The 288358-nt window shown below is 40.4% G+C and overlaps 2 protein-coding genes and 1 pseudogene across 2 annotated transcripts; 2 read left to right on the top strand and 1 right to left on the bottom strand.

Moving 5' to 3' along the window:
• Positions 1 to 65438: 65438 nt before the first annotated feature.
• On the top strand, positions 65439 to 234593 carry NOTCH2 (notch receptor 2). The gene is given in 35 exon segments (XM_044239024.1): positions 65439 to 65556; positions 65559 to 65618; positions 103987 to 104060; positions 139730 to 139989; positions 144054 to 144389; positions 155202 to 155324; positions 173609 to 173842; positions 175155 to 175310; positions 175972 to 176160; positions 177116 to 177229; positions 178057 to 178170; positions 179869 to 180102; positions 184341 to 184451; positions 190760 to 190952; positions 192362 to 192507; positions 194476 to 194589; positions 196983 to 197102; positions 197554 to 197706; positions 206407 to 206635; positions 207388 to 207589; positions 209224 to 209377; positions 209969 to 210153; positions 211709 to 211841; positions 216762 to 216998; positions 219613 to 219725; positions 220669 to 221174; positions 222503 to 222850; positions 223582 to 223724; positions 223923 to 224133; positions 224563 to 224659; positions 226086 to 226254; positions 227139 to 227440; positions 228196 to 228343; positions 228984 to 229081; positions 230006 to 234593. Coding segments are annotated over 35 exon segments (7452 nt in total). The 5' UTR covers positions 65439 to 65499; the 3' UTR covers positions 231395 to 234593.
• Positions 164928 to 165295, bottom strand: LOC122900396 (annotated as a pseudogene).
• A 9514-nt stretch (positions 234594 to 244107) lies between the features above and the next one.
• Positions 244108 to 246312, top strand: ADAM30 (ADAM metallopeptidase domain 30). Its single transcript, XM_044236495.1, has one exon. The coding sequence runs from the start codon at positions 244108 to 244110 to the stop codon at positions 246310 to 246312; it is 2205 nt and encodes a 734-aa protein (XP_044092430.1).
• The last annotated feature ends 42046 nt before the right edge of the window (positions 246313 to 288358 follow it).

The raw sequence follows: 288358 nt of genomic DNA, 5'->3' as shown, positions 1-288358 counted from the left end.
TGCTCCACTATGGCGTTCTCCTTATCCCAGAAAATTTTCCAAGATCTCAATCATTAATGAAGTTTCGCTGGAGGAATGATAGGTACTTTGATAGGAGGTGAGGGAAACAGTTCTTCTCTTACAAGGCCAGACCTGCAAGTGGCAAAAATGTGGCTTGTGGGGATGCCTGGGTGGCTCAGTTGGTTAAGCAGCTGCCTTCGGCTCAGGTCATGATCCCCGCGTCCTGGGATCGAGTCCCACATCGGGCTCCTTGCTCGGCAGAGAGCCTGCTTCTCCCTCTGCCTCTGCCTGCCTCTCTGTCTGCCTGTGCTCGCTCTCTCTCCCTCTCTCTCTCACAAATAAATAAATAAAATCTTAAAAAAAAAAAAATGTGGCTTGTGTTTTAGCTGCCCCAACAGCTGTGAGTTGGAATGGATCCCAATAAAGGAAAAAGGGAATAGAGTCTGTAGTCAGATGATTTTGTTTTGAAACTATCCTTGCCTCCCTCCCTCCTTGCCTCCTTCTTTCCTTTCGTTCTCCCTTTCAGAGAGGGAGGAGAGGGAAGAAGCGGGAGAATTGGAACCTCCTCATAGCTCAAAGGAATGCTACAAGCTTCCCAACCAGACTGCCTGCCCAGAGTTTGCCGGCTGTCTTGAGTGGTCAAGGACATCCCTCTTATTAAACCCTCGAGTTGTGTTTAATAACCAGGCATGATCCAAGCTGGAAGGAGCAGGGTGACTCTGCTCCCCAGCTTGTGACCTGCCATGCTACATTACATTGCTTAGACAGGGAGAATGAACAAAAGATGTGCAAAGAAGGGGAGACAGTGAGCATGAGCTGCTTTTGAAAAAGCTTACTTAGGAAGAAGAGAGAAAGTGGCTGGAGAGCACATGAAGAATGGATTTCATTTTTTCAGACTGAGAGAGGTTTAGGTACGTTTACATACCTGAGGAGAGATCTTACTTCATTTCTAAGTTTTGATTGTCTCATCTAGGGGGGAGAAAAGGAGAGGTTTCTAGGAAGGTCAAAATTAAATGAAAATCAAACGCACAGTCATGGTGTTTACACCGCAAAGCCATTTACACATGCTAATTATTATAACTATCATCATCTAGCATCTGTAGGGATGATAAGCCCTGGTCACAGCTGTTCTGTCTCAGGCTTTTCTGCCCTAGATGACGGCTGCAAGGAGGAGATGGGCTCTTGAGTGGGCCTGGCAAAGCGCTGACTGTGGGGTGTGTGCAGGGACAGGCTGACTGTGGGGTGACCTGGTGCTCGCAATGCTTTGAACTTCGGGGAGACGGTGTGTGCCTGCACAAGTGTGTGTGTCTTACTAGATACAACGACTTGCCAATGTACTCTCTAACGGTCCCGGATTCTTATTTTAAAATTCTCCTTTTAAAAAATGGACACATTTCAGATCCAACATCTCTCTAAAGAGCTTTACTTTAGGGAAAACATTTTTAGGAATTAAAAATACCCTTCTTGAGAAGCAGGACATGTACAAATAGGATTATAAACGTGCAATTCTGCTTAGACAAAGAAGCAGTTTCCTAAAAGCTGCCCCGTGTTAATCCACGGCGTTGTTAAGAAGGGTCAACACTTTCTCTTTCCTGGCTATTGGCAGAATTGCATCATAATTGTGCTTTGATACCAACCTGGCAACAGCAGCCACGGTTCCTTTTCCCAGTCATCTACAGTGCTCACAGTCTCTTACCAGGTAACTTCCATCAGTTCTACACAGCATGACATACACACAGCAGATCAGTGGAGTCTTACTCTCTTCATTACTGCTTTGCCGTTTTGCTTTGAACCATCTCACTTCCATCCCTATAGCGTAAAGATACCCTGCAAATTCCACTCCCACATTGCCTCTCCCTTTCCCACCTGGCTTTCCAACCTTAAGACGATTTATGTCTTCATTTCTGGGTGCATCTCTTCACCTATTACTTATCATCCCTCCCCCGTCCCTCCTCTTCCCCTGACCCCTCTCTGTCTCCAGCTTTTATTACTAGCAACCCTGTAGGCCAATCCCATAACATGTTCCTTCATGCATTACACAAACTAATTTTTTGAGGGCACTGAACAGAACAGTGTGGTGTCACTTTCCAAGAGCAAGCAGCCACTTTTTAAAAATAGCTGTACTGGGAGAAAACGTATACGCTGTAAAGCTCACACATTTTAAGTGTACCGTTCAGTGGGTTCTAGTGTATAGTGTTGTGCGTCCATCCCCTTAATTAATGTTAGGACATTTTCATTATCCCAGAAAGAAACTGGTATCAATTAACACTCACTCCCTGTTTCCACTTCCCCACACCCCTTCTACTCTCCCTAATTCTAGGCAACCGCTAATCTACTTTCTGTTTCTATGGGTTTGCCTACACTAAACATTTTATATAGATGAGATCACACAATAGGTGACTGGCTTCTCTCACCTAGCAAAAGGTTTTTGAACTTCTGCTATATTGTAGCATGTTTCTGGACTTCATTGCTTTTCATCACCAAAGAATGCTTATTCCACCATATGGCTATATCACGTTTTGTTTATCCATTCATTGGCTGGTGTTCATTTGGGTTGTTTCCTTTTTTAATTATTGTTATTATGTGAATAAAGCTGCTATGAACATTCACATACAAGTTTTTGTGTGGACATGTGTTTTCATTTCTCTTCGGTAGATATCTAGGATTGGAATTGCTAGGTCATATGGTAACTCTATTTTTAGCATTTAGAGAGACTGCCAAACCATTTTCCAAAGTGACTACACCATTTTACTTTCCCATCAGCGGTGTATGAGGGTTTCAATTTCTCCACATCCTCACCAAAAGTTGTTACTGTCTGCTTTTTTTTATTTAGCCATGCTAGTGGGTAAAATTGCATTTCCCTAATGACTTTCTGTGTGCTTATTAGCCATTTGTATATTTTCTTTGGAAAAATGTCTCCTGTAACTGCCCATTTTTAAATTGAGTTGTCTTTTTATTATTGAATTGTAGGAGTTTTAAATATTCTAGATACAAGTCCCTTATCAGATCGATTTGTAAGTAATCTTCTCTCATTCTCTGGGCTGTCCTTTTAGCTTTCCTCATGGTGTCCTCTGAACACAATAGCTTTTAATTTTGAAGAAGTTTAACACATCATTCTTTTCTATTGATGTTTTATCTAAGACATCATTGCCAAATCCAAGGTCACAAATATTTACTCTGAAGATTTCTTTTAAATGTCTTATAGTTGGGGGGCACCTGGGTGGCTCAGTCAGTTAAGCAGCTGCCTTCGGTTTGGGCCATGATCCCAGACAGGGTTCTGGGATGGAGCCCCACATCAGCGTCCTTGCTCAGCAGGGAGTCTGCTTCTCCCTCTCCATCACCCCTGTTCATGGGCTCTCTCTCTCTCTCTCAAGTAAATAAATAATCCTTTTTAAAAAAACTTATTTATTTGACAGAGAGAGAGAGAGAGACAGGAGAGAGGGAACACAAGCAGGGGAGTGTGAGAGGGAGAAGCAGGCTTCCCACTGAGCAGGGAGGCCAATGCTGGACTCGATCCCAGGACCCTGGGTTCATGACCTGAGCCCAAGGCAGATGCTTAACGACTGAGCCACCCAGGTGTCCCAATAAATAAATAATCTCAAAAAAATTAAGTCTTATAATTCTTTAGCCCCTGTATTTAGGTCTATGATCCATTTTGAGTTAATTTTGTGTATGATTTTTTTTAGAGGTCCATATTAGTTTGTTTGCATGTGATTATCCGGTTGTCCCAGTAGCATTGGTTGAAAACGCTATTCTTTTCCTATTGAATTTTCTTGGCCTCTTTGTCAAAAATCAACTGACTATAATTGTCAGGTTTACTTGCGGGTTCCTCAATCATTCCATTGATCCTAATGTTTACCCTTATGTCAGTACCGCACTGTCTTGATTGCTGTAGTCGTTCCGCAGGAGTCCACCAACCTTGTCCATTTCCAAGATTGTCTGGCTATTCTGAATTTCTTGCATTTCTGTATGAAAAGGGGATCAGCAGAAATTGACAAACTGGTCCTAAAATCCATAAGAATGCCTCTGTCCTTAAACAATGAACACCTTTTCTTCCATACTTAAAATGAAACAGGGTAGAGAGTACGGAGAAAGTACACTTCAGAGCTGTAGAAAGCAAACAGATGGGGGAGGGGAAGAAACAAGTCAAAAAGTCTGTGAACTTCCCACCTTGGGGAGAGGAATGTTTGTTCAGGGGAGGCAGTTTGATCTAGCACCAGGGGACATTGTGAAAGATAATTGAAATTGTTAAGTCCATTGATCTCCCCCAAGAAAAAAAAGGGGGGTCTCTAAGTCAGCAGTATTGTTAGTTTGTTGATTCTTACAGAAGAAGATTCTCATCTAAGGGAAGCAGCTGCCCCTTTCTCAGTCCTGTAAGACCCTGTGGAAAAAAAAATGAAGAAAAAAAATGAAGAAATCCCTCCTTGTCTTTTCTTACCTCAGTCTGCGGCCAGCACTAAACTTTGTCTATCTTTGTTACCCTTCCCCTTTATTAGTTCCCCAAAAGGAGAGGGAGAAAAAGAAGAAAACCCTAGTGGGAGAGAGGTTGAGAGATGCTGGGGATAGGAGAGGAATTCCAAAGCATTTGAAATGAAGGGTTTTTCAGGTCCCGTTGGCCAAGCCGACTAAGAAGAGACAATACAGAGCAAGGGGCATGAGGATGACCCCCTTCTTCGACTCAGTGATCCAACTCCAGGGGTTCATCCTAAGGAAAGGAAACGTGCCAAGAGTGTGAGTGGCAATGTTAAGAAGAAGATTATCTATAACAGTGCCCACTGGGACAGCCTAGATCTCCATGGTAAATACGGTATGACACCATGGCACATTAGACAGTTGACCACACTGTTAACATACATCCTGAGTTGCCTCCCTCCTCACTGCCTCCTCTATCTCCCTGGAGCCCAGTCACATGGTCTCTCACCGGAATCATTGCAACGGTCTCTCAACAAGTCTTTCTGCTTTTGCCTTGCTCCCCATCCCCTGGTCTACTCTTAACACCGTAGTCATAGGGACCCTTTCAGAAACAAAACCTGTAGATCCTCTACTCAAAATCTTCCATGGCTGCCTTCTCATTTTGGAGAAAAGCTGCTGTTTTTGTTGGTCCCAGGCCCTAGCTCATCTGTTCCCCATTACTCTCTGACTTCATCTGATACCACTTTCCCTCTTGCGCACTCCTCTCTGGCCCTAAGGGTTCCTAACTGCTTTTGAACCCACCAGGCCTTCTCCTGCCTCAGTGACTTTGAACTTGCCCTTGCTTCTTCTCCTAGGTATCCACTGGGCTTGTTCCCTCAGCACCTTCAGACCTGCTCAAATGTGAGCAGTGAGATTTTCCTCCTCTGACCATCCCATTTCAAACTGCTATCTTTCCCAACCCCAAGCTCCTAGCATTTCCTCCTAGCGCCTGTTTTATTCTCTGCCCTTGCTCTTGCCCTTGCCCTTACCCTTTTCACCTTCCCTCACTTACTGATATAGGTTCTTGTCTGAGTCCCCCTGTAGAAGCTGTGCTCTCTGGGAGTGGGGATCCAGGTATGTCGCTTTTGGCTATAGCCTCAGTGCCTGGATCGTGCCTGGTGTGGAGAAGCTGTTTAATAAAGAATTGTTGCATGAATGAGAATGTCCATGAAAGTAATTCTTAATGAAAGCAAGGTTGTGATTTCAAAGTAGGGAAGTATAAAGGTATAAAGTGTGACGTGCGCTGTGACCACAACAATGTGATGTCATGCTGTCTAGAGGTTGCAGAGTTGGAGAGATCTGGATTCGAATCCTGAACCCACCCCTTCTGAGTTGTGTGACCTTGGTCAAGTGTGCTTAACCTCTGGGTTTCATCCTCTATGAAACAGGTATAATGATGCCTCCCTCGTGGTATTATTGTGAAAATTCAACAACAACAAAATGTAGTGAGCAACTGCCACGTAGTAGTTTCTCTGGGAACATTAAACCACTCTCTTCTCCTGAGGAAAGCGTAGAGAGCCAGTGGATGAGACATGAGTGGAAAGCGTGCACAAGTGGAAATAGTTAAATAGAGTGCTTCAGAATATTTATAAGCATTTTCTTTCTGTTTTCGTTTCCTCCCTGTGCATGGGTTAATGTAAAAAGAGTGGTGGGTGGGAGTAAGTTTCCTGCAGTTACCTCCTGGGTTCTGGCTTCACCTCTGACACTTGCAGGATATGTGACATTAAGCAAGCCCTAACCTGTCTGGGCCTGTTTCTTTATAAGACGAAGTGGTTGAATTTAGTAACTTTTAGTCCTCTCGATGCTGAAAATTCCATAGTGCAAACAGGCAGGCTGTTCCACCTGGCTCTGCCCTCCTTCAGCCCAGCCTTGCTCAAATGTGATGGCCAGATGTTTCTAATCTTAGGCATAAAAGACTCTATTCTTTGGCTTTCAGAGGCCAAAAGAAACTGGAAAGTTTAGGAAAAGTTCTAAGCAGATGAGATTTCCTTCTCTCTGACTCCTAAACGGCCACATTCATACTGTTCAAACTTAAGAAAACAAGAAAAGCAAAGCAGAGCAAATAAACACCTTTGGGTCTGAATCAACTATGTGAAGCTTTAAGCCATGAAGGAAAGTGTACGTGTGGTTTTTGTTTTTTGTGTTTTGGGGTTTTTGTTTTGTTTTGTTTTGTTTTGTTTTAAGCAACAACCAAAACGGAGAGGTCAGCAGTTCTCAACTTGTAACTGTAACCTTGTCCCTGCGTGGCTGTGAGCAGAGGGAGGGGGCATGGCTGGAGATTCTGGGCTCTGGAGAGCTAGTGGTTTGGTTTTCTTCGGGTTGCCCCCCTGAGGTGGAGGAGAGGAGGATGTTTGGGTTTGCAGGCCACCGGCCACTGTCAGCAAGTTTGCAGCCCTGGCCTCACTTCCCTGAAGCTGAGGGGGTGGGGGATTGGAGGGTCAGCTGCCATGGCCTCCCTCCAGCAACCCAGAGGCTGCGGATTCAAATACCCCATCAGCTGCAAGGCTCTGACTTTACCCAGCTGAAAACTGACCATCTCATCTGGGAAGGGTCAGTTAAAAAATGACAGAACTGCCCAAAGTCAACAGAGGGAACGACCACAACAGAAACTTTCTCTGCGATGTTTCCTTGTAATTACCGGCCTGGCCCAGCAGAGCTCTGGCCGGAGTCCCCATCCACCATCCGAGTGAGCCCCAGCCAACCGGAGCAGCACCTCCCCATGCTCCTGCCCCACTCCGCTGCTGCTTCCCCGGACAGCAGGGAGAGTCCAGACCACAGCATGTTTTGAGAACGCAGTTTGGAAAGAGTCAACAAGAAGGCCCCATAGAGCTCATTTATTAGGATCCCTAAGAGACGAGGAACCTCAGCTCAAATGATGTGTCCAGATTCAGGGTGTGAATGCGGGGCAGAGCTGGAATCCTTATTCTTCCCCTGGCGCTCTTCCCAGATTCATACATCCAAAATAGCGAGGTTAACTTTAAAGTTCTCTTTTCTTTCTCCACCTCTTCTTTCCAACCAAATCCTACTTTATTAACCTTCAGGACTGTGCAGAAAAGCATATTTTTGAATTTAGACTTGAGGACAATGACTACACCTTACACAACGTGTAAGGTACCTTGTGTGTACCTCAGAGATCATGTTACCTGGTTGCCCCCTGCCCCAGGCAGCACTGCGAGGTCAGCAGTGAGTGGTCTGGGTAGGGTAGGGTATGGGCTTAGTTTCCACACCTGCAAAATGGGAATGGTCATAATGTCTACTTCATCATGTTGTCATGAGGATTTCATGAGATAATACATGTAATGCACAATAAAGAATCCAACATATGTGAAGGTTTTTTTTTTAAAGGTTTCATTTATTTATTTGAGAGAGAGTGAGAGTAAGCATGAGCAGGTGGAGGGGTAGGTAGAGGGAGAAGCAGGCTCCCCACTTACCAGGGAGCCCAACCCAGGGCTTGATCCCAGGACCCTGAGATCATGACCTGAGCCAAAAGCAGACCCTTAACCCCCTGAGCCACCCAGGCACCCCTATCCTAGAAGGTATTTATCATTCCATTTTACAAATGAGAAAATTGAGACTCAGAGAAGCTGAGTGAATGTAGTCATACTATTGTTTAGTAAGAGAGGATTCAACTCAGTGTCCTGTCTCCACATTCAGGGCACTTGCAGATCTGCTGTTAATAGTGTAGACAGTTGAGGGTGGTTCTGGGCCATGTTTCAGACAGGTCTGTCCCTAGCATCATGGGATGACGTGTTTTTATTAAGCCTTCACATGCGCGAAGTACAGAGAAGTGGGTGCTTCAGAGGTGAGGGAGGCTCTCATGTGAAGCCTTTTCATCAAGCGGACTTTGCACAAACACAAGCCAAGGAACTAAGCCTGGATTAATCCCTGGCCCAAGCTGGGTTCAGGAGTTGGGTCAGAAGCCCTTGAATATTCTCAGGTTTCCTTTCTTTTTGCAAAGCTTCCATGATGCTCTAAGAATTCTCTGCTCACCCTGATATGGGAGCCCTCTTCACACTCTTTTGTGGTATAGTATATTGGGGTATCCATTTATTCCCCCGTTGGAACTGTGCTAAAGGGGGGTGCCAAAGATAATAAACTGAGATGCGGGAAGAAAATATGTGAACACTTGTTTTTATTCCCTTTTAATCTAAGATACTAAGAAAATTAAGATTTACCAATATTTGAAAATCAATGCAGTAGAGCTTATATAATTTATAATATATATGCAATTGTTGGGAATGTATTTGTTATTGTTGTTGTTGTTGTTGTTGTTTGAATTGAGTTGCATGATGAAGAGTTTGAAGCAATTGTTCTAGAAAGTAAGCTTCTAGAGGGCAAGAAGTATATCTAGTTTTGATTTCTATCTTCACCCTTGTCTGATTACCTAGCATTAAATGACCATTCTCCAAATAAATGATTGCCATCTATATGAACTTGTCTTTGTTTCTTCTGCTCCTTTTGTCATCCATCTAATACCATCTCTTGTTCAATATTTTGGCAGGACATAACTAAGTAATAAAGCTGTGCTTAAGAAGTAAAGAGTACATATTGCCACGAGAAGACTGGAAAATGCAAGACGGTAGTCCCAAAAAAAGAGTTAATGGAATATTACTCAGCCATAGAAAAGATGCAATCTTGCCATTTGCAACAGTGCAGAAGGAGTTAGAGAGTATAGTGCTAAACGAAATAAGTCAGAGAAAGACAAATACCATATGATTTCACTCATAGGTGGAATTTAAGAAGCAAAACAAATGAACAAAAGGGGGGAAGAAAAGCGACTGACCAAAAAAGACTCTTGGGGCACCCGGGTGGCTCAGTTGGTTGTGTTGGACTCTTGGTTTCAGCTCAGGTCATGATCTCAGGGTCGTGAGATCCAGTTCTGCCTCGGGCTCTGCGTCGGGTGTGGAGTCTGCTTCAGTTTCTCTCTCTTTCCATCACCCTCTAACCTTACCCCCACCACACACCGACTAAAAAACAAAACAAAAACAGACTCTCTTAACTATGGAGAACAATCAGATGGTTAGCAGAGGGGAGGTAAGTGGGGATTGGGTTAAACTGGTGAAGGGGATTAAGAGTACACTTATGAGCACTAATATATCGAGCTGTTGAATCACTATACTGTACTACACCTGAAACTAATACAACACTTTATGTTCACTACACTGAAATCGAAAAAAAAAAAAAAAGGAGTTAAAGGAGGTTAGAAAGGCATGCAGCAGGCAAGAGTAAAACCTCAATGCAGAACTCATAGGCAGCAAGTCAGGCATGAAGTACCAACTCGGCTGTCTGAGAAATCAAATGTGATCTGAACATCTGAGTGTTTACAAAATGACCACCATCCTCCCTCTTCCTCTTAAAGTTGCAGAAAGCAACACAATGCAACGAGCGAGCGTGGGTCTTAGAGAAGGAGGCACCAGCTCTAGTACTCTCCAGCTCGGGTATCTTGGGTGAACCCCCCACCCCCAGGGAAATCGTTCTTGACTTTACAAATGAGGTTGGACTGCATGATTTTGGAGGTCCCTTCATGCTTTGAAGCAGCCCCGAATATAGAGGAAGTTGGTAATGTTCAGTGCTGTGAGTTCAAGCAGTGGGAATGGGCATCCAGACTGGGGGTGTGCCCTGTCCTAGCAGCATTACCCATGCAGCGTCCTCATGCCCGTTGTTCTGCAGGCTAATTTGAGAAGTCGTTTCTGGCTCGCCGCTACACGTGGGTCTCCAGTCCTCCTGCGGCACCTGTGAACCACCCAGGATCCCTTCATAAATTCATCTTCTGCTTAAATTAATCAGAATTTGTTTCTGTTGTTTGCAACCCAACCCTCGGACCAATGTGTCCATTATTTTTCTAAAACATGCACTTGGTTGAAAAAGAACAAGTGAGAAACAATATTAAGACAGAAACATCGAGGTCTCCTTCCCTTTCTCGGCCTCTTACCGTGCCACGTTTCTTCTCCAGGGGTAGCCACACCTGCTAGTTTCTTACAGATTCCTCCAGAGAGATTCTCTGTGTATGTAAACTTACTTTAAACTTATGTCTTTAAGAAAAAACACTGTACGGGACGCCTGGGTGACTCAGTCTGTTAAGCATCTGCCTTCGGCTCATGTCATGATCCCAGGGTCCTGACACTGAGACCCGCGATGGGATCCCTGTTCGGCAGGAAGCCTGCTTCTCCCTCTCCTCCCTGCTCGCTCATGCTCTCTCTGGCTCTCTCTCTCTCTCTCCAATAAATAAATTAATTCTTAAAAAAAAATACTTTCTAAAAAACCACCATGCAGACCAGTGGGATCATTCTATGCACACAGTTCCTTATTCTGCTTTTAATCTTAATATATGTTGGAGACAATTCCATAAATATAAAGATGCCTCATTAGTATTCCATTGAGTGACGATTCTATAATCTATGTAGGTAGTCTTCTACTGTGAACATTTGGATTACTTATGGTTTTTATGACTACAAATAAGGCTGTAATGAATATCCTTGTAAATATGCCTTCAATAGGTCTTATGCCCAGTGCAAGCATATTCACCAAACAAATTTCTGGTAGTGAGGTTGCTGGGCCAGAGGGTATAACTCTTAAACTTTGGACAGGTGGTACCCAACTGTACTACAAAGAGGTTTTACTAACTTTTTTTTTAAGATTTTATTTATTTATTTGTCAGAGACAGAGGGAGAGGCAGAGAGGCAGGCAGAGGCAGAGGGAGAAGCAGCCTCCCCGCTGAGCAAGGAGCCTGATGCGGGACTCGATCCCAGAACCCTGGGATCATGACCTGAGCTGAAGGCAGCCACTCGACCAACTGAGCCACCCAGGCATTCCGGTTTTATTAACTTTTAATCCCACTAAAAATGTCTTAGTCTCCCTGTTTTCCATTTCCTCACTTCATCAATGTGTATCGTGAGATTTTTATAATGTTGCCATTCTGGTAGATGAAATGGTTTTTTGTTTTAAGAATTTTTTCTCATTTTATTTTATTTCTTTTCAGTGTTCCAAAAATTCATTGTTTATGCACCACACCCAGTGCTCCATGCAATACATGCCCTCCTTAATACCTATTTGACAGAGGGAGAGTGAGAGAGCACAAGCAGGGGGAGCAGCAGAGGGAGACAGAGAAGCAGGATCACCACTGAGTAGGAAGCACAATGTAGAGCTTGATCCCAGGACCCTGGGATCATGAGCTGGGCCAAAGGCAGACACTTAACCCAACTGAGCCATCCGGGCACCCCTGGTTTCTTGTTTTTTGTTTTTAAAGATTTTATTAATTTATTTGACAGAAATCACAAGTAGGCAGAGCAGTAGGCAGAGAGAGAGTGGGGAAGCAGGCTCCCCACTGAGCAGGGAGCCTGATGCGGGGCTTAACCCCAGGACCACGAGATCATGACCTAAGCTGAAGGCAGAGGCTTTAACCCACTGAGCCACCCAGGCCCCCTGGTTTCTTGTTTTAATGTTAATTCATTAAACCATGTGTGGGGTGGAGGATTTTTCATGTACTTAAAAGCTATTTGTAAATACCTGTGTATGCCATATATTTCCTTTGTCTATTGTTCTCAATTGGATTTCAATCTGTTTTTAATTCTTTTGTAAGAACTCCAGCTTTTAAAAAAATTGTACCTTTTTCATATTTGTTGAAAAGATTTTTTTTTCCCATTTTATTTTTGGTCTTCTGACACTTTTTCATTTGATTTTGTTTTGGCTCTTGCAGAAATCTTTAATTTTCACAGAGTCAAATTTGTCCATATTTTTGTTTATAGCTTCTGAACTTGCTTAGAATAGCTTTTGCTGGGAAGCTTTGCATGGTCTCAACCTTGAAGATGCTAATTTAGAAAAACAATACTTGAGACTCCGGTTAAAGAGAACAGATTAGATATACACATTGTGCTCCACTTTCTCCTAGACTATAAACCAAAGTTAAGGTTTGATGAAGTAATATAGTCACATGGTTCTAAAACCAAAAAAGTATAAAAAGGCACAAAGTAAAAAAGTTTCCCTCATCCATGTCTCCCATTGGCCTGGGTCCCACTGTCTTCCTGCCCATTGTAAACTTTGTCACTAGTTTGTTATGTGTGTCTCCAGAATTTCTTTTTTTCCCCTTTTTTTTAAAAAAAAAGATTTTATTTATTTATTTGACAGAGAGCAGGAGGGAGAGTGGAAAGCATAAGCAGGGGGAGCAGCAGAGGGAGAGGGAGAAGCAGGCTTCCCACTGAGTAGGGAGCCTGATTCAAGGCTCAATCCCAGGACCGTGGGATCATGACTTGAGCCAAAGGCAGATGCTTAACCGACTGAGCCACCCAGTGCCTCAGTCTCCAGAATTTCTTTATGGAAACAAGAATTTAAGTAAATGGAATTTTTAAAAGGCTAAACTTAAAAGAAAAAAGAGAATATGTAAAGGATAACAGCAAGATAATTTTAAATGCTGGAACATGGATGAATGTTAGTAACTGAACCATGAGATCCAAGTAAGGTGAATTCTAAGCCAGTGGACAAGAAAGCTAATGTCGCTTGCTTTACACTTCAGAATCCTCCACGTGCTCAGCAGTTTGTTGTACCAGGTACTTTGGTATGTGGTACGGTGGCTAAAAAGAGTAAGATGAGTTGAAAGTCAGTTCAAGAAGCAAAGAGGTCCTCAGACCATCCCACTTCCCCTTACATCTGTCAAGCAGACTGCCCCTTTCCCACAGTGACCAAAGATTGGAGCTTTTTCCATTTGGGGGGACAATAAGACAGAGGGAGGACCAGGCACAGTTGTGAGAAGGATAATATACTGAGGAAAAAAGGAGATTACTTACAGACCTCCTGCCTTCTTCCTTTACATAGACCGTAACCCTGACTCCAGCGTGGAGATTTTCTGGGAGCACAACACACTGGACAGAAATTCCCTAAAGAGCATTTGGAAGTGGCAGCATCTCTGAAAGCTAAAGGAAGCAAAAATCATCAATATCCTCAGAGAGAAAAGACCAGATCGTCGATTTTTAAAAATATTTTTATATTTATATATTTTTATATGCCATCTTAAATTTAATTTGCTTAAATTTTATTTTTTTATTTTCAAAAAAATTTTATTTGAATTCAATTTAGTTAACATGTAGTGTATTATTAGTTTCAGGGTTAGAACTTAGTGATTCATCAGTTGCATATAACACCTAGTACTCATTCCATCACATGCCCTCCTGAGTGTTCATCACCCAGTTACCCCATCCTTCCACCCACCTACCCTCCAGCACCCCCTCAGTTTGTTTCCTGGAGTTAAGAGTCTCTCGTGGTTTGCTTCCTTCTCTGTTTTTATCTTATTTTATTTTTCCTTCCCTTCCCCTATATTCCTCTGTTTGTTTTGTATATATGTATACACACACACATACATATATCACATCTTCTTTTCCAAAGGATACACAAATAGTGATTCAAAGGGGCACGTGCATCCCAACATTTACAGCAGCAATGTCCACAATAGCCAAACTATGGAAAGAGTCCAGATGTCCACTGACAGATGAATGGGTTAAATGCTATTTTTCAAAAGGCACAGTCAGAGAACACAAAATGATCTCATAAATTTAAATATGATCCCAGAAAAAAAAAGAAAGTTCTTCCAAGAAGATGTAGAAAGTAGAAAGTACAGTGAAAAGATAAGACATGGAAAATAGAAGATAGAAGAGCAAAAGCAGTTTGTTTGGGAGATGATCCAGGAAACACCTATAGGACCGTGAAGTGAAATAAAAAAGCTACCGTATCCAGCAAGTTACTATGAAAAACTGGAACTTGATTCCTTGGGGAGACTCTGGGAGACTGGTGTGGAAATCAGGGCTCAAAGTTATCCCCGCTCAGGGCAGAGTGAGCTGAGATCTTTATTCTGTTAACTCTCATCGCTCATTGGTTAAGAGCTGCTTCTTGGGAGGAGGGGGTTAATTACCCCCAACTCTTCATGAGCAAACCTTGGGTGTCCAGAAGAACCCCTCAGGCAAAGAGACATTGGTATTGGTAATTTTTTTTAAGTTTTTTTTTTTTTATGTATTTATTTGACAGAGAGAAATCACAAGTAGATGGAGAGGCAGGCAGAGAGAGAGGGAAGCAGGCTCCCCGCTGAGCAGAGAGCCCGATGTGGGACTCGATCCCAGGACCCCGAGATCATGACCCGAGCCGAAGGCAGCGGCTTAACCCACTGAGCCACCCAGGTTTTTTTAAAGATTTTACTTATTTATTTGACAGACAGAGATCACAAGTAGGCAGAGAGGCAGGCAGAGAGAGAGGAGGAAACAGGCTCCACAGGGAGCTGAGAGCCCAATGTGGGGCTCGATCCCAGGACCCTGGGATCATGACCTGAGCCCAAGGCAGAGACTTTAGCCCACTAAGCCACCCAGAGGCCCCTGTATTGGTAATTTTTTTTTAAAGATTTTATTTATTTATTTGTTTGACAGAGAGAGAGAAAGAGAGAGAGTACAGGCAGTAGGAGCAGCAGGCAGAAGGAGAGGGAGATGAAGACTCCCAGTTGAGCAAAGAGCCTGATGCACGACTTGATCCCAGCACTCTGGGATCATGACCTGAGCCGAAAGGTAGATGCTGAACTGACTAAGCCCCCGGGCGCCCCTGGAGTGGTGATTTAGACTGCACAGATATGGTAGGTGCCAGGAGACTATGAGTGGGGCACTCAGGGCTGTGTTAGATCTTCCTTGCTTTCTTTCTTAGGAAACTACCGGAGGACGCACTCCACCAAAACAATGGAGTGAATCAAGAAAGAGGAAGAGGTGGAATTCAGGAACCAGAATATTCAACAGAAGAGATGAAGGGACTCCCCAGGATGTGGTGAAAGGGTGGAGTGGGGAACAACTAGTTATTAATATAGGACTGTTTGATTCTTTCAACTATGTGCATGTTTATTTTTGATATAAATTAAAAACAGTAATTTGTCTTTTTCCTCCTGCTACCTGACAAAGGGAGGAAGTGAGAGGGAGAACACAGATCCTTCCTAGCCAATAAGAAGCTGGGAAGGTGAAGAGACTTTTTGGTTCCTTGGGACCATCACTCCAGCTAGGGCCATTGTCTTTCCATCTCCCATTGAGGCAGGAAGAACAATTCTGAGCAACTGGGAAATTAACACTTAAAATATTGTCTATTAAATTAAGACTTAAAATACTGAAAAGAGCTGTTGTTGCCAAACTGACCTGAAATCTGGGGCTGCCCAGGTTCTGACCCAAGGAAGTGATCCAAGGTAAATGCAAAGAAAGGATTCTATCAAATTAAAAACCGAAACCAGGAGAGGAGCCTGGGTGGCTCAGTGGGTTAAAGCCTCTGCCTTCAGCTCAGGTCATGATCCCAGGGTCCTGGGATCGAGCCCCACATTGGGCTCTCTGCTCCCTGGGGAGCCTGCTTCCTCCTCTCTCTCTGCCTGCCTCTCTGCCTACTTGTGATCTCTGTCTGTGAAATAAATAAAACCTAAAAAAAAAAAAAAAAAAAAAAAAACAGGATTACATTAAGGGGACCATGAATCATGCTGAAGTGTTTTTGGAATAAATTCTTAATTGTGTCTGGATATGAATTTCTTGAAATTTTACTTTAAATGCCTATTGCCTTAAAGTACAGATTTTAAAAATATGACTATTTTAATATATAGTTTAATTAAAAAAACATGGAAATGCTGTGAACAGAGTTTTTGACTAATCATATCTCTGATTGAAATTGCACTGTTTTAGGTCTGTGGCCCTATCAAGGCACCAGAGTCTACCACTTTCTGATCACACGCAAGACAGTCGGGGGAATGAGGTCTCCTGAAAGCTGACTTAGTCCTCCTTTCTCTTCCTGTCTCGGAGGTCTGTCCACCAGATCCCGCTCCTCAGCAGAGAAAAATGCTCAAAAATGTCCCCATCTGAAAGAAAAATAAACAAAGCCATTCTCCTTTTAGCTACCACCCCCATTTTCTCTTCTCCTTCATCATAATGCTTCTGAAAAGAATATATGGTAACTTCCTCTTCTTCCTTTACTTCCTCCCCACACGCTGCTTTGTGACCCTGTGCAAGCTAGCTTTCACTCTGACCAGCACAGAGGCCTCAGAGGACTTCTCGGCTGTCAAATCCTTCAGTACAGTTTGGACCTCATCCTTCTCTCTGAATCCTCCCTCCCCTCCCGGCCCTGTCACTCTTCTTTCCTGGTGTTCCTACCTCTCCCACCCTCTCTTTGACTGCCCTCTCCCCTGTGACCCCCTCAGCAGGACAGGCATTCACAGAGGTCCCCTGACTGCCTACAAGATCTGGTATCTGCCGGGGTCTCCAGCCTTACATGTGGCCTGTCCTGCTTGCTCACTCCATTCCCATGGCACTCAGGTTCCACTCGGTTCCTCTAAGACGCCCAGCTCGTATTACCTTCGGGCTGATTCCCTCTACCTGAGACCCTCTTCCCCGCCCCACATCCCTGCCTTCCATTGGCTGTTTCCAACTTGACTTTCAGGTCTCAACCCATTATCATTTCCTCAGAGTCCGCCCCCCACCCCACCACTACGTAGCACCTTCCTTCCCATCCCCACCAAATTAAATCCATTTCCCCACTCTTCTTTTTCAGAAATCATTTATTTTTTTCAAATCATTTATTTAGTTCCTAATGATAGGCTTCAGGGGATGTGCTTCTTTCCTTAAGTGTCTACCTTTCTCTTCAGGGTGGAAGTTGCATGAGGAAGGGAGCCCAGTTAGTTCCGTTTCCCACCATCCTTAGCACAGCAAGCCTTTTACACGTATCACCTCATTTTTATTCTCACAGGGACCTTGTGAATAGGTACTATGACCAGGTCCATTTTGGGTCAAGGAGACTGAAACTTAGAGACACTGAATTATAATGCCCAAGATCTTACAGAAATATGAGCGTCAGAGCTGGAATTTGAAAATACATTTCTCTGAGTCTGTGCGGGACTTCTTAATGACCATAGTGTAGTCCTCCCTAGCTGACAGATCTTCTATACTCCCCTTCCCAAACTTCCCTCATACTTGTTCCCTCTTGTCTGCGTCTCTGCAGCTCTCCCAGGCAGGATGAGGGTATGGGCAGGGAGCTGGCCCTGGAGGGGCTGGGAGGTCCTGGCTGCTTTCCTTTTCTAGTACCTGTTTCTGAGAAAACTCAGAAAACTTACAGAAGTACAGAAAAGTACTTCTGTAAGTTTTCTGAGTGAGGTAGGCACACTGTGATGATGGCCAATGTTCTCAGAGTTCTCCTGCCCTTTCTATATGCTCTTTCCATTTCCTGCCTTCCCCCATGGCTTTGGGTCGCTCTCCAGTGTGATGTCCCACTCAGGCCTTCCACCCTGCCCGCATATGCCCTGGGCAACTGACATAAGTGCACCTGTCCCAGAAAATGATCACAATAGAACTGTAGGTAAGTGGACAAAAATAGAGATGAAATATTGTGGAAATTGTTATTATGGGTTGAACTGTGTTCATCCCACCCCCCTGGTATGTTGGAGTCCTAACCCCCAGTCCCCTGCAATGCAACCTTATTTAGAAATGGGCCACTGTAAATGTAATTATTCAAGTGAAAATGAGGTCCTAGTGGAGTCGGGTGGGCCCCCAATCCAATATGACTCTTGTTCTTATAAAAATACCGTCATGTGAAGAGCCAGGCATGCGTGCTGGCAGAGCACGTGAAGGCCGAGACGGCCTGGATGCAGCAGAAGTCAGGGAACAGCAAAGATGGCCAGAAACATCACCCGAGGCTGGGGGAGGGGCCTGGAACACATTCTCCCTCACAGGCCTCTGGAGAACCAATCCAGCAAACAGCTTGATCTCAGGCTTCTGGCCTCCAGAACTGGAAAGAATTAATTTCTGTTGTTTAAGCTGCTCAGTTTGTGGTACATTATTGTGTTGGGGCAGCCCTAGCAAACTAATGGAAGTAGCATCATCCCAATTTTGTAAAACAAAACAAACCCCATATACGTCATGGATTGTTCTCTCTCTTTCTCTTGCACGCATGCACACAGTATAAGAAAGTATATAAAGAAGGGGAGGACGGGTGATTTTGTTTTGTACCTTTTTTTTTTTAAAGATTTTATTTATTTATTTATTTATTTATTTATTTATTTGACAGACAGAGATCACAAGTAGGCAAAGAGGCAGGCACAGAAAGAGAGAAAGGGAAGCAGGCTCCCCTCTGAGCAGAAAGCCTGATGCGGGGCTCCATCCCAGGACCCTGACATCATGACCTGAGCCGAAAGCAGTGGTTTAACCCATGGAGCCATCCAGGTGCCCCTGTTTCGTACCTTTCTCTGCACCTTTGGGTTTTTCCTCAGTTCCCTTACCTCCCTAAAATATTATATGTTATTACATAGACACATCTCTGAGCTTCCGTTTCCTCATCTCATCGTCCAGTGTTGTCAAGAGGCCTAATGTGCCCCATGTGTCTGGCTGCCAGTCAGCTGGTGCCCCTAGAGGAGGGAGAGCAGCTCCAAAGAAGTAAGGTGGGGCCTAACAACCGTGTTCTCCTATCCCTCATTAGGGGATGGCTCTGTTCTTACAAAAAGGCTTCACCCTGGCTGCTAAGCAGGGCACGTGGATAACGCTAGACACTGGCTTGTGTGTGTGGCAGGGGTGGATGTGGAGGGTGAGCTGACAGACACCTTGTGTTTGCGAGGGTCAGCAGGTTGATTGGGGAAGGATTGGTTAAATGAGAACAGCTTAAGCTGTTTGGGGGTAACATTTCTTAGTTCGGGGTAGGAGGGTCTGATGGACAATGGAAAAGGAAAGAGGAACCATGAGAAAATAGAAAACACAGCCAGGAAGCCAAACAATTCCCTCCAGTAGGAATAAATAATGCCCTGCCTCCTCATTTTTTCTCTGAAAACCCTGCGGGAATGGAGTGGGGGATGTAACTTACTTATTACAAGTTTCCACAGCCCATGGGAAAAGGTTCTTTCCCGAGGAATAGTGTTTCCCTAACATCCCTCTTTTGGGCCGTATCTGTGATAAGGTGTTCTTTTCTGGAGACTGTTTATGCAGATGCTACCAAAACATTTAGCCTTGCCTCTGACTTATCTTAACAGGAGCATTGTCTTGAATCCTGAATCTGGCCATTTGTGACTTCAAATTTATTCTTCATCCCCCAAAATTCTGGGCTGCTTTGCTTCTTTGTGGTCATCTATACCTTCTCTATCCCCATTTTAAACCTCAACAACTTAGGGAAGAATTGTGTTCCCACAAATATTCATAGTCCATTCCTTTATGGGAGGTCACAGATAGCTTTTGGCTCTCCCCTTGCCAATATCTACATGTTTCCTTTCATTTTATATCTGCTAGATATGTAGCAACATTTAATATAATATTAACTAGTGAAAAGAAGAGAACACAAGAATTGCTTGTAAAATATATTTCTGGCTATGTATAAACAAGCTAAAAATACACATACATATGTACAAAGAAAACAGTGCGGAAGAAAAAAAAACCCAAATAATTAATAAATTAATAATGGTTTTGTTACGAGTACCGGGATTTTGGATTGTTTTCTTATTTTCTATTTCCCTAAACATTTTCATGAAATGGAATAACGCTTTTATAATTAAGAAACAGACTTACAAAGATCAGGTAAGAGGCAGAATGAGTAATAAGGTTTGAGAAAATAAATAAAACAAGTAATCTAGTTGTAGGTAAGGTTTCCTGGAAGTAAATATACATCGTTCTTAGCCCAATGTGTGTTAACTGATGGAGAAATATGACTACAGAATGCTCATGGAAGACATTTAGCCACATGTCACCCTTGTCTACTCTGAGAATGACCCAAAGGAAGAGCAGTATGAGACTTCAAACCTGTTTGACATTTGAGGAGACCGGGGTGGGAGGCGGGGAGTGGCTAGGAGTCCAGGCATATTAGATGTTTGGGGGCTGTAGGGAGACTGTAGGCTTTATAAAACATGGGGGTTTCCGGGAAGTGCTTCAAGCATGACATAGTGAGGCTCTGATACTGTTTATTTTTAGAAGTCCTGTTGAGAGGAGTATCCTTCACCTCTCACTAGATTAATTATGCTCTTTGGAACCATGGATGTCTTTCTGCTGTAGCAGCAATAGGATCAAAGCACGTGTTTAGAAAGAGAAGTGAAAAACACCAGATGTGAGCAAAACCACAAGGGGAATTTCAGACAGGCAGCATGCACCAGATTACCCAATTTGGAATGTGGCCCAGGTCCCGGGACAGGCAGACCCTCTAAGGATCAGGCTGGAGAGACAGAGGTTATTGATCCTGATTTAAGCCAAATGCTGCTAACTTGACCTGTGACCTTGCTCCAGCCAATGACTTCCTTCAAACCACTTTCACCGTCTGTAAACTGGAAGGAGTGGCTCATTTCCTTTCAGGAATAGCTAATGGAAACCATGCTAAGAACTAGAGGTAAGAAAGAGGCATCATCTTGGAGGCTGATGGTAAATTACACAGAAGTACATAAATACCACACCAGATACACACTTACAGTGTGTAGATAACAAATATTTTGTTGGAAGGATACGTGTAAAAAAACCAAAACCATGGGATTAAAAGTTGTGTCACATCAATTCACAGACTAAATAACTGGAGGCGGTGTGACAGGATATATACTTTTTCTCTTACCCATAGCTCTTTAGGTCTCCTGGGGTCACCCGAGATCTAGACTAAAGCATACTGCCTAGTACAGAATGCTGAATAAATGTTGAGTATGAGAGATGAGAGAGAGAGGGAGAGAGAGAGAGAAAACAAGACAGGGGAGGATCAGAGGAAGAAGCAGACTCCCCACTGAGTAGAGAGTCGAATGTGGGACTCAATCCTGGGACCCCACTCTGGATCATGACCTGAGCTGAAGGCAGCCGCTTAGCTGACTGAGCCACCCAGACATCCCAAATTGCAGCTTTTTTTTTTTTTTAAGATTTTATTTATTTATCTGACAGAGATCACAAGCAGGCAGAGAGGCAGGCAGAGAGAGGAAGGGAAGCAGGCTCCCTGCTGAGCAGAAAGCCCGATGCGGGGCTCAATCCCAGGCCCCTGGGACCACGACCTGAGCTGAAGGCAGAGACTTTAACCCACTGAGCCACCCAGGTGCCCCCCAGCTTTCTTTTTCTATTTTTCTTAAAGGTTTTATTTATATATTTGACAGAGAGACACAGCAAGAAAGGGAACACAAGCAGGGGGAGTGGGAGAGAGAGAAGCAGGCTTCCTGCTGAGCAGGGAGCCTGATGCCGGCTCCATCCCAGGAGCAAAAGGCAGACGTTTAATGACTGAGCCACCCATGCACCCCCCAAATTCCAGCTTTCTTTACCTCTGTGTTGTACATACCCTTGGGTAAATTACTCCATAGTTTTGTATCTTGGCTTCCTTATATGTAGAGTGGATATACTATTTACCTCAGAGATTCGTTGTGAAGATTAAATAAAGTAAAATATCTAAAGAGCTTAGAAGAATGCTGGGTGGGTCATGTTTGCTCTTATTATATCCCTAAACCTTCAGTATGGACCTAAAAGCTCTCTACATTTCTTCATTTTGTCTCAATTTCTCATCCTAGTGTTTCCTACATTGTTGCTCCATTCAAGAATATTTCCTGTCTGTCTTGTTCATCTACGTAGTTCACTGGTCCCACTGGGCTTTAAATCAGCCTTACTCACCCACCACAAATGCCATTAATTTTTTCCTATTCCCGCCAGCTTTAAGTCAATCTCTAAGTTGAACCCCTAGCCAGAAACCTATGAAACATCACTAAGTTCTCTGTTCTGCCTCCCATGGGCTTCTTTTATAACCAGATGCTCTCTTAACCAGGGGTGGGGCCCCACTAAAGATTAAAAAGCATGTTTCACTCCTCTTTAACAGATGTAGTTGTCACAGTGTAGAACCGGGAATCACCTTGGAATCACTGAGCATGAACACCTTAGGGAGTCCTGGGTATAGTGACCCCCCCAACCCTTTGATGAGTTGTCCCTGGAGAGGAAGAGGGATGTGGTACTGGATCCAGGAGGACAGACACTGGAATTCTTCCCCGTACTCATGTACTCAGGAAGCGATTGCATATGGGAAAAAGAACAAAATAAGCTGACTAGTGAGGGTTATGATATTTTGGGCCATTGGAGGATGATGGGGCACTGCTGAGTGGAGTGGTGTGTAGGGGAATCACTTTTGCTAAAGAGCCAATGCGAATGGACTCTACTTTGGCACGCATGGAGCAGCAGAGAGAGGACCCAGCCACCACAGCCCTTCCCTGGACAGCTTTGTCACCAGCGTCATTCCTTCCCATGAGGGTCCTTACCTCCCATCACTACCAAGTTTGATTATGTGATCTCTATTACTGTTCTTACCACTCTCAACTTCAAATCACTTAGGCTTTTTTTTCATCCCTCCACCATATTGTTCTCTAGGGTATTTTTATTAGATGATCATAGGGGTCCCTAAAGCTGATTCGATTCCAGAGAAATGTCTGAGTCCCTACTGCCTAAGCCTAAATCCTAGGGAACACAAAGATGAGTAAAACATGGTTGCTGCTCTCGGGGAGCGGGGAGCTGATATCACACGATTTAGGTGGCTTTGCCAACTAACATTGAACCCAGTGATGCCCTGGGTTCCCCTAATTATCTTCCCTACTGGCCAGCCAATGCATATCCCATTCATTTATTTAACACATTTATCGAGCACCGACTATCGCTCGGCACCGGGCTAGCCTTAGGATGCAACAACAAATAAAACAAACATTCTTATATCTAGAGAGCATAACTACAACATAAAAGGACCAGAGACTCAATGAGATACACGTCTGACTACAAAAGGAATAGGTAAGGCTTCATATTCCTGTCTCTCCTACCATAGACTGGGGTGCAGGCCATTGTACTCCCTTCTCCTCGCAATTATACAGTAAACTTAGAGTTGAGGCATGTTAAGTTCTTATTAGAGAACTTAAGAGTCGGACTTCAGGGGCACCTCAGGGGACCAGGAGGGGGAAGGACCAATCTCCACTACAGTCATGAGTAGCTGGTTACTCCACACCCTGGACTCCTTCATCTCTCTTCATAGCAAGCGAGTACCTCTCATACTACTTTTGAGTCAATATGGGTGGACTGGACTCTTTCAAATGTATAAAGTGAAGTATCTTTGTTTTGTTGATGAACAGTCTTCAGTAACTGAAGGTAAAGTTGATTATGTAAACATTAAGTTTCCAAGGAAGGGTAAGTAAAGGGCCTCCAAGGAAATGTTTTTCTTATTGGCAGAGGCGTGTAAGATGAAGGCAAGTATCAGGTTTCCCCTGATGGCAACAAAACTACTTCTCAGAATGTTAGGAGGGCTAGCTAATGTAACAGCCACCAAATAAGGGATGTATTGAATCTCGTCAGGGCCCCTGACTCCTCAGAGTATGGCCCCAAGCAATGACTCACTATAACAAACTCAGCCAACTATTGATTAGCTGTGCTTACGGAAGAGCATGATACTCGAACAGAGAGGAAGTAGCATTCCAGACTGGACTGGATTCCTAGTACAAGCCTGAAGTTGGGAATCAGATGGTCCTCGGTGTTCAAATTTCATCTCAGGTTCCTCTTTGCCTAAGCAATTTATTTAGCTTTTAGCTTCCCTGTCCCTTTATTTTCTCATTTGCATAACAGATAAAAATTCCTATCCAGTAGAGTTCTTTCTTTAAAGTATTAAATAAAATGACATAATCGGAGGCCCTTGGCACAAAGTAGGCATTCTGTAAATGCTCCTTTCTTCTTTTCGTTTTACAGATTAAAAACCAAAGGCTGAAGCAGAGACCTAAGATGCCTGGGGGCGCACAATTGACCACTGTCATACCTGGACGAAAGCTCCCAGCTTCCTGACTTCTCAGCTAGCTGTCTTTCCATTGTTTTCATAGTAGGAGTTGAGCAAAGATAATTGGAAACACATTTATCTCTGGTTTTCTAAAGTGTGAAGGGGATGAAAATTTTAAAAAGTAGGAAGGGTGAGAGGTGTAAAAAGCAGATTTACTTTGCTGGGTTTACATTGCCTGAGCACACACCCCACATGGCAGAGGGAAGAGGCAGAGCATAGGCAATGTGGGATTAAAGATTATGTTACATTAATCCACAAAGCAAATAATTCACATGTCCACAAGGGAGGGGAGAGTGTGACAGAGTGTCTTTTTCCCCCTCACCCATATAATGCTTTGTTTCTCCTTCAAGCAACCCTAGATCTAGACTATTTTTCAAAAGGCCCTATGTAAACCTTTTCTCCAGAGTTCTGAGCTTGCTAATGTGTGGATTTGGCAAAGTAGTGCAAATTCAAGTAGTCATGCATGAAAAATCACTTGTAACCTGCAACTTACGTCAGTGTGGGATTGGTCCTCCACGTGCTTGAACAGAAAGAGCCCTGGGCCAGGGATGGGATGCCCTGTTCTCCTGGCACTACCACTAACTGGTTAGGGGTACCAGAAGAGGAAGCTAACTTCTCTGGGCCTCTGTGCTGTCACCTGTACAATGCCATCTAGTATTGAATGCAAAACAATGACCACATTTCATTTTCCGTTGTCCTTACAAGAAAGCCACGAGGTAGCTTTCCGTATCAGAAGGATACCTCTCTGTATCAGAGGTGAACAAAGAGAGGCCTACAGATACTGTGATTTACCCAGTTATCATTCAGCTAGTGAGTGGCAAAATCTGATAGAGTTGGATAGTGAACCCAGAATGTGCTTTTATCTTCCAAGACAGAATGCCTATATTGAGAAGGGGAAAGTGGATATTAAAAGCTCAAAGCACTTTCATGAAGTTGAAACAAATGTTTATTACAATCGTTTAGAAGAGACATAATCCCTAGGCGGTGCCTACATTCAAGTCATTTTCAGCTCATTGACTTTCTTATTCATTGCTTCTCATCTGTTCTGAGAGCATCAAACCACACTTACCCTCTTTCACCTCATTTGTTTTGAAGTCAGGACTCCTCCACACCGGCTGCCCTGACAGGGAGCCAGTGCCCCTTCTTGCCAAGTGGGGGAGTGTAAGTGTAGGAAGCCATTCTCACACACTCACAAGCATGCACACAAACACACACAGAGGCGTGCACACATACGTGTTCATGTTAGTGTGTTACACAAATCCACGGTTTCAGAAACAGGCAGTTTAAGAATCCATCATTATGATGCTGGTGCATACACCGGGAATGAATGATTTCCCAGAGCTGAGGTCTGGAGTGAGAAAAGTCCAGGATAAAGTGACAGAAAGTAGAGACATGTGTACTAAGGACGATGCCAAGAGACTCAAACCCATTGGCTTCGGTCCCAGCCCTAAATTCTGCAATAAAGCTTATGAATTTCTCCCGGCACACCCAGGCTCCTGAAAGACCCTTCCTGTGGGTGGGCGGTAAGTTTGACATAATGTCAGGGTCTCTTCATGAACTGACTGAGTTTTCACTCAGGTATGCGCTCCAGGCAGTGGTGGTCATCAGACTGTAAACTTGGGAGGCTCAGGGTCACTTTTGTGCAACTCTCCCTTCAGCGGTTTGGCATTATGTGCATTTAGCAGTTTCGTGATGGCACTGTTTCATTCTGGCCCCTGCCTTTTGTTTGCTTTGCTCAGAAGACAGGTACAGATGAATTTATTTATTTATTTATTACCTGGTGATACTGTTTCAATTTTGCATTAACTCTTAATGGTTACAGAGCACATTCATGGTCAGGATCATGCTCAGACTTCCCAAGAATCCTTTGGGATAAAGATAGTACCTACCTCATGTTTGTGAGGATTCAGTGCAACCGAGTGCAAGAAACACTTAACACCTGGGGCTGGCACAGAGTAAACATTATTAAATGATACTATTAGCATAACTACAGACATGATTAAATATTACTGGTCCATATTACTGACAGGGAACCACAGGTCAGGGAAGCTAAGTCACTTCCTCAGGTTAAGTAGGTAGAGTTAAGTGGTAGAATTTAGTTAAAAATCTGAACCTCCAGGCTCTAAGACCATTTTAGGAAATTGTCGGTGAGGTTGCAATCATGGAAGGAAGAAAGCAGAGCCCCCAGAGAGCTTACATGACAGGTTTTATGGTTGGTGAGTAGGCAGAAGTGTTTAGGGCCAAAACACTGCTTAAGGGAGAGGGGGAGGCCCAAGTCAGAGACCACAAGCAGCTGCATGATTCGTTTTTGCTTCCACAATCGCTGTCTTCTCTCAGGGCCCTCACATAGATGGTCTTCCTTCCTGTTGTCTTTCCCTTCTTCTCAACCCTTCCCCTGAACAATGCTCACGTTTCCAGGCTCAACCCAAATATCTCTCCAAGAGGGCTCTCTTGAGCCTGGTCTGGGTTCGTACCTACCCATACAGGCACCCACAGCCCCCTGACTTCTTTTAGGAATTCTTATCTAATATCTAGAATGTAAGCCACGAGAAGTCATCGGCTTTATCTTCTGAGGTATCCCCAGCATCTTTATGGGGTCTGGTGTTTGTCAAATGCAGGGCAGGTGCTGGCCAATATTAAGAGGCAGAAGAAGACGACTGAGGAAAAAGTGGGAAGACATGAACATGAGCATAAAATGCTTTTCCATCTTGCCGCAGAATCCCTCCGAGCTGTGTTCCAGGGAGGAGCCAAGCACTGTAGAGCAGACAACTGAAAGGAATTAAGAGAAAGGCATGGAGAAGCAAATCAGTATGAAGAGTAACAAAGGCAGGTGTTAGTGCTGTAGAGCTCAGAGCTAGGCTGAGCCTTGTGCAGAGGAAAGGGGGCAGAGAACGAGCCTCCTATGCCGCCTTTAGAAAGAGCTGAGGAATCCCGGCTCTTTACAGAGAACTCACCAGGGAGGTCTAGGGACTACAATGATAAACCTGCCGCGGGCAACAGGGAGGGAAGGAGGGTGTCCACCCCGTGGAGATATTTCCGACTCTGTTGTGTTGACAGTGAAAAACGGCGGTGGTGGGACTTTTGGCAGGAAGTGTCCAGCTCTGGGGGAGCCTAATCACGCCGGGAGGCAAAGCCCGCCTGGCAGCCCCCGGCCCCCTGCTTTTTTCCTCCCTCGGTGCTCTCAGTGGTGGTGTTTGGATGATCTCCCGCGCCTCCTCCTGCGTGAGGGCAGCACCAAGGGAGGACGCGGGGCCCCAGTTTCAGCAAGGGCCGTGTTGTTTACGTTCCCACCCCGCAGCCCTGGGAAGCCCCGAGTTCCCACACTCATGGAGGCAGGAAGGTCGCTATGGACACCTCATCTGTCTGGGTCGCTGACTCACTGCCGATAAGCAGCAGCTGCCGCATCCATGTTGGGGGGTCCCCTCCCAGACTGCCCACCCCGGATCCAGGCGGGAGAAGACCCCCCGCGCGCCGCCCGCACTGGCCAGTCTGCTGCAGCCAAGGCCCCTGCCAGACTCGTTTGGGCAGAGCGACTGGACACCCCCGAAGACACGTGCCTCCACACAGCACGGAGCTGCCCGGAGCCCTTGCCACCCTGACGTTGGTCGAGCCCTGTCTAGTTTTACAGTGCTCTGCTGCCTTATGTTTTCTCACATCACTCTGACCACCACCCGTGAAGAACGCAGAGCAGGTGTTTATGTGTCCATTTTGCAGATGAGTAAACAGCCTCAGGATGTTCGACAGCCCTGCCCAAGTTCTCACAGCTAGTCCGCGATAAAGGCCGTTTCTCCACCTCCTGTTGGGGGGGTGGGTCTTCGGTTACTCCCTGAAAACACAAGCAGCCGAGCCCACAAGTTCCAATTTTATCCCTGAAAGAGAACTCTTCTTCCCAGGTTTAACCTGGCTTTAATCGGTCTTCCATTCAGGCTGGGGTGTCCTGAGAAACACTTTGGTTTTGGGAGTTTTGAATCTTGCCGGCCATGTGCCTTAGTAGCTGTGTGATTCTGAACTTGATTTCCTGGAATATGCACTTCCACATGCATCAGATGGAGATGAAGTCGTCTAAGTCGCAGAGCTGAGAATAACAGTAAACACCAACTGTTTTCTATACCTTTGGCTCAGTTCTAAGCACCTTCTGTGCATTGACTTACTGAATTCTCAAACAACCCTACATTATTTCATATATGCTGTGTTATTTCATTGTATAGATAAGGGCTCAATGACAGAGAAGTAAAGAAACCTATGCCAGGTCACACAGCAAACAAGTAGCAGAGCCAGGATTTCAACCCAGGCTGTCCTACACCAGAGCCATGTGCTTAATCTGCCTGTTATACTGGCTATGCCACTTGTATTTACCATCTACAGTCAGTACTCAGCCACAGTCAATAGTTGTTACTAGCAATCACGGCAAGGATTTGCTTGATTTATAAGCAAAGCGTAGTGCTAACTACCTAAAGTAATTTTGATTAGGTAAATCGGAAGACCTGTCCACTTAAAAATATCTTTAATTTAGTTAACCCTGGTTGCTAACTTTCCACCACTAGAGTCTCCCTTTCTGGCAGAAGACGGCTCAGGGACATTTTGGCAATGTCGGGGGTCATTTTTGGTGTCATAACTGGGGAGCGCTACTGGTATTTCATAGTACGGCCAGGAATGCAGCTGAACGTCCTATGGTGCACAGGATGGTCCCTTCGACAAAGAATGATCTGTTCCAAAATATCGGTATACTGAGCTTTACCATTGACCGGAGTAGTCTTGAAGGACCCTGTTAATACACACATTTGTCAGAATAGCAAAGTAATGCCCTGTTTAATATCTATTAATACGTGAACACAGTTCAGTTTATGTAGTCATTTGTTATTACCTATTGTTATTGTTACTGCTGTTGTTGCCAAGCAAAGCAGATGTGCCCTAGAAATGGTCAGGCTGATTTGGGGCTTGTGGTGGAGTTAGAAAATTGAAGTTGTTTTTTTGTCAAGCAATGTCACCAACCCCTAAGTTGCTGACATTTGTTCCAATATGTTGAAGTAGGTCATAAGTAAGCTCACAGCAATGCCATTTCCTTTTGGTCCCCCCCCCTCCATTATGTAAGTACCAAAAGATTTTTTTTTATCTGATTTTGTTGGCTCCTTCTGGAAACTCCTTTAGCTATTGGCATCTTCAAAATGGTAAAAATTTACTTTACCAATCAGAACTTTGACCCAAAGTAGAATCTCAGTACCTTATGCATGTATGAAGCATCTGATGCTTGGCGGAACACCTAGCTCTCTTCCTTTGCTGGAGAACACTGAGCCTCCTATCACTGTGACTCGCTGATTTCCATATCATACACGTTAGCTTCAAAGACTCTGTGAATAATCCTGGAAGTGGCTGTTTTTAGTTTATGCTGGGTTATCATGCAGTAACAAATGATCCCAATCTCTTAACAACAAAAAGGTTTATTTCTTGTTCATATTGCCTACACATCATAAATTGACTGCTTCCCTGTTTCATCTTGTTCATTCATGATTTAGGTAAAGGAGCAGGCCCTGTTTGGGATATGGTGATGTCACAGCAGGGGGAAGAAATCAATGGTGGAACCATATAATGACTTTTACATCTTCCACTCACAATTGCTCACAACTTCTCAGAACTGGCGTATGTCATATATTCTTACATTCTACTGGCCAATGCAAGTCAAATGCCAAGCTAGATATCAGAAAGGTAGTAATGTATTTTCCTCCCATAGACTCCATAGATTGGCCAGTGAATATTCCCAACAATAATATCATCTACCACAGGAGTCTGTCTTTGCCACCAAAGTGATGAGCTTCTTCAGCGGTCTTCAAGGTTTTGGCCTTGAATCACTACCTTTTCAAGAGGTTTTTATTCAATAAGTTAGGGAAGAATATAAAGTGAAAGAGCTGAGGCAAAATATCAAATTATAATGACTAATTTGATGAGGATCAGAGGTAGAAGATAAATGTTAAAGAAAGATAGTAGTCAGAAATGACTTCTAGGATTCCAGCTTGGGTGACTAATGAATAATTGTGCCAACAATTGAGAGTAGAGAAGGAGAGAAAGTTTATTTATTGATTGATTTTTAATTTTATTATTATGTACAGTTAACCAACATAGAGTACATCATTAGTTTCTGATATAGTGCTCAACGATTCATTAGTTGGGTATAACACTCAGTGATCATTACAACACGTGCCCTCCTTAATACTCATCACCTGGCTTATTTTTTTTTTAGCGATTTCATTTATTTATTTGATAGGGAGAGAGCAAGAGAGCACAAGAAAGGGGAGCAACAGAGGGAGGGGAAGAAGAAGGCTCCCTGTTCAGCAGGGACAGATCCCAGGATCCTGGGATCATGAACTGAGCTGAAGGCAGATGATTAGCCGACTCAGCCATCCAAGCACCCTGGAGAGAAGGTTTAGAAGGAGAAAAGCCCAGGTTTGGTTTTGACCCAAAGATCATGAGGTGTCTTTGGAACAACCATGTAGACATCTATGGTAGACAGATGAATATATGGAAACTGAGAGAGTACAGAGCTACAAACGAAGATCTAAGATTGAGCAGTATATAAGTACTAATAAATAATAGCTATTATGATTATGTTTATTGAGCACTTACTATGTCAGGCACTATGCAAAGCAATTTACATACATTTTCTTATTTAATTCTCTTAGCAGTCCTATAAGCTTGTTGGTGTTATTTATCCTCATTATGTAGGTAGGATATTAAACCTGAAGAAGCTTAAAAAACCCCAAAACTTCACTCAAGTCTCACAGCTAGGAAAAAAGGACCCAGGAGCTTTGTCTTCACAACCCACGTTTCAATCAGTTACGTTTAGCTGGAACAATGATGACAAAGGAGAACATCCAGGCACTATGGAAAGAAAGGGAAGAAAAGGGCAGTGGGTCAAGGGCAGGACCCTAAGCAATGTGAGTATTTAAGGATCAGAAAGAAGAGCCCTTGAAGAAGGCAGAGAAGGAGCAGGTAGGAGGAGATCAGAAGATTACAAAGCCTCGGAAGTCAAATGTGTAGAGTGACACCAAACAGAGTTTCGAACAGTCAGGGACAGCGGACTACTTGAAGAACTGGGCTGGGAAAGGTCCACTGATGTTGACAATTAGGCCTAGTCCCTGACAATATGTCTAAACTCACGGAAGTATCTTTTACCAGCTGTATTCCCCACTTGGAATGCCAAGAATGAAAAATGAACCAATGTTGGCTAGTCACATGCTGACTTTGGAAACACCAACCTGGTGTTGGTGGCTCACTCTCTCTGAACTCTGCCGCTAGAGACTGCCTTGACTTTTTGATCTCTTTGGGTAGTTCTTTGTTTCTGGGTCTTGGTGACCTGAATTTTACATTCTGTACCTATGTGTCCTTGTCTGAGGTTCTTGACTGTTCTCTCAGCTTACAAAACCCAAGCTTACACCACATTCCTACTCTTGCTTACTATCTACTCCCATTTTGACAGAGTGAGGTTGAACGCTGTCCCTCAATTCATAAGGCTGTGTCTCCTGCTAATTTTCTGCAATTCAGTTTCCAGAGAGGAAACGGGGATTTGTGGTCTCAGACAGTGGCCACTGTATCTGCTCTGTAGATGTGGCAAATTACTGACAATTGGGCTATTGGCTCTGAAATCATGGGTTCTTGGTCAGACCTTGCCAAACCTTGCAATGCCTGTTATCAGAGCAGATTTTTTTTTTCCTGCTGGGCAGCAAAGCATAGTTTATTGAGCGATAGTTCAAAGCTCCCCAAAAGGGAGGGGACCTGATAGGGTTCCCTTCCCAAGCAGACGTGCTGTCTTCAGATGAGTCTCCCAGCTACCATGCTTTTTAGCCCAGCCCCAGCTGTTTCTGGAGATACAAGATTTATATGTGGCCACAGGAAGACACTTATATAATGAGATTGCTCACTTCTGCTTGGAAAGCGGGATGGTGGACAATGGTCCAACTGTGGCTGTGAGAAATCCCCAGTGGTGTCCATAGAGTGGCTCTTGCCCTTGATGTCCATAGAGTAAGCCAACTACATTAGAGTGGGTAAGCATCCAAAACTGCCTCAAGCTCAGAGACTTGTACTGAATGAACTGCCCTGAGGTGAGGGTACCAGAATCCTCTAGAATCTTTGCTCGTTGTGGTCATTTGGAGGTTGCACATATCAGTCACCCTTCCATGACCGCTGCCCCACCCCCCAGCAAGTGTTATCAGATTTATTAAATAAAAATACAGGATACCATAGTCTCTCATGGTTTGGAGAGATCATGGTATCCTGTATTTTTATTTAATAAATCTGATAACACTTGCTGGGGGGTGGGGCACTATGGACTCTGAAAAACAATCTGAGGGGTTTGAAGTGGCGGGGGGGTGGGAGGTTGGGGTACCGGGTGGTGGGTATTATAGAGGGCACGGCTTGCATGGAGCACTGGGTGTGGTGAAAAAATAATGAATAATGTTTTTCTGAAAATAAATAAATTGAAAAAAATACAGGATACCAGTTAAATTGGAATTTCAGACAAACAACAAATACATTTATATTTTATTTATATTTAATCGTTAATATTTATTTATTTATTTATTTATTCATTTATTATGTTCAGTTAGCCACATAAATATATTTTTAATATAAGTATATGCCACACAACATTTGGAGCATACTTATACTATGAAATGATTAATTGTTTATTAGAAATTCAAATTTAACTAGGTGACCAGTATTTACCTGACAACTCTATGAGCACCACATTATCTATAATCTGAAACCTGGTAGGAATTCATAGGGATCCAATGGATCTCCTCTTCTCCCGAGGATACAGGGGCACTTGTGAAAAACAAAAACAGGAATAGGTCTCTGCTACCCCAGATGGAGTCCTGAACCCATCTGGCCCCCTCACGCTCTTGGGCCAGTTCCAGGGGTCCATGAAATTAAGCGTTCTGAGTGCCTATAACTTTGTTCGACTTTTATCAGCTGCATTTGGAAGATGGCATTCTAGGACTGTCCAGACAGTTTGGAGAGATCGTGGTGCTCGACCTAGGGCAGCACAAAATGACTAGTATCCTGCATAACTTTCAAGAGGAGGTTTTTGCACTTCCTGGAAAATGTCCTAAGATAACCTGAAACACCTCCACCATACCCTGCCAAACTGGGCCTCATATAATCCTCTAGTCCAGCAATCCTTGCTTATCTAAAGCATCAGCACCTCCAAAGCAGTCTCCAGACTTTTCCAGTTTGGAATAGCCGGGTGTCTTTGATTTCCGGGTCAGAGATCCCCTGGCTACTCGAGGACACCTAGACATTCCAAAACATTCTTTTTTTTTTTTTAAAATTAACACATAATGTATTATTTGTTTCAGGGGTACATGTCTGTGATTCATCAGTCTTACATTCCAAAATCTTTCTTGATAGAATTTTGTTCTTTTCTGTGCAACTGACCTAGTAATGACCTCCTAAAGAAAGAGAAGGAAGTTGGCTGTGATGTGCTGAGCTTGACACTATTTTTTGGACAACTCAAGACTCCCTTCACCTCTGCTCCATTATAGCACCAGCAGACACTTACTATGTACCAGATATTTGTCTAAGGACTTTACTAATATTAACAAATTTAATGCTTATAATAACCCTATGGGGCATGTTGTATTATTTTTGCTGTTTTAGTGAAGAAACTGAAACAGAGAGAAAGAATAATTCCCCTGAGGTCACACAGGTAAAAGTGGCTCCAAAGTAGAAGCCAAGATTTGAATAGGAGTCATCTAGATCCAGAATTTGTCCTCCTAACCTGTGGGGAAACTCTAGCCAGCCAACTCTAGTTCATCATTACCCTGTTGGGGCCAGTGCTGCCAACATGATGGAGGGTATCATGGGAAGGAGAATGGTTTGTTGTTAAGATGTCTTCAAGGTCTAGAGAGCCTAATGCATGACGGTCTGGATAGAGCTCGGTCCACAATAGCCTGGAACAGCTAGTGTAAACCTAGAAGCTCAGCTCATGCTATGCAAGGTGGTTTGCCTTATCTTGTGAGCCTTGGGTGTTCCATCAAGCAACACATAAAGTGGCAGAACTACAGAGCAGATGGATTATTTTGTAAGTCTGGGTATAAGGGAGCAGTAGAGAGACTCAACCTTGGAAGGTTCTGGCTTAAATATGTCAGTCTTTCAGTCCAAACTATCTTTCAGACATCTACATATGGTCCTAATCCACACATCCAGGGCCTCTTGGGAGCAACTCCCAAGGAATGCCTCTATGTGAATAGGGAGGTGCACATCCCACAGAAAGGCCTGAATACAGTATTAGTTTGGCCACCTACCTTTTCTGCTCCTGTAACACAACCCGTGGCCCTGTCCAGTGTGTGTTCTGGTATGCTACCATGATAATACCAGAACCCCGAGCGAAGAGAAGCTGGGCTTCCCAAAGAGCAGCTGTTTTTGTCACTGCTGCAGACTTTGCTTCCAGAATTTATTGTTTTCCTCCTTCCAGAGCTGCATTTCTGTCCAACAATAGTTTTCATCTTTATCATTTTCTTGTGCCCTTTTTTTCCTCAAACTAGAGAGAACCTGGGAAGGGATCTGCTGACTCAAAGGAACCTCAGTGAGCATACGAACTTCTGGCTGGCAGCAGACTTCAAAGAAAGGTTGGCCTATAGGATGCCATCCAGTTTCCCCCTAGCATGTCCATGGCTATCCTATCTACTGAACGTGAAAGTTAGAGGACTGCTGATAATAAGAGCACCAGCAACAACAGCTATCACTTATTGAGCACTAACTCTGGGCCACAGGCTGTGCTAAATGCTTTGCATGTATTTTCTGACTTTATCCTCACAATAATGCAATAAGATGGATAATGTTTTACTTCCAATCTATAGCTGAGACGATTGGCCTTACCAGATGAGTAAGTGGTAGAGCCAAGTCTCCAATCCCAGTTTACTGAAAGCTTGGGCATTCAGCTGCTCTGCTGTCATTGTCATATGTCAGCAGCAGCTGACTTCCCCCATGTCCAGTCTCCCAGTTTCTTCAATTCTGTTCTCTTCTCCTAATTCTCCAGCCACTATCCCAATGGCAAGGGGGGATAAACATGAATTGTATTCCTAAGACTCATTATGACACCATAACTGAGCTCACCAGCTGGACCATGGGAAGAAATGAGGGCACGAGGAATTGTTTTAATTTTCCCCTTTGAAACAGAGACCTTACCTGAAGTAATAAGCTGTTTGTTATAACTACTTTCCTGTTTTGTTCACTGTTGGATCCCAAACACCTAGAATCATGCCTAGCTAATAGTAGGTGCCCAAAAAGCTTTAGCAAGGGAATCCAGGAAGCTGGGGTTGCCTGATGAAGAACACAGGAGGCTTAGTAAACCTAGGGGCAGGAAAGTGGCTTTTAGTTGAGCCAGATGATAGGATCTTTGAACACTGGTGCACCATTTCTGAGCTACACTTTGCAGGTTTGCTTCCTTCTATCCTATTCCAACTAACAAATTCTGGTTGCTATTCGTGTATTTTTTCTATTGCATGATTGCTGCTTATTCATAAATTCTGCTTTCTTATCATACTCCTGCTTCCTCATAGATTTGGTTTGTGTGACTCTCCATTGCCCTTACTCCACTGTCTGACATCTTTTCAACTTCGTTTCCATGGCTTATTGCCCTCATTATTTCCATGTCTGCCAAGTCACATCCTAGAAGAAGAGAATCTGGTACACCTAATTCATCTTTTCCATTTGAGCCCTGATTTTTGGACAGGCAGCCCTAATGTCAGGGTCCAATCCCTGGTCCAATCAGGAGCCATCCCTGGGTAAAGAACAACCTAGCTCTGCTTCTCAGAGCAGGGGGCTGTGGGTGGGGCAGTTTCATCTTGAAGAGGAAGTTGGGTGTGGCAGGCACTTTGTTGACATATCCACTATAGGAGTGCTCCTGGGAGCCCCTCTCTCACCTCAGAAAAGTGACCTTGTGAGTTAGGACTTTTCATCAGGCACTCCCAGGAAAGCCCAGCTAACTGCAGCTGATGACTTGCTGAGTTTGGAATTCTTGGTCTGCCACCTCTTTGCACTCTTCCTTCTGGAACTACCTTGATTTGTCAGCTTATTACCTGTTTGGAGTTGGCTTGTCTCTGGAGTCTTTCTTCTACTTAGGTGAGTTGCTTCCAACTAGACTGCTTGACTCTTGGATATGGTGAGTGTTTGGATTCAACTTTGGGTCTGGATCATGCTGTTAGCTTGGATGTAAATTGCCTCACTTCTTGCTCCCTTGCCCCTTCCCTTCTACCTAAATCTACTGTGCTTGCAGTTGTCACTTACCTGAGGGCGCCTTCCCTTCCCAGCCCACCCACATATTCCCGAGGGAATGACATTAAGAAATAGTTGGTGGCTTCTGGGAGAGCAATTTTAGAGGAATGGTTGGGGCAGAAACCAGACAGAAGCAAGTTGAGGAAGTGGAAATAGTGAGAAGTTTAGATGAGACTTCTGAGAAGTCTAGATGAAAAGGAGGGGAAGAAAACAGGTGTCAAGAGGGTTTTTTAAAAAATTATTATTTTAAGAATTTGCTTCTGATCATATAAAACATAATTTTGTAAAACATCTTATAAAATTAAAATCATAAAGAATAAATGTATAATTCCCTATAATTTAACTACCTACATAATTATGATAGTTATTGATTTTTGAGCACCTACTAAATACAGGAATTCTGCTAGTCACTTTAAGAATAGTGTTTCTATTTACTGTGTAATACAAAGCCCCAGGTGGGCCAGAATTAAGAGAACTATTTCTGTGATGCTGAGTAAGACAATATCCTTTTTCTTCAAGCAATGATTGGTATCCACTGATTTACAAGAGGGTTGAGAAGTTTTCTGAGGGGAAAACTCAAATCCTACAGTAGGGTTTTACTCATGCATGGACATGTCCAGGGGGAGTTCCAGAGGTAGGCAGATTACTGGCAGGTAGAGTGGGGTCCCCAGGGAGAGCACGGCCTGTTGAGGCAGGAGTCTGCAATGATAAGGCTGGGCTTAGTCCTGGAAGGTCATGGCCAATCTGGCTGTCATGGGGTAGGCCCTAATTCAGCTAATTCAGTATGTGTCTTCCCAGAAGAAAACAAAGAAGAGCCTCTGTGTAACAGAAAGAGTCATTTAATGAAGCTCCGTGATGCCCTGGGGCCTATTACCCTGTGGGCAACTGGGTGTAGCATCTCCAGGAAGAGAGCTTTTCCTTTCTCACTTTGAAAGAAGATGCTGACAGGCATCATAGGGGCTATCCAGCCCTAAATTTCCCACAAAACTAGCATCATGGGGCCAATCGTGGAGGCAGAAAAAAATTTTGTCAGTAAGGTAACAGTACCTGAGCTCTGTTAGCTCAGTAACACTTACCTTAAGCATTAATTATGCTGAAAAAATGGACTCTCTTACTTCCTGTTTTTCAAAGCATCGTTGACTAGGGGACAGTGCAGGGCTCTGAAGAAGGCACTGCTGTGGGCTTCTAGCTCACCATGGTGCTGCTAGAGCAAGCATCATGGTGTCCAGCTAAGCTAGCTGTGACAATAAATGATTTAAGAACACAGGTAACATCCGTGCCTTAATGACTCATGCAATGTCTTTGCACAAACACCTTCTCAGTGAGGCCACTCTGTATAAAACTAAAACTGAACACCCCCTACCCTTACTGTCCCATCCCCTAGTACTACCTACCATAATCTTCTTTCTACAGCACTCATCACCATTTCACATACCATAGTTTTTCTTGTTTCTTCTTCTTCCTTTTTTTTTTTTTTTGAAAGAAAGAGAGAGTGAGCAGGGGAAAGGGGCAGAGGGAGAGAGAGAAACTCAAGCAGACTCTGCGTTAAGCACAGAACCCCACAAGGGCCTCAATATCAGGACTCTGAAATCATGATCTGAGCTGAAATCAAGAGGTGGCAATTAACCAACTGAGCCACAGAGGCTCCCCTTTCTCTTCTTTTAAAAACAAATTGTCCCTTTCCTACTCTAAGATGTAAACTCTAACAAAAATAGTATCTCTGTGTTTATTGTTGTGTCCCCAGAACCTAGATCAGTGACTGGCACGGAATATTCAATAAAATATTCATTGAGCTGGTCCATAATGTTGGGTTTCCCAAAAATATTTGGGAGAGAATGAGAACTATTTTAAGATTTTTAATTAGCATCTGGATTTATGGCCTGGGAGAACTTAGGGTATTTGCTTGTATTTATAATAACCTTGTAATGTTTTTAGCATCATATTCCTATTTTACAGATGAAGAACAAATTAGAGCAAAAGCAATTTGCTCAGACCCCATAGAAAGTGAGGGCAAGGGCCTTATTACAAACTGGGATAATAAGTAAGAAGGCCATATAGGAGATTCTCCTATAGCTGAGGCAAGAGTTAATGAAAGCCTTAATTGATATGGTAGAAAAGGGATGGGAAAACAAAGGGATGGAAAGGAAAAAGACTGTGCAGATTGATACTACTACTGGAAGGAGCCCATAAAAATCAGATGAGGACAGGAAAATTCTTTTAAGACAGAAGTAACTTCATTTTTTTTTTTTTTTTCAGAAAAAGAAGACTAGCTAGTTGCAAAACAGGAAAGAAACAGACCAGGTAAAGTCAAGTCCTTGTAGCTTTGAGCAAATCTGTGACAAAATTTTCTTAATGTGGATTTCATATTTGGATTTTAATTGCAAAACAGATGAGAGTAAAATGACTTATGGCAAAAAGTTGAGTCATGACAGAGAAGACTGTGGCGATCATGTCCAAGGAATGACTCAGGAAGCAGTGCAAAGCCCTGGGGAGAGGGGATACTCCATATTAGGATTCAGGGTTGCTAATCAAGAGGTTCCTGGGCAATATAAGAGATGCCTGAAACAGGCCTTAGGTTTAGGGAGAAGGAACTGTAGGTTAGGTAGGTAAAGAAGGTCCAGCCACCCCCACCATCCCACTCACTTCTGGCCCATCAGCTGGTGTTGCAGGCTATGCCGTGATCCTCCCAGGGATTTTGCAAAGGGAACCAGGGTCGGGTGACTAGATCAGAAGAGCCAGCCAGGATGGTCAGTCACACATGGTGAGAGGCAGGTAAGGAAACTGAAGATTAATGAATACAGAAGCCTTAGGAGGATAAGTCCGTCCCAAGTCACTGGATACTGATTTGGGGGTGGCAGTCTATTTGTTCGTTTAAGCAGTATTTACTGAGTGTTCTTTATGTTCTGGGCCCTGTGCCAGGCATTGGACTAGGTGCTGGGAATTGAGGTTTGAGTAAACTACTTCCTGATTTCTCCCCTCTCTTTTGGAGAAAGAACTGGAATAACATCTGGCTCTCATTGGCACAAGAATTGGGCAGGGTTGCATCTTGCAAGAGGCAGACATCAGCTTGGGCAGAGGGGTCAGGTTGGGGACAGTATGACCTGGCCAATACAATACTTACATTGTACCAAGAATTTGTGTTTATTTTCTATGATCAGCTTGGTATTATGTACTTATTTTTGATAAGCAAATTAACTACTTTATGTTTTCTTATAAATAATTTCTAGATATACAGCTATGACATTGGATGGAGGAGAGAGCTTTTGATTTCCAGTCCTAAAAGCAATAGTGAGTCTAAATTTCTGGCATGACAATCACCTAAAACAAGGTCATTTCAAATCATCAGTGGGAGCAGCAAAGAGGGGAGAGGGCATGATCCAACTCTCCTGTATTATAAGGCCAAGCGATGAATCACAGTGGGGAAGCCACAGTAGAGTGTAATGGTCCCACCCATAACCCTTTAAGACACAACACTTGGTTGGGTCATGGGTTAACTCATAAGGGCCAGCTGACAATAAACTTCCCAAGTTGGGGTGCATGACCCATTTCACTCAGCCTGCAAGTAGGCCCACAAGATCAGTCCTGTTTTCCCAGGTTAAGAGTATTCCTTTGGGGGCACATGTGGCTCAGTGGGTTAAGCCTCTGCCTTTGGCTCAGGTCATGATCTCAGAGTCCTGGGATAGAGCCCCACATCAGGCTCTCTGCTCAGCAGGGAGCCTGCTTCCCCCACTCTCTCTGCCTGACTCTCTGCCTACTTGTTAACTCGATCTCTCTCTGTCAAATAAATAAATATAATCTTTTAAGAAAATAGTATTCCTTTGTTACTGGAAGGGAATTCAAAACAATTGTCATCAACAATCCTAGGCCCTTTACTTATTTAATAGAATGAAGCTGAACACTAAATTTGTTTTTGCCTTTGTGGAAGGTGTTTTCCCTAGCAATGTTAATTTTGGGCACAATTAGAAGATTTCTGTAATAGTCCCTTTTACTCTAAATACTGTGTATATCTATAGTTGACTTCTATAGAGCACCTAGCCCAGCATCTTTACTATAACTGGAACTCAAATTATATTAATTGAAGAAAATGTTAACACCAGTAGAAAAGGGGGATAAGAGCAGGAGAATAAACAAAAGGAGGGGCCCAAATGAAAGTTCACTTTTATAAACTGGTTTTAATTTTGGCTCTCTGATTATAGGTGTGGGTTCTAGCTGAAAAGATTTCAGTCTCTGCTCTGTTGTCAACAATGAGGATTGCAGGAGACAGAAGATTTTAGGAGTCATTTTTAAAAGTTTCTAGATCTATGGTCTGTATTATTTCAGTCTCATTCCTATTCCTCATTCAAAATTTAAGCCATTCATCACTACGAAGAATTTTAAAGTGAAATCAATCAGTATAATTCAATCTTAACATTTATTGGTTGCTTACTCTATGCCAGGCACTTTTCTAATCATTTTACACTTACTAACTCATTCAAACCTCCTAAAACTCTATGAGGTAGACATCATTGTTATTTCCATTTTACAAGTGAGGGAATTGAGGCAGAGAGTAAATAATGTGTCCAAGATCTCATGGCTAGTGAGCGACAGGGTTCCTGCCCAGATGGTCTGAGTCTGGAGGCCACACTTGCAACCACCAAGCTACCTCTGCTCTGTAGTTAGTCACTCCACTACTAAGCATCTCCAAGTACCTGGTTTGTTAAAACAACTCTTAGAGGGTTAAATGTTTGGTACCCTTGTTTTGGACAATTACCTATTATTCGTTGACAGTTGTTAACTTTGTTTCTAAAAATGACAAGGCTAGTTGTAAAAATCATCTTTTTCTGCCCTCTCTTCCATAAGACGTGGTTGTTTGGATAGCAACCTTTTCAGAAACAAAGTAAGTGTGGAGTTGCTTTTGTGAGCCTAGATGGTGGAGGACCATTTTCTCATAAGCTGAGCCAACATTGCTCTACCTTGTTCTCAACAGGTCTCAGTTCCTTGTATGAGAAGGCAACTTATACACCAATGAAAAAAAGAAAATTTATTTCTGTGCACTAAAATCTTCTTATACGACAAATAGGAAAATAGCTTTCATTTTTCTTCATTTTTTTCTTTTTTTTTTAAAGATTTTTTTAAAAAGATCTTTTAAAAAAGATATTTATTTGACAGAGAGAGAGAGGGAGGATAAGAGCACAAGCAAGGGAGCAGCAGAAGGAGCTGCAGGGGGACAGGGAGAAGCAGGCTCCCTACTGAACAGGGAACCCGACGCAGGGCTTGATGCCAGGATCCCTGGATCACAACCCTGGCTGAAGGCAGATTCTTTTTTTTATTTTAAGATTTTATTTATTCATTTGACAGAAATAGATCACAAGTAGACAGAGAGGCAGGCAGAGAGAGAGGAAGGGAAGCAGGCTCTCTACTGAGCAGAGAGCCCAATGCGGGGCTCAATCCCAGGACCCCGAGATCATGACCTGAGCCGAAGGCAGAGGCTTAACCCACTGAGCCACCCAGGCACCGCTGAAGGCAGATTCTTAACTGACTGAGCCATGCAGGCTCCCCTCTTTCGTTTTTCTTGTCTGCCATTTTTCTCACCAGTACATAATTCCCTCTCATTTGTCCCAAGTTTGATGTAACCCTAGCCTTTAAACATTTGATACCCTTAGGAAAAACTCAGAAAAAGAAGCAGATGGGAAAGCATTCAGACATTATTTAATAATTTATGATATTTTAACTTTGCTTTAACTCTTCTCATCCTCTTTTCTCCAGTTTCTGGGTCTATGATCAGGAGGAGAAACTCATTTCCAGAGAAAACATTTCCTCTTCCCACTATTACTTCTTGCATAGGGTACTAAAATTTTTTTTTGTAATCATCTCATTTTGGAGATAAGGAAAGGGACAGCAAGGTTAGCCTGTATATGGGGAATTTTCCTAAAGAATGTTATTTTGACTTACTTCATGACATAAATTATACTCCATTCGAATTTTAGGTAGTATATTTTATTTCAAAACTTGTTATGCATTTTAGAACTTTCTGTTGTGTCATGATGACCTGGCCAGAAGACTTTTTAATTTCCAAAGGCTATTAATCTTACATCCCCAAATATATTTCATTTGCAGCTCAACAAGACCAGATGCCCTTAATGGGTTTAGGGGTAAATGAACCAATGAGAATAAGTCCCTTTTTCAGTAACAGCTTCAGAGAGATGGACCAGTCAGGGAAGGGAAGGCTGAGGGGTGGAGAAAGGAGCACTTCAGAAGGCTGAGCCTAGAGGTGGAATTGCTACACTACACATCTTGTTTGTTTAGACTGGGGTCCTGAGATCCCTACCCAACTTGTTAGCTGATTCTCTTAAGAACAAGCCAAGCAACTGAAAACAGAGTCCACACTGCTTAGCTAAGTCAAAGCCCACAGGGTGACTGGCATCACAGGCTTCACTCGCCCACCTGAGCATGAGAATGTCTGTGAGAGAAGAAGGGTAGCGTGGTGCCACCACTTCGTGTCCACCAAACTCATAAACACGCCTCTTTTCCTCTTCTAAAGGTTTGTTATAAAGAGGTGCACCTCAGCTGAAGCATCTGTGGCTTCAAATTACTGTGGCTGCTTTACAAGCCACTCTACAAAATCATGTCCTGGCACAGATTCATCAGCTAGGGTTTACAGTAGAAAGAAATTCAAGGACAGTGCTTATTATGAGAATATGGTCAAAGTGAGGATTTGCTTTTTTCTGTTTGTGAATAGTGTATTAAGAAATTGGGTGATTTATGTATTTGAGCTTAATACTGGATAGAGCATTATTTCTCAGGAATAAGCTAGTAAGACATAAAACTTTAAAATTAAAAAACAAGATCTCTAATAAATTAAATTTAAGTAGTTATAGTCCAATATCAATGGTGGAGAATTCCAAAGATCAAGGTAGGGAAATGCACCAAGGTAATTTGCTTTCTTAATTAAAAAAAAAACCCTCTGGGTAAAGGATAGTAAAATCATATTAGCAAAAAAAGGAAAAAGTTATTTTAGGGGCACCTGGGTGGCTCAGTTGTTAGGCGTCTGCTTTCAGCTCAGTTCATGATCCCAGGGTTCTGGGATTGAACCCCAGATGGGGCTCTCTGTTCAGTGGGAGCCTGCTTCTCCCTCTCACATTCCCTCTGCTTGTGTTTCCTCCCTCCCTGTCTGTCTCTCTCTCTCTGCCAAATAAATAAATAAATTCTTAAAAAAAAAGTTATTTTATGAGCGTTGAAGGCTATATTCTCATCAAGATAAAGATCAAAGAATATGAAAACTAAGAGAAGCCATTGTGCTTTGTTGTTGTTGTCTGTTTCTTTGTCAATAAAAATCGACTCTGTTGCTAGGATCCTGAATTTTAAATTATGGAAATCAGTGTTACACTGATGAGTCAATAAAATCAGAGCATATTCTACTAAATCAAAGAGATACAAAAGTTATGGAAGGGACATGAAGAGTCTGATCGAGCTCTGTGAATTCTACTGGGCCAATAAATAAAGAACTAATTTAAAGTAAATAAAACCACCGGGTTTCCCTCAAGCTTCTAATGTTTTCAAAATGTATTTATCTTATCACTTAAAGGCTTATAGTCATAATAATTGAAGTCCTGATTGTTTTCCTTATGAAAGGAATACACATTTGAGGACACGATTCTGCCCCTCTATAACAGGAAGCACCTACCTTTTTATCGTGTGAAGAGTTTAACCAGAATCATTGCCCACTGTTCAGAGAGTGGTTTATAGAACCTTTGGCTCGACTTGTGCTTCATGGAGCACTAAGTTCTTGACACTCACCTCTATAAACTGGGGACAGATTTGTTATTTGTATTGTCAAACACTGACTGCATGCTTTAAAAAAAGGAACCTCCCTTAGAGCATTACAGAATATTAGAGCAAAAGAGAACTGAAAGATGATCTTGAGTAAGCCACCATTTTATAGATGAGGAAACTGAAGCACAGAGCACAGAGGGACTTGCTGATGTCTCATGGAGCCTGACCCAGAGCTCAGGTCCCTTGACTCTCAGACCCACACTGCAGCACCAGCACTAGGCAGCCTCTCTCGCATTGCTTGGTGAATGAATGAGTTGGCACTGGGAGGATAAAGATGAAGGTGACATCATGGAGCTCAAATCTAATAGGGAAAAAAAAGCATTATATTGCACTCTGTACATTGTTGCTAGAATGATCTTTCTAAAAATATGAACTGGGGGTGCCTGGGTGGCTCAGTGGGTTAAAGCCTCTGCTTGTGGCTCAGGTCATGATCCCAGGGTCCTGGGATCGAGCCCCGCATCGAGCTCTCTGTGCAGCGGGGAGCCTATTTCCCTTCCTCTCTCTCTGCCTGTCTCTCTGCCTACTTGGGATCTCTGTCTGTCAAATAAATAAATAAGATCTTTAAAAAAATTAAAAAATAAAAATATGAATTGAAACATTTTGTCTGTCCCTGTAATGGTTCCTCTTTGCCTATAAGGCAAATCCTCCTCCTCATTCTCCAATCTCTTTCTAACTGCATCTATGCTGATGTCCAAGATTAGCCACAGAGGACCAACTGCTTTTTCCTAAACAGCACATGCTGTTTTGTCCTGCCAGGCCTTTGCTCATGCTATCCTCTGCAAACAAAGCCCTCCTCTCATCATCCTCCAGGAGGGTTGGCTCCTTTAACTATCATCATCATCATCATCATCATTATTTTGGGGTGGGCAGCAAAGCAAAGTTTATTGAGTGATAGTTTATTGAGCGATAGTATAAAGCTCCCAAAGAGGGAGGGGACCTGAGGCGGTTGACCAGGTTGTCTCCTTTATAACATATTTCCTCAGGTTTCTCTCTTCCAATCTCCGATCTCACAATTAAAGTTGGCCCTTCCTGCCTTTGGTTATTGTCCACTGTGCGCCACCTATACTTCTCCTATGGCACCTGTACTATTTGTAACATTGACTTCTTAAAAACAAATAATGTATTTGCTGTTTACACTTATGCCTTTCTCCACTAATTGAAGGCAAGCTCTTTGATGGTAGGACCATCTTCTTTGTACCTTTAGAACATAGCCCAGCATCTGGCTCATAAAACCTCCACTGAAGGAACTACCCATAAAGAGCCTTGCAAAGTACTATGGCAATGCAAAGGAAGATGCAGCAGCCTGTGCTTGGAGGAGTCGTCCCAGGAAAGAAACCTCAGGTCCAAAGTCTCAGATGATCAATACTCCCATCAAGGCAGAGGGCAGGGGTTGCTTCATACCTGGTGGCAAGAACAGAATGCATAAAGGTACAGAGGCCTGAGAAATGGTGGGAAATGTGGCACATTTGACACATCGTGATTTATTTGTTGTTAAACTAGAAGAGTCTACAGAAGTCAGTTAAGGCCTGTGTGTGAAAGTCCTGGTAATCCATTGCAGAAAGGAATTTTTATTGTATTACAAGGAGCTAGAGAAGGAAGAACCGTGAATATCAATATTCCAGAGTATGAATGACTGGATTGCCGGTCAAGAGAAAGGACTGCAGCAACTGAGGAGAGGTTGCTCTAGAAAAGGTAGGACTAGCATCTCTGAGTCCAGGTATGACACTGTTGATCTGAGGGTTTGGAGAACTGAGAATGGTCCTGATGAGAAGTGAGAGGGCCTAAAGCAAGGCAGTCGAGGTGGAGATAAAGAGAATGATTGAGCAAGCACAACAGTGTTGGAATATTGAGTGGTGACTGGCTGAAGATGAAGAATGAGGGAAAAGGGAGAGGCAAGACTGTTTTCAAGCACTTGTCTTGAATATTTAAATGGATGCCAGTGTTCTGATATAGAATGCAAGAAGAAGAGGCTTTTGGAAAAAACATTAAGTTGATTTCATGACATTTGTGAGATACTTACATGAAGATGTTGAGAAAGCAGTTGGAATCATGAGTCTTACACTCAGGAAGTCGTGAGTATATCCAGTTGATAACTGAGTCCAAAGGAGAGGGTGAAATCATCTAGAGATCATGGGAGTGAGGGGAGAAGGTCTAGGATGAGGCTCTTAGGAAAGAAGGAGAGGGAGAAGGAGACTAAACTGTAATAGATCAAGAAGTAGAAACACATCCAATGTGGAGTCATGGAAGCTGTAAGCGAAGAGAGTTTATTCACATGGAAGAAAGAATTAATGGTGTCAAAAACAAAGAAAAGAGGAGGATAATGAGGACTGAAAAAGAGTCCCGGAAGAGCTGTAGTATAAGGCTGTAAACGTACTTGTCGGTGGTTGGAGGAAGCCCAGCATCAGCATTGGGCCAGTGAATCAGAGACAAAAGCCTCCTCCTATTTTCTACTCTCATCCAGTTCATAAGGCTGAAGTTGACTTAAAGTGGGATCTATGCTAAATAGCTTCATCTATTTAGGGTTAGTGAAATCGAGGTGGTTGATGCATCTCCATCAAGAACTCGATAAAGAATTGAAGAGCTTTCACATTTTCTTTTTCATATGTATGAGCTGGGGGTAGATTAAGGAGATTGCTGATGAAAGATGTAAATGCAGAGCATGAAAAAGAAGAGGAAATAAATAAATGCCAAAAAGCAGTTCCAGAGCTCTTGATTCACTTACCTCCACATGCTCTAGGTTCTATTTATAGGAAAACTATAAGCTAGCATGGCCAATATAGGTTTCAGTGGGCTAGCAAGTAATGCAATCACCATATAATTTGTTTCAAATTCCTCAAAACTGTTTTACTAAAGGGTCAGTAAGTGTGTGGACTTGAAGGGTGGTCTGAAGATAGTGTTGAAATTCAGAGTACAGAAATCAAAAGAAAGCACTTAGACATTTTCAGAGCACATAAAGAATGCTGTGACATATAAGCAGATCATTGTGGACTTCTGTCACCAAGAAGGGTATAGATGAGTTTGGGTGTTGTGGAATTCACACAGGGAGTCACATGGGACGTGCATGACTTGTGCACTAATCATGTGCAAGAAGACCAGGTATCAGATCCCTAATGTTGGGATCTGATATCCCCAAATCCCAATATCCCATATCCTAATAGTTGGGAAATGTTTAAGAAATATCCCCGCAAACAAAACAAAACAAAACTCCCCAACAACCCACAGATAGTATGAGAAGCATTGCTTTAGGTCACAACCCATTTGCAAGACTTCTTATACTTACCTTGGGCCAGGCTAGTTGACAGCTTAAGCACACACCAAAAAATTTAGCTATAAAATCAGAAGAAATTAAATGTCCATCGTAGAAGATGTGAATTCATGCTAGAAAAGTCCAAAGTTACCTTCTAACGTCCTTCTAGATTGAATGTAGTCTAGTTTATTTTTTAAATTGCTTTGTTCGTTATAACATTCCCAAGGTCTTTAACAGTCCTTGGTACATGATGGGCACTAAATAAGTGTCTGTTGAATACTGAGTTAGTTGTTCTACTTACAACGTACAGAATGGATTGAGGAAGAGGAAGGCTAGCATTAGAAAACATAGCTAGGAGAATTTAAAGACAGTCTAAATACAGGTTGATGAGACTAATCAGCCTACAGGACACAGGAATAAAGAAAACATGAATCTGAGAAATAATGAGAGGATCCTCCAGTTTTTCCCATCTCAGTAAGCAGCCTGGCTATCCACTAAGGTCCATTTAAAAAATCTAGGATTATCCTTGACTTTTCCCTTTATCTTTGTCCCCAGTATTCTATCACTCTGTGAGTCTTAAATATCTCTTTATTCTGACTTCTCCTATTCACACTTCTTTAGTCCAAGTTGTGGCACTTTCCCCAAGACATTTGTAACAGCTTCCTAAATAGTCACCCTGTCCCAGGCTTTTCCGCAGTCACCCATTCTTTCAAAATTGAAAATCTGGTGTTTTTACTCTTTTGTTGAATGCCCTTGAATGGCTCCTGATTTACCTTCTAAGCTTTAGTAATATTTAAGCTCCATGTTAGGGTAGCAGCTTACAAGGCCCTATATCATCTGGCACTTGTGTCACACTCCAGCCTTTTCTTCTGCTCTTTGAACCTAAGCAACACTAAACTACTTGTAACTCCTGCCCCAAGAGTGTGCCATGCTTGTTTGTGCCTCTGTGCCTTTGCTTATGCCATTCCTTTGGCCTAGTATGCTCTCTACCCCTACACCCTCCCTGCTGCTCCATCTGTGGCAATTTACTTTTACTGTTGTAACAAACTACCACAAACTTAGTGGCTTACAAATGACACAAGCTTGTTATCTTACTTTTTTGGAAATCAGAAGTCTGAAATGAGTATTATGGGACCAAGACCAAGGTGTTGCCAGAGCGGTATACTTTCTGGAGTTTCTAGGAAAGAATCTATTCCTTGCTTTCTCTAGCTTTTTGAGGTTTCCCATATTTTTTGGCTGATGGCCATGTCAGTTCAACCCCTGCTCCCATTGTCACATATTCTCTGACTCAGACACTCCTGTCTCCCTTTTATATAAAGATGTTTATAATTACTTCACATTTACCCAGATAATCTGTAATCTTTATTTCTTCCCTGAAAAAAATTTTTTAAGATTGTATCTATTTATTTGAGAGAGAACATGAAAGAAAGAGTTTGAGCAGGGGGAGGGTAGAAGGCAAGGGAGAAGCAACCCTCCCCCCACCCCCACACTGAGCAGGGAGCCTGATACAGGGCTGGGTTGCAGGACCTCAGGATCATGACCTGAGCCAAAGAAAGACACTTGACTGACTGAGTCACCCAGGTGCCCCTCATCTTCCTTGAATTTAATCACATCTGCAAAATCTCTGTCACTAAGTAAGGTGACATATTAATAGGTTTAAGACATGGGCATCTTTGCGGAGCCATTTTTCTACCTACCATACCATGCACCTCCTGTTTATCTCTTAAAGCTCAGCTCAGATATCACTTTTTTTTTTGAAGCATCCTCTGCTAATCCTCCCACTCAGAGCTAGTCACCATCTACTTTGTTTCCTATACATCCTACCATCACTGCATGGATTAGCTTCTATTGCATATATTAATTTTTTGAATAAATATGTCTATCTCTGTACTATACTTAGAGCTCTTGAGAGAACAGCCTATTTATCTTTGTATTGCCTACTCCTAGCACAGTGCCTGACATATAAGCCATGTTTATTTTAAAAAATTGAATGTGCTAGGCATTGTGATGACCTGCCCCTATTTCCCCTCAAGTCACATGGACTTCCTTACCTCTCTTGATCATGCCGTTCCTTTCCCATCCTCATCTATCTGTAATGCCTTTCTTTCAACTTTTCTGTTTTATGAATCCTTACTCATTCTTCAAGGAACAAATTAAAAAGATTTTTCCTCTGTGATGTCTTTTGTGATCTCTTCAAGACAGCATTAATCACCTCCTCATTTGAGGTGCTAAAATATTTTGTAAATATCTGTATTTCATATCTCACACTATGTTTCACTTAGTTATATACACATCTGTTCCTCTACAGCAGTATACAAGGACCATATCTTGTTTATACCAGCACAAAACACATCCTCAAACATTTATTAACTTAAATTGAACATATGAAAAAATCAGCATGGGGGGATGGGCACGGAAGGCAATAGAAATGAACCAAAGATAAAGGATGCCCTTGAGTAAAGAAAAGGAGGGAAGAGGAGACTAAGAAGACATTTGTAAAGCATGTTCAGAAGACTCAAGGAAACAGTGTGATGAAGACCAGAGTCCGAATGACCTCTAATTAAAGAGAAGAGTGTGAGCAACAGTACCAAATGCCACTGAGATGCTGACCTTGGAAATCAATGAGAAAGGCTGCTGGACTTGACCTCTAAGAGATCCTAAGGGCTTCAGGAAGCACAGCTTTGAGAGTACTCAGCCAGGACCCTGGGTCTGCTCCTGTTTTTAGGTTAGGGGAGGATCTCCAGAAAATAAATGACTTGAGGAAAAGGAAAACCAGACTTCTTATCCAATCACCCTGATGAATGCCTGAGGACATAAACCCCATAGTACAGTTCCAGGTCAGGTTGAAAGGCTTGGTTCTTTCAACTGATACAGACGGATCAAAGTACTGGGAGGTGTGGGTGGTTTTTTATTTTTTTTTTAAAGATTTTATTTATTTATTTGACGGAAAGAGAGAGATCACAGGTAGGCAGAGCAGCAGGCAGAGAGAGAAGGGGAAGCTCCCCGCTGAGCAGAGAGCCCCATGCGGGGCTGGATCCCAGGACCCTGAGATCACGACCTGAGCCGAAGGCAGAGGCTTAACCCACTGAGCCACCCAGGGGCTCCCTTAAGGAATACAGGGACCAATCTGACATGTTCCCCTATGATTTTCAACAATGGGGCACATTCAGCTTGGCAGTCTAAGAACGCTTTAGAATTAAAGGGAATTAAATTCCCTTCCCTGGAGCTTTTCTGGATATTGGAATTTCTCTGTATGAAGCATTCTCTGACCCAGTGGACCAATATTCTCCTGCCTCTTCCTGCCTTGGACCATGTTCTGTTTTCCACCAAAACTGCCTTTTACAACCTATGTCCCATTTGGCTAAACTCTGTGGCCAGCTGTCTGTCCTGACCCATGCTACGCTTAATCTAGACACACTCTTATGCCTACCATCTTCCTGGGTTTTCTTCCCAAATTGATTTCACCTAGCATTTAGCTCTGTGATCTGCTTCTGTTGTGTCCTAAATCAAACTACTGTGGTCTGACAGGTCATGCATACTCAACAAGAATAAGAATGATTCTCAGGGGGTGAAAAACAACTTAATTTTTTAATATATAAAGTACAGATGTAAACACAGAACATCAACTGATAAAACAATATATCTGTGGTATTATGTGGAAGAGCACTTTTAAAATGTCTGAAAAGTCTCCTTAGGAGGGCTATAATGAAAAAAAAAAAGGTTCAGAAACACCATGGTAGGTAATGAAGCTGAAATTCAAGCCACAAGAAGAACACAAGAAGTGTGGATAGTGAGGAAACAGAGTGGTTACTTGACTGTGTAGATCATGGAGAAGATTCCAAGCTAGCAAACAAATTTTGAGAATTTATTATGTGCCCTGAGCTATGTGAAACCCATAAGCTTCTCCTTATTTGAGTCTCAATGTACCTGCTTCTTGCAGGAACAATAGCAACATTTTCCATTGAGACAGTAGCCCACCTACCTCCTCTCTGCTACAGCACCTTCTATGCTAATCATGTAGTTGGAGGTAACTCCTCATTCACATTTTGCAACATAAGAAAATGAAAAACACAGTCCAGCTTGTGTTTGTAGAAGCTCCTTTCATGGTAGCCTTTCAACGGGTTGGGCAATTTAAAAGATGCAATTGTAATCATGACTAACTCATTAAGATGCTTGAGGGAAATCTGAACATCCTTAACCTACTTTTGAAAAGAGAGGCAAGGAAAATACAGGATTGGGAATAATCCAAGGAAAACAATTTCAAGTCTTTGGACAATAGACAGACTCTAAAACCTCCTTAGCTGGGCTTGAGGTAGGCTAGGACACCAAACAAAATGTTGCTCAAGGAAGCCCAGCAATCATTTGCGTCTCTTGTTCTCCTAGAGTATCATCTTTATTTGGTTGATTATTTTGCCTTTTAAAATACTCTTCTTGGTTCTCTTATAGCATTCATTAAGAATTTATCAACAAGTCTTTGCATTTTCTCTTAGTCACATTGTCTATGCTATGTACTCATCTTCTGTGTTGACTCCTAAGCTCTTCTCTCCTGCTTTCCTTCTCTTGTAATGAGTGCTGAAGCAGAGATGACACTGTTGGGGTGGAAAGCTGACAGGGGAAGATGGATGAGCCACAGCGTCCACTTAGAATCTAGCGCCAACTCTTGGCAGCTTATCCGTGGTAAATCTTGTTTTCAGCTTCTTGTTGACTTTATCACCCACTTTGTGTGCTTAGCTCTCTGATGGATGTTATCATCAACTCTGTTTATTCACAATGCCAAGAGCACCAGTTGAGCAGGGAAATATTCAGGAAAACCTACTCTTCAAGTGTCAAGTTGACCAGAAAAGGAAAAAAAAAAATCATTGTTTTATCGAATTTGGCTTTGCTTTATAAATAAACAATCATTTATATTTTGTCAAACTAGTTGTGCCTGTAGTCATGGTCTTATTCCTCCTTTTTGGTCATACTTGGTGCTCCAAAAGGAAAAGAAGGAGGGAAGGGAAGATTTTTAAAACACTGCTCTGAGTTGGAGTGACTTTAGCGGATAGGGAAGAAGGTCTGCTTAGGTGCTTGAACTGGAAAGGGCCATAGACTACAAGGAGAATCAGGATAAGGGACACTGATGGATAATTAAACAGCTTTTCCGGATCTGGGTCATTTTCACATCATAGCCTCAATGTATTTTTTAAGTTTTGTAAAGTCTTAGAACATCAAACATATCCATTTGAATAATTCCCTCGATATAGTAGATATTTGTAGGCTACCTTAGCAATCAGGCCGCCCTGAACTCAGTCCCTAATGTAACATTGGCTGACTCTGTAACTTTCAGCCTCTTCATTTCTCCAAGATGACATAAATAATGGAAAACATAGAGACTTTGGAATTATTACAACATGGACTCATCTATTCCTACCACTTATTTATCCCACCCCTACTGCTTATTAGCTTGTTGAGCCTGGATAAGTTGTTTAACCTCTTTGAGCCTCAGTATCTTTATCTTCAGGGTTTAAAAGAAAATTTTTTTTGAGTGTAGTTGACACACAATGTTACATCTTTATTTGTTAAATGGAGATAAAGACATCTACCTTGTAGGAATGCTGTGAGGATCTAATGGGATCATGTATGTAAAACACCTAGAATATATGAATCGCTGAAAAATCCCTACTCTCATAGGGATATTTGCACCCAGAAATGGAAAAAGCTAGGTGATAAAAGGCCTGGGGGTTCTGAGCTCACTAGCAGCTAGATGCTTTCATAAGATGATGGTATCATTAGAGAATGAGGAGAATGCAAGCTGGTCACATAGAAATCCAGGCCTGTTTTATTTCTGGTCATCACAGCAATCAGAAAGTACAGGGGTAAAGCAGAAAGAGAGGGAGGGAAGGAAAAGGAGAGCAAGAGCAAGAGAAGCATGGAAAGGATCTGTTCCTTCGAAAGGCAGAGAATCGCTAGCATTCCTTCAGCAGCAGGACAGGAATGAAAGGTAAAGAGATGCCTGCTGGTGGTGTGCTTACCAAGCCAAGCAACCAACGTGTTTCCTGCTCAGTCTCCACAGATGTTGATCTTTAGCTCAGGATAAGTCCCTTGGAGAGTATTTTGCCGAAAGCAAGAAAGGCAGCTGCATAACTGCCCAGTCCATGCAGCTGACAAATTGGTGTGTCATCAAAGAAAGAGAGAGTCATGTGAAATAAAAGTCTGTGGTTCTACATCTCAGTCAGAGAGTCAGAGGGCTGTGAGGTAGCATGTTTGACCCTTGCTCATGAATGAAGTTTGTTTTATGTCCTCCTCCTCTTTGCCTGCCTACCCACCCCTAGGTTCCACTGGGTAGGCAGTGGGTGTCTACCTAAATCACTACTTATTTATTGTGCCTATGTAACCTATGTATCCTATGTACTATGTACCTATGTTGAATACTCATTCAACATATCTATATTGAATGTTTTGTATGAGAATAACAAAAATAATAGGGGCGCCTGGGTGGCTCAGTGGTTTAAGCCTCTGCCTTCATCTCGGGTCATGATCTCAGGGTCCTGGGATCGAGCCCCACGTCGGGCTCTCTGCTCAGCAGGGAGCCTGCTTCCCCCTCTCTCTCTGCCTGCCTCTCTGCCTACTTGTGATCTCTCTCTGTCTATCAAATAAATAAATAAAAATCTTTAAAAAAATAATAATAATAAATAGACCATGTACTCAAGAAGGTCCCAATATCACAATCATATGTTCAACTAGTTGTTAAATGGTATGTATAATATGCAGAAGCCAAAGGTGGGGGGACACAGGGAAAGGCACAACAAATCCAAAGAAGGCTTCACAGAAGAGATGACATTTGAGCTAGGATTCCAAAGGTCAAGGGAAAGATTGGGTGGAGGAGAGAAAGGAGTAAGGGCGTGCCTGGCAGAAGAAAGTGCGTTTGTAGTGCTGAAGAGCACATGAGCCCACAGAGGATCTGGGGACTCGACTATCTATCGTCTGATGTTTTTGGAACATAGGCTGTGCAACACGGGGGCAGGGAGAGCAAGTAAATGTGGCCCGAATGCCAGCGTTTTTCTGTGTCAGCTTATAGAGTTTGGGTGCTAACTACAGGGAATAGGAGCCTCTAGTGGGTTTTAAGTACAGAGTGATAGGGTTATACTTATATTTTGGGTAGTCCTCTGGGTTTCAGTATAGTGAGTGTACAAAGGAAGGTGAGACTGAAAGCGGGGAGACCGGTTGAGAAGATCATCAATTGCGTGAAATGCTGAAAATGGTCAAAGAGGATGAGGACGGAGAAGGAGTTCATTGCATTTGGCAGCTGAAGGTCTTTGGCGACACCTAAAAGTAATTTCACTAGAATAATTTAAGCAGAAGCCATGTTGCTAACCCAGTGGTTCTCAAACTGTTGTCTCCAGACCAAAGGCATCAGCATCACCTGGGAACTTGCTAGAAATGTAAACTACCCAGCCTCATCCCATACCCCACCACAAATCTCTGGGAGTGGAGTACATCCTGGGTGATTCTGATGTACGCCAAAGTTTGAGAACTATTGGCCTGAACAAGTCTTTCTCCATCTCTTCTATAGGCAGTCCTTATCAGGAACCAGCTCTTCCAAAACTGAGCTGATGCCCTAAACACTCATCAATATCATGGTTTCTCAGCTCTCTGAGTAAGTTGTTCCCTCTGTCAATTGTATGCTCTTCCAACCTTCTCTCTCTATGTATAGATACATGTAGATAGTCTCTACCTGGCAATATTGAACTCATTGTTTAGTGCCTAACTCAAACACCACTGAAATATTTCTAATTTCTTCCAGGCAACCCTTCAATGGATCCTCTTGCACATACCCCTATTATGGCATTTATTTTATTATACCGTATTGTTTGGTTTACTGTCTTCCCCACTAGCTAGAAGCTCCTCAGGAGCAGGGACTGCCTGGTTCATCTCTATATCCCCATTGTTTTCACATAGTAAATGCTCAATAAATGTAGAAACAGAAAGCTGTAATGGGTTGAGGAAATAAGAACAGCCAGGGAGAAACTACTCTTTTAAGAGGTTTACGAGTGAAAGAGAAATTTGAAATTGAAAGAAATTTAAAGAGAAATTTGTTTGAGTCTACAATTGACAGTAATTGTGTGTGGGCACACGTGTGCATTAAGGTTGGGAGAAAATTATTGGCTGAGAAGATCAGATCTATAGAAGGGAAGAAATGCATGACAATGAGAGTGGGGGCAGTTGGATAATGAATGGCAAGATGGCTTTGGAAAAGGCAGGAGGGGATGAAATCAACGTCAGTGCAGAAGGATTAACATTGGAATAAAGGAAAGACTTGTCTCTGAGATAGAAGGGCAGGAAGGAAAGGTGGGAACATAAGACATAAGTTGTAAGGTTAAAGGAGAGAGGTTAGGGAGCTCTTTGTTGGTCTGCCAATTTAGAAACGGGGAAGGCTAGGGACAGTTTTACAGGGGAGGGGATATTTGAGCTAGGAGATGTCTTTATTGAAGTGGGAAGTGAGGCCTATTGCTGGGGAGGAAACAGGGAACAGAAAGAGGGAAAGAGGCCAGAAGAGAGTGGTAGAGGCCTGCACATGCCTTAGAGTTGGGGGTGGGGTAGTGAGGTTAGGGAGCAGCAGTGGGAGTAGGGGTATTCTTTGGTGCTGATCCATTATAGCTGCTGCAGGCCCCCCCATTCACTCCACTGTCTTTGACAATGGGAGCAGTATGGGTGGACTGTCTTCAGGCACTGTCTCTGCAATACAATGGATGATTCTGGATACAGATCCCAATACCAACACAGAAAGCATTCTAGCTCTGCCTATCATCAATGCTGGAATATAACACAGACAATAACAATATTACATAGGACAACACAGGAAAAGATTTAAGATATATGAATTAGAGCTTAGAAGCAGGATACAAACTATATGTATGTCATGATTACAGCTCTGAAAGGTGCATATGAAGCAACACCTGAATAAAATATACCAAAATGTTATTAGCAATGGTATCATAGGGGATTTTCCTTTAATTAGAAAAATATATATTTAAATAAAAATATAGAAATAAATAGAATTGGTTCTTCCCCTACTGCCTTTGTCTTTTATTAGATATGTTTAGAAGAGAGTATTTAAAAATAAACAGTTGTAGTGTGGAACCAACCTGTATAATTGTTTGAGCTTCTCTCATCGGAGTGGCAGAGGCAGGGACAGGAAATCCTTGAGTTGTTCCAGAGCCTGTGGCAGGCAAGCAAGAGACTGGGCATCATGCTGTAGGGGAGCACAAAGGAGGTATGTGATCAGGCTCTTGTTTCAATAAACTTGGGAGACCAGGCTTACAATAAATCATTACTGGACAACTTATTCCGTGCTCAGCTGAGTAGTCCAAACAATGGGTGGGGTTGAATCTCTGAGGCTGAGACCTGAGGGCAGGCATACAGACTTTGCCGAAGTCATTTGTGTGCTACTGGAGGTAGTCAGATGAACCCGGGCTGTGCCTCTGACTAGCAGCTGTGTGTTCTTGGGCAACTTCTCAGGCTTCACTTTCTGCCTGTGATGTGGGAATCCTCATACCTACTGATAAGTTGGCTGGAGCATTACGAACAGTAAAGCAGATAAAGTGCTTAATACAGGGGCACCTGGGTGGCTCAGTGGGTTAAGCTGCTGCCTTCGGCTCAGGTCATGATCTCGCATCCTGGGATCGAGTCCCGCATCGGGCTCTCAGCTCAGCAGGGAGCCTGCTTCCTCCTCTCTCTCTCTCTCTCTCTCTGCCTGCCTCTCTGCCTACTTGTGATCTCTCTCTGTCAAATAAATAAATAAAATCTTTTTTAAAAAAAAGTGCTTAATACAGTGCCTAACTGACAGCGCTCCATTAATATGTCCTGCCATTATCATTATTAATGTGATGAATATTATTATTATCCATAAATATTTATGATAAAGGTAACGACTTTTACATCTTTGGAGGGAATTCAGGGAGGTGTCCCCAGGGTGCTTCTCTCTCATCTCTAAGAGCAATGCTATGAGTTCACTCCAGAACTTCAGGAGGGAAGAGGGAAATATGCAAGGAGGAACTCCATGTTGGTTCTTCGTTTGCATGTATTTGTGCTACTTCCCACCCCCCCCCAAACAGGTATGTTACTCCAGAGCATGCTTTCCCCTTCCTCTCCCACTCTTTTGTCTTTCTTCTTTTCAACTCTTCTTACTTCCCTTTCCTTTTCAAGACCCCAAGGAATGGATAAGAAACTACACTATCTTTTGCATGTTCCGAGTTTGCTTTTTGAAACTTGAAAGCTGTCTCCTAGTTGCAGCTCGTGGAGTTTACTTAAATCAGTCTGGGTGCCTGCTATTCGTTCTTCCCCTTAGAGAAGATCTATGTCCCCAACCGCTGCCTTTAATAAATACTTTTAAATGATAGTCATCTGTAGACAGCCAAATCTTCCAGACCATAAAAGTTCAATTAAGGAAGGCTCTTTTGAGGTAACTATATCTTGCAAAAGAAACCAACAGAGGTGTGAACTGTCCACAGGGCCCTTCTAGGCAATGAGGTGTATTTTCCTGGACTCAGATGTAGATCTTAACGTGGGAACCATTCTGTCTTGCTAGCATCTGTTCTTCTTTTCTTGCTTAGACATTTAACAAGTGGGATAAAAGGGGAAAAGTCAAAGTTTTGCAAGAAAAATGCTTAGACCAGTAATCTGAGCAAGAGAGCAGAGTAGTCGTATTACATTATTCTTAACAAAAATCAAAATGATTAAAAACAAAAACAAGTTAGTATCCAGATCAGGTACAGCCACCACTCACCTTCTAAATTCCAATTTTACATTCCTTTCCACATTCACGAGTAATAATGATGTACTTTCAGCTTTGTTGGAAACCCTATTTGTATATTTTACAAGGTCATTAACTTCAGCACCAGATACCTGCTCTGAGCCCAGCAATTACCACCTCTGTCTCTGCACACATTAGCACACATACACACCACTGATTTGTACTTTCCTATAAAATTACTCTTTCCCTTTTTAATTAGGATGTTTTCAGAAGCAAACCCTATCGTTAAGGCCATGTACGCTTCCATTATAAATACCTGTTGCCAGCCATTAATTATCTCCTGATGAATTACTTTAGAAGATTTTTTAATGCTTACTTTAAAAAGTGAGATTTATTTTCCTTACTTGTGATGCCCCCCTTCATACTTAGTTAACCACTTTGAATTCCACATAATAAGAAAATGTTCCCTTTTCTTCTGCTTCAAGGGACTTACATGTGATCTGTCCTCAGATAGGATGAAGATTTTTTTTCATACTTTAAGGTGGAAACTTTCTGTATGCTGGGACCTCACTGCTCAAGAATTTCTTGGCTAATTGTGAGAGAAGAATATAAGGATGTTGGGTAGAAACACCTGGATAGTCTCTGAGAACAAAACACCTTAACATTGCATAAATATCTATAGTTGCATAACCATTTTAGTGACTGAAGCACTGCGAGTCATCCAATAATACTGTGGTTTGGTAATTACACAGTTGTGGATTTATGCTCCTTTTGAACTGGGGAGATGTCCTGGTGCATACAAACCAATCCTTTTTTGTGTCATTATATATAAAATGTATATGTCGATTTAGTAATTGAATTGTAACACCTCTCAGCATAAAATACTTAGAAAATTTTAAGTTAGGTAGTATTAAAGTGAGGATTCCTATGGGTAAGCTTTCCTGATTACCTCATGGATGGCAGAGAATTTTGGATTCTTTGTTAAGATACCATTCATCATGTAGTACATGCACATGAGGAACAGTTCATTATATAAGGACAATCTCAGATTTTCCTTTTCTTTTTTTTTTTTAAAGATTTTATTTATTTATTTGACAGATAGAGATCAGAAGTATGCAGAGAGGGAGGCAGAGACAGAGAGGAGGAAGCAGGCTCCCTGCTGAGCTTTATCCCAGGACCCTGAGATCACCCTGTCAAGGCAGAAGCTTAACCCACTGAGCCACCCAGGCACCCCAGATTTTCCTGTTCTTGACATCAATTAGATTGAAATAGTCACATTCCTAAAAGGGTAACAATATGTCAGGAAGCCCAAATTATAATTTCTTATATTGTTTATACCCTTAATCAGAGCAGAAACAATTAGTTGAAGAGTTGATTGGCTCCTAATTCTCAGAATTAGTTTGACTCTTAAGATGAGCTCCTGTCTTCTGGAAATTGTCCTCTGTTTGACTGAACCTGGTGGACCTCTCAGAGTGTGGGTCTTTATTTTGCACTTACTCCATGCAAGACAAACAACCAACTTCTGTGGGGTTTATAAACATGAATGAGAGACAGTTCCTGTGTTCAAACTGTTTACAGTCCAGTTTTTATAGGCCACCTCAGTTCATTCATATCTTGTAGGCTGGGGACAGGATGAAATGAAAGTAGCCTTAGAATTAATCACAATGCTCTCTACTTTCCCACAGCCCCATGCTTTATCTCTGTTGTATCTATGTTATTTGTATACTGGCCTTCCAGAATGTACTCTAATCTCCAGAGAACAGGGGATGGGTCTTGTTCTCAAGTCTATTCTCTCTAAATGTCTGTATTGCCAGAGTCAAGGATGTGCTTTGCAGAGGATAGGCTCTCAAAAAATGTATTTAAATCAAAGAATGTATTTGCTTGCTTGGACTTCCTAATTACAGTGAGTCAGCTTGTTTTGTACCAGTATTGTGGACTTCACCAATATGGTGAAACTGGTGGACCTCTGCCCAGAGGTGCTCACACTAAAGATGGTCTTGGATGTGCTTCATTACTGTTGCAGGAAAAGACAGTAGAATGAGACTGAATAAGCAGTCAGAAACAGCAGGAGTTTTGTCTCAGCTGTCATTAATTACTTATTTGACCTTGGGCAGGGCACTTAAACTCTATCTCAGTCTCTTCATCTGTGAAATGGGGGATAATAATGACTGGCTTGGCTGTTTCCCATGACTGCTTTGTGAATCAAATGAGATAATATACTTAAAAGTGTTCTGAAAAGCCTAAAGCACTGCAAGAGTACAAGGTATTATTTTGCAAAGAAGTCTTCCTTTCAATTCTTGTTTCCACAGACACTTTTTCACACATCTCCAGGTTCCTGGGTTATGTAGTGAGATGTGTAGAGTAGCTCACCCTAAGCTGATACGTTCACCAGAATCTTCTCTTTTCATTTTAAAGATTTTATTTCTTTATTTGAGAGAGAGAGAGAGAGAGCTAGAGAATGTGGGGTGAAGGGCAGAGGGAGAAGCAGACTCCCCGCTAAGCAGGGAGCCAGATGCAAGACTCGATCCTGGGACTCGATCCTGGGACTCCAGGATCATGACCAGAGCCAAAGGCAGACACCTAACCAACTGAGCCACCCAGGCACCCCACCAGAATCTTTTCTTCAACATCTGTAGCATTTAACTGATCCGGCCTAGGGTTCTCCGAAAGACCTAGGCAATTATGTATCTTTCTCCAGTTCATACATATATGTCCTTCATTCAGCATTTATTCAAAACATATTATGAGCACTTATGTGTACTACTGTGAGAGGAACTGGGGCAAAATGGACAACATAGGATCTCTGTCTTTGAGGGACTTGGAAGCCCATGGGATCTGAGAGAACAGACTTGAGAATAAGTAAGTGCTTAATTCTGCATTTGTTTTGAGAGGCAATTTTACCTGAGTTTTAATTAGTAAAGACATCTATGCATATTTTTAGTTTTGACTAAAATGAAAACTAGTGCTGGCCTTATTCATATTTTTCTACTGCTAATGGTCTGTAGGTTTTAATTGGGCCCCAGAGACTGAGGTTTTTGTTTTGTTTTGTTTACTTCAGATGAAAGTTTGGGGGATCCCATTTTTCTTTGATTCAGTATTGTTATGAAACTTTAAGAAATAGCAATAGCTAATTCAGGGATTACCTGAATAATTTCCTGCCAATTTTTCCTATAAGGTAAGAATTGCTTCGATTAGGGGCGCCTGAGTGGCTCAGTGGGTTAAAGCCTCTGCTCTTGGCTTCGGTCGTGATCCCAGGGTTCTGGGATCGAGCCCTGCGTCTGGCTCTCTGCTCAGCGGGGAGCCTACTTTCCTTCCTCTCTCTCTCTGCCTGCTTCTCTGCCTACTTGTGATCTCTGTCTGTCAAGTAAATTAAAAAAAAAAAAAAGAAAAAAAAGAATTGCTTCGATTAGAGGCACTGTCCTGGGGAAGACCATCCCCAAGTCCAGTAGAGTAATTAAACTGAAGAGTGCATTTGGGGCTGACATTTCCAGGCAGATTCTGGCATTTCATATCCTTGGCTGCTACTCAAGCTTTGAGACACTACCACATGACCCCCTGGATCCTGACAGGGATTAGGAAACTAGTCACCTAACTGCACACAGTAGAATTTTGGCTTAGCTTTGGGGAGAGCTCAACAGGAGAAAGTATATTTCCATGCAATTCTATCCTGCTAATCAGTTAGGGTCCTAAAGTAATTAACAGCTGTGGGGGTGCTCCACCTGAACACAACTCTTTCTCTTTCAGCTACATTGATCTCTTGACATTTTAATCTCCTCTACCAAACTTCCTTTTCCTTCTCTTGTATTTCCTATATCTGAGAATAGCCCATGATGATCCAAGATACTGAGGTCATTGCTGATTCCTTGACCTACATTTCCTCTCTCATCTAAGCTATTACTAGATTTAGGAGCCAATGCCGCCCATCTTTTCTGCAACCTCACAGCTCCTGCCCAACTTCCTATCTTAGGGGGACAGGCTCAGGTTTTTATTGTTTGCCTTCCTCTACTTGTTCCCTATATCTGAAAAAGCCTTAGACCTCTAAACATGAGATATCTCTTCTCTACCAGATTAATCTTTTGGTTCTTTAATTCTTTGTTCATCTCTTGAGGTCTTCCCGGAAGCCTTCCCTGCCCACTCCTAAGCTGGGACAGGACTCATAGTCCACCAGATGTGAACCCACAATATTCTACCTTTCATACTGGATTTTCATTGTTGGTCACTGGTCTGTCTTTATCCCTCAGCTACTCACACAGGATTTGACCCATGGTAATATTCACCAAAATGCTACATGATGAGTTGGATTGAGTTGTTCTCCTCTCTTAGCCTTTGCCAACTCCAGTTTTTCCCTTGATTTTCAGCTCCCATTTTGTTTTGTTTTGATTCCTTTATATCCATAGCTTCCTTCAAAAAATGTCTTTTAAAACACCTCTTTGGTCATAAACTTCTCCTACTTTGATTCATAACATCTAATCTTTATTCCTCTTGTCCTTGTGGCAGTGTATGTAATTTTAAAATGGTAACAAATCCAGCAAAAGTTATATGTGAACATAATAGTTGTTTTTCTTAAAACAGTCACCTTGGGAAATGCACACATATTTTAATTAGCCAAAGCCACAGTCATTTCTGGAGCCACTCTTTGGGGATGAATACCTTCACATTTTTCTGAATATATTTTAATAGTGACACAGTTAGTCTTTGCAGGTGAGGTTTAAAATTTGTATAGAGCCAAGTCACCATGAACTATATTTAGTGAGTAAAGAGAATGCTCTAACTGGTAACTCTATGTGTCAACAACTAAAAAGTAATGTTATTATCTTTCTCTGAACATATTTGCACAAGGGAAATTCCAAAGCTATTTTGACTAATTATGTTATTTTTGAAAAGAGTTTCTAGCATCCCAAGGTGACTACTTTCAATAATAGTACTTGCTTTTTTATTGTAAAGTGCTTATTCAAATCCAGTTTGGAACTTCATAAGCCTCTAATACCTCTTCTCATACTTGTGTAGTGTTGTTTTGTAGACACTGGGAATCAATAAAGCCATGATCTTTGCCCATAAGAACCTCCTAATTAGTTGAGAACACAGAAATACCAACAGTCTTGTGTAAAAAATAGGCATTTTAATAAGATAAAGAAGCAGTACAGTGGAGAGACTGTCTGTGAGGGGGAGGAATTTGTTACAGTGTCAGCAAAGCCTTCTCAGGACTGAAGGATTAATGATGATTAGAAGTTCACTAAAAGAAGGAGGGAAGGGGATGATAAGAGTCCTTCCAAACCAAGGGAACAGAAGGTACAGAGGCTGAAACAAGAAGATATGTTTGGGGAAATCTCAAGTCATTCAATACTGTTATTGTGTAAAGTTCACAATGGGGGCAGAGAGGATGAGAGATAGGGCCCAATGAAGTAAAGGCCTGTATTTGCTGCTTTTAAAAGTTTGGACTTTATCCTGTAAGAGGCAGGAAGAGTTTCTGTGTGTAGGATTTTCCTTCCCAGTAGGATTGTAAACTCTCACATCCAATTAGTCACATAGGTTTTCATTCCCCCCCCCCAACTCACCCCCAGCTCCCAAGATTGTCTCAGATCCATTTCTTCCTTTCCATTCTGACATTACCTCATTAGTTCAGGCCTTCATCTCCCCATGCCTGGAGTGTTTCACAAACTCCTGACTGGTCCCTGGGCTCCAGTTCACCTTTTGCTCCTGACAATCAATTTTACACAGGATTATCAGAGCAACTTTCTTTTCCATCAAGTCTCACTCCTGTTCAAAAGCCTTCAGTGGTTTTCTATGACCTGAGAGATAACTACACCTCTCCCTTCTCAGTTGGTCCTTCAAGATCTTACCAATCTGGTCCCAATCCTCCTTCCCTCCTTGACTCCTATCACTGCAAATAGTGCCAGAACTCATCTGCTTATTCTCTTATCTGTACCTTTGCTTTTATGGTGGCTGTCCCCTGGAATGTTACAACCACACAAACCTTTTTGCTTGTTCTGTTTCCAGCTGTTTTCTTTTACAAAGAGTAAGCCCACATATACCCATGCTTGATCCTATTCCCCACTCTCCTCCCTGGAAGTAACCACTATTCTGGTTATATTTTATTATTATATACTGCATGGTATGCATCCATAAATAATATATAGTATTGTTTTGAAAAAATTTAAACATACATAAATGATACTCTTTATATCTCCTTTTGCATTGAGCTTTTCACTGTCATTTTATTCTTGAGTTATCCCTATTGAATATATGAATATAGTCTCATCTATTGCTGTATCCATTTTATAAATATGCCATACATTATTCATGGGTGGGATTTAGGCTGTTTCCAATTGTTGGCTTTTATAGGGATTCAGGGTGTCATATATGTCAGTTGTTGGCTTTTATAAACAATGTTACAATGAATATCTTCAGCAAAACAGGATTCTCCTCAAGTGGCTTGTGCATCCTCCGACTGTAGTACGATCCCATTGTGCTTAGGACACTGATACGCAAAGTAAGGGATTTAAAGAAATACTTGCTGAATGAATGAATGAATGGTGTAGCACACAACTGGGGTTGATGGCCCTGTTCCTTTTCAATGGGCTTGGCGCCTGAGCCCCCATTTCCTTCTTTGACAGCGCTGGTCCTTCTCTAGCGCACTCCTCCAGCTGGCCCGGGAGTGTGTGTAAGTGTCGGGGCGTGGGGGCGACACTTCTCTCACGGGAAGGGGTCTCTCGCTCCCGGCAAGTTCACGGTCTCTGCAACTCTAGAGTCTGAAGTTCAGGGTCCTATCACCCACCTCCTTCGACAGAGGCCCAGCCCAGCGAGGCAGTCCAGCGCCGACTGAGTTAAGGCGCGTCGAGATCAGACGCGGGCTGGAGAAGGCTTGGAGGGGCAGTCGGAGGACTCGTAGTAGATCCCTCCGCGCGCAGCTCGGGCCGGCGCTTCTTCCTGCGGGAAACCCCTGGGTGCCGAAGGCGGCGGGGCCCGGCCGTGGCGACAGGGGGGCGGGGTTTGCGGTGGGAGGAGGCGGCTGAGGCGGAAGGACACACGAGGCTGCTTCGCTGCACAGCCGAGAAAGTTTCAGCCAAACTTCGGGCGGCGGCTGAGGCGGCGGCCCGGGAGCGGCAGACTTGGGGTGCGGGCAGTGGGGACACTTACGCCTGAGCTTCGGGGCACAGCTCGAGGCCGTGAGCCGCAGAAGCAGGAGGAGGAAAGAAGAGAGTGGGGGATCCTCTGTGGGGACCCCCTCCTCATGTGGATCTGCGCAGGCGGAGGCGGCGGAGGAGGCGACCGAGAAGATGCCCGCCCTGCGCCCCGCTCCGCTGTGGGCACTGCTGGCGCTCTGGCTGTGCCGCGCGGCCCCCGCGCGTGGTGAGTATGGGGCCGAGGTGTGCTGTCCCCTGTCCCGGGGCCCGCGTACCGCCACCGCGGCCCGACCGGCCACCTGGGGCGATCATCCCCCCCCCCCCTTCCGTCCTCCACTCTGCGAGGAGGCCGGGCTCGAGTGAGGCCACTCGGTTCCCCAAAGTTTGGACACAGTCAGGGCCTCCTTCCCCGCACTCCCTGCCGCCTCCTACGCTCCGCGACCGGTGGCCCCACACACGCCTCCTCGGCTGAAGGGGGGTGGGGCGGGCCGCGAGCCTCAGAAACTCGCTTTCCCAGGCGCTTGAGTTCAGGGAGTTGGGCTGTTTTGCCCTTTGATTCCGCGTTTCCTGGGGTCGAGGGAGAGAGCCGAGTGCCGGTTGCGCGAGACGAACCCTCGCCGGCCGGGGACCGCAGATGGGCTGAGCAAAGGAATGCCAGATTCTGGCGTGGAGGGAGCGGGGGCAGGGCCTCCGAGCTCTCAACGGCTTGTACCTCCGCTGCCAGACTTAGCTCTGGCGGAGGGAGGCACGCAGTCCGGGTGGGTGGGTTTGGTTTGGATGGGGACAGGGTTTCGTGGTGCGCCAGAGTCCTGACACTCCGAATCCCTGCGCCCGATGAATCCGGTGTGTTTTGCTCGGGGACTTTGAAAGGTGGAGGCAGGAGCAGTAGGCAAACTGGTGTGGCTGCATGCTGAGCCACATGATTTAAAAATCTCGACTGCTGTTATTCTTTCCAAGGCGCTGAGCTCGGGCGCTGTTTCAGACTCTGTGTCCAGCCCCAGGAATGTGGTGTGACGATCACCAACTCCTCCAACCTGGCAGCGGCATTTGCTGCTCTTTTGGCATGGTTGGGGGTGGGGCAGGGGCGGGTGAGGAAAAGTGGATACGTTAATTCAAAGTGCTTCCTTGGAAAGCCTCTTTATGGTTGGATATGAGCAGCAGTCTTTCCGAACACGGTTGGACCGAGGAAAGGGAAATCGAATCACGTCTTATCCATCCCACCCATAGTCTTAGATTCCGATTTTCTTCAGACTGTTTAGTAGAAACAGCTTGGGTTTTGGAGCCCTCTGTAATCCTGGGTTCAAATCCAGCTCTGCCACCAACCAAATGGGAATGAAATTACCCAGCTAATAGGGTTAATTAAGAGAATGTATATTAAACCCATGGCATATAAGGTATTCAGAAAGTACTTTCAGGACAGGGCTGTGTTTTATTTTTAATGAACTCTGCTTCCAGTGGGTTGGTAGCTTATGCATGTTTGTTAAACTGAGATTTCTTCTTTTCCTAGCCTAATCCGAGGAAAGTTTATACCTTTACCAAAAAAAACCTGGTACATGAGCTATGTCTTTTTGCAAAGAAAAGGTTAAAAAGATGATGAGCTTCAGAAAAATTTGCTCTTTGTTCATTGTTAACAGAGAGTTGGCATGCCAATCACAGATGTTTAAAAGAGAACACATTTTTTGTTTGTTTGTTTTAATCTTTTTATCACAGTACTGAGTTTTTATCACCAACCAGGTACTTCTTGGAAAGCTCTAATTCCATGCACCACTATGTCCCTAAGGATTTCAGAAGTGAACCAGGAGGCTGTGTGGTGATGAACCAGAAATCATTGTTTCAGAAGCATTTAACGAAATAGGATGGCATTTTTGCCTTTCCTTTTTCTTTTGAGTAAAAGCTTGACTGTAAGTGTAGATTTATGATAAAAAGGACTATAAACAATGGGCTAGTCTGAGAATTAAAATCCTTGGTTTCTACCATTAACTTGGTTTAGTAAATAACTTAATCTTCGTGGTAGGTACTCTCCTCATTTATGAAAAGAACTGAAGAAATAATCTTAGAGAGTTGGAGGGAATAATAAATAAGACTGCAAAGCAATTTTCAAAATTAAGTGTTAAATGGTGAGATTGATGTCAGAAATTGAATTACTTTGACACATAAGGCTTTTCTCATTCTAGGACCTCAGTACATAGAATGATACCCTCTTTTATACTTTGGTACTGATGACGTAGTGCTATTACCAGCAAGCTTTAAGGTGGACAAGTTGAATGTTAGTTACTTCAAAGGACTAGATATGGATATGTTGATTTTTAGACAGGTGTTCTTCAGATGCTAATCTACTGCAATAAAATATTTAAAAACATGTTTTTTGGTATAAATCTTAAATCTTTTCAGAGTCTAGTAGTGAAGGCTTCTTGAATCTTCTTGATCTGTTATCATTGTGTTTTTGTCAAGGTACCAATTATAATACATTCTTCCCAATTTTTGAATGTTCCTGTATTTGGGATTGTGGCCAGTTGTTAATTTAAATATCATTGAGTTCCCAAGGCAAGAAGGAGTCAACCCATCTGTCTGATTGTCTAAACAGCTATCCAAGACCACCTCTTGCTCCTTGTTTTCTTTTGCTTTGTAATGGGAAGTGATTCCCTGGTTTTAAAGCCTGCTAGATAATTTCTCAGCTGAATTCTTCTCTTGCTTTTAAAAAAATAAATCACAAAGAGCAATTTTTTTTTTCTTTCAGTTGAGGATGAAGTTTATCCTAACACTATTTTTCTTTTTTCTTTCTTTCTTTTGGTTCTTTCTATATTATTATTCTTTGGCAGGGACAGGGTGAGAGTGGTAGAGGGAGGAGGAAGGAGAGTGATTATCTCTTGTCTTTCTTTTCTTTTTCTGATGTTTTGATTTTTAAAAATATTTGCCCACATCTCCTTGTCATCCCACTGTGCTATTCCCACTCTACTGTCTCTTCCATGGGCTTCCTGTGGTATAGAGGAGTAAACGTTTCGTTTACCTGAATTGTATTTGCTGACTTCAGGACCTTTAGAAAATGTTGAAATTCAGTGGGATATGCTTGGATGCTTCAGAGCAGCCTTACAATACATTTTAAAAATATCACACCCGCAGAAATTCTATTTTGCCCACAAAATTTGCATTGATCTAGTTCCCACTCTGATGCCATTCCTGGTGGTTCTTCTCCTTACCCCATCCCCTATGATAGAAGGAGGCTCCATGTCCTGGCTGCATCAAAATCAGACTCAACACCCAGGGATTCTGATACAGCAGGTCTGAGAACCTGTGTTTTTCAAGGTTTTCGGTAACTTGTTGGAACCCACTGATAGTTCATTATTCTGCCTTGAAGTGTATATAGTGTGTCTATGGGGGTCTTTCCTTCTTAATTTTAGTAATTTCCAGAATTAATCTAACCTTAGCTATACCAGTGTTTTAACCCTCTATCAAAGATTTTTAAAATTGCTAAATAAAATCTGTTAGGTATAATGCCATTTCTTCTTGTTCATCTGGACACAATGGGTCTCCATTGTCGCTTTAGAAGGGCTTCATGTATTTGAAAGATATATTATAAATCCTCTCCCAGATCCCTTTCTTTTCTGTTGTCCTTTTTTCTTCAAGCTTCATTCATATATATAATTTTGGACTCCCTTTATTTATCCTTAGTGCTTTTTTGAGTAAAAAATCCTAAGCCATGATTTGAATGAAAATATAGTAAGAGATTTTACATTTTACTTATATTATGTTTCCATTTGTTATTTAAGTGCTTGCTTTCTTGACATTTCTGTCTGGATGCCACAAGTTGAATGTTTCATTTTCCTCTTCTTTCCCTTTTTTGCAAATGACTTGAAACCAAAAGGTTTATTTTCTTCTACTCTGCTGTTTTTATTGGTTTACCATATGTATAATACTTTGGAAAGATCACTGGACTAGGAGCCAGAAGACCAGTGTTCTCCTCCAGGTCTATATTTAATTAGTATTGTAATCTTGTGAGAGGGATTTTGGTCCTCCATTTGCTCACATATGTTGTCCATAGTCACTGAGCCAGTTAGAGTTGAGACTAGAATCTCTTCTTTGGTCCTCAGTCCAGTACTTCCTCCACTCTCCACACCACTTCTATCTTTTGTACAAATGAGCTCATGTACACGAAAACACTTAGAACATCCTCAAGTGCTTATTGTTAGTGTGTACTTCTTGAGGAAGAGAATTGTGTTTTTTCATTTATGCATTTTTTTCCTAATGCCCTTTCCCTGTACCTGGCACAGTGCCTTGGCATCTAATAGACATTCAATAAATGTTCGTACAATTGAACAATTACTTATAGTCATTTTCTTATTCTAGATTACTATGGTAATCCAAGACAGGTTTTTTTTTTTTTTTATAGTATTTTCAAGAGTCATTGCTTACCTTGCATTTGGGGAAAAACCAAACTTTTCCCTTCCCCAGATGTTTTATTTAAACTTGCCATTTTGAAATTAAGTGTGTGTGTGTGTGTGTGTGTGTGTGTGTGTGGTTTCTTCTCTTTTTTTTCTGATCACTTCTGCAAATCATAAAGGTCACTTTGACTTTGGAATTTAACCTCAAAGGCGCTGTCATCCACCCCCTGCCTCTCACTTGAGCTGTTTCTACTGTTTCCTGTATTACTATATTACTAGGTCAGCAATTTCTGTTATTTTGTTCAGAGTTGCCACACTTTATTGTAATTTGGTCATTTGGGGGATTATTGGAATGGTATTTTTTAAAATTAGAGTTAACTAAGTTAATGTTTGTTTTGATGATTTTTTGAGGTTTTAAAAAATTTTTATTATGAGCTTGATATCACAAACTAGTATTAGACTAAGAGAATATATACATTTAGTAAAGTTTTTTTTTTCCCTACCAAGAAAGTTCCCTAAAAGCCACTACCACAAACAAAACTCCAAAGATGAGATGTGATAAGGAGAACCTTGAGAGAACCATATAGTGCCTGAGCTATCTCTGCAACAAGGTTTACTCCTTGAGGGGAGGTACTACATCATACATATCCCTTCTCTGGTTGATAAAACTTGTTTGGCATATGCCCAGCATGTAGAGTCATCCAAGCAATAGGTCGGCTTTGTTATAGCACCTGTGACTCCTGCTCTGTCCTCCCCACATTTGGGACATTTTAGAGGAGAGGCCCATGGTGAGTGTGTCTTTATGCTCCTTTCTCCTTTGAAAAGAAAAGATCAGTTGGAAAGATGACCCTACCTATAGACTTTTATACTATCTCTTTATTAATTAATGGGTAGCTGAAATTTTCCTCTTTGTTGACTTATGTGTTGGCAGAAACTTTAAAATCCATCTAGTCCTTCTATCCTTTCCATGTTGGATCTGCTCCTCTTACAACATCCTTGTCAAGAGGTGGCCTACCTCTTGTGGTAGCTTCCTGCCTTTGGAGGCAGCTTAGTTCATCTCTGGACAACTCTGATTTTTAGAAAGATTTTCTTATATTCATTTGCAGTCTGTCTCCATATGACTTGTGCCCCTTGGCATCTTCTCAGGAATTTGCCCTATAGAGTCCCGAGTCCTGCGTGAGTAACAAGGATCCAAAGGAGTACTCTTCACTGAATTGATACCTTCCCCTCCATAAAAAGAGTTAGACCTAGTGAGGGGTGTGAAGATGATTCCATCTGGGGTGTTTTCCTGGAAATTCTGATTCAGTGGGTCTGAAATAATGTCTGGGAATTTGTATATTTAAGAAATAGACAGTTAATTTATATATTAGGGAACTTTGGAATCATTGCAGAGTGAATGCAGAGAAACCAAGGATTTTTTTGGTTTATATTTGTTTGTTTGTTCTTTTATAGTACTAGAGGTAGGTTGCTTTGCCTGGGTCTTGTAGTCATTTTCTACCCTTGGAAATGCTTGCTTCTTGCTAAATGCCTAGCTTGCTGGCGAAGTTGCTCTGGTTTCCCCAGAAGGCCAGTAAAGTTGTTTTGTCTTAAAAATAAAAATCTACAAACTATTCAGAATCTTAGGGCTGCTGTGTATGTGTTGTATATGAATTTGGTGAAAGCCTTCTTATCCCTTCATCAGAATGTTACCAGAGATGCCAGAATACATAGGTGTTCATTGGTTTTTTTTTGTGTCCACTATGGAATTCTGTCCTACTCCTTGTGATGACACTGCCTTTGAAGATGTCTCCTTTTTCACCTGTGAACACATACCTGGTATCAGGGATTTCCCTCAAATGTGTTAGTGCAAAGAGATAAAGCCCACTCCTTTCATGCAGTCCTGCCTTCAGGCTGTCTGGGCTGCTGCGGCAAATGGAATAAGGACGGGAGAATAAAGAAGAAATCAAGGGTCTCTTGAGCAGAACAGAGCATTCTGTAAGAAGGGGCCCAGGAGTGCTCCTCTGACAAAGACACTGTCCTTTATAGGATCTAGTAAGTGACTTCAGATCTGAAACGATCAACTCAGGGCCTGTGGATGGACAAACTGCAGTTTTCATTTATAGTGGTAGATTTGCTGTAGATCTGTGCTTTCGTCCTTTCCTTTTTGTGACAGATACTAGTTGTGTGGCAGAAAATATGTTGTGACCTTAAAAAGAAGAGTAAAGCCAAGAAGAGGGGTTGATAAAAGCCGGAGCTTGGAGTGTGAGAAGTGAGATAATTATTGCATTTATTTATATGTGTAAATATGTAAGCTTCCATATAAGACTCTGGTAGGAGCTCTAGCTCTTGGCTCTGAGATTTATTATCTTTGTAGTTCTTCTGTCCCAGTGATGTGTCAGGGAGGATTGTGGTGTGTGTTATCCTTAATTTGTGTGTTTCTTCATGTGGTAGGGAGTACAGGGTATTCTGCTTTTGTAGATGTGTGGGAATCTTTTGACCAAGCAGAAGATAGGGCCCTGCCTCCAAGGAGCTGACATCATTGTGGAGATAAAGCAGATGAGCACACAATTAGGAATATGAAATACAAGTCATTTAAGTCACTTATCTACAGTGTCAGAAAACAGTTTCCTGCATTTGGGGTGACTAAGAGCTGTAGGGTCTAGGGGAGTAAGCTGCAAGTTTACTAGGGAATAGTGACTCTTGCTAGGCTTGTCTGCAATTCGCCCCTTCCTCTTTTGTAACTTAGAAGTATCAAAACTTAACTTGAGGAACAGATAAAGACCCCTTTGTCTGGCGGGGGTCTGAATGTAAATTTGGCATATGTTGTGGTATCTATTATGTCTGTCAGTAGGTTTGTGGCAAGAGAGAGGGCTGGTCTTAGTCCTGGGTGCCAGGCCTGATCTAGAACAAGTTAAGGTGGAGATATCTTCTTTGGAAGATCTAGTTCTCAGTGGCAGTAGCTGAAGGAACTTCTTGTCATGGCCAGGCAATGACTGAGGTACAGTATGGACACACCCAGAGCTGCTGCCTCAGGTGGCATTGATTAATCATACTAACATCTCCCTCACCCACTGTGCTTGTCTTGGCAAAACCCTGTTCTACCAGCTCTTCAAAGTTTGTGTTTTACTAGATATGATTGAGCAAAGTCTTGGGGGGTCATTTTACTGTCCTTTGCCACTCTTGAACTGCTGGTCAGTTACATTGGTCCAACTCTGGTGTCCTTGGACTTTGGCCATTAAGTGAGGGGCCGTGGTCTTTTTTCCCATTGGACTGAAGCACCTTCCCCAGAGGCCTGCCTGAGGCAGTTTCTAGTCTTCAAGTCAGTTCCTTTCAGAATATTGGCACCTGGGCAGTGACTCTGATTCTTTGAATACGTCAGCCAAACTTCATGCCAAAATGGACTCAAAGCTTCACAAAGACAGGTTGGATCTATGGGTGTTGCAGAACCTGTTTCTGGATTAAGAGTAGCTCCCCCACCCTTATATATATTTAATCATATGAAGAAAGCATGTGTGTATTTTATGAAGTAAGGAAAACATGACGATAATATTTTGATTGGAGTTGGATATCGTCTCCTCCATAATATGTTGTCTTTTAACAAATAGCATTGCTTTAAAATACAATTTTGCTTGCTGAATAAAATGTTGTACAAGAAGATGTGGTTACATTCTGAAGTACACTGCCTTGTTCAGAGACAGGTACATTTTTAAATTGTTTGCTTCTTTTTCATATCTTTTTACTCTCATCTGTCTTGTGAGGAGATTCTGGAAAGTTTTTAAGCCTTGAAGATTAAATAGTGTATTTTAACTGACCCTAGGAGGCACAGGTTGCTATGCTGGCATATTTATCCAACATTTAAATTAGATAATTGAATAGTGCTTACTCACTAATATCTTCTGTTGAGTCTCTGAATATGAATAGTCAGAAAACTAGACAGTGCTAATGTGTTAACTTCTCTAAATGGTAATTGTAGTGAGCTGCAAAGAAACTTGTTTAATTCTCTGCTTTCACATGCTTTCGTCCAGAAAGTGTTGAGACTTGTTGAAGTTTGAGGATGTGTATATTTTGATTATGATTTTTATTGTGTTTTTGTTTGTCATGAACATGCCTTTATTTATTTGCTAGATCTTCTTTAATTGGAAATGTTAAGGACATTTACTTTATTACAACATTTGAAACACTTTCTAATCTTTATGAGGATTATTAGAGGAAGGATATATCTTGTGAATCATTCAAGTCCTTGGTCCTGTGTTACTATTTAAAGTAAGTGACAATGTTTCATGACTCCTGTGACATATACTTCCTAAGAGACTTAAGGAAAATGGTTGTACCTAAAAACAAACATTGTAATATTTTAAGGTAGGTTTACATAGTAGTAATTATTCCTCATGTTTATACATAATTTAACTTATGTTTATATTTTTTTAATTTTCTCTGGCATCCTTACAAGATTTTTTTTGGAGGAGGAGGTTACTTAAAAAGTAGTTAAGGATGTTGAAAAATCTAAAAGAGTGTGAGAAAAATAGTCACAATCATCCCACTCAGTATTTTGGTGTACATCTTTTTTTTCCCCCCTACCTGTAGTTTTAAAATGTTTTGATTCATAATATATATACACACAATTTTCTGTGCTGCCTTTCTTTGATGGTTATAAATATTTCTCAATTTTTAAGCATTTTTTCATAAATTGAACTTTATTGGCTAAGTACTATTCTTTTAAAAATATTCTTGTTTTCTGAGCTGAAGTCAAGAGTCGGATGCTTAACTGACTGGGCCACCCAGATGTCCCACTAATATTCTTATTAATTGGGTTACTATGTTTTGACCATTCCTTGGTTTGGTTGCATATTTAGTTGGTTCCATTTTTTTCCTATATAAATGATACTCATCTTCATACAGAAATAGATTTGCAGAAGAAAAATTGCTATGCCAAAGAGAGTGATTTAAAGGAATTAGGAAACAGAATTTAAAAACAAACAGGAAAACATAGAAGAAAATTAAAATCTCTAATAATTCCATCACCTCCAGCCAAAACTCACAATTAATATATTGGTACATTGTAGACAGGTTCCCCCCCCCCCTGTCTATTATTGCAGTTGGGAGATTAGCATATGTATAGTTTTATCATCTGCTTCTGCGCTACTTAAAATACTGTGAACGTTTTCTTATATGTATATTTTTTTTCTTTAATGATATTAAAGGCTGCATACTGTTCTATCTTAAGGATGAGATATATATATATATAATTTAAACTGAAATCAATTATTAGTTTGTAATGTTTTCATAATTATAAATAATGCTATAATGAAATTCTTACATATAAATCTTGGTAGGAATATTTATTTTGGTAACACTAAGCTCTCAGAAGTCAACTTATTGTATCAGAGTATGAACCTTTTTGTGTCTTTGATACACACTGCCAAATTCCCTTCCATATAGTTGGACCAAGCTGTAGTTCATTAGCAGAATATGAAACTGCCAATGTTGCCAGCTATGTTCAACACTGATTTTTGTTTTTAAAACTTAATCAATTTGATAAGTGGTAGATGCTTCCTCACCTTAATTTGCCTCCCTGATTACACAGTGATATTGAATGGTTTTTCATATGGTCAGTGGCCACTTACTTACTTATTTTGGTAATCTGTGTCTTTTACCCCTTGAGATACTTGTTTTTTTGTTACTGATTTATATTAAGGCTATGAGTCCTTTGTCTTAAATGTGTTGCAACATTTCAGATTGCTACTAATATATGTATTTTTTTCTTCCAAATATTTATTTAAGTTCGAGTTAGTTAACATATAGTGTAATATTGGTTTCAGGAGTGGAATTTAGTGATTCATCGCTTACATATATAACACCCAGTGCTCATCGTAACAAATGCCCTCCTTAATACCCATTGCTACCAATACTGATATTGAAAACTGTTTATTTTTTATTTATTTTATTTAAATTTAATTTTAAATTTTTACATTATTTTATTTATTTATTATTTATATTTTATTTTTATTTTTTAATCCTTTGACATAATGAGCTTGGTCAGTTTTCTTTTTATTTGTTAACTGGTATTTTCTTTAGCTAATTTAAAGTTCTTATCTGTATCATAAAACAACAGGCTGTCTGTTGTATATGCTCAGGAAATGCACATTTAACCTTTTATAAAAAAAATACTGGAGGAAAACAGTATTTTCTGGAGGTAAATATGTGATTTTTGGTGCGTTGAGGGTAATCTGCTTATGTCCTGTCTTCCTGGATAGCCAAGATTTTTGAAGTATGTAACATCCCTAAAAGGCAGGACTTGTGCTTTACTAAATCTGACAGTTTGACCTAATTGATAATTGTACTGTGGTCTAGCCAGTCAGTTTGGTCAGACAACAGGATGACTAAGATTCCCTCCCCTCTCTCCTCACCAAATTGATTAGTTGTGGGACAGAACTGACTGAATCAACCTGTTGTTTTGGCACCCCATGGACACCACCTGTTTCTTCAATTTCTCCCTCCAGCTTCCCACTGCCCTACTGCAGTGCTGTATGCACGGTGGGTAGGAGATCAGTGTTGTTGCTGAAGAATGTTGCAATAAAGAAGAGTAGACTGCTTGTTTTTCAAGCTTGTATGTTCTTAAGGTACCCTGCTGCTTTTGACATTAAGAGCTCCAGCTGAACTGTTGTATGTGGAAGCCCTGCAGGTCTTAAGTGTTTGATTCAGAGTAATTTCAGGCAATATGAATGCTTTCTTAAGTATCACTGGAATTTACTGGGCTGGTCGTTTGCCAGCTATTGCCATATTTAGTATGAAAAGACCTGGGGAACAAGGACATTTCTGACCAACCAAAGAAGGAAAGCTTTCTGAAGAGGATTGTGACTCTTTTTGTTTTGTTTTTTAGGTGTGGTTAAGAAAATGCCAGTTAAGAGATTCAATTTGTGTCCACTGGTCTTTGTTTCTATGCCCCATCCAATTTCTACCTATAAAATTAGTTTATGGGTAGGAAGAGAGATTTGATAGTGAAGCTCTTTCTTACCCTGAACTCTACTGTTTCTGGGAGGAAATTAGAGAATTCTTTTGCCTAGACTGTGCATTGAGAGGCTTACTCAGTAGAGGAAGCTGCTGACTAAAAAACAGGTTGATGGGTGCTTATTCTCATCTCTTCTTGAAGGCTTATTCATTTTCTGCTCTGTCATGATCTGAATTTATTTTGGCCCAGTCATTTTCTCCATCCTTCTTTTGGAACCATCAGCCTTCCCTCTATGGCTTAAAATTTCTCTGCCTGTTTTTCCATTTTAAAGATGAAGATAGTATTTGGATCAGTCAATATAACTAACACAAAACTTATTTGCTTAAAGTAAAACAACCCCAACATTTACATAGCTATGTAGAGTTTACAGAACCCTCTTATGTAATTGCCTCCTTTATTCTTCATGAAACCTTGGTGGAAACTGAGCCTCAGAGGAGTTACTGGCTTGTATACATACCATTGCTTAGCTCTAGATAATAAGTGACAGAGCTGGGACTAAAACTGTGGTTTGACTTTTTAAACCTCAGCTTTTTTTTTTTTTTTTTAACATTTTGTTGAATTCTAACTATGTGTCTGTCATTTTGCTAGGGCTTTACATATATTTCCTCATTTAATTCATGTGGCTGTCCTTTGGGTAGACAGTATATAACTGTTCTACAGATAAGGAATTTGGCACTTAGATTCATAGCTTTGGGTGTTGGGGTGAATAATGTGGTTAATGAAGAATGGAGCCGGGATTCAAACCTCTGGCTCCAGAGCCTCTTCAGTCAACCATGGCGCTGTATGTACCTTTCTACAGTTATACCTCACAACTGCTCTACAAGATGGGGAGTAGATTAAGTGGGGAAACTGAGGCTTATAACATGTCCAGGATAATGCAGCTAATTAAGTGGCAGAGTTGGGATTTAAAGCTATGTCTGTCTGTCTCAGCAGTCCTTACTCATTCCAGTGTACTAAAATGCACGTTTTTATGATATCAATTCATTAGACTGGTAGTTCTTTGAATATAGAGGTCAGCTACTAGGAATCCTTTGTAGTTTCTGAATAAAAAAGAAATGGATAGACATTAGTTGACTGATGGCCCTTGATTTCCTTAGTTGATTTCAATCACCAGGACAAACAGATTGAATTTGGGCTGAGAGGAGGGAGTTTTCATTAAGGATGAGTCTTTAAGCCAAAATGGGGCACGCTGTGAGATCTTCAGAGGGCTGCTGTCAGGAGCAATGGCCTGACTCCCAAGGTCCCTGCCTGGGGACATTCCTGGCTATGTTTCTGGAGACTTCCTTGAGAGGGAATTGTCCCCTTATGGGGAGAGAAGGTGGGTATATGTTGAAGTCTGGCTCTGAACATACTAGCCCTGTGTCCTTAGACAAGTTTCTTAAGCACTCTATGCCTCAAATTCATTATTAATAAAATGAAGATTATAGCAGCATGTAATTATTAGGGTCGTTATGAGGATTAAATAAATTAATAAGTGTATAATGTGATAATAATTCATAGTACAATGTCTGGCAAATAGTATAGTAAATAGTAGTTATTGTTGGTGGTGTTATTTTATGTTACAATATGGTTTCACTTTAATTAAAATTGGATGAGTGATTTGGACCCTTGGTGAGGAATAGGAGCTTTTTCAACTTTGCAGCATGTATTGTTCACTGGTTTTCAGTGACCACATAAATATTTAAGGGTATTGTATTTGAGTCTCTTTCTTTAATGGGGTGTACTTGCCACTTGGAGAAATTTTGTCTATTACACAAATTTCACTGATAGATATTAATTCATTTTCCCATTGTTTATTAATCAGGCATTTGTGGTTGGATGTTATGCTTACTACAGAAATGGTGATTTTTCTGAGTTGTATCTTTAAGGATAATATCAGATCCAACTCAACTATTCCCCAATTTCATACAATATGGCAAACATCATTACATGCCATTCTGTGTCACCATGTGGAATACTAGTCTAAACCCAAAATATTTAATTTTTAATTAGCCTTATAGCACTTAATGGACTATCTCTGTTGGGCATTTTGAAATAATAAAAATATCCTATGGTCTGTTGTTACGCTTTTAGGGATTCCTGGAGATTTGGGGATCTCAGGTGGAGGGTTACCCAGCTAGTCCATCCTTGTTTTACAGATGCAGAAACTAAAGCCCAAAGAAGTTACTTGCCAAAGAACCCAGAGCTAGGTCGAGGTTGGGGCCCAATCCAAGCTCTTGTTTTCTAGTGCTCTTTCCTCTGCATTCATTACTCAGATGATCTGTCAGTATGTCGACCATCTTTTATTTCTTTTTTTTTTTTAGATCCTAAAAGGAGTGGAAGAGTGGGGGAGGGGAGAGTTGTGCATATTGAAAATGTCAGTGACAGCAGAGAAAATATTTGACTGTGAGCCCTGCCTGTCCCCCTTTGAATTTCTCTGTAGTGGTTAAGACAAGCCAGCGGGGCTGGTGTCATTAGTGATTCAGTATTGGATTAGCCAGGACTGGTGGAGTTACTTTCTCAGAAAAGGGTTTCGTATTTTAACATTTGTTTCCCATGACAGTTTGCTTATTCTCAAGTTTTGGCAGCCTTGAGCAAATGGTTGTCAGGTTTTTGTTTTGTTTTGTTTTAAGACAAAACTCCAATTTTATTTTGCTGATTTAGTAAACTGTCTTCTACCTACCACTCCCTTTTGCTCCCTCTATAATTATTTCTAAGACTTTGTTTTTCAATTGTGGGAGTACTATGAAAGGTTTTCTTTTATAGTCTGAGATATTTATAATTATGTGTAAGCACAGTGTTTACAGAAAATGTAAGTGGTGCATATGGTAACTCAAATCCTCTTAAAACACTTAAAATATTTTCCAATAATTTAAATCTTTCCAAAAAAGCAGCTGAAACCACTTATGGTAAAAGAGAGGAGGTGTATACTAAGGATAGCAGCATTTGGATGTAATTAATATCAGATAAAAGTGAATGTCACTTTAGAGGAATTGGGAGTATATGAATGAAAGCAGACCGAGGCATGCTTCCTTATTAATAAAGTGAACAAAACAAGACAAAAATCTCCGTCCTTATGGAGCTTATATGCAGTAACCATAGCTTTTCTATACCGAGGGCTTACTATGTGACAGATGCTTGACTGTACTTGGTAAAAGTACTTCACCTGTTTCCTTTGGTCCTTACAGTAGGTGTTTGATTCCTATTTACTGAAAGATTAAAGAGTGGTCATCTAGGCCACTCAGCTGACCATTGGTATAGGCCAACAATTGGAACCCCTCTTGCCCAACTCTAGAGCTCACACACTTACCCATTATAAATAATGTTCTTGTCCGTTTGGTGGAATCCTGTAGTCACAGATAATGTAACGTTGGATTTAATAATATTTTGTATACCAAACTGACTTAAGTTTTCCACTTCTTAACACCTTACCTCTGAATGAACATGTGCATAATATGGGAATTACTTAAACTTCAAAATTCTATTTCAAGGATTTGCAGTCTTTTCCAAATCTTTTTGAAAGTGGGAAGAATGGATTTATGTTTGTCATAATCCAAGGAAAGTTGTTTAGCATTTCTTTCCCTTTTATATCTTGATCCTAAAAGAAATTCTTTAGTAGATTAAGATCAGGAATGAATGGGTAGCTTTTTTTTTTCCTAATAAAAAACATTTTGAAAGATTGAAAATGGCCATCCTGAGTCATATTTGTGCCAGCCTTTTTAGTTACGGATAGCGCTTTTTTGTTTTTCCGATAGCTTTTTCTTGACGGTGTGTATGCACATATATTCTCATTATTTATTTTGAAAGGGATGTAAGAAACCACATAAAACAATTAGAATCCCTAAGCATGTGAATAATGAACATAACCAATTACTGAAACTACCCAGTACTAACCTATCTTGGCCTGGGAAGTGCAGCATTTCTACATACATGATTATAGGAAAAGTATACTCTTTTCTGTGAATGTTCTCCTTATTATAGTATCTCCTTTGTTACTGACAATCAATAGTCATCTGTACTGATAGATGAGAGAATGTGTCTGTCACCAACAGATAATCCCAGATAATCCCATCTGTTTTATTATTTTTTAAATTTTTAAAAAAGATTTTATTTATTTATTTGACAGACAGAGATCATAAGTAGGCAGAGCAGCAGGCAGAGAGAGAGGAGGGAGCAGTCTCCCCACGAGAAGAGAGCCCGATGTGGGACTCGATCCCAGGACCCTGAGACTATGACCCGAGCCGAAGGCAGACGCCTAACGACAGAGCCACCCAGGTGCCCCAATCCCATCTGTTTTAAAATAGAGCCTTACACATGTGTGCTCACACATGTGGGTCTTTCAAGGAGAATGAGAGTTTTTAAGGAGAGTTCATACTGAACTCTCCTTAAGGTTTAGTTGTGTTAGATGCCCATTGAATGGTACAGGGGACAATGCTCAGGGATATTAAGGAAATGAAAGAGATAAATGACAGTAGAGCTTGATTGTTTGTTTTTAATTACTCTTGGCATGACTAAGGTACCCTTTCCCACTACATTTTGATTTTTGCTTTAGCATAGCTGGTGAGTTTTGGAATAGCTAGACCTGGCTCTGATTCTTAGTTAAGAATATTGGGCAAGCCACTTAACTTCTCTAAGTCTCAGTTCTCTTATCTCTGTAGCAGGGATAATAGTAGTACCTAACTTGCAGGATTATTTGCAGATATTAGAAACAACATTTTAACTGCATGGTTCTAGGCACAAAATAGACATTCAAGTTGAAGGGAGGGCACCCACAATTTAAAACTTCATTAACCTCATGATAATTCCTCCCTTTAGAAGATAGTCTGGAAATACTTGTCTCTTACCCTTCTCGTTTCAGTTTCTTTCAAGGATTCCCTTTAGACTCTGCTTCATTGCCAAGGCAAGAGCAGACTAAAGCACTATTATCTGGTAATTTCAAATTTGTAAATTAACCGTGTGTGAATTAGAAAAGCCCTTCTAACCGTTTGTCTGCCCAAGTTTGCAGCATCTTGCACCTGTCACCTCAGAAACAGCTGATTCATAGAAAAAAGTTATTTAGTATTTCAAATTAAAGCCAGAGATCTCTTTTAATAAGAGGATCTACTTGGTTGGTTTACTTGTTTCCATCTTTCACCCCTGAGTCTTAATGGAAATCAGGTTTGAAATGTTAGAAGCGGTTGGTTTTCAGCATTGGGAAAGCTTATCTAATCAGGCATGTGAAGTGGCCTATGTTGGATTTCTGTGCCAGGAAGGCTAGCGGAGGTTGAGGAGATTATCGCTCTTGCTTATAATTCCTGAGCATTGTCAAGACACTGGGAGAGCAGTAGGGATATTAAAAAAGGAGGTTGAACTTGGTTATACCAGTCCAACATACATCCCACTCCCATTTGGGTTGGTCTCATAACATAGGTGTATGTAAACTAATTTGAATCATGTAATAGTTTGTCGTTTCAGGGCTAGATGGTGAGGATTTCCTGTTTCACAGAATTTTGGATTGGGAATTTTACATTAAATAGTGCTTTCTGGTGTATAGTCACTTTTGTAACATGATATCACTTTAGCTGCAAATAAACTCTTCTAAGGAGGGAAGGTTGGTGACATTATTTTAGTTTTACACATGAGAATAGTAAGTCTCAAATAACTCAAAGGAATTCCTTTAGATCACATGGTGAGTGTACAGCAAAGCTGGGGTTAGAACTCAGGTTCTGATTTCTATGGCAGTTCTTGTTTCATTATACCACACTGCTTCCTGCATAATGTACCTAAATCTGAATTCTGTTCCCCAGGATAGGAAAGGATTATCTTCCTTTCTGTTTGATTAGCTGCGTCAGAGTATGACAGCAGTGAAGCAGAAGTTGAGGGTTCTCTCCCCAGATGACCAGTTAACTTTTCCTAAAGCTATTCTGTGGCTGCAGTCACTAGTTGTTATTGTTTTGTTGTTGTTGTTGTTGTTTTTAAAGATTTTATTTATTTATTTGACAGAGAGAGAGAGAGATCACAAGCCAGGCAGACAGGCAAGCAGAGAGAAAGGGGGAAGCAGAGAGCCTGATGCGGGGCTCGATCCCAGGACCCTGAGATCATGACCTGAGCCGAAGGCAGAGGCTTAAGCCACTGAGCCACCCAGGCGCCCCTAGTTGTTATTGTTTTACCTGGACAGGATGTTGATCCAAAGTGAAATAGACAGGAGAGTGGGGCTCACTCAGCTTAGCCCATCACAGCTTCTGTGTGTTCTGCCAATGGCTCTGTAATGTCATGTTCATTTACATGCATTTCATGTGCTCTGATGTCTATTTCTTAGTATTTTTCTCAGCTGTTTTTAATGTCTCAAGCTTTAGTTCTTCCCGAATGGCCTGAAGTGACTTTCCTGTCCCTTAAAGTTTCCCTAAAATCTCTCAAGAGTGTGCAGCATGGGCTTCTCCTCAATGTAATTTTATTTCATTGCTCTCGTCAATTCTCTCCTTAACTTAAGCAGAATATAAATTGTGAATACAGATGGGTGTGTCAACATTGCACTGTCACATATATAAGTGCACTTTAGCTTTTCTTCTTTCCTTTTAACCAAAATGAGGAAATAGAGAATGTTTTGTTATGGTAGTTTTACACATACACCAACGAGGAAATGCGTAGTTAGCTTCTGTGGGAAATGTAACTGATACATTTCAGGGAACAAAGTGCATGATGGCTAAAATTTTAAGTCTGCCAAATGTTCACAGGGAAGGAAAGAAAAATGATCAAGCTCTCATACTGCACTTCAGTTTAGCCTATTAATTCTAAGGTTAATAATTTATAGGAGCCTCTGCCTTGTTTACACCTGTTATATATGAAAGTATGCTTGCCTTTCCACAGAATCCATTTCACAAGTTGTGCTTTCCATTCAAGGGAGCAATCTCAACAAACAGTGCAGGAGCTTTCCACCCAGTGGCCAACTGGTTGAAGGTTTGATACCTCAGTATCAACAAAATGTCAAATGGACCATTTTGACTCCTTCAGCAATCCATGTAGACATTTGGCCATGCCCTGTGGTCAGCTGAGAGCTTGCTTGATGAAGGCCACTGTCATCTAGCCTCATCAGGGCCGTGAACCTTTCTCACTAGGAAGTCTTTGGCAGTTGTCTATCCTAAGATCTGGGATTTCCCATTCTCCATCATCCCCGAGGAGAGCTTTGATAGTGCTGATAGCAGTGTTGCTCCTGAGATACATAGCTTATTCTAAATGCATATAATTTGTTCATAGGAAGTTGGGAATGGATTACAGTTTTTCTTCATGACAGGTTTAAATTGACAGACTTGTAACATTCACTGAAGTAAAAGAATATTTATGGTTTTGGTAAAGTGTTAAATTTTCAAATTTTCAAATTTGGAATTTGAATTAAACAAACATCCCTACTTTAACTTTGTGTGTGTCTGTCTTTGTCTGTCTTTTGGGAGGAGGAATAGATCTTGGAACTATTAAAAAAATTTTTTTTATAATAGTGCCCATTCTCAGTTGGGAGGGAATAGCTATCCAAATGTTGCTCAGGTCTAGCGAAAAGATTTAGGGAAGTTGTAACGAGTTTAATAACCATTTGTGGAGTGACATAGATCGACACACCCAATTACACAAGACCTGAGTCTGAGAACTGCTGATGTGCAATCATCCCATCAGCATCTGCTCGTCATTATCAACAACAATAATGGCTCAACTGTTTCTTTGGGGCCACATGAAAAGACAGTGTACCCATAGCAAAGGGTAAGTCAGATCTGACAAAAGCATAGCCCTCCCTAATGCTTTGTTCCCAAACTTCTCTTTAAACATATCCTTTCGTGAGGTTTTGAAATATCTCATGTTATTTCTCATTTGTCATTCATTTTCCTCCTTAAATATCATACCTTTCTAGAAAAAAATTTTGCCAAAAACATGAAGGGCCAGTGTATCTGGGTCATTTTTCTAATCCATTTCTTTGTCATTTGAAAGCCTTCATGTCTCTGGCTTCATGCTGCTTTATGTGTACAGAGACATTCAGTATCTTTACTAGTTTACATTTTTGTTACAACTGCTGTCAAACCACTTATGAGTGCTTTCTAATATAAATCATTTTGGTCACTGTAAGTGGGAGGGAAGGAATTGGTTCACAGGAATATATTTGCATGTTGGGAAGATAATATCTAATATGTTTCTAAGCACTTTCAAGTGCATTATATCTTTTATAAGACCATGTGTTCATTTCTGGAGACTGTGACGGAGACCCTCTGGGACCTATTTGAAAGTCACGCTGTCAAGTACCAGGGCTGGCTGGAGAATCAAGGCCAGGTGTTCTTTCTGTTCCTTGGTGTATAACTGGATCATTATTTTATTGGCAGAGTTATGGAACTTTTCGATTTTTAAAAGGTACTTACTTGTCTTTGGGAGGTATGTTAGCACTCCTTTCCAGAGTGGGAAGAAGATAGCTATATTTTCCATCCTATTGATAGGAAATCATTGTGTTATTTCTAAATCTTAGTGTTTCTGAGTCTGATGGCACTGCAGGGCTTCTAAGGTACCTTTGGGAAAATTAAGGTTTTATAGAAATTAGGGAGCTTATCCATGACTTTCTGAAGGAACAGATTCAATTTAGTGGTATGTGTTATTTGATTTACTAACACATTATAAACTTTAATTTTGGAGTTTTCATTACCTTCTTTCTGAAGCATGTGTTTGTGCACAAAATGGATGCTTAACTAGTGCTCATTGATTTCGGCAAGCGGCCAAATGCAAGATGAGTGTTGGTAGAACAGTACCATACAACTTCAGTGCCAGGGTTGCTCTGCAGACTGGCTTTACCTTTTGAGAACAAATGTACATTTTTCAGAAATCACTCCGAGCCTGTGGTCCGGTGTAAGCCCAGGGAATGTGCTTTGGGGTAAGAGAACATGTAAAGGAATAGGTTTTGTATGCCTTCTAAGAATTAGGCTTTGTGCTGAATGTTAAAGTAGTTGTTTCAAAGTTTTTGTTCTGTTTTGTTTTGTCTAGTTTAGGCTCCTGGTGGTGAGCTGAGGAGAAGCAAAAGAGGAGAAGCCATTCTTGGGGATTTCCTTGGAGGTTGTAGCTGGTTCTAAAGAGTTCTGGTTGAACTAGATGAGTAACTCGTTCCTATGACTAATGAACTTTGCAGGAGTCCCTTTGGTTGCACATGTAGCTCTCTGGGATTGCTATAAGGTTCCAAGTCATCACAGTTTGAAATAGTGGTTTTCAAAGTTGAGTGAGTATTTGGAAGGTTTATTAGAACACAGATTCCTGGGCTCAGGGCCTACCCCTGGAGTTTCTGATTCTGTAGGCCTTCAGTGGGACCTGATAATTTGCATTTCTGACAAGTTCCCAGATGCTGCTGCCGCCGCTGTTTTAGAAATTGTACTTTGAGAACCATTGGCTTAGAGGAACATCAGGTTTTTGACTTTTGGGGCAAAGAGAGCTATGCAGGCTTAGCTGGGATCTTTTCAGAGCTCTTCCAGTGCACAGAGGTGAGCTTCCAGATGTATTAATTAATTCATGCAACAAATTTGTGAGTGTCCTGTGCCAGCCACTGTTATAGTTGTTAGGGGATATTCTGAAGAAAGCACACAAAAATTCCTTTGTGGAACTTCAGTGAGCATAGGCTGGGATTTACTTAATATCAGTCCTGCTGCTTACTGATGCTTGCAGATGAGCCTGTTCCTTTTCTTAGCTCCCTTCTACTTATTTTGCTTTCTTTTGGAATCTTTGAATTTAATAATAATGACATCAATATTACTAATCATCACCAGAACTTTTTATTGAGTAGTTGTTCTATGTTAGAAACAGTGTAGTTAAGTGCTTTACATTTATTATCCCATTTAATTTTTAGAACAACCCTGGTGTTCCCATCTCATTTTAGAAGATGAATTATGAAAGTGTTGGTAGCTCACCCAAGATTATACAGCTAGGTGGTCTGTCTGGTTGCAAGGCCATACTCTTTTTACTATGCCGCAGTTTAAGGTTTTTAAACTGCAAATTGTGACCACTAGTGGGGCATGAAACCAATTTGGTAAGTCTCAGTACTTTGGGGGGAAATTGGAACTGAGTAGAAAATATCACATAGGATAAGCATTGCTTCTTAAGATTTTCTTTTTTTTCTGTGTATGTATATGTGTGAATATTGAGTTCAGACTTAAAATGTATTTCTTACTTTAGATCACAGTAAAAAAGTGTTTACAAACTAATGCTTCATTGGCTGTCAGACCATAGGTCATCATTTTTAAAAAAAGATTAGAAAATTTAAGCCTTAGGAAAATAATCTTTCAAAGGTACAGAATAGTCAGCGGTAATACCAAGACAAGATGTTTGAGTTTTTAGCCCCTGGTTCACTGCTTCCTTTCTCACATCATGCTGCTTCCTTAAAAGTGCACTGTATTGCCTGGGAATTGAGTCTTATCTTTTCACATGATGGAAATATGCCATGGAACCTTTAGAGATGTTGACAAAACCTGAAAAGGGAAGTTGAATGTCTGTCTGTTCTGGGTAGGTAAAAATTCTGCCATGAAACCCCGAAAGCCTGCAGATGAAGATGTAACATTTCTCCTATTAGTTCTAGTATACTTGGTAAAATGAGGGTAATGATATTAACTAATAATACGGGCTCTAAGTGTGTTTCATATGTTAACTTGCATAATTACTAATTATTTTGGCAGGGTGGCTGTGGCTGGGACATGAACTCAGTGGTTTGGAGTGAGAGGGGGCATCCTACCAGCATGAGTTAACACTTCTCTATGCTGTCCCCAGTTCCTCATTTTGTTCTTGTTGAGTTCAGGGCTACTTTCCTTATAGCCTGGCTTACCTAGGCATGGTTTCAGCTAGCTTACTTGCTTGCTTGCTTTTCTTCCTTCCTCCCTCCCTTCGTGTCTGCCTTCCTTCCTTTTCTTCCTTTTCCCTAGACTATATACCTTCATTATGCGGGTAATTTAGGTTCCCAATACTTTTCCCCTTACATCAGTACATTACTGATTTGCATCAGGGGCTGGGCTGTGGATTGTCAGCATGATCAGGTGATGATATAGGTCAGTCTCTCTAGAGAATGCTGCCCCAACAATTTATACCAAGGGGCTTACAGTCTCTCCAGAAGTAATGGAAGACACTTGGAGATAATGTGAGAATGCTTACAAATCCTTCCAGCAAGTGCTCTTTAGTATCATACCAGTGGTCCATAGAAGCTGAGGCAATGCAAAGTTAGGGCCTCATCAGGAGGGAGGCAGGAATGGAGATTGGTGGGCAGGAGAGGCTAATACATTTTTGTTAAAAGAATGACATGTAGAAGTAGATACGGAGGGGATGAAAACCTTAACTTGTGAATTATAAAATTCAAGTGAGAAGGAGCCTGAAAGGCCTGGAGGTATGAAGTGCTTGGCCTTTGGTCAGATAGCTAGATGAGAGGAAGCAGGCAGGTACTTAGGTTATCATTCTGTGGCCCCTTTCATTCTAAGACATGTTCACCAGTGTTGTCTTCTGAAGCACCTGTTCACAGGAAAGAGTGACTGTCACTTACCTTATTGGGAATGAACTAGAGGCACCAGGAACATGTACCAGGTTTATCTGTGCGTTTTCTCCAGGTTCTTTGCATTTTTCCTCAAATGCTATATACCCTCAGGGCTATGTGTGTCCTAGTTTGTGAAATGCAGGAGTAAGGCGAGAACCTCCAAACTTTTAATAAAATGTATGCCCCAAGAGAAGCAGTTTTTTTGAGCATGGACTCCCTCCTCCCACTAGGTAAATATTTTCAAATTATATACATGTACAGCTATTAAACCATACATGCATATATTAACTCTTAATTACGTGTTTTTTAGACAGTCTTAAAGTGCTTCTGGTGCCCCATGGAATAGTCTCTCACCCCTCTACTTCTGGGATACACACATCTCATTTTGTAGACCACTGGTCTACAGAAGAGTTTAATATCAAAGATGTTGGTTCTTCCATTAAATAGATTTTTATTCTCAATATTTCTAATGTCCCTCTACAAAATAGTTTTTGAATGTAAATTTTTTTTTTTTTAAGATTTTATTTATTTGACAGACAGAGATCACAAGTAGGCAGAGAGGCAGGCAGGGGTTGGGGTGGGAAGCAGGCTCCCTGCTATGCGATGAGATGCAATGAGATGCGGGGCTTGATCCCAGGACCCTGGGATCATGACCTGAGATAAAGGCAGAGGCTTAACCCATTGAGCCATCCAAGTGCCCCATTGAATGTAAAATTTGAATTAAAAGGCTATCTTTAGCTGATGGACATTAAGGAGGGCGTGTGATGTGATGAGCACTGGGTGTTACATGCAACTGATAAATTATTGAACAGTAGGTCTGAAACTAATGATGTACTATAAGTTGGCTAGTTGAATTGAAAAAAAGGGGGGGCTATCTTTCCAGAGTGGATTATGTAAGAATGAAGGATGTACATGAGTGAAGTTGAATCTCTCCTGGAGAAAGAATGCTGGTTTTGATCTAAGGAAAATAAATACACAGCTCCTTTTTTTTTTTCCAATTAAAATTTTTGTTATTGTTTTTTAAAGTAAACTCTATTCCTGGCATGGGGCTCAAACTCATGACTTGTAGCTGAAGAATCTTATGCTCCATGGATGTAATCTGTTAGGCACCCCACAACTTTCCCTTTCTTGGTCTCTGTTGGTACAAAACCCTTGTTTGATGTCATTAAGACGGAATTCCCTCCCCACCATCATAGTGATAAACCTCATACTCCAGATTAGGGCTTAGGAAATGTTTGCTGATTTAAAAAAAAATTCCTTCCACTGGAGAGCACACTAGACATGACAGAACAGTAGAATGGACAGTGTGCTGCACTTTGCTATGGAGCTGCTGGTGAGTGTACTGGTGCCATGCAGTGGTGGTTGGTTTGCTGTAGGCCTTCTACAGTGTCACCCAAAGTTGAGCAGGACTTGTAATCAGAAGTAAAGGAAATGAATTAGTTCATTTCATTTCAGAATTTGGAAGCCAAGGACTGTGGGGATTAGCTAAGACAAAGATACACTGAGTAAATGCAGTGAAAAATTATTTTGGCAATTAGAAGAAATTCCATTTTTGTAATGAAGTAAAAAGGAATAACATTGGCCATCATTTGTGGAGAGACTGCAGAGGAAATTAGAGAGCGGGATCTAACTCATTTTGGCTACACAGGAGAGCAAGACAAATTCAGGGACATGTATTCTATAGATAAAGATGTTTCCAAATATTTTTTCGGTTGTGAGGATGCAAATCATTACAATAATAGAGCAGCTTGGTTCATTACTGTTACTGGAAAAACGAGTTAAACCAAGCACATGTCCTACTGAGGGTGAGTCAGCAGTGTCATTTTAACATAAGGAGGGACAGTACATTAAGTGAGTTATTCCAAGTCCTGTGGTTTTCCTCCAGCTGAGCAAAGACAGCTCTTGTTTCAGAAGTAGGGCTTATATGCAAAAAAAAGAAGTTGACCATTTCTTTTCTTTCTCAATTATAGCTGGTTTTCTTTTGCCCACATTTTTCAAAAATCCATTTTCTCCTTAGATTTGTATCATTAGATTTTCTGAATTTTGATGGAGTATTTATTTATGGGAAGTATATTATTTAGTAAAGACCAATTTTATATTAAAGTTTTATTTCAGATTCATCTACCAATTCATGGACGAGGGTTGGTATATAGTGTCAGGTATCCTTTAAAAAAGTCATAAGAGAAACAGAAAAATAATTTATTTTAACATGTCATTATTTTTCCAAGATTTTAGTGGTATAGGCATGAAGTAGGGTGGTGTTTTATGAAACATTATACCAAACTGTAATGATGAAATTTATCCTTCTGACTTTTTGGAAGACAAGAGTCTGGTGTTCTGAGACTTGTGGAAAAATAGTGCTGTGAGCTGTTTGAGGTTTCCTCAAATAGGATCCAATGTGATTAACGGTATGTGTCTGGATAGTTTATTTGTTGGTTTGGGAAGGTGAGTTTTTGTCTTTTTTCCCCTCTCAGTTGATTTTCCTTAATTGGGAGAGAAGCAGACCAGATGAAGAAAATATTGTCTCTTATGGCATTCTTGGTTTACCACATTAGTTATTACATACCTTCTCTGATTAGCAGGCCACACTTTTTCTGTTTAGAGGTTCCCTTCTCACTAACTTAATTGCAGATGTGTTGTTGTTTGGAGGGATTTATTTCTGATCAGTTGATTTATGGATAGCTTGATCAAATTATGATGGGTTGCCTACTTTTAATAGGGTCACTGTTCTTAAGAGTAATATCTTGTCAACATAAAGTGTGTTCCTTCTTATGACCTGGTTCATAGTTTCCTTTTGCTTTTGATGCTACTGTGGTATCTAATTATAATTTTTCAAATGAAGAACTCTGTACAGTTGTTCTCATAAGATAGTTTGTTTTTGTGTTTTTCCTGAGAAATAGTACATAGCAGTATATTGAATCCTAGAGTTGGCAAGTTTTCAAAAGTGAGGTTCTTTTGTTGTGGAGGTAGGAGTGATACTGTTGAATGTACTTGTTAGAGCATGTGCATGAAGAGTCGTTCTGAAATACATCATTGGTGGCCCCTCTTATCCTAGGAACTTAGTCCTGTTTTGATTTTTGGCAAGCATGTGGCCGTTAGCTGGTCTTTGGCATAAATGCTTTTTATGTACATAGCTGGTATGTGGGTGCTTATCTGCATGAGAATATTCTGTTATGGAGGTTTACAGGTTTGGTTGGACATCAAGTTTTTCTGACTGCATTTCAGCAGATGTGAGTGGAAGGAGGCTGGACTGGTAGGTAAAAGACTTGTGTTCTGGGGCAGGTTTGGCCATCTTGATTTGAATGATTTGGGGCAAGTTCCTTATTTCTTTGAGTTGCAGTTTCCTCTGTTGTAAATGGTGCTAATAGCAATTTGCATGCCTTACAGGGTTGTTGTGGGGATCAAATAAAATCATTTGTATGAAAATGTTTTATAAACTATGAAGGTATTTTTCTTGTAGCATTGCCTTTGGTCAGACTTCTCAGGGGTGAGAAAAGTGAGAGTTGGGAGCTGAGGTTCTGATTTGTTTGGCCAGTGTTCACATTGGTCTTAGAACACTTGTAGGTTTTGGTGGGGCAGCATAGATGGAAATCAGCTAAAAATCCCTGCCCATGAGAAGCTGAGACGTTAATCCTAAATACACGTTGCCAAGTCAATACCAATTCCCATCTTTACGCAGAGCGGCTGCTTGTTGCTCTCATTGCAGTGGAAGGACACTGACCAGCCAACTGGCCTAGGATGTGACTGACTGCTTTCTGAAGGCACATCATTAGTTACTCCCTGAGGGTAAGATATTGTATGGTAGGAAGGATGCTGATTTGGGGTTATTTTCAGTGGAGTTGGAAGAGCACATACAGAAGCCCACTGTGTGCGTATTTATAAACTTTTTCTACTTAACTCAAAAACCAGATCACATGAGGATGAGGATACTTGATTCACTTGACATTTTTAATATGAAACTTAAAGTATTTGAGACTTTCTATGATAACTTCTATTTAGGCTTATAGCCAAAATGATTACAATGCCTTACTTTTCATATTTTCGATGAGGTAATGTGTGCTTTGGTTGGGAGGAGGAGAAATGTTATTTAATCACCAGCACTACACTAATAACCACGTTAGCTAAATCCTTTGTCCCTTTGCTTGAACTCAGGGTTACTTGCTTTAATACTGGTTTTCCAAAGGATTTAATCCTGTTAATGTGATGAGGTGATGGTGGGAAGGACATTCCTACTTGGCCTGGAGTGGTGTAACTGGTAAAACTCCCTTTCTAAATCCCTCTTATTCTACATGAGTATCACTCTCATGTCCCCAAAGTGAAATGAATTTTTTGGGTCTACTCTTTTGATAAACAAAAAAGATGAAAATATCTGCTCTGCCAGGTCTTTATGACCTTAGAAATCTAGAATAAACTATCATTTTGCAGATTTTATTTTTGTCTTCCTTTATGGGAAATTAGGAACTTGTTTATGTTCTCTTGGAGGGAGATAGAAAACTGATCTGATCCTTCAACAGTCTGGCTTTGAAAACATTTCCCAAACATTTACCATATGCCTAGTGTTACATAGGTTGAATCTAGGTAGAACAGACATGGTATTGGTGTTACTGAGTCCAAAATCTATCTTTACTAGAACCCACTTGGACTGCCAGGCAGGAGGAGTTGGCAGCAAGGTGGATAAAATGGGTGGTAGTTTAGGGCATCTGCTTTTTTTTTTTTTAATTCCTCTAGGAATTTATGACTCATTTTTGGGGAGTTGGGGAAGACTGGGCTCAAGAAAGCCAATACTCCTTTGAGGATCCCACCCCCATTTTAATTTAATATGTTGAGGTTTAGATTATTTTTGTAGCTCTTTCTGAGAACTCTGGACTAAAGCTCTAGGCCTCTCTGGAACTAAGAAAACCTTCATCAAAGGCAACATGAATTTTGGATTTGCCAAATTGGATATTACTGCAAATGGAGAAACCTAGATTTCCTTCCTGTTTCAAAAAACACAAACATGGAAAGCTTAAACTCTGATATGGTCATGGATGAGCAAGGATGGCTGTGCCTGTTTGCAAATCAGTTTGTGGCTGTCAGTTTGTGGGGCTGTTTGTTTGTTTGTTTTAAAATGACTGTTACAACTCTATAGAAATCTGAGTAGTCTTAGAGGAAAGGAATTTTAAAGAGGACTTGATTAAACATTGAAATTATCAGCTATTCATCAAATATCTTTAAGTGTACATTATTACTTTTTTCTCTTGACCCTGGGACCCACGTTCTGTTGATGTGATTTAGCACTGATCTGTGTTTGAAGAAACAAGGGAGAAGAAGGGAGCAATTGAAAACAAAACTAAATAAAAATGAAAGTTTGGAGCTATATTACATGTTTTCTTCCCTCAGTAGTTAATAAAGATTTGATATTTTCCTAGTGTCTACCTTCTATTCCAGGGTTGTTGTCCCAGACATGTTCTCTGGAAATGGGAACAATATGCATTTACCAATTCCAGATTTAGACATTTTCCTCACAATGCTGTGTTTATCCAGAGTATTCTGGGTTATAAGCCCAGGGTTCAGGGCCTTTTGAACTCTTGAGTTTAAACAGTTCTCAGTGGAACATGATAAAAAATAAATTAATTAATTAAAAAAAAAACCCCAGTTCTCAGTGATGTGAGTTTTGTATTGAGTATTTTCTACAGGTGAGTAGGGTTTGGTTTTGGCTGAAGGTACAGAACCTCTGTCACCCAGATAATAATACAGAAATAACCCAAGTGTTAGGACCTTAGTTTCTGTAAGCCCTGTCTTCAGAACAGTTAGATATAATGGAGTGGTGCTTTATGCTGGACTCAAATTTTTTTGTCATACAATAACATTTTGTGGAGTTCTGGTGACCTGATTCTTGAGACTAGCCTTCATTGCTATAATCATAGTTTTTGAAAGAAAAAAAAAAAAAAAGGACGTGGGGAAGGATACTCATGGAGAAATCTGGGACTGTTCTCTGGATTTTTCCCCAGTTGGTTTTGGGAAGTCTCCTTGATTTTTTTTTTTTTTTAACTTTTTTAAGATTTTATTTTATTTAAATTCAATTAATTAACATATAGTGTATTTTTAGTTTCAGAGGTAGAGTTCAGTGATACATCAGTTGCACATAATACCCAGAGCCCATTATATTATATGCCCTCCGTAATTCCTTGATTTTATATAATGTAACAATTTTAGGTTTTTCCATTTTTATTTTTAACATAATTTTGTCCCTTATTGTTTTGGGGGTTTACCTCTAGATTAATAACAGAAATTGTCTACTCCATTTAAAAAGTTCTCTGAACAATTTAAGCTAAAAGAACACTTTGTTTTCTTTGGGTGAGTAGCAAGAAGATTATATATATTTATAAAATTCTTTTCCAGCAAGGGTACTTAAAATCATGTATTTAAAATTAAGAGCTTTTAAAAAAATGAAGCTGTACTTAACAAAATTGTCTTTAAAAAGCTTTAAAAAGGGAGCATTTACTAAAAGCACAGGAAATTGGTGACAGAATTTGTTTCTGATTACAGAACACATATAGATCATAAAGGAGATAATAGAAGATAGAAGACAATAGAGTATCACCTCAGATTGGCCTTTTTTGACCACTATACATAGAGAATAATTTGACTTCTTCATAGAGAATAATTTAACTTCTAGATCCGATATAGCTTCTTCCATCTTGGGTTTAGTTATACTGAGATTTTGAACCTTTTGGATGTAAAAGTGTTGTAATTTCTTTTGGTCAGTGTCATTTTACAAAATATATACTTAATAGTGAAGAAGTACATTGGGGCTACTTTGGGTCAGATTGGCACATTTTTTTTTTTTTTGGCGCATATTTTTTGATGGATGTGTGTCAGTGAATCTACTCTTGGGGAAAATGGTACTATATAATGGAAACATATGATCTTAGCTTACCATTCACTTGAAATTTTTATTACTGTGTTTTCTGCATTTGCCATTTAGATATAAATTATTTTGGCTTCTGTTCAACCCATCTAAATCAATTCCTAACCATAATACCACAGCTTAAGATTCATGGGGAAGAGTGGGGGAGTGTATATCTTTATACAAATTTTAAGGCAGGAATTTCCAAATATGTTTCAGTTTTGTGAAGATTAGAAAAGTATAGTTCCACTTTCTCAACTTCTCATCCCCGTTAAAGGGCAGGAAATTTGCACCATTTTTTCCTTCTTATTTTACTTTTCTAATGCTTATACAAAATGAAATCAGAATTGTTAGACACAGTCACATTTGGGTATCACTATGCTTATTAAAATTGAAGCCTTAGAAAATTCTAAACACATAAAATGGTTGTTGACTTTGTCCATACATTTTTGTGTTAAAGGTATTCATTGAATGAATATCTTATGAGTATTAACTATATCTGCTATGGTCCATGCGCTGTGCTAGGTCCTGGGTATACAAGGATGAGCCAATCATGGTCATCGTCTTTAGAGAATTTGCGCAGAGATAGGGGTGAGAGATAGGTGAGCCAGCACGTCTATTAAATCTGCCTAGGATGTAATGAGAATAATACCTACATGAGGAACACCGAAATCAGACTGGAGGGTGTCTGAGGGCTTCTTAAGGAAGGTAATGTTTTATCTATGATTTGAAATGTAGGTAGGAGTAAGTGAGATGGATAAGGAAGAAAGAGAGGAAAAGTATTTTCCAAGTGAAAGAATGTCATATATGTAGAGATGATTATTGACAGATATGCCACGTCTGATTGATGGATTTTTAAAGAATTTATTTATTTGAGAGAGAGAGAGAAGGTCAGAGGAGAAGTAGACTCCCTGCTGAGCAGGGAGCCAGATGTGAGACTCAGTCCCAGGACTCAGGGATCATGACCTGAGCCAAAGGCAGTCGCTTAACCAACTGAGCCACCCAGGCGCCCACCACATCCAATAAGTAAATATGTTTTTATAACTTTTCATTTTATTTAAGTCAAAACTTTTCTGCAGTCTGTAAAACAGAAAAATGAAGGAAATAACACAGTGTATAGTATATGTCAGTAGAGCACAGCAAATATTGGTGAATTTTGCTCTTTGTAATAAATAAATCCAGTAGTATAAAATAGAAAATTGGAATTTTTAAAATCAAAGATTATTACAGGCTCATCAACTCACTAGGCCAAATATCTTTGTAAAACAAAAATTCTAGTAATGTCAAAAACACCCTTATGTTATATATAACTTCATTTTTTGTTGGTTATATTTTCTTTAGTCAAGATATACCTGTTTTTGAAAAGTAGTAATACTATGAACTCTGTAGCCTAAGCCTTAATCTCTGTGGGTCTGATATCAGCATCTCTTAAGTAGGAAACACATTTTCTATTAAATGATGTCTGTAAAGGACAGAGAAATGCTTGTAACGCTGTCAGGAAAGTAAAATTGGTATCTCCCTTGTTGCATTTATTTGCTTTTTAATCAAGGCGAATTTCAAGGAGGAAGACAGATGTTTCTCTACTTTGTTTTTATTTAAATATACCACTTGGGATTTGAAGCTGCTGCACTTCTGTTTGTTTGGATTTTTTTGTTTTATGGCTTGATTCCAAAAAATGGAATAAAAAATTTAGTGGAAGTTTGTTGTTTGAAATCACAGGGTGCTATGAGAATTATTGCAAATCCCTGATGTCTCTCTGTCTGCCCTCAATTTTCTTACTTTTGGTAATAATGCAAGCAGTCATTTTAAAAAACTTTGCTTTGTTCATTTTACTGACCTTCCTCCAGACACCATGTGCCTGAAGCAACAGCAGCCAGCTGTAGCCAAGGTCCTAGGGCGTAAACTCAGGCTTCTTCTCTCTCAAATGCTGCTACTCGAAATTTGCATAAACGTTGAAGAGAAAATTAAAAGGGCCCTGTATGCCAGCTCTTCATATATTTTAGAAACCCCACCCATTGAACATATTAAAATGTCTTTTGAGTGAGCAGTGCATATGAACATAGATATCACACTGCAGACCAACAGAGCAGGATATGGGGAAAAAGAATCATGTGAGATAGACAACAGACAGAGGCTTATTTGAAGAGGCTACAAAGCAACAAGTAATGCCACTTTACACTGATTACATGTTAATGCAACAAGTGAAACACATTGAAGGCTGCTCAGATTACAGCTGGCTGGGGTGCAGACTTAATTACTCATGTTAGAGATTTCTAAAACAAAGGGAGGCTTTTAAACCAATGATATGTAGCTGGCATGATACTGAAAAGCCCTGGAAAACCTAGGCAAATGCCTTGATGAAATTTTAAGGAAGATTCCATCCTGTCAGGATATTGGGCCAGTTCCTAAATGGCTAATTCCTGAGGCACTAGAACTGGTTAAAATCAATGACAGCTTATTCTGTTGTTTGCAGTATTTATAGACAAATGAGACCAATAAACTTGAGTAAATTCCAGGACCTTGTCTATACTGAGCTACACAGTGCTAAACACAAGGGCTTGGGTTGTATTTCTTAGAGGTTCTTTCTGGAGTGGTCCTGAAATTGACATTTAGAGGGTTTGCTAAAGGTATTTAATAAAAGCAGTTTTTATTTTGTCTGTATTTGTCTTGGATTCATTTGGGTAAATCACATTCTCTTTGCCCCTGCCCCTAACTTCCCTCCATTTCACTGTATGGACTGTAAGGATAGGAATTGTTTTACTTCTGTTTGAATTCCATTCAATGCCTAGTGGAGGGCCATGCTCACTGTAAGTTCTTCAACAAATATAGAACCATATTAAATTGAAAGACATTTTTGCTCATATATATGTTTATTTTACCTTTACTATGTCACTTCTCCTAATTCCTGCAGTGCTACAGCTTTTTTTAAAGGCAGTGACCGCTGATTTATTATTATAATTTTTTAAAAAAATTTTTTGGTAGTAGTAGTAGTTCAGTATTTCTTTTATTAGACTGTTAGTGATGGCAACTGGGAAGAATTTATTCCACTTACTGATAGTACATCTTAAACTGCCTAGGGCTCTTCTATTTTCCCAGATTTGTCTGCTCAAACTGGGTTTGATTGATTTAACAAGTTTCCCTAGAGGCTTCATTTATCATGCTTTCACTTACCAAGAATTTAAGTACCTACTGTGTGAGCTAGGCTTTTTTGAGCTCTTACTATGAATCAGGCATTCGAGGTTGTTTAAATGTATTGATTCAGTTAGTTCTTACCAGGGCTCTAAGAGATGATTTTAAAGGTGAAGAGACTAAAACAGAAAGAGGATACAGATATAGATAGTAAATGATGGAGCTAGAATCCAAACTCAGATCCTGGCGTTGGTGGTATAGAGGTTAGTATAGCTGCCTTCCAAACTCAGATCCTGATTTTAGCATCTGTGCTTGAAACGATATTGCCTCAAATATACAGAAAATCAGTATTTTTCTATCATCTAGGAACTTAAACATGGAAGAATAGAGAAAGAAGACAACATAGAATTAAGTGCTAAACTGTGAGTGAGTTATGAAAGTTTTAAGAGTCAGAGGCCCTGAGGGTGAGGTAGAAGGTGGGCTGGGCCTCGGCGTAATGAATAGAGTGTCCTTGATGGTGGAGGGAAAGTGGCAGCTGAGGAAGATGAGATGTGGATAGACATGGACTTGAGTGCAGTGGTGATCCATTCTAACAAGAGACTACATTTATTATGGTGCGAGGGTCCCAGGAGGGTAAGGTGGACTGTGTTCTTGAGGGCGAACCTGAAGGTTTAGACTGGAAGAAGTAAGAAATGGCTTGTTCCTGGAAGAAGTACCATCCGTGCCATTGTGTGAAGGTACTGCATAGACCTCTCAGCTGGTTCTTCTGAAGCCAAACTGAGAGTAAGTTCTGAGAATTAAGAACTGAAAGCCAATGCAGATTAGAGAGTGCTGTACCAACACTTTGTAAGTGGGGCTTCTTGGAGGTTGGATGAGATTAGAATAAAAGCCTTACCACTTTTGGGGAGCTGAGAAAATAGATGTCTTCAACTTAAGCTAAAAAGGGATAAATTGAATAAGCTTATATAAAAAGAATAAAAGCCTTCACTTACTGGAACATTTTACATTTGTGACTGTTTTCTATCTTTTTTTTTTTTTTTGCTTTCAAAGATCTATTTATTTCAGTGAGAGAGAGAGAGAGCAAGCGCAGCAGGGAAGAGCAGAGGGAGAGGGAGAAAGAATCTCAAGCAGATTCTGTGCTGAGTGTGGAACCTGATGTGGAGCTTAATCTCAAGACCCTGTGATCAGACCTGAGCTGAGCCCACTGCACCACTGAACTGACTGCACCACCCAGGGGCCCCTACAATTGTGACTGTTTCCAAACACAAATCTAATTGTGTCATTTTCCTTGCTTAAAGCTGAGCAGTATTTACCCTCACACTTAGACCAGAAGCCAGGGTCTAACCCCTTCCTTCCTCCTTTTACTCCCCCTCCTTGCTTAATAGTCCCCAACTACATGAACTTAGAATACCAGTCTCATTCCCATCTCAAGGCCTTGATACTTGCTCTTTCTTCAGTTTGGGATTGCTCTTTCCCACATCTTCATGATTCTTGTTCATTTAAATCTTAGCTCTAAGATACCTTCTGAGAGAGGCCTTTCCTAGTTGTCCTATCTAAAGGTGGTCCCTGTACCTCCAGCCTTTGTGATTACTCTGTCTCCCATATCTGGGTTCTGTTTCCAACAGAATCTATCACTTACCCTTCTCTAAAATGATGTTATTTATTCATGTTTCTCTATCTTTCTCTAATAGAAGGTTCATGGGGACAGAGACTTTATTCTGATAACTATGGAATCCCTGACATTAGGGCCTACACCTCATGGAGTAGATGCTTTATAAGTATGCTCTGAACATTAGAAGGTTAGCCCTCAAAACACTGGACAGAAAATGTGGGAAAATTAGAAATTGTTCTCTAAATTTTGTGTCACGTTGCCAGGTTGATGGAGTGATAAAATTGAAATCTCCTGCTTCGCTTTGTTTTTGCCCCTTTTTTGGGGAGGGTGGAAGCATGCCCACAGACACACAGACACACACACACACAGTATATGAAATTGATTCTAGTTAACGGTATTTATTGAGTGATCACTATGGCTTAAGGTGAAAATTTGGGTAAAAGTCACTTTTTTGGTGAGTGACTCATTTCTCTGAGTCTACTAAAACATCAGTTAAGCATCTGTTCTCTAAATGGGATATGATTGAGCATTTCGTTTTTTACTCTACAAATATAAAGGGGTGCTTTCAATTTCACTGTTAAATTTAAGTGTTTTACATTGGAAAAAGAGCACATTGAATTTAGAAATGGGATTCTTTTCCGGTTTCACTGCAACTTTTTGAGTTATCAAAGTTTTAATTTCTCTTTGAATGACAGATAATTACAGTATTCATTTAGAAAAACCCCTGAGCAAAGTCATGAGTCTCAGATTTTACTTTATTTTTCTTTTGTATTCAGGGAATAAATTACTGTCTAGATTACCCTAAACCTCCAGTGGATTCTATGGTCTTAGGGGATTCCATAACTTGGACACTCATGCCTTAGTTGTTCTCAAAGTGTGGTTCCTCAGACTTCTGGCATTAGCATCACCTGGGAACTTGTTAGGAATGCAAATGCCTAGGCCCCCTCTAGACCTCCTCAATCAGAAACTGTGGGGGTGGTGTCTGGCAAGCCCTCTAGTTGATTCTGATACACATTTTGAGCACCATGGCTTAGTAAATGTTAAAGGGTCAAGGTAGTGTGATCCTACAGATTAGCCAAATGGCATTAATTATTAGCCCTGTAAGCCCACCTCCTTTTTGGTCACTGAATTTGATTGGTTCACTAAGGCTAGGCTGTAAAGTTACTTGCTTGATGGATTGCACATATTGACTTTGGGTTGTTTGTATTTCTCTGAACCTGTCACTGTAATGATTTGCCAGGACACTTAATAGGAACAGGCTGTAATTTTTTTGCACCCCTGGCTTTCTGAGTCATGGGTGGCTAGGCCCTTAATGTCCTTCTGCATAGATTTCTCCAGGTACCAGGCATGCCATTCACATACTTCTAATGAGGGAGGTGTCACTGTTGGATCACAGAAGACCTTCACGAACATAGAGTTCACCCAAGTTTAGTTACTGGTAGGGAAATTGAGCCCCCATGAGGTTGTGCTTTACTTGCAGTAGTACAGCTAGTTAGTGGTAGAGACAGGATTTCAGGTTTCTGGATTCTACTCAGCCAGGATTCCTGCAGGGGGAGGACAAAGCTGCAGCTTAGCTTGCTCTGTGCTTGCAGGACATTCCTTTCCTACTGACAGGTTTTCTTTTTTATTTAAAGAGAAAAAGCAAATAGAAAAAAGTCAGGAAGTTCTCATTGAAACTAATAAAAGTGTCTAAAGAGAATGAAAAAAGCAGTTTGAGAACTTTGGTATGGAGGAAATAACCTGACATTAACTGTTTTAATTATAGTTGTTGCATTGGCCTTATCAGTGTGGGAAGAGGGAGCATTTGAGCCCTACAGGGAAGTGGGATATGGACAACAAGATGACCCTCTTCCTGAATCTGCCTGTTCAGATTGAAGCTTAGTGACTGTGTGATCCCAGCAGCTGTCAGAGATGGGGCTGGACTTGGGATGAGACCTGGGTCTCAGGCCTAGCATGTCACAGCTAGTGGTGTGATGTTCCATCAGGAGGTCACCTAACCTCATTGACCCTCACTTTCTAGTAAATGGGTATAACAATACCTATCCTGCCCATCTGAGAAGAAAAATGTCAGATAGTAGGAAGCAGTGTATCACTGTAGTTAGGACCACAGACTTCCTAGGTTCCAGACTTGCTAAGTTTCAAATTCTGGCTCTTTTGGCAGTAGCAGTTCACTTCGCCTTTTTGTGGAACACATTTAATGAAATTAACTGCTTCACAGTGTTGTAGGGAACATTGAATTAGTTAGTCTACGTGGAGTGCATAAAATAGTATCTGGGATTGAGTAAGTGCAATGTCTTAGCTGCTGTGGTTATTACTATTTTAAAAATATTATTTTAAGAGATGAGATTTCTATAAACATGTTCTCAAATGCTTCTATCACTTGGTAACGGTACTGGGCAAATAGAGGGTTCTTATGCAGTAATTTTTTTTTTTTTAAAGGAAATCCCTTTATTTTTAAAAAGATTTTATTTATTTATTTGAGAGTGAGAGAGCACACGCACATGTTCATGAAAGGGAGCATAAGCAGGGGGAGGAGCAGAAGGAGAGGAAGAAGCAGACTTTCCACTGAGCAGGGAGCCTGATGTGGGACTTGATCCCAGGTCCCTGGGATCATTACCTGAGCCAAAGGCAGATGCTTAACTGACTGAGCCACCCAGGCACCCATCTTATGCAGTAAATGTTAATGGAGGAGTTGTTCTAGTATCCAGTTTGTGCCTGGGCCCCCCTGTGAAAAGAAGCTGATTTTGATACCCTAGAATGTCAGGCCTAGAGCCTGTGATATTGAGCAGTTTATTCATAGAGTGGTATGGCTAGAGAAAACTCAAAGGTAGAAACTTCTCAGTTTTGCTTTCAGGTATTTGTATACAAACTGTCTAGCAGATGGACATCTGAAGATCTTACAGAAAAAGTTAATTGACTTTAATGTTGGTTTTTATTGTTTGACTAGGTTCTTTCTGTCTTGCCTTTCATACTGTTATTAGGATTCTTTTTTAAATTAAATTAATTAATTTATTTTCAGAAAAACAGTATTCATTATTTTTTCACCACACCCAGTGCTCCATGCAAGCCGTGCCCTCTATAATACCCACCACCTGGTACCCCAACCTCGCACCCCCCTGCCACTTCAAATGTTATTAGGATTCTTGATAAGGATTTTGATGATGAAAATTCTAACTCTAAAAGCTAAATAATCAAGTTACCTAGCAAGTGAGTGGTAGACTTTAGGAGCCTTTCTCCTCTTGTGGCCGAAATCAATGAAAATTTCCACTGTTGCTATTTATTTCTGAGTAGCCTGTTTTTGGGAAGGATTGTGGTAGTGAGGTACCTTGTAAGAGGACTGGAGTTTAAGAATTTGAGAGTTATTGTTTTGTCTGTGTATATTTAACTTTTTATTTTCTTTACTTTGACCCCCCTATCTACAATAAGTATTTGTGGTCTACTCCCCCATCTTTGTGTGAGTCCCTTAAGGCTAGAGATTATATTGTATTCAATTCTTATGTATTCCATTTCTTCTTTTCCTCTGGATACTAATGTTGTGCCTAGTATATGCTAGGCTCTCAATTACAGTTTGTTCAATGAATGTTGTTGATGTTTCTGAATAGATATTAAAGTGGCCTGTTCTGAAACCTCACTTGAAGGCTTATGTAATTCTTTAGTATCGTGGTGACCTAGTATTTACCCAAGGCTTCCTAAATATTCACTGATGAATCCTTACATTGCTTATCTGAAGTATTCAAATTTCATCCACGCTTGTGCATGTCGTGGATATTAAGAGCTTTACTTTTCTTTAGTATCATTGGGAGATAGGGATGCAACAGCTGGGAAGATAGAGGCACAGAGAATTAAGAGCATCATTCAGTACTGTGAAGTAGTTATTGTAGGCAGAGACTCCTCGGATGAACTTCCATGCTTCTATGGCCTCAGGAGCCAAAGGACAAATACAAAACAAAATAAACAAACAAAAAACCTGATGAAAGCTCTAAAGGGAAACCCAGATCAGGTTGGATCTGGGAACGAATATTGACCTGGATTGGGTAACATTTCTTTGCTGTCTGAGGGTTATGATTAGTGACTTATTTCTAATGTGTATTTGTTTTTTATTTTTAGCATTGCAGTGTCGGGATGGCTATGAGCCCTGTGTAAATGAAGGAGTGTGTGTTACCTACCACAATGGCACAGGATATTGCAAGTAAGTTTTTCTCTCTCTCTTTTTTTTTTTCTTTCCTTTTTATATATTTTATTTTTCCTCAGTATAACCCTGGGCAAGATTTGGTTCTACTAATTCTATTTTCAATACTTCTGTGAAATGTTACTGGTTCTCTTACTTTTCTGATGTAGTCTTTGTGGAGGATGAAGATGGAACGATGTAGATGTCAGATAATTGGTTAACAAGAACTTCTTCCTATCTTATCACTATCTTTTTCATTATGAAAAAGACTTTTCAGTGAGTGGCTAGTTAATGTATATTGAATACATTCTTAGGATCACTCCTCAACATGTTAGTTATGATCTTGTTTTTAAGTCAAACCACAATAGATACTAACTTTAATTCTACCTAGTGTAAGCGAGTATTACAACATGAAACTATTTTTCTGGTGTAAAAAAGTCCAGCTCCTAAGAAGAGACCGTGAGAAAGATGTATATGCACCAGTAGGGATGGGATGGGGAGCAGGTACTGTGGTGAAGGTCATTTTATGGGCTTACAAGAATAAGGGTATGGAACAGGACCAGGCAGTAGAGGCTGGTTCTCAAGAGCAGTTTTTCTTTTTCTCCCACACCTAGTTTAGCTATACTTTTTGTTTCTTTGAGGAGGCCTGTGAGATTATCTCATAAATAGCTCCTCTTTGTGTCCTACAGACTGTATTTTTTTTCTTCTGGCTCTGGCTCAGTTGAAATTTTATTTTTTTAGAGATTTCATTTCTTTATTTGTCAGATGGAGAGGGCCAGTGCACAAGCAGAGAAGTAGAGGGAGAAGCAGTCTCCCTGTTGAGCAGGGAGCCCAATGTAGGACTGGATCCCAGGACGCTGGGATCATGACCTGAGAGAAATCCAGACATTTAACCGACTGAGCCACTCAGCCATCCTTCAACTGAAAATTCTTGACAGGAACATGTATTCATTGTATTTAGATCATGGGAAGTAAGATTGATAATGTAACTTTTCTTTAACACTTGCATGGGGTACACTTATCCTCTGCTTCAGTAGCAATACTTGCTTGATAAGCATTTTAAATGAGTTTATCCAACATGTTTTTATTTCTTTTCTGGGTATTTAATTGAATAACATAAATATAATATGACATTGGTTCCAGTCAAGTCCATTCTGACACCAGGATCTAAGTTCCCTTTTTTTTTAAAAAAAATGATTTATTTATTTGTGAGAGCGGAGGTGGGGAGAGAGAGTGTGTGAGTGCGCACTAGCAGGGGGAGCAGCAGGCAGATGGAGAAACAGATTCCCCACTGAGCAGGACCCTGAGATCTGAGACCCAGGGTCTCAGATCAGGACCCTGACCTGAAGACAGATGCTTAACTGACTGAGCCACCCAGGCATCCCAGGATCTAAGTTCCTTAAGGCCATCGGTGAGGATTTTTATAAAATCACTATGCTCTTGAGCAGAGTGACAATATTTTAAACTATGATGACAGTAAAGTTGTTTTTTTAATTTAAGATTTTGTTTATTTATCTGAGAGAGAATGAGAGAGCATGAGCAGAGGGAGCAGCAGGCAGAGGCAAAGGGAGAAGCAGGAGCAGGGAGCTTGGCACGGGGACACGGGGGAGGCAATGGACATGGGGGATGCAATGTGGGACTGGATCCCAGGACCTTGAGCCACCCAGGCACTCCAGATGACGGTAAAGTTTAACTGTACGTTGCTTGCATTGGAATAAAGGTAATACTGGGAATGAAAATTTTTTTTTATTTTTTAACTGATAATGAGCTGCTCACGTAGTTTTTCTAGCTGGAAAACAAAACACAAAAATGTGATGTAGTCTTCTTTCAGAATGGTAATACAGTTGGAGATAATAAAGGGGAGGAACTTTTATTTTAATGCCTTAGAACTTGCTACCAAAATCTTCAGTCCCTTTTTGGCACCCAATGTCATAGTTACTTGTTTTATATTCTGCTATCCAGGCTTCTTGTGGTAGTTAACCCATTAAATTATGATCATTTGTGGATGTATTTGTTTCTCCTACTGGATTTCGAGGTCCTTGTCCTATATATTTTTGTATAGTTAGTGCCTAAAATAGTGCCTGATATGTAGCTAGAGCTTAACAGGGTTTTCCTTAAGCAAAAGGTGCTCAATAGAGTTCATCATTCACATGTTCTTTTAATCTGTGTCTTAAATAAGAAGATACTGTCCTCTCCTCTGAGAATTTTATTTGCTTCACACAGCCTTTAGTATGGTGGTACTATACGGAAAGGTACTTTAGTTCTATCTGAACGTAATTCAATGTGGTGACTTATTAGGGGAATTTCAAATAGGTACTAAGTGTTGGCCTATGTATTTGTGGTCTGCTGTAGGAAGAGAGACTAGTCTCTGAGCATTTTACCAGGAGAGGACACTAAGGGTCACTTTTGGGCAAAAGGAGTTTTGTGGGCCATTAGTCTCAAATTCTCCAAAGTGAGAGAGACAGAGTTACCCCTGGTCTCTGGAAGAAGCACTGCTAGGGAACAGGGAACACACTTTATGGCTAACAAAAATGGAGCTGCCCAAAATCTATCTGTGGATGCTTGTTATTGTTGATGGAGTAGGTTGCTTCTGGATATAGTTCTGGGTGAGTCCCTCAGATGTCCTCCAGCCCTGTGTGAGGGAAACAAGCCCCTGAGAAGGAAGAGTAAGGGAAAAAAAAAAAATGGGCCAGACTGTCCTTTTGGGAGACCAATATGAGCAACAAAACTTGTAAAAAGAGAATATTTCTCTACATTGGTAAAAGCAACATTAGTGTCAACATAAAGTGGATATAGGAAAAGCATGAACAATATCAAGGAGGCCAACTCAGTCATCCTGACAATGCCGTAGGATATTGAGCAAAATTTTAAGCAAAAATAACATCTACTTAGCAGGACTTTCAGTGTATCTTCACCAATTTTGCTTTTTTCCTTAGGAAAAGAAGGTAATCCTGCTTGTTCAGTAAATATTATTTTTATATATTTTTATATTATTTTAATGGTAAATGGGTATTATAACATAAGTTCTGTAAAAATTACATTAGACATGCAGGGCATATGATTATCTTTTTGTTCATGAGATTGCTTAGTGGATTAGGAAAAGAAAGTTGAAGCTGAAGCCAAATTCTTTTTTACAGGGGTGGGAGGGTGGGAATTAATGGAAAATGTTTTAGAGTAGAAGGTATCTATCTGTTTAAAGAGCATAATGCTACTGATTCAGCTAAAATATAATAGCTGTTTATAGAAATTATAGAAATCCTTGATAAGATCACATTGACAGATGAGGATAAGTGCTTTAAAAGGTTAGTATTGTATACAGCTCAGCTGTTTTTTCTAACTGTTAGGAGCCTAAGTATTCTATCAGTCTGTGATTAGATTGGGATGCCAGACAAGGAGAACCTGTATAATCTTGCATAAAACTCAATTATTGCTCCTAAATAGTTGTTGTCGGATCTTAATAAAGCCCTCTCACTACAGAGAGATAAGACATTTTATTTTCTCCCTTGTCCTACTGGGAGGTGTAAATATATAATTAAGTTTGGCTGTCATTAATCACTTTCAAGTTGTTTGTCTCAGGCTTTCAAAGATAAACCATTCCAAATCCCGATTTGATTGAAAATCATGGGTAACTCAAGTTCACTAGAATGTTGGGGGAGGGTAAGTTTTTGATTTGTAAAGTTCACAATATATGCATTTTTAAGGACATACTTATGTGAAGTCCTATCTGTCAGTTCTTAACCTCTGGGTTGTCTTTGGGTATGTTTGTAATAACAGCTCTTTCTATTGACTCTGGGTATAGTTTCCCTTTACTTCTCATTTATGGTAGTTTTTGTTATTTACTAGACATTGTGAGTGATGCATTTTAGGGTTTACCTTCTGCTAAAGAATGGTGAGTTTTTTTCTAACAGGCTGTCGCATCACTGGAAGATCACCTTGATCCTATGAAGGCTTGATTTTAGGCTTTGCTCTGGCAGGTCTGTTTTGCCTTTAGTCTGACAGTATTTAAGTCTTAGTCCTGGGATGTTGTCCTTACTCTCAACGTATGACCCCTTGGGGGATCAGTGGGAAGTGTGAGTTGCTTGTCAAGCCTGGTGTTCCCCAAACCCTTCTAATTTAGTAGGACTTGAATTCAAACTTCTAACTCCCCAGAACCATGCTCAGTTTTTCAGCCTTCCAGTTCCAACTCTTGCTTTCCTTTGGGTTCCTAAATACCTTGTTCATGCACAGCCAGGAATCATTTAAGGATTTTAGTGGAGTCATATACATATTTTAGGGCTATCTGCTCTGTGGCTCTGTTTTTTCCAGGGGGATTTCTCCTCCAAATTCTAGCTGCTTTGACAATTCCAGATATTTTGACTCCTCAGCTCAGTAAGACTCCCATTTTCTGCTTGTATTCTGTTCCTCAGTGCTGCATGGACCAAGGACTACCTTCAGGGAAAAAACTATGTAAATGTACATTTCATATGGTTTGGTTTTTTTTTTTTCAGGCTCATATCCCAGTTTCTGCCTGGTTTGATTACTCTTTGGTACCTTTAATCTTTGTCCACAGTGTCTAATTATTGTAAGCAAGAGAATTGATCTAATTACTCTGCCATTATTTTTAATGATAAAAGTTACCATTATAAAGGACTCTTTCAAAAAACTCTACATGCTGCTTAGGTAACTAGCACAGTGTTTATTGAACACTGGAAAGTCACCATGAGTTACTTAGGTTCCTGTGGATGGGTGATTGCGTTTCAGAATCTCTACTTTTTGCCAAAGTAGCTACATAGAAACTACATTTTAAAGTAATCAGTATCAAAATAAATTATTCTTACTTTACATTATCAGAGTAAACAAAGTAAATCATTATAAATATAAAATGTTATAAAGTATAACTTTGTTTCACAATTAACCTAAAATTTGTCTACTAGCTGTAAGAAATAGTAAACATTAACAACTAAACTTTCCTTGCCAGGATTAGGAGTAATATTGGTGGTCCAGGCATCCTAAAGCCTTTCAAGAAAACTAGAGCTATTGCCTTCTTTTTCCTCTTGGTATGTTTCTATATAGTCAGGAGAGAATAGAGACACTTGGAATCTTCCAGAGCCTGACTTAGAATAGAGGAGGCTTTAATCAATATTTGTGTTGTTGTGGTGCTCTCCTAGAAAGGCATTTTCAAAAGTCATGGCTGACTCAGCATCTTCCCTTTTACTCACCTTGTTAGTGCATTCAGTGCTGTTCGGGAAAATATCAGATCAAAGAGGTAAATTGGGGAAAATGTCAGCTGTTGAATCACTTTCTCTTTCTTCTGTGCTGAAACTGGTTCCCGCAAGAAGAGTCCTTCGATAGCGTGCCCTATTCAGCAGAACATCATATATAGAGTTTTTCTGGGAGATGCTAGCAGAAGCCTAGCCACTTTCCCATAGTTCTTTTATCTTTACCATAAAATGAAGAATACTGTCTTCTGCTCACTAAATAGCTTTCACAGAGTAATCTTTTTTTTTAATGTGATACTTAAGCAGCTATTAATTCAGAAATTATTTTATGCTCTTTATGTATACCACATATAACAGATAGCTGAAGTCTGTGGTAGTAGTTGCAAATAATTGATAGTGTTATCACATTATTTCACACTCTGGGAAGTCATAAAATAATTTTTGATTCATTCACCTGGACTTTTTTTTTAAAAGATTTTATTTATTTATTTGACAGAGAGGGAGAGATCACAAGTAGTCAGAGAGGCAGGCAGAGAGAGAGAGGAGGACGATGCGGGGCCTGATCCCAGGACTCTGGGATCATGACCTGAGCCGAAGGCTTAACCGGTTAACTTTGGTTAAGCCAAAGGCTTAACCCACTGAGCCACCCAGGCGCCCCATCACCTGGACTTTTTAAAGAGCTTCAGAATGAGTCTTACTAGACTAATGCAAAGTGAATTGTGAAGTGACTGTAATGTAGAGCAGAAACTGTTGGTGACTGGTAGGGCTGGGACCAGGGTGAGGTGAGTGAGGCTTTTCATCTCAGGTGTAAAATTTTAGAGGGTGTCAGAAAACCCAGTTACCAAGGTATAGAATATTTTTAAGAGTCTCATGCTCTTATCTACTGACTGAACTAGCCGGGCAGTTACAGTTTAGTGTAGTAGTTCAGAATATCAAAATTAATGCAAAAAAACTGTGATAAAAATATCCAAATTTTAGATAAAGAGATCAGTATTAATGACTTTTCCTTTGCCTCAGACTTCAGTATGGCTCACTGTGGTACTGCTCTGTGGATTAAGGCATCTGAACGAGCCCTGCCTGGTAATGTGGAGAGGACATAGGTTTTTATGCCAGGTGGACTAGAGTTTGAACCTTAATTCTTGTTAGCAATCAGACCTTTGGCAAGTTAAAGAATATTATGCTAGCTAGTGTTTATTGAGCACTTATATGCCAGGCTCTGTGCTTAGTTAGCCTTTTTATATATTCCTGTTTTACTGATGAGTATATATAGAAACTCAAAGAAGTTAAATAATTTTACCCAAATCACATACTTTTATTTTTTTGAAGGTTTTTTTTTTTTTTAAAGATTATTTATTTATTTATTTGACAGACGGAGACCACAAGTAGGCAGAGAGGCAGGCAGAGAGAGAGAGGAGGAAGCAGGCTCCCCGCTGAGCAGAGAGCCCGATTCGGGGCTCGATCCCAGGACCCTGAGATCATGACCTGAGCCGAAGGCAGCGGCTTAACCACTGAGCCACCCAGGTGCCCCACTTCTTAATCCCCATTATCTATTGAACCAATCTCCCCTCTCTAACCATCAGACTGTTCTCTACAATTAAGAGTCTGTTTCTTTAAAAAATAAATAAATAAAAGAAGTCTATTTCTTTTTAAAGATTTTATTTATTTATTTGACAGACAGAGATCACAAGTAGGCAGAGAAGCGGGCAGAGAGAGAGGAGGAAACAGGCTCCCCGCTGAGCAGAGAGCCGGATGCAGGGCTCCATCCCAGAACCCTGGGACCACTACCCGAGCCGAAGGCAGAGGCTTTAACCCACTGAGCCACCCAGGCGCCCCAAGTCTATTTCTTGATTTCTCTTTTTTCCTTTGCTCATTTGTTTTTTTCTTAAGTTCCACATATGAGTAAAATCATATGGTATTTATCTTTCTCTGACCGACTTATTTCACTTCGCATTATATTCTCTGGCTTCATCCAAGTCATTGTAAGTGGCAAAATTTCCTTCTTTCTTATAGCTGAATAATATTCCATTGTATATAATACCACACCTTTATCCATTCATCAGTTGATGGGACACTTGGGCTGCTTCTGTATCTTGGCTATTGTAATTAATGCTGTTATAAACATAGAGGTGCATGGATCCCTTTGAATTAGTGTTTTTGAATTCTTTGGGTAAAAACCCAAAAGTGTGATTGCTGGATCATAAAGTAGTTCTATTTTTAACTTTTTGAGGAACCTCCATATTGTTTTCCACAGTGGCTGCACCAGTTTGCATTCCCACCGATAGTGCAAGAGGCTTCCCTTTTCTCCACATTCTTAAAACACCTGTTGTTTCTTGTGTTGATTTTAGCCATTCTGACAGGTGTGAGATAATGTCTCATAGTAGCTTTGATTTGCATTTTCCTGATGGTAGTGATAATGAGCATCTTTTCACGTGTGTTTTGGCCATCTGTATGTCTTCTTTGGAGAAATACTTTTCATTTCTCTATATTTTAATGGATTATTTGTTTTTGGGTGTTGAGTTTTTTTTTTTTTAATTTTATTTATTTATTTGACAGCACAAGAGACAGAGCAGCAGGCAGAGGGAGAGGGAGAAGCAGGGTCTCTGCTGAGCAGTGAGGGCGATGCAGGGTTTGATTCCAGGACCCTGGGATCATAATCTGAACTGAAGGCAGCTGGCCAATCAACTGAGCCACCCAGGCGCCCCAGGTGTTGAGTTTTATAAGTTTTTTATGTATTTCAGATACTAAGCTTTTTGAATATGTCATTTGCAAACATCTTCTCCCATTTTGTAGCTTGCTTTTAGCTTTGTTGATTTTTTTTCTTCTGTGTGCAGAAGATTTTTATTTGGATACAGTCCCAGTATTTATTTTTCCTTTTGTTTCTCATCTTGGGAGTCATATCTAGAAAAAATGTGACTGATGTCCAGTGTCAAAGAGGTTACTCCCTGTGTTCTCTTCTAGGATTTTTATGGTTTCAAGTCTCACATTTAAATTTTTAGTCCATTTTAAATTTACTTTTGAGTATAGTAAGAAAGTGGTCCAGTTTCTTTTGAATGTTGCTGTCCAGTTTTTCCAGCACCGTTTGTTGAAGAGACTGTCTTTTTCCCATTGGATGTTCTTTTTTTGGGTCAAAGATTAATTGACCATATAGTCATGGGTTCATTTGTGGGCTTTCTGTTCTCCCCCATTGATCTTTGTGTCTATTTTTGTGCCAGTACCATACTGTTTAGATTACTCCAGCTTTGTAATATAACTTGAAGTCTGAAACTGTGATGCCTCCAGTTTTGTTTTTCTTTTTTCTATTTTATTTTATTTTATTTTATTTGTGAGAGAGAACATAAGCAGGGAGAGGGGCTAAGGGAGAGGGAGAAGCAGATTCCCTGCTGAGCAGGGAGCCTGACATGGGCTCGATTCCAGGACTCCGAGATCATGAACTGAGCTGAAGGCAGATGCTTAACTCACTGAGCCACCCAGTCATGCCTTTGCTTCTCTTTTTCAAGATTACTTTGGCTATACAGGGTCTTTTGTAGTTCTATAAAAATTTTAGACTTGTTTTAGTTCTGTAAAAAACACTGTTGGTGTTTTGATAGGGATTGCATTAAATGTATAGCTTGCTTTGGGTAGTATAGACATTTTAACAATATTTGGTTTTCCAATCCATGAGCATGGAATGGCTTTCCATTTCTTTGTGTCATCTTCAATTTCTTAAATCAGTATTTTATAGTTTTTAGAGTAGAGATCTTTCACTTCTTTGGTATGGTTTATTCCTAAGTATTTTATTATATTTAGTGCAATTGTAAATGGGATTGTTTTCTTAATTTCTCTTTCTGCTCATTATTGGTATTTGAAATACCAATTTCAAATTGGTATTTCTATACATTGATTTAATATCCTGTGACTTTACTGAATTTGTTTATCAGTTCTAGCAGTTTTTTGGTGGAGTCTTTCAGGTTTTCTATATATATAGTATCATGTCCTCTGCAGATAATGAAAGTTTTACTTCTTCCTTATTGATTTGGATGCCTTTTATTTCCTTGTGTTGTCTGATTGCTGTGGCTAGGACTTCCAGTACTATGTTGAATAACAGTAGTGAGAGTTGACACCCTTGTCTTGTTCCTGACCTTAGAGGAAAGGTTCTCAGTTTTTCCCCTTTAAGGATGATGTCAGCTGTGGATTTTTCATATATGGCCTTTATTATATTGAGGTATGTTCCCTCTAAACCTACTTTGTTGAGGGTTTTTATCCAGAATGGATGTTGTACTTTGTCAAGTGCTTTTTGTGCATCTATTGAAATGATCATATGGTTCTTACCCTTTCTCTTATTGATGTGATGTATCACATTGACTGATTTGCAGATATTGACCCACCCTTGCAACCAAGGAATAGTAGCAACATGGACGGGACTGGAAGAGATTATGCTGAGTGAAATCAGTCAAGCAGAGAGAGTCAATTATCATATGGTTTCACTCATTTGTGGAGCATAACCAATAGCATGGAGGACAAGGGGCGTTAGAGAGGAGTAGGGAATTTGGGTAAATTGGAAGGGGAGGTGAACCATGAGAGACTATGGACTCTGAAAAACAGTCTGAGGGGTTTGAAGTGGCGGGGGGGTGGGAGGTTGGGGTACCAGGTGGTGGGTATTATAGAGGGCACAGCTTGCATGGAGCACTGGGTGTGGTGAAAAAATAATGAATACTGTTTTTCTGAAAATAAATAAATTGGGAAAAAAAAATCCCAGTTGGTTGTGGTAAATGATTTTTTTTAAATGTATTGTTAGATTTGGTTTACTAGTATTTTGTTGAGAATTTTTGTATCTGTGCTCATCAGGAATATTGGTCTATATGATCACATATCTTTTAAGTAGCTGACCTAATACACACTCTGGGAAAATGGGCTGTAAGTCTGAGTCTCAGTTTGCCTATCAGTAAAATGGGGCAAAATTACCTATTTCATTTTATTTTATTATTATTTTTAAATTTATTTATTTATTTATTTGTCAGGGAGAGAGCAAGCAAGTGCACAAGTAGGGGGAGAGGCAGGCAGAGGGAGTAGCAGGCTCCCTACCAAGCAGGGAGCCCAATGTGGGACTTGATCACAGGACTCTGGGATCATGATCTGAGCCGAAGGCAGACGCTTAACTGACTGAACCACCCAGGCCTTCCAAAACCTATCTGTTTTAAAGTGGGTAATTCAAACATGTCTTTCTGAAAAGGAAATATGGGACATTTAAAAGACTTGAAGTGACTCTTTAGGTCAGGAATGTGATTATAACTCTACAGAGTTTCTGATTTTAAACAGAAGCAGTAAAATTAGGTAGACCTGGGCAGCTGACATAATATTTGAGTATTAAACCTGCTTGTAGCTCTGTGAGTGTACTTGGGCCAGGCTTGGGTAATGCTGCATTTCTGAGAAGTGGCCTTTGATGTGAAAGCTCAGTGCAATTATTGCAGATGAAATATAAGAAGGCAATGAAGGTGGGGAGAGAGGATACTATCTATTAAAATGGTCTTTGGTAGAAAAAACTAAATGGAAAAACTTGAAACTTCTCTGTTCTTTTTCCTAATGGAAAATGAACAAGTCCAGACAGATTTTATGTAGCTGTGAAATTGGACTGGTCAAATTCAACAACTTCTGATAAATTTTGCTGCCAGGTCAAAAGTCACACATTGTTAAACATAGTGCTGTACATTTGCATTGTGAGTTAACAGATGTGCAGATATATGTCCTGTGAGGCTTTCCTTATTTAGGACACAAGATCTGGACACTTTAACAGTACCATTCTGAAGTGATTCTTATTAACCACTATGTGTTTGAAAAATCCTTTAACAAATACATTAGGTGTCCCTGAGGAGTTTTTTATAAAGTAAGTCTTGATTATCAGGTTCTTATAATATGGAACAATGGGATTCCTATACTTTTTTCAATTCATCTTTATTCTTCAGGTTTGAACCTTTATAAACTGAAGTGTTAGGTAAAGAAGTAGGAGAAGGTGATTCTTAGAGTCTGCCTGTATCCTTTTGCCTATCTTGGATAATTGCCAATAAGTTAAATCAAATAATTTTGGCCTGCAAACCTGGCATGAATAGATGTGAGTTTAGCTAGGCTTCTTTCAACACAGTCTCCAAGTTAACCATAATCCTCTGTAAAGTTTCTTTCTTATTGTTCCATTGTGGCATGTCAGCACCATTAATTTCATGTAGGAATTCTTTTCTCCCTTTTTTTCTTGTGACTAAGCAGGATGAGAAATATTTTTCTTCCAGGATCTGGAGTAGCTTAATTAAGTACTTCATTTTAAATTTTGACTGTCTATCTTTCATCAAGGCTAGCAAGATTGAATACAGAAGAGTGGGGATATCAGAATGTGATAAAAATGTAATTATCTAAAAATTTCCAAATGCTTTCTTTTTCATTAAGCTAACATAAATGTGTGGACGTTAAAGGAGCTCTTCTAAACGTCCTGTAGCTTAGAATTTTGTAGCTAGGAATAAAATTTGGTGTCTCCTCCATCCCTACAGTCCCTTTTCTCTCTTTCTCTGTGTGTGTGTTATGTGAATTTTTTGTTTTTGTATTTGTCTTAGTTGTTTTACTTTACGGTTTTTTGTTTTGTTTTGTTTTTTTACGTTTTGATGTAAGGTAAATTACAATTTATCTGGGGCTTCCCAGAGTTTTCTATATTCTGTTTATCTATTGTCAATAATCTTTGCTGGCACTTCATGCTCCATGTTCAAAAATGTCTTACTGATTTTTATATGCTGCCCCCAGGCTTCCCTTATTAATGCAGTTATCTTATGTTTAAAATGGTCCTCTCCTAAACAAACTATTACTTGAATCTTTATCAAAGGAGTTTTATGCAAGAAAAGTCAAAGCAAAGACTAATTAGTAAGGGCATTAGTTCAGTGAAAGGTGGTATTACTCAGTGAACCCATCCAACTGGAACATCATATCCCATTTTTTTCTTCACATAAGTATGAGAACATAGGTATTAATGAGAAAATAACCAGATTAGGACTTATGTAGCATAGTGGCTTTAGGGTAATGAATCTCTGTAGGTTCAGGCCATTTTCCTTTACTTGCTCTGTCTATAATCCTGTATCCTGAACACTGAAGGTCAGATAGACTGAAGCACTGTAGGATTCTTACTCTTTGACTTAATCAGCTTAGTCTACTCTAATAAACTACCACAGACTAGGTGGCTTAAACAACAGGTATTTATTTCTCATAGTTCTGGAGCCTGAGAAATCTAAGACCAAGGCACTGGCAGATTCAGTTCCCTGTGAGGACCTTCTTCCTGGTGAGATGGACACCTTCTCACTATATATATTTTCACATAGGAGGGAGAGAAAGCTGTGGTCCCCTCATCTCCTTATATTAAGGGCATTAATCCCATTACAAGGACCCCACCTCGTGATTTTACCTACCTAATTATCTCCAAAGGCCCCATCTCCAACTATCATTATATTGGGGATTATTGTTTCATCATATGAATTTGGGGGGGGAGGGATGCAAACATTCAGTCCATAACACTCTTCAAAGAAAAGTTTAATTTTCATCAGTCTAGTATTTGTTGAGGTGGCTACATTGACTGAGTACTGTGCTAGGTATTGTGAATAGACACAAAGGCCCAAGAGGCTTGTGTTCTCTGACTTATTTGTGACTCTGAAATACCTTGGGAGTGACTGCTAACGAATGTCATGTTTCTCTCATGTAAAACATGGTGGCAGTCCTCTGACATCTTGCCATCTTGTTAGGGAGATGAGGCATACATTTTGTATAAAATACAGTGGTCTGTAACTACCCGATGTGTCAGCACAGATGATAAAAACTGTGGAGAGTCAGACAAGGGAGCAACTACTACAGGACAGAAGATTAAAATCAGAGGGTCTTTAGTGGATCACTTAGTTTATAAATCTGAGAATATGATGGAGATGGGTAGTAGAAGGATGGAAGTAGAGAGAGACTTAAGGGGACCAGAAGTGCTGTTGTTTCCTGGAATAATCATTACCAATATTTTCATCATTTTGTTCTTAATGACAATTTTTAAAAGATTTTGTTTATTTATTTGATAGAGATCACAAGTAGGCAGAGAGGCAGGCAGAGAGAGAGGAGGAAGCAGGCTCCCCACTGAGCAGAGAGCCTGATGCAGGGCTCGATCCCAGAACCCTGGGATCATGACCTGAGCTGAAGGCAGAGGCTTTCACCCGCTGAGCCACCCAGGCGCTCCCCCTTAATGACATAGTTTTAAAACTTTTCTACATCTTGTTGCTTTTCTGAGGTTTTACTAAACCAGTGTGTGGATTCATCTGGTTTCATGGTGATAGATAACTGATTAAAAAAAATCATTCCTTTAATACATGTTGGCGTGAATGCTTAAAGATAAAATGTCTAGTGTGAGGGGTAGGAGGAAGACCATAGGAGACAAGAAGGGAGGGCAGCTGGGAGCAGTCACCTCTCCTACTCCTAGAACTTTTTGGTTTTAACTTGATTTTTATGCTGCTTTCAGAAGTAGCCAGGTAAGCTTGTGGACACCATTTACAAGGGAATTCAGAATCCAAGAATCTTTGAGGCAAGAAAAAGAATGGGTTAACATAGGAGAAAGATGGAAAAACAGACATTAAGAATAGGATCATTTGTCATATATGGCATAGTTCATTCTCCTAGTTGAGAATTTAGGTATCCCATCCTCTGACCTCTTCTGTCCAGCATATCATTGGCCTGATCTAGTTCATTGCAGGGATCCAGAGTAAGCAAGCATCTGTTAGCCAAGTCTTTGGTTAGCCCAAATTAGCTCATGTCCTTTACTGCTTGTTTCCTCTGATTATATAGTACATATCCAAACCCTCAATTATCCAGAATAAACCAGGGCTGCCTATTCTGTGTGGAAAACATTTGTATGAGTCTCTTGGCAAGACCATGGTAGGGCCTTAGCCATTTAATTGCCTGTTCCTTTAAGATTTTGAAATGCCCATTCTTGTGTAAGCCAGACACATTTCCTTGATGAATTATTTTAGTGGGCTCCTTCTGAAACTTCAGTCATCCTGAAAAATACCTCAGGAACCTCTTTGACTTTAGTTTTCTGTCTTATTCCTATTTGTATATAATATCTGTGGTATCTGATTCTCTGGCTCATACTGCTAAAACTCACGGTCTTGCATTTCTGGGTCACTCTTAAAAAATGGAGAGAACGTGATTACTAATGAAAAGTTGACTCATTTCCTTCTAGGCAAAGGCTGACACTGAGTATCAGGAGTTCAAATTAGTCTCCACAGAAGCAAACTCTTTGATTATAGGACATCACTTATTCTTTCTTAAATTTTATGAGAATTAATGAGAGCATCAAGAGTGGAAAAATGATAGGCATTTATGCTGTGTTGAGAAGATATATAAAAATGGTATCTGGAAAAAGGTCCTACATGAATTTAAGTGGTTTATTCCCTGCAAGTTTAAATTTGGGACAGATCTTCCCAGACCATTATTTTAGACATGCATCTGTCATTTTTAGCCTTGTGAGATTTATCAGCAGGTCCAATTCCAAAAAGAGTCTTGTAGTGTCTACCAACATTCTGGTCTGACGAAAACAGGCTCTCATGTTTTCGCCACCTGTTTTGGAGAGGATGATAAGGTCTTTCTTTCCTTTTAAGTTCAGGATTCTTATTTATTCTCCATATCTTGTTGAAATGTATTACTCTTTGCCTCTTTATGCTTCCTGTGAGGAGTTAGCTGGAAGTGTGAGTTGTGCAGGAGTTCATTTACACTGATGAGCACTGAATGTGTCTGTGCATTTGGAATGGTGACAGGTAGGCAGCATGGAGGATGGAAGAGGACAAGGCACAAATTTTGTGCCAGGAGCCCCGTCTTGGAGTGGATAAGTGGTGAAGACACAGACAAGCACTGACTCTGAGCATTAACATCCTTGGACAGTGTTGCTGAGGAGATTCAAAGCCAAAATTGTAGAGTTATCATACTTAGAAGGTTAAAAGGACTTTGATAAGCACTTTACTTACTCATTATGTTTTATATATGAGGAGCCCAGGGCTTAGTATGGCCAAGTGACCTCCCCTGGATTACATAACTGATTAGAATGTAGACTGGGACTAAAAATTGTTCCTTACACTCCTCTAGAGGATCTAAAGATTCAGCAGTATTTCCTTTCATTCTTGGTATGAACCCCCTAGGAACTAATGTGAGTGAACATGTATATGTATGTGTGTATAGATGTATCTATGTCTCTAAATAGAGCTATGTATGTATCTATCTAATTATCTAGAGAGAGATAAAAGGAGAATTAAAAAAAAAAACTGAGTGCTTTTGTGAGGCAGTTTTAAAGACCAAGAATTTTAACTCTAGCTATACATTTTGTTTTTTAACATTCCATGAGACAAAACAGTGTGGAAATTCTTTTTGAGTTCCTCATAAGGGAGGTCTATCCTATATGAATATCCAAGGGGCCATGGAACATACAAAATGGAATCATACAATTTTAGAGCTAAAGGAAATATTAGAGTTTTTTGTCCTAGCATGTTTTATTATTTTTTTTTTAATTTTCTTTATTTATTTGACAGAGAGGGATCACAAGTAGGCAGAGAGGCAGGCAGAGAGAGAGGGGGAAGCAGGCTCCCCGCTGAGCAGAGAGAGCCTGATGTGGGGCTCTATCCCAGGACACTGAGATCATGACCCAAGCTGAAGGCAGAGGCTTAACCCACTGAGCCACCCAGGCGCCCCTGTCCTAGCATGTTTTAATATATGAGGAGGCTAAAGCTCAGAGAAGTTAAAGTGGGCTGGTACAAGGTTAATATCTAGTGGCAGAACTAGAGCTGGCTTAGAAGTTTGTGGGGAGCCACTCTATCAAAAAAGATCTGGGAGCATGCTGAAGTCTTAAGTAAGAGATTTGTAAAACAATATCCTAGTTACATTTTTATTCTTATTGAAATTTAAAAAAAAACTCATGACTTTATATGTATATATGTAATACATATTTTAAAAAATATATTTGTTTAAGTATGTCCTAAATACATCTCACCTGCCACCAGGCAAGGGTTTTTTTTTTTTAATAAAGAAATCCAACCAGAAACAGATTTTTTTTTTTTAAGATTTTATTTATTTATTTGACAGAGAGAGATCACAAGTAGGCAGAGAGAGAGGAGGAAGCAGGCTCCCTGCCGAGCAGAGAGCCTGATGCGGGACTCGATCCCAGGACCCTGAGATTATGACCTGAGCCGAAGGCAGCGGCTTAACCCACTAAGCCACCCAGGCGCCCCCAGGCAAGGGTTTTTTAAAGAGGAATGATTCAGGAGAATGGAGCCACATCAGGTATGGCTTTGCCTTGACCCAGTTTAGTAAGTAAAGTGCCTCCCCAGAGTTAGTGTGAAAACGTGGGTTGGGCTGTGATTTACATTATGGTGTCTACCATCATGCTGTTTTGGTTTAGATTTGGGAGATTTTATTTAGCTTCAACTTGGTTGCTAAGTACAGGTCCAGCCTGGGCCATTTTGGGTTTCACAGTGTCTGTTTTGCTTATTACTTCATCTTTTCGGGGTAATGCATTTATGTTCACTTTGAGTAAACTTGAATGTACACTTTCAGGATGCTTGTTTGATAGTTTCTCTGGTTTGGAAGGCTATAAGTCATTGTAATATCTAAGTTTTTTTTTTTGATCTCTTAGGCCATGGTCCTCTTAAGGTAAGTAGTGCTTTTTGTTATGAGTCATGGTATCAGGGTTATACATCATAATTTTTTCCCATGATGTCCATTATTTTTATTATCTTTGGTTCTAATTATGCAGAGCTGTGGCAGGTGACAGTGATGATCTTTTGACCATTCAGTTGCCTTTCTGAAATTGCCTATCTGAAACATACTTCATTACATGTGTTTCTAGGATACCTAACTTCTGGTAAACAGAAAGTTACCTAAATTTCAAGCACGTGTTTTGAAAGTGTTTTTACCTACATATACTTTAGTTCCCGTCATGGCCTTAGAGCAGGGTTCAGTAAACTTTTTCTCTAAGTTACAGATAGTAAATGTTTTAGGCTTTACTGGCCAAGAGACAAATTGAGGATATTATACAGGTACTATTATATCCCTTTAAAATGTAACCATTTAAAAAATGGAAAAGCCAGTTCCTGGGGTGGAGATCCAAAACCATCTGGTATTCATCCAGGGCAATATTTGCCGACCTTTACCTTAGAGCCTAATAGTCACTTGAAGCATCTTCCAAGCGCATGTGGTATAAACTGGAAGAGCCTTTCTTTGTGGTCAGTTGGGTTTTTTGTTTTGTTTTGTTTTGTTTTTTAAGCATACAAAAGAAGTTCTTGAGCCAGATGTTGCTGAAGTTAGAACAAAGAATTATATCTGAATCCTCCTGTGTCAGTTTTTGGTTGATGCTGCTTTTCTTTAGTTGAGATGGTCTATACTGGAGGTCTACACAAAAGTAAGATCCTGTTAAATTAATGAGTGGTATTAATAAAATAAATGAATACATTACTTTTTTTGGACAATAACTGTCCTCTTACTGTCATAAAAGTAATAAATGCTGATGGCATTAACTTCATGAAAGTAACCCTTTGTGTGGAAAGATTTTTGGGTTGATTATGGTGATGTTTTTAATAATTGCTCTCAAAAGCTTATAATCTAGAAGAAAACATAAACAAACCAAATCCAATCCCAGCAGAATAAGTGGTGTAAAGTATGCTTCCAAGTATAGGCACCAGTAGGCTAAGAGCTGTGTGCTGCTAGTGTCTTCCATATGATGTGGGTTTGTGGGCTTTGCTGTTGTTTTTTTTTTTTTCTTAGAAGACTGCAAGAATATGTAAAATAATGATAGTGTTGTATTTTTAAAAGAAATAATTTGTATGGTATCTAGATGTATGTCAGATAAACTTTCTTTTTTTTAAAATTTTTTTTATTGTGTTATGTTAGTCACCATACAGTACATCATTAGTTTTTGATATAATGTTCCATGATGCATTGTTTGCGTATAACACCCCATGCTCCATGCAATCCGTGCCCTCCTTAATACCCATCACCAGGCTCACCTATCCCCCTCCCCCCTCCTTTCTAAAACTCTCCGTTTGTTTTCTGGAGTTCATAGTCTCTCATGGTTTGTCTCCCACTCTGATTTCTCCCCCTTCATTTTTCCCTTCTCCTAATGTCCTCCATGCTACTCCTTATGTTGCACAGATAAGTGAAACCATATGATAATTGACTTTCTCTCTTTGACTTATTTCACTTAACATAATCTCCAGTCCCATCCAAATTGATGGAGAAATGGTATTCATCCTTTCTGATGGCTGAGTAATGTTCCATTGTGTATATGGACCACATCTTCTTTATCCATTCATCTGTTGAAGGGCCTCTTGGCTCTTTCCACATTTTGGCTATTGTGGACATTGGTGCTATGACCATTGGGGTGCATATGGCCCTTCTTTTCACTATATCTGAATCTTTGGAGTAAACACCCAGTAGTGCAATTGCTGGGTCATAGGGTAGCTCTATTTTTAATTTTTTGAGGAACCTCCACACTGTTTTCTAAAGTGGCTGCACCAATTTGCATTCCCAGCAACAGTGTAAGAGGTTTCCCCTTTCTCCACAACTTCTTCAACATTTGTTGTTTCTTGCCTTGTCAATTTTTGCCATTCTAATTGATGTAAGGTGGTATCTCAGTGTGGTTTTGATTTGAATCTCCTGGAGGGCTAGTGATGATGAACATTTTTTCATGTGTCTGTTAGCCATTTGTATGTCTTCTTTGGAGAAGTGTCTGCTCATGTCTTCTGCCCATTTTTTAACTAGTCTGTTGCTTGGGTGTTGAGTTTGAGAAGTTCTTTATAGATCTTTGAATATAAGCCCTTTGTCTTAGTGTCATTTGTAGATATCTTCTCCCATTTCATGAGTTGCCTCTTTGATTTGTTGACTATTTCCTTTGCTGATTAGAAGCTTTTTATCTTGATGAAGTCCCAAAAGTTCATTTTCACTTTTGTTTCCCTTGCCTTTGGAGACATGTCTTGAAAGAAGTTGCTATGGCTGATGTTGAAGAGGTTACTGCCTATGTTCTCCTCTAGGATTTTGATGGGTTCCTGTCTCACGTTGAGGCCATTCATCCATTTAGAGTTTATCTTTGTGTATGGTGTATGAGAATGGTCCAGTTTCATTCTTCTGTATATAGCTGTCCAGTTTTCCCAACACCACTTATTGAAGGGGCTTTCTTTTTTCCATTGGATATTTTTTCCTGCTTTATTGAAGGTTATTTGACCATAGAGTTGAGAGTCCATATCTGGGCTCTTTACTCTGTTCCATTGGTCCATGTGTCTGCTTTTGTGCTAGTACCATGCTATCTTGGTGATCACAGCTTTGTAATATAGCTTGAAATCTGGCAACGTGATGCCCCTAGCTTTGTTTTTTTTTTTTCTTTTTTTTTTTTTTAAGATTTTATTTATTTATTTGACACAGAGAGAGAGGTTACAACTAGGCAGAGAGGCAGGGGGAAGCAGGCTCCCTGCTGAGCAGAGAGCCTGATGCAGGCCTCAGTCCCAGGACCCTGAGATCATGATCTGAGCCAAAAGCAGAGGCTTAACCCACTGAGCCACCCAGGTGCCCTGTTTTTCTTTTTCAACACTTCCTTGGCAATTCGAGATCTTTTCTGGTTCCATACAAATTTTAGGATCGTTGTTCCAGCATTTTGGAAAAATGCCATTGGTATTTTGATTGGGATAGTGTTGAAAGTATAAATTGCAGCATGGTCATTTTAACGATGTTTATTCTTCCGATCTATAAGTATGGAATGCTTTTCCGTCTTTTTGTGTCTTCTTCAATTTCTTTCATGAGTGTTTTGTAGTTCCTAGAGTATAGATCCTTAACCTCTTTGGTTAGATCCAACACCTATGGGATACAGCAAAAGCGGTTCTAAGGGGGAAATATATAGCTATCCAAGTCTCACTCAAAAAAATGGAAAAGTCCCGAATACACAAACTATCTTTACACCTTAAAAATCTGGAGAATCAACAACAAATTAAACTTAACCCATGCATGAGAAGGGAAATAATTAAGATTAGAGCAGAGGTCAATGAATTAGAAACCAGAAATATAGGGGCGCCTGGGTGGCTCAGTGGGTTAGGCCTCTGCCTTCGGCTCAGGTCATGATCCCAGGGTACTGGGATCGAGCCCCGCATCGGGCTCTCTGCTCAGCGGGGAGCCTGCTTCCTCCTCTCTCTCTGGCTGCCTCTCTGCCTACTTGTGATCTCTCTGTCCAATAAATAAATAAAAATCTTAAAAAAAAAAAAAAGAAACCAGAAATATAGTAGAACACATTAATGAAACTTGAAGTTTCTTCTTTGAAAGAATTAGTAAGATCGATAAACCACAGATAAACTTTCTCATTAGACCCTAGTTTTGTAGGATTTTCATTTTGTTCCTATAGAGCCATAGACTTTGATTTTATATAGTAAAGTCGAGGAACTTCCAAAGTCAAGGAACACTTTATTTTTAAGACCGTTGAATTTGAATACATAGTTGACTCTTAAACAACACAGACCTTTGGGGTACTGAGTCCTGCACAGTTGAAAATCCACGAAACTTTTGATTACGTGGAAACTATGATTGCCTATTATTAGCCAGAAGCCTTACTGATAACATAAATAGTCGATTAATACATATTTTGTATTATATATGTATTTTATACTGTATTCTTAGAGTAAGGTAAGTTGGAGAAGAGAATATGTTATTAAAAAAATCATAAGAGAAAATACATTTATGGTACTGTACTGTACTGAAAGAAATCTTCTTATATGTAAATGGACCTGCCAAGTTCAAACTCATTTCATTCAAGGATCAATTGTGTACTAATATAGGCATCATTTGTGGGAAACTTTTCTATACTGTTCAACATTTATGAGAATTATGAAGTGCCAGATAATAGGCTAGGAATTACTTTATTTGTATATTTATCTCGGTGTTTTTCAGTCTTTTTATCATTATCGCTCTTTGCCCCAAAGAAGCCTTTTTAGGATTTTTGGTCCTAATTCCCCCCTTACCCCCAATGCAGTTTTAATACCACAGATATACTGCATATTTGTTTATCTACTGTGGCTCTTTGGAAGGCCATAAACCATTGTAATACCTAAGAATGACCCCCAAGAAACAATTTTTTACCTCTTGGGCCATGATCTTATCTTAAGGGAAGTTTTTGTCTTTTTTTTTTTTTTTTTAAAGATTATTTATTTATTTATTTATTTGACAGACAGGGATCACAAGTAGGCAGAGAAGCAGGCAGAGAGGAGGAAGCAGGCTCCCTGCTGAGCAGAGAGCCCGATGCGGGGCTCGATCCCAGGACCCTGGGATCATGACCTGAGCTGAAGGCAGAGGCTTTAACCCACTGAACCACCCAGGTGCCCCAAGGAAAGTTTTTGTCTTAATGTAGGGTTAGACATTGTTAATTTCTTATCCTATGATGTCCATTATTTTTATTATCTGTGGTTCTAATTAAGGAAATTTAAGTGGGGTTTTGTAGTGTTTCAGAGCATTTTGATATTATATATTTAATTTCAAATTATCCATGGAAAAATTTTGCATACCTACATGTGTGCGTCTCCCCTCCCCCCTTTTTTGGGGAGAATGATTTATTAAGAAGCTACAAAGGAATATTTTTTATCCTCTTCAAGTTTAAAGAAATGCAGATTTTTCTCCAGCCTTCTCTTACATTCAGGTTTGGTTTGATACGATTTGAGTACAATTATTATTATTATTATTATTATTATTTATTTTTTAGAGGGGGGAAGGAGAGAGAGAATCTCAAGTAGATTCCACACCCATTTGGAGTCCAGTGCAGGGCCCAAACCCACAACCCTGAGATCGTGACCTGAGAGGAAATCAAGAGTTGGATGCTTAACCAACTCTGAGCCACCTAGGCACCCCTGGGTACGATTATTTTTCAACTAGGAATCTTTTCAGACCAAACCATAAGCTTTTAGAACTGTTTTACTTTCAGACATTTCTTTTGAACTTTAGAACTTTTAAGGCAGTCATCCACTCATGCTGGGGAACAGAAAGCAGGCACCCATACTCATTTTTCTTCTCTGTTATCTTGTTTAATTTTTACTGCTCATTCTCTTAAGAATCTAGCAGTTCATGCTACTGAGGCTACTTAGTACGGTGTTATGTTCCTCAGGACTCCAGGCTTCTGGTGGTTCATATAACCAGTATTTTATCAAGGAATAATAAAACTACAAGAGAAAAGATGACTGTGTGTTTGTGTTTGTGTGTGTGTGCACATGCGTGTATGCATACATGTGTGTTTTAGTTAACTTCATATTTTGGGGGAAAATTGAAAAAAATTTGACTTGATTGAAAAAAATCTCCATATGGGGTTGGCTAGTCCATTTTGAATGAGTTAGGGGTGAGTGGGGGTGAAGAAGCCCTCCCCATCCTTTGGATAAATAGTTCAACCTGATGGTTCCCAAACTTTGAGTGTGATTAGAAAGCCTTTTTAGGATTCCATGGACACTTGCATTTTTCTTCTCACTTCCATTGAGAATGTGAACACTGCATAGTTGAAAGCCTTCTGTATACCAATTACGGTGTTAGTGTGGTGATGAACAATTCTTAGTGTGTTGGGAAGACAAATAAAATAAAGGATAATGAGTGATATGATCTATTAGAGTTATGGGAGTATGTAGTGGGGGATTCAAGCCTGTTTCTCAGAGGAAGAACATTTAAGCGGAAGTCTGAAGGAATTTTAGGGCTTAGTTCTGAGAAGAGGGTCAGGAAAAGTGTTTTGGGCTTAGTGACCAGCATGTACAAAGGTCTAGAGGTGAGAAGTGGTGCACTGTAGCATGTTCTGGGAGCTGAGAGAAATGCATAAAGGAGAGATAATTTTGAATTGAAACCATTTTTTTAAATTTCTTGTTTGAAATGCAATGCATAGTACCAAAATCCACCAAAAAAATCAGTAGCCGCTATATAATACCTTTATATTTTAATAATCATAACAGTATCTGCAGCCCATTTAAATATGGACACAGGACATTCTTTAGTAGTCTAGAGAGTGCTCAGTGTTTGCAGATTCCTTGCAATGACTATACAGTGCATAGCTTAGCAACAACTGGCTTAACTCGTTCATTTTTGCCCATTACTGTGGAGGGTGCTTTTTGTTAACTCAAATGTTTAGAGTATGTTTGCCATGTTGTAATTAGAAGTAGACATTTTCTCAGAGTCCAGTGCAGTAGAATATGGCAGGGCACTGAATAAGCGCTAGAAGACAGAGGGAAGACCACCTTCTGTTATAGCAGCAATACAAGTCTTTCAACACTGTTTGTGTGCCCTTGCCCAATCTTTCAAGTGATGATTGAAGAGCCTGGGTGCTTGGTTCAGCTTTTGAGTTCTGATAAATGAGCCCCGACTGTAAACTGGAAGATAAGGGTGTTTGCAAATTCTTGTGTAAATAAAGCATGGTTTCGCATTGCAGTGGTTACTGATTTCATAGTCTTTGATGAAGATGAATGATGCCATGAATTAACAGCTTTAAAACTAGTACCAGTGCAGCTTCTCTTTTGGTTTGGATTTATTAAAATACATGTGTGTTTATTGCTTTATTTGAATGGGGAAGGGGTGAAAAACATGAACACACAGAAACCAAGTGAGGTGGAGTTTCAGAAGATAATTCCCAGCCTCACAATTCCCCATAAAATTCTTTTCCTGTGGGAAACTTTTAATTTGGAAGCATTCAGCCTAATGTGGGAACCAAGATTAACATTTTCTGAAATACTGCTACAAGAAAAGCAGAAATGTACTGTTCAGGAAGCTGAATTTACATAGTAGAAAAATGGGCTGTTCTGCAGTATTTGGTAGTCTTTGTTTATTAGTTGTGGTAAAAAGTTTTGTGTGTGTGTGTGTGTGTGTGTGAGAGAGAGAGAGAGAGAGAGAGAAAGAAAGAGAGAGAGAGACTGATTGTATATTTGTCTTTGTTTCCTTTACATCAAACCAGCAAAGCCCTAGAAAGTGTGTTTCACCACAAACCAGCCCAGTACTGGGCCCTAACTATACACAAATACTTTTTTTTTTAAGCTCTTTTTGTTTTCTCTTCTTGCTGAGTAAGCTGTAGCGTTTCCTTTTCTTTCTTTCTTTCTTTCTTTCTTCCTTCCTTCCTTCTTTGGGGGAGGGGAGTGAGTGTAGGAGTAAGAACAGCAAGAAGTCAACATCACAGAGCTTCTTCCTTTTTCTTCCCCTCCTTACCAGGAGGTTAACTAGGAGTCTGCATGTGTTGTTTTTTAATACTAAGTCAGTAATTAGCATAACCCAGTTATCTTTACACAGAGTTACAGAATTAAGACGTTGACAGTCTGATGAGATCTCAAACTGAAGGCATGGGAGGAGGGGGACAATGAGGTTAGACTACTGGGATGGTCTTGAATGCCACCCTCAGAGTATATGTAGACTTGATTCTGTAGGCTCTGGGGCATCTAGAAGTTTGTAGCTGGAACTTCGGGATTTAAATGCTATGGAGGAACTTTCACTGGTTACAGTTAGCCTTGGCTGTTAGCAATTATTTTTATCTACTTTAACATGGGGAACCGGGGGAGTGGGCAGGAAACTAAGCTGGCATTATGGTCACAGGAAAGAACAGACTGATTTGGGGCCTTTTCAAACTGCAGACCTTTGTTACTGACCAATGCTTAATTTGGTTTCTGGGTTTTGTTATTTTTTTTCTCCTGCCTTTACCTCATTTACCTTAACGACAGCTCCCCCCTCTAGAGCGCAGCTAGGGCAGGCTGCCACTGCGGATTGGGGGGCCGAGAGGTCCAGAGCAAGAAAAAAGTGGGTTGAAAGCAGAGTTCTGTTTAAAGAATTTTCTGCTGGAAAGTAGCCCAGAGGGAGTAAAGAGGCGCTTTAATGAGGAGCAGCTGCGGGGCCGACGCAACCCACATGAGACATTTTTTTCCCCTCCGTTCCACATTCTGTATAGTTTTTTAAAAAATCATGATTTTGAAATAGCTGTTTTGTGAAGCACGCCTCTCTTTTTTTTCTTCTTGTATGCGGTGGGGTTTTTCTTTGTTGTTTTATTTTCTTAATGACCAAATCCTCACTAAAAAAAGCTAAAGGCAGGGCTGCAGCAAAGCCCTGGATGCAATTTGGGCTCACCCTGCTGATACAGAACATTCGGTGGAGAAAACAAGGAGAGAGAACACTGGCTTTTATTTGGAAAAGGGGGCTTATTTCCTGCTCAGACTTCAGTCTTCTTGGAGCTGACACAAGCTGCTACAGTGTTTTAAGCTTTTCTCTAGATGAGTGGCTATTCACTTAGGAAACTTGAAAGAACAAAATTTTCTGTCCTGTATTACTAGGGAGACTGATGCTGAACTGCAGCCATTGCCAGATAGATTGGAATTGCTATTCAAATCCCAGCTTCCTTGAAATCTGTAAAGTGGCCACATGTAAACGCATCCAAGCTGCTGATGACATGTGAGAGTTGGGGTCTGTTTTTCATCTGTTTTATTGAGGGGGCATGATATGGGCGTCCTTCTAGTTGGAATTCTTTCTAGTTCCACGTGGAGGAATCCCTTGTTTTTCTCCCTCTTTCCTTCCCTCCTTCCCTGCCCCCCACTCCATATCCCATCTGTGTTTGAGCAGTAACAATGAAAGAGTGGACTTCTTTATGTCAGAAATGGCAGACTTTTTCAGAAAAAAGGTGTGTATATATCTGAATGGGCCTGATAAATATTCAGATTAATTTATGGAATTAGTTTACAGGGGAAAGCCTCCAAAAACTTTTCCTATATTCCCAGCCTCCTCTGTTAACTGTATTCTTTCAGAGTTCCAAAGCTAGAGAAGGGGGATAGAACAGGAGGAAGTCACTGAGAGAACTGCTAAAATAAGTGATAAATTCCCTTCAGAAGGGAGGCCTTGAGACAGTTTTGGGAACAAAAGGCAGCTGTTAGATTTATTTATTTATTTATTTATTTAAAGACATTTTTTAACACACACCTCTAGTTCAAGATATAGGCTAGTGGCTGGGTGATGGACATTGGGAGGGTATGTGCTATGGCGAGTGCTGTGAAATGTGTCAGCCTGATGATTCACAGACCTATACCCCTGGGGCAAATAATACATTTTATATATATACATATACATACATATATATATATATATATATACACACACACATATACTTTTAAAAGATTTTATTTATTCATTTGACAGACAGAGATCAAAAGTAGGCAGAGAAGCAGGCAGAGAGAGAGAGAGAGAGAGAAAGAGAGAAGGAAGCAGATTCCCTGCTGAGCAGAGAGCCTGATTCGGGGCTGGATCCCAGGACCCTGGGATCATGACCCGAGCCGAAAGCAGAGGCTTTAACCCACTGAGCCACCCGGGTGTCCCTACATCATATATTAATTTAAAAAAAGATATAGGCTATTTTCCAAAAATTATACTGCAGTAATAGATTAATAGAACTACAGATTTCTGAGAGAATTTGGATGATTAGCCCATGTTTCTGGCCTCTGACCAAACCCAACTTGAGCCATCTCAAGAAGGGAGCTCTTGTAGTTCTTATTTTCAGGCAGAGTCTTAATTTCCACTCAGACTAACAGGGTATATGGTATACTTGTATTACAGTTGAACAGGGATTTGCAAATTCAGAAGGTCTCCTGCCTTAGGAAATAGGGGTCCTTTATTACTGTCGCTCTCATTTACCCATTTACCTGCTTTCTTCCCATGTCCATAATTCCCCTTAGCCTCCTAGAACATGAGGGATAATCTTGTACCTCAGGACGATTCTTAGGGTTGATTTAGCCCGTGTTCTGCCAGACAGAACACAGTGTGGGTTCGGTAGGGGATTTGGGAACATATGTGGATTGAGAGACCGATTTTATCCGTCACATGATATTTAACCTTTTTTTGAGCCAGTTGTTTAGTGGTATATAGGTGCTTATGGTATTTAAGGTACCTGTACCAAGTGTCTCAAGACATGCCCTTCCCTACAAGAAGAGATCAAATGGGAGTTCGAGAGAAGCTCAGGAAATACATAACATAACAGTGGCTCGAACAAAGTAGTACTGTACTGACAGAAATAATGGAGTGCATAACATGACACTGCATCTGCTGTTGGGAGGATCAGAGATGGATGAGATGGTTTGGAAGGAGCTTAATGGAAGACACAGATTTTGAGCAGACTTTGAAGCAGGGATGGAAGAAAGGAGCATAAATTAGAGACATAGCGGATGCGAAAGTTTCAGAAGATTTTTATATAGGGAACAGTAGACAAGAGCATGGACGTTATCTGGAGTGTTTTACTTAGGAGTAAGGGATTGGATGATAGGAGCACAGCAGATGAGTAGGCCACAGACTCTAAGAAACTTGGATTTGAAGGGCTGGATGCTAATGCTGTTTTCTGAGCAGAGAGGTAACGTGATCAAAATTATGCTCGAAAAGGATTATTCTGTAAGTAGTATGCTTAGGTTTAGTGAGGGATTTCCTGGCTATCTTCATGGAGAGATGTGACTAGGATGCTGACGCAGCTAAAATGATAGGGCTGACTGAATAGATGCCAGTGTTAGGGCAAGACCTAGTAGAATACATTCAGTTAAGTGCTATTTGATGTTTCAATAAAAGATTTAGGTAAAGATAGAAATATAGTTGTAGATGGTGCAAAAGTGCAGGAAATTGCTAGATTTACAGGTAGCAAATTTGGGGCAGGCCATTTAGCTTTGTGTTCTTATCAGTAAAATAGGGGTTCAGACCAGTTGATTTCTGAAGTACAGGCAGTGCTGAAATTCTGTAATTATAGAAATAAAGTGTAAAATTTATCTCAAAGAAACTTAGGGTAAAGATTCAGCATGGTGACAGGTCCAATTATTGCATTCAAAACTGTGTTGTACAAGTATAGGATGCAAGAAATACAGCATGAGTAGTTTGTATGAAAAAAAGATCTGGCATTTTAACTGTAGGTTCAATAGCTCATAATAGTACTTTGTGTCTTCTAAAAAAGTGAACAAAGTTTTATGCTGCAGTAGTAAAAATATAGTGTCCAGATTGTCCCAAGTTCTATGCTGTGCTGTTAAGATCACATGTGTTATTCTTTCCATCCCCTCATTTGGGGCACTATGTTTGTTGTTTGTTTGTTTGTTTGTTTTTAAGATTTTATTTATTTATGAGAGAGAGAGAGAGAGAAAACGTGTGTTGGGGGGAGCAGAGGGAGAGGGAGAAACAGGGTTCCCACTGAGCAGGGGTCCCTGAGGTCCTGACCTGAGCAGAAGGCAGACGCTTAACCGACTAAGCTACACGGGTGCCCCTGGGGCCCTGTGTTTTAGAGGTTTTTGATAAACTAGAATCATCTAGTAGGAGGAGGCAGGATGGCCCAGTGTTGGGGGTACATGGGCTTTGAAGTCATATGTGGGTTTGAATCCTGCCTTTGCTATCTCCTAGCTGTGAAATCTTAATCCTAAGCTTCAAGGTCCTCAGATGCGAATGTGGATCACAATTTATCAGTGCTGTTACAGGGAATAATAAAAGACATAATAGCTATAAAATGCATGGCAAATACATAATATACAGTAAGTGCTTTAAAAATGTTGGTGACTGTTATTACTATTTTAAGCAGAGAAGAGCCACTGAAATGGTGAGGAGGTCTGGAAATAATTTTATACTAAGGCATAGTCCAAAGTACTGAATCCTGTAAGAGAAACCAAAGGGTCAACATAACTATCTTTAAGTTCTTAAAGGGCTACATGTTAAAGAAGGAGAAGGCTTATTTTTTATTCTAGAGGATGATAATAGCCACTAAGTGAAAATTTTAGGAAGGCAAAAAATTTTTAAAATGAGATATAATTCACATAGTATTAAACTTATCCTTTTAAAGTATACAGTTCAGTGGTGTTTAGTATATTCATGTGTAACCATCAACAGTATCTAGTTTCAAAACATTTTTATTATCGCCACTTTGAAGAAGCTCTCTGTTCCTTAGTGGTTTCTCGATTTTCCCTTCCTCCTCGCCCCTGGCAACAATAATCTCTTTTATGTCTCTATGAATTTGCCTATTCTGGATGTTTCATAAAAATGAAATTGTATACTACATGGCCTTTTGTGTCTAGCTTCTTTCAGTTAGCATAATGTTTTCAAGGTTCATCCATGTCATAGCGTGTATCAGATCTTCATTCCTTTTCATGACCAAATAATATTTTATTGTATGAATATATCACATTTTATTTATCCATTTGTCAGCTTATGGATATTTGGGTTATTTCTACTTTTTGCTATTATGAATAATACTACTATGAATATATTTTTTTAATTATTTGACAGAGATCACAAGTAGGTAGAGAGGCAGGCAGAGAGAAAGGGAGAAGCAGGCTCCCTGCTGAACAGAGAGCCCAATGTGGGGCTTGATCCCAGAACCCTGGGATCATGACTGGAGCTGAAGGCAGAGGCTTTAACCCACTGAACCACCTAGGTGCCCCTCTGAATATTCTTTATGGATTTTTGTGTGGACTTAACATTTTTAGCTATCTTGGGTATATACCAAGGAGGGGAGGCAGAAATTAAGACATCAGAAAGAAAGAGCTTTCTTTTCTTTTCTTTTCTTTTTCATTTATTTATTTTTTTAATTTAAATTCAGTTAATTAACATATAGCGTATTATTGATTTCAGAGGTAGAGTTCAGTGATTCATCAGTCTTACATAATGCCCAGTGCTCATTACATCACATGCCCTGCTTAATGTCCATCACCCTGTTACCCCAAACCCCCACCACCCCCTTCAGCAACTCACAGTTTGTTTCCTGTTATTAAGAGTCAAGAAAGAGCTTTCTATCAGAAATCCACCCATACTGAAGACTGTTCTGTTGTTGAAGTAGTGAGCCATTAATTTTATTTTACTTAACAAATGCATGGTGTTTACTATGTGCCAGATACCATTCTAAGTACTTTACAGTTATTTAAAAACCCTATGAGGTAAGCACTATTATTAAATCCATTTTACAACAAGGAAGTTTAATAACTTGCTCAAGGTCAACCATCAAGTAAATGTGGAGCTGTAATTGAAATCCATGTGGTCTGGTTCTAGAATCTGTACTCTTAATAGCAAGAACAATAATAACTTCAAGCATTTATTAAATTCTTACTGCTACTCAGGCACCGTGCTTAGCTGTTTATATTCAAGTAGAGACTGGCAATCATCTTTTAAGAATATCTTAGAAAGAATTATCTCATTAAGTAGATATTACCTTAGGGTGTGTTGAATCCCAAGATTCTGTTATTCCAAGGATAGTATCTGACCAGAGGCTTTTAAGATGATCAGAATTTATATCAAAAAGGAAACTGTGAATATGAATGGTGAGTATTGTAGGAGTTCAATTAATAGGACTTGTCAGAATATGATAATGTTATATATAACTTAAAAGCAGTAACCAAAAGTGACTTTTGAGACTGTGCAGGGGAACCTTAGAAAAATGGAAGAATTAAAGTTTCATGGGAAAATGATCCCACTTTTCAAATGTTCAGTTTCAAATACTGCAGAGTATATTAGGTAAGTAGATGACTTTTAGTAAACTGAACCTATGGAACTGGAGCAGTTAATGTGGGTACATGAATGTAGTTGCTTAAAACCAAATCATCATCAACGACAGCAACAGTAACAAATGCATATGAGAAGAAAGAGCAGTGTATCCCAAACTTAAAGTTTCCCCCACAATTGATTGGGAAGAAGAAGAGGAATTAGCAATCTAGCCTAAGAATTCACCTAGCTTTGAGGTAGAGGGAGTCCTAGAAACCAAATGTAAAAATACTATAATGATAGAAGGCGTGGTCAGAGACACCCCTACAGAAAGAGAATTTCTTTAAGTAAATATTTTTAGGTTTATTCTTAATTAATTTATTTAGAGAAGCGGGGAGGAGTGGGTAGAGGGCAGAGAGAGTGAGAGACAATCTCAAGCAGTCTTCACGTCCAGCGCAGAAGCCAATGTAGGGCTCTGTCTCACAGCCCAGGGACCATGACCTGAGCGGAAATCAAGAGTCGGCAGATGCTTAACTGGCAGAGCCACTCAAGCACTCCAGAGAATTTCCTTATGATGAAATTTCAGACTGAACTTGTCAAGGGAAAGTTATTGCTCTTAGAGCATAATTTTCGGGCGATAATTAGAATGAAAATTTTTGTAAAGGGCCGGTAAAAACTAGATGGAAGAAAAAGGGAAACTATCTATGAATGAAATTAGGCCACAGTTACAGAAGTTTGGTTATGATGGAAGAAGAATTTGGAAAGAAAATTAGCGCTTAATGAAAAATATTCACTAAAACATTTTAAAAGAGATTTGTTAATTTAAAAGAGATTTGTTAGGTTAAGAGATCTGTACATGTTTTAAGGTAAAGAAATAGGCTGATTGATGTCTAGCCCTCTGGAACGTTCTAAATAAGAAACTAAGTGTTACTATATTAAGTTTCACATAAAAATAAGATGTAGTTCTATATATGGACTTCAGGAGAGTAAGTCACTTTTACATTATATTATCTTTGTGGTGGTCTACAGACTCCTCATGATCTGCCTAACAGTATGGCTCTCATCCATTTAGCTGGTACTTGTTTCCTTAATACCTTTGGGAGAGCCACAGAGGTCTCTTTGCTATTCTTCAAACATGCAGGACAATTTTCTATTTTAGGTCCATTGTATTTGCTGTTCCCTCTGCCTTGAACACACTCCTTCCCCTCGATACCTGCTTGGCTAGTCCCTCACATCATTTGGGTGTTGACTGAAATTACCTTCTCAATGAGGCCTTCTCTGATTTTCCTATTTAAAACCAAAATATTTCATTTTATCTGGACCCTACTATTTATTCCCAATTCCATCCCTTCACATTCCCCCTTTCTTGTTTTATTTTTTTCATAGCACTTAACTCTACCAAACAAATTGTATGTTTTAATTACTAATCTCGTTTTTTGTCTTTCCTTACTAGAATTTAAAGTCCATGAGTTCAAGGACTTTCCTAACACTAGACACTAGAACAATATCTGGCACATAATAGGCACTTACTAAATGTTTGTTGCATGAATGAATGAGTGCAATATTCTTTGTAGAAACTGATGTGAGAACATTCTTCTTCTTCTTCATTAACATCATTATTAATGAGCATGTTGGATGCTATATATGGAATTGGGCTTCATATATTTTCTTATTCAAGTTGTCAAACTTTTTCTTTTTTTCTTTTATTTATTTGAGAGAGAGAGAAAGCAGAAGCAGGGGGGAAAGGGAGAGGGAGAAGCAGACTCTCCGCTGAGCAGGGAGCCCAGTGTGGGACTTGATCCCAGGACCCTGGGATAGTGACCTGAGCCAAAGGCAGATGCTTAACCAACTGAGCCACCCAGTCATCTGGCCAACGTCTATAAAGCACCAAATAGTAAATATTTTTGCAGGCTAAATGGTCTCATCACAACTACTTAACCCAATTATTATAATGCATCCATAAATGAATGAGTATGGCTGTGTTCCAATATGACTATATTTATGACACTGAAATTTGAATTTTACATAATTTTCAAATGTCACAAAATATTTTCTTTTTTGGACATTTTTCTAACCATTCAAAAATGTAATAACTGTACTTAGCTCATGGGCCATACAAAAATAGGCAGTGGTCTTTATACCTATAGTAGGTCTATAAGCTGTATTTGCCCACCACTGCTTTTACTGGTTTCTTAAACATACCGTAGTTGAAACTTATTTTCCCATACTTGGTAGGGAGCAACAATGCAGATTAAACCCTAGTGACACATAATTCAAGAATATTCTTTGGCTCCAGAAATTTTCATATTGTTTCATTTTTGTTTTCCTGGGAACCTTATGTTTTCTTTACATGTTTATGATACTAATATTTAAGTGAATTTGCATTCTCTGAGCAGATGCCATATGATAGTGTTGGGGAGGTCTTGGTGGTGTAATAGTCCAGGAGCAAAGCTGGGAAAAGCCCACCCAGGTTTAAAAGTTTGCCTATTTATAGGTGAATAATTTCCGTATGGGTGAATCAAGAGTTGTCAGCCAGGCTTAACGCCCATAGGACTGCCACTGTGAATGAGAATTGTGTTGCATTTTTTTTTTTAACATCATCCATAACAGACTTCTTAAATAAGTTACAAATGCTTTTAGTAATATAGCTCAGGGATAATTTTAGCTATGCTACATTGGCAGTTCTTCTACTTTAAAAAAATCAGAAAATAACCTATTAGCAGATCAAGCTGTGATTTGAATAAAGCATCATATTTTTCTCAATAAGTACAAAAAGAGAAAAACCATTTTTCATTTGCAAAACGTTTTAACATAAGGCTCTTCACATACTTGATTTTGTCCAGTTCTTATAACAATGTATGTAGCTTTATTAACTATTTAAAATGTGAGAGAACTGGGGTGCCTGGGTGGCTCAGTGGGTTAAAGCCTCTGCCTTTGGCTCAGGTCATCATCCCAGGATCTTGGGATCGAGCCCCACATCGGGCTCTCTGCTCAGCAGGGAGCCTGCTTCCCCCTTTCTCTCTGCCTGCCTCTCTGCCTACTTGTGATCTGTCTGTCAAATACATAAATAAATAAAATCTTTAAAATGTGAGAGAACTAACAGTGAAGTTAAGCAACACATCCAGGATCACAGCACCAGGACTTAACTCCAAACAGGTCTTCTGACCATATGAGGTGCAGACTCCTTGCAGAAACTTCAGCCAGTCTTTTGTTTTTATGCTTCACCCTCTCCTCACTGCCTCTCCATTTCTAGCTTCACGTGCTCATGAAGATGCTCAGAACTCTAGAGGTTCCTGGCTCTGCTTCCTGTATTCAGATCTAGGAGGAGGAGAGTGGGCTGTCACGAGTTACATCACTAGCACTGGAGCTACCTATACCAGCTCCGTTTCCTCCTCCAGCCATGTTAACTACTACACAGTTCTGGGCATGTTCTCTCTTAGTTCCTTAATATCCGGTCCTCCTCCTTTTCTCAATGCCTGGGACCTCTGAAGTTTTCACCTCACCAATCAATGCCTAATGAAATGTCTTGGATATGATTGGGCATAGACAGGCAGGAGGAATACACAACCCTGGTGCTTCAAGTCTGGGTGATAGGGAGAATCAGGACATAGAGTCTACACTTAGGGAGCTGTGATGGGAGCTGGTTTTGAGGGAGGTGGTTCTCTTGGTTTAAGTGTGTCGACTTTGAGGTAATGATGGAGCAGCCTTGTAGACCTAGTTTTCTATCCTCCAAAAAAGTAAAATGGAGAGATAAGTTTAACCAAATATCTGAGGCGACATCCAGATGGCAAAATTTATAGTTAGAATCAAAGTCTTTGTGTTACTTTTGAATGCTTCTTAGAGGTCTCATTTAAATAACCTCTATATTAGGGAAATGGGGGCTATCCATGCCTTTTTATTGTTGTTTAGAGAGTGTAAATACTACACACAATGTTGTTTAGAGTGTTGTAAATACTACACACAATTTGGGATGGTTGCATATCTTATGAATCAATGGGTGGCATATAAAAAAGATTCCTCAGGGTGCCTGGGTGGCTCAGTGGGTTGGGCCTCTGCCTTGGGTTCGGGTCATGGCCCCAGGATTGAGCCATGGGCTCCCTGCTTGGGGGAAGCCTGCCTCTTCCTCTCCCACTCCTCCTGCTTGTGTTCCCTCTCTTGCTGTGTCTCTCTCTGTCAAATAAATAAATAAAGTCTTTAAAATAAAAAAAAAAAGATTCCTTAACACACCATGTGGAGAATGTTACAGAATGTTATTCTTGAATTGTTTACTCTTCTTCACTTTGGCATTTATATGGTACCTTAGATATTTTTGTGTTATTATCATTATATTTTGTGCTTTTTTATTTGGTTAAAACTGCCTGCTATTTATATTTTAACAGATACAAGCTTTTTAAAAAGCCCGTTTCCACCCTTCCCCTTTCCTGTACCTCCTTTTTTCTTTCTCCATCACAGAGAAATGTAATCCCTGAACATAACCCAGAAATCTAGATGTAGGCTAGTTGATGTCTTAATAGGAACAAGAAAATGACTTATTATTTCTCAGTACCTCATTGAGAGAAAGCACATGATATTTTATCTACTCTAAATTAGGATAAGGGAGTGGGTCCATGCATTATCACGTGAATGTCCTAATCCTGTCAGATGGCTTAGTCAAAATGAGAATGGTAATGAATTTAAACAAACAAGTACCAGCAACGCTGCACAAACAAGTGCTGGTACATCATACCAGCCTGTACCTACAGGAGCAAAGCTGTAGTTGGATTTTGTCTTTGATAAGAATTGTGCTGACTGGCCACGGCAGACCATGCTGGGTCACCCCCCTGGTATTCTGTCACCTACCAAGACTCGAAAGGACACATGAATGTTAAGTTCTCTAAGCACTTCTAGACCAAGGCAGTTTTATAGGTTGTACCTTTAGATCTCTCAATTCACAATCTAGTGTTTTCTTGAATGCACTGTATTATCTTGTAAGTTTTTGGACTTATAAGAAGCCATATGTTTTCATGGACTCCTCTCTTTTCCATACAGATGTCCGGAGGGTTTCTTGGGAGAATATTGTCAACATCGAGACCCCTGTGAGAAGAACCGCTGCCAGAATGGTGGGACATGTGTGGCTCAGGCCATGCTGGGGAAAGCCATGTGCCGATGTGCCTTGGGGTTCACAGGCGATGATTGCCAGTACTCGACCACACACCCCTGCTTCGTTTCTCACCCTTGTCTGAATGGAGGCACCTGCCACGTGCGTAGCCGGGATGACTATGAGTGCACCTGCCAAGTTGGTTTTACAGGTAATAACAAATGTGACTCAGGGCCACATTTTTCTACTCTCAGCAGATACCCTTCTTTAGCATCTTTAAGATCTTGACATGCTGCTCTTAAGGATCCTCTTGGCCTCTAAATGCCAATGCATTTAACATTATAAGGAACTAGAGTGTTCAAGACAACTATCTTTAACTTCCTTTTGAGAGTTCTAAGAGGAGAGAAAGAGAAAGGCAGAAGTATTTGACTTCCTAAAGTATGTATGTCAAGTTTGGGGATCAGAACTTTACTTCACCATCACTAGAAGAAAAGCTATCTGTGCTATTGATTACTTACTTCTTGAAATCTCTCCCTAGACATTCAGAGCACTGGTTTTCCTGGTTTTCTGTACTCTGACTATTCCTTTTGTTTCTGCATTGCCTTGCCCTCATCCGTGAAATTTTTGTGTTCCTTGGAGCTCTATTTTGAGCCCACTTTTGAGCCATATCACAGCTCCCCCAACTCACTATCTGCAGTGGGTTCTGCCGTCATTATCTTCATCAGTTGCTGGTGATTCTTAACAGTCGCCCTTTTCACTCCACCCCTACCCTGACATTCAGGCTCATATTTCTAACTATCTGCTGCATATTATACTTAGAAACTTGGCAATGGTGCCTCACACTCAGCATGTTGATATAAATGGGTGGTGGTGACGTATAGTCCAAGTATTTCAAACTAGACCCCTCCTCTCCCCTACCCTTAGACTCAGGCCCCTAATCTAGCCCCTGAAGCAGCTCTCACCTGTCTACTCTTCTCTCTTTCCTCTCCTGCTCTGCAGTTGAGGTCCATCTTGTCTATGTTGGTGACAGCTCAGCCCCCATCTGGGTTCCTGCAGTTGTTCGCTAACTGGTTTCCTTGCCTTTACTTTCTCCCTGTCTTGCTCACCTGTCCCATTGCCACATCTTTGATCATAAAAGCCAGTCTTCTCACAAACTCACCTACTTAAATGCCCAATGATTTTTATCATCTGCAGAGTCAACTGCAAACTCTTTTACATGGCTTTCATAGCCCTTCATGGTCTCAGCCTTACATCTTTTTATAGCCTCACTTCCCACAAGCATCTAGCTCTAGTCACACCAACAACGTTCTCATCATTTCCTGAAAATGTCATACTTCCTGTTGCTGCCATGCTATTGCACACCCCTTTGCCTGGAATGTCCTTTTCTATAATTGGTGATTGCCCAATGTTATTTAAAATTCTGTTTTAGGGACTTTTTTGTGATTCCTTTAGGCAGGTAGTCTTTATGTTCTTTTATCTTATATGTCACATTTTATTGTACTACTTTTTTTATATGTCTCTCGTCTGACTAGATTATGAGTTCTTCAGAGGTGGGTTTGAGCTTTATTCAAAATGAACCATAGATGTTTATTAAGTTAGATGAGGAAAACAGAACCATTCACTATTTTGTCCCCTGCTACACCAGCATTTCTGTAAATATGATAAGCAAAAATTAAAAACATACTCAGTAAACTAAACTGGATTGGTTAGTTTGGAATACTTGTTTTACTGATTTTTCATTAAAAGGGGTTGGTAGAGGTAGAGGACAGTTAGAATGGCCCATTATCTTCATCATGACTATGACAGAATTATTGTTGTGGTTCATTGAAGAGATTTGGTGGTTAAAAGAATAATTTTTTCCTCATTGTTAGTTTTAAATTGTTTTGCTCCCCAACAGAAGGGAAGGCCTAGTCATTTAAACCATTTTAATCCTGACTAGCGGAAATGGCAGTAATATCTTCTTTTTTATTTATTTATTTATTTATTTTCAGCATAACAGTATCATTATTTTTTCACCACACCCAGTTCTCCATTCAATCTGTGCCCTCTATAATACCCACCACCTGGTACCCCCAACCTCTCACCCCCCCCCCGCCACTTCAAACCCCTCAGATTGTTTTTCAGAGTCCATAGTCTCTCATGATTCACCTCCCCTTCCAATTTACCCCAACCCCCTTCTAACTCCCCATGTCCTCCATGCTTTCTGTTATGCTCCACAAATAAGTGAAACTATATGATAACTCTCTCTGTTTGACTTTTTTCACTCAGCATCATCTCTTCCAGTCCCGTTCATGTTGCTACAAAAGTTGGGTATTCGTCCTTTCTGATGGAGGCATAATACTCCATAGTGTATATGGACCACATCTTCCTTATCCATTCATCCGTTGAAGGGTATCTTGGTTGTTGTTCTTAATAATTAAAATGTACTCTGAAATGATCCCCATGTTAAAACTTCTTCCTTTGCCATGAAAAGGATCTCTTCTTGGTGTTCTGCAGGGCTCTGATTATTTTCATACATCTGCTACTTTTCTCTGTGTTTGGGAATTACAACAGTTAAGTTTACCCTTTTGGTTTTGTGGTAGCGCTTAGACTCTGCCTAGTCAGACCTTCAATCATAGCTGAAGAAACAGAGTTGGGAAGTTAGTGCCTGTATGTAACAAAGGTTCAAGACCTTTCTGTTTCAGTTGTAGGGAAATACTCTGTACACAGGGTTTTCAGAAGGAACCATTTTTATCTCTTCTCCACTGTAGGTAAGTTCCTCTCAGAGGAATGAAGAAAAAATACGAAGAAGAATTTTAGTTCCTTCTTTTTCTCTCTGCTTAGCATCCTAAAATACATATGCTGTGCCCAGTTTTTTTTTTTAAAGATTTTATTTATTTATTTGAGAGAGAGAGAATACACACAAGTGGGGGGAGGTGCAGAGGCTAGAGCAGGCTCCCCACTGAGCAGGGAGTCTGATGTGAGGCTGCATCCCAGGACCCTGGGATCATGACCTGAGCTGCAGGCAGATGCTTAACTGACTGAGCCACCCAGGTGCCCCTGCTATGCCCAAATTTTTATTATACCTTTCGCCTTTGATGTGACATTCCTTGGTAGAGAGCATGTCTGTGTGCTCATGTGTCACCTCCTTCTTTCTTTTAGAAAAGTTGTCATGGCTTTCATTTGTTTTTCTATGAGCTTCATATATTTGGGTGTTTACCTAGACAGCCAGTTGGAATACTTACAAGTTCAGGAAGTTCTCTTAATCTCTAGCTAAAAACAAAAAGCTTAAGCTGATGAAAACAAAAATCCATATGAATACCAGATTTACTAATAGTGTGGGAATTTTTTTTTCTTTTTCTACCTCAAAGACATGCCATAAGATCCAGCACATCAGTCTTCTGATGGCACTTGTACAGTGGGCACTTGTATTTTCCTGCCTGAGAGTCTGCAAGACTTACCTTTCTAGACCTTTATTCTCATGACAGCTTCTAGTTTTTTTCATAGATAAGTAGCCAGAGATTCTTCATCCTCATCAAAGACATTAAGCAATATTTATAGCAAGATCACAATTAATGAAATGTTCCCTAGAATAAGTGTGTGGATTGTGTTTAAAGGAAATAGAAATAGCATTGACTTGTTTCTATCATATAAGAGGTCTCTTTAGTAACTATATCTTGTGGAAAAGATCAATGCATTTTATTCATTCAAAAGACATGCTTTGAGAGTCTACTACAGGGATCCTGCCCCTGCCTGCGTGGTGGGTGATATAATAAATGGAAACAGAAAATTTGGTGTCTGCTTACGTATGTGCAGATGTGTGTGTGAGACAGAGAGTGATTTAGGGAGCTGAGAAGGGCAATAAGGTAACTTATGAGTTACCTTATTATGAGTAGAATTGTCGAGTGAGAGTTCACTAGGTAAACAGAATGGAAGATGGCATTCCAAACAGAGGAGCAGCTTATGCAAAGACAAGGTGTGAGACAGTAGATAGATCCAGACCCTTCTTTGTCTTCAAAGGGACAGATGGAATTCTCCAAGGATGGGTTTTATATGACTACCCTACAGTCCCCTCCATGTGCTCCACTGGGTCTTTGTATTTGGCTGAGGGCCCTAGGGAGTGCCTATATCAGATGATCTTGAGGAGGCTCTGATTTGAGCTTCCTGTGAAGTTCAAAGAGCTTAGGGATACTCCACACAGTAAGTAACATTAGTTGGGTGGGAGATATGGGTTGTTGAGGATGGGGCTGGCTCCCACTTCAGTGGGCAGCACTGAGTTCTTCTCTCCTTCCTTAGGTAAGCTGTGCCAGTGGACTGATGCCTGCCTATCTCATCCCTGTGCAAATGGAAGTACCTGTACCACTGTGGCCAACCAGTTCTCCTGCAAATGCCTCACAGGTTTCACAGGACACAAGTGTGAGACTGATGTCAATGAGTGTGACATTCCAGGACAGTGCCAGCATGGCGGCACCTGCCTCAACCTACCGGGTTCCTATCAGTGCCAATGCCCTCAGGGCTTCACAGGCCAGCACTGTGACAGCCCATATGTGCCCTGTGCACCCTCCCCCTGTGTCAATGGTGGCACCTGCCGGCAGACAGGTGACTTCACGTTTGAATGCAACTGCCTTCCAGGTAAGAAGAGCCCCTAGTGTCCTGGGGTTGGGGGATACACCTTCAACGCAGGAGGAGGGTGGTGGGTGTGGCTCAGTTGCTCCTTCAGGAAATATTCTTTGCAGCAGGGAAAAGGGGAAATAAGAATTTTCTGTGAGGTGGGTTGCTGGTGAGGGAAGAGTTTTATGGGCTAATAGGGTCCATAAACTGAGTAGGGGGTAATTTAACATGTCAGAGTTTATGATGATGAGTGGCTAGGAAATTGTTTATTGTCCTTTTTGGAAGAATAGCAAGAAATAAGAGAAACAGCTCTGAGAAAGATAGATAGGTCTATGGAATGGAAGGGAACACAATGAAAATTAGATGTTGAAAAATATGTGTGATTAGTAAAGTGCTTTACACTGAATTGACAGTAATACTAGGTGATCAACTTTCCTTTATGCTTTCTCCTCTGAAGGAATAATAGATTATTTTCCTACCTATCTAAATGTACCTGCCCACCTTTTGTAATGTTCCCTGGGCTCCTGGCCCTCTCCGTGTACCCTCTGAGACTTTGGGTAACCTTGCTCTGACTTGAAGCTAGAGAATTTTGAAACGGGTAGTGCTGTGTTACCCAGTGGGCACTTTTTGATGCGTGCTGATAGATAAGGTATGGCACAACCAGACATAATTACAAAACAGAAACCAAGAAAAGAGCAACGTATGGGAGCTTGGGTCCCAGGGTTCCATAGAGATGGAGAAAGGAGCAAACCTGGCCAATTCTCTAACCCCTTGTAAAAAATGAGGAGGAGGCTGAAAACTGAGAATTTTGATTGGGAACAGAACACAAGCAGCTGGAGCAGATGAATTACTAAGCAACAAAGATTCTGTTTTAATACAAATATCCTTAGTCCAAAAACAAAAGAAGGAAAACTGTAGGGGGGAATAAAGTGCTAAGTAAGCAGAATTGCCTCAAAAGAAGTTGTTCCAGCTACTCTTCAAAATGGGGATCTTAGATTCTGGTCTTGTGGATGTGGTTCACATATAATGGGATTGTGTGTTTTATCTTTTGGGGATTAAAGGTCATATGTTGGTCCTTGGTATAAAACCAAATGGTAATTAATTCATTTCATTCAGTAAAAATTTATTGACTGCCTCTTGTTTTCTGGGCACTGTGCTATGTGCTTAGAAAGGAGTGATACAAGATGCTGCCACATAATAAAAAACTTTTTACCATTTAACTATAAGCCACAAAAACAAGCTATTAATTATATTGCTTTCAGTTTCTCTTTCAATGAAGAGTAGGTAATAAATCATTCTAGACACTAAATAAATTTTATTGACAATATTACTGTCATCCACATTATCTTGTAGAAGAAATAACTAAAAGGTATCTTTCTTCACTCCCAAATTTGTTGGCCATATTCCAAAATTTAAAGAAGGAGCCAGAAATACAATTTAATTTTACATATATTCTGATACTCTAATGATCTAATAGTCTAAGTGGCTGATAATTGAGGTTAGCATGATTTATTGTTGAAAGCTAAATGTGTTTTTTCAGTTTCAAGAAGATTTTTTTAATAGTTGCCTAGAACAAGAGGTTGATTTGGCAGAGAAATACTGACGGGAAGTCAGAGAAGTCAATAAAGGAAGTTTTTAGCTAAGAGAGAGTGATTGTTCACTCCCATAGTCTCTGCATTGTTACCCATTAGCCATGATAAGAACCTTAGGGAATTCTTAGAGTGTGTCCAGGAAAGGATCTGTCAAACCAGAATAGTATCTCCTCCTTGAGAAAGGAAATAACCAGGGATTCCACAGCTGAGAGGCTGCCAGGGCTTGTGGGATGGAATAAGGAGATCTTGGCTGTCTCTTACACTCTGCTTGTAATTGAAAGCAAGACATTTGTTTACTCACTGATGGTGTGTGTGTGTGTGTGTGTGTGTGTGTGTGTGTTGGGGTTCGGGATGGGGATGCAGGGGTGGAGAGAAGATTTGGCAAAGAGAAAACTAACATTTATTCAATGCCTTTTATGAATTAGGCACCGTGCCAGGTACTTCTGCTTCCTTTAGCTCAATTATATAAAAACCTTGGGGATAGGTATTATTTTTCTAGTTTTCCCAAGTGAAATAGCTCAGGTTTGGAGATGTTAAGAAATTTACCCAAAGTTGCACAGCTAACATGTGGTTAGGCTGAGGTCTGAAAACCAGACAGGTTATTTCTAAAGCCTCTACATCTTACTGCATCACACTGCACTGTTTGTCTATCCCTGAAGGTGCTTTGAAAATGTGTGGCACTTTTGTGTTAAATGCTTTGAGATGTTTGGATTAAAAAAAGGGGCGCCTGGGTGGCTCTGTGGGTTGAAGCCTCTGCCTTCGGCTCAGGTCATGATCCCAGGGTCCTGGGATCGAGACCCCGCATCGGGCTCTCTGCTTGGTGGGGAGCCTGCTTCCTCCTCTCTCTCTGCCTGCCTCTCTGCCTACTTGTGATCTCTCTCAAATAAATAAAATCTTTAAAAAAAAAAAAGTAGGAGATACTTCTAATTATGATCAAATACTCTTTGTTACATATTAACCTATGTATGGCACCATACAAACATTTCAGGATAGTTAAGTAGACTAGTTCTTTCCTTTTGGGGTTTCATGATCTCAAACAGATGACATCAGCCTAGACAATGTATACAAAGAAATTTAAAAAGAATTCAAAGCAATAGATGATGCAGGATGTATTTACACAGTTTGCAAGATTTTATGCTCATTGTTTTTATGTCCCAGGTGGAGTTTGGAAAGTTTAACTTTATTTCCATATAAGGAAATAGTGCCTGGAGATGATTTTTTCTGAGAAAGTCCTTTTCATAATGCAATACCATTCTCCTTGCCCCTCCTTCCATTGTGCTCTGCACCATTCAAGAGACTATAATATCACTTAAAATAATAATCACTATCTCAATGTAAATAACACCCTTATTTGAAGGGAATCATTGTTTCAGTTCTAAAAATGGAGAAACCAAGTCACCAGGAGGGAAAAAGGCTTGTTAGGTTATTAAGCAACTCCCATGTGTGCTTCCTGCCACATTTCAAGTCGTTGCACTTTTAATTGAGGCCTACCCTAATCACCCTATTTCAAACAGTAACCAGCTCCCTCCCCCCTTAATTATTGGCCCTGGTCGACTTTTTCTTTTCTTTTTCTGTAACACTTATCATCTGCTTAGTATATAATTTGCACTATATAATTTACTTCATTATGTCTATTGTTTATTGTCTGTCTTTTCCAAATTCTGCCGCCTCTTCCCCTCTTCGGAGTGGAAGCCAGAATCTTTGTTTTTGTTTAGTGATGTATCCCAAGCACCCCAAAACAGTGCCAAGTTCATAATAGGCATACAAATATTTATCAACCAAGTGAGTTTAGTATAATATCATAGTATTGAGAATGTAATTTTGGTCTTTTCATTTTCTTCCTGGTATCATACATCCTAGACTTAGTGTGCTTTCTTCTTTAGTTCTTGTGTACTCGGGTACTGGATAAGAATTTCAGAGTCCTTTTCAACTCTGAAAGTCAGTGAACTGAACATAAGTTAGTGACTATATTCAAATGGTCAAGTTATAGTTCTTTTCCTGCAAAGGACACTATAGTTACTGTGAGTTGATTTTTAAATTTTTATTGTTGAAGTATAGTTGACATGCAATGTTACATTAGTTTCAGGTATACAACGTAGTGATTTGACAGTTTTATACATTACACAGTTCTCACCACACTAAGTGTAGTCACTGTCCCTGTTACAACACTATTACAGTATTAGACTATATTCCCTCTATTGTACTTTTCACCTCTGTGATGTATTTATTTTATTACTGGAAGTTTGTCTCTCTTTATCCCTCTTACCTCTTTTGCCCACCTTCCCACCTCCACCTCCTTTCTGGCAACCACCAGTTTGTTCTCTATATTTAAGAGTCTGTTTTGTTTTTTAGATTCCACATATAAGTGAAATGATATGGTATTTGTCTTTCTCTGTCTGACTTATTTCATTTAGCATATACTACCTTCTAGGTCCATCCATGTTGTCACAAATGGCAAGATTTCCTACTTCTTATGGTTGAGTAATATGATTCTAGTATTTGAATATTACTGTAAGACTGAGGGAAAGGGAATTAAAACTGAAGAAAATGGCCAATCTTGTGTAACAGAGAAAGAAGTGTTTCTCCACAGAGGGAAGAAAAAAGGAAAATATTCAAGAGGGAAGCAATAGAATCAGACCAAGGAACCATATTTCATCTTCTCCTTGGATGATCAGCTGTTAATAATCCAGCTCCTTTGTGGGTTGCCATTAAATAAGTCTTTAGCAGAAGCACTGAAGAGAATAATCTTAACATAAGAGCAACATAGAAAATAAATTATTGAATCATTGATTCCCAGTATTTTTGCATTAGGGCCAAATAATGGGGATCGAATGAGTTAGGCTGGTTTTGTATATATGGATACTTTAAAAAGTAGTCCAGGTAATCAGAGAACAGTGGATTGTTTGAATCTATTGGCTGTGCCTTGTGAGTTCACAGTTTGATTGGCGAATCCTCAGTGTGCTTTACGTTTCTTTCTCTCCTATATCTCTGTGTTCCTCTATTATTTTTTTTAAAATTTCATAAAAAGCTGTCTGATCTGTCCTCTCCAAACAACAGAGGTTTATTCTTTGTGAACCACCTCTGTATTTTATAGGCTGAGTATATGTGACAGCCCCATATCATTAAAATAAAGCTTAAGCCCATTTTGTGGCTTTTGTGTCTGAGCTTAAAAACTGTTAGAAGTAATTCCCTCTTGCATTCTCATACGCAAGGGCATGTAGCTTTCTCTTGGGTATTTTTTTTTTCTTGGGTATTATATTAATCATACTTTTGCAGGTTTCTCTGGAGCGATGCAGAAATGATCATACCACTTTCCAGGGTACATTATTTTAGTTCCAGTTTTAGTTGATGTTCCTGGACATCTTTCCTCTTCTCCTGTGCTTTCAGTAGGAGTTTCAACCATGGTATCTCCTTAGCTTTCTATCCCCTTACCCTGCCCACCTTGCCTTTTTATATAGAAATTATTCTTTTTTTAAAAAAGATTTTATTTCTTTAGAGAGCGTGAGTAGGGGAGGGGCAAAGGGGGAGTGGAGAGAGAGAGAGAGAATCTCCAGCAGACTGTACCCTGAGTGCAGAGCCTGACATGGGGCTCTATCCCATGCCCCTGAGATCATGACCTGAGCCAAAAATCAAGAGTTGGACACTCAAGTGACTAAGCCACCCAAATGCCCTAGAACTTATTCTTTATGATGTGTCAAAGGCGCCTATTTCACTGAAGTGCCTTCAATGCTCCCAATCCCCATGGGGATTGGAGACCTCCGTAAGGTCTTTTGGTAACTTTTATACCTCTAATACAGCGCTTATCAAGCTGATTGTTTATTTGTTCATCTTTCCTAGTAGACACTCTCTTAACTCCTCCTGCCAGTATCCAACTTAGTGCATGGCACAAAATTGAGACCCAGTGAATATTTCACAAACGAATGAATTGAATGTGATAGAAAAGAGAATTATTGTATTCAATAATTTAAAAAAAAAAAAAAAATATATATATATATATATATATATATATATACCGAAGTTCTTTTGATTCACCTTATTCAATTTTTTGACTTTTTTAGTGATGAATTTAGAAGAGTGGAGATCATTAGGGAGATACCAAGAGAGGTGTCCAGGAGCAGCAGCCTGGGTGGGTGGGGGGCTCAGGGATACATGGGCCAGTCATGAGGGTCAGCAAGCTTATCTGGGCCCATTTGGAGAATGGAAGGTGTATGTCAAGAAGACCAACTGGACTGGTACGAGACCAGTTTGCTTTTGTGACAGATTTCTTCTTAGTGGATTGTGGGAGAAAATAGACTTGTAGCTCTTTTTTGCCTTTGTCCAGTTTCAGATATTCCTGTTTTTTTTCCTCACTTTTTCATCCCTGTGTACTAAAGCTCCTCCAGAGGACTTTTAGCCTGGTATGAGAGAATCCTAGTTGTGTCTTCTCATCTTCCTCTTTCTGCTCTCTTTGTATCTCTCCAGAAGCCCTTTCACCCTCACACATCCCAGCATCTGAAAGTGGAAAGATACGGATGCTTTCTTGAGAGATGCTGTTCTCTGTGGGGGATGACAAGCTCAAAAAATTCTTTTCTGCTCCCCACCCTCACTGTCATCATTTATCAGTTACATGAGCCATGGTTTTATAACAGCACAGTCTTAAAATGTTCCTTCTAAGTTTAATTTCTCTCCTTTTGGCCTTTTAAGGATGTGAATTGGCTTTAAGCAGTTGACTCCTTTTAGTATGGTCACGTGAGCATCTTTGTAAATCTGCTACACCCATCCCACCCACAGGTCTGGAGACTTGTCTCTTTCCCTTTCCCCAGAACCTTAAAATACATTTTTAAGAAGTGATTGCACTGTAGCTTATTCATATAAGCCTTACCACCACCTCCTCTCCTTGGGTGGACTTTCTTACAAGAATTTGCTAGCTAGTTCCAAAAAGAGGTCTGTATCTCTATTTTTAAAGCATAAATCCTGTCTTAACTCTGGAGGAGAACTGATTTGGCTTGAATTTTCTCAGACATGAGAACTTTTAACCTTAGGTTGGTTTTTCAGATTTTTACAAGGGAACTCTGGGTCCCAGACAGCATACTGTTTGGAACTGGTTCCGTACTGGCTTCTGCCTACCAGCCATGTAAACTTAGATAAGTCAGCCATATGGCCCTCAACTTCTTCATCTGTGACATAAAAGGATTAGAGTAGATACTTTCCAAGGGCTGTTTAAGTCTATTCATATATAGTATTAGCTAATATGTATAGATCACTTATGCATCAGGCACTGTTTTAAGTGCATTCCCCCCAATAGAATAGCTTTAGTGAGATATAATTTACATACCACGTAATTTGCTCTTTAAATTACACAATTCAAGGGCACCTGGGTGGCTCAGTGGGTTAAGCCTCTGCCTTCAGCTCAGGTCATGGTCCTGGGGTCCTGGGATCGAGCCCCGCAATGGGCTTTCTGCTTGGTGGGGAGCCTGCTTACCCTTCTCTCTCTCTGCCTGCCTCTCTGCCTACTTGTGATCTCTGCCTGTCAAATAAATAAATAAAATCTTTAAAAAATTGTACAATTCAGTGGTTTTCAGTGTATTCACAGATATGTGTAACCATCACCACAATCAATTTTAGAACATTTTTATCACTGCAGAAGGAACCCCATACCATCAGCATTCACATTGTATTGGTCCTTAATTCTCCCCCAGCACTGGGCAGCTACTAATCTACTTACGGTCTCTATAGATTTACTTGTTCTAAACATTTCATATAAATGGAAACATTTCTTTCACCTAAATTTTCAAAGTTCATTCATGTTATAGGAGGTATCAGTGCTTCATTACTTTTGTGGCTCTTGAAGTATTCCATTGTAAATTTATCACATTTTCTCCCTTCTTTTTAAAAATTGAAGTATAATTGACATATAATGTTATATTAGTTTCAGGTGCAAGACATTGATTCAATCCCATACTCAGTGCTCACCACATTTTATTTATCCATTCACTAGTTAATTGACATTTTGGGCTGCTTCTGCTTTTTTGGTGATTATGAACAATGCCTCTGTGAACATTCTTTTTTTTTTTTTTTTTAAAGATTTTATTTATTTATTTGACAGACAGAAATCACAAGTAGATGGAGAGGCAGGCAGAGAGAGAGAGAGGGAAGCAGGCTCCCCGCTGAGCAGAGAGCCCAATGCGGGACTCGATCCTAGGACCCTGAGATCATGACCTGAGCCGAAGGCAGCGGCTCAACCCACACGAGCCACCCAGGCACCCCCTCTGTGAACATTCTTAAACAAGCTTTTGTGTGGACATATATTTTCATTTCTCTTGGGTCTATATTTAAGGGAGGAATTTCTGGGTGATATGGTAATGCTGTTTAACCTTTTCAGGAATTGCCACTCTGTTCCAAAGTGGGTGTACTCCTTTACATTTCAACCAGCAGTACATGAAGGTTCCAGTTTCTCCACATCCTCACCAACACTTGTTATTGTCTGTTTTTTTGATTATAGCCATCTGAGTTGGTGTGAGATGACATCTCATTGCAGTTTTGATAGGCATTTCCATGATGGCTAGTGATGCTGAGCATCTTTTCATGTGCTTATGGCCATTTGTATATCACCTTTGGAGAAATGTCTATTCAGATCCTTTACCCATTTTATAATGGGTTATTTCCCTTTTTATTATTATATTATTTATACTCTATTTTTATTATTGCTGTAAGTGTTCATTATCTATCCTGGATACAAGTCTCTTATCAGATAAATGATTCATAATTATTTTCTCTCATCCTGTGGGCTGTCTTTTCACTTTCTTGATGGTATCTTTTGAAGCCCAAATGTTTTTAATTTTGATGAAGTCCAAACTTTCCAATTTTTATTTAGTTGCTTGTGCTTTTGTTCATATTTATGAAAGCTTTGCCTAGCCCAAGTCAGAGAGAGTCACTGCTATGTTTTCTTATGAGAGTCTTATAATTTTAACTCCTAGATTTTAAGTAATTTTTGTGTTATGACACGGGAAAGAGATCCAATTTATTCTTTTGCCTGTAGACATTCAGTTGTCCCAGCACCTTTTACTGAATTAAGTGCTCGGTATATCTAACTAATTTATTCTTTATAGCAATCCTTTGTGGTAGACCCTGTTGATTCCCCCAGAAAGGAAAGAAAGTTTCAGCATCTTGCCCCTGTTCACTCACCTATTGCATATGAAGGTCGATTGTTGAACCTAGACCCCCTGAGGCCGTGCTTTAATCATGAATTAACTCTTAGTAACCTGCTTTCTTACTACCTACTTTCCTTTGACAGGGAAGAACTACCTTGAAAATAGTCATAAAAAGAAAACATTTTATTTCTTATTGTTGTGGTTATGCTGAAATGCTTCTGCTTTTTTAATCTGTCTGTGGTTGGTGAATTTAGTTAGTTGTAGCATTGGCTAATAAAAATTTAGGGTCACAGTTTCAGTTCCTAGTAGTTTGGCTACCAGGGCTTTATCACCTCCCTGACACTATAGTCAACCATATTAGTCTTAGTCACCAGAGAGATCAAGTTACCAGTTCCAGAATACCACTAGATCACACAGGTTCCAGCAGTGGTGGGCCAGGAGTCCTATTTCCCTCCCACACTCTAAAACTTTATCTTTAACTTTTCTAAGGAATGTTTTCATAAAGAATGCTAAGGTAGGAGCAGAGACCTCAGTGTTTGTTCAGACACTGCTACTTGGTGGATCTGTAGATTTGCCCTTACTTCATCTTAATTATGGGTGGGCTTAAACCAGAATTTTCTGAGTCAGTTCACTTGTAAGTCTTTCATAAAATTAAACATATATGAGTATATGATAAATTTTTAAAAATCTGAGTCTATAAAAATTTTCAGTCTTTCTCAAGCTTACTTAGTGATTTATCTGCTGGAATGGACTGAATACTGAATGCCTAGAGAAATCAAATTCTCCTTATTCAAGCTTTCAATTATCCCCATCTTCTGTAAAGTGATTTTCTTTGGTGTCAGTAAAAAAAAAAATTTTTATTTGCCACTTAGTTTATACGCATTTACATGACCGCCACTTTATTCAGAGAAACCAGCCATGTTGCAGTGTAACAAAGCAGATATAGAATATCATCACAGTGGCTTGTGGTAGGAATGAATAAAATAAGGTGTGATTGTTGTCTTTCCCTCTCACCAGGCTGTAATTACCCCCAAAGCAGGGACATTTTGTCTTTTTTACTCATGGTTTAATCCCCAGTGCGTAGTATAAGACCCAATAAATGTTTTGAGTGAGAGAAGAACCTTAGAGACATTTTGAGGAGGCCATAGGATATTTCAAATAGGAGAATGATCGGTTGAACATTCAGTTTTAAAGTTGGTAGTCTTCTGTCTTAATAGCTAAGGGATTTGGTAGCCAAGGAGAAAGAAAGGAAAAAGCTCAATATGTAAATTACAGAGAAACAGACTGGGCAGTTAGGGTGAAGTTTAGTGTGTTGGTAAAAACAAAAAAACAAAAAAGTCAAGAGGAAGGAAGTAATGCCATAAATGTGGAGAGGAAGTTGAAGAATTTGAAGTGTTGGTAAGTTGAGTTTAATTAATAATAATGCCACCCCATTTTCAGATAGCTTTTTATGTTTATGATGTACTGTATTCATGATATGGCACTTAGAACAACCTAGAAAGGCAGGTTGGGCAGGTGGATTGAGCCTCATTTTAAAGATGAGGAAGTTAGTTCAGTTTGTAATTTACCATGTGATTAATAGCTTATAGGTAATGAGATTGAAACTTGACCCATATATTTAAACTTCTCAGTATTTTTCTTATGTTCCCTATCCCCACCTAGTTTTCCCAAGCAAATATCCTAAGAAGAAAGTAAATGAGTTTAAATTTAATTAGGTGATCTTTTATCTGTTCTTCCCATTAATCTAGGATGGAGCTGGGGAAAATCTAATATCCCCCTCCCCTGCTTTTTTAAAGAATCAGTGAATAGTCATCTAAGTACACATTTATCTTTACTGGGATTTTATTTCATAAAAACACTTTGAAATACTTGTGAGGTGACTGTGAAGGCATGTCATTGGCATAATCAGTCACTTTATCTAGCTTCTCTTGAGGCAAGAGAAGATGGAAGATTGGGCAATTTTTTTGTATGGTGAGTCCTGGTTGACCACTTGCTGGCTACTGAACTGAAATAATGAAGTAGGTCCGTTCTGATGACCATGTTCTGTAGAAGAGCTGATCACTTACTTCAGCATGAGAATTCATTATTTTTTCTTGTTCTTCTTTATCCAGGTTTCGAAGGGATCACCTGTGAGCGGAATATTGACGACTGCCCTAATCACAAGTGTCAGAATGGAGGGGTTTGTGTGGATGGGGTTAATACTTACAACTGCCGCTGCCCCCCTCAGTGGACAGGTATGCACACTGTGGCAAATCGGTTAGAGTAGGGCATGGATTGGTAACCAGAGGTAGGCTCTTACTGAAGTAGACATCTTTTACTAGGGTCTCTGTGTTACATCACTGGGTAGAGTGCTAACCTCATATGTTCTTCCATGCTCATTTCAAGAATAATATGTTCACAGATATGACTTTGTACCTCAGCACCACACTAAGATGCTATGGCAGATATGAGAGAAGAGCGTTACTGTCAGACTCCGAGGTCTGGGAAAAGTAATTGCCTAGGATATAGCAAATACTTAATACATATTTGAGAGGAAAGGAACACAATTAACTATGAAAATATAAATGTTCTTACCACACTTACAAAAAAATAGGTACTATGCAAGTAATGGATGTATTCACTAATCTTATAATCATTTTTCTACACACACTATAAACATATCAAATCATCACATTGTATACCTTATTTTTTCGTCATGTATTCTTTAAATTTATACAGCATTGTATGTCAAAAATATCTCAGTAAAGCTGGGAAAAAAAAGAAACTACAACTTGTTAAGTTTCAGTATAGTATATACTGAAATAGTATATAGTATATAGTATATATAGTATATATATATATATAGTATATATACTATAGTATATAGTTTCAGTATATTCAAAGAATAATAATTATATGAAAAGGCTATTAAAATACTCTTCTTTATTCCATCCAAAAAGTGAAAATATAAGTTACACACTACAAGAGTTCAGAGCTTATTCATGGACAAAAATCTATCTTATTTCCATGTCCTATAATTATGCAAAGGGTTGGGCAGGCACCTTTGATGACATTATATTTATGACAACCATCTACGTTTCTATTTTTTTCCTTTTTTGTATTTCTTTTTGCACATGGGACAAGAATAGATTTTTCAGCCTCAGACATTATTCTTGCTTAATTTTACAACCTCTTGAAGTATCTGCTGTTGTCTTAGGCAGATTTTCCACTTACTTTTGAAGGTTAAGTGATTTTATGTAGACATTTGGTTCTAATTTCTGTTTATATCTATTTATCTAACTGAAAGTGGAAACAATTAAGAACTGATTAAGTGACTAAGAACTAAGCCTTTTTGAGAGAACTTGATGATTTAATGTGGAAACCCAAGAATAAGTTAATGTTATAAGGAAGAAACTTCAGGGGCGCCGGGTGGCTCAGTTGGTTAAGTGGCTGCCTTGGCTTGGGTCATGATCCCAGGGTCCTGGGATAGATGCCCATATTGGGCTCCCTGCCTGAGGGGCAGCCTGCTTTTCCTTCTCCACCGCTTGTGCTCTCTTACACGCACACTCTTGCTCTCAAATAAATAAATAAAATCTTTAAAAAAAGAATAAGAAGGAAACTTGAACGCCAGTGAGGGATTTTGCCCAGGAAAGAAGTCTTGATGTTAGATTGCTGACGTTACTACCTGGTATTCTTTAGAATTTCCAAGTTGCTTTCCCTTATCTATAGGAGCTAATTATTTAGAGTACTCTTTAGAGCTGAACACTATGAATATGAAAAGATTAAAAGGGTTTAAAACGTTGGTTACATGATTTCCTGGAAGGGCACACATTTCTGATTTTAATCTCCAAGTTCTCCTTTTAAATACTTTTCCACTGGGTTTCTCTAGAATCGGACTTCCGCAGCATTTCTTCTTGGTGTCTTGATCCTAGCCCTTTACTCCCAACACTCTGCACTTTCTGTCATATTCTACCATTTCTCTCATAGATTTTTTTTTTCGGAGTCCATTTTTCTTTTCAACTCAAAAAAATTACTGTGAAGTTCATTACTTGACAGTAATAACTGAAAGGATTTAAATTTTTCTCTTTTTAATGATCCTTACAGTGGTATTAGGAACTTGACCCCATCCTACTCTCTCCTTTGTTGTACATGGTACTAAGGGTTCTGATGCCAATGAAGATTAAATGATATGTGATTTCATTGCTGAGTTTTCTTTGATGCTATACTCCATTTCCTGCTTTGGTATTTATTAGGAAGGTGCATTCTTGGGGAAAGCTATCTCAGTGAAATGATATTTTATCAAAATTCCTTATACCAGAATGTTTAATAAGTACCTCTTTTTAGGAAAGTCCTTATAACATGTTTCTTTCTCCGTGTGTTTTTGTATTTTCTAGAAAGGATAGCAGACTTTGGGGTAAGTTTAATGTGGCAGTATTTATTTCTTTTGCTCTGCTGTCATTTAAAGTGACTCTCAGTCTTTGGCTTTCCACCACTTCCCTTCCTCTTTTCACTCATGCAGATTCTTTGATTTCCAGTGTTTTTTACTGTCCACATCACTAACAGGATCAAGTCCGAGGTCCTTTCTCAGCTGTATGAATTCCTTCCTGGCCTCAACCCTGTTTGCTTCCCAGTCTTCTCATGAATCCAACAGCAGTAAGAACTGCTTCCAGTTCTCCTGTATCTACTGCATCCTGTGTGTTCACTCAGAGCATTCCTTTTCCACAGATTTTCCTTCTCTGTTCCTCTCCTTGTTATAGGCAGCCTCACCAGTTTTACCTGCCTGGCTCAGGTCAAGTGGCTGCCCCTTCAGGGAGCATTCTGTGACCTCTCTCCAGGATGAGCTAGTTATTGTCCTCTGGATTCCCTTACTGCATTGTACATTCCTCAGTGATAATGCTCACCACATTAATATTGGCATTATTATATGCTTGAAATGAGGGAAATACCACGTTATAGGATGACAACTGTTGTTGGTGATACCAGTTACTACTGCTCTCTACACACCTTTGTTCTCAGTAGCATACAGCTGAACTGTTCGCCATCCCAGCCCTCATGTCATTCTGAGAAGAACAGAGAAAAAATTGGGAGTCTTAGGGTTCCTATTTCTACTGATAGCAGAGCTATAAATTCAGATTAGTATTTTTTGCTTTATACAAATTAAAGAAATGAGTGGGCTAGAGGCTGGGAGTTAACTAATGTTTGTTAGTAACCAAATCCTGTGCTAATTACAATGTTTTATTTTGTGTAATCTTTGTGATAATTGTATTAGGGGTAGAGTTTATTAAATATCCTTTTTACAGGAAATAAAGCTTTGCTTGACCTTCAAAAAAAAATATCCTTTTTACAAATGATGATGGATATACAGAAGGGTTAAACAGTTTACTCCAGGCACAAAGTGGTTGGGTCAGGGTTTGAATCTAGTGTTGAACCCCAAGTCTGTGCTCAAATCTGTGGTCTTTTTTTATACAAATCGACTCTGGATTGTCCTTTATTTTTTACTTTTTAAGAATTTTGAATCTTTTTAATAGACAACGTTCAACTTATAATTTTATTATTCTAGGATGTGGTGATTTATTCTTTACCTTTTTTTCCATTTTAGATATTTTCCTGGTTACTTTGGGATCGGAAGTCAATATTGAATGAATATTTTATATTCAGTCTGGAGATTTTTTCAAAAGCCTTATTGCAACTTTATTCAGACTTCCCCATACAATTCCCAGCTATAGAGTTAAAGCATGAACAGTTAGTTTGGTCTCGCTTTTGACACAATAGAAAAAGAAGGGTTGGAGTTAGTCTACTAGGAAGAAGTGAAGTTGCCAGGTATCTGAAAAAGAATGAATGGGATTATATAGCTGAAGAAACTAGGTGTCAGTTTGAAATAAAGGAGGTTTGTGAATTTGCCATTTTTTAATTAAGTTTTTTATTTTAATTCCTGTATTGTTAACATATAGTATTATATTTATAAGTTTTTAATGAGTGGAGCCTGATAGGCACTATGTTGTTTTATAAATACATATACAGAGAAGGTTTGGTCTTTAGTAGCAAGTTCTGGGCTTCAAGATGACCAGAAATTTTTTCCAAGTCTTTCATGGTTTGATTTGGGATAAATGAGTCAGCTTCCTTTTCTTCAGAAGGCTTTATTTGCTATCCAGGGAACTAATATCTCTACTTTACTGGGGTATTGGGAGAATAAATGGTGCAATAAAAAAACCTCTTAAGCCTTTCATTTATCATGTAAATTAAATTACATTAATTGTAATTATAAATTATACTTACAACTGTAAATTGCACTTATCATGTAAAACGTTCCAGATCTACGTTGTTTGATATCGTAGTCATTAGCCATATTTTGCTAGTGAGTATCTGAAGTATGACAGGTCAAATTGAGATGTGCCACAGCTGTAAAATACCTGATTTTGAAGACTCAGTATGCAAAACAAAAGCAAAATGTCTCAGTAACAATGTTTTAAATTTTGGTTTAGACTCTAAAATGATAGTGTTTTGGATGTATTGAGTTAAATAAAATATAGTATTAAAGTTGATTCCATCAGTTTCTTTTTCTTTTAAGTGCTACCAGAAAATTTTAAATGAAATGATATTTTTAGTGGACAGAACTACTTTAGGTCTGAAGATGTTCTATAGGTATTAGCACAGCTGCTACTGTAGGAGTATCCTCTCTGATCCCGGGTGGTAGAGGGATAGGTTCGCAGCTGTTTGTATCGGTGGGCCTTGGGTTTGTCTCACTAGAAGAAGGCATGGTGCCCTTGTTCTAGTGTGGTTTCCAAATCAGTTATGGACAGGACTGTATTCTGATCTGGTCTTTTCACCGGACATGGCCTTCCAGAACAGTATTCAAAAGATACTGCTCTTCTAGATGAGCTAAAGCCCAGGTGGAAGAAAGCAATTGGCATTGGTATTTGGGCAAAAATGGTTTACTTTTTTTATAGGAATTTTGTTAAAGAGATGTCTCAGTAGTTGGATGTTCCTTTAGGAAATGGAAATAAGCCTAAGGATTTGATGAAGCCTGAGCACAAAAGTCTGTATTATTACTGTATTAGGCCTCAAGCCATCATATGATAAAAAGTTCTGCTCTGGCAGATATCCACTTAAGAGAAAAAAAAAGGTATAAAAGGCCCCCAAATTAATTAAAGCAGTGTAGATTAATGTTTTGTCTACATAGATTGTTATTTGAATTTTCTTTTTAAAGGTTCATTTCCTTCAGAATTAAAGTTGCCTCTAAACTCAACTCACAAATTCCTCTCTGGCAGCTTTTGGTTTGGGTTCACTCTTAGGGCAGACATGATTTATTTTCCTGTGCTTGTTATTAACCCAGAAATGTAATTTTAGCTTGGGCTTGGAATAGTGCTTTGGGACGCTAAGCAGAAGTGAACAATGGAAGTTAGGTGGACATGAGTCAAATAAAACCAACCACATTTTCTCTCAGCTCTCCTTTTTATAACTGATGAGCCCAAAGAGTTGGTTAAGATTCCCTTGACTGTCGGTTGCTCCAATTTCAGTAAAAATTTTTTGGCATGAATCAGCAAGAACATACTGCCAGAGATGGTGCACTAGCTCCTGTGTCTGGGAACGAAGTCTTTTCGTGACAGTATTTTGATTTTGAATTAGATGCCTCATTTCAGTCTAGACTCTAGTTGGTGACAAGCTGTTCCCTAGGATGAGGCTTTGTTACAACCACTTTTCTGTTTTTTAAATACTATAGGAATGTGGGCTTTTGGTTGAGAGTGGAAACTATTTATATCTGGGGCTGCAAAACTATTCTCATTTGTATTCTGCATGGGGGAATGGGAAAATACATCTCCCATTTCAGTTTCTCTGCTGTGAACTCAATTGTGAGGACTTGATAAAAGTCTGTTTTCTGGAATTTTGCTTCAGCTAATTTCAGTTTTCTATCAGTTGGGCAGACTGCCAGAGTGCTAACCTGAAGCACCCTCATCCAAAGGTCCCACCCAGAGTTGATGAGTGGTCATGTTGGTGTGAACAGGGGTGAGTGGTTAGGTTAGCCCCCCACAAAATATAGGAGGTGAGACCGAGGGATCTTTTGTGCTCTTGTGGTCCATGACTCAATGTCTGACTTTGGCTACATTCCAGGCAAGATCTAGTTTCATTCCATAGCTTTTCAAACCCCTGCAGAATTGTTGTAAGGTAGCTTCAATAACATATTCATTGAATAACTCACTGTTATATCCAATATACTATGCTGGATGCTATAAGAGACACAAAGAAGGAATAAATCAATTCTTATCTTTTAAGGATTGTCAGATTCACTAGGAAGAAAGAAGAAAGTCTACATGTAACCATATAGGAGGTAGAAACTATAAATGAACTTGAGTTTGGATAGAAATTGGGGGCCATCTAAGTACTTGGTTGGATGAAGGGGAAATAGAGCAGAGTTAACTTCTGTTTTGAATATGTGTAATAAGAGAATGTGGGTTCTATTGACAGAGATAAAGAAATGGGCTAAAGATCCTGGTGAGTTTGAGGTGAGTTTTCCAAGAGAAAAGCACGTATAACACCCAGAAGGTCAGATTAGAGGTGAGGCTCTAGATTCAGATTTTGAGTCTCTTTTTGGTTGCTCTGAGAATGTATCCGGTTTGTAAGGGAAAGTGTGTGGTGTGAGAGAAACAGAGAGTTTGGACCTAAATTGTGAGTGATGTCCACACTTAAGAAAATGGAGGAAGAAAGGGACCCAAAGAAGGAAGGTGAGAGAAAGGGATGTCTGTGTGTTGGAAAGCTCTGCCATGACAGGATCCCTAAGCCAGGGGCTGCATTTTAAAACTGTGCCCTTGCCTCAACTCTGCATGCCTGTCTGGTACCATCTTGGTATTTTACCGCTGTTCCTGGTTTATATGCTTACCTCAGCTGAGGAGATTTTCAGCCTCTGGAGAATGGGGGTGGTGTTACTTATTTTGGCATTCTTGGGACCAATCTTAACAAATAGTAGTTATTGAGTGAATGACAAACAAGAGACTGAAATAAGAATGATAACTATAAAGAGTTAATCAAAATTTTTGAGGTCATGGGAATCTTCTAATACGTAGTTTCAATATTAAGGAGAGAAGAATGCCAAATCGCAAAGGTTTAAATTAGGAAAAAAGTGGGTGTTGAGGAAGGAGGAAGAGGAGTGGGTATAGATCACTTATGCAAGATTTTGTACAGCTAAAAGAGGGAGAAATGCAGGGCAGTAGCCACAGGGGACAGAAACTTCATTCATGTGACTAACCGTAGCCCCTTGGCTGGACTGAGTTAAGGCAGCTAGAAGAGGGTTGGTTAATGAACTCGGTTATTTAGGAGGGCTTGACTCTTACAAGTATTAGTGGGGGATAATTAGGTGAATCATTGTTGGGAATGGGGAAAGAGGGAGACAGGAAGTTACAGTCAAAGTTGAATACCAAATTTGAGATCTTGCTTTGGAATAATGGATCCAAATGTGATCCAGAATGTGAGTGTGCTTGTGATATGGAGTGGATGTGGAAGCTGTTGAGTTGAGAAAAGTAAAGAACTCTTGGCTTGGATGACCTTATTAGTACTCAACGTAGATTTTAATTGCATGGGAAATGGGAAAGAGTGAGAAGATCATAAGTCGTGTTTAAGTCTTTCAAGGAGCTGGAAATTGGTCCATGAAGACAACAGATAGAGCTGAGATTATTTAAATTATAGTACTTAGTGTTTTCTTAAAAAATATACATGTTTAGAAAAATGTGGATTTGAATCCATCTCTGTTTTTTAGTGTCAAATTAAAACTGCATATACTCATCCCCTCTTCGGTAAGATGAATAGGCATGCTTTTGGTTCTTATATCTTCTTTTCACTCTACAGATTTTATTTATATGATTTGGGATTTAAAAATTCGTATCATAGGATTGCTATTGAATTTTTAAATTTTATACATTTTCTTTTAAAAATATTCTTGATATTTACATTGCTTTACAATCTAGTTTATAATATTTTGGACTTAATTCTATATGTAACTTGTTTTGTGTTAACTACCAGAACATTTATATAACAACCTTTTCATTCCTGAATTCTTTATTTTGATTTATTTTTTTCAGTCAAATGAATACATCTTGGAGTAATTTTTTTTCACCAGAAAAGTTGCATGTTGGCATATCTTCAGAGCTCTTAGATATTTGAAAAATATCTTTTTTTTTTAAAGATTTATTTATTTATTTATTTATTTGACAGAGAGAGAGATCACAAGTAGGCAGAGAGGCAGGCAGAGAGAGAGAAGAAGGGAAGCAGGCTCCCTGCTGAGCAGAGAGCCCGATGCGGGACTCGACCCCAGGGCCCTGAGATCATGACCCGAGCCGAAGGCAGAGGCTTTAACCCACTGAGCCACCCAGGCGCCCCTATCCCTATGATTTTTTCTTCTAGCACCTTTGAGCCCTTTGGATCTGCAGGCTTCTGTCTGTTCTCACCTCAGAAAAGATTATTCTTTTCATTTTTTTAATTTGTTTTTGTGTCTTCAGGAGCCTCTGTTATCTTAATTAAGTCTTCGTTCTTTCCTATAGCTAAGATTTATCTCTTGATAATTTAATTCCCTTTGCATTTTATGAGAGCTTCTTAAACTTTTCCTTTATAACACTGATTTATTTTTCTTCATTGTCAGTTCTGTCCTTTATAGCTTCTGATTATGATTTTTATTTGAATTGCATTTTTTAAATATTCTAATAGAATTTACTCATTGCATCTAGGTCGTCTGTGATTCTGCTTTGTTCTCAACCTGTCCTTCATCTGAGTCTGACGTCTTGTATTATTTTTCATTTATTTTTAAAACCTCCATTTGTCTACATTTCTGGAGAATACATAGCCAATTCCTTCCATTCTGGAAGGGAACTTATTTCACAGGTATGCTCTTCATCTGCATCTGAAGGGGTACCTTCTCCATCTTTCATATTATAGAATGTTTTTTATTTTTTTATTTTTTTTATTTTTTTTATTTTTTTCATATTATAGAATGTTTTACTAGGTCCCGTGTTTTGTTTTGTTTTCCATTTTACTCATTCTACTCATAGTAACTGCTTGCCTGTGAATAGAGTCAGTTGATTCTTTCTGGAACCCCTGCTGCAGTGAGGTGAGGGGCTCTTTATGTAAATTGGTTTAACAGCCCAGCAACCCAAGAAGGTGGTGAGAGAACCAGAGTGTGGGCCTCCACGTAGGGGGACTGAAGCTTGGCACTGTTTTCTTCTTCTTGTGTGGAGAAGCCTTTGTGCCAGGGGTCAGCTTTCTGAACATCCAGCTTTGGCACAGCATCCATTGCTGTCCATACAGTGGCTGAGCCTGGATGCTCTTCGGTGCTGCTGCATCCGGAATTTGCCCCAGATGCACTGCAGACTCTTTCGTTGCTATAGCGGCCACAGGAGCCCTGGAACTCCCCAGAGCTTTAAATTGCTATTGACCTGGAGGGGTGAGGTGGAGTTCAGTTCATTCTTCTCACAGCAGCAGAGTGGGCTTTCTGAAATACAAATGCGATCGTGTTATTGCTTTGCTTAAAATGCTTCAGTGGGTCCTCCTTGTCTTTGGATAGAGTTCCAAGGCTCTGTATATAACTCCCTCTTCAGCCATATCTTCCCTGATCCATGCCTTATAAGTGAACCACACGGATTTTTTTTTCATTGACTCAAATGAGGCATGCTTTCTCTTCTATTCAAACCAATACACATACACTTATTTCTGCCTGAAATACTCCCTACTTTGCCCTCTTACTACACACGTTTCCACACATATACACACTCTTATACATCCCACTTAACATATGAAGTCACTTTCTCTCTCTCTTGTTAAAGGTAGTTTAAAGTTTATTCAGCTATACTGCAAGTTATTCTGACTTCAAGGTAGCATTACATGGCATACTTCTGAGTTTATTCTCAAGATATTCTATTGTACTTATCTCTATCTGTTTTATAGATCATGAAGTCTCTGGCACTAGGGGGTCACCTGGGTTTGGATCACATAGCAGTGAACAAATGGATTAAAGAACTTTAGAAAGAGTTAAGGCTGGAGACCACTGTGATCTTCAAATGCCGAGACACATGCTACCATTACTGTTAATATTTAGATGATAAATTCTTGTCATAAATGCAGCCTTAGGTGATTTGAAGGGGTAAGTTTGTAGGAAAATAAAATGTGAAAAAAAAAATTACACTGCCTTGACATGGGCTCTGATTAGGTCCCATAATTGCGGCTTGCCAATGAAACATACCATCCCCAACTGGACCTGCAGAACATAGTGCTCTCTTCTCTTACTTTGTACTCCCAAGGCAACCAGTGTCCATTAGAGCACTTATCACTCTCAGTGTGTGTTTGGTTGTAAAACTCCTGTTTACAGCCACAACTCTTTTTTCTTTACCATTATAATTTCATTGTATATGTGCTGCCGAAGCAAGCACGATCATTATAATTTCATTGTATAAAGATCAGTGCCTGGCACCTGGTATGTATATATTTGTTGAATGAATGAATGAGTGAATGAGAACATTAAAATTTTCAGTTGTTGCTGGCCCGACATCATCCTTTGAAATTCAGGGCTGATTCTGGGTTCTGTCAGCATCTCTTTTCCCTATTCCCTGGGATACTTTAGTATCTTTCTTTAGTGTGGACCAGGTCTGTACTACATCTGTGAAATTGGCCTAATTGTATGAGAAGATTACTTTTGACAACAATATAAGCACTTATTTCAGAGTCTGGTACCTAGAAATTGCTAAATAAATATATTTTTTTTCCTATTTGAAGTTAGTAGCAGCATTAGAGAATAAAGAAAGCATTGGTTCTTTGCCTACTTACTTTCATGTTAGTGGAGGCAATTAGAAGAGGAGGAGAGAATGCTACTGAAGAGGGCTAACTAGGCTGTAGTCTTTGGGGAAATCTTAGGTTTCATTCAAAACAGGAAGGTACCTGCCATAGTGTAGAATTACGCCTAAGACATAGTTAGGGTCAAAAGGCAAGGTGAATTGGGTGTGGACATAAATGGGATGGAGTTCAGTGAGTAAGGAAAGGGACATAATGAGGAATTTGGGTATTGACTGGTGGATGTCAATAAAGCGAAAATGGAAACTTTGGGAATAGGAATAGAATAGAGGCACCCTAAAGGTGTGAAGAAGATGAGTTGAAAAGTGATTATTATTTGATTAGAATAACCTATGTAAGAGAATACAAGTACAGATAAACCTCTGTTTAACAAAGATTTTTGAATACTTCTCAAGAAATATTAGCTGGGCACAATGTTAAGTGCTGAGGATTCACTGATGAAGTAAATAGCTACCACCTATTTCTTCATGGAATTTACAGTCTAGGGAGGAACACAGACATAAATCATATACTTATCTGTAAAATTTTGAACTGTAATGAATACCTTCAGGAAAAATAGAGGCTATTAGGAGAGCATATTAACAGGCAGAATTAATTGAGTTGAGGGTACGCATGTAATATCTCCTTGAGAAGGTGATATTTCAAGAAAACATAGATAGGATTTAGAATTTCATCCTAAGTATAATGAAGTCATCAAACCCTTTCTCATCAAGAGGTTTGATCATGCAAATGGCATAATCCACAGTTTATATTGAGATCATTCTGGTGATATTCTAGGAAACATATTGGTCAGGATACAGGGAAACCAGGCTTTTGAAGAGTTATAGGAAAGATGATGGTGTCTAGGATTAGGGGGGACATTCATTGAGTTTCTTGCATTTATCCATATCCCCTAATCCTGCATTATCCCCTTAGCCACTTGCCTAACCCCCAGGCTTTTTACATATATTTGTGTGCTTGTGCATTGGTGCCCACATTTTCTCCTTAGGCAGACCCTGTAGACAACAGTGTTTATACAGAATGTTTCAACCAGTCTAGACCCAGGAGGAGTAGGATATTCAAGCTTGTGCTCTGTTCTTTCCACTTCAGCAGTGGAATAGAACATCTGAGTATAGAGAAGGTTTGGTAGGGCAGAGGTTTTAACAGTCCTCTGCTGTAGTATGGAAGGATGGGACTCCACACTCAGGAGCTTGGGTGATTGCTGGCTGGAAGGAGATATTGGAGCCTGAATTCTCTTGATTTAACCATGGAAAAGGAGGTAGCAGGGCCAGGGCAAGGGCCAGCTGGGCTCATTTTTTATATGTTCCTCATGTGCTGACTGTTGTTGCAATGAGAGCTGACCCTTAACAGGGCCATTGATGTGATAAAAGTTTTTCCCACACATTTCACAGTTGAGAGATGACTAGGAAGGGTAAGGGCTTTATCCTAAAGTGCTAAGGCTCAGTGATCATTTCTTTTCTTTTCTTTTTTTCCCTTCTTCTCACTTCCCAGTTACTTTTAACTCCAAGTCAGATTGTTGGTTGGTTTGTGGTACCTTGAGAGAGTCATAATGAGCTGTTTGTATCCCAGTGTGTTTCAACTCGTAAATGATGTCTGTTTAGTGGTCCATGGCTCACTGGGCTAGAGCTGGATGCTAATGAAGCCTAGGTCATGGTTTCCATTTCAGTACAGTTCTCTTGGGTTCACTCTGTTATATTTACTGTCAGAAGCTATGCCCACAATCTTACGCATTTGCCCTTTGGTTTTTAAGACTATGGGATGAGGCAGTAAGAAAAGATCGACATGAAAGTGACCTACTCCTACAAAACTAATACAGCATACTCATTTGTCTGATGGTAGTGTTGTTTCATTAGTAGTACTACTGAAGTGTCTTGCTCTGTCCCTGTGTTTCTCAATCCTGCCCTATCTCTGAACAGCCAGGTCAGAGTCCCCTTCCTATTAGAAGACTAACTTGATCTGCTATGACCTCACATCTCCAGCATCCTTTTCAGCCCTCAAAGATTTCCATTTTTCATTTTGTCTTTTTCTAACATTCTTCCAAGCTGTGCAGATGTGGACAAGTCACTGCACCTCTCTGGTCCCATTTTCCTCATCTGTAAAATGAGCATGTTAGATTAAATCTAAGGTCTACAGTCTATTTCACCACTGATAACAAGTACCTAGTAAAGTGCCAGATATGAAAACTGAGGTCATTGGCGGACACAGCTTCTATCCTCAAGGAACTTATAGTTTAACGGGGTGGGAACTATACATAATAAATAAGTAAATATAAAAATATAAAAATAAATATAAAAGTACAACTTTTGATGTTGGCAGGATGGATTGAATGGAATAGATGTAATGATGGAGAAAATTGGGGAGATGTGAATTTAAAGATCTAGTTAAGAGAAGTCAAAGGATGGGAAGTTACTAGCCATATAAATAAGAGGAGGAAGAGAGGCAGAGAGAATAGGGTATGCAGAGGTTCTGAGGTGAGTAAGAACTTCATGTTTAAGGAACCAACAGTAAGCCACTGTGTCTGGAGTAAAATATATGAAGGGAAGGTATGGATTTGAGGTGTATTTGAGAGGCAAAAGTGATCAGCCAGAAAATTATCAGGAACTGTAGGTGGCTCCAAGTATTGAAGGTATCACCCAAGGATTTGGTATTGCGATACTTTGTACCAAAATAGCCCAGACTCATGGTGGCAATAGAAAAAGTAGTGCTAAAAACAAGTTATTTCTTTTATCCTTTGCTGATAGGAAAAGGGAAGAGCCTAATAGCCTACTGCCTTAGTCTTAACATTAAATGGCATTAGCCTGCAGTATCTGACAGGTGGAAATTACTGAGAGGAGTAATTGAGGCCCTTAAGAACTTGCCTAACTGAGCTTTGTGCAACATATTTGGGAGTTAACCAGCAAAGTTTGTGTGTTGACACAGATAGTATCCGTGCTAAGACTTGTTTGGGTGCAAGATTTAGTAGCGTGGTAGGGCATGGCTACAACGCAGCTCTCCCTTTTTATCAGACATGTTTATATGCTAGGTAGCTCATAACTTAGTACTTTTTCCTTCTTTCAGTACCAACAGAGAGCCATTTGCTTTTAGTCCCTCTTATATTGTACTGGCAGATTAATCTTCAAATGCAGTTTTGATCATGTCTTCCCCCATCTATGAGCCTGTGATAACCCCCCCCTTACTTGCTGTATCATGTTCAGAACTCATACTAGAATTTAAAGCCTTAAATGATCGCCAACCTATTCTTCTTTTAAACCCCAACTAAAGACTGTCTTTCAGTCATTTTGATGTCTTCAAGACCTAGCTCTACCACCCTCAGGAAGCCTTCTCCCTCCAGCCCGGATTTATACTTTCTTGTCCTGGAATAGTGGGAACAGCCCAATGACCTCGGGCAATGCACCCAACCCCTCCAGATGATCGCAACAAACTCTATTTCAATATTTAGTGATCTTCTGCCTTTATTCGTTTGTACCAAGAGTGTTCTTTAATTGCTGCATGCTTCTGTGCTTTAAGCGTGCTTTAAGACCCTAGGAACAGGGACCTAGTCTGCAGATCTTGTTCATCAAAACTAAGGCTTGAAAACTTAACAGTGCTACAGTGAGAAGGGCAGTAGATTTGGAGTCAGACTGATCTGGGTTTGAATGACAGTGCTTTTACTAGTTTATGACCTTGGGAAGGCTACTTTACTTTTCCAGCCCTTATGTTTCTTAGTCTTAGTCTTCTGCATTGATTTCCTTCTGTGCCAAGAAGTGGTGGCATGAAGGAAATGTAGTATCTTAGCAGACATTCCACTGGGAATTTTGGAGCAGACATTTATAGTGGCCACCCAGGTTACCATTTTCCTCATTCTGGTTGATAGAATTGGAATGAAGAGGAAAAAAAATTCTGGCAGAAATGAGCCTAGGAGGGAGTATTTTTCTGGAGTAATGTGCCTGAATCTTACAGAAAAATCCATTTTGTAGAAAATAACTTAGGAGCCAGTGTGCTCTTGGCTCTGTAGATTTGATTTTTCTAATAAACAGTATCTAACAAGTACACAGTTGTCAGGTGTTCTTTTTTTTTTTTTTTTTTTTTAAGATTTTACTTATTTATTTGACAGAGAGAGAGATCACAAGTAGGCAGAGAGGCAGGCAGAGAGAGGAGGAAGCAGACTCCCCGCGAAGCAGAGAGCCCGATGCGGGGCTCGATCCCAGGACCCTGTGATCATGACCTGAGCTGAAGGCAGAGGCTTTAACCCACTGAGCCACCCAGGCGCCCCAGTTGTCAGGTGTTCTAATCTTCAACAATAATCTTCATTCAAAAAATAGTGAACTGTACCTACAAGTACATTTGATTTTTGAATAGTAACTTTGAGTCGTAAGTTTTTCCAGTAATCTGATCGTATGAGTAACGATTTTAATCCTCCCCTTCCTTCTTCATCCTCTCTACTTCCTTAGGCCTTCATGTGCTTCAGAAATTGAGGCACACAAAGATGGTTTTGATATGGTCAGACTCACACCTCAAGTCTTTTTTAAAAGGGTTTTTTTAAAAAATGTTTTAAAAAGATATTATTTATTTATTCAGAGAGAGAGAGCATGTGCACGAGAGCGCACAAGCAGGGGGGTCAGCAGGCAGAGGGAGAAGCAGGCTCCCTACTAAGCAAGGAGCCTGATGCGGTACCCTATCCCAGGACCCTGGAATCATGACCCGAGCTGAAGGCAGACACTTAACTGACTGAGCCACCCAGGTGTCCCTTTGTTAAGCATTTTAGAGGCAGGCAGCTCTGGTTTAAATCCCACTTCTCCTGCACTTCCTGCCTCACACTAGGCAAATTATTTTACCTCTCTGAGCCTATATTCTCAACTATAAAGGAGGTAAATTTTCTGACAGCTCAAGCACAATGCCTGGTTCATAGCAGGCAAGCAGTGACGCTTGGTTTCCTTTCCCAGGGGTGCCAAATTTCCATTCCAAGCATTGTTTTTATTTACCTCGTCTGTCTTACTACAATATTTAAGTGTCTGGATGTTATATCGCGTAAGAAATATATATGATATCTTTTTAAACACACAGTGTCTTATACTCAGAATTATCACAGAGCCAGTCAAAAAGAAAAATAACATCGAAATTACTCATATTCAGCAAGTAAGTTTGGTTTGAGGGTAGCATAGATATTTGAGTTAGTCGAAGTGTAAGAGACAAAGCTCTCTGTAATTTTCAGGTTACAGCCACTCTTCACTTACGTCTTAGTCATCATTTCTAAATCCCACCTGTATCCTAATTATACATCTGTCTGTACTCTGAGGTAGCATTTCTACCAGTATAGTAAAGGAGCAAAGCTTTCTATAATAAATGACATCATCCGCCCTGGGGAAATGATTGCCAGTATGTACTCCCTCACTCACTCATTCAGTCTGTATTAGTTAATACTGTGGGTTGCAGTTGACAGATCCCCATCCGAAATTAGGGATACCTGTTGGAAGGGCCATCTCTCATTAAGAGCAGTTGGGCTTCAGGAGTAGCTGGCACTAGGAACTTGAATGCCACATGACTCTGTTTTTTTTCTTCTGTGCCCTTCTGATTTCACCCTTATCACTTTGTCTGTCACTAGCCATTTTATCCTTTTGGTCAATGTGTCAAAGAGTCCCTAGTCCAAAAGTTTAGCAAAGGGACACTGTCATATATATAGCTTGTATCAGATGCCCATCCTGGGTCAGCCAGCTAGAGTAGGAGGGCATGATCATGTAAAGACATGGTGGCTCCCTCAAGAATTATGTGTAAAAAAATAATTATATTGTTGAAGTGGGGTGAGGAGAAGCACCAGAGGAGGTTGATGAGCACAGAGTTCCAGAGATGCCCACACACCTATCCTGCCATCCTGGGCAGTGGGATCTTAGGTAAAGAGTATACAAAAAAATATTCCTAAACTGTGGTTGCTTGTAGCCATGTGATGGGAGATGGATGTGTAATCAAATAAGTATAGTAGAGTGATTCTACTTCTGTACAGTGATTGTATATGTAGATAGGGTTAAAGAATAGGGGGTCAGTTAGGTTAGATCAGACACAGCTAACCTCTGTTATTGGTGATAGCTACACAGCTGGGTATGTTGAATCCCTTCTGAAAATACTTGAGCTCCTTGAATTATTGTTTGGTATTCTGGGGACTAGGAATAGCCTTGACATTTTAGGAGTATAAACATCTCATGCTTGGGTGCCTGAGTGGCTCAGTCGGTTAAGCATCTGCCTTTGGCTCAGGTTATGATCCCAGAGCCCAGGGATCAAGCCCCACATCAGACTGCTTCTCCCTCTGCCTGCTGCTGCCCATGCTTGTGCTCTCTATCTCTCTCTCACTCTTGTACTATCTCAAATAAATGAATAAAATTTAAAAAAAGAAAGAAAGACTTATTTGCCTAAAGTTAAAAAAAAAAAATCATGTGCTTTTTCATTGAGAGCCCTCTTCATCAAAATGCCTTTTCGAATTATTCATTGAGTTCTTTAACAAAGATAAAATGAAAAGACATCTTGAGGTTTTATGAGTTTTAGCCACTTGTCCTGTTGTGTTTTAGAGAATTCAGATGATCTGATTATAAGTTCCCTTTGGTAACTCTTTAAACTGGTATTAATAAGGACGACTCATCAACTTGTTTTATAACTCGGGTGGTCTAGCATTAAATTGCTTATTAATCACAGATGCCTTGCTTATAAGTTGAAGACATACTTTTGTTCCTTGTGACAGGGCTTGAGAGCCTTTGCCCATAGCTCCCCATCCTTTGCTATTGTAGTGACCTGCATTATATCCATAAGTGGTCTTGTGTGTCATCCTTCAGTTTGTTCTTTTTCAGGCAGATCAAACTGATCTTTTTTCCATCTTCTCTTACACTGGGTCAACTTTCTGCATCTTACTTCACAAATCCACATCTTTGAAGGCTGGGTGCCTCAGGCTAGGCACAGTTTGCTCTAGTTTCATCATCCTGGTGTTGCCTTTCACCTCTACAGTTTACCGATGCTTTTCATTGTCCTTCATCTCTTCTCTCTACCCATGCTTGCCCTTACTTTTATTTTTTTAACTAAACTTTTTATTTTGAGGGACACCTGGGTAGCTCAGTTCATTAAGCATCTGCCTTTGGCTTGGGTCATGATCTCAGAGTTCTGAGAGCAAGAAATAAGTAACTTTTTATTTTGAGATAATCATATTTTCATACACAGTTATAGGAATTAATACAGAGAGATACCCTATACCAAGTCTCCCCCAATTGTAACAGTGTCCTGCAAAACCATTGTATAGTACCATAACCAGGATGTTAACATTGATATATAGTCAGGGTATGGAACAACTGCCCTGACGTTTTGACCTTTAGGTTCCTTCTCATCATTCTGTTTTTTACTCATCTCATACACCCTTTTTCCCTCATTCTTCTCACTTACATATTCATTGTCCCAGGGATTTAACTGAGTCAAGGATGCTACAAAACTAATCTTCGCTTTGATAGGCTGGCTAAATTCTTATGTCAGAATTTCTAGGGATAGCAGTTTCCATTCTTCTTTAAGTTATTTCCCTGGAATAAATATCATTTGGATGGTTCATGGTAAGCCTTAAGATTCATGTGAAGACCTGGTCTGCTGGGAGATCTGCTTGCCTTAATTTCAGGCAGGTCACATGAGGGTGAAGAATGTGTGGGAGTGGGTATGGTACTAATCCTTTGAGACTTAAGAGCCCTAATCAAATGCACTTTCCCCCCCAAAGGACAGTTCTGCACAGAGGATGTGGATGAGTGTCTGCTGCAACCTAATGCTTGTCAGAATGGGGGCACCTGTACCAACCGCAATGGGGGCTATGGCTGTGTATGTGTTAATGGCTGGAGTGGAGATGACTGCAGTGAGAACATTGATGACTGTGCCTTCGCCTCCTGCACTCCAGGCTCCACCTGCATTGACCGTGTGGCCTCCTTCTCCTGCATGTGCCCAGAAGGAAAGGCAGGTAAGACCAGCAGCACAGAACTGGAGTTCAGAGAAGGGGTGGAGAGCATTCAGGATCTCTTTCATTCCCTAAGTTGTGTCCTTTAATTAGCATCTGTAGAAACATGTTACTCAAGACTGTTCTTCTGGAAATATAATTGCTAGCCAAAGTGCTATGAAATTAGTCTTCTTCTTTAGGACTTTTGGCTCTCATCTCTAGTCTGCATACCTCAGTTTTTCATCCCCCGCCCCCCCAAAATGAAAGTAACTGTTGCCTTGGGAGCATCCTTAAGATCTTAGGTTGAAAAGCACCTCGGAAATTAAGATTAATTTCTCAGAAATTAAGACAAAATTACTGATAAGTGGATTTAGAGTCTTCATTTTGAGAGGAAACCTTTTACTCAGAAGGAATTGGGAGGAGAGAAACTTTTGAATGCATTCCAGCTCTCAGTGTCTATAGAGATATTCTTCCAAGGGAGGCATTTTACTAACTGCAAAGTTAACATTGCTCTAGCCTCTCAAGTTAACAGCTGCCAGTCCTAGGAGTAGAGAGCAGTGAAGGGAGGAATGTGACAGAAGAAGATAGCTTAACTGCGAGAACTTTGTGCCCAGCACTTTTGAAGTGTTCTTCTATCTATGCCTTTCCAAAAGCCCCACCTCCAGCTTTGTGGAAGAAGCCTTGGCTACCTGTTCTTAAGCTAATTGCAGACTGGAAAATCCAGTTCTCTTGTGAACTACACAGATCATGGGGCCTAGTAATACCTTCAGAGTCCTCAGGGAACTTGAGCCAGGAATGTTGACGCTTTTTAAAAGGCTGCCCTAGTATAGGCTGATGGTGTTCAGCTGTTTTTTTTCCTTCTGAGGCTAGCTAAGTACTGGTGGCCCTGATCATCAGGTAGCATAGTTTGGGGAAAGTGGGTTGCTAAGTAATATAAGGTACATGCAATATTTGGAAAATATAGTAAAAACTTATTTGTTGTTTATTTGAAATTCAGATTGAACTGGGCATCCTCTATTTTTATTTGCTAAATCTGAAGGATATCTTCATCATCTAACCATCTCACTTTATGGCTTCTAGATGACTCTGCCCTTGAGGAGAGGTCTAGCTGAGAGCTCAGGGTCAGAGCATTGCAGTTGTCTGCAGAAGCTCTTTGCTTGCTATTGGCAGTAGCATATCCCTAAGGTAGGGTTAGGTAAAGGGGAAGTTGCCTCTAAATCTCCATATTGGATTTTGGTTAGGTGACCATAAGGTTTTCCCTCCTCCATGAAAAAAAAAACTGTCCTTCAAGTAAGAGACTTTTCCTCTTTATTCTTCTTGCCCGACCCTGTGACAGGTCTCTTATGTCATCTGGATGATGCATGCATCAGCAATCCTTGCCACAAGGGGGCACTGTGTGATACCAACCCCCTAAATGGCCAGTATATTTGCACCTGCCCCCAAGGCTACAAAGGGGCTGACTGTACAGAAGATGTGGATGAGTGTGCCATGGGTGAGTACATGGAACATTTCCTATTCCTCATGGTGTTTGTCGAGTTCAGCAAGCATTCAGAAGCAAAACCTCAGATCTCTCCTGTTAGATGCCCACTGTTTACAACCTTTCAATGTAAATGCATATTCTGTTCTGAGAATTGAATATATAGAAGGTCTGTACCTGATTATTTTTTTAAGATCTTATTTATTTATTTGACAGACAGAGAGAGAGATCACAAGTAGACAGAGAAGCAGGTGAGAGAGAGGGGGAAGCAGGCTCCGCACCAAGCAGAGACCCCGATGCTGGGCTCAGTCCCAGGACCCTGAGATCATGACCTAAACCCAAAGGCAGAGGCTTAACCCACTGAGCCACCCAGGAAACCCTGTACCTTATTCTTAATAGAAAGCCCTGCTTTGGTGACAGTTTGGGCAAAAGAACAGCAGAGTTGAGATTGCCCTAGTCTATCTTCCTTTCCCTTTCCCTTGCCCTTTTCATTTCCTTTCCTTTACCCTTTCCTTTCTTCCCTTGTTTTTTTAAGGAAGAAAATAGGAAGTTGAGAACCAGAATATTAAAAGCCTGGCCCTAATGCTGTAACAATCAGACCTACTTCTGTAACCCACATTTGTGGAAATTCCACTAAAGTACTTTGATCCCAGTAATTGGTGCTTGTGTTTTCCAGCCAATAGCAATCCTTGTGAGCATGCAGGAAAATGTGTGAACACAGATGGTGCCTTCCACTGTGAATGTCTGAAGGGTTATGCAGGGCCTCGTTGCGAGATGGACATCAATGAGTGCCATTCCGACCCCTGCCAGAACGATGCAACCTGTTTGGATAAGATTGGAGGCTTCACATGTTTGTGCATGCCAGGTACATGGGCCCATCAGTGTGTGGGGTCTAGACAAAAGTTACTTCCCTGCACTTTTCAGTATATGATGGCAATTCCATGAACTCTGTCAGCATTTAATTCCCAGTAATGACAGGTTTCCCAGCCAAGGGGACCTTTAAGGAGTAATACAGTGCAAGAAGTCTTAGAGCAATGGAGACCAAATTTTAAAAGCCCATATGTCAACACCAGTTACATGTAAGAGAAAAATTGAGAAGTGAGTGTTTTTGATTAAGTATAGTATATCCTTTACTTAATAAAGGATTTACCATAAGGATCCTTTAAATAGCAAGCTTTTCTGATCTCTTGATATATTATAAATACCATACTATTCCATTTATAGAAATTATTTTACCCATAATTGTATAGGAACTTGTCATTTGTCCATAGTGACATGCATATAATTAGTTGTATTCTGAATTTCTTCTGCAGAAACCATTTCTTGAATCCTTAGAGAGCACAAGTAAATCTAGTTTAAAATGACAGGACAGTGGCTGCTTTGCCAGATTAAGGCTGCTGGCTGCTGTAGCATTGGGAGGCCCTCCTGCCCTTGACTTGTACCCCGAGAGCAACAGCATCTCCAGGTCAGCTGCTGTTTGGAAACATTGACTAGGGACCCTGTGTGCCTGGTGCTGCTCTGAAAGTGAAGCAGGGACTGGTCAGAGAGTATGGGATAGTCTTTGCTGGCATGCTGTGTTTTGCCAGTATATTTAGAGGTAACCTCTTCTCCCTCTCACTGTGACATGGATATCTTCGTAGTATTCTCCTCTGTCACGGATACTTTCAGTAACTATTTCCCATCATGGCAAAGTCCCTTTTGACTTCTGCAGAAATGTTCATGCTCATAGAGGTTATAGTCATCTCTGCAAATTTGTGCTTTCTTGGCTAGAATATGCCTTTCTCTCTTTCTAAGCCACTTGTGTGGTCCAATTTGTTCAGGTTTTAAAGGTGTGCATTGTGAATTGGAGATAAACGAATGTCAAAGCAACCCTTGTGTGAACAATGGTCAGTGTGTGGATAAAGTCAATCGCTTCCAGTGTCTGTGTCCACCTGGTAAGTGCCCACCACCTGCCCCTGTTTTCTTTGAAAGCGCAAAGCTCCCGGGCCACAGGGAAAGGAGGAGAGAATGTGTGTGGGCTGTACATGAGGAAGTCATTAAAGTGAGCACTTCAGGATAGGAGTATGTGGAGAAATGGGGAGTTTGTTTCAGCTAGTGGATCATCCACATCCTTTGTGGCCAGAAGTCCAAGTGTATTCCGAATGGCCCATGACCGCTCTGTCTGTGTATGTATTTCAGAAAGGTCATACCTCACAGAAGTCTTTTGTAGGCTATTCAGGAGTTTTTTTTTTACCCCCCATGGGTCATATTCTTGAAGCCTCTCTGTGAGATTTTTATTTTTAGATATTTCACTCTGGGTCCCAAAACAGGCAACACAAGTCAGTTTTTTCCAAAGAATGCTCTGTATCTCCTTTTGCTCCCCAGAGCTATTGTTGAAGACGTGCTGGATTTTCTGCCACGGACAGTAGCCTCTCAAGTTGTTTCTACTGAGAGGTTCCCGTTCCTCTGAAGCTGTACTCACTTGTTTGAGGATCCCTTATATGACCATTTAGTCCCCACCTCAGTTAGAAGAGAAACCTGTACTGGGAAGAAACAGAGGTGGAGACACACCCAGTGGCCTCTGATGCCCTGAGCCTCACGCAGTTATTCCAGTTTCCTACTGGGAGAATAATTTTATGTTTGCTGAACCGTTGGGTTAAGCCCTACTGGTAACTTAATCCAACCCTTCTTGGGCATCCTTCTCATAGGATATCCTAGGTAGACCCTTGATAGACAGACATAGGATAGTCCATTGACTGTGTCATCATTCTGTCCTTTTAAGGTTTCACTGGGCCAGTTTGCCAGATTGATATTGATGACTGTTCCAGTACTCCATGTCTGAATGGAGCAAAATGTATTGATCACCCGAACGGCTATGAATGCCAGTGTGCCACAGGTAAGATTGTCCTCACTTTTTATCTCTCTGGTAGGTCCATTTGAGCAAAATAGGAGACCGTCCTCTTCTAGCTGTCCAACCAAGCCAGTCCACTAATGGCCTGCTCTGTGTTTAGAGAGAGCTGCTTCTAGCATATTTTTGGATTACTATTATTATTTTTTTGCTACTCTCATCGTTTCTTTCTACAACACCTGCCTCCTTCTCTACCACAATAGTGGCCTGGCTTGGACATTTTCATTTGGTGTCCGTGTCTTTTTGGGACAGATTTTGGCAGCGGTGAATTTCCAGCTGGCTTGACTTATTCCTTCGGGAAAGGGAAGAATTCCAGCTGAAAGCCATTTTTCACTAGGGCTTCTCAGCAGGAGGTCTGTCTCTGAGTTTTTTGGGGCAAGTGATTGAACAAAGGCCCAGAAATCTAAGGACCATTGTGTGCAAGTGCAGAGGTTTTCTGCATAAAAGACTGCTCAGACCCTGAGAGTCAGGTGTGTACCTGAACAGGAGAGAGAAGTCTGGGAAAGTTTAGGTCCTCTTTCCTGACTTTGCTACTACAGTGACAAAGAATCTGTTTACAGATATTTTCCATTTCTGATCTGTGGCCACATTTTTCATTTGGGAGTGGAATTGAATAAGGCAAACGTCCCTTGTTCTACATTTGCTTCTGCACAGACCAGTATTCTAGAGAAAGACTAGAAATTATTAGAAAAGATGATTTCCCAATTTATTTTTTGTATGACCACTTAAGGGAGAAAGAAATTATGAATATAATTCAAGACCTTTTTCTTATTTTAGAAGATGGATTCTTGAAAATTTTTAAATACCATGTTCACGATTTCTTTCTGATGACAGAAAAGGGAACTAAGTCACAAAAATAAACACAGAGAATTAGTGTTTTGGTAGTACTGGAACATAACCATTTACTGGGCCTCCTTGGATTAGGTCCTGTCAAATGAACCACTTAACTGCTTTCTCTTTTCATGAGTTGTTGTCCTTGGTTGGAGAAGTTCCAGGTTTTGTCCTCCTCTGGCCAGATTATCCTTGTAGAGAATAACCTTCACTGGAGAGAGTTTAAAAACATTGAATTCTTGTTTAAAAGGGAAGAGAGCCCCTCTTCCTTTAAAATCCTTTAAAAGAATGGATTGAATGAAGGAGACTTTATTTGTCCCTTGTTCTTTTAAATGCTCATAAATTTTCATTCATTTCATTTAATGGGTACTTACTAAAAACTTGATATATAAGCACAGTGCTCCGGGAGGGTTTGAGAAGGGTAAAGAAAAGTTCTCTGTCCTCCAAGGTCAGAATTGGGGAAATAAGATACATGTAACCATTAATATAGTATCTGTAAGTTAGTTTTGGAAAGAAAGAAGTATAGAGATAAATACGTAATAGAAAAATATTGGAAGTTATTCCCCATTGAAGCCCAGTATGAAATGAAGATGTAGTTCAAGTATCTCTGAAGTGAAACCACTGGTCATTTAAAAAAGGTATTTGAATTCTACAAATTTTATTTGATAACTATTTTAAAGCACAACTCAGGCATGCCTTACAAGTCATGCAAATAGTTGGCTTCAGTTGCTCATTGTCTACAGTAAGAACTGTTGAGACATGAGGTCTGTAGGACAAGTGGATGTGGCCACACTTATCTTCCAATGTGGAGTTTCTGACTTCGTTTGAAGCCTTCTTGGTAAAATTCCTTCCCAGGATTCACTGGTGTGTTGTGTGAGGAGAACATCGACAACTGTGACCCTGATCCTTGCCACCATGGTCAGTGTCAGGATGGGATTGATTCCTACACCTGCATCTGCAACCCGGGGTACATGGGTGCCATCTGCAGTGACCAGATAGATGAGTGTTACAGCAGTCCCTGCCTGAATGACGGTCGCTGCATCGACCTGGTGAATGGCTACCAGTGCAATTGCCAGCCCGGCACGTCAGGTAACCCGCTCAGCCTATGTCTCCTCTGGACTTTCACTGTTCCCCCCACATAGTTTACACATATGTCTCAGGCTGTCATTGCATATGCTCAGATATCTGAAAAATAATCCTGATTCTGAGAGGCACAGCCAAAGCTACAGCCAGGAACATCTCAGAGGCAGTTGCCTCTAGCCACTGGAGAAATTAGAGGCAGTAGCTTTGCAAAACTGATGATTTGGGGTGTGTCTTTTTTGTTAAAAGGAGACACACTACTTCAAAAAATTGAAATTTTTATTTAAAATTGGAAACCCTGTTGGCTTTGTGGCTTGATTTGATTATCCTTTTTTCTTTAGCCTCTGACACACTCAGATGAATGAAGCTGGCCCTTTCCCTTCTCCCTCACTCCTGTCCTTCCAGTTGTGTTTTTCTCTATTTCAGAGTCTGGTGTCTTTAATGTGACACTTTTCTTCCACCATGTGTCTCAGGTGGACCTTGGCCATTTGGGGGGACTCTCAGGGAAAGGGGAGACTTTGCGACACCTCCCAGCCATTGTAAATTAGAATGTAGAGCTGCCATTTCCCTCCCCGAGTTTTTTGCGGTTTCCCTACTCTGGTTGAGTGACTGCTTGTTACTTAGGAGGGCATGCTGCTCCTTGCTGGGGGAATGTTGAATTATTTTCTCAGGCAGCAGCATTTCACAGGTTTCACTGGAGTCTGTTTTACTTATTCAAGGAATAATTATGGTCACAACTGTGGTTAATGGACAGAGAAGTACTATGTCTCAGATCAAAGAAAATGTATTAGTGGAAGATTAACTAGTGTGTGCCTTTGTTAGAAGGGAACCTGCCAATACAAGGGAGTGATTTATTGAGAACTCATTCTTGATTTAAGGAAAATGGCCTATGTAGGGGGCAAAGGTGGGGGAGGTGGTTAACTGCCCTCATTTTATTTTGTTATTTCCAAATCCATTTCTTCAAACTTGTCAAAGGCCCTGGTCTCCATCCAGGACCTCGTACATGCCAAGTTTGAAAACAAAGTCCTTTTTGAGTTGCTCAAGCATACGAAAAACATCCCATGCCTTCACAGTTGAAAATGCCTTCCCCCTCCCCACGTTTAGATAACTCACTAAAAGAGCTGAATGGATCTTTGTGAAACCTTCCAAAAGCAATTTGCTTCCGGGCTGGTCCCCAGACATGAGAAATTGCAGTACGAAAAGAAATTTGAGAGATTTACAAGCAATTGAAAGGATGCCTTTAGAATGGTGGGGCTGTTGTAAACGGCTTTGCTATCATCCCCATTATAACAAATATACTGGAAACCTGGGTGAGTGGTGGGTTGGTAAGCACTTTGTTTTCTCTGGGATTATATCATTGTGCTGGGATGTATCAGGTGTATTCCCTGGGGAGGACAGAGAAGACAAGGTGTAAGTAGCCTGTCACTGAGAAATGCAATAAGTAAATATGAGTGGTGTGCAGGCAACATAGAATAAAGGCCTGGAATCTCTCAGAAAACTGCCAGACCCCTTCATATGGCTGTTGGGAGAATTAAAGCAAAGAAATGCAGGCATCATGAAAAAATCTTGGTCTGTAATAGGTGGAGAAAGCCCTGAAATGTACTAAGGTCCTGGATGAACATGTTTATTTAATTAGTCATTATGAATGGACTCGTGAGTTCTGGAGGGAGAATCTGTGACCCCTTCAATACATGGTCCTGAGTTAGTAGGTTGGGGTTTGGACAAGTGTAGACAGAAGGGATATTTTTTTTTCCCAATTTATTTATTTTCAGAAAAACAGTATTCATTATTTTTTCACCACACCCAGTGCTCCATGCAAGCTGTGCCCTCTATAATACCCACCACCTGGTACCCCAACCTCCCACCCCCCCGCCACTTCAAACCCCTCAGACTGTTTTTCAGAGTCCATAGTCTCTCATGGTTCACCTCCCCTTCCAATTTTACCCAAATTCCCTACTCCTCTCTAACGCCCCTTGTCCTCCATGCTATTGGTTATGCTCCACAAATGAGTGAAACCATATGATAATTGACTCTCTCTGCTTGACTGATTTCACTCAGCATAATCTCTTCCAGTCCCGTCCATGTTTTGTAGCAACATGGACAGAAGGGATATTTTACAATGTGCTGGTTATAATTGTGGTTTCTCACTTATTGGGTACTTAAAGTAAGATATACCACCCAGAAGCTTCTGAAGCTTCTTTCACCCTTGGTCTTATAATGGGAAACTGTTCTCAGTAAGTTTCTTTAGGTTTTAAGTCATAGAAACCAACATGACTAGTTTAAAGACCCTTTAGTAAACAAGCAAACCATAACTACAAAATAGACAAAGAATTTAGTGAAAGCACATAGAAGTATCTTACAGATTCCGGGGCGCCTGAGTGGCTCAGTGGGTTAAAGCCTCTGCCTTTGGCTCAGGTCATGATCCCAGGGTCCTGGGATCGAGCCCCACATCGCGCTCTCTTCTCAGCAGGGAGCCTGCTTGCTCCTCTCTCTCTGCCTGCCTCTCTGCCTGTTTGTGATCTCTCTCTGTCAAATAAATAAATAAAATATTTTAAAAAAAAGTATCTTACAGATTCCAAGTGAGAACTGACTGATTAGGCTTTTACAGAAATTAGGAAGCAGAGCAATTTTAGACCATGGGTCCCACAGTTCCTGTTCCAACGTTGCAATGAGAAAATCTCATTGTCCCATCTTGGGCAGGGTTATCTGTTCCCGTTCGATTCAACTAGAGCCTCCTGTGGCCTGCTGTGGTCAATTTTGGGTGAGTGGGGGTTATTAGCCAGTGGCTAGACACTTCTCCTAAAAGTATGCACTAGTATACAAGGAATATGGAAACTCGCCTGATTTGTGGCCACTGAGGCAGCCTGACCTCATTAATCACAGAATGACCAGTATGGTGTGGCAAAGAGTGTGGCTCACATCCTGGCTGTGCTGCTGTAATTGTGCAAGTCCATGATAAAACAGGTATGTAATGCAACTTCATGTGCCAGTTGAGTGAGAAGACTAAAGAAAAGTTCTGTAAAGTAGGAGGCAAAGTACTTGTGCATAATAATGGCTCAGTAATTTTTTAATATAATTATCATTAATAAATATTAATACAAAGTGTGAGTGAACCAAAATTCTCACTTTTTTTTTTCACGGAAATTTTGTTAGTTTGTATCCTAAACCAGGCTTTATTTTTAGATTTTTTAAACTTCCAAGACATTTTTCTATGGATGGAAAATTAAGTATCACTAAATTCATGTTAAGTAAATGCCAAAATATCATGAATATTTTTATAAAATGATGGTCAAAATTATTATTGGTATATCCATGCTGTTTAGTTATCCATATCTATAATTAAGCCTTTCTTAATATAGCCAAACTCTACCATTGGTCTGGGGAATGGGTCAGAAGGGAGGCAGCACAGCCCCAGATGAAAGATACCAGACCCGTTAAGATTTATCCTGAACTTATGTCCATAATAGTGATAGTTGCAAGCTTTTGTCAGTGGATTTAAGTTCCAAAATTCTAATTTTCTTACAGAAGCTTAAATTTTATTTTTGGAACACAGTACTGCCAGTTTTTTCCCTTGAAATGACAGGTTTACCTCTTTCACATAATGTTTGCTAAATATGTAGGTCTGAATAGCCCTGGTTCCTCTGTCAGTTGTTCTTTCAATTAAAATGGGATTCTATGAAGAAAGCGTATTCAGTTCAGAACTCCAACAATCAAACAACTGCTTTTCCTGGAAGCAGCTGTGTATTTGGCATGCCACAGAATTGCTTTATTTCCCATTTCATTACATAGAACAGAAGATTTATATTCAAAGGTCAAGATATAATAAAAATATAAAGTTAATAATTTTGACTTCTTCACCAAAGTCATTCTTAAGTGAACCAGTGTTTTTGTTGGTTTAAATTGTAAGTGCATAGAGGTAAAGAATATGAAGACCACTAACTAGTACATTTTGGCACCACTATCTTGATTCCTGCTAACATGCCAGCAATTCCACACCCATTGCTTTTGCACCAAGAGTGGAGATGCCAATGCACTGAAACAGGCAGATAGTGGCTTAGTGTGATTCATAAAATAATTTTGACCTCATAATACCCTGACGGGGTCTGGAAGACTACACTTTGGAGATCTGATGCTTTACCCTGTCTAGGGTTGGCTGGATACTCTAGATTTCTCAGCCCCTAGTATCATATGCTATTTTTGCAGTAATACTGGTTTCTTTTTGCTTATATACTGGTTTATCTTTGCAGGTGTTAATTGTGAAATCAATTTTGATGACTGTGCAAGTAACCCTTGTGTCCACGGAGTCTGTATGGATGGCATTAATCGTTACAGTTGTGTCTGCTCACCAGGTTTCACAGGTAATAAACACTCTTTTTGTCAGGGAGTCCTAGCCCCATCACTTTGGGAAAGGGGCATCTAAAGAAAATTCACTTTTCAAATGTTTAATTTTTTTTTTCAATTTATTTATTTTCAGAAAAACAATATTCATTATTTTTTCACCACACCCAGTGCTCCATGCAAGCTGTGCCCTCTATAATACCCACCACCTGGTACCCCAACCTCCCATCCCCCGCCACTTCAAACCCCTCAGATTGTTTTTCAGAGTCCATAGTCTCTCATGGTTCACCTCCCCTTCCAATTTACCCAAATTCCCTACTCCTCTCTAACGCCCCTTGTCCTCCATGCTATTTGTAATGCTCCACAAATAAGTGAAACCATATGATAATTGACTCTCTCTGCTTGACTTATTTCACTCAGCATAATCTCTTCCAGTCCCGTCCATGTTGCTACAAAAGTTGGGTATTCATCCTTTCTGATGGAGGCATAATACTCCATAGTGTATATGGACCACATCTTCCTTATCCATTCATCCGTTGAAGGGCATCTTGGTTCTTTCCATAGTTTGGTGACTGTGGCCATTGCTGCTATCAACATTGGGGTACAGATGGCCCTTCTTTTCAGGACATCTGTATCTTTGGGGTAAATACCCAGGAGTGCAATTGCAGGGTCATAGGGAAGCTCTATTTTTAATTTCTTGAGGAATCTCCACACTGTTCTCCAAAGAGGCTACACCAACTTGCATTCCCACCAACAGTGTAAGAGAGTTCCCCTTTCTCCACATCCTCTCCAACACATGTTGTTTCCTGTTTTGTTAATTTTGGCCATTCTAACTGGTGTAAGGTGATATCTCAATGTGGTTTTAATTTGAATCTCCTTGAGGGCTAATGATGATGAACATTTTTTCATGTGTCTGATAGCCATTTGTATGTCTTGATTGGATCAAATGTTTTCTATTCCTTTATCTCTTGGAATGTTAGAAGTTTGTTTCTGTACTTCTCTGGCCGAGTTTTTTACTTACAGGCCTTCCCTAAACTGTAACATGAAGCTTTTCATTAATTAGGATTTTTCGACCATGTGTTATACCTACCTGAAAAGCATTCCTAGTTAGACTATGAGTTTCTGTCACTGTGCTTGAGTTATATAATGTCTAATGCCGCCTTTAATTTGCTACACTTAGTAGTGAATGCCTTCATAAAAGGATAGCCAAGATAAAATTCTATGAAAACACTAAATGGTTTTTTTCTGAGTACTTCCTCTTGTGGGGGATTGTTGGATGAGGCCAGAACTTGGAAGGACCAAGCTAACTTGGCAGTGCAAGGGAGATCTTCCCTAGGAGGAAGAAAGTACATGGCTAAAATAAAATTGGTTATAATTATTATGAGTAGTTAGAACATTTACACACACATGCTTGTATGCACACACACAAATAAGGTTGCCTTTACCTTTTGCCCTCCTGATCAAATAGTGCTGGGGGCTGAGAAATCGAAGGCACCTTATTGACTCATCTATTTGTTGATGGCATCATCAGAGGTGATTCTTTCTAGACAGTGCCATGTGCAAGCAGGAACTTAGGTAATAATGTTACCATTTAATAAATACCATGTGGTCATTTGCAACCAATGTGAGAAATTTCCCTCAGAGCTTTTTAAACCATGATGTCAAAGGGCATTCAGGGCCAAGTGAAGTTAATGTCTTCCTCTCACTTGCCAGGAACTTACTTTCCTGTATATTTCACAATCCTTTCTCCTGCTTGGTATGATTATGGATGCAAGGAGTAATGTTTGTGGCCCACACGGATCACTGAGATCTCTGCTCAGTTGGAAGACAGGCATGATGAAAGCTGTTGTATCTAGTGCCCAGCACTGCTATTAGTAGCTGGATCCTAAAACTTGTTACTCCAAGATTAAGTGATAGCCAGTTGTATACACAAAAATTCCTGCTAGATAGGATAATAGGTGCATTTTTGTTAAATAGGTAACAAGGGAATAGCTACCATTTATTAAGAACTTATTTTGGGGCACCTGGGTGGCTCAGTGGGTTAAAGCCTCTACCTTCGGCTCACGTCATGATCCCAGAGTTCTGGGATTAAGCCCCACGTCAGGCTCTCTGCTCCGCAGGGAGCCTGCTTCCTCCCCCCTCTCTCTCTGCCTGCCTCTCTGCCTACTTGTGATTTCTCTCTCTCTGTCAAATAAATAAAATCTTTAAAAAAAAAAAAAGAACTTATTTTGAGCTAGGAGGTAAGTGCCTAATCTCATTTAATTATCATAGCCATTATCATTTCTATGGTATTGATGAGAAACCCTGAGCTTAGAGAGTATAAATAACATTACAGGTACACTGTGGCCAGTGTTCCAGTCCAGGTAGTCCTACTCTAGAGCCAATGGCTGTTCTCAGCTCACCAGACAGTCTAAGTGGGTGCCTGTTCTGGCTTCTTTTTAGATATGTAAGCCTTACACTGGACTTTTTTTTTTTTTTTTGAAATGCCAGTAAATCATATTCTCTCTGATTTTAACATTCAGCAAACCTAGGAGGTCAAGGAGGGAGGACATAGGCTAAAAATATTCTAAAATAAACCTAAGGTGTAGCATGAAATTACATAACGAAGAACTGGAATGTTTTGGTTACTGGGTGGTACTCTGTTCTTGGAACAATTTTCTATGTCTGTGTTTTTTTTTTTTTTTTTTTTCGTTTGTTGTTTTTTTAATCAGCTGCTGAAAATACCACAGACAACTCTGGTATTATATATACATAAGCTGTAAATGTGAGGTGTTTTATCCTTTCCTTTATTTTAACAACTACTACTTTTCTTTTTCTTCTTTCTTTCTTCCTTTCTTTTTTTACAATTCTCATGACAGCTTTGGCAGATACAAATGAGTTTTTCTTTTTAAGACTAAATTCTGTATTCTCCTTAGACCTCTTTATACTTACTGATTGGGAAATGTAAAATATCAAATGATACTTCTACAAGCTACTTTTCAGTTTTACAAACTACTTTTTTAGTTTTGCCTTCACATCTATTATTATGCTGACTTCTTGTAACAGTCCATTAAAGCAGGTAAGCTGAATAAGAAACCAAAAGCAATGGCAACAAAAACTAAAATAAACAAGTGGGACTACTTAAGGTGCTTCTGCACAGCAAGGAACAATCAATTGAGAAGGCAGCCTACAGAATGGGAGAAAATATTTGCAAACAATATATCTGAAAAGGGATTAATAATATCCAAAATGTATAAAGAGCTCATACAAGTCAGTAACAAAGAAGCAAATAATCCAATTTAAAAATAGGCAAAGGCAAGAAAAAAATTTTTTGAAACAGTGTATGGTGCTGGATGTTAACTAGAGTTATTTTGATGATCATTTTGCAGTATATACAAATATTCGATCATTCTGTTACACACTATAACTGGTATGTTAAATGTCAACTATAGCTCATTAAAAAAAAACCAACAAAACACACATGGGGCGCCTGGGTGGCTCAGTGGGTTGAAGCCCTTGCCTTCGGCTCAGGTCATGATCTCAGGGTCCTGGGATCGAACCCCCACATCGGGCTCCCTGCTCAGCGGGGAGTCTGCTTCCCCCTCTCTCTCTCTGCCTGCCTCTCTGCCTACTTCTGATCTCTGTCAAGTAAATAAACAAAATCTTAAAACACGCGCGCGCACGCACACACACACACACACACACACACATTAGGCAGAAATAGCTCAACACAATTTTAGAAACAATTATTGGAAAATTCCCAATAATTTCTAGATAGAGGATACTAGAAGTATCCACTGTAATTTTCAGAGCTACATGATTTAGCCACAGACTGATTGTATTTTTAAACTGTAAATCATTATTTATACTTAGAAACCCAATATCATCTGAAACAGGTAAGTTGTACAATATCACTTGTATGCAGAATGCAAAAATGCCAAATGCACAAAAATAGAATAGGATGGTGGCTAACAGGGCCAGGCTAATTGGGAAGATGTATTTAAGGGTACAGGCTTGAAACTAGTAGATAAGTCTCCAGACCTTATTTATCACAGCACAGTGATCATAGTCAGCAATACTGTATAATAAACTTGAGAGTTGCTAAGAGAGTAAGTCTTAATTGTTCTCAGCACAAAAAAAGAAATGATAATTATGTGACATAATAGAGATGTTAGCTAACATTAAAGTGATAATCTATTACAATGTGTAAGTGTATCAAATCAGTATGCTGTATACCTTAAACTTGTATGGTGTTATATATCAGTTATATCTCAGAATATTTACAAGACAAAACACAAAAGGCAAAGAAGTTTTACTCTTCCTGTTTAACAAGACAGCTGAGAGACAGAGCTTGATGTGTCCATGCGATGTATACAAATATATTTTGTAGGTTTCAAATCACACAGCTAGGACTGCGAGTTCCCAGAAGGCAGAAACCTCCCTAATCATCTTTTTAGCCAGTGTCTAAAACAGTGCCTAGCATGGAGGAAACAATTGATACTGCTGAGTAAATGACTAGAACTCACATATGGGACTTCTGACATCCAAGTGGCTTTCAAGTGGACTATACCATGCTTTTGTTCATTAAACACTATTTTGTTGAGTACCTACAAGGTGAGAAACATTGGTTAACTTCTCATTTGGTAGTTCCTGAGCCGAGTAAGATGCATTGCCTTGTGCTGGGCATTTCTGATGCTGGGTGGAAACTCCTTAATAGTGAAGCAGCAGTCAGTCCACATGGTAGACTGTGCAGGGAGGCATTTAACCCTCTTGGTTAAAGATGACTTGAAAATTGATCTGGGAAGACTTTTTAAAACAAATGAAGAAAACCTGGGAGGAGAGACTTCTGAGAAAATGCTTCCTACAAAGGACAGTAAAGGAAGGCTTTTTCCTCATTCTCTATTGGATAGCAAGCCAAGGATAGCTGTGCAGTTGAAGAGTTCGGCTCCTCTCTTGGTGCCAGTGGCAAACATCTAAAAAAAAATTCTGAGGTTGAGGCTAAGAAAATAGTATTTAAAAATAAGTTATTAATAAAACACAAGGAAAGCAGCAACCACTACCAGATTATGGGTCTTTACCACAAGAACCACCAATAATGGTTTAGAGAGCAACAGAGAGTGAAAAAATGTTAATACCCATACTTTAAAGGGGTGTGGATCTATTTCATTTGGAATTTCCTGTTCTAAATGCAGGGTTACTCTTTCTTAAATAAAAAATGCATGTTTTATCTGAATCAGAAAATTGTATTCTTTGAAACTTTTAAATTCCTTTACAGCAGTTTGTTATTGCCACTCATTTACAGAATTATGGGTTATTTAAAAATTTTATATCATTTTGGAATGTATAGTTAAATCTCAGTTGTTCAGAATTTAACAAAGCAAAACTTTTATATAAGTGGCACACTTTAATCAACTTAAAGCAACAAATGTCAAGGTTAGAGCTGACATCTTTTTGAAGTGCAGCCTTATGGAGGTTTTAGAGGAAGAATATATTTACTTAATTTCATATATTCTGAGTATTTACATTACTATGTGATGATTAATAATTGTTTATATCAGAGGTTTTCAAAGTGTAATATTTGAACCATCTGCATTATTTAAAATATGGTTTTCTGGACTCCACTCCAGATTGTAATCAGTCTATGGTGATAGGACCTACGAATCTCCTTTTAAAACAAATATTTTAAGAGACTCTTTTTGCACATTAAAGTTTGAGTACTACTGATCTAGATTAGAAGACCCTAGATTATTTTCTCAATTATCAAAGACAATATAATTATGTTTAGAATACCCTTCTTAGGTAGAAAATGGGTTAATACAACTCTAAGAATGAAAGCAAAATGGCTTTCTTTGTAACCAATATAATCATTAAATTAATAGTTTATTCACTAAGTATTCTGGGCAATTGATATATACCACATGTAGAGATGTAAGAGGTTGACTAACTGAAAAAATTATTTTGTGGTGAACCAGCTGAAAGCAGTGATAAAAGCTTCTTCGAGAGGGCTCAGAACAGCAGCAAGAGGAAAGCCAACTTTGGTAACATTTGGTGTTCCCTTTTTGAAGTTGCCCTGTTTCTAAGATGGGATAGAGAAGAAATGTATATCAAAGTACTGCTGTGCTGTTCCAGCTATTTGTTAACTTGGCTGTATTATCAGAAGACTGACTATGCTGTTTGCTACTCCTTGCATGGAGCTAAGTGCTCTTAGGTGTCTTATTTAAATCTTGCATTTGGTGCCCAAGGCATCTTACAGTCTGTACAGATGGAAGGTGTCAACACAGTATCTCTCCTTGTTCTGTGTCTCTTCCCTAAGGATTTGGATTTGACAAAAACTTTCCCTTACCTACAGGGCAGAGATGCAGCATTGACATTGATGAGTGTGCCTCCAATCCCTGTCGCAAGGGTGCGACGTGCATCAATGATGTGAATGGTTTCCGCTGTCTGTGCCCTGAGGGTCCGCATCACCCCAGCTGCTACTCACAGGTGAACGAGTGCCTGAGCAGTCCCTGCATCCATGGAAACTGTACCGGGGGCCTCAGTGGGTGAGTAGCTGCCATGTACGATTAGTTCCTTCTTGACTTGTAGCAAACCAATTGGGTTTCAACACAGGCCTTTTCCTGTGGAAGTCATTCAGGGGCTTGAGCTGAGACTGGGTTGTAGATTTTGGTAGGCTCCTTCACTCTTCCAAACCACCACTTCTGCTCTACCTTCCATGACTGAATAGGTAGAAAATAGGGAGGTAGTCAGCTCACAGGAGAAGTCCAACATTATTTTGTGAGTCTTTGGCAATTGTGCTTTTAGAAATCACTGCAAGATTGAGTTCTAAGGGAGGTTCTATTTGATCTTTTCCACTGCGTAAAAAAAGCTCAGTTCTTAAAAACAACAACTACAGCAACAAAACTCCTCAGTTCTATTCTGTTACAGTACCAGTGTGCCACTGAAGTGGAGTTGGTCTCAGCTAACTTTAGACATGGCCCTGATAAAACATTCATGGTTTGTAAGCCCCCGAGAGTTGTGTGATGTGTACTTTTCTAGAAACTCAGAGTGTGATGTTAGGTCACACGAGATAGTCCTATACTCTTGCTATGCCTGCCAGAAGATAGGGCTCTAGGCATTGCCATTTGCCATACTTAAAACAGGTGAAAGAATAAAGAGTGTATTTAGGGGTGAAGGGAAACCAAGTAATTTTTCCAAATGAATTACCTCGGTATATCTGTTTCAGAATATGATAACCTGCAAAGCATCCCAACCCATCTACCCTTTTCCTGAGTATCTCCACACAAGAGAGCTTTTATTTCCTGATGCTAATATAATCTATATCTATATCTATATCTATAATATAATCTAAGTGTTAATGATGTTCAACTTGTGAACAGTATACATGTATTTCAGACACTTTCGTTTTTGGTCCTTTTCCTGCTCAGCTTACCCTGCATGCTTTCTGGGGCAGGATTTCAGGAGAGAACAAAGCATGTCTCAAAAGTAAGACATCCCAGGAGCTCCTCAGAGTGACTTAGAGTCTCTGATACGAACCTACTTCTTGGGTGTCTGTTTTGCGTCAGAAACAAATGATCCTAAGGTTTCCTTTACTTTAGTTTTATGTATAATAAAAGCTCAGATTTATCCTCATTAATGTGCCTTTCAAATTGGTCCAATGTGTTTACTGACCGCTGTTTACATATGAAAGCTCACTGTAATTAATTAAGTTCTCTAGCATCTTGGTGAGCTGGGAAGCACTGGAAAAATCTGGTTACTGAATACTCCAGATGGGGCCACACAATTCACATTGTGTCCACAACGATCCAAGTATAGATTCTAAGAAGAGCAAAAATGAGATTAGTTTACCAATGAGCTCCTCTGTCCCTCATTTCTTCACCAAGTCTTATATTTCACCCAAGACTCAAGTTTACATTTATCCTCCCATAGTAAAGAAAGCTATATTTACTTTCAGGTACAAGTGCCTCTGTGATGCAGGCTGGGTTGGCATCAACTGCGAAGTGGACAAAAATGAATGTCTTTCTAACCCATGTCAGAATGGAGGAACTTGTGACAATCTGGTGAATGGATACAGGTGTACTTGCAAGAAGGGCTTTAAAGGTGAAAGCAGAAGTGCATATTTCTATCTCCCTTTATGCCTTTTTCTTATTGCATATTCTTGGACTTCTTTCCCTTTCTTTGTTCCTATTCACTCTTATAGCAAACATAATTTGACAACTTAATATTTGTAAGAACTTAATGTTTTTATACTTGGGAAATTAAAACGTAAAGAGATACCAATTCTATTAGCAGAGATGTGAGCTACAGAACTATTTAAGGTGAGCAGCTAGGATTCCACTCATACAACTCTGGACAGGTGTTCTAATTGTAAGCTCCCTGGTGCCGGTTTGATTCTATGGTAATTCAAAAGAGATTTGTAGAGAGTGGAATGAGAATATTGTCTTATTATAATTATGAGAACAGTCATGCCATGGAAGAATCCATGTGTTCCAGACACCTTCCAACAAATTATCTTACACATTGAGATAACCTAAACATATAGTCTACCTGTGGCCTTCTATAAATGTATTATAGTGGCTGTTGTATAAAATCATTTTTTGAGTTGCCATTGTATTTCCACCATCAACTTTCTCTTAGAAACTCATGAGAGTGAAATCTGGGTATATCGTTTATTTTGCACTCCTCTATCCACTTGGCCTTTAATTTCCCCACTCAAAAATTGTGCCAGGCTACCACGATATATCCGTATGTTTCAGGGTCAGTTTATTTGATTATTTGAAAATTTTACTGACCACTGTTTACATATGTTCCAGGATCAGTTTATTTATTTATCTATGTATTTGAAAATTTTCTGAGACTATATTTTAGTCATTAATTTTCTGACATATTATATTTGCAAAGAAATTTAAAAATGCTTTTATTTCTTTGTCTCATTGAGACTTGCTGATCAATGAACAAAATAAAAATCAAAATGTAAAATCCAAAGTTGTGTGACTGGTGAGTAGCAGAGTACAGTTTGAACCCAGACCTGTGTACTGCCAGACCACCATTTTTTTTTATTTACAGTGCTTATAGTTCCTCTATCTTGAGGCTCTTGGGTACTGTCCTATCCCATTGATACTTCCTCTTTTTCATAGTGGGATTAGATTGCATGTCTTGGATCAGGGGAAAACAGTTTTATGGCTTTAGGAAGTACTGCTACATTAATAGTAGAGACTATGCATATGAAAAAGTGGGCATAAACCAGAGACTTTGATTAATGTCTGAAAGAAAATTATCCCATGAGGCACTTGGGCAGCTCAGCCAGTTGAGCACCCGACTCTTGATTTTACCTCAGGTCATGATCTCGCAGTTCTGGGATTGAGCCCTGCATGGGGCTCCACACTCAGCAGGAAGTCTGAGATTCTTTCCCTCTGCCCTTCCCTCTGCTCATGCTCACTCCCCATCTCTCTCCCAAATAAATGAATAAATCTTAAAAAAAAAATCATCCCTTGATTCATTATACCCCCTTTTAGGTTCTGTCCAGCTGCTTTGTATAGAGAGAGCTAATATTTACATACAGCAGCAGAGCTTTAACATAAATGAGCTTCTTGGTCCATTGTTGAGGAATTACTTGTATTTGAAGGTGCATTCAACCTTTAGACTATTAGAATATACTTTTTCTATTCAACTTTTTGAATGTGTTTTACTGACTGACTGTATGTCATGGACTTGCCACTGAAATGAATGAACCAGTGTTCCAGTGGCCTAAAGAAATTCAGTTTCTAAAGCAGTTAATATTTCCCATGCGGGGCACCTAGATGGCTCAGTACGTTAAGTGTCTGCCTTTGGCTCAGGTCATGATCCTGGGGTCTTAGAATCAAGCCCCACAACCAGCTGCCTGCTCAAGGGGGAGCCTGCTTCTCCCTCTGTCTCTCCCCTGACTTGTGTGTGCACTCTCTCTCTCTCAAGTAAATAAATAAAATCTAAAAAATATATTTACCATGAAGAGGTTTGCTTAGGAATTTAGATAATGAGGAGCTAACAAAGTTCTCACTATTTGGCGGTTTTCCCTTTTTCTGTCTACAGGCTATAACTGTCAAGTGAATATTGATGAATGTGCTTCAAATCCATGTCTGAACCAAGGAACCTGCTTTGATGACATAAGTGGCTATACTTGCCACTGTATGCTGCCATACACAGGTGAGTTCTGCAGGTGAAAGGACCAGAGGGAATGCGTGTTGCCTTGTCGTTCTAAACCCCTGAGTCTTAGAGACAGGGTCTGTGGGGGGTAGTGGTGCTGCTCTGAGGAATCAGTCCCTGGTCAACCATCCTGCCTTCACTGACTAGATCTTGAGCCCTGACAAAACCCTGTGGCCTTCCTAAATGCAACTGATAAGGGAACTCATTTGCCCTCTTTGTACTTTGGAGTTTAAAGTGTTCTTTAAAATTATGTATGGCTGCTGGTTTCATTCATTATCTGCAGGGACCCAGTGTTGTCATGACCTGTGTTCTTAGTCTAGTTCAATAATACAACAACCACCACTTACTGATAATTTACTGTATGCCAGACACTTTGTATACTTTGGATTCCTTAATCTAGTATTCACAATAATTCTGAAAAGTAGAAGTTCCTATGACCATTTTATGCTGAGGCAAAGAGAAGTTACCTGCTGAAAGTCACATTGGTAAGTGATAGATTTGCCCCTCAGTCTGTCTCAATCCAAAGTTCGTGCTCTTAACAGCCCTTCTTCTCCTTACATTCAGTACCACTACGTCTCACTCAGAGAGGTATTGCCGCTTGGATGGCGATTCCACACATAGAAGACATGGGTGTTACTTCATTTCGTATCAAGTGTTCTTTGCTTCAGGTGGTATTTTAGGAGTGTGCTTGGACATTTGTTTCTTCTTTGTATTTTCCTGCCTCATTACTGCTGTCTTGTGGTTGTATTTGTGTGTATTGTTTACCTCTTCATCATCCATTTTCTTGATCTGTGGAGAACAAAATAGAAACATGGATGATGGCTTTGCATGTTTCTCCAGTATGCAGCATGTAGGCAGGAGCATGGCTGAGTTCTTACTCCCCTGGTGGGCTGTTTGTAGTAGCTATTACTAGTGACTCTAGCTATTAAGAATAGCAGAGTGGCCAAAATCATAACTCTGTTACCCAAAAGACTTGATGCTACATTGTTACTTAGCCCCTCTTTGGAAGAAATGTTCACGGAGGCAAACTGCATTTATCATGCTCCTTGATAAAATGGACGTTATTGGATATCCTTAGCTATCCCCAGACAAAGGATGTCTAAAAAATACATTTCATAATGATAGCACTAATCACATTTGTTCATAGTAAGAAGAGTATCTCCCATCTAGAAAGACTGAGACTTGATGGCTGCAGGGAGATATAAGCAAGTGTCACTATGCCCAGTTATATCATAGGCTTACCTGTGTGTGATGTAGGTGTGAAAATATTTATTTTGTCTTCTTGCTATTCAGACACTGTAAGAATATTTGACTCTGTGCTGGCTATTGGTTTTTCTTCACATTAGGATCCCAATAAAGAATTTACTGTGTGAACTTTGGGAAATTATGTTAGACTGAAAGCCTATGTAGATTAAAATTTAAGTGCTGAGTGTGGATAAGGGTTCTGTCATTGGGCTTTGCCAGCATGAAGGGAACTAAACAATATTGCCTTCTCTTGCGAGCCACTATTCTGACCAGATACCTTAAAAACTGGTTGGGTACGTTGGTAAAAATTAATGGTAAGTAATTTTTTTTCTTTCTGAATATGAAATTTTAGAATGGAATTTTAACTTGAGTTAGTTGTAACTTGACTTTAAAAAGAAACCTCTTTTCCTTTTAATAAAACCATTCTCCCCCCACTGCCCCCCATGCTGGAAGCTTATATCCAGTATGCTAAGGGAAGAAATACTGGTATGCAAATATCAATGTCATGTTGTTGATGTTGGCATAAGGAGACATGTTACCAGGCAGTCAGAATTACCTCACTCTATCCTGCTTCCCATGGCCTTCTGATCAACTTTGTTGCCCTTCTGGAACAGGCTAGCAGAGGTTGTGAGGAGAGGGAGGTTGTGTTGTTGCTTCTTCCTGACTCACATGAAAGAAGATCTATGTGGCTGAGCTTCTGAGTGGCTGACTCTTAGCAATGGAGATGCAGAAACGATCGCATTTGACTGATGCAGGTGTCCCAATCCACGATAATAACTACCCATGATAGAAAGACAGGAGGAGCCCAACAGTTGTTGAGTGCTCACTCTATGTGCCAGCCTCTATGCTAATAAAGACTTGGTATGCATTTTTTTTCAGTTAGTCCTCAAAAAGCATCTATAAGTTATGTACCATCCTGGTTCTCATTTTGCTTATGTGGGAGGCTCAGAGCAGATAAATAACTTGCCTGATTACACAGTTAGTAATCAAGCTAGAGCTAAGACTCAAAGGACCTAGGGGGTCTCAGATTCCAAAGTTCTTAACTGCTTAGACCTTAGACTTGGATTCAGAGAGCATCCTTTGGTAAAGAACTTGCAAGATTTCAGTTTCCATGGCTATTTCTCTAAATTCTGTCATTTGCTTTACAGGCAAGAATTGTCAGACGGTGTTGGCTCCCTGTTCCCCAAACCCATGTGAAAATGCTGCTGTTTGCAAAGAGGCACCAAATTTTGAAAGTTACACCTGCCTGTGTGCCCCTGGCTGGCAAGGTAACAATACAGGAGTTAGAGAAGGCAGAAGTTTTAAACAAAGTGGTCAGATCTTCAGATTGACATTGAAGGCTCAGGTCTTCTGAGCCCTGCCCATCATCAAGAACCCCTGCCTTTGTGTAGGAGTGCTAATTGGCAGGACTTAGAAAGCCGTTTTCATTTTCATGTCTTTGGGGCCCCCTAGTGGCTAGAAGACTCTGGCCTGAGTCTGAAACCAAGATGTTCTACGGCAGTTATACCATCTGGACAAAACTTGCCCCAAATAATTTATAACAATTATAAAAAATATTTGTGCCCTATAAAAATAAGGGCACAAAGCCTTACAAGACTTCCCAAAACAGGAGACCAATCAGAATATCCCCATCTTCCACAGCTGAAGCTCAGATGCCCCATACATTTCAGGGGCCTTGCCTTCTAAAGACAGGACCATTCATTGCACCTGTATTTCTAGGTCAGCGGTGTACAATTGACATTGATGAGTGTGTCTCCAAGCCCTGCATGAACCACGGTCTCTGCCATAACACCCAGGGCAGCTACATGTGTGAGTGTCCTCCAGGCTTCAGTGGTATGGACTGTGAGGAGGACATCGATGACTGTCTTGCCAGTGAGTATGCCAGCTAGCTCATATGCCCCTTGAGGCATACAGGGAGCAGAGCAGAGCCCCATCAAGACAGTTGCCTCTTAGTGCTGAGACTAGCCATCCTAACAGTTTATCATGTGTCTTTAATATTAGGATTTTTCAAATCTTCTTTCAAAGCTCTTGACTTCAGGAGTTGAGGCAATAAATCTCTTTAAGCATTCCCTTATTGATTTTTATATACTGATAAAGTGGGGACAGTGCTGTGATGGGTTTTTTTTTAGCAGATCTATTGAGGTATAATTAATATAAAGTGTACTACCAATATTTTAAATGTATAATTCGGTAAGTTTTGACATTTGACAACTGAAATCATCTCTAAAGATAATGAACATATCCATCCACCTAAAAATATTTTCTTTTTTAATTTCTCTTCCTTTTCCCTTCCCTGTCCCAGGCAACCAGGGATCTACCTCTGTCACTACAAATCTACCTGCATTTTTTATAATTTTATGTAAATCGAATCATCTCATGTGAACTTTTTTTTAGAAGAGGAAATATGACTTTTGTCATTTAGCATATTATTTGAGACTCATATATGTTACATGTATTAATAATTCATTCTATTTTATTGCTAAGTAGTATTCCATAATTTGGATATACTATATATATATATATATATATATATAATACACATTTAGCTTTTTTAAAGTTTGGGAATATTATTAATAAAGCTGCTGTGAGTGAGTCTATGTAGACATGTGATTTTATTTCTCTTGAGTAGATATCTAGAAGTGGAATAGATGAATTATGTAGTAGGTATATTTCACAATATAGCCAAAATGTTTTCCAAGATAGTTTTACCATTTTCATTCCCAAAAGCACTGTTTGAGAGTTCCAGGTGAACCACATCCTCAAGAACATTTGGATGTGATTGCCCTTAATTTTAGCCTTTCTAGTGGCTGTATATGCTATCTCACAATGGTTTTAACTTGAATTTCCCTACTTATTAATATTATGAACATCTTTTCATGTGCTTGTTCTTCAGCCACCTATATTACTTGCTATACTATCTATTCCAAACTTGTGTTCACTTGAACAATTGGATTGTTTGTCTTATTATTGAGTTGAGTTCTTTATATTCTACATACAATTTCTTTGTCAGATACTTGCCTTAAAATTATCTTCTCCCAATTATAGCCTCTGTTTTGACTGTCTTTTGAAGAGGAAGAGTTTAATTTTGATGAAATTCAATATAATCATTCAGAGTTCATCTTTCTAGTATGTTGTTTAACAAACCTTTGCCTAACCCAAGATCACTGAGGTCTGTCTCCTTTGACTTCTTCTAAAGATTTTATACTTTTTAGCACTGTTTTAATTCTACAATCTATTTTGAGATAATTTTTACATGTAGTGTGGGTTTTAAAGGTTTTAAAGAGTAATTTTGTGTGGTAATCTTTGCTAACCTCACTTATTAATTCTATATTAATTTAGCTTCTAGTTTAGTTTACATTTTCAGGATTTTTTTTTCTTTTACAGATAATCATGTTATCTCTAAATAAGTATAGCCAAATACATTTTTATTTCTTTTTCAATCTGTATACATTTTGTTTTTCTTGCATTATTATACTGGCTAGGACTTTTAGTAAATGCAGAATAGAAATGGTAAGAGAAGCAAATCCTTCTTTGTTCTTGATTCTGGGGCAGGGAGAAACATGTATATAGTCTTTTGCCACTAAGTATGACGTTACTTGTAGGTTTGGGGGTTTTTGGGGTTGTTTTGTTTAGTTTTGTTTTGTTTTTGGTCTTCTATCAAATTGAGAAATTTACCATATACTCCTGGTTTGCTGAGAGTTTTTTTTTTCTTTTTACAGTGAATGAATGTTGATGAATGTTGATTTTTTTCAAATGATTTTTCTTTATCTGTTGAGGGAGTAATATATTTTTTTTTATGTAGGTGAATTTTGTTAATTGATTTTCAAATGTTAACCTAACCTTAAATTCCTGGGATAAATTCTACTTGGTCTTTATGTATTATCTCTCTCATATTTATTGGATATGATTTCAAAGTTTTGTTATGAATTTTTGTGTCTATGTTCATGAAGGATACTGTTCCCCAACTTTGTTTTGCTATGTTCGTATGGTTTTGGTAAGAGGGCAATGCTGGCCTCAGAACCAATTGGGAATTGGTTCCTCTCTATTTACTGAAAGAGTTTGTGTACAGTTGGTATTACATCTACTAAATATCTAGGTCTGGAACTTTCTTTCTTAGGTTTTAACTATAAATTCAATGTCTTTAATATATTTATTCAGGATATCTTTTTTTTAATTGAGCTTTGGTAATTTGTATCTTTCAGGGCATTAGTTTTACTTTCTATAAATTGTCAGAATTATTGGCATTCATAATATTCCTATATTGTACTTTTTTTTTTGAAAGGGAAAATTACAACTTTATTAATACACCTGACAAACACTACATTAACCAAATGATACAGGTTAACATCATCAGAAATGTCATAAGGATATCATGTAAACTCTGATAGCTTTGATGAGAAGGGTACTTTATCTTGGCAGTATTCTTCCCAGAAACCCATATCTCCAGTTTTCATGAGAGAAACACCAGAAAAACTCAGGTCAGGAGGCATTCTACAAGATACCTGGTCATACCCCTATAGATGTTCAAGCTTATGAACAACACAGAAAGACAAAGAAAATAACACAGACTAAAGGAAATCGGAAGTAAATGAAAGGTGATATCCTAGATTGAATCCTGAAACAGAAAAGAGACCTTAATGGAGTGTGTGTCACACACATACACACACACACATACAGATCTGTTTAAATTATCTATTAAATTGTTTGTGGTTCTTGCTAAAGCCTATCTTTTTTTTTTCCCAATTTATTTATTTTCAGAAAAACAGTATTCATTATTTTTTCACCACACCCAGTGCTCCATGCAAGCTGTGCCCTCTATAATACCCACCACCTGGTACCCCAACCTCCCACCCCCCCCCGCCACTTCAAACCCCTCAGACTGTTTTTCAGAGTCCATAGTCTCTCATGGTTCACCTCCCCTTCCAATTTACCCAAATTCCCTACTCCTCTCTAACGCCCCTTGTCCTCCATGCTATTGGTTATGCTCCACAAATGAGTGAAACCATATGATAATTGACTCTCTCTGCTTGACTGATTTCACTCAGCATAATCTCTTCCAGTCCCGTCCATGTTGCTACAAAAGTTGGATATTCGTCCTTTCTGATGGAGGCATAATACTCCATAGTGTATATGGACCACATCTTCCTTATCCATTCATCCGTTGAAGGGCATCTTGGTTCTTTCCATAGTTTGGCGACTGTGGCCATTGCTGCTATCAACATTGGGGTACAGATGGCCCTTCTTTTCAGGACATCTGTATCTTTGGGGTAAATACCCAGGAGTGCAATTGCAGGGTCGTAGGGAAGCTCTATTCCTATATTGTACTTTTACTGTAAGATCTCTGTTGATTTCCGATATTGGTAATTTACATCTCTCTTTTCTTTGTGATTGCTCTTGGTAGAAATTGTTGATTTTAGTAATCTTCTTAGTGAACCCATTTTTAGTTTCATATTTTTCTCAGTTGGTTTGCTCTTTTCTAATTCATTGATTTCTGGTCTTTATTCTTCCTATTTTGGATCTAGCTTGCCCTTCTTTTTCTAGTTTAAGATGAAAGCATAGACCATTGATTTTATTTCTTTCTACTTTTCTAACATAATAAACATTTAGTGCCATATGTTTTTTCCCAAAACACTGATTTAACTGTATTTCACAAATTTTGATATATCATGGTTGGTTTGTTTGTTTTTCAGAATACTTTCTAATTTCCAGTTTGATTCATTCTTTGACTCATAAATTATTTGGAAGTGTGTGCTTTAATTTTAAATCTTTTTTATCAAGTTTTTAATCTTAATTCCATTATAATTAAAATACATTGTTCTATTAGTTTTAGTTATACAATATAGTGATTCAACAATTCTACACATTACTTAGTGCTCATCATAGTACGTATACTCTTTAATCTCCATCTCCTGTTTGACCCATTTGCCCACCTACCTCCCCTCTGGTGACTCTAAAATAAAGAGTTTGTTTCTTGCTTTCTTTCTCTCTCTCTCCTTTTCTCTCTTTTTTCCCTTTGCTCATTCATTTGTTTTCTTAAATTACACATATCAGTGAAATCATATCCATATGGTATTTGTCTCCAACTTATTTTGCTTAGAATTACATTTTCTAGCTCCATCTATATTGTTGCTAATTCCAAGTATCTTTTTTTTAAAATTTTATTTATTTATTCAGTTTTTTCCTATTTTTCATCTGTTTTTTGTTGTTGTTTTTGAACAAAATTTTTTTTCCAATTTATTTATTTTCAGAAAAACAGTATTCATTGTTTTTTCACCACACCCAGTGCTCCATGCAAGCCATGCCCTCTATAATACCCACCACCTGGTACCCCAACCTCCCACCCCCCCGCCACTTCAAACCCCTCAGACTGTTTGTTGCTGATTCCTTCCAGATAGTTTTGTTATGATATCTGGTTTAATTCCATGTGATCAGAGAACGTACTTTGCATTATTTGGATTATTTTAAATGTATTAAATCATATTTTATGGCCTAGTCTGTGGTCTGTTTTGGTAAGTGTTCTGTGTGCACTTGAAATGAATGTCTGTTTTGCTGTTTCTTGGTGTGTTCTATAGCTGTTACTAATTCAAATTGGTTAATAGTATTTTTAGGTCTTCCCTGATTTTCTTTCTGCTTATTCTATAAATTAGTGATTTTTTTAAAAGATTTTATTTAACTATTTGACAGATAGAGATCACAAGTAGGCAGAGAGGCAGGCAGAGAGAGAGAGGAGGAAGGAAGCAGGCTCCCTGCTGAGCAGAGAGCCCAATTTGGGGTTCGATCCCAGGACCCTGGGAACATGATCTGAGCCGGAGGCAGAGACTTTAACCCACTGAGCCACCCAGGCGCCCCTATAAATTAGTGAAATTGACGTCTCTATTATTGCGTATTTGTCTATTTCTCCTGGTAATTCTGTCAGTTTTTGCCTAATGTATTTTGAAGATCTGGTTTTAAGTACATAAACATCTAAGATTGTTATGTTCTCTTGAAGAATTGAAATTGTTATGAAATAACCTTGTTTAACCCTTGTAATATTTCTTGTTCTGAAGTCTCCTTTGTTTGATATTAATGTAACTACCCTCCCTTTCTTTTGATTATTGTTGGGTATTTTTTCCATCCTTTTCCTTTTGGCCTATCTGTGTCTTTAAAGTGTGTTTTTTTAGAGACCATATATTGAGTCTTGCTTTTTCTCTCTGATATGACAGTGTCTGACTTCTAATTGAGGTGTTCATGCCATTTAAACTGAGTTCAATATTTGCCATCTTGCATTTTACTTTATCTTTTTCCTTCTCTTTCCGTTTCCCTCTCTTTTTTTGCCTTCAGTTGAAATAACTGAACATTTTTTGGATTACATTTTATTTCCCCGCTGGCACATTAACTGTATCTTTTTTGTTTTTTTGTTTTGTTTTGTTTTTTTGATGGTGGTGGTGGCAGTGGTTTTGGGTTTGCAGTATGCAACTTTAACTGATTACCTTCAACTCTACTACTTTATATTGCACATAAAAACGTTACAACAGGGCGCCTGGTTGGCTCAGTGGGTCGGGGCCTCTGCTTTCGGCTCGGGTCGTGGTCCCGGGGTCTTGGGATCGAGCCCCGCATCGGGCTCTCTGCTCAGCAGGGAGCCTGCTTCCCGCCCCCCCCGCCTGCCTCTCTGCCTGCTTGTGAGCTCTCTCTGTCAAATGGATAAATAAAATATTTTTAAAAATTTAAAAAAAAACCTTACAACAGTATTCTTATACTTTCACTTCTGCCTTCTGTTCCATTGTTGTCATAAATGTATCATAATCCCTCAAAATATTAATTTTGCATCAAATGGTCAATTAAATTTCAAGAGATGTAAAAATAAATTAATAATCTTTATACATAAGAACGTATTTATAGTTTCTGGTGTTTTCCATTCTTCTGCATAGATCTGCATTTCTACATTCTGCATAGATCTGCATCACTTTCCTTCAGCCTGAAGAAATTAATCTAATAATTCTTGTAGTGCTTATCTCCTAGGGATTAATTCTTTCTGCCTTTCTGTATCTGAAAAGGTTTTTATTTTGGCTCAGTTTTCAAAGATATTTTCATAGGGAGTAGAATTCTAAGTTGACTTTTCCCTCCGGCACTGTCAAGTCATCCTTCCATTCTTTTTTACCTTGGATTTTTTCTGAGGAGCAATCTGCAATAATTCTTATATTTGTTTCTTTATATTATTTTCTCTCCTTTGGCTGTTTTTAAGGTATTTTCTTTCTACTGATTTTTAGCAGTTTGACTATATTATTGCCCCTTATTGTTCTTCATGTTCCTTTTGGAGGGGGGTTTCATTGACATTTTTGGATATATGGGTCCAGATTCGGAAAATATTCAAGCACTGTTTTTTTCAAAACTTTTTTGCTCCCCTTTACAAATTTCATCATACATCTTTTAGGCTGCTTGAAGTTGTCTCTCTGTTCAACAATACTATATTTTATTTATTTTTTTTAGAGTTTTTTCCCTCAGTGTTTCATTTTAGATAATTTTATTGTTTGAAGATATTTTGATATATCTTCAAGTTCACTAGTCTTTTCCTCTATAGTGTTTTGTTTGATGCTAATCTCATTCAATACTATTTTTTTCTTCATTGTATTTCTATCTCTAGAAGTTTGATTTGAATCTTTCCTTATATCTTTATCTCTCTCCTTTTCATGTTCATGCTTTCTTCTTCTTCTTGAACATACAGAGAGTATGTTTATCATAGTTGTTTTACGGTCTTCACACTGAATCTACCATATGGGAAATTCCTGGATCTGTTTCTTTTCTTTTCTTTTTTTTTTTTAAATAGATACAGCCCCCTTGGGACTGTATCTATTTTTGACATGTACCTTCATCATGAGTTGTATTTCTTGCTTCTTTGCCTACCAGGTAATTTTTTATTGGATGCTAGACTTTTACAAAGATCTTCAGAGTATTTTCACTCTTTGTTTTATGGATCATTTGGAAACAGTTTGATCCTTTGGGTCTTTTCTTCAGGATTTGTTGGGTCCAGACAGCCTTTAGTCTAGGACTAAAATGGCTCACTACTGAGATAGTATTCTCTGAGGATCCTATTTAGTGCTTAGTTAGGAGGTCTTTTCATTTTGACTGTCATGAACTTTAGCTATTCTCATCCTATTGTAAACTCTTGGGATTGTTCCACCTACATCTTATCTTTCTGGTTCTTTCTCCGGCTTTGACAGTGTCATCACATGCATGTGATATACTCAGTTACTTATCAGTACTCACTGCTTATCAGTACTCAGTTACTTGTATGGTGATTAAATCATTAAATTTCAAACAAGGTTATCACAATGTGTTAAGAGTAATGGCACCTAATTCACAGCATACATAATATCAGATCACCATATGGATGGCACCAAACTAGGTCCTGGCAATGCCAAGGTAGATAAAACTCAGTGTTTACATTCATGAAACTCATAGTCTATTGGCAAAGAAAGATATGCAGACAAATTCAACATTGTATAGTAAGTAGTGAAGAAAAATATTTCACAGCAGTTGATGGAGAAATTTAAAGGAGTGGGATCAAATTATTTGGATTTCTTTTCCATGTTAATTATTTTATGAGTCAAAATTTTCAGTATTTAAAATTTTTATAATTAATTTATAATAATTCAGTAAGTTATGGTGAGTTTCCTGAAAGACACTATGGAAACTACAGTGTGCTATGCTGTGGATAAGAAGGAATAATAATCATTTTTACAATTTTTCCAGTAAAGATTACAGATGAGCCTTAAAGTGGAATTAACCTAATAGATGAGTAAGTTTTAAATAAGCCTGTTATCAAATCAGGGCTACATTACCCACCTGCTGTTTAGTTCTCTTTTTATGTAGAGGACCAGTCTTTGCAATATATTTTAAGCTCCTTAAGAGCAGGGGCTAACTCTTATTTTTCTTGTTCTGATTTATATGTCATCTATATTTCGGAAGACTGTGCCATGATAGAAGCTCAAAATTTGTTGAGTAATTGCTGTGAGCCTAAAGTGTTCTAAAGTTGATCTATGCAATATAGAATTTTTTTTTAATGTTTCCTGATTCTTCCTAAATCTAGAAAACAAAAACAAACAGGAAAGAGAAGAGGAAAGGAAAGGAAATGAAAGATGAAGGGAGGACAAAGATAGGAAATACAGATCAGCACAGGGGGCTGCTTAGTATATATGCTATCCTACATCACCCACTCCCATTACCACATACACCTTTTGAAAGTCTTTACTGGTATTTTTGAGATTCTGTATATTGGGAACACATACTTGATTAGCAAATGTGGGTGACCATTATAAATTTTAGGACTCTTAATTTTGCAAAACTGTTAGTGGTGTGTGTGCATAGTTCGTTCCAGTTAGCAAATAGGCTAAGAATCTCAGGTAAGTGCTACTGCATTCATTTTCGTAAATGGAGGAGTCAAGGCAAAACACCTGTAAAGAAAAGTACAAGTAGAGAAAAGTGAGAATTGTTACTGTTCTTAGTGTGACTTAGTTCAGGTCATTCACCTTTATAGGTCTAAGATTAAATCGATGCTATAGTTCAGAGCTCTAATTCTTGTGTGTAATGACTTAGATCCTTGCCAGAATGGAGGTTCCTGTGTAGATGGAATGAATACTTTCTCCTGCCTGTGCAATCCTGGCTTTATTGGGGATAAGTGTCAAACAGACATGAATGAGTGTCTGAGTGAACCCTGTAAGAATGGAGGGACCTGTTCTGACTATGTCAACAGTTACACTTGCAAGTGCCAGTTGGGATTTGATGGAGTCCATTGTGAGAACAACATCGATGAGTGCACTGAGAGGTGAGCAACCCATACACTCAACAGCCACCACTGTCTTATGGGGAGAATGGAGAAAGGAGGGAAAACTATAGAGCACAATGCTGTGGTTACAGCACAGGGTAAGGTAGCTACCTGGGTCCCATTCCTTTGTCTTCTAGTGCCTACTTCCTGATTCCCTGTAAATGTGTAGTTATCAGGTGAAAGGTCAGAGGTTGAAAAGCTTAGTGGGACAGACCATCATTTATTTCTAATGCTTAGGGAATAGGAAAAGTTATAATGCTGCTCCATTCTCCTCTTGGACCCTTGTTCATTTCAGCTGACATTTTAAAATTCCTCCCCCCCCCCCAGATTTGTCATTACTCTTTGGTAATTTCCAGGTTGTTGGTTTTTTTTTTTTTTTAACAAGTTTGTTCTGTTTCTCTTTCAGAAATCTAGAGTCCAGACCTACCTATTTAGCATTTTTCTTATTAATTAAATTGACTTAGGGATAAAGTGAAATGTTATACATGGAAAACCACAGGACTGCGTAAAACCTGGAAACCCTCACTTTACAGGTTACTCCTGTAACCTTTTTGGTTGTAGAAATGAAGCTGGGACTCAGGCTGATTGACACCCAGTCTAATTTGGAAAAAGAAAATTTATTAGATCTAGGAGTTTTAAGATGCTCAGGAGTATTTGCCTCTGTAACATGTTAGATTCTAGGAAACTGACTTTTAAATAGCAGGTCAGAGGAATCAGATTACATAGCTGACATTGCTTTCTTTGCTTCTCAGCTCCTGTTTCAATGGTGGCACCTGTGTCGACGGGATTAACTCCTTCACTTGCTTGTGCCCTGTGGGCTTCACTGGCCCCTTCTGCCTCCATGAGATCAATGAATGCAGCTCTCATCCCTGCCTAAATGAAGGAATATGTGTTGATGGCCTGGGTACCTACCGCTGCACCTGCCCCTTGGGCTACACGGGGAAAAACTGTCAGGTAATTAAATTTCAGCCCACTCAGCTCCCTCAGAGTAGCTGAATATTACACTTATTTTTCTTCTAAGCAGAATAAGCCCCTCCTAAAAGGGAAGATTCTGGCTCTAAGAATCTGTCTCTGAGATAAACCTGCATAACTTCTTAACAGCTGGTAGATTCCAAAATGGTGACACTGGCAAGATTTTATAGATTTACAAGCATGAGATGGTTGTAACAGGCTAACCAAGAACTGCAGAGAAATACATGTGGAAAATAAGTGCATAGATATTATTTATGTTGGAAATACAAAAAGGAAGATAACAGTCTGAAGTCTTTGAAGATCAGATACTACGTATCTAGGCAGAAAATAATGATTATTATTATGTCTTGCAGTGTTGTAATATTCTCAAAACCAAGCTTGTCACAGGCTTTTTTAAATTCATATATGTAAATTTTTTTTTACATTTTTATATACTCTCAGAGCCAACAAGGGCAAACTTTCATTTCTTGAAAGAAGAAGCTGAGTCCCAAAGGGGACAAAGTAATCTTTCCAGAGTTGCATACCAAACAGCATTGTATTTATTTATTTTTGATTTATTTATTTGAGAGAGAAAGAACAAATGAATGGGGAGAGGGACAGAGGGGCAAGCAGACTCCCCGTTTTGTGTGGAGCTAGACATGGAGCCCGATGTGGGGATTGATCCCAGGACCCTGAGATCATGACCTGAGCCAAAGTCAGATGCTAACTGAGCCATCCAGGCACCCCACATTGTATTTAATTTTATGCTATTTTCACCTCTTAATGATAGGATGATAGAATAACAGAACTCCAGAGAATTTAGAACCAAGTGGCCAAATTTAACTAGACTTACAGTGTGCATTTCAGTTAGGCTTTGGTTATATTCGACATGCAAATAACCTACTTCTACATATTAAATTAAACAGCTTGATGCTAATTCTATGGATCAGAAGGACATTATTCCTTGGGCTCTTGCTCATTCTCACAGTGTGAGGTTACATGTAGCAGGGCGTGCTCCACCCAAACACACTGGCACCTTCTTTCACAGACATTCCATGAGTGTGACCGTGCTCTCCCCAGGGATCAAGTCACCACATGCGAGTTAAGGAGTTACGGGACTAGTCCACTCATACTCTTTGCCTCGTGTTTTTCATAAGCCTGATTTTCTCCCCTCTAAGTAAGCTTCCTGACAACTTTTAGGTTTATTAACAGGCTTTAAGTCCTTTTACTCATATTCACCTGGATAGATTTGACTGAGAACCCTGTAGATTTCTCCCACAGAATTAGCACAGGTGTTATGGACCTGTCTGACAGCTGTAATTTCTTTCTTTCTGGCTGTGCAGGGTGGCCACAGATCTGGACATAATCATAACATAGGAAATAACTTAAACTATTAGGTTCCCTCAAATGCTTAAACTTCTGTGGTAAGAACCTTTTAAATAGCAGAGCTAAGAAGAATTAGACTATGTAAAATGATTGGATTACCTGAGAACATTGGACTATTTTAAGATGTGACTGAGGGCTCTTTTTTTTTTTTTTTTAATTAGTGTGCTCTCCTTTGATTCTTAAAATTCAGTGTGTGTGACTTATTTTCTTCTTTTTTGATATTTGGATGTTGCTGTATTGTTCTGTTTCAGACCTTGGTGAACCTCTGTAGTCGGTCTCCATGTAAAAACAAAGGTACTTGCATTCAGGAAAAAGCAGAGTCTCGGTGCCTGTGTCCATCTGGATGGGCTGGTGCTTACTGTGATGTGCCTAATGTGTCCTGTGAGGTGGCAGCTTTGCACAGAGGTGAGCTTTGTTTCTTCAGGCTCCAGGGTCACTCCCCAAAGTATCAGCCAACTAGCTGCGTTTTAGGGCAGGTATTGTTAATCATGGGAGAGCAGACAGTGGTTGGTGGGCAGGGCTCTACAGAAAGGGTCTGATATGGAAGGTGAAAAGGCAGAGGCACAGGCTTAGAGATTCCAAAAAGAAAAGTATGTAAAATGAAATGAAGGTATATTCCACTTTCAGGACTTAACTTCTCTTTTCTTTTTTATTTTTATTTTATTTTATTTTTTTAAGATTTACTTATTTATTTTAGAGAGAGTGAGAAAGCAAGGGATGGGGAGGGGAGAGTGGAGAGGGAGAGAGAGAATCTCAAGCAGACTCCATGCTCAGCATGGAGTCTAACATGGGCTCCATCCCACAACTCTGAGATCACTGCCCGAGCAAAGTCAAGACCCAGACACCTAACTGAGCACCCCCAGACTCCCAGGGCTGGTTTATTTTCAATATAAATCTGGTGTTGAGGGCCATGAACTAGATAAGAATACCATTAGTTGGTCTGAACCTGACACGGGTGCTCTTCTGTGATGTTTCTTCCCATACTCGGTTTCCTAGGGGTGTCCACTGACCACCTGTGCCAGCACTCCGGTGTCTGCATCAATGCTGGCAACTCGCATCACTGCCAGTGCCCCCTGGGCTACACTGGGAGCTACTGTGAGGAGCAGCTCGATGAGTGCTCGTCCAACCCTTGCCAACACGGAGCCACCTGCAGGGACTTCATCGGCGGGTACAGATGTGAGGTGAGATGAGTGGGCAGATGTCAGAGACCTCCCAAAGATGGCGCAGGTCTTGTGATCACTGACATACTGAAGCTAGCTGCTTGTGACTTATATTTACAAGTTATAGATGTGTTTTTAACCAATCACCATTATATATTGTTTACCAACCACCACCAATTTCCATCCCCTTGTATAATAAGTTCACATGGCTCTAGTAAGGTATTTTTATAGAGGTCTGAAGCCATCTCACTTGCACAGAGTTGCCTCAGGATTCAGAGCCAACTTTCACTGCCAGAGTGCATTTCACAGGCCAGTAGCTCAGTGGCCCCTGGCACTTTCCTGAATAGCAGCTGAGATAGGAAAAGCCACTTTGAGTTATGTCCCGAAGTTGCTTAGCCTGTTCCATGTAGCATCACACTAAGTATGACATGTATATGTCTGAGGAAGTGTGTGTCTATGAAGGAACATGGCACAGTCTTCCTGATGGTTGCACTGATAATGGGTAGAGCAAGATGTAAACAAGACACCAGAGACTTGTATTTGACAGCAATTCAGGCCACCCAGGACCACTGAGAAAAGCTTTACCTCTCATAAATGAGCTAAAGATGGTCTCTTTATATTGGCCCCACAGTTATTCCTTCAGAGAGGGCTGAGACCTGTTAGTTCAAAAGCCACCAGGACCAAACAAAAATTTTTACACATCCAGTTTTTCTAAAAATAGCCCTAATAAAGCATGTTTTTAGCCATGTAGAGCCTTTCTGCTTTGCATAGTCTACAAAACTGCACCCAAAATCTGCAAGCCATAGGTAAGCCCCAGGACTCAAAGCCCCAGACCAGTGCTGCCCTTCAGAACTCTCTGACCCAAAGACTGGGGCCTGGCTGCACGAAACATGTAAGCCCCCTCACTCTTACCCCCTTCCCTTGGAATTCACTTGCCCTCCTTTCCTTATCTTCTTGTCTGCTCTGGACAGTCTCATGCTGTGACGGATGCCCGCACATGCAAACCTGTTAAAGTATTACCCAATAAAGCCACTTCGCAGTCAGGGTTTTTTTCCCTTGATCAGCCCTTAAATCCCTCAAACCCCTGTGTCTACTATGTTAGCTAACACAACCCCTCCCCCATCTCAGCCAGTTTCTCATACATATGTGTGGTTTCCTGAATCTAGAGATCCATAAATGCAGCGCATTTACTACTGTCCACACATACTGTTGGACTGAGTCATAGGGTCCTCATTGCATACCAAGGAATGCATATTTGAAAGATGGGAAAACCTAAATTGAGGAGTGATGAAAGTTTTGCACAGGTGTCAACTCTGAAATATCCCTCAGATTGTTGAGTTCTTGCCTTTGTTATAAAGTGGCTTTTCAACTGGAAGATGTCAGTATCAGTATGCTGCAAGTTGGCCCTGCACCAGATGATTGGTAGGGCATGTGATGGTGCTGGAGAAGCATATAAGAGCTGGGTGGGGGCCGGGGCTGGGCAGAGATATACAGCAACCTTCCGGATTTCATTTGTTCTGGTGGTCTGTTTCCAACAATGGTCCAATGTTTCTTCCTATTCGCTTATTCCTATCAGTGTGTCCCAGGGTATCAGGGCGTCAATTGTGAGTATGAAGTAGATGAGTGCCAGAATCAGCCATGCCAGAACGGAGGCACCTGTGTCGACCTTGTGAACCACTTCAAGTGTTCCTGTCCACCAGGCACTCGAGGTATGACATCAGCCCTAAACGTCTCCATCTAGGGCATTTTCTTATGTTATAAATCCATTTTTAGTGTGGAGGAGGTTTTAAAATATTAAGCATTTAGTTCTGGATTCCAGTAACTCAGGCCATTGCACTCTCTCATCTCTTGCCTAGCTCTGATGTTCTGACTCATGTTCTTCGTTCTTTCTGGTTGTTGTTGACATCGTATGTCCCATGAAACATGGGATGTGGAAATGATGCAGTGTTGCAACAAGATTAGCCTGGTTAGCAAGATTTCTTGGTGCTTCAACGGAAAATAACTAGTGGTCTCTTGAATAGATAATTCACATTTACTAGCTTCTGTATTTTTTAAAACTTGCTAAGTATTGCCTCGATAAGGTGGGGGATTGAATGAAATGAAAACATTTGCCTGTTTTCATAAGCCCAGGTGCGGAAGGTAATGCCCTAAGGCTGTAACTAAGAATTGCAGTAGAGCCTACGGAGCTAACCCTAGACTGAACGATGGGGCATCAGTGTACTGTGGGCATTGCCCCTGCCTCTGAACAATCTTCTGGAGAGAGCTTGGAGTATTCTTTGTTAGAAGAGGTGTAGTTATAACCTTTTTGAGCAGCCTGTAAAAAGAAAAAAGCTGAGCCCATCCACAATGGTGAGAAATTCATCTCAGTGTTGAAGAGAATAGAATATCAGGGAAGTATTTATACTCTCTTAGACATTTGTGCAGTGAACTTTGATAATTTACCTTCCCTGAGTTCAGGGTTTGGCTAACATAAAATAGGAGAGTACCCCACTGATAGGATAGTAATCAAGCAATGAGATTAAAGGGGAAGAGAAAACTCAAGAGAAACAGCCTTTAAATACAGGAAGATTTGTCCTGTGAAAAGGGGAGTAGTTCTCTGCTCTAGAAATCAATAGTTGAAAGAGAAGTAGGAGTGATTTTGATTCATTATTAGTTAGATTCAGACGACAAGCTCCAATTCTGGTGGCAGATGAAATCTCAGATCTCAGTGGCTTGACACAACAACGCTTGTCACTCAAAGTTAGTGTGTCTCTGTATTCTAGCTATGAGGTTGCAAGCACTTGCCCTCCAAGGCCTCCACAGCAGAGGAGGAGAGACAGACTTGTAGTCATGCAGCAGCTCTCCCTGCCTCCGTCTGGACATGACACCCATCATTATTGCTCATAGTACATTGGTCTCAATCTGACTCCAGGAGAGACTGGGGGTGTGGGAGAACACGTAGATATCATTGCACTCTAAGAATTCTGCTATACCATGAATGTTCTATGAATTACAGATGTTAGTCCTAGAATGAACCCTTCCATAATGCAGCAAAAGTTCTCTTTTCTGTTTGTTAAGGATGGCTTAAACAATAGTTTTGCTTTTAGTTTTGACTATTAGTATTTTGAATATGTCATTCTACTGCTTTTTCTTAATAATTTTTTTATTATGTTATGTCAGTTACCATTTGTTTTTGATGTAGTGTTCCATGATTCATTGTTGGCATCCTACTGCTTTTTGACCTCCAGGGTTTGTTTTTGTCTTTTAAGGAGAAATCAGCTGTTAACCTTAGTGAGGATCCCTTGTGATAAGTTGCTTCTCCCTTGGTACTTTCAAAATGCTCTCTTTGTCTTTGTCTTATGACCTTTTGCTTATGATATTTGTAGGTTTGGATCTCTTTGAGTTTATCATGCTTAGAATTCATTGAGTTACCATACTATGTGTGCTTGGTTAGGTATGTAGACTGGTATTTATTTTTCCTGGCTTGACTTCTCTGGCCATTGGTCAGCCTCCAGGGGACTGTCAAATCCTGTAAGTTCATTGTGAGAGTTATCACAATGATTGTTTTTATTTCAGTACTCCTGAGCTTTGGATCTTGGCCTGGGGGCACCTCTGGTTCCAGGTCCAGAGCCAACTGTTGTGCGTATCCCTACTACCTTGCTTCGGGCAGAGGTTGAGCTCATTCTCAATCAATAGGTCTGTGTATTACTGCTGGTTCCATTCTGATGGGACTCTAGGCATCAGTGTTCATTTTACTAGCAGCTCCTAATTACCAAATATTCGGTGTCAGTGGGATCACAAACTTGTTTTGTTTTTTACTGTCTTGTTTTTTATGTAGTTTGCAAATAGGTAATATATGCACATGTCCCAAATTTTATATATAGACACACACATTCTTAAATACATACACATGTAACAAAAGCATAAAATGAAAATTCTCTTTCCATTCCCTTTCCCTATACCTAGTTCTCCCTCTTCACAAGCAAATAACCTCCACTTTGTTTTACTTTCTTGTGTATTGTCTAGGTTTTTTTTTTATGTGCCCTTCAGAATTTCCTTACGTATATAGAAGCCAAATACAAAGATATTTTTATTTAACCCTCTTCTTACTTTGAAGATAGGGTATTAGATAATCTCTTACACTTGATTATTTTTTTTACTTAATTGGAGATGATTCCATATCAATTTATAGTACTTCCTTAATTTTTTTCATCCTGTAGAATTTTGAGTAGAGTATATAGAACCAAAGTCCTAGTGATAGAAGTTTGGGTTTCTTGCATGTGTATATTTGTAGACAAATTTACAGAAATTGAATTGCTGGATTAGAGAATTATGTGCATTTGTAATTTAGATTAATATTGCTGATTCATAGTGTATGAGCATACTGGCTTCTTCTCAGTCGGGATTAATGTATTCTCATCTATGAGTCATTTGGTTTTCCTCTTTCAGTGGTTTCTCTGTTTGTATCTATATCCTTTTTCCCCTATTACATTGATCATGTTAATATTTTATAGAGATAAAGTATGATACAAAATATTGTCAGTATATTATTTCTTGTCTTTGATTTTTTTATAATTTTTTTCATGCAGAGATTTTTATTTTTATTTTTTTTAAGATTTATTTATTCTAGAGAGAGAGCAGGGAGAGGGGCAAAGGGAGAGGGGGAGAGAGAATCTCAAGCAAACTCTGCTCTGAATGCAGAGCTCAAGGGGGCCTCAGTCTTAGGTGCCCAAGATCATGAATTGAGCTGAAACCAAGAGTTGGATGCTCAACTGACTGAGCCACGCAGGCACCCTTGGAGCTTTTTCCTTTTAATCAGATTGGATTTATCAACCTTTTTTTTTTTTTTAATGGCTTCTGGATTTTGAATCCTAGTCAGTAATACCTTCTACACTCTAAGTTTATAAAGGAATTCTCCCATATTTTCTTCAAGTACTAGAATATTGTAGCACTTTTTTCCATATGGCTACTGATTTTTCCCAACACAATTTACTGAATATTTGATTTTTTTTTAAAGATTTTATTTATTTATTTGACAGACAGAGATCACAAGTAGGCAGAGAGGCAGGCAGAGAGAGAGAGGAGGAAGCAGGCTCCCTGCTGAGCAGAGAGCCCGATGCGGGACTCGATCCCAGGACCCTGAGATCATGACCTGAGCCAAAGGCAGCGGCTTAACCCACTGAGCCACCCAGGCGCCCCTGAATATTTGATCTTTTATGCAATAATTTGAGATGGCAACTTTATCAAATTCTAAATTTCCTTGTGTAACTGGGTGTTATTCTGGACTTTTTCCTTTTTCTTTCTTTTCTTTTTCTTTTTCTTTTTTTTTCCTTTATTCTGCTTTATTCTATTAATTTATCAATACCACTCTGTTTTAATTATTAAGAAACTTTGTTTTCAGGGTTTTCCAGGCTATGGTTATAGTTTATTTTTTCATATAACTTTAGAGTCAGATTAGCCATTTAAAAATTAATTAAATTTAAAAATTTTGGTGGCTTTTTTTTATGGGGGTTGTATTAAATTTATGAATCTGTGTAAGGAAAAGTGACATCTTCATGATGAGGAGTCTTCCTAACCAAATCATAGCATCTTCTCATTTATTCAGACCTCCTTTTGTGTCTTTCAGGGCTATTTTAAAGTTTTCATATAGCTATAGTACATTTCTTTTTAAGATTATTTCTCTAGTTTTGTCTTTTGATATTGCTATTGAAAATGAGGTCTTTTCATCCTTTTTTTAAAAAGATTTTATTTATTTATTTGAGAGAGAGACAGAAAGAGCATGAGCAGTGGGGAGGGACAGAGAGAGAGGGACATGGTGCCTAAGGTGGGGCTCCATCCCAGGACCCTGGATCATGACCTGAGCCAAAGTCAGACACTTAACTGACTGAGCCACCCAGATGCCCTCTTTTTCCTTTTTAATAGTCTTGCTTATCTTAGTGTATGCTACCACTATAAGTGACAAGAATACATAACTGTTTTCCTTTCTTTTATAATTTTTTAGATCATTCATGGAATCATCTCTAGAATCGTTATTAATTTCTTTTGTACTTTCAAGAATATTTACAGATGTCATACTAGATAGCTCACTTACATCGATAGTACATTAAATGAGCACTATTTTAAATGGAATAACCTTTGAGCTCTCAACAGAATATTTTCCCTAAAATTTTTAAAAATAAGCAACTAGTAAACATTATTTTACAGGAAAAAAGTCAGTGGTCTAAAACCTAACTCTATCACTCAAAATTAAGTTCTAGTTCTAACCAATATTTTTACATACTTATAATCTATGTCCTGATTGTAATAGTCTCTTTTGAACTGTTTATACTTTGAATAATGGGAATAAAGTAATGAAAATTGCTGGGTGTCTCTTGAGCTCCAGTCTCCCCGTCTCTCAGGTGGAACAAAGAATGCTGGCTACTGCCCAGGGGACTGCTTCGGTGGATTCTGTGGGAGAGTACCTGTGAAGACCTGAACACATTCTTTCCTTGGCCCTCACTGGTCACCAGGAGGACAGCAGCTTCTCCTTGCCTGACCTAAAAGGTCCCATTGCAGATTGAGACATGTAACCTGAATAACCGCTCTCTTCAGCTGGCAGGCAGTGTTCCAAAGAATGTCATCATTCTCTGTGTCTTCTCTCTTTCCTCCAGGCTTGCTTTGTGAAGAGAACATTGATGACTGTGCTGGGGGTCCCCACTGCCTTAATGGTGGTCAGTGTGTGGACAGGATTGGGGGCTACAGTTGTCGCTGCCTGCCTGGCTTTGCCGGAGAGCGGTGTGAGGGGGACATCAACGAGTGCCTCTCAAACCCCTGCAGCTCTGAGGGCAGCCTGGATTGCGTCCAGCTAACCAATGACTACCTGTGTGTCTGCCGCAACGCCTTCACTGGTGAGAGTCTCTCCAGCACCGCCAACACTCTACCTCGGAGGCGCTTTGAGTGAGGAAATTTGAGTGAAGGACGTATGTCACCTACTGGACCCAAAGTAGCTTTTTTCTTACATGGGAAACACTAGGGCAGCTTAGTTCGGAGGCACAGTTTTTCCTCAGGTCTGTGCTTCATGGATGTTAGAGTCTACCTCTGCCTTTTTTGTTTTTCCTGAGGTGCTTTCTCTTTTTTTATACGCTGATGATATCATACTAGAGCAGAAATACAAAAAAAGAAATAGAATGCTGTGAAGACCTGATCACATTCTTTCCTTGGTCCTTACTGGTCACCAGTGGTTAAGCAAAATAACACTTTTTAATTGGGGCAAAATACACATAACAGTGTGTACCATCTTAACCATTTTTTAAAAATATTTTACTTATTTATTTGACAGAGAGAGGTCACAAGTAGGCAGGGGGAGGAGGAAGCAGGCTCCCCGCTGAGCAGAGAGCCTGATGCGGGCCTCGATCCCAGGACCCTGAGACCATGACCTAAGCCAAAGGCAGAGGCTTAACCCACTAAGCCACCCAGGCACCCCCATCTTAACCATTTTTAAGTGTACAGTTCAATAGTATTAAATATGTTCACATTGCTGTGCTGCCAACACCAACTTCATCCACAGAACTCTTTCATCTGAGGAAAATAATGTCTTGTGTTCAGAAACCATGCGTCTGCTCTGGCTTCATCACCCCGTCTCCTTTGGCATGTAATAACTTGGGTTACTGGGTAGTCACTTCCCCTTCTCTCCATGTCTGGAACCCAGAGATGATTAGGATCTTCTGGGTCACCTAAGAGGAGTAGGTCTGAATTGGGATGTGTTTAAGCAAAACCAGTTCATGAGAGTATGTACTGGAAAGCTGCAGGTGTATTACCTGCACAGCTAAGAGTTGGCTGTGCTCCCAGTCTCTTCTCAAGTTTCTTTATCTTCACAGAGCATAAAGATGACCAAGTCCTGTCTCAGAATGGGCTCTTGTCATAGGCACTTATTAGTTACTTCTGAAGATGGGCAGCTTGGCAACTTTGGGGGGACTACAATAGTGTTTAACAGTGGCAGTGTCATCAGATACTCAGAAGTCTGCCTGGCATTTCTGGAGTCGTTCCAGACTTTATGCTATAGTAGTGTTCCTTGGGAGTCAGGTGATAGGCTACAGTAGTCTCCTGAGTACTGATTTGGCAAGTTGGACTCAGCTGTATTGTGAGCCCATCTCTAGACCTCCTTCCTTCCAATTTTAAAGAGATGTTACCTTTAAGAACTTTGGTAATTTATGAAGAATGGGAGGTATTTTGCACTGTGGAAGATGCCTGGATCCGATATCAAAAAAGAAACAGTCCCTTATGAACATCATGCCTACTGGGGCAATGTTGGACACAGAGAGTGTGAACATTCTGTCTGGCAGCCTCATGTTGGCCATGAGGTGCTTGGGAAGCCAGAGAAGCAAACCAGGCTGCTGTTTCTTTCATTGCCTCTGAGGCTTCCTTTTCCTGGAAACCCTGACAAGCACCTACAAAGAAAGAGGGAAAGAGATGAAGGAAGGATTGAAGACAACCTTGAATTTGGGTCCCACCACCAGGAAGGAGTAGTGATGCATTGTCCGCACTTGTGATTGAAAAGAGTCCCTTGAGCTCACTGGGTGTAATGATTGTGGGATGCAGTTGCTGAGGTGGACATTGAAGGGCCATCTGTCCCTGAGCCCCATGTCCATGTGATGGCTGCTCTTGGGTAGTGGCTGCTGCTGTGATTTGAAGAGGCAGGCACATGTAACTCTTGCCTCTTAATCCTGACTGGCCAAAACTATGACTATTTTAATTTCCTTTTGAAAACCCCTCTTCTCTTTGTCCATGGCTGAGGGCCAGACGGGACCCATCTCCTGCCATTTGCCAGGAGGCACCAGCTGTTGTCTCCACAGGTCTTCCCCTAGGTTCCAGCTGTTTACTTCACTTTATCATGCAGCAGTGGCCTCGATCTAGATGCCTTCTGTTTTAGAACTGTCTCTAGAGGAAATTAACTCTGGAAAAAAACTCAGTTCTGTTTTAAAGCAGTGCCATTCAGATTACAAAATGGCTAGAAAATGATTGAAAAGAGATGTTACAGATGAAAATTCTGTGTAAGCTACAAATCACCACTTGGATGTGTTGGCCTGGTGTAGCCTCTCCTGTGAAGTTGACAGTTTTAACAAAATGCACTGAATGGTTTTGGTAAATGTTTCTTTTGGTTTATGAAAGCTAAAGTATCTTCAAAAAAAATTAAAAAGCTGAAGTGTCCTTTTCTTTTTCTTCTCTTTTTGTCAGATTAGAGTGATTTTTCACATCCCTGTCCACCCTGTTTTCTGAGTCTGTTGGGGATGTGTGCCACATATACTTACTGTGTGGGCAAGACACATGAGGGTATTGGCCTGAACCAGTGGTGGTCCAATTAGTGTTTTCCTCATCTTCTCATGTTCCCTTGGGCTTAGGACTCAGCTCACCCCTTGCCCCATCCCTCACCATTTGGCTAGCTCCCATCCCAACAGCACTCTGTTCAGGAACTGCAGTTACTACTCCTCCCTTTTAAAATGCCTTTCTATTTTCTGCTTTAAGGTCGTCACTGTGAAACTTTCATTGATGTATGTCCCCAGATGCCTTGCCTGAATGGGGGGACTTGTGCTGTGGCCAGCAACATGCCTGATGGTTTCATTTGTCGTTGTCCCCCGGTAAGTGCCATTTTGTCTATTTAAGGGGCATGCTCTCTTTTACACTGTCTGGACAAAGCTGAGATTAAACCTGATTTTTCCACACTCCATCTGGAACTTCTTGGTGTGGAGATTGATTAATTTTAGCTCCTTCACAGAAAAGTGCTGGAGTTTCCCATTTAAAGCTGTTAAGATAATCCCAGAAAGGGTGAGCTCCCTATTCTGTGACTCTCAGTCTTTAGAAGCACTAAGAGAAATCCACGGGAAGTAGTGGAATATTCCCTTGAAAACAAGACTAGTGTCTCTGGCTTCTGGGTGTGCCAGAGAGTAGTCTTGCCTCCCAGATTGTGGCAGAGTTGGCTGGAAATGCTACTCTGCTTATACTCCTTAGCAGGGACTATTTGGGAGCAAGCTGCTTTTTATACTAGAAGGAAGCCTATTTTTAGCCATTTGGTGTGAAAACTCTTTGTCCTCTGCCAGGGGCTAAAACCTCCCTAAAACAGAGATCACTCTGTGTGAGGACGTAGCGAAGGGAGACCTGTGCAGTAACTTTGGTCTGGCTGAGCAGGAAGTATAAGAAAAAAATGACACACAAAGCTTATTAGATGCTCCAGACTCTGGAAATAACGTCTCTCTCCCCCGCCCCGAAACCCATTATATAAATGGTCTAAGGACAGCTAGGGAAGTTGCTTATAGATATAGTGTTATCTGAGTTTTATCCCACTGTGGATATAATTTCTAGAAGTGAGCTCTTAAAGTGAACGAATTCTACATTCATCCCATGGAACCTTCATCTCTGACCTTAGGTCACCTTGAAGAGGCTTCCTCCTAGAACATGGTGCAGGAGGCTATGTGGAGGGATCTTAGCCATGTGTCTAATCTTTATTGTCTAGAGGTATGGCAGAGAAGGGGTTGGGAGGAAAAATGAGGCCCGCTATCCTCATTTGTTCACTGATTTCCACAGGGATTCTCCGGGGCAAGATGCCAGAGCAGCTGCGGACAAGTGAAGTGCAGGAGAGGAGAGCAGTGTGTGCACACGGCCTCAGGACCCCGCTGCTTCTGCCCCAACCCCCAGGACTGCGAATCAGGCTGTGCCAGTAGTCCCTGCCAACATGGGGGTAGCTGCTATCCTCAGCGCCAGCCTCCTTACTACTCTTGCCAGTGTTCTCCACCATTCTGGGGCAGCCACTGTGAACTTTACATGGCCCCCACCAGCACCCCTCCTGCCACCTGCCTGAGCCAGTACTGTGCCGACAAAGCTCGGGACGGCGTCTGCGATGAGGCCTGCAACAGCCATGCCTGCCAGTGGGATGGGGGTGACTGTTCCCTGACCATGGAGAACCCCTGGGCCAACTGTTCTTCCCCACTTCCCTGCTGGGATTACATCAACAACCAGTGTGATGAGCTGTGTAACACAGCCGAGTGCCTTTTTGACAATTTTGAATGCCAGGGGAGCAGCAAGACATGCAAGTAAGAGTCCAGGGTCCCCAGAAGCTGAGGGAGACTATCACTAACACAACTCAGTTCCTTGTTCTTGCTCCTAACCACTCCAGGGCTTCAGCCCAAGCTGCCTCTGCTGTTCAGACTGGTGCCCTGAGACCCTCTTCCTGGTGTCAGCCTTGCCCCGCCGTACGCTGCCCTGTGCTCCCCCTTGCTGACAGAGGTCCAGGAATGCTCATGTGCAGCCACCCTCTCTCTGCCTTTCTCTGCCTTCTCACCTGCTGCTCTCACGACCTCCTAGGGGAAATAAGTTTTGGAAGTGGTGTTACCCATTCCCAGGCAGCCTCTCACATAATCTGCCTGCAGGATGAATGAAAAGGTCTGTACCTCTCTCTGTTTACCCCCATCCCTTTCTTTTAGACAGGGTTCCCCCTTCTAGATTTATCAGGAAGCATAAGCCAGATCAGGCTAGTTAACCCTCGTAGTCGTTACTATGGCAGTTACAAGGTGCTTTATGGTTAAATAATAACTTTCCTTTTAGCTCTTGCATTTAATTTAACCTCAGTGAGCTCTCAACATTCTTATGAGGCATAATTACTGTCATTGGTCTTTCACAGGTGAGGGAACTGAGACGTGGGAGGTTGGAGAACTTGTCAGAGCACATACAGTTACTGTCAACTCCCAAATTCAATGAGCCAGTGTGGCAAATTGTAACAGTGACAAAACTCTCAAGCGGTGGGAGTAGGGAGGAGAGGGAGATGAAATGATTTGTGCAGCGTTTAGATTTGGAGACTCAATTTCCTGTTCCCAGTATTTGAAAGAGACTTTGTGTGCTCTGGCACAGATTTAAATCTGGTCCCGTGTATGGCATGCACCTCTCTGCACCTGCCTTCCACAGCTAAGACTCAGTCTTGTTTGGGAAGGAAATGAGCCATACTGACATGATCCTCTGTAGAGCCCTGATGGTTCAGTTCCTGGAGGCACCTTTTACTTCCAAAAGTTCACTGTTAACTCATTAGGGATAGTGGATTAAAAAAAGAGAGGATGTGTGTACCTGGTTGATACTTGTTTCAGGTGTGCAGCTTTGCTTACAAATCGGACTTAACAAGATCACCAGCTGCCTGGGGGGCTGTGAGCCCTGCAGCATAGTAAGCAGCACAGTGTTTTTTCTCCTGTGGCGAGCATTAGATGATATGTACTCTGTGCTGTCGGGGATAGGAGATTCGGCAGAGGGACCTGATCTGGGCCATAGGAGATAGGTGGGGAAAGCCACAATAGTTCCAAGTAGAAAACCAAATAATGCGGCAGTCTATTCTGAACTGTTTCCTTGTTCTCTCCCACTTCTGCCTCCTGCCTAGGTATGACAAATACTGTGCAGACCACTTCAAAGACAACCACTGTGACCAGGGATGCAACAGTGAGGAGTGTGGCTGGGACGGGCTGGACTGTGCTGCTGACCGGCCAGAGAACCTGGCAGAGGGGACACTGGTTATAGTGGTGCTCATGCCCCCGGAGCAGCTGCTCCAGGACGCCCGCAGCTTCTTGCGGGCACTGGGTACCCTGCTCCATACCAACCTGCACATTAAACGGGACTCGCAGGGGGCACTCATGGTCTACCCCTACTATGGTGAGAAGTCGGCTGCCATGAAGAAGCAGAGGATGACTCGAAGGTCCCTTCCTGATGATCAAGAACAGGAGGTGGCTGGGTAGGTATTTGGTTTCTAGAGCCCTTAAAGCTTACTTCTTAACTTCTTCAAGTTTATAAAGCTAAGTACTTTGATACACAGAGGTTATAACTGAACCTGTAAAAATGCAGAGCTCAGAGAAATAGAACAGCCCACCAAGTAAGACAAACCCATTTTCCAGTATGTGTGCTTAAGAGTAAAGGATTGCATTGGTCCTGGTATCCTGAGAGGTGCATTGGAGCAAGCAGAAGGCAGGATGTCGGGAGGCCTCCTCAAATGCCAGAATCCGTAACCCTTTGCCAGGGTTGCCTCAGATCCCTTCAGTACTACTCTTCTTTTGAAATAATCATTGCCTTCTATTCATAGAAGTCTTTATAATCATCTTAAATTGTGTCTTTGCACCCTACTTTTTGTTGGTATATCCCACAATTCTAGCTAGCTAGGATCCAGATGCAGAGACAGAGGAGAATGAGGACCAGCTTTACCCACTTTCCTTACTTGGTCTTGTGTTGCCTCAGTCAGAAGGCGCAGACTCAGCCAGGCCAAGGAAGGTGAGACAGAGTCCAAGTGGGAATTAGTGGTTAGGATCTGAAGGGACAGGATCTTACTTTCTAAGATCTTTCAAGGAAGCCTCACAGAGCTGGAGAGCCCAGTGCTGAAGGTGAGGAAGGAAGGCTCATGTAATCCTTTTTAACTTCGCTGTTTAACTGACACCTTTCTGTTTTCTCACCATTTCCCTTGGCATCCCACAGCTCTAAGGTATTTCTGGAAATTGACAACCGCCAGTGTGTTCAAGATTCAGACCAGTGTTTCAAGAACACAGATGCAGCAGCAGCTCTTCTGGCTTCTCATGCCATCCAGGGGACCCTGTCCTACCCTCTTGTGTCTGTCGTCAGTGAGTAGCACTGGTGTTAAGGGGAAAGTTTGGGGCAGGGGAGGCGTTACTTGGGGGCACGGAGAAAAGGGCACACTTTTCAATGTGCAGCTCTGTTTTTCAGGGCTGGTGATGTCAATCAATCCACGCCTTCTAAATGAATTTATACTAATATTGAGAGGTTTATTCAGCACTTTCCCTGTCCCTCTGCACTTCCAGGTGAATCTCTGCTTCCAAAACCCACTCAGCTTCTATATCTGCTTGCTGTGGCTGTTGTCATTATCCTGTTTATTATCCTGCTGGGAGTAATCATGGCGAAACGAAAGCGTAAGCATGGCTCCCTCTGGTTGCCTGAAGGTTTTACCCTTCGTCGAGACTCCAGCAATCACAAGCGTCGTGAGCCAGTGGGACAGGATGCTGTGGGACTGAAGTAAGATGGTTTACTAGCAAACTACTATTGACAGTAGTAAAAAGCAGGGATAGATCAGAAAGGAGATCTTGTTGAATTATGATTTTAAATTTCAAGCTCTGACGATACCATGCTATCACACTTGACCATGATTCTGAACTCCTGCTGAGTGACGAAGTAATAGAATCTGGATGCTTCTGTTCAGTACCTATTTAAGTGGCAGTGCTCAGCTTTTTCATAGAGGCACACTTTTGTTGTAAGCTCTTGATCCATGGGAAGGAAAGGACTTTAACTCAGGCAATGGGACATAAAATACTACCCACCCTTCCTGGACCACAGCCCCTGAAAATCTTTGAGGATAGCCATAGAAAAAGTATTGAAAACCACTATATTAGTTTACAATATAACCTCTGCTCTTGTTTTTTTCCCTTCTTAATTTTGTCCTTTCAGAAATCTCTCTGTGCAAGTCTCAGAGGCTAACCTTATTGGTTCTGGAACAAGTGAACATTGGGTTGATGATGAAGGGCCCCAGCCAAAGAAAGCCAAGGTAAGATGGCCATGGTAGATCCACCATTGTCAGGCACTATCTGGTCACACTTCATATTTCTGTCTTTTGGTATCTGGAGTGTCCCAAATGGGAGAACAGGCTGGTAGTCTTTGTATGCTGCCCAGGCAATGGCTAACCCCGGTTGTCCTGAAAGGTAAAAATTGTTAGGTCATCAATGGCCTTGGGTTTCCTCCATACGCGTTTCAGTAAGAACTCTTTAAAAATAATAAAACAAACGTGCCTTCTTCCTTCAGAATCACGCTTATGGTAGCCAAATAAAGACTGATGTGTATTAAAACTTACTTCCTTTTTGGCTAGATCTTTCTCTTATCCTCTCTGGATATTCCTTCTAGAAAGGAAGTTGTAGATCTAGATACACAGAAGAAGAAAGGCAGTGACCATTGAATTTGAAGATTCTGCATCTTGAATCCAGAAAATTAAAACCATATAGAAGTAAGAGGTAGATCAGGCTGAAGCTGATATAAAAAGGGAGACCATCCATCCATACCTGTACATGGCTGGATTATGCATATATCCATGATATTCTAAAGTGGCTTGAAGATATGCATGTTTGAGGAATACAGGGATGCAATACTGGATAACAGCAATAACATTGCTTTAGTTATAATCAAAACTGGATTCAGATCCCAAACTCTGCTACTTGGTAGCTAGAAAATTACTTAACTTCTTTGTACCTGATTATTATTCTTTGTACCTCATTATCTGTAAAATAGGGAGTTGTGAAGATAAGACGGCAATACATGTAAAGTGCCCTACCTATTTTCTATCACATAGTAAATATTCAATAAAGGGTAACTTCTCTTTAAATTAGTATAGTAATTATTGCCCAACAAGTATATCCCTGGTCCTTGCTATGTGCTGGGCACTGTGTTAGGTACAGGGAAGTGGTGTTGACTGAGGCTTATTTCCTGTTCTCATGAACCTTACTCTCTAGTGGTAGAGACTGCCATGTAATGACTTGTAAGCACTTAACACAATAGTTAAGTCGAGGTAAGCAGAGTGCTTTTTGGGACCCACCAGAGGAATTAAAGTCCAATTCTATATGAAGGGTAGGTAGGAGTTAGACAAAGACATGGCAAACAGCGGGGACAACACAGGCAAAAGTCCAGAAGCAAGGAAATGCTGCTTTGGGGATCTGTAGATAGCACATTTGGTAGGTGAAATAGATGGCATATTAAGGCTGAAGCCTGGAGTTTGGGATGAGGAAGTTGAGAGAGTTGTATGGATGGTGCAGAAGAGGGTGACAGGACCCACCTCCTGGGAGCATCAGGAAGCTGGTGTGGATGATGCCCTGGAGGGTGGAATAGAAGGAGAGAGAAATGAGTGGAAGACTCTGGACTAGCTCCTTGTCCATAGTTCCTAATGGTGGGCCAGGTCAACAAGGAGCACTGTTTTCCCCTGTCAGGCTGAAGATGAGGCTTTGCTCTCAGAGGAAGATGATGCCATTGATCGACGTCCATGGACACAGCAGCACCTTGAGGCTGCAGATATCCGCAGGACACCATCGCTTGCGCTCACTCCTCCACAGGCGGAGCAGGAGGTGGATGTGCTAGACGTGAATGTCCGTGGCCCAGGTCAGCAGCCGCAAGCCTCCCCCTTTTCGCCTGCCATGCCTGCCCTTGGTTCTGGGTTGTGCCTGTGTCTGCTCCACTTGGTGATATGCCCGCTGCTGATCGCACAGATGAAATCAGCATGAGGAAATGAATGCTTAGGGAATACAGGCATGCAGAAATCATAAACCTGTGTGAGAAGAATGGAAAGTTTCACATTGCCTCATGTACAGCACGCTTGGGAATAGATAGGCTGGTCATATGGGAAATATTTTAGTAGTTTAGAAAAGTAATATCCCAGGAGCGCCTGGGTGGCTCAGTGGGTTAAAGCCTCTGTCTTTGGCTCAGGTCATGATCCCAGGGTCCTGGGATCGAGCCCCGCATTGGGCTCTCTGCTCAGCGGGGAGCCGGCTTCCACCTCTCTCCCTCTCTCTCTCTCTCCCTCCCCCCCATCTGCTTCTCTGCCTACGTGTAATCTCTGCCTGTCAAATCAATAAATAAAATCTTAAAAAAAAAAAAAGTAATATCCCAAAGCAGAAGGATAGAAAATTAGTTTAGTTGATACCTTAGTGCATATCATTCTATTAACACTGGACATTTTAAAATGTGGCCCAGTTTAAAATAACATAGCACTTAGGAATTTAAACACAAAGACTTGTTTAACTTAGAGGAGAGCCCTAACTTAAAAAGACCCTTACTTTCCCATTACTCTTCACAGAAAGGACATTATCAGAGGAAAAGTAGGTGGCAGATATAAAACTAATTGCCAGTTACCACGGGAAGCCTAGGGATTTTTTTCCCCCACAAGAATAACTTTATTCAGACGGAACTGTTCCAACAGTTGGGCTAAGTGAACATTAATGTCTTTCTCCTCTTTGAATACTTTTTGGAAAATTCCTTTCTTATAGATGGGTGCACCCCACTGATGCTGGCTTCTCTCCGAGGAGGCAGCTCAGATATGAGCGATGAAGATGAAGATGGAGAGGACTCTTCTGCCAACATCATCACAGACTTGGTCTACCAAGGTGCCAGCCTGCAGGCCCAGACAGACCGGACCGGTGAGATGGCGCTGCACCTTGCAGCCCGCTACTCAAGGGCTGATGCTGCCAAGCGTCTCCTGGATGCAGGTGCAGACGCCAACGCGCAGGACAACATGGGCCGCTGCCCTCTCCATGCTGCAGTGGCAGCTGATGCCCAGGGGGTCTTCCAGGTAAAGAACAGGACTAGGGCTGATTCCCTGTGGATCTATAATGTTTCCTCTTTGCTAAGGCACTTAATATCTGATTATATTCATTCAAAAAATTCTTTGAGAGAATAGAGTGGGTGGTGGAGTCCTGCTTGCTGGGCAGAAGAGCAGGAAAAGAATAGCCCCAAGCTAACCTAACTCTAACAGCCAGATAGCGATAGAGCCAACAGCAGATTACACCAGTTTCTAATTTTTAATCATTGTCCTTTTTGATGTGCCTAAGTGCCTCCCAGGTGAATAGATCAGAGCAGAGAGGTACCTGTTATGACACTTTTGACTAGTATCAGCTTCTCCCTGTAGATTTATCTGGCCTTATGGACTTCCAGCTGCTCCTTGGTGGTTTTCTTGATGTGAATTTCCAGTGTATTCCTTGTTGCCCTTTTATTTTACCCTTGTAAGGAAACTGGAAGCATTCTAGTTCATCTTAAACTAGACACCATAATTGAGGTTGTGACATTTTCCCACATCCCTCCTTTCTTTGGAATGTAGAAGACATCGCTTTCCATGAGCCATTATCCCTTGAGCACTCATTTGTTCATTCATTCATTCATTCAGTATTTATTGATTATGATAGAGTCTTGGATACAAAGATAGCAAGCATTCCCTGCCCTCCAGGATCTCACAGCGTAGTGTCAGCTCTGTTGCTCTTGTTTCTTCTCTTAGCTTCATTATTTCTTGTCTCCAGGTGACTCTCTTTTCTGTACTTTTTCATCTTCTAGATTCTGATCCGCAACCGAGTAACTGATCTGGATGCCAGGATGAATGATGGCACTACACCGCTGATCCTGGCTGCCCGCCTAGCTGTGGAGGGAATGGTGGCAGAACTGATCAACTGTCAAGCAGATGTGAACGCAGTGGATGACCACGGTAGGGCCAAGAGGCGGGGAGTCAGACTCTTGCCTGCAAAGCATGCCTCTGAGGGGAAAGTCATTACACGATCCTTGTAGAATTTCCCAGATTTGAATCCAGCATAGACTCTTTGGTCTTCCTTTCAACATTTTGAGTTCAGAGAACTATGCCAGTGGGAAGTTCCCAGGCAAAAGATAGGAAGAGATTTCTAGTAAGGGCTCTTGGATCTCAAAGCCAGCCTGTGAAAGGCTTGCCCTTGTGGGCTCCCAGGCATACCACGCTCAGTATGAGGACTTGTGAACTGACTTCACTAGAGGGCTGTGGACAGTATCTTAAATAGACATTCTGGTGTGTGCTAAGTAGATAGGCTTTTGTCCTCAGTGTGGGATTCTGTCATGGGGAGGATGTGGGTACCATAGACAAATGATCCTTTTACCTACGTGTCTTCTGAAAGCTAGGCAGCTTGTATTAAAGTATTTCTGGAACAGAAGAAAAGTAAGGTAATACTTTGGTTTTTTTCCCATGGACCTCTAGAGACAACTGGCTTGCTGCTATCTGGGAAGTTCAAAGTTTCCTCATATAAGTCATGATGCTTTTTTATACTGAGTAGCACATGTCCCTCTACTCTGTCGGCTTACAAAAATGTTTTTCCCTCTAGGAAAATCCGCTCTTCACTGGGCAGCTGCTGTCAATAACGTGGAGGCAACCCTTTTGCTGTTGAAAAACGGGGCCAACCGAGACATGCAAGACAACAAGGTACAGTCTGGGCTCTGAGCTGGAGGGCAGACCTCACAGTGCCTCAGGTTATGAAGCCTTCCCTTTTCTCCCATAGCTCCTCTTGTGATGAATTCAGACAGAGAGGGATACAGGTTGGACAGGAGCTGGCTCTGAAGAGCTTGAGGGGAGGATATTGGGCTTACCCAGGGAAGTGTCCGGAGTGAGCCCTCTGCCTCCGCAGTACTCAGTCTGAAGCAGGCTGTCCTATAAATAATGTCATCGTAGCCCTCTCTGCCTTTCTCTTCTTTGACATTGCTCTTTCTCCTCTTCTCTTTTTGGCTCATGACCACTTCCTTTTCTCTTGTTCATTTCCATTTTCTTTGCTGTGGCTCTTGTTTTCTGTTCTTGGACACCATGGGTGTTTTCCTGTTTGTTTTTCTTCCTCTGAGTCTTAGGTAATGTTTCCCCGTCTCTTGCTCGTCTTATCTTTTGTATTTCCTCTTTTCCCTTATTTTAATTCTTTCTTGAACATGTTTAGTTTCCTTTTGCTTTTGCTTTCCCTTATTTTCCCACTTCAGGTTCTTCTCTCCTACCTTTCTTATTTCTAACTCCTTATCCTCTTAGAACCCTATTTTGGTAAGCTCAGTGGTCTTTTAATTAAATCTCTGGCTCGGGGGCATGCTTTATTTCCCATATTCCCAACTAAGGAGACATCACCCTCAATGAGGCAATATTGCTTCTTGGAGAAGGATAAAATAATCTTACTCTTTTTACATATAAAGCCGCAGATATCCAGTCAGTACACAGGCAGAAAGACATTTTATCTGTGGTATTAAAATTTCATACAGGGAGACAGTTAGGAAACAAATAACTGGGTTTGATAATAACAAAAAGTTTGAGAAACACTGGTTAATTCTCAAGAGTGTTGCTGATTTTAATGTGCTATGTGGGCCTTTTCTGTAGGAAGAGACACCTCTGTTTCTTGCTGCCCGGGAGGGAAGTTATGAAGCAGCCAAGATCCTGTTAGACCATTTTGCCAATCGGGACATCACAGATCACATGGATCGTCTTCCTCGGGACGTGGCTCGGGACCGCATGCACCATGACATTGTGCGCCTCCTGGACGAGTACAATGTGACACCAAGCCCTCCAGGCACTGTGCTGACTTCTGCCCTCTCACCTGTGATCTGTGGGCCCAACAGATCTTTCCTCAGCCTAAAGCATACGCCAATGGGCAAGAAGCCTAGACGACCCAATACCAAGAGTACCATGCCCACTAGCCTCCCTAATCTTGCCAAGGAGGCCAAGGATGCCAAGGGTAGTAGGAGGAAGAAGTCTCTGAGTGACAAGGGTCAACTGTCTGAGAGCTCAGTGACTTTATCCCCCGTTGATTCCTTAGAGTCTCCTCACACATACGTTTCTGACACCACATCCTCTCCAATGATTACATCCCCTGGAATCTTACAGGCCTCGCCCAACCCCATGCTGGCCACTGCAGCACCCCCTGCTCCAGTCCATGCACAGCATGCACTGTCTTTTTCTAACCTGCATGAAATGCAGCCTTTGGCTCATGGGGCCAGCACTGTGCTTCCCTCAGTGAGCCAGCTGCTGTCCCATCACCACATTGTTCCCCCAGGCAGTGGCAGTGCGGGGAGCTTGAGTAGGCTCCATCCTGTCACTGTTCCGGCAGATTGGATGAGCCGCATGGAGGTGAATGAGACCCAGTACAATGAGATGTTTGGGATGGTTCTGGCTCCAGCTGAGGGCACGCACCCTGGCATAGCTCCCCAGAGCAGGCCGCCTGAAGGGAAGCACATAACTACCCCTCGGGAGCCTTTGCCCCCCATTGTGACTTTCCAGCTAATCCCCAAAGGCAGTATTGCCCAACCGGCAGGGACTCCCCAGACTCAGTCCAACTGCCCTCCTCCTGTTGCAGGCCCCGTGCCCACCATGTACCAGATTCCAGAAATGGCTCGTTTGCCCAATATGGCTTTTCCCACTGCCATGATGCCCCAGCAGGATGGGCAGGTTGCTCAGACCATTCTCCCAGCCTATCATCCTTTTCCAGCCTCTGTGGGCAAGTACCCCACACCACCTTCACAGCATAGCTATGCTTCCTCAAATGCTGCTGAGCGAACACCCAGTCACAGCGGTCACCTGCAGGGTGAGCATCCCTACCTGACACCGTCCCCAGAGTCTCCTGACCAGTGGTCAAGTTCATCACCACACTCTGCTTCTGACTGGTCAGATGTGACCACCAGCCCTACCCCTGGGGGTGCTGGAGGAGGTCAGCGGGGACCTGGAACACACATGTCTGAGCCACCACGCAGCAACATGCAGGTGTATGCATGAAAGAATCTGCCTCCAGTGTAGGGACAGAGCTGCCTATTATAAATGCTGCTGAGGAACAAATGAAGGTCATCCGGAAGAGACATGAAGAAATCTCTGGAACCAGCTTCTGGAGGCAGGAGAAAGAAGATGCTTTTATCTTTTAGATAATGCAAGGGAAGCAGTTTTGTCAGCTTCACTGGGTATCTGCAGGATTTGGGTTCAGGGGAACATGGCTCCTTTTAATTTTTTACCTATCAAGCCAAGTTTGTGGAAGTGCAAAGCTAATATAAGACTTGGGACCATGTTTACTCTTTTCTATTTGGAGGAAAGAATGGATGCCTGTCATAGCCCAGACATTCTTGCAGTTTGGACTGCATTTTAAGCCCTGGGGGCTTCTGCGATATCCATGAGAAAATTCTACAGAACGGTCCTATTTGAAATTGTACTCTGGAATTCTGCTTATGTTGACCTGTCTCATCTTACCTTCCTTGGAAATTCTCTTGACTTCATCTGGTGCTTTAATTTTTGCACCTCTCTGTGCTTGTGCACCCCTGCCCCTAGCATGTTTGAGGGCAAGACCCTTGTGCTTTTAATCATTCCTGCTCTGGAAAGCAACTTCAGCCTCCTTTCTCCTCTTTTCTTAGTGTCTCCAGGAGTATCACAGGGTTTGTTTTGGTTATGGTTCTCAGCATTCACCTTTCAAGTATGTTTCTTTAGAAAGCAGATCTCTTGCAGTCTCCTACCTAATATCATTCCTACAAGAGGAAGAGGGGCAAGATAGTTTTCTTTGAACCCATTCTGGGGACAGAAGACCCTTTCAAGAGACTGCACCTTAATTCTCTTGCCTGCATGCAGGGTTTTACATAAACCTTACCAGGAAGAAGGATGAGAATTGGCTGTTTTTCCATTTGTGGGCCTAGTCAGTGTGAACTTTTATCCTTGGAAGTGCAGGTACTATGACACCCTTAAAAAAAGAAAAAAATTGGAATGTTGGAATGACCACGAGATAAGTTAACTCATGGGAGAAGTGGTTACCCACTATCAAGTTCCTCTCCTTCCTGCCCAGCATTCCACTGATGGCCCGTGTGAAACACATTTATTCCCAGATCTCGGAACCCCCCGCCCACTTCACTCACTCATCCAGCAGGGGAAGCTAGCCTCAGCTGTTGAGCCTTTCCTTCCAGATATCTCCATAGAAGAAGATGTTTCAAATGATGCTCCCTCGCCATGAAAAAATGAACTCTGCTTGGTTCGAGGGACCCAATGACAGCGGGTGCGGGGACTGCAGTCTCTACCTCCTGAGTCTATTTCTGACCGCACACCCACTCATCAGTCTTCCCTCCACAGTGTGCACTCGAAGTTATGGTGTACCTAAGTAGGTTCTTGCTGAACACATGGATTTTCTGTGTTCAGGCACAGGAAACAGAAAGCTGGCCTAGTTTTCTAAAGTCCAAGCCAGCCCTATAAAAATGTTGGAAACATGACGCAACCTTTGCTGTGTATTTGCTACCATTCCTTTTCCTTCATGGCAGTCATGACATTCCCTTATAGGCAATTAACATAGAAACTTACCAGGATACTTTCCCTTCCTAGAGTCACCTTCTAGATGATGATGGACAATGAAAGACTTACCGTCTTTGTCATGCTCGTGCTGAGATTGTGATTATGTTGTACTTGAGTCTGCTTTCTGTCTGTGGTCTTGGCACCTTCCGTGACCCTCTGTCGAGGGCAGACGCATTCTAGTCAATGCTAGAAATAAGAGGAAAATAGTTTTCTTCCTCTTCTCCCTGATGCTCCCTTCTACCTGGTGCTATGATGTCATGACACCTGGGAAATTAGTTCTGCTGGGGCATTTTGTAGATATTGACAGGTGAATTTCCTATTCTGTTTTCGTCTGAATGATAGTCTTTGTTCCTGCCTTGGCTAGGAGTGCCCATCAGAGCATCCCACTTAACCTGATTTGTCTGTGGCCCTGTATGTCTGTTAATATGGCGGTCTACAATGTTTTGGGTTTTTTTTTTTTTTTTCAGTCGTGCCCAAGTTCATTGAACCAACAAAAATAATTAGTTCTGCCCCAATGTGAGCAGACTTTATTCTGTAGTTTATTCTCTCACATGGCAACTCTACCAGCCCTTTCATAACATATAATATTTTATCTTTTGAATGGTGACTCTACCTTGGACCCACTGCTAATTCACAGATGGGAGAACCTCTCTGCATGGACCAGTGTGGACCCCACCACATCTGCTCTCTCTGTTACCCTATCTCATCCTCGCTTCCTGAAAGTATCAGCCTCTGACCCAACAGCTTGGCTCCTCTATAGACTCCTCCCTCCCCAACCACAGTGGAGGCCTAACTCGTGTATTTTTCCTTCTTGGGATCTTTTGGGTTTGGAGGAAGGGACTGTGAAAGCTGCCATTACAGACAACAGGCTTCAGTGATGAAGAGGAAGACACTGCCTTTCAAGCATTTATGAATCCCTTAGTTTGTAAGAACCCTTGAGTTGTATAGTGCCTAATAAAAGAGAAGGTGAGATGGAGAATCACTTTCTCATTTGGGTTCTGAATTAGAGACTACGTTTTTATAGGACATATCTTTTATGCCATGTATAGGTCACCCCCCATTTTTGGTTTATTTTTATTTTTATAAATTCTTCCTTTGGCTCCTGTCTGTCTTTGGGGGTAGATTTTTCTATTTGTTACTTCTGTTTTGTGTTAAGCATCATTTTCTGACTTACATGATGGTGAGGGAGGGAAAGGTGTAAGGGTAATAGAGTGAAAGACTTTGATGTAAGCAATCAGCCATGATGCTCAAGCCCATTATACCATCTTATTATCACATTTGCTGGTACACAATTCTTGCATGGAAAAGAACCAAAGGTATAATGTTTTGTTGGCAGGCAGCTTGGAGATTTTGGTTTTAACCAACAAATTGAATGTATGATGAGCATTTGAGAGGATACAATCGTATGACCTGACGCTCCCACTTCTAACTGTTTGGTACTATGGCTCCTTCCTTGTGTACATTTCTCTTAAAAGTGATATTATATCTGTTTGTATGAAAAACCCAGTAACCAAGGAAAATGACTGCATGTTCCTAACTATGACATAGTAAGGAAAATGCACAATGTTTTTACTTTTCAAAGTTGCATTCTGAGGTAGTTAAGATGAAATTTATATGAAAGCATTTTTATCACAAAATAAAAAAGATTACATGTCGAGCTCTGTGGCATTGCATTTTTTACTTTCTATTCCTGTGCCCCTCGTCTTGCAATGATCCACCTGATAATGTCAGAATTTGCTGAGAGAGAAATCATTTTCTTTTCATTCTGAAGCCCACAAAGCCCAGCACTAAATATCTTTTTTTTTTCTTTCCCCAGCCAGATTGTAAAGAAATGCTTTTGCGGAAAAAATTTCTGTCAAACAGGAAGCATCACAAGACTGAGTCACTTTTCTGTGTACTAGTTGGTGACAAATAAGACACTTGCTTAGGACAGAGTGCCTGCCAGTGGAGATGGAGAGTGTCTGCTAAAGCCAGAATTTAAAAACATAGTCAAACTAATAATACTGATGATGCTGTTACCTAAACCACATTGTTCCTCAAAGTAGATTTTGTATAGCACTTAATATGTACAATTCTAAAATAATATTTTGCCTATAAATATACTACCAAGTTCCTTTATACATTTCCTTGTATAAGTCAATCAGGGAGACATTTCAACACAGATACTTGACATTGGTGATATTTATGGAATTAGCGGTCTTGTATCAATTTTAGCATTGAGCTTATTTCCATATTCTGTTAGCTCTTCAGAAACTTCTGAATCCCACATATGTAATTATAAACAATAGACATACTTGTTTAAAAGACTGGAAACGCTTCGGTTAAATAGTTGGAGAAGCATTATTCAGGATCTGCACAAATACATCTTAACACAACTGACAGCCCATGTTGGTTATCCAGAGAACATTATAATCTCATATAACACACAGTTAAGCCTTCACCTTCAGTTCTGTAATGGTGTAAAAGGAAAATGAATTTGAGAGCTAAGGAATGACCAGCCAAATCTGGTCGTCTGGAGGCTGGCCTCTCAGAGCTGGACTTGCCTCCTCAGACAATTTAGGAACAAACACTTGCCAGAAACCTGCTTTCATGGATCTGAGCTGCAGGCCACTAGCTCACTCACCACATCCTACCCCTGTAATTGCAAGCCTACAAACCTAGCCCTTGACTGTGGCGGAAAGATCCAGGCCTCTCCCAACCATGAAATCCAAGGAGGGAGACCAGGGCCAGAAGACCAAGGGCTGCCACATCTCATGGCTTGAACAGGAAACTTGGACACCAGGCCACAGGTCAGGGAAGGGATGGGTGCTTCCCTCAGTTGTGCAGCTCAAAAGCCTCACAGACCAAGGAGAGGGGGCCGAGTACACCTTTCAGAATACAAGGAACACAGCAACCACCCTTAATGCCCACACACAGTCCAAGATGTGATGGGCAGTGGAGGAACTGAGCTTGCTTACTGCTTCTGCTTCTGCAAGCTCTCCCGGTGAACACTGCTCTGGGCCAGCTCTGCGTGTGGTCGGCTCCATCTCCTCACATGCCTGACAGTGTTTGCAAAAGCCCTGAAGATAGAGTGTGTGTAAAATGTGTGAGTAGGTGAGGAGGCATAGGGGTGTGTGTGTGTGAAACAGAAAATACAACTCTTCTTTTGACTTATAGCTTAGCGAAACACAACAAAAGCATTTACAGTAGTCAAGTCCTACCTGCCAAGTGTGGGCAAAACTCCAGTTGGGATACTTTGAGAAAGACTTACTTACAAAATGACTACTTAGGAAGTGTGCACGGGTGAGGTGGAGGGGAACTCTAAGAGACAATGTAGAAAGTGCTGGCTAGCACAGCAGAGCTATGACTACTGGGTCCAAAGATATGAAGCCGGGAGAGGTTATCAGAACCTGGAAAGAGACCTGTAGAGCAAGTGACCTCAAGAAAAGCTGTGACTTTTTCAAAAAAAATTAACATATAATGCATTATTTGCTTTAAGGGTGCGGGTCTGTGAATCATCAGTCTTACACAATTCATAGCACTCACATAAGAGCTGTGACTTCTGTCAGGGAGTGCAGGGAGCCCCAGGACCCTCCACAAGGTGGGAGCCAGGGAATGAGAACTCTGATCTCGTTCCCCACCCAGCTTCTACCCAGACACACTGCTGAAGCAGTGGAAGTCTGGAAATACAGGAGCCTGTGGAATTTGATCCGCTGGTACGTGTCAGCCTCCTGCAGTGGAGAGCTTGGTAGAGAAGGGAAGAGAGAGTGGACCTGCGGGTGCGAACATAGCCTTATCCAGAATATTCTCCCTACAGCTAGCACATTTCTAAGAAAGTTCTATGGGCAGTCTGCCATTGATGTGTCAAAGCAGGACACACAAAGTAAAAGGAACTAGGGATCGATAATCCCTACTCAACTTCTTTTCCCCGTCTCCTAGTGTGTTTCTTCACCACTTGGGCTTTGAGCACTCAAAATGAAGATAATCATCAGCGGTAGAAGGGACAGATTATGGTACATCCTCTCAATGGAATACTACACAGAAATGAAAACAAAAACAGGCAACCGTATGAAGAACTGTCATTGACATAAGGTCAAACAAATTAAGCCAGACACAAAAACATACATTCTGTAGGATTCCATTATATACGTTTAAGAAAAATAAACCAGAGGCCAACAGGGATCGGAATACTGGGTACTCTTCTGGAAGAAGGGTCTTGACTGAGAAGAGGGCAAGAAAAATCTTTCTGGAGTCTGAAAATATCTTGGCCTGGGTGGTAGTTGCATAAATATATACATATGTACAGTTTTGTATAAAATACACTTAGGACTTCGTGCATTTTACTTAGGTAAATTGGACTTCGGTAAAACACATATATAATAACTGACAGAAATGTATATATACCCAATATAAAAGTTATATATATTTTTACACCATAAAATGTTGTTATCATATTTGTTTCAGGTGTTTAACAATGATACACATATAGCCAAGACTCCTCCTGTATTTCCCTCTTGTTCCATTCTCTCTCCTTCTATTCCTCGCTCTTCCCTTTCCCAGTTACTTGATTTCATAAATTTGGTTTGTGGGGATTATTTTATTCTTAAAAACGTCATTATAGCTAATCCATGAAAGAAATATATTTTCATCGCCATTGTGTAAAATGTGGGATTGCATAATGACAAACTTAATTATGTGAGTGAGGTGAGCCATCTGTTGGCTAGCTAGCTAGGAGTTCTGGAGGACTGCTGGATAACCCATCTCTGGCTGGGTCCTGGCTGTGTTTTGGTGCTACCTGGTGGCACCTGTCTGCTTCAGTACAAATATCTTTGGGTTTGAGTCTAGGTTCTGTACACCGTCTGGAATTTGCAAGAACCTCACTTCAAATTATCCCTTGCTTTGTATGCCCATTACAGAAACTTTGGGTCAGCCTGTAGGGACCCAGCTCCTGGCTCTCTGTCTCCTCTTTCTCTATTTTTCTCCACTTTCTCTCCTCCATGTCCACTTTCACTGTACTCCTAGAAAAGATTTAAGAACATGGACCCGGCAGAGGATGGACACCAATCACCAATCATGTGATATCAGAATCTGTGTTACTGTGGTTATTATAGGGCGTTGCATATAAGAATTGGAAAGGAGGGAGAGAGGCTGTCCACATCTGAGGTAAATAAGACAACCCAAGGAAACTTACTGAAACACTTAACCATTAGGAATTCAGTAATTCAAATGATGTCAAATTAATTCATGCACAAACATCTGTTATAAATAAAAACTATTTGGGGGATGTATTTGAAGAGAAGATCACATTTATAACAGCAAACACACACACCAATAATCTTTAAAAATTACTACCTGCAAATATTAACGAATATACCCACTCCAGACAACTTGAATGGCCACGGACTCCTGAACAATTACAGCTTTAACTCTGTTTCTATTCTTCCCACCTGCTGGATAAAAATCATAAACATATCCAATCACACCTGCCACCTGGATAAAATTCACTAAGATACTCAAGTCTTTGAACGCATCTCCATTTCACCGAACACACGTGCCAGCTGAGCCCTGCCTAACACCCACTTCCACATACCCACATTGCCCCCTGTGCGCAGTTTTTTTCCTGCAGCAAAGAGCAGCGAGTACTCCATCTTTGTCTGACGAGCAGGGGTGGTCCTGGTGGCCTCTGACCCACAGACAGCAGCAGAGGTCTGTGCTGAAACTCCAGCCCAGAAAGAATCCTATTTTTACACCCTGTTATACACAGAGCACCGACTGTGACAGTGAGTGCCCAGGAATTTAAGAATACCTGGAACATTCACAAAAACGCACATAGATGAAACCAAGCTAAAATCTCAGAGTTTCAAAAAATCAGTATTATATAGACAGGAATCTCTGAACCTAGCACTATCAAATTAGAATCGGAATAAAAATGTTACCAGCAGTCTATGTGTACAAAGAATTTTTAAACTTATAAATCAGTTATTGATACAAATGTAAGTTAGAAGATAATTAGAAAGAGCACAAAATACTTATCAAATAGTACTACTAATTTTTTTTTTAGATTTTGTCTTTTATTTTTAAAGATTTTATTTATTTGAAAGAGAGAGAGAGCATGAGCAGGGGAGTGGGGATGGAAAGAGGGAAGCAGGCTCCCTACTAATCAGAGAACCCGATCCCTAGGCTGGATCCCAGGACCCTGAGATTGTGACCTGAGCAGAAGGCAGATGCTTAACTGACTGAGCCACCCAGGCCTCCCTAGTACCACTGTTTTTGAAATGCTAATTGTTAAAACATATGGAAAGCAACTCACTTTTTTAAAAATTAACATATAATATATTATTAGCCCCAAGGGTTCAGGTCTGTGAATCACCACATTTACACACTTCATAGCACATACCTTCTTGCTTTGTCAAAGATTAGTTGACCATGGAGTTGAGGGTCTATTTCTGGGCTCTCTCTCTATTCTGTTCCATTGATCTGTGTGTCTGTTTTTGTGCCTGTACCATACTGTCTTTTTTTTTTTCCAAAGATTTTACTTATTTATTTGACAGAGAGATCACAAGTGGGGAGGCAGGCAGAGAGAGAGAGAGGGGAGCAGGATCCTTGCTGAGCAGAGCCTGATGTGGGGCTCGATCCCAGAACCCTGACATCATGACCCAAGTTGAAGGCAGAGGCTTAACCCACTGAGCCATCCAGGTGCCCCAGTACCATATTGTCTTGATGATGACAGCATTGTAATAGAGCTTGAAGTCTGGGAATTGTGATGCCACCAACTTTGGCTTTCTTTTTCAACATTCCTTGGGCTATTCGAGGTCTCTTCTGGTTCCATATAAATTTTAGGATTATTTGTTCCATTTCTTTGAAAGAAATTGTTCCATTTCTTTGAAAGAAATTGATGGTATTTTGATAGGGATTGCATCAAATTTGTAGATTGCTTTAGGTAGCATAGACATTTTCACAATATTTGCTCTTCCAATCCAGGAGCATGGAACATTTTTCCATTTCTTTGTGTCTTCCTCAATTTCTTTCATGAGTACTTTATGGTTATCTGAGCATAGATTCATTGCCTCTTTGGTTAGGTTTATTCCTAGGTATCTTATGGTTTTGGGTGCAATTGTAAATGGGATTGACTGTTTAATTTGTCTTTCTTCTGTCTTGTTGTTGGTGTAAAGAAGTGTAACTGATTTCTGTGCATTGATTTTATATCCTGACACTTTACTGAATTTCTGTACAAGTTCTAGCAGATTTGGAGTGGAGTCTTTTGGGTTTTCCACACATATAGTATCATACCATCTTCAAAAAATGATAGTTTGACTTCTTTGCCGATTTGGATGTCTTTAATTTCTTTTTGTTGTCTGATTGCTGAGGCTAGGACTTCTAGTACTATGTTGAATAGCAGTGGTGATAATGGACATCCCTGCCATGTTCCCTCCCTTAGCAGAAAAGCTCTCAGTTTTTCCCCATTGAGAATGATATTCGTGGTGGGTTTTTCATAGACGGCTTTGATGATATTGAAGTATGTACCCTCTATCCCTACACTTTGAAGAGTTTTGATCAGGAAAAGATGCTATACTTTGTCAAATGCTTTTTCAGCATCTACTGTGGAAAGCAACTCAAGTTTTAATGACGAACTTACAAATTTGTTTCCTTTGAAGTTAAGTATGCTGCAGATGCCAGCTCTCACACATTCTGTCCAATTTGTTCTGGAAGTCCTAGCCCTGGCCAGGAAAAATGGAAAGTCATTGCTTAAAGGTCACTTCTTTAAAAGTCCAAGAAGAAATATAAACTATTAGAAACTGTTGCCATGGGGCACCTGGGTAGCTCAGTAGGTTAAAGCCTCTGCCTTCGGCTTAGGTCATGATCCCAGGGTCCTGGGATTGAACCCCTCCTCTGCAGGGAGCCTCCTCTCTGCCTGCCTCTCTGCCAACTTGTGATCTCTGTCAAATAAATAAGTAAAATATTTTTTAAAAGAAACTGTTGCCATTAAAGAGAACAAGAGAGAGTTGTTTTGTTTTGTTTTGAACAGAATCTTCCTGTTAGTGATTATTGACTCCAACAAGATGGGTAAAGAAATTACATGCATTCTGGATGTTGGATACAGGAGACTTCTGACCCATGTCAGTCAGGAAAAACCAGGATGTTGGAAGCTGTGGGTTTAGGGGCCTCTGTTGACCTAATGACGAACACTGTAAAAAAAAAAAAATGTGTTCGGGAATTCCTTCTGTGCCTCGAGAAGCGTCATCCTGAAGGCACATAGTTATTCTTCATCCCAGCCTCAGATATCCGTATGAGAGCCAAGAGAGCGCTAACTAGAATTCTGTAATCATGCCTCTCCTGACTGACAGATCGAATTCCTCAGAGCAGACTGTGTTGGTGATCAGGTCATTGTTTCCTACTTCTGAAATCACCCCTTCCACCTGCTCTGGAAAAACGGATATGGGACCTTTAAGTATGTTTGCTTTGCCAAATGGCGCTATGTTAAGCTTTATCAGTAGAGGGCGCTGGAGAGATTTTGTAGGAGTAAGAAGTTTTCTTTCCCGGTTCCAGGGACTCCGCGTCAGCAACACCTGGCAGTTTCTATGCCGATTGGGGGGAGGGGGGATGCAGGGGCGGGGGTGCTTTGTAGTGGAATGTATTTAAACAGCTTTCCCCAGTGCCCTAGTGAGACACCTTAGACGAGACCCAGTACCTTAGACTTTGGATTTATGGCAAGATCCACCAGAGTGCTACCTCACCGACTTCTCTGCCATTCAGTGTCCAAGGCTGTGGCATCTCACAAGATCTGATCTCAGCACTAGGAGGAGGCTAGCTCTTCCTGGCTGGCCTCTTTCACCTCTCAGGTTTATACCATATCTTATTATATCATTGCATATTTGCTGTATTAAGTATTCTAGCCACAATTCCAATAGTCTTTAGGATTCTCTTTACAGTTTACCAGCAAATCTCTCATTCCTCCAATTCCCTGTTCAAACTGATAATTCTCATTTCCCTCTTCAACTATGATATGGATTCTTTCTCCTGACTGAACCCAGACTGATACAGAAGGTAATTTTTGCAGAGAAATAAACATTGCTCTGTGTTGTGCTTAGTTTTATCTTAATATTAACTAGTCAGAAACTTTTAATCTATAAAACTTTTCTTTTCCAAAAGAGACATAATGAATGAATGAATGAATGAATGATGGCTCTCTCAAAAACCTGGAGCTATTCTTTTTCTTTTTAATTTTTTAATTTTTTTATTTTTTCAGCGTAACATTCATAATTTTTGTACCACACCCAGTGGAGCTATTCTTTAAAAAAATTATATATATATATGTATATATATGGACAATACAATGGTGCTATAAAATTTTATGATGTAAGTTAAAAAAATAGTAGTCATATTTAATCTACCAGCATCATCCCTTCGACAATATCTTTATGACTCCAAACTAATTTGTCAGCCTAAAGATTAATGAAAGCATATTTTCTCATCTCAGAAAACAGACACAAATTTTTAGGTTATTAAAACGTTTTGGGGGGAGCCCCTGGTTGACTCAGTGTGTTTAAAGCCTCTGCCTTCGGCTCAGGTCATGATCCCAGGGCCGGTGATCGAGCCCCACATTGGGCTCTCTGCTTGGCAGGGACCCTGCTTCCCTTCCTCTCTTTCTGCCTGCCTCTCTGTCTACTTGTGATCTCTGTCTGTCAAATAAATAAATAAAATCTTTAAAAATTTTTTTTCACTGTGAAATATAACCTACACAGAAATAAGCATGAATTTTTAGGATTGGCATATGTACAGCAAACCCAAGTGGTCAAGACATACACTACCAACACCCCCAGAGTACTAGAAGCTTCCTGAACCACACCCTTCCCCTCCCTCATCCACCCATGTATGTATAGCCCCTTCTGCTCACCCTAGAAGTAAGGCGACAGCTTTTCCTCACTGTTTGAGTAATTATTTCCTTGATTCATTTTGCCAGCAATGCATGTATCCCTAAAACTAAAGTTCAATTTTGTCTGATTTTAATCTTTACATTTATTTGTTTTTCTTGGTAATATTCATTCATGTCGTGCATATAAATAACTTTTCCCTGTCATCTCCCGTTGCTGCAGTTACTGTTGATGGAAATTTGAATTGTTTCCAATTTGGAGAATATTGCAGTTTCCATGTATCCTGGTAAATCCATGCACACATTTCTGTAGGGCATGTATCTGGGAGTGGAACCTGCATATTTTCAACTATATGAGATGCTGCTAAACAGTTTTCTAACGTGGTTTTAGCCTATTCAATTCCCTCCAGAAATGTGTCAGAGTTGTTCTCGTTCTACACCCTCATCAAAATCTGCTATTGTCAGTCGTTTTAAAATCATTTTAATCCGTGGCCCTTCGCAGTCTCCTCCTTCACCCACCACTCATACTACAAACATAACCACCAATTTGCCTTTCTCCGAGAACTCCAGGGGTTCTGCTCTCACAAGTGTTTTTCTATGCCTACATTCCCTACCCCACCCCCCACCCCCACGCTGCACACAGGCCCCAAATCCCTCTAGTCCCTGGCATCCAAGGACAAAGAGCAGAAAGAGCCACGGGAGAAAATGAGCTGGAAACTTTCTCTTGCTAGAAGGCCGGCTCTGCCCCAGGTAGGGGAGGGATTAGACCCTTCGCTCTGCCGCGGCCCCCGAGGCTACGCGAGTCTAGCTGAAAGCTGGGAATGGTGTGACAGTGCGGGGCCCGCAGTGCTTAGGAAACGTCTAGATGATTCCCACCGATGGAAAACACGAGGTGTGTCCTAGGGAGTGCAGAAACAGATGAAACAGCACAGGATGCGGTAATCCTCCGACAAGATGTCTTTTGTTCTTCCTTTTTCTCTAGTCCTTCCCTTTTCTCCAAGCTGCTCACCGCCCTTCTCCATCCCTCGCGCCAAAAACCCCTCTTTCCTGTTTTATTCTCCAGAGGAGCCAAGCACTTTTCCCTCGGTTCTCCCTCGTGCGTGCAACGGCACCGCCCAACGGCACCGCCCCGGAAACGAACTAGATTCATTCAGGGAATGTCAGCCAGACCGAGCCTTGGGAGGCTGGGGGCGGGGGGTTCCTGCGTACCCTGCTTTGGGAACTTGGCACTTTGCACTCCCGCGCCCCTAGCAGCCACCCCTGGAACCTGACTCACAGGCCAGTTGCTGGGATTGACTCGCTGGGGCCACCCGTTCCGGCCATGAGGTCAGGATGGACCTTATTCCCCAAAAGCCATTTACTCCCCCTAATCGTCCTGGTGGCGCTTCTCTTAGACGCTCTTGGCGAGGGTTTAATTTTTCACCCTGAATGGGGGTTTGAGTCGTATGAAATCATCATTCCCAAGAAGCTGAGCCTCCGGGGAGGCCCGCAGGGTGCCGTCCAGCAAGTGTCCTACCTCCTGCAGGTCAAAGGCAAGAAGTATGTCCTCCACCTCTGGCCCAAGAGGTTTCTACTGCCCCGAAATCTAAAGGTTTTCTCCTTCACAAAACAAGGGAAACTCCTGGAGGATCACCCTTACATACCCAGGGACTGTAACTACATAGGCCTGGTTGAAGGAACTCAGGATTCAGAAGCTACTTTAAGTACATGCACAGGGAGTCTCCGAGGCATATTGAGAATTGACGAGGAACGTTACCAAATCGAGCCCCTCCCGGCCTCCTCCAGCTTTGAACATGTCATGTATCTCCTGAAGACAGACGGCAAATTTCAGAATCAGACCTGTGGCTTAACTAATGATGACCTAGAAGAGAAGATGGCTCTGACGGAGAATATGGCGAGGCTTAGGGATTCTCCCAGATCCTCTCTCCATCCGAAGTACATGGAAATAGCCCTAGTCTTTGATTACAAGAGATATTTGTTTTCAAATGCCAATGTTACTCGAGTCATACAGGATGCCGTTCTTTTGACTGGGATTATGGACACCTTCTTTAAAGATCTCAATATGAGGATAATTCTACAAGGTATTGAAATATGGACAGAGAACGACAGATTAAATATTCACCAAATGAGCTCACAAGAACTTCTAAACGCGTTTTTAAAATACCGTACAGCAAACCTTTCTAAGCAGATTTCAGCAGATTGGGCACATTTGTATACTACACATACTTTTACTCATTCGCTTGGATGGGCGTATATTGGAGGTGTGTGTAAGGACCAATATAGTGGATCAGTAAGTAGTTTTACAAACGCAAATATTCTTGAAGCCAGCAGACTGTCTGCTCACGAACTGGGTCATGGGGTGGGAATGAAACATGATACGCTGTATTGTCAGTGTAGAGGTAAGCGCACTTGTATCATGGGCACTGGGAGTAGTGGGTTTAGTAATTGTAGTTATAGCGAATATTTTGATCACGTACAAGCAGGAGCAGAATGTCTAAATAATATCCCGGGACTTGGTTATGTGGTGGAGAGATGTGGAAATAAAATTGTGGAAGGCACTGAAGAATGTGATTGTGGTTCAAGAGAGGACTGTAAAAATGACAGGTGTTGCCAACCAGACTGTAAATTCGTGCAAGGTGCCGATTGTAACACCGGGCTTTGCTGTCATAACTGTCGCTTTCGTCCGCTTGGGTACATGTGTCGAAAGGAAGATAATGAATGTGACCTTGCAGAGTACTGCAGTGGAATCTCAAATTTCTGCCCAAATGATACTTATAAGCATGATGGAACCCTTTGCAAGCGTAACTCCCTTTGTTTCAAAAGGAGGTGCAATTCCAGATATACGCAGTGCCAAAATATTTTTGGATCTGATGCCAGGGAAGCTCCTGAGCAGTGCTATCAGGCAGTGAATTTAATGGGTGACCAATATGGGAACTGTGGTTTCAGAGGTTACCGTAGGTACAAAGCCTGTACCAAGGAAAATGCACTGTGCGGCAGGCTACAGTGTATAAATGTCAAGAGCGTCCCTGATATGCCAGTGCATAGGGCCCTCATCTCTACTCATCTGCGAGCAGAAAATCTCATGTGCTGGGGGGTAGGTTTCCACGAATCCTTGGAGCCCACAGGAATATCTGACATCGGTGTCATAAATGATGGTACCCCCTGTGGTTTTGACCGTATCTGTGTTAACAGAACTTGTGTGCGTACCTCCACCTTGAAATTTGACTGTCCACCTTCGAAGTGCAACCTCCGAGGCGTTTGCAACAATAAGAGAAACTGCCATTGCACCTATGGTTGGGCGCCTCCATTCTGCGAGGAGGTAGGGTATGGAGGCAGCATTGACAGCGGGCCGGCGAGACAGCTGAAAGAGGATATGCCTGCCCCAGTGCAGGTGGTGTCCATTATGTTAATGCGCCTTATTTTCTTAATCATCTCAGTGATCGCTGTGTTTTTCAGGAGATTGATAGAACAGTATATAACCCCTGCAGAGAGAGAAGCAACACCGATTAACTTTCAAAATAAATAATCCAAGGCAAAAAATGTCAAGAACCCAAACAAGTAGGTAGGCGATCCACAGCCATTTAATAACACAGAGCTGTAATCAAAAAGCTTCTCATTTAGCCTAACAGCACTTTTGTTCCTCCAGTTCTTTTTTCATGTAATTTTCCTTCAAGCTTCCATCGGCAAATAAATGATATTCTTGTTTGGGAAACAAATAAGTGCCTTTTGCTTTTTTTAGCATTCCCTTGCTCCTTCATTTGTGATCAAGTTTGGGATATCCTGAAAAACATGGCACAATGGCTTTTCTGAACACTCAAGGGGATATTGCTTTGCAGAATTGCATGGGTTTTCACAGTTGAGTCCCGTGGCTCAGAATCGCAGCACACAAAGTGATTGTCTGTCTGTCTCTCTGCCTCCCTCAAGTGATCAGTGAGAACTCTGGGCTTGGGCGCCTGCTGACTGATAAATGTGGACGACCGCTTTTATAAAAAGAAAGCCATCCTTTATAAGGGGTGTCACACGGGTAATTCATGTTATGGGTCCCTCCAGCTCTGCAGGTGTGTGGTTTGGGGCAATCTCAATAGGGTGAAGGACATTGCATTCCACCCCAGTCTATAAATGATGACAAAGCGTGGCAGCATCCTGAGGATAAGACTTGTAACAAAGTTCCATGCTTTGGGCTTTTGCTGGGAGGATCTGGTCTTTTGTGACTGTGTGCTGAGGGGACATGTGGCCCTAGGTTTGCCACACCCTTAAGTAGAGCAGAGGAGGGAGAGGAAAGCCTTCCACCATGGCCTCCCATGTCTTCCTCCAAATACTCTTGCCCCTTTTCATGGTGCTGAGTGTGGGCGGAATCAATGCTCCCCTCTCGTGTCCAGGGAGGACCTCATCCTTCCTAGACCTGCGACAGCCCAAGGGTTTGCGGTCTTGCTCTAGGCCATGCCTTCCCACTGCTGTCTCATCCCCCACCGACCGCCCCCCCACCCCGCCCGCCATGCTCTCCCCTCCCCAGGCACCATTGAAGGCTCACTATCCTCACCCTCCTCCCCCACCTGTCCTTTTCTCAGCCACACTGTTCTTCTAATTGAAGAAGTTACAGGAGGCTGGGAGGGGGGTCCCCTTGTACTGTTTGGGGACTGGTTTTTAGTGAAGGGAGAACAAGAAAATCTGACTTTGTGATGATCATAATTCTAACATTTTTTAGGCTTGGCCGTTACCAGAAAATATCCTGAGAAAGCAAGGACATTTAGTTGGAATAGTAAAAATGATGGCTGCCATGTGTGGAGAGTTCCCTCCGTGCCAGGCAGTGTTCTTTTTTCTTTCCTTTTCTTTTTTTTTTTAAGATTTTATTTATTTATTTATTTATTTATTTATTTGACAGACAGAGATCACAAGTAGGCAGAGAGGCAGGCAGAGAGAGAGGGAAGCAGGCTCCCTGCTGAGCAGAGAGCCCAATGCAGGGCTCGATCCCAGGACCCCTGAGATCATGACCCCAGCTGAAGGCAGAGGCTTTAATCCACTGAACCACTCAGGCACCCCTGTGCCAGGCAGTGTTCTAAATGCCTCATGTGCATTTATATATTTTCACTCCCCAAAATAACTCCGTGTGGTATATGTTCTTATTTCCCCCCCTCCAACAGACAAATTAAAGCACGATGCAGAGTAATAATCTGCTCAAGATGATGTAACTAATAAGTAATGGTATTGCTACAAGAAGCAACAAGGGCTCTTGAGAAGATAGTGCCATGGCCGGGTAGAGTACTCTAGAAACTGTAGCTGAGCAGCCTTGATTGATAGTGTTGTTTCAGTCCACTGTCTCCTTGCTGTATTCAAGCAAGAACTGTAACTTCTTTTTCCAGTGAATTTGTCAATTTCTCCATGTAGTTCTATCAGTTTGCATGATGTCTTTTGGAGCTGCTGTCAGGTGCAGAAACTTGGGGTATTCTTACAACTTCTTGATGAATCGACCTCTTCATTGATATGAAATGACTATCTGATTCTGGTCATACGTCTTGCTTGGAAGTCTATCATAGCTGATGTTAATACAGTTACTTCGGCTTCCTTTTGACTACTGTTCACATCGCATACACAACTTTTTTCATTCTTTTATTTCAATATATTAGTATCTTCATATTTATACTGAGTTTCTAGTAGGCAACATATAGTTGAGTCGGTTTTTTTGTTTTTAAGATTTTATTTATTTATTTGAGAGAGAGACAGTGAGAGAGAGCATGAGCAAGGAGAAGGTCAGAGGGAGAAGCAGACTCCCCATGGAGCTGGGAGCCCGATGTGGGACTTGATTCCGGGACTCCAGGATCATGACCTGAGCCGAAGGCAGTCGTCCAACCAACTGAGCCACCCAGGTGTCCCAGTTGAGTTGTTTTTAAAATCAAGTCTGACAATGTCTGCCTTTTGATTAATGTTTTGACCATTCACATTTAATGTGATTATGAAAATATAATGTATTATTAGCCCTAGAGGTACAGGTCTGTGAATTGTCAGGTTTACACAATTCATAGCACTCACCATAACACATACCCTCCCCAATGTCCATAACCCCACCACTCTCTCCCTCCCTCCCTCCCACAGCAGTCTGCAGTTTGTTTTGTGAGATTAAGAGTCTCTTATGGGGGGCGCCTGGGTGGCTCAGTGGGTTAAGGCCTCTGCCTTTGGCTCAGGTCATGATCCCGGAGTCCTGGAATCGAGCCCTGCGTCGGGCTCTCTGTTCAGCAGGGAGCCTGCTTCCTCCTCTCTCTCTGCCTGCCTCTCTGCCTACTTGTGATCTCTGTCTGTCAAATAAATAAATAAAATCTTTAAAAAAAAAAAAAGAGAGTCTCTTATGGTTTGTCTCCCTCCTGATCCCATCCGTTTTTTTTTTCCTTTCCTACCCTCCAAACCCCCCACATTGCCTCTCAAATTCCTCCTATCACGAAGATCATATGAGAGTTGTCTTTCTCTGATTGACCTATTTTGCTCAGCATAATACCCTTTAGCTCCATCCATGTCGTTGCAAATGAAAAGATTTTATTTCTTTTGAGGGCTGCATAGTATTCCATTGTGTGTGTGTGTGTGTGTGTGTGTATCCATATTTATCCATTCATCTGTTGATGGACATTTAGATTCTTTCCATAGTTTGGCTATTGTGGATATTGCTACTATAAACATTTGGGTACACATGCCCCTTCAGATCACTACATTTGTATCTTTAGGGTAAATACACAGTACTGCGATTGCTGGGTCATAGGGTAGCTGTATTTTCAACATTTTGAGGAACTTCCATGCTGTTTTCCAGAATGGCTGCACCAGCTTGCATTTCCACCAACAGTGTTGGAGGGTTCCCCTTGAAATCTCTCCACACGATTTCAGTCCATAGAAAACAGCCTTTGGCAGTCTGTGCTGCCTTAAAAACCTAGGTGAAAAGCATTTCCTCACTTAAAAAAAAAGTAAAAATTCCTTCTTTCTTCAATTCTTCAATTCAATTCTGTAATTTCCTGACTTAATTTTAGCCATTCTAACTGGTGTGAGGTGGTATCTCACTGTGGTTTTGCTTTGTATTTTCCTGATGCCGAGTGATGTGGAGCACTTTTTCATGTGTCTTTTGGCCATTTGGATATCTTCCTTGCAGAAATGTCTGTTCATGTCCTCTTCCCATTTCTTGATTGGATTATATGTTCTTTGGGTGTTGAGTTTGATAAGTTCTTTGTAGATTTTGGATACTAGCCCTTTATCTGGTATGTCATTTGCAAATACCTTCTCCCATTGGTTTTGTGGACTGTTTCCTTTGCTGTGCAAAAGCTTTTGATCTTGATGAGTCCCAATAGTTCATTTTTGCCCTTGCTTCCCTTGCCTTTTGCAATGTTCCTAGGAAGAAGTTGCTGCGGCTGAGGTCGAAGAGGTTGCTACCTATGTTCTTCTCAAGGATTTTGATGGATTCCTTTCTCACATTGAGGTCCTTAATCCATTTTGAGTCTGTTTTTGTGTGTGGTGTAAGGAAATGGTCCAGTTTCATTTTTCTGTATGTGGGTGTCCAATTTTCCAAACACCATTTGTTGAAGAGACTGTCTTTTTTTCCATTGGATATTCTTTCTTGCTTTGTCAAAGATTAGTTGACCATGGAGTTGAGGGTCTGTTTCTGGGCTCTCTATTCTGTGCCATTGATCTATATGTCTGTTTTTGTGTCAGTACCATACTCTCTTGATGATGACAGCATTGTAATAGAGCTTGAAGTCTGGAATTGTGATGCCACCAACATTGGCTTTCTTTTTCAACATTCCTCTGGCTGTTCAAGATCTTTTCTGGTTCCATATAAAGTTTAGGATTATTTGTTCCATTTCTTTGAAAGAAATTGATGGTATTTTGATAGGGATTGCATTAAATGTGTAGATTGCTTTAGGTAGGATAGACATTTTCACAATATTTGTTCTACCAATCCATGAGCATGGAACATTTTTCCAATCCTTTGTGTCTTCCTCAATTTCTTTCATGAGTACTTTATAGTTTTCTGAGTACAGATTTGTTGCCTCTTTGGTTAGGTTTATTCCTAGATATCTTATGGTTTGGGGTGCAACTGTAAATGGGATCAACTCCTTAATTTGTTTTTCTTCTGTCTTGTTGTTGGCATTTCTATAAGAAATGCAACTGATTTCTGTGCATTGATTTTATATCCTGACACTTTACTGAATTCCTGTACAAATTCTAGCAGATTTGGAGTGGAGTCTTTTGGGTTTTCCACATAAAGCATCATATCATCCACAAAGGGCGATAGTTTAACTTCTTCTTTGCCAATTTGGATGCCTTTAATTTCTTTTTTTGTCTGATTGCTGAGACTAGGACTTCCAGTACTATTTGAAGAGCAGTGGTGATAATGGACATCCCTGCCATGTTCCTGACCTTAGCAGAAAAACTCTCAGTTTTTCTCCATTGAGAATGATATTCGCTGTAGGTTTTTCATAGGTGGCTTTGATGATATTGAGGTATGTACCCCTATTCCTACACTTTGAAGTGTTTTGATCAAGAAAGGATGCTGTACTTTGTCAAATGCTTTTTCAGCATCTTTTGAGAGTATCATATGGTTCTTGTCCTTTCATTAATGTATCACATTGATTGATTTGCAGATGTTGAACCAATCTTGCAGCCCTGGAATAAATCCCACTTGATCGTGGTGGATAATCCTTTTAATATACTGTTGGACCCTATTGGCTGGTATTTTGGTGAGAATTTTCGCATCTGTGGTCATCAGGGATATTGGTCTGTAATTCTCTTTTTTGATGGGGCCTTTGGTTTTGAGATCAAGGTGATGCTGGCCTCATAAAATGAGTTTGGAACTTTTCCTTCCATTTCTGTTTTTTTGAACAGTTTCAAGAGAATAGATATTAATTCTTCTTTAAATATTTGATAGAATTTCCCTGGAAAGCCATCTGGCCCTGGGCTCTTGTTTGTTTGGAGATTTTTTGATGACTGCTTCAATCTCCTTACTGGTTATGGGTCTGTTTAGGTTTTCTATTTCTTCCTGATTCAGTTTTGGTATTTTATACATCTCTATGGATGCACTCATTTCTTCCAGATTGTCAAATTTGCTGTCATATATTTGCTCATCATATGTTCTTATAATCGTTTGTATTTCTTTGGTGTTGGTTGTGATGTCTCCTCTTTCATTCATGATTTTATTAATTTGGGTCCTTTCTCTTTTCTTTTTGATAAGTCTGGCCAGGGGGTTGTCAACCTTATTAATTCTTTGAAAGAACCAGCTCCTAGTTTTGTTGATTTGTTCTACTGTTTTTTTGGTTTCTATTTCATTGATTTCTGAAATATTTATTTCAGAAATTCTTTATTCTTTCTCTTTATTCTTTATTCTTTCTCTTCTCCTGCTGGGTTTAGGCTTTCTTTGCTGTTCTTTCTCTAGCTCCTTGAGGTGTAGGGTTAAGTTGTGTATTTGAGATCTTTCTTGTTTCTTAAGAAAGGCTTGCATTGCTATATACTTTCCTCTCACGACTGCCTTTGCTGTGTTCCACAGATTTTGAACTGTTGTGTTTTCATTATCATTTGTTTCCATGAATTTTTTCAATTCTTCTTTAATTTCCTGGTTGACCCATTCATTCTTTAGAAGGATGTTCTTAAGCCTCCATGTATTTGGATTCTTTCCAACTTTCCTCTTGTGATTGAGTTCTAGCTTCAGAGCATTGTGGTCTGAAAATATGCAGGGAGTGATCCCAATCTTTTGGTACTGGTTGAGACCTGAGTTGTGACCCAGGATGTGATCTATTCTGGAGCATGTTCCATGTGCACTAGAGAAGAATGTGTATTCTGTTGCATTGGGATAGAATGTTCTGAATATATCTGTGATGTCCATCTGGTCCAGTGTGTCATTTAAGGCCTTTATTTCCTTATTGATCTTTTGCTTGGATGATCTGTCCATTTCAGTGAGGGGGGTGGTAAAGTCTCCTACTTTTATTGTACTATTGTCGATGTGTTTCTTTGATTTTGTTATTAATTGGTTTATATATTGGCTGCTCCCATGTTAGGGGGATAGATATTTAAAATTGTTAGATCTTCTTGTTGGACAGATCCTTTAAGTATGATATAGTGTCCTTCCTCATCTCTTATTATAGTCTTTGGCTTACAGTCAAATTGATCTGATATAAGGATTGCCACCCCAGCTTTCTTTTGATGTTCATCAGCATGGTAAATTGTTTTCCACCCCCTCACTTGGAATCTGGAGTTGTCTTTGGGTCTAAAATGAATTTTCCATACACAGCATATAGGTGGGTCTTGTTTTTTTATTCATCCTGATACTCTGTGTCTTTTGATTGGTACATTTAGCCCATTTACATTCAGGGTAACTGTAAGAGATATGAATTTAGTGCCATTGTATTGCCTATAAGGTGACTGTTACTTTATATTGTCTCTGTTCCTTTCTGGTCTACTACTTTTAGGCTCTCTCTTTGCTTAGAGGACCCCTTTCAATATTTCCTGTTGGGCTGGTTTGGTGTTTACAAATTGTTTTAGTTTTTGTTTGTCCTGGAAGCTTTTAATCTCTCCTTCTATTTTCAATGACAGCCTACTTGGATATAGTATTCTTGGCTGCATGTTCTTCTCATTTAGTGCTCAGAATATATCATGCCAGTTCTTTCTGGCCTGCCAGGTATCTGTGGATAAGTCTACTGCCCATCTAATATTTTTACCATTGTATATTACAGACTTCTTGTCCCAGGCTGCTTTCAGGATTTCTCTTTGTCACTGAGACTAGTAAGTTTTACTATTAGATGGGAGTGTGGACCTATTTTTATTGATTTTGAGGGGGGTTCTCTGTGCCTCCTGGCTTTTGATGTTTGTTCCCTTCCCCAAATTGGGGAAATTCTCTGCAATAATTCTCTCCAATATATCTTCTGCCCCCATCTCTTTCTTCTTTTTCTGGAATCCCAATTATTCTAATATTGTTTCATCTTATGGTATCACTTATCTCTCAAATTCTTCCCTCGTGGTCTAGTAGTTGTTTGTCTCTCTTTTGCTCAGCTTCTTTATTCTCCATCATTTGGTCTTCTGTATCACTAATTCTCTCTTCTGCCTCATTTATCCTAGCAGGTAGAACCTCCAGTTTTTATTGCACCTCATTAATAGCTTTTTAAAAAATTTCAGCTTGGTTAGGTGTTAGTTCTTTTATTTCTCCAGAAAGGGCTCTTATTTCTCCAGACAGGGTTTCTCTAATATCTTCCATACCTTTTTCAAGCCCAGCTAGCACCTTGAGAATCATCATTCTGAACTCCAGATCTGACATATTACCAATATCCATATTGATTAGGTCCCTAGCCTTTGGTACTGTCTCTTGTTCTTTTTTTGTAGTGAGTTTTTCCGCCTTGTCATTTTATCCAGATAAGAATATATGAACAAGAGAATAAAATACTAAAAGGGTGGCAAAGGCCCCAGAAAAATGTATACTAACCAAATCAGAAGAGACCCCCAAATTGGGGGGGAGAAAAAAGGGGGTAAAATGAAGTTAAAGCATTTTTTAAAAAAATTAAAAAGTATATATATATATATATATAAATATATATATATTAGACTGGTGAATGGAACAGAGCCACTCACTTGATTTTGGATGTATTTTGGTCTCTTAGAAGAAACTACCTCCTGAAATTTTAAAGAAAGAAAAAATTATATATATATATATATATATATATATACACACACAAAAATAAGGGTAAGCATGATGAAGGGATATAGTATGACTGTAAAGATGAAAAATTTTTTAAAAATTCTAAAAAAGGAATTGATAAGATAAGTTGGTTGGAAAAAGAAAGAAAAAGAAAGTGGAGAGAATTTGCTCAGGCTGGAGCCTAGAACAAAGCCCTGTGCTAGATTTAGGGTATATTTTGATCTATTAGAAGAAATTGTATCCCAAATTTTTTTAGAAGAAAAAACCCTATATGTGTACAAAAAGTAAAATTAGATATAATGAAGGATAAAATACAACTATAATAATGAAGGTTTAAAAGGATTTTTTTTAGAAAGGTATTAAGATAAACTAGTTAAAACATGTTAAAAGAGGAAAGAGGAAAAGCTTTAAAAAATTAGAAAAAGAAAAAAATAAAATTAAGAAAATTTAATTAACTTTGCAAGACTAAAGAATCATGGGGAGAAAGTCATGAATTCCATGCTTTGCTTTCCCCTCCTCTGGAATTCCCCTGTTCTCCTTGATCAGTGAGCTTGATCTTGGCTGGATGTTCTTGCTGATCTTCTGGGGGAGGAGCTTATTGTAGTGATTCTCAAATGTTTTTGCCTAAGGCCAAATTGCACTGCCCTTGTCAGGGAACAGGCTAAGTAATTTGCTCGGTTCCCTCTCAGGAGGTTTGTGCCCTGAATGCTTTCCATAGAGCTCTGGAGGACAGGAATGAAAATGGCAGCCTCCCAATCTCTGGCCTGGAGGAGCCAAGAGTTCAGGGCCCCACTCCTCAGTGCGCCCTAGGACAAAGGCCATCAATCACTCGTCAATCACTTCCATCTCTCTGGTCTCTGGCTGTGCTCCAAACTCACCTGGCCTGTGATCTAATGTTTCTATCTCTGTCACACAACCCCATTTGGAGTCTCCAAACCCAGCAGATCCTGCCACTCTGCTCTTCCAGTGGATGAAAGTGGGTCTCCCTGTATCTGCCACTTGTGGGGTCCCTGCCCAAAGAACAATGGTCCAACTGTGCTGCAGATCACAGTTTAAGGTAACCCCGAGCTGAGAACTCACCCTTCAGCTCTCTTTCTGTAGCTGGCTTCCCCACTCCAATACCTGAAAGCTCTGGTACACTCAGACACCCCTGATCCTTCTGTGACCTCGTGGGACCTGAGACCACACTCTCCCTGTGAGGGCTCTACCCCTGCTTAGCCTCTGGAGCGATGCCCTCAGTGGATCAGACTTTTACAAGTTTGAATTTTGTGCTCCATTCCTCCACCACTTGCCAGGTGCAGGCCCCCCACCCCCATGGTCTATCTTCCCGTTGCTACAAATTCACTTCTCCACACATTCCACCTTTCAGAAAGTGGTCAATTTTCTGTTTCTAGAATCACTGCTCTTCTTCTCTTTGATCTCCTGTTAGGTTTATAGGTGTTAAGGATGGTTTGATAACTATCTAGCTGAACACCTGTGACCTGAGGTCATCTCAGTCTGCTAATCCTCTGCCATCTTGATTCCTCCCCTCTCTCCTACTTAAAATGTGCTGTTCATCATTATTTTTAGTAGTCTGATGATGATGGTTCTTAATGTAAATTTTTCCTGTTTCAAATAATTGAGTATGTTCAGATGCTTGGATCTGTGTATTTATAGTTTTTATTATGCTTGGAAAGTATTTTTGGTATTATTTAAGTAGTTTTCTGCCTCTCTCTCCTTCAGGAACCCTCATTATCCATATATTAGCCCAGCTGAAATTATCTCACAGCTCAATGATGCTTTTCTTCCCATTCTTTCTTTCTCTCAGTGTTTCCATTTGGATGTGTTTCACTAGGCCTCATATTTGCTAATTTTTTCCTTCTGCACTGTCTAATCTGCTATTAAGCTTAGCTGGGATTTTTTTTTCTATCTTAGACATTATACTATCCATCCCTAAAAGTTGGATTTGGGTCTTTTTTATTACTTCCATTTGTACATTTAACTTTTTGAACTTATGGAATATAGTTATAATAACAGTACTTTTTAAAAAAAGATTTTATTTGTTTATTTGTCAAAGAGAGAGAAAGTGCACAGAAGTAGGCAGAGTGGCAGGCAGAGAGAGGGGGGGAAGCAGGCTCCCCACCAAACAAGGATCTGATGTGGGACTTGATCCCAGGACCCTAGGATCATGACCTGAGCCGAAGGCAGGGGCTTAACCCACTGAGCCACCCAGGTGTCCCTATAATAACAGTTTTAATGCTTTTCTCTGCCAATTCTAACATCTGTATCAATCTGGGTCAGTTTCAAATGATTGATTTGTATCCTTATTGTTGGACCATTTTCCTTCTTCTTCAAATGAAGAGTAATATTTTGATGGTATATTTACTTTGTTGGTTTTAATAGTTTTTATCTGCTAGAAATTTTGGACTTTGTTCAGTGATGCAAATAGGTTACTTAGAAACAATTTGATTCTCTCAGGTTTTGATTTAATTATTTGTTAAGTTGTCCAGAACAGTGATCATTCTACTGCTAATTATTTCCAGCTACCTCCCTGAGTCATCTTCCCAATTCCCTGTTAATTATAAGTTGTTCCACTTTGGTTGCTGAGAATAGGTCTATTCTCAGCCCTTAGTGGGTAGCAGGCACTGTTCCCTTTAATCCTATTCTATCTTGACTTTTGGGTAGTTTTCAGTACTCTGGGGAGTAATAGAGGTAATTCCTCTGAAGTTTTTCATGATTTTCTTCTTGGAGATCTTGCCTGAGATTCTGTCTTATGGATTATATCTACTTTGGCCTCCTTAAACTCTCAGCTCAAAAGGGTCTGCTGGGTTCCTCCTCAGTTTTCCCTCCTATAACCAGCTTGAAAACTCTCCTATGGCAGCACATTTGGGACAGTAGTAGAATTCAGGGATGACTGTCCTCCTTGACCTGATGTCCTATGTCTTGAAAAGATTCATTCCAGTGTTTTTTCTGCTTTTTTAGTTGTTTCAGAAAGTAAAGCATATCTAGCCATTGTTACTTCGTCTTGGTCACTGTACTATCTTTTAAAGAAATCAAAGTTGGAAAATATCAATCTAGATTTTGAATACAGAAATTTACAGAATACAGAGAGAGCAACAGCCACAATCAGGTTGAAACCATAAATTAAAGAACACTTTAAATCTTGTTTTAAACAACATCATACCAGGGGCACCTGGATGGCTCAGTGGGTTGAGGCCTCTGCCTTCAGCTTGGGTTGTGGTCCCGAGGTCCTGGGATCAATCCCTGCATCGGGCTCTCTGCTCACCAGGGAGCCTGCTTCCTCCTCTCTCTCTCTGCCTGCCTCTCTGCCCACTTGTGATCTCTGTCAAATAAATAAAACTAATAAAAATATTTAAACAAACAAACAAACAGCATACCAGGTACAACAACAGGTTCTGTTTGACCCAAGATGAAGGGCATGCAAACTCCATTATCCCTCCCTGCCTCAAGAGCTGAGCAGATGCTTCTGGGTAGTCGTAGTGACTTCAGGAGCATGTCAGTCTTGATAATTTCTCCTATACCAAAGACCCTCCAAAGAAAATATGAGCAATGATTATAACATGGCTTCATGCAGAGTACTGTGTTCCTCATTGCTTATTATGAGTTGACTTTACTTTTGAAACTCTCTATTGAATTCTTCAGTTTAGTCATTGTGTTTTTCAACTCTAGACTTTCCAGGGTTGTGGTTTTTTGAAAAGATGATTTCTTTTTCTTTGCGGAAGTTATCATTTTGTTCAGGAATCTTTGCTCCATGTTCCCTGGTCAAACAAGTCCACTGGTTTTTCTCTGCACATTATCAGTTCTGCTTGCCCAGATTTTGGCTTGAGCTTACTGCCCTTTGTAGCCTCCAGGCAGCCCCTTTGGCCACACTTGGCAGGTGGAGCTATGACTCAACTCCCATGCTTGGGTAGGGCAGCAGAGCCCACTCCAAGCTTTCTGTCTGGAGGGGCCAAGAGTTATACTCAATAATGGATGGAGCTACAAATTAACTCCCTTTGCTTGAGCATAGTAGGGGAACGTTCTATGACCCATACTGGCTTTGTTCTGGGTGATCAATTCTGCCTGCCCATCTCTCAGCCTGAGCATGACTGGGCTATGTAACTTCCACATGTTCACACCAGCTCTGCTGGTCAGAAGGGTCCAGAAGCCTTACTCAATAGCAGGTGGGGCTGTGACTGCTCCCATGTCTGGGTTGGGACAGACCAGGCTCCAGGGTTGGTGAAATCCCTCATTTAAAGACCTGAATAAGGCTGATCTGCACTCCATCAAGTTCCCTGGTCAGACAGCAACACTGACTTGGTTCTGCAGGTAAGCAAAGCCACTGGCTGGGACCACGGGTTGGGCTCCACAGATAGGAATCTGAGCTGTCAAGATCCTGCTGATTATTACAAGCCCCTCCCTCTTCACTGTCACAATAATATTTCTAGTGGTTGAGCCCTAAAGATTTCTCTGCAATCCCCATAAGGCAAGACCTGAGTAGGGACTCCTGTGAAGTGACCCACAAGGCTAGAAGGGCTGGATGTCCCCCACTAGGCTCTTTTCCCACTGCAGGAACCATAGACTCAGAGGAGACCTTACCACTTGGTGCTCCAACAGGTTAGAGGGGGCAATTCAGTCTGTATGGAGCCACTGCTTTTACCCTCCTAATGGAGTCTACCATGGTCTCTGTGGTACAAGGGGTACTTCTACCTCACCCTCATGTACTAATATTCTCTCACTGGGGTTTTGACACAAATAGTTGTTAATTGTTCTTGTAAGGGGGAGGATAGTCAGGAGTGACATTTGTCTGATATTAAGATAGCCATCTCTTGCTCTCTTTTGGTTACTACTTGCAGAGAATATTTTTCTCTATCACTTTCAGCCTGTATGTATCCTTAGAGCTAAACTGAGTCTCTTATAGACAGTAGAGAATTGAATCCTTTTATTTATCTAATTTAAAATTTTTTAAAAATTTATTTTGATTTTTCTCACCATAGCACGTACCCTCCCCAATGTCCATCACCCAGCCACCCCATTCCTCTCACCCCCATCCCCTCCATCAACCTTCAATTTGTTTCCTGAGATAAGAGTGTCTTATGGTTTGTCTCCCTCTCTGGTTTCATCCTGTTTCATTATTCCCTCCCTTACCCTGTGATCCTCTGTCTTGTTTCTCAAATTCCTCATATCAATGAGATCATATGATAATTGTCTTTCTCTGACTGACTTATTGCACTTAGCATAATACATTCTAGTTCCATCCATGTCATTGCAAATGGCAAGATTTCATTTTTGATGGCTGCACGCACACACACACACACACACATACATATGTATATATGTAACACATCTTCTTTACCCATTCATCTGTTGATGGACATCTAGGCTCTTTCCATAATCTGGATATTGTGGACATTGCTGCTAAAAACATTCAGGTGCACGTGCCCCTTCCAATCACTACATTTGTATCTTTAGGGTATATACCCAATAGTGCAATTGCTGGATGGTATGGGTAGCTCTATTTTGATTCCTCAAAAAGTTTATTTTGACAAAATAAATTTTATTTATTTATTTTTATTTTTATTTTTTAAAAGATTTTATTTATTTATTTGACAGAGAGAGAGAGATCACAAGTAATAGAGAGGCAGGCAGAGAGAAAGGGGTAAGCAGGCTCCCCACTGAATGGAGATCCTGACTCAGGGCTTGATCCCAAGACCCTGAGACCATGACCCAAGCCTGAGCTACCCAGGCACCCCAAAAAATAAAATTAAAAAAAAAGAAGGTATTGATATGATGAAACAGTTTTAAAAATGTTAAAATAGGAAAGAGGAAAAACTAAAAAAAATAGAATAAGAAAAAAATAAAATTTAAGTTTGAAAAAATAAAGAATGGAGTCATAACTCTGGAGTTCTGCAGTTCTCATTGATTGGAGAACTGGGTCTTGGCTGGGTGTCCTTGCTAATCTTCTGTGGGAGGGGCCTGTTGCAGTGATTCTCAGATGTCTTTACCTGGGGCAGAATTGCACTTCCCTTGCCAGGGGCCAGGCTAAGTAATCTACTTGGCTTCACTCTGGGCAGCTTTTGATCCTTGAATGCCTTCCATACAGTTTTGGAGGATGGGAATGAAGATGGCAGCCTCCCAATCTCCAGTCACAGAGGACCCCAGAGCTCAGGCTCCACTCCTCAATATGTCCTCAGAGAAAAGCAGAGAAAGTCAATCCTTCCCATCTCCCTAGTCTCTGGCCACACTCCAAGCTCACCCAGCCTGTGACAGAGCATATCTATCTCTGGTGCACCACCATTTGGAGTCTCCAAACCCAGCAGATTCCTGCAGCCCACTCCCACACCGCTCCTCCTGGAGGGAGAAGGTGAGTCTCCCCAGATATGCCACTTGTGGGTTCCCTGCTCAAAGACTAGTGGCCCAACTTTGCCTCGGATCACAGTTTAAAGTAACCCTGAGCTGAAAGTGAACTCCTCAGCTCCATCTCTGTAGCTGGGTTCCTTGCTTCAATGCCTGGGAGCTCTGCCACACTCAGGCACTCCCGGTCTTTCTGTGACCACGAGGAACCTGAGACCACGCTGTCCCCCCAAGGAATCCACCCCCCACTTAACTTCTGGAGCGACATCCTTCAGTGGAGAAGACTTCTAAAAGCTCCGATTTTGTACTCTACTGCTCTACTACTTGCCAGGACCCAGCCCTTCTCCCACAGTCTCTCTTCCCGTATATCACCTCAGATTTACTTTTCCACACATCCTACCTTCTAGTAAGTGGTCGCTTTTCTGTTCCTAGAACTGCTGCTCTTCTCTCAGATCTCCTGTTGAGTTTGTAGGTGTTCAGAATGGTTTGATAACTATCTAGCTAAATTCCTGGGACCAGAAGAAATTTAGGTCTCCTACTCCTCTGCCATCTTGCTCCTCTCTCCTGGATCCATTTTTTTAAAATGCAATCTGTCAGTCTAAGTCTTTTGATTGGGAAACTTACTTCATATGTATAAACAATGAATCTTGGAACACTGAAAAAATAAAATAATTTTTAAAAAATACAGTACTTACTAATAGGGAAGGATTTATTTTGGGCATTTTTCCAGTTGTTTTCTGTATGTCTTATAGCCCTTTTGTCCATTTCCCCCATTATTGCCTTCCTTCATGTTTGGTTGTGTTTTGTGATTTAGATTATTTTCTCATTTCCTTTGTGTACATTCCATATAGTTTCCTTATGATTTACTAAGAGGATTACATATTATATCCTAAAGCTCTAGAAATCTATTGAAAGTGATACCAACTTAACATCATTCATTTACCAAAACTCTGTTCCTTTACAGCTCTAGATCCATAAACATTATGCTGTTGTTGTCACAAATTGCCTCGTTATATATTGTGTATCCATTACCATAGATTTATAATAACTTTTTTTTTGCGTTTGTCTTTTAGATCTTATAGTAAATAAAAAGTGATATTACAAACAAAAATTGCAAAAGTAGGTTTGCACATATGTTCCCTGGTCCAGCCTGTTTCTCCATTCTGGAGTTCAGCTTCCTGGGGATAATGATCTCATAAGAGTCAAAGACCCACTAGAGATGGATATATAAGTCCTGTCCCAAGTCCTGGGACAGCCTAGATGGCCAAGAGATGAGGGACAGAATGGAGTAATCCTAGACCTAGGAGGTCCCTATTGGCCTCCAGCCTAAGCCCAGACCCAATGCCCAGCAAGACCCACAGTGGCTAGTACCAGAGGTGCCAGAGGGGCCCAGGCAGGGGAATAAGGCCACTGGATCCAGCCACTCAGCCTGGTGTCAGTGCAGCTGTGGGCAGTGCAGAGCCCAGCACAGGTCAGGGTAGGGTAGGTCATGGTAGGTAGGGCAAAGTAGGGAAGGTTATGGAAGACCTGCACCAGGTATTGCTGTACAATTGAGCCTCAGAGGAGCAGCCAGAACAAAAGGGTACCAGGAGACAAGACCTCGGGCTGCACAGAAGGTTTGGGGAAAAAAGGAGGGAGCATCTTGGTTGAAGAAGAGGGGACATCAGGTCCTGGGCTCTTGTTTTTTGGGAGGTTGTTGATCACTGCTTCAATCTCATTACTAGATATTGGTCTATTCAGGTTGTCAATTTCTTCCTGGTTCAATATTGGGAGTTTATAGTTTTCCAGGAATGCATCCATTTCATCTAGGTTCCTTAGCTTATTGGCATATAACTGTTGATAATAACTTCTGATGATTGCTTTTACTTCCTTGGTGTTAGTTGTGATCTCTCCCTTTTCATTTATAATTTTATTGATTTGGGCTTTCTCTCTTTTCTTTTGGATTAGTGTGGCCAATGGTTTATCGATCTTATTGATTCTTTCAAAAAACCAGCTTCTAGTTTCATTGATACGTTCTACTGTATCTCTGGTTTCTACCTCATTGATCTCAGCTCTAATCTTGATTATTTCCCTTCTTATGGTTTGATTGGTTTGATGGAGTTGGTTTGATTTGTTGTTGATTCTCCAGTTCTTTAAGGTGTAGAGACAGCTGGTGTATTCTGGATTTTTCCATTTTTTTGAGGGAGGCTTAGATGGCTATGTATTTCCCCCTTAGGACCGCCTTTGCTGTATCCCATAGGTTTTGGACCGAAGTGTCTTCATTCTCATTGGTTTCCATGAATTGTTTCAGTTCTTCTTTGATCTCCTGGTTGATCCAAGCATTCTTAAGCAAGGTGGTCTTTAGCTTCCAGGTGTTTGAGTTCCTTCCAAACTTTTTCTTGTGATTGAACTCCAGTTTCAAAGCATTGTGATCTGAGAATATGCAGGGAATAATCTCAGTCACTTGGTATCAGTTGAGTCCTGATTTGTGACCCAGTATGTGGTCTGTTCTTGAGAAGGTTCCATGTGCACTTGAGAAGAATGAGTATTCTGTTGTTTTAGGGTGGAATGTTCTGTATATATCTATGAGGTCCATCTGGTCCAATGTGTCATTCAATGCTCTTGTTTCTTTATTGATTTTCTGCTTCAATGATCTGTCTATTTCTGAGAGAGGTGTGTTAAGATCTCCTACTATTAATGTATTCATATCAATAGGACTCTTTATCTTGATTAACAGTTTTCTTATGTAATTGGCTGCTCCCATATTGGGGGCATAGATATTTACAATTATTAGATCATCTTGGTCGATAGTCCCTTTAAGAATTATGTAGTATCCTTCTGTATCTCTGACTACAGTCTTTAGTTTAAAATCTAATTTATCTGATATGAGAATCGCTACTCTGGCCTTCTTTTGAGGCCCATTGACATGAAAGATGCTTCTCCATCCCTTCACTTTCAGTCTGAGTGTATCTTTAGGTTCAGAATGGGTCTCTTGTAGACAACATATGGAAGGGCCCTGTCGTTTTATCCAATCTGCAACCTTGTGTCATTTTTATGGGCGCATTTAGGCCATTCACATTGAGAGTGATTATTGATAGATACATTTTTATTGACATCATGTTACCTTTGAAGTCTTTATTTCTGTTGATTGTCTCTATATTTCTGTTCAATGCTATTCTTAGTATTTTTCCTCTTTTATAAAATCCCCCTTAATATTTCCTGCAGTGTCAGCTTGGTGTTTGCATAGTCTTTTAAGCCTTGCCGGTCTTGGAACTCTTTATCTCTCCATCCATTTTGAATGTCAGTCTTGCTGGATAGAGTAAGCTTGGCTGCATGGTCTTCTCATTTAGTCTCTTGAATACATCTTGCCAGCCCTTTCTGGCTTGCCAGGTCTCTGTGGACAAATCTGACATTATTCTGATGGGCTTTCCTCTGTAAGTAAGGAGTCTCTTTGGCCTAGCAGCTTTCAAGAGATTATATCTACAATTATGATTCCTCAATTTGACTATCAGGTACCTTGATTTTTTTTGGAATCTATAATCTTGGGTGGAGACCGTTTGGCCTCTAGTACATGAACGCTGGTTCCTTTCACAAGATTGGGAAAAATTTCATGAAGAACTTGTTCCACTATATCTTCTAGACTTCTTTCTTTCTCCTCCCCTTCAGGTATTCCAGTAATTCTGACGTTGGACTTGATGGATTCCCTGGGGAATTCTAGCAAACTTTCAAAGAAGAAATAACACCTATTCTCCTAAAGCTGCTTCAAAAAATTGAAGCAGAAGGAAAACTTCTAGACTCTTTCTATGAAGCCAGCATTACCCTGATTCCCAAACCAGGCAAAGACCCTACCAAAAAGGAGAATATCAGACCAATATCACTGATGAATATGGATGCTAAGATTTACTCAACAAGATCCTAGCAAACAGGATCCAACAGCACATTAAAAAGATTATCCACCATGACCAGGTGGGATTCACCCCTGGGCTACAAGGATGGTTCAACATTCGCAAATCAATCAATGGGATAGAACAAATTAATAAGAGAAAAGAACCACCTGCTCCTCTCAGATGATGCGGAAAAAGCATTTGACAAAATCCAGCATCCATTGATTAAAACACTGATTAAAACACTTCAAAGTATATGGATAGAAGGAACATTCCTGAACTTCATAAAATCTATCTATGAAAGACCCACAGCAAATATCGTCCTCAATGGGAAAAAGCTTGCAGCCTTCCCATTGAGATCAGGAACACGACAAGGATGCCCACTCTCACCACTCTTGTTCAACATAGTATTAGAAGTCCTAGCAACAGCAATCAGACAACAAAGAGAAATAAAAGGGATCCAAATTGGCAATTAAGAAGTCAAACTCTCTCTCTTCACAGATGACATGATTCTTTATATGGAAAACCCAAAAGACTCCACCCCCAAACTACTAGAACTCGTACAGCAATTCAGCAACATGGCAGGATACAAAGTCAATGTACAGAAATCAGTGGCTTTCTTATACACTAACAATGAAAATACAGAAAGGGAAATTAGAGAATCAATTCCATTTACTATAGTACCAAGAACCATAAGATACCTGGGAATAAACCTAACCAAAGAGGTAAAGGATCTATACTTGAGGAACTACAGAACACTCATGAAAGAAATTGAAGAAGACACAAAAAGATGGAAGACCATTCCATGCTCTTGGATCAGAAGAATAAACATTGTTAAAATGTCTATACTGCCTAGAGCAATCTATACTTTTAATGCCATTCTGATCAAAATTCCACCAGTATTTTTCAAAGAGCTGGAGCAAATAATCCAAAAATTTGTATGGAATCAAATCGCTAAGGAAATGTTGAAAAACAAAAGTAAAACTGGGGGCATCACGTTACCTAATTTCAAGCTTTACTACAAAGCTGTGAGCACCAAGACAGCATGGTACTGGCATAAAAACAGACACATAGACCAGTGGGACAGAGTAGAGAGCCCATATATGGACCCTCAACTCTATGGGCAAATAATCTTCGACAAAGCAGGAAAAAATATGCAGTGAAAAAAAGTCTATTCAATAAATGGTTCTGGGAAAACTGGACAGCTATGTATAGAAGAATGAAACTCGACCATTCTCTTACACCGTACACAAAGATAAACTCAAAATGGATAAAAGACCACAATGTGCGACAGAAATCCTTCAGAATCCTAGAGGAGAACATAGGCAGTAACCTCTTCGATATCAGCCACAGCAACTTCTTTCAAGATATGTCTCCAAAGGCAAAGGAAACAAAAGTGAAGATGAACTTTTGGGACTTCATCAAGATCAAAAGCTTCTGTACAGCAAAGGAAACAGTCAACAAAACAAAGAGGCAACCCACGGAATGGGAGAAGATATTTGCAAATGACAGTACAGACAAAAGGTTGATATCCAGGATCTATAAAGATCTCCTCAAACTCAACACACACAAAACAGATAATCATGTCAAAAAATGGGAAGAAGGCATGAACAGACACTTCTCCAATGAAGACATACAAATGGCTACCAGACACATGAAAAAATGTTCATCATCACTAGCCATCAGGGAGATTCAAATTAAAACCACATTGAGATATCACCTTACACCAGTTAGAATGGCCAAAATTAGCAAGACAGGAAACAACATGTATTGGAGAGGATGTGGAGAAAGGGGAACCCTCTTCCACTGTTGGTGGGAATGCAAGTTGGTGCAGCCACTTTGGAGAACAGTGTGGAGATTCCTCAGGAAATTAAAAATAGAGCTTCTCTATGATCCTGCAATTGCACTCCTGGGTATTTACCCCAAAGATACAGATGTAGTGAAAAGGAGGGCCATCTGTACCCCCAATGTTTATAGCAGCAATGGTCACGGTAGCCAAACTATGAAAAAAACCAAGATGCCCTTCAACGGATGAATGGATAAGGAAGATGTGGTCCATATACACTATGGAGTATTGTGCCTCCATCAGAAAAGATGAATATCCAACTTTTGTAGCAACATGGACGGGACTGGAAGAGATTATGCTCAGTGAAATAAGTCAAGCAGAGAGTCAATTATCATATGGTTTCACTTATTTGTGGAGCATAACAAATAGCATGGAGGGCAAGGGAAGATGGAGAGGAGAAGGGAGTTGAGGGAAATTGGAAGGGGAGGTGAACCATGAGAGACTATGGACTCTGAAAAACAATCTGAGGGTTTTGAAGGGGCGGGGGTGGGAGGTTGGGGGAACCAGGTGGTGGGTTATTAGAGAGGGCACATATTGCATGGAGCACTGGGTGTGGTGCAAAAACAATGAATACTGTTATGCTGAAAAGAAATAAAAAATTTTAAAGAAAGATGCTGGGAAACTGTGGAAGGAGCCAAGATGTCCTTCAACAGATGAATGGATAAAGATGATGTGGTTCATATATACAATGAAATATTACTCAGTCATCACAAAGGATGATTACCTACCATTTACATTGACATGGATGGGACCAGAAGGCATTATGCTAAGTGAAATAAGTCAAGTAGAGAAAGACAATTATCATATGGTTTCTCTTATATGTGGAACTAGGGGGAAGGGAAAGAAGCTGAATGTGAAGAAATCAGAGAGAGAGAGAGAGAGAGAGAAAACAAACTGAGAGTTGCAGATGGGTTTTGGCGAGGGCATGTGTGGTGATGAGCACTGGGTGTTGTATGTATCTAATGAATCATTGAATGCTACATCAAAAACTAATGATGTACTCCTATATGCTGACTAACTGTGCATAATTAAAAAAGAAAAGAAAAGATTCTGGAACCCATTGGTCATCAGGAAAATGAGAGTGAATTCCACAGTGAGACACCACTTTGCATCAGTTAAGATGGCTACAGTCAAAACGACTGACAATGCCAATTGCTGGAGAGAATGTGGAACAGATGGAGCTCCTGTCATTGGTCAGAGTGCAAAATATTATAATTTTTTTTAGAAAGCAGTTTGGCAATTTCTTATAAAGGTTGATACATGCTTACTATGTGACCCATTGGTGCTCCTCAAGACATAAAATGACATAAATCTACAAAAGGACTTGTAGGGGCACCTGGATGGGTCTTTCAGTTAACTGTCCAACTCTTGATTTCAGCTTATGGTCCTGAGATCAAGCCCTGTGTCAGGCTCTGCACTCAATGCAGAGTCTGCTTGTCCTTCTCTCTCCCACTGCTTATGCTCTCTCTCTCTCTCTTTCTCTCAAATAAATAAAACCTTTTTTAAATAAACAACCAAACAAAAGGATGTGTACACAATCCTGTGAGTTGCTTTACTCACAATAGCTCCAAATGGCAACAATCAAAATGTCCATTAAGGTAGAACAAAGGTAGAGACATCAAGCTCCCTGACTTCAAACTATATTACAAAGCTATCATAATCAAAACAGTAGAGTACTGACATAAAAACAAACATATAGATCAATAGAATAGAATAGAGAGCCCAGAAATAAACTCATGCATTTATATTCAATTAATTTATGGCAAGAGAGCCAAGAATGAAAAATGGGGGAATGAACTGTTTCTTCAATTAATGGTGTTGGGAAAACTGGACAGCCATGTGCAAAAGAATGATATTGGGCTACTACCTTTTCACAGTGTATACAATTACCAAATCATTCTATAGTACACCTGAAACTAACATGATGTTCTATATCTGTTACACCTCCACGAAAGTGTCCAGTATCTGTGAACAGATAAACAAATTTTCATATATTCATACAACAGAATCCTGAGGAATAAAAGGAAGAAATTACTGATACTAACAATAACAATGAAGATTCTCAAAACTGTTCAGCTGAGTGAAAGAGGACAGATAAAAACTATACAGCATATGAGTCCATTTCTATGAAGTGTTAAGAGAAGAGTAAACTACCCTTCAATGACAGAAACCAGATCACTCTTTGCTCCAGTGAAGAATTGTCTGTCAACATGCATGAGAGAACATTCTGGATGATGAATATATTTTGATCTCAGCTGAGATTGTGGTTACACCAGTGTATACATTTGTCAAAATGCATTAAATTGTACACTTAAAAGGTACATTTTTATGCTTAAACTATATGTTCAGTAAGAACAACAGTGTGCTGTTGATATATAGATAGATGATAGAGATAAGTGGAAGAGTATGGAGAACTTAGATCACAGTCTATAAAAATTAATATATGGTAATGACATATCAAATTAGTAAGAAAATGATGATTTTTAAAAAAAAAGGATACTGGCAAAATTAAGTGTCCATTTAGAACAAAATAACATTGGGCCTCTGCTTCTCCATATTCAAAAATGTAATTTCTAAATGGATTTAAAACTTAAACAGAAAGGTTTAATTTAAAAATTAAAAATTTCCATTTTTTAAAGTATATGTCTAATTTTGGTATTGGAGAGAAACTTTTCAACTATTCCTGGGGAGATTGGGGAGAAATTTTTCAAATAATCAAGAGATATCAAGAAAAAAATGATATATGTGATGATGTTGAAGGATTCAATAAAGGAGACTTAGGTGAGTCTAAGGACTTCTTCTCTTCTTTCACATAAACACATTAATATGCAGAAATAAACCAGACTGGAAAAAAAAGTCAGAGTTGGCCAGAAGAATAGTTGACATCCTCATGATTCATCATTGGAGGGCTCAGTTTGAGGCTTTCTTCTTCATGGGCTGATACAGACATGGGGAGAGGTCTTCTTCATGGGCTGATAAAGACATGGGGAGAGGTCTTCTTCATGGGCTGATACAGACATGGAGAGAGCCCTAGACTTAGTGCACACTAGCTAGGGCTGTTGAAGAGTTATGGTTTCTGCAGATGGAGATGGGAGTGGTTATTTTCATGTCCACTGTAGGCCCCCACAGGCTACTATTACAGGGAGCCAAGACCTAATAAACCCAGGAAATCTGGGTATTTCCCTCTCCCCATCACCCCAGGAAATGGCTCCAGTTTCCCTAGGGAAGCCCTGGGGAAGATTCATAGCATCACTTGTGGCTGCTTGGCAAGGTTCATTCTTCCTGAGAGACTCAGTCTTTTCTGTTAAGGAATTCCAGGTCTAAGGACTGTACGAGAGGTCATACATTCCCACTATGTTGTCCCAAACTAGAGTTTTTCTAATTATTATGTAAGTCAAAAAAATTTGTAGTAGGCTTACCATCTATTTCACTCCCAGGGACCCCAGGATAATAAATCACCACCACATGTCCCTGACCACAAGGTAATTACTCCTGTTTTGTCTCTAGGTGGTTAAGTGCCATACCTATCCTGTACTTCTCCAGGATCCTGTGATTCCCACCAACATCAGGAAGCCAAATCCATGGCAATATCTCCCACCATTAGAAGCAGCCTGTAGAGGACATACCACAAGGTTCTTAAAGTCTTTTTTTAAAAGATTTTATTAATTTGACAGAGACACACAGAGAGAGGGAACACAAGCAGGGGAAGCAGGAGAGGGAGAAGCAGACTTCCTGCTGCGCAGTGAACCCAGTGCAGGGCTCAGTTCAAGGACCCTGGGATCAAGAACTGAGCCGAAGGCAGATGCTTAATGACTGAGCCTCCCAGGAGACCCAAGGATCTTAAAGTCTTGATGAAGAGATGTCTTCTGGACTTTTGTTTGTGGGAGGCAAAGAAACAAGGAGAGAAATACAGCTGCATGGAGCTCTGAGAATTAGGACTGTGGAAGAGGGGCCACAGAAATAATAGAAAGATGCAAGTACTACAAGATTCCCTGTGTCAGTGCAGGGAGGGCAGGGTGGGAAACACTGACCTCACTTTCCTCTCACCTTCCAGGCTCCTTCTGGTGACTCCCATTGACCAAAGCTAACTGGGAGCCTATCAACAAGAGAGCCCAGGGCGTGCATCCTGAAGGGAACAAGGCAGGACAGAGATGCATGTCCAGGGGTAGAGGCGTTGGGAGGTGGAGAGCAGAAGGAAAATGCCAGTTAATAACATTAGGTATCACCAGTATCATATGTTCTAAGCATTTTACAAGTATTAAATGGGTTTAATCGCCACCGAAACTCTGCAAAATAGAAACATTATTATTCCTATCTTAGTGAGGAGAAAACTGAGGGTAAGCTCTTTCACTGTCTGTGCTTATGCTCAGAAGAGAAAGTTCAGCACAAATCACTAAATAGCAGTTGAAATATTCACTGTTGGAACTGTCATTCCAAAAGACATATTATAAAGAGCTAGCCAATATACACTTTTAAAATTTGACCTAACAGGTCAGGTAGCACTGGGGCTGGGGCAGCAGTGCTCAGTTTTGTGCTGATGAACACACAAAGAAAGCCAGGCTGAAAGAAGGAAGGGAGAAGAATAGATGCCCAAAGGGAACCACAGACCATGTGATCCAAGTCAGTGACTGAGTCAGCCACTAATTAAGGGCTTCTCATTTCCCCAGGCAGAGCCCACAAGTCCCAGGCATTCTTTATTTCTGCAAGAGGCTTCTTTATCCTCTCAATAAGCCCACTTGAATTTGAGCTGACTGGAGTGTATTTCTCCATCAATCATACACAAAATCTTAATTGTAATAATTTCCAATGAACTGTGAGCACAGAAGTTGGGCTTATTCTTGTTTCATTCCACCATCTCTCTTGTATGATGAGGAGGAGGTATCAATGACCTCCATATTCTTCTCTGGCTCTGACATCCTGTATTTGTAGTTCCTTTTCAATGACTGCTTTTGGAAGCACATACCCTAAAGTTTCCAGCTGAATACCTTCTGCCTCCTGTGCCTAAGCATTCCTAGGGCTATTTCAGATAAGAGGCTTTCATGTAACTATCCTCACAAACATTGAACCAACTCTATGACCATCTGTGTCATGGCCAACTGTTTGTTCTTTTGATGTGTACATAAAGGGAGGAGACAGCAAGCTTGCATAGCGTATTATAAATTATGTCATCTTAAAAAGGAAACAAAGGCAAGACTTTGGAATAAAACCATAAAATTTGTTAATTTTAAGCCCGAACCCTTTCAGGGATGCTCATAAAATTCTTATCTAAAGAGTGTTTAGGGAATTGTTGACTAAGGAACATCGTCATTCAAAGAGATATGAAGAAGCATATGGGTTACCTTAGGTAGAAATGCAAACAAAGACCCCATTTCTGCCTAGGCAAAACAACTGGTGACTCCTTCAAAAAAAACTCGTGTGTTTGATTCCTTCCTTACCTTGACCCACAGACTCACATTTGATGCCCACTAGTTGCTTCTTGGCATTAGCTTTGCATTTGTCCCTTTTACTTTGTATTAAGATCTGGGTTCCTCCAAATGTGATACTGTTTTGTTTGACCATCCTTATCTTTAGGGGTTGCCAAGGAAGGACAAAATATATTTATCTGCCAGGTGGGCACAGGTGTAATGACTCACCATGGGACACTTCCTTACTGGTAATCCCAGGGCCCTCCTAAGCCCTAATAAGTTGAGTACTCTGTGTTGTCTGACAAGAATTCTTGCTAGTCTTAGGATTCCTTATACAATTAACCTACTTCCTGCAGTTTAGTGTGACGGTGGTGGCAGTGTTCCTGTATCCCACCCTCATGCTCCTGAAGTCACCAGCCATGTCTCCACTTAGGAAAAAACCCTTTGGAAGTAGCAAAAGCTGTCTCCCTTCTCATACATAATCGATAAGAATGTAAAACGAGGGGCACCTGGGTGGCTCAGTGGGTTGAAGCCTCTGCCTTTGGCTCAGGTCGTGATCCCAGGGTCCTGGGATCGAGCCCCACATCGGGCTCTCTGCTTTACAGATAGCCTGCTTCCTCCTCTCTCTCTGCTTGCTTCTCTGCCTACTTGTGATCTCTGTCTGTCAAATAAATACACAAAATCTTTAAAAAAAAAGAATGTAAAATGATTTAACCACTTTTAAGGAAAGTCTGGCAAATTCTTTTTTTAAAGATTTTATGTATTTATTTGACAGAGAAAGAGAGAAAGAGCATAAGCAGGGGTTACAGCAGGCAGAGGGAGAGGGAGAAGCATGCTTCCCATTGGGCAGGGAGCTCAACGTGGGGCCCAATCCCAGGATCCTGGAATCAAGACCTGAGCTGAAGGCAGATGTTTAATTGACTGAGCCACCCCAGGTGCCCCAAAGTTTGGCAAATTCGTATTAAACTAAACAACTACCTATTCTATGATTCAGTAATTCCAAGGTATTTACCCAAAAGAAAGTAAAATACATCCACAAAATGACTTATTATACAAGAATGTTTATAGAAGCTTTTTTTTTCAATTTATTTATTTTCAGAAAAACATTATTCATTATTTTTTCACCACACCCAGTGCTCCATGCAAGCCGTGCCCTCTATAATACCCACCACCAGCTTTAATATTATAAGACCCGGCTGGAAACATTCAGGTACCTTTCAATGGATGGATAAACTGTTATCTATTCCCTCTATGGAATACTCAAAAGATCAATAAAAAGCAACAAATCACTGACAAAGAAAACAACATGGATGAAGGACCTCTGGGCGGCTCAGTTGGTTAAGCATCTGACTCTTGGTTTGGCTCAGGTCATGATCTCAGTGTTGTGGGATTGAGCCCCAACTCGGGCTCCGTGCTCAGTATGGAGTCTGCTTCAGACTCTTTCTCCCTCTCCCTCCCTCTCTGCCCTTCCCCACTCACACATGTGCTCTCTCTCTCTCAAATAAATGAATAAAATCTTTTAAAAAAATGGATGAATCTCAAAAACATTTTATTGAATAAAAGAAGCCATGCATAAAAGAGTGTGTGCTCTTTAATTCCGCTGTTAGGAGTTCTGAAATTTAAAATCTATGGTTAAAAAAAAAAAAGTACTTGACTATAGCTCAGGTAGGAACTGATTGGGAAGGGGCACAAAGAACTTCCCAGGGTGATGGAAGGGTTCTATATCTTCATAGGAGTTTGGTTTACACATTTGTGTGCACTTGTCAAAACTGAAAATCTATACTAGAGATTTGTGCATATCCTTGTATGTAAATTTTACCTCAAAATAAAATCTGTAAGTAAGTATTTAACCTAGTAAATGATAGGTATGCCGAAGCATTTAGAGGAAAGTATACTGCTGCTGCAATCTTCTTTGAAATGCATTTTTAAAAAAACACAACATGGACTGATGGGTATTTCCCAACACTGGGATTTGGGTAAATATATAAATATGTGATAAAGGAAGATTAGTAAAATGCTAAAAATAGATTTTAAGTTACGAGTATACAGGCAAAAGTATACTACTTTTATAAGAGCCTTTTAAATTTATGTTTGAAAATTTTTGTGATAATGAAGTACTGTACTTCAAGTCTTTTTTTTTTAAGATTTTATTTATTTATTTATTTGACAGAGAGAGACAGTAAGAGAGGGAACACAGGCGGAGGTAGTGAGAGAGGGAGAAGCACACTTCCCGCCAATCAAGGACTCTGATGCAGGGCCCAATCCCAGGACCCTGGGATCATGCTTTGAGCCAAAGGCAGATGCTTAACAACTGAGCCACCAGGAACCCCTCAAGTCTTTTTTTTTATTTAATTAACCACCATATAGTATATCATTAGTTTTTTTTAATGATACAAATGAAACAGATCTTTATATTTTAAATTAAATTTTATTTTTTCAGTGTTCCAAGATTAGTACTCCATGTAATATGTACCCTCCTTAATACCCACCACCAAGCTCTCTTAACCACTGACTCCTCTCGCCTCCAAAACCCTTAGTTTATTTCTCAGAGTCCACAGTCTTTCATGGTTCATCTCCTCCTCCTATTTCCCCCAATTCACTTTTCCTTTCCTTTTCCTAATGTTCTCCATGTTATTCCTTATGCTCCACAAGTAAGTAAAACCCAATGATAATTGACTCTCGCTGCTTGACTTATTTCACTCACCATAATCTCCTCAAGTCCTGTCCATGTTGATACAAAAGTTGGGTATTCATTCTGTCTGATGGAGGCATAATATTCCATTGTATATATGGACCACATCTTCTTTAACCATTCATCTGTTGAAGGGCATCTTGGTTCTTTCCACAGTTTGGCGACCATGGCCATTGCTGCTATAAACATTAGGGCACAGATGGCCCTTCTTTTTACTACATCTGTATCTTTGGGGTAAATATCCAGTAATGCAATTGCAAGGGAAGCTCATAGGGTAGCTCTATTTTTTATTTCTTTTTTTAAAAAGATTTTTATTTATCTATTTGATAGAGATCACAAGTAGGCAGAGAGGCAGGCAGAGAGAGAGGAGGAAGCAAGTTCCCTGCTGAGCAGAGAACCCCATGTGGGGCTCAATCCCAGGACCCTGGGATCATGACCTGAGCTAAAGGCAGAAGCTTTAACCCACTGAGCCATCCAGGCACCCCTATTTTTTTTTTAAATTTTTAAGGAATCGTCACACTGCTTTCCAAAGTGGCTGCACCAACTTGCATTCCCACCAACTGTGTAAGAGGGTTCCCCTTTCTCCACATCCTTTCCAACAGTTGTTGTGTACTGTCCTGTTAATTTTGGCCATTCTAACTGGTGTAAGGTGGTATCTCAGTGTGGTTTTGATTTGAATCTCCCTGATGGCTAATGATGATGAACATTTTTTCATGTGTCTGTAAGCTACGTGTACGCCTTCTTTGGAGAAGTGTCTGTTCATGTCTTCTGCCCATTTTTTGATGTGATTATCTGTTTTGTGTGTGTTGAGTTTGAGGAGTTCTTTATAGATCTTAGATATCAGCCCTTTGTCTGTAGTGTTGTTTGAGAATATCTTCTCCCATTCTATGGGTTGCTTTTGTTTTGTTGACTGTTTCCTTTGCCATGCAGAAGCTTTGATCTTGATGAAGTCCCAAAAGTTCATTTTCGCTTTTGTTTCCTTTGCCTTTGGAGACAAGTCTTGAAAGAAGTTGTGGCCAATGTTGAAGAGGTTACTGCCTATGTTCTACTCTAGGAGTTTGGAAGGCAACTATGCTCACCACTATACCACCAACGCACTTCTCCAGGAGTTTGATAGATTCCTGCCTCACATTGAGGTCTTTTATCCATTTCGAGTTTATCTTTGTGCATGGTGTAAGAGAATGGTCAAATTTCATTCTTCTATACATAACTGTCCAATTTTCCCAGCACCTTTATTGAAGAGACTGTCTTTTTTCCACTGCATATTTTTTCCTGCTTTGTCAAAGATTATTTGACCATAGATTTGCAGGTCCATATCTGGACTCTCTACTCTGTTCCACTGGTCTATATGTCTGTTTTTGTGCCAGTACCATGCTGTCTTGGTGATCACAGCTTTGTAGTAAAGCTTGAAATCAGGCAATGTGGTGCCCCCAGCTTAGTTTTTCTTTTTCAACATTTCCTTAGCAATTCGGGGTCTTTTAGGATTGTTTGTTCCAGCACTTTGAAAAATGCTAGTGGGATTTTGATCAGGGGTTTGATCAGGAAAGTATAGATTGCTCTGGGCAGTATAGACTTTTAAACAATGTTTATTCCTCTGATCCATGAGCATGGAATGCTCTTCCATCTTTTTGTGTCTTCTTCAATTTCTTTCATGAGTGTTCTGTAGTTCCTCAAGTACAGACCCTTTACCTCTTTGGTGAGGTTTATTCCAGGGTATCTTATGGTTCTCAGTGCTATAGTAAATGGAATAGATTCTCTAATTTCCCTTTCTATGTCTTCATTGTTAGTGTATAAGAAAGCCACTGATTTCTGTACATTGGCTTTGTATCCTGCCACATTACTGAATTGCTGTATGAGTTCTAGTAGTTTGGGGGTGGAGTCTCTTGGGTTTTCCATATAAAGTATCACATCATCTGTGAAGAGAGAGAGTTTGAGTTCTTTTTTGCCAATTCAAATACCTTTTATTTCTTTTTGTTGTCTGAATGCTGTTAGCTAGGACTTGTAGTACTATGTTGAAGAGCAGTGGCAAGAAAGGGCATCCTTGTCATGTTCCTCATCTTAAAGGGAAGGTTGTCAGGTTTTCCCCATGGAGAATTATATTCGCTGTGGGTTTTTCACAGATAGATATTATGAAGTTGAGGAATGATCCCTCTATCCCTATACTTTGGAGCATTTTAATCAGGAATGGATGCTGTATTTTGTCAAATGCCTTTTCTGCATCAATTGAGAGGACCATGTGGTTCTCTCTTTTCTTATTGACTTGTTCTATCGCATTGATTGATTTGCTAATATTGAAGCACACTTGCATCCCAGGGATAAATCCCACCTAGTCATGGTAGATAATCTTTGTAATGTACTGTTGGATCCTATTAGCTAGGATCTTGTTGAGAATCTTAGCATCCATATTCATCAAGGATATTGGTCTGAAATTGTCCTTTTTGGTGGGGTCTTTGCCTGGTTTGGGGATCAGGGTAATGCTGGCTTCATAGAGTCTGGAAGTTTTCCTTCTGTTTCTATTTTTTGAAGCAGCTTCAGGAGAATAGGTATCATTTCTTCTTTGAATGTTTGGGAGAATTCCTCAGGGAATCTGTCAGGTCCTGGGTTCCTGTTTTTTGGGAGGTTTTTGATCACTGCTTCAATCTCATTACTAGATATTGGTCTACTCAGGTTATCAATTTCTTCCTGTTTCCGTTTAGAGGTTTCCCAGAATGCATCCTTTTTTTCTAGGTTGCTTAACATATTGGAATCTAACTGTTGATATTAATTTCTGATGATTATTTCTATTTACTTGGTCTTAGTCATGATCTCTCACCTTTCATTCATAATTTTATTAATTTGGGTCCTCTCTTTTCTTTTGGATGAGTTTGGTCAGGGGTTTATTGACCTTATTTATTCTTTCAAAGAACCAGTTTCTAGTTTTTGTTGATGTGTTCTACTGTATCTCTAGTTTCTAACTCATTGATCTCTGCTCTAATCTTGATTATTTCCCTTCTCGTGTGTGGGGTTGGCTTGATTTGTTGTAGATTTTCCAGTTGTTTAAGGTATAAAGAGAGCTGGTGTATTCAGGATTTAAAATTTTTTTTTGAATGAGGCTTGGGTGGCTATGTATTTCCCCCTTAGGACCGCCTTTGCTGTATCCCATATGTTTTGGATCAATGTGTCTTCATTCTCATTGGTTTCCATGAATTATTTAAGTTCTTTGATTTCCTGGTTGATCCAAACATTCTTGAGGAGGTTGGTCTTTAGCTTCCAAGTGTTTAAATTCCTTCCAGACTTCTTCTTATGGTTGAATTCCAGTTTCAAAGCATTGTGATCTGAGAATATGCAGGGAATAATCCCAATCTTTTGGTATCGGTTGAGCCCTGAATTGTGACCCAGTATGTGGTCTATTCTGGAGAAAGTTCCATGTGTGCTCGAGAAGAATGAGTCTTCTGTTTTTGTTTTTGTTTTACGGTGGAATGTTCTGTGTATATATATGAGGTCTATCTGGTCCAAGGTGTCATTCAAAGCTCTTATTTCTTTACTGATTTTCTCCTTGGATGATCTGAGAGTGGCATGTTAAGATCCCCTACAATTAGTGTATTCATATCAACATGACTTTTTTTAAAATAATATTTTTATTTATTTATTTGACAGAAAGAGAGAGATCACAAGTAGGCAGAGAGGCAGACAGAGAGAGAGAGAAGGAAGCAGGCTCCCTGCTGAGCAGTGAGCCTGATGCAGGGCTCGATCCCATGACCCTGAGATCATGACCTGAGCCGAAGGCAGAGGCTTAACCCACTGAGCCACCCAGGCGCCCCTAAATATGACTCTTTATTTTTTTTTCAGTTCAAGTATCTTTTAATTTTTTATAAACATATTATTATTAACCACAGGGGTACAGGTCTGTGAATCGCCAGGTTTACACACTTCACAGCACTCACCATATCACATACCTTCCCCAATGTCCATAACCCCACCACCCTCTCCCTACCTCCCTCCCCCCGGTCACCCTCAGTTTGTTTTGTGACAGGAAGAGTCTCTTATGGTTTGTCTCCCTCCCAATCCCATCTTGTTTCATTTATTCTTTTCCTACCCCCCAAGCCCTCCACGTTGCATCTCCACTTCCTCATATCAGGGAGATTGTATGGTAGTTATGACTCTTTATTTTGATTAAGAGTTGGCTTATGTAGTTGGCTGCTCCCATATTGGGGGCATAAATATCTACAATTGCTAGATCTTCTTGGTGGATAGACCCTTTAAACATGACGTGGTGTTCTTCTGTATCTATGACTACAGTCTTTAACTTAAAATCTAATTTATCTGATATGAGAATCACTACCCCAGCTTTCTTTTGAGGCCCATTGTCATGAAAGATGGTTCTCCATCCCTTCACTTTCAGTCTGGATGTATCCTTAGGTCCAAATGTGTTGTTTTTAGACAGCATATGGATGGGTCCTCTCATTTTATCCAGTCTACAACCCTGTGCCATTTTATGGGAGCATTTAGGCCATTCATGTTGAAAATGATTGTTGAAAGATAAGTTTTTATTGACATCATGTTGCCTGAAGTTCTTTTTTTTTAGAGATTGTCTCTGTAAATTTCTGTTCCATGTCACTCTTGGGTTTTTTCCTTCTTTTATTAACCCCCCCTTAATATTTTTTGTAGTGCTGGCTTGGTGGTCACATGCTCTTTTAAACTTTGCCTACATCATTTGTTTTTGATGTAGTGTTCAATGATTCATTAGTTGTGTATAGCACCCAGTGCTCATCATAACACGTGCCCTCCTTAATATCCATTACCTGGCTACCCCCTCCACACCCTCCCCTCTGAAACCCTCAGTTTGTTTCCTAGAGTCACTACTAGGCATTTACCCCAAAGATACAGATATAGTGAAAAGAAGGGGCACATGCACCCCAGTGTGATGCTGAGATTCCCTTCATCAGATGAAGGGATAAAGAAGATGTGGTACCTATATACAATGGAATATAACTCAGCCTTTAGAAAAGATGAGTACCCACCATGTGCATCAACATGGATGGAAATGGAGGGGATTACGTACTTCAAGTCTTTGGAGATCCCACAAGGAGAAAAGTGTCATCATGTCATGTCAACCACACTAAGGATTAATCATGTTCATTAGAACACCATCTTTTCAACTTTAGAAAGTGTGAAAATGCAGAGGAGGGCCAGTTAAGTATCCTCCAGATTGAGAACTCACTTTAAGGCCAAAAAATGAAGCAAGCTGCTCCATATTATTTACACAGTTTTATGTGAGGTAACATATTGACAGAGGTACCCTGAGGTCAGACATTCTAAACAGTATAAGGCTATTCTCTGCACTCACTCTCTGCCCCATTTGGACCTCAAGCCATGGCTTGTATAAAGCAAGGGACAAGGTTGTAAGGGCACAGGGAAGTTATCTGAAGTGGGGCCATCTGTGCATGAGAGGGGAGAACAAGATGGAGGGCCAAAGATGGAGTCAGTGTTGTCAGCATGCCCACAGAAAGTGTCCATGATTTTATAATCTGATACTTATGAACTTTTTGCTGTGTACTATGAAAAACTCCTTGCATTCATAATCTCATTTAATATTCAAAACTTTCCTATGCTAGATGTATAATTCATATCTGATTTTATTAGTAAAAAAATAGAGTACTCTTGAGCCTAAGTGTCTACCCAAAGCCCTCCAGCTAATTGATAGCAGAGCCTGGTGAGAACCTGAATCTTGATGCCAAAGGCCATGCATAGACACTACACTGGCCTGACTTCTTTCAAATCCATTATCTGAGTTAGAAATGCCTCAGAAATCATCTGCTCCAATGTTATTGTTTTGGAGATAACTGAGAGGCCCAGAAAGGACTATGATTCTCCCACATACGAATTCTCTTCTCATTAAGATCTGAGTCATTTTCTTTGTAGTTTTTAATCCCTTACTCTGTGATAAATCGTAGCACAGGAAATAGTATCATACTTTTTGACTTAAGATGAAAGTATTAAAAGACTGACAATAGCCAAAGTGTTATTGAGGATGTGAGCACTTAGAACTCTTGTACATTACTGGTGGGAGTGTAAAATGGGAAAGTTTGTTACTTTGTAACAAACTTAACTACACACCCATGGCATGAGCCAGCAATCCCACTCCTACTCCAGGAATGGAACATATCCATCAAGAGGCTAACAATGTTCATAGCAGCTTCCATCAGAAGCTGAAATGTCCATCAACCAAGAATGAGGAATCATAATAACAATGACTTGTGCTGTATTTGTGCAATGGAATGCTACTGGGCATTAGAAAGAACAGTTATCAATACAGGCAACAAATGTGGAAAAATCACAAAAACATTATGTCAAGTGAAAAAAATCTGGACATAACAGAGTACATATTTTATTCACATAAATTTAAAAAAGGAAAAGGCAAGACTAATCTGTGGTGATGGAAGTCACCTAGGTGGGAGGGGCAAGAGGGAATTTCCCACGGATGGAAAAGGTTCTACATCTTGATTTGGGTTATTGTTACACAGTTGTATAGATTTGTCAAAAATTTTCAAGCTTAATGTGTAAAACACACATAAACCTAATAAGGTAAAGTCATCATTTAAAAAAATCTTAGAATGCAAAACAAAACACAATTAATCAAGGAATTTGGCATTAAGAGGAATCCATTTTCACCCAGACATCTTGAAGATGTGATAGGGCAAGACTCAAGAGATGAGAAACAAGTGGATAATACAGTGGAAATAAAATGACTTGAAGAAGAAGGGGAAGGAAAGAAAAGGAAGGGAAGGAAGGAAAGAAAGGGGAGGAGGGAAAAGAGAGTTTTGAAGCCATCCAGAATTCCAAAACAAAACGAAAAGATAAATGAAAGTGACTCCAAGTAACATGCCATTGACCATTTGAAACAATGCAGAATTACACAAAAATTGAAACCTCTTCCGTTTTTCTATTCCCATCTCATTCTCCAGGGTAATCAGAGAAATGTGGTTTGCATGCTTTTTCTAGGCACATAACTATATACACACATAAATACCTAGATAGCTTAGTTCTTTTACAAAAATAGGATCACAATCTATATACAATACCATAATTTTCCATTAATATTATACAGTGAAATACTAATTAAAAAATAAAACAAAAACAAGCCAAATCCAGAGTCTGGTAAGGTCTTTGTGAATATGACAGAATTTATAAATATATTGGTGAAATGTAGAACAGTTTATATAATAATTTTAAAAATGGGTTTAATATTAGACAAACCTGTTTTTAAGTCTTTTGGGCAAAGCAACAATGCCTCATCAACCCTCTCTCTCTGCCCTCACCCTCCCCTCACCTCTCTTTTTGCCCCTCTGCCATCAAAATTCATGTTTATTAGAGTAGAGAGCCCAGATATGGACCCTCAACTCTATAGTCAATTAATCTTCGACAAAACAGGAAAAAATATACAGTGGAAAAAAGACAGTCTCTTCAATAAATGGTGCTGGGAAAACTGGACAGCTATATGTAGAAGAATGAAACTCGACCATTCTCTTACACCACACACAAAGATAAACTCAAAATGGATAAAAGACCTCAACGTGAGACAGGAATCCATCAGAATCCTCGAGGAGAGCATAGGCAGTAATTTCTTCGATATCAGCCACAGCAACTTCTTTCAAGGTACGTCTCCAAAGGCAAAGGAAACAAAAGCAAAAATAAACTTTTGGGACTTCATCAAAATCAAAAGCTTCTGCACAGCAAAGGAAACAGTCAAAAAAACAAAGAGGCAACCCACAGAATGGGAGAAGATATTTGCAAATGACAGTACAGACAAAAGGTTGATATCCAGGATCTATAAAGATCTCCTCAAACTCAACCCACACGAAACAGGCAAACACATCAAAAAATGGGCAGAAGATATGAACAGACACTTCTCCAATCAAGACATACAAATGGCTATCAGACACATGAAAAAATGCTCATCATCATTAGCCCTCAGGGAGATTCAAATTAAAACCACATTGAGATATCACCTTACACCAGTTAGAATGGCCAAAATTAACAAAACAGGAAACAGCATGTGTTGGAGAGGATGTGGAGAAAGGGGAACCCTCTTACACTGTTGGTGGGAATGCAAGTTGGTGCAGCCTCTTTGGAGAACTGTGTGGAGATTCCTCAAGAAATTAAAAATAGAGCTTCCCTATGACCCTGCAATTGCACTCCTGGGTATTTACCCCAAAGATACAGATGTCATGAAAAGCAGGGCCATCTGTACCCCAATGTTTATAGCAGCAATGGCCACGGTCGCCAAACTGTGGAAAGAACCAAGATGCTCTTCAACGGATGAATGGATAAGGAAGATGTGGTCCACATACACTATGGAGTATTATGCCTCCATCAGAAGGGATGAATACCCAACTTTTGTAGCAACATGGACGGGACTGGAAGAGATTATGCTGAGTGAAATAAGTCAAGCAGAGAGAGTCAATTATCATATGGTTTCACTTATTTGTGGAGCATAACAAATAGCATGGAGGACAAAGGGTATTAGAGAGGAGAAGGGAGTTGGGGTAAATTGGATGGGGAGGTGAACCACGAGAGACTATGGACTCTGAAAAACAATCTGAGGGTTTTGAAGTGGCGGGGGGGTGGGAGGTTGGGGTACCAGGTGGTGGGTATTAGAGAGGGCACGGATTGCATGGAGCACTGGGTGTGGTGAAAAAATAATGAATACTGTTTTTCTAAAAATAAATAAATTGAAAAAAAAATTTTCATGTTTATTGCTCAAAAGCAGAACTACTTAGATATATGTCTTATGCTTCCATCCTCCTAATCAATATTCTTAGGGTCTGACTTTCCACCCCAATTTGCTTATCAAGAGACTATCTTTGAAGACAACACCTCGCAAACAAATTCTAGGGCCTGGTATAACAATCTTTTCACACCTCCACATATGCATCTGTAAAGTAGGTATGCTTTCAGATAATAAGCTCAATCAAGTCAGTGGAAATCTTTAGAAGAAAATAATAGGAGATGGAAGATAACATACATCATGTGTCTTCTTTGTGTCAGGTACTGTCCGGGGCACTCCAGTATAGTGAGTTTGGTCCAGCAAACACATTTTGAGCACTATCTAAGCACCATCTAAGCACATATCTAAGATAAGCAGATAGAAATGGAAAGTCACATCGCTGTGCTTGAGAAGTGACACCCTGTTGAGAGCAACAGGCCTATAAACAAATAATTTTTACATAAAAAGGAAAATGTTATTACAGAGAAGGGGCAGGCTTAGGGCTGGGTTTCTGGAGGAGAGGAAGCCTGAGTTGAAAACACTGAAGGATGAAGAGAAGAGCTAGTCGCATATACAGTTTTTCAATTTATATGGCATAACTTCCATTGTGCCTTTTGAGCAAATCAGCTGATGCTTTCTAGCTGGTAGAGCTTTCCACAGATACAGATAGACTTCCTAGGAAATGTGGAGATGGGGAGATTACTCTATGTCACAAGTCCCCCACATCAGAGATAAGTGAGTAGGCATAAACTCACTTACCCTCAAAACAAGAGTTTCTTCAGACTAGCTCTAAAAGTTAATGAAAACCTCCTCAGGTGACTCATTTTCTCTCTCCTGTAGATAGGACTGGTCCAGGAGCATAGGATGTTGTAGGGTTTGCCTTCAGTTCTGTTCATGGTAAATATCTCTGTCAAATATAAAAGGATTAAGTCCAACACTAAAAATTTGCTCCCTAAGGGGGCAAGGAGAAACTCTTCCATACTGTTTTGGTTTTTTTAAAATAATAAGAATTTATGCTTTTTTCTTAAGATTTAGAATCAGAAAAAATTTCAAGACTTGCTTTCTTGTTATAGTCATTTCATGTTTTTTTCCAAATCCCTCTATCAGACTTCCATTTTTCACATTCCCCTAAAGCATTTTTCTTTGATCTCTCTCACACTCACCATCCCATTTGGTGCTCCCACTGCCCATCACTGGCTGAGGTTATTTTCTCATGCTGATTTAATAGTATTGATATGTTTAGATGTCAAAAAATAACTGACCCTTTCAAAAAACTTCCAATAGGCATCAACAGCAAAGTAGAAACTGTTCACTAATTAAAATGGGTAAAGCTGTCATCCCAAAGCTGGAGGCGATTTATTCTGGACTTCAGATGAAAAAGCAGTGACTCTACTCTTTGACTCAGAATGGCTTTCATCTGTCATTTGAAAGGAAGGCAAAGAGATTGCTGCCATCTGAGCTTCAGTCAGGGCAACTAGAATCAGAAAACTGTGGATATGACAAGGATTATTTACTGAAGTATAACCTAGGTGTCAGATTGGAGGTCAAATTGAATTTGACTCAAATCTAAGCTGTACAGTTTTCTCCACAAACTCCCCACAATTCCTTCAATTTCTTGGGACTTATTTCTGCAAAATTTCTTTCTGGCTCTAAGCTTCTAACCACCATCATCTTTTTGGAAATGTACCATCTATCTATGGAGATACACCAATGTGTATGTTTTCCCTAGGAAGAGTCTTTTACGAAGTAAAGTAGAATCACTTCATAGATGAAGGCAAAATGCTTCAAGCAAGTGTAGAGTAAGAATTCTTGCAAAAGAGGAAAGAAAACATTTCCCTCTGAGAATGAGGTGAATGTCTTCGAAAAAAGAAGAAGAAGAAGAAGAAGAAGAAGAAGAAGAAGAAGAAAGCAAGCAAAAAACAAAACAAAACAAAACTTTTTTTTTAAAGATTTTATTTATTTATTTGACAGAGAGAGATTACAAGTAGGCAGAGAGGCAGGCAGAGAGAGATAGGAGGAAGCAGGCTCCCTGCTGAGCAGAGAGCCCGATGCGGGACTCGATCCCAGGACCCTGAGATCATGACCTGAGCCGAAGGCAGCGGCTTAACCCACTGAGCCACCCAGGCGCCCCAAAACAAAACTTTTTTTATGGGAAAAAGAAAGGCATGAGTGAGTCTGCTTGTCCTCTAGAAGGAAACACCTATGAAGAAGAGGGGGCAGGTTTGGAAGCCTCTACTCTTTCTTAGGTATTGGTCAGTTTAGCACTAAAACCTCCTGAGCATAAGATTGTGGAGATGAGTTGGTGTGATCTCAGACTCGAAGTCGCTTAAAGATTGATCAGGAAGACAGGCAGAAAATAGAATTTAAATATAAGCATGTGGTCTGCGAGCACAAGAGAGGCATCTCTGCTGTCCAAGAGTAGAATAAGGAGAAGCTTCAAGTCGGGAACCAAACCAAGCTAGCTGGGGACCAGACTGGTGATCTTTTTCTTACCTCTTGTCGTCCCCACAGCACCTATCCCCCTACCCAGGATCCTTGCACTTAATTACATTAAAGGTTTGTTGAATTAATTAATTAAAAGACAAATAAACATGACCAAACAAATAAAAAAGAAGAGTATTGCAGCCCCTGGGTGGCTCAGTGGGTTAAGCCGCTGCCTTCGGCTCAGGTCATGATCTCAGAGTCCTGGGATCGAGTCCCACATCGGGCTCTCTGCTCAGCAGGGAGCCTGCTTCCCTCTCTCTCTCTCTGCCTGCCTCTCTGCCTACTTGTGATTTCTCTCTGTCAAATAAATAAATAAAATCTTAAAAAAAAAAATGACACGGAAAAAGGCGTAGAGGCATGACCTTGCGTGGTTTCCAGGAAATACTGATGGGGTGTTGATGGTGGTCAGATGTGAGTAGAGTCAGCCCCAGTGCCAGAGACCAGAGTCACAAAAGGGGCTAAGACGGGAAGGTTTTTCCTGCTGTCCTAAAAATTTGGATAGAGGAAGGGCTCAATTTTACTATTTCCTCATAAATGTAACAACATCAAGTGTGCATTGTATAAATTGTATTCTGGAAATACACAGACTCAAATGAAAAATTTCTCTTTTTTTTCTTAAAGATGTACTTCTTTATTTGAGGGGGCGGACAGAGTGAGAGGGAGAGGGAATCTCAAGCAAACTCTGCACTGAGCCTGGACCCTGACACAGGGCTCAGTATCAGGACCCTGAGATCATGACCTGAGCAGAAACCAAGAATCAGAGGCTTAACTGACCGTACCACTCAGGTCTTCTCAAATGAAAATTTTCTTTTTTTTTTTAAGATTTTATTTATTTATTTGACAGAGAGAGATTGCAAGTAGGCAGAGAGGCAGGCAGAGAGAGAGGGAAGCAGACCCTGAGAAGCAGAGAGCCCGATGTGGGGCTCGATCCCAGGACCCTGGGGTCATGACCTGAGCCGAAGGCAGAGACTTTAACCCACTGAGCCACCCAGGTGCCCCTCAAATGAAAATTTTCTAATCAAGTAAATTTAACTAGCACCAGACCTTAGAAATGAAATTTTAAATTTTACTCCAAACTCTTAATTCCTGTTGTCATTGTCTGATATTTTAGACCCAACTTGTATTAAGAAGAAAAACTAAAAGTCACTATGAATCCTATTCTAAACATTAGAATTCTTATTTAACATCAATACCTATCTCTTTATTGTACCACATTCTCTTCTTCAGGGATTATTTTATTTTTTTCCAAAAGACATGCTTGAGCAGTAATCTCAGTAGCAGACTGTGGACAATATCCTTTCTAAATTTTTATAATTTTCACTTGTCTGAATTTCATGCTCACCTCCTTCATTGAGTGTTTGGGTGGGAATATAGTTCTGGGTTGAAAGTTGTTTCCTTTCACACTTTTTATTTATTTTTATGTTATTTATTTATTTGTTAATTTTTATTTATATATTTCATTTATTTGTTTGTTTGTTTTTATTTCCCTTCCATTTTTATTACTCTGGTATGTTGCTATTCTGATCCTAGTATGGGAGGGAATTGCTCATTTGCCATTTTAGGGTTCTCTAAATTTCATGTATGATGTGCCTACATCTAGAAAAATTCCAAATGTTTCTGTTCAGTATTCTAAAGGCCCTTTTCAGTTCAGATAGTTCTTGAGCCCTCTGTATTCTTACATTCCAGAGTTTTATGTTGTTCCTTCAATGTCCTTTCTTGGAGCTAACTAATGGGGGAGATTCACTGTAAGATTTCTTAAAGTCCTAGGAGCTTTTAATCCTCTTGTCTCATCTCCTTCTCTTTTCTCTTTCATCTCAAGACTTTAAAATTTTTATAAATTTTAACATGAATTTTGACATGAAGCTAGCAGAGTGAGGGTTGGGGGTTGGGAAATCTCCTTGGGCATAGATTTTGTCAAAACTTTTCTCTCTTGCATCTAGACCAGCGCTTTTGAACTCAAAAGGCTTGGAATTAATATCTTTGTTCTTTGTTGTGTCAGGAAGCAATGATGATTCCCACCCAGCTGCCTAAAGGGGAAAAGGCTGTGTTTAACAGGTAGTGTAAAAAACAAAATTCGTCTGGTAATATCCTACCACATACAGTTAGGAAACTGAGGCGCAGAGAGGTTCAGGAGCACGCAGAATGTTCCGCAGCAAGTAGGTAACAGGAGTAGGACCTGAACCCACATCCACCAGAAGCCAGGCCCTGTGTTCTTTCCCCAGAGCATCATCAGAACAGCTGAGGTTCTCTGCTGTACACTTTGTACACCATGGAAACATGACTTTCTCTTGCCCTGCCATGGATGTATACACAGGTTGGAAAAACCTGATGGCAAAAAGCCCGAGTAGCATTTACAAAGAACCTTGAGCTGAGAGGAAGAAAGCCCAGCTTCTGATGCCAGCTGTACTCTGAACTAGCTGTGTGTATGGAGTCAGTCCTGGGGCTTCTCTGGGCCTCAGGTTCCTCACTGGTAGAGCAAGAGCCCAGGACTTGAGAAATCCTGTTATCCTTCCCAGCCTTAACGTTCTAGTCCGTTGAGGTTGAAAGAGC

This window comes from Neovison vison, chromosome 2, assembly GCF_020171115.1.
Source record: "Neovison vison isolate M4711 chromosome 2, ASM_NN_V1, whole genome shotgun sequence".
NCBI classification, from domain to species: domain Eukaryota; kingdom Metazoa; phylum Chordata; class Mammalia; order Carnivora; family Mustelidae; genus Neogale; species Neogale vison.
The sequence above is the reverse complement of the archived record's forward strand: the minus strand, read 5'-3'. Positions and strand labels throughout refer to the sequence as shown.

Coding starts and splice junctions, on each gene's coding strand:
- ADAM30 (XM_044236495.1), top strand. CDS start 244,108: ATGAGGTCAGGATGGACCTTATTCCCCAAAAGCCATTTACTCCCCCTA.